The following is a 245,864-nucleotide window of genomic DNA, read 5'->3' as shown; positions in this document are numbered from 1 at the left end:
CCTCAATCCCTTCGCAGACTGATCCAAGTGGTCACCCACCCGCACACTGACAGCAGCCAGTGATGCTTGACTTTTTCGGTGATCTGCTGGGAACCGTGTCTTAACGGTCAGTCCACTGCGGGAGCAATTTTAAATAAGGAATGGGTCCTTTATTTAGCATCCCAAGTGTATAAGATGAACTGCTAGCGCAAGTACGAATTGCACTACTGAAAAACTCGCGAATCAGCAAACTTTCGCACCCTGTGAAAAAATCACAACCAATCCAATTCACGAACTTCCGATACCCTTCAAGGACTTATGTAAGAACCAACTGATTTTTTAAAAAAAATTTTAAGTAAAATTAAATTCTTATGTTAAAAAAAGAAAAAGTCTTTTGCTGCTATTAACAAAATTGTCATTTACTGCAAACGGATGTACAGCACACAAAAAAATAAACGGATCATTTGAAAGAATGCAACTTTAAATCACAAAATATAACATTTGATCAAAATCGGTCGAATAGTTCCTGGGAAACTGAATTTTGAAAAAGTGATACTTTTTAAAATTCGGTTCACCATCCCTCAGCTATTCGTGTTTATTTTTGTGACTTAAGATTTATAGCTATAAGAAGTATAAGTAAATTTAAATAGTAGAGGAAAGAGTGTTTCGCGTTGATATGCGGTAAACAATTATTAATTAGCTGCGTGAAAGGTCATTCGTTGCAGGCGCATGCCAATATGGGAAGAGGTTCCGTAGAGCGAAACAGAAATCTTTGTGGAAAGTCTGCTTTCACGAAGCGTGGAAAGTTTGGTGACAGGGACAATAATTTTTCTTCATTACAAAAGTTATTTTTAAGCTTACAATGTGTGGTAAAGTGCACCATGCAGTACAAAATACATAGATAACATAAAAAAATGCAATTTAGATGTACATTAAAATGAATCTGCACATTACGGTATTAAAATTAGTGATTTTATCTTCTTAGAAAAACATTTCTGAAAAAAATTATGTGAGGAAAGAAGAAGTATAAAATATGTTTCAATATTAATATTTTGAATTAATTTGCTTGACTCCCGTTGGGCCGAGTCTAGTGCCACCTTTAAACAGGGAGGATTATAAAAAAACTTTATATCTCCTTCGAGGGACAAATGAGGCGTAAAGATCTGAAACGCAGGCATTTGTGATTATATTAAAATATAAAAAACTCATCAAATTTCATTATCCTTTTTTTTACAAATAGTTCCCATCCTATTCACTTTGTTTTGGTATTATTCCCTCTAGCGTAAAAAACTTTGTAGGCGACAATATCTCATTTATTTCATGCTCCTTCCGCATTTCAGGGGTGATTGTGAGAGCAAGTCAAAATTCCGGAAAATTTCTTGAGTTAAAAAAGAAGTTTAAATTGAAAAAAATTTAAACAAGGTTTTTTCCCTCTTTTTCAATATATCTTAGTTTACTTAAAATATTTTTAAAATTTTACACATACCTATACCATTTATACATACCTATGATGACCTGGAGAAGTAATTAAAATTTACAAAAAAGTCTTTCCTTTTTGAGTTTATGATTATAACAACTATTTACTGATAAAAAATGAATATTAATCATGAATATAAGCTTATAAAGTATATCTCTGGCTCTCCCTTACAAAGAAATAAAATAAACAGTGTTTTTAAGTTCCACCTTTGAAAATTTTATTTCCGGAAACTTCTGTGATCAATAATTTTTTGAAACATCTGGACCTTCGATCTCCGGATCACTGTTAGAGAAAAGTCCGGAAATCCGGATTTTTTCCAGAGCACAATCAGCCCTGACATTTTTAACTTTATTCATTTTTAGAAAAATGTTATTCCTCTCTTCCGATCTCCCTTTGATAATAAAAAATATTTCCTAATTTATCATTTATCTAATTCGTATTTAGAATTTTTATTATGACGAAGCAACTATAATAGGTAATACAATAAGGCATCTATAAGGGACCGGGGTCAGAATCGATACTTATGCCTAGAGAGTGTCTCTTACAGGTGGTATACTGCATTTGCTAATCTGAAGTGAATAATCAGCCTGGTACTCACATAACTTTTATATACAGTGAAACCTCCATTATGGACATTTTTTTTAACTCTGTGAATTTTCAATAAACCAGTACGTACCTTCTCCCCAAAACGGACACTCCCGTAACTGGACTCTGGCAGTCATTTATGCCCTTAAGGCTTCTTTTTTTTTTCTATCTCTACAAACCAGACAATAGCTTGCCCAAATTTGAAAAAAACTTTCTGCTTTAAATTGTAAGGAAAAAAATATGCGACTTTCCATCATTTTTAAAGCATGCGATATTTTTTTACTTTATCCACTACTAAAAATAGTAAGCTATTTCCCAACTAAAAAAATAAATCATTCTCTTTTCACATTTCTTTATCTCGGAAAAAAAAAGGAAAGAGGATGATATTGCTCCTGGTCAGTGGCGTAAGCAAGGGAGGGGTTTAGGGGTTTAAACACCCCCCTTGAGCTCACACAAAATGGCAAAAATAAAAATTTTAGTAGAAATTATGCGAGCTATTATTTTTTAAGACTATATATTTTTATCTGCCTTATGCCTACTTTTTTTTCTCACGGTATTTCTCATAATACTGAAAAAACATTAACTATAATAGGGTTGTACTTTTGAAACCAAATTCACGTGATACTGTTACGGACTGGATCCTTTCTGTCCTTCTACCAGTATAGTTTTCGAGACTGGCTGTCATTCGCGAGGTCTTTACGCGATGATTCTGGAATCCTAGACGTTCAGTCGTCTTTGAGACAATTCGAGAATTTTGGAGATGCGGTGAAAAATTATATAAAAGGGGGAACGGAGTACAGTGGAGTTAGACTAAGAGTTATCTCTGCCGCTTGTCTTTCGGAGCCTGCCGCTAAATCTGTTTTGATTTATCTCAACAAAAAGTTCATTCAATCGCCGAACCGTCCCGCAGTGGACTGATCGTTAAGACGCGGTTCCCAGCAGATCACCGAAGTCAAGCATCACTGGGTACGGTCGGTGCGCGGGTGGGTGACCACTTGGATCAGCCTGCGTAGGGACCGAGGGTGTGAGGTATTGGTCCTCGTTAAACTGTTCTACCGTAAAGTGCTCGACATCGCGTGCAGGTCGTCGGGCTACGGAAGCGCCATCCCCTCTGCAGAGGATCAAAATTGTGATGGCATGTCTTCGGATCATCCTCAGGGTTGTTTCCCAGACCGTCGCCAATAGCCCATCGTGCAGCTCTAGTGCGACGTAAATTAACTACAACTACAACAATCGCCGAACCCGTCGTCGTCACTATTTCGACTAGTGAAGAAATCAGTAACAGTACCATTGGAGATACTGTGCTCGTTGAAGTTATTCATTCCAGCTCGAAACTTTGAGATCGGAGCATAGCGGATATTTCTGTACCAATCCATATATATATATATATTTGCTGTTCTTGGATCTTTAGGATGTCAAAACGCAAGAATTTAACAATTTTTAATTATTTTGCGAAAAAACCGCGACTTGAAATTAGTGAGGTGACAGCATCTAGTACCAATGTAAGTTTTCTGTTGTACAGAAATGTGATACTTCCGTTGAAGAAAACGTTTCAAACATAACAAAATCTGATGAATGTGAAAGTGGCCCTCTAAGTGTTACTTCCCACCCATATGACATTGGACTTTTTTTAGAAGATATTACATTATGTTCTTACACTTAAAAAATCAAATTAAAATTTAACTAAACAATGTTGTCTAAATAAAAAATCAAAATTGTCCAGCTGTCTAAATTAGGGAAATAATAGTGCTTTATTACAGACTCGAATTTCTTTTAGTAGTTTCAGAAAATTATGAACACCCCCCTTGAAAAAATTCTGCGTACGCCACTGCTCCTGGTAAAATATTTCAGACAGTAACATCTTTTCATCTGGATTATACTGGTTATGAGATACCACAAGCTATGTCTTAAATGCTCTTAATCTCGCTTCCCCACTGAAAATTTCTTTCTGGAGACAATATTTAACACTGATGATTCATTTTCTGAATCTGCACAGAATTTATCTTCAGAAGCAAGAGAACAGAAATCTAGTCCATTTTGGTGTTCCCATAAATGAAACATTTAGGCATTTGACCGATGAACAATCGTGGATATGACAACTCCATAGAGATCCTGCTGGTATGCATTGTTACAATACATTCATTTTTTTTTCTTATGCATAGTGGGAGGTTTACTACTCAAGTACTAGGTATTACCATGTTTCCTATCAAGTGATGAAGAGGGGTGTAAACGTAATAATCAAACCGTCTGAGAAAGTGATGTAGGACTAAAAGCGCCTATTCAGTATCATGACTAACTTTAATGTCTGTGCAAATAAGAAAGATATACTCATTTTTCTGTAGCTACATCTAGAATTATGTATACATATATCAAATGTTTTCACTTTTTTTTTGTATTGGAAATAGTATTTTTTAAAGTTTAAATATCATTGTAAATATTTATTGTAGATTATTTAGCTTTTTCTGCGGGGTTAATCTTCGTTATTAGTGTACCCTTCCTGTAAACTGACAATTTTATTACTCCCCAAAGTATCCGTTTAACAGAGGTTTCACTGCAGATAAATTTTCCAGCCTACCTTTGCAGTTCTCTTTATGCAACCGATGTACAGTGAGTGCCTCCTTTGGTTTCGATATCACGATTTCGAAACTGTCACATTTTCATTGGCTGGTTTATCTAAATCCTCTATTTCATTTCTTTCCAAAAGTGCGTTTTTCCCAACTTGTAAATTATTTTTTTTTCCGTAAGTAATAAGAATATCAAAATTTTTTAAAAAATATAATGCAATTTCTATGCCCTTGAAGAATGTAACTAAATATTCATAAATTTCTTTTCATCTTTATCAGATATTCTTAGATTATATTTTAATTACAATCTTATTTTTTTTTATTAAATATATAAATACAAGATACGCGATTATTTTTTTAGTTTCATGTAAGACACGTTTTCGAAAAGTAAGGTCACTATTTTTATTTTAAGTCATTCTTGAAAGTCTTTTAAGGCATCAACATCTTAGTCCTGGAAATTACTAGACAAATATTGTGGTAAATCGTAGCGATTTTATGACAGTTCATTCGTTTGTTTAAAGCAAATAAAACATTTATGGAAAAAAAAAGCACTTAATTTTGCAAAAAATTGAAACAAAAAAAAACCTTTGACACGTTTACAATAATCAATAGCACTGTCCAGGGATGATTGTGAGCCAAAGTCAAAATTCCGGAAAATTTCTAGAGCATAAGTTTAAATTGAAAAAAATTTAAACAAGGTTTTTTTTCCTTTTTCTCAATATTTCTTAGTTTACTTAAAATACTTTTAAGATTTTACACATACCTATGATAACCTGGAGAAGTAATTAAAATTTAAAATAATGTCTTTCTTTCTTGAGTTTATGATTATAACAACTATTTACTGATAAAAAATGAATATTAATCATGAATATAAGCTTATAAAGTATATCTCTGGCTCTCCCTTACAAACAAACAAAATAAACTGTGTTTTTTAAGTTCCACCTTTGAAAATTTGATTTCCGGAAACTTCTGTAATCAATGATTTTTTGAAAAGTCTGAACCTTCGATCTCTGGATCACAGTTAGCGAAAAATTCGGAAATCCGAATTTTTTCCGGAGCACAATCAGCCCTGACTATCAACACGTCAATTTTCCTTGCGGTAGAGTGGCATGCCTTATATTTTTAGCAGCAAGTTTAATAGTTAATAATTATAGAGCTAAAATTTTTTGTTTGTTCCATCATACTCTCTGAACATTGACAGATTATCAAGTTTCTAAGCCTTATAGTTTTTAGGCAGCTAAACACAAAACAGCAGTGGTGACATTTACAATGTTAATTTCAGAAATAGTAAGACATTTAAAAATGTTTTTCTTTAAAATACTTTACAATATATACTTCATTTATCACCATTTAATTCAGAAATTATGAATTAAATGTTAGCTTTCTTTACACGATAGAAACAAGCACACCAAACAAAATTATTTCCAGAAATGGTTTGTAAGGGAACTGAGCACAATCTGATTTTTAACATGGATATTACATTATTAAATTAAAGGGATTTCAGATTTAACAAATAACTGAAAGTAAGATCTTAAAAATAATTTAATAGGACATGTTTAAATTATTTTGGGAAGTGAGTAAAATTTTAGAATAAATTTACAATTAAATACAGTATAAAAAACGCTTTAATTAGAAACTCAAGATTAATATTTTTGTTAATTAATCAAAAAATTTTAAATAATTTGATACTATTTCAAAAGGGCTTTATTCTTAAGATTAATGCTAATGGCTGAAACAGTAGAGTTTGAAAGAATCACAGATATGAAAATATTCATAATGAAAACAAGCTCGATTTAGCAATTTAAAACGAAATGAAGATTTTTTCCTATTACAATAGTCTTCTCCCTAACGGATGTAGAACCCCCTAACGGATGACAAACATAGAGCGATTAACCAATTAATAGCGGTGCCCACTAAAATATCTATTTCACATAATAATAAAAAGGCATTGTGAGTTGAAATGTGCAATAGAACTCCTCTTAAAGCAAAGTAGGTTTTCTTTTCTTTCCAAATTAGAAATTTTAATAGAGTATTAAACTAAACTAAACTCAGTGGCGCGACAGCCCATAGAGGGCCAAGGCCTACTGTGCCAATCTCAGTTTTCTTGACCTTGGGCAGATGTTCTGGTCAGGTGGTTAGCCGAACATGGAACCCCCAGTGTTTAGTTCCCGAGCATGCTTGGTATTCATTTATCGACCCACTGGAGGGATGAAAGGCTGAGCCAACCTTGCTCGGCCCGAGGATTTAATAGAGTATTAAGTGAAATAATTTTAAATAAAACTTATTACGATAAAGTTACACATATTACAGTTTCTCCTCTCCATTTATTCTAATAAAAAAACACTGGCGCTTAACAGTTGTGTCAGATAACCAAACAAAATAAGCACTTTTAATTCTCTGAAACAATGTAACATTAGTAATCTTTGAAGATGCTAAAGAAATACTATAACTGTAATTCTCTAAAATAGTAATAATATTAAAATTTACTAACACAAAAATAATAATAATTTTATATTTCCTTATAATTTGAAAAGAATTATCCAATTTTCAATAAAAAAAAATATTAAGCCACTAAATTTATTAAAAAAATAGGTTTAATTAAAAAAATATTAAGCCATTATATATTTAAGAATTTGAAATGAGATAAAAATAAAGGAATAAAATCTTTCTAAATATAGGAAGAATTGACAACTACGATATTCCATAATAAATTTCAAATTAAGCATGGATATTTGTCACAGTCAATTTGAATCAGAAAGTAAGAAACAAAGATAAAAAGATCCACAAAATTTTATTCCCAGATCTTGGTAACAAATACAGGCTTTATTTTACAGTCCTTAGGAAAGGATAACAATTTTTCCCTCAAATGCTTTGCAAAATTTGTGTGTAGTTTAGAGTAGTTGCAAAGCTGCAGATGATATCAAAACTAAGTGATACAGGCACTGAATGTTTGCTGACCAAGTTCCTCATGCAGTTATCTTCACTTATTCGAAAAACAAAATATCAACTAAAAATATTTTGTAATACGGAAAGTAACAGAGGAAAAAAGAAACTAAGTAAATAGCCAAATTAAATATAAATTGCAAAACTTAATACAACTTTTATTTGTTTCAAACTTGATATACATTTTAAGCAATTTCCCCAAACACAAATTAAAAAAAAAAAAAAAAAAATGAGATAAACCTAAAATGTATAAAACAATTATATGTATATCAGCAGTTACTGAGGTAAGGTAACTGTAATAACAATGAAAGCCTTGTCAAACTTATTAAAATATAATAATTTTAGGATATCAAAATGTTACTTTATATGAAACAGTAGCAATAAGAAATAAAGTTGCATATGTTTAAAAAAAAAAAAAAAACATTTTTGATAAAAAGTACAATAACATTCAAAATCTAATGAGTTGTTTTTAAATATAATAAAGTTTAAGAGCGCTACATTTCACACAGGCATTCTCCTTTAAAAAATTCTTCAAAACTTTTCAACGAATAGCACCTCAACTATAACCAGGTTTCAATATTTGGAATGCAAATTCAAGAATTTAACAAAATGTACAATTAATTGAAACGTTCTGCTTTGTTCCTGTTATAAGTAACAATCAATTTCACTTAGAAATGCAGCTGATACAGCTCATAACGGCACTCCAACAAAATCTAATATGAATTCATTTTTTTTTATTGCATTACGTTACAAAATTATGTATGAATAAGTTGCATTTCATGTTTTAGTACAAAATATGGAAGCATAAAAGAATAGAGATGCAAAACTAAGTCGTCCCATTTTGCAGTTGGAGAATACTGTCTTCACTGTACATAAAATTTATTCAATGAGCCTAAGAACTTTCCCAATTGCAATCGTCCGACCTACAAAACAAATATAACAATAAAATAAATTTTCGTTTATAATTTACTTTTAGAAATGAATAACAAATATAAAAACTCAAATGTTACCTTCGTCTCTTAAAGTGAAACGACCCATTTGGGGGAAATCTTTAAATGATTCAAGGCAAATCACACCAGCACATTCTAACCTCATAATGGCAATTTGATCTTGTTTAACAAACCTAGGACGCGTTTTTCCTTTTTCTCCTGATTTTTTATCTACAAGGCAAATCAGTGCCTATAAAATATAAAAGAAATTACAATTACCTCTTAATTATAAATATATAAAGTAAGATTTATCAATAAACCTTCATGGCTGACATTGATTTTAAAAATATAAGCAATTAGAAATTAAAGTAATGTAAATCATTTAAATTATAAAATACAAGCATTCATTTAGATAAATGTTTGAGAACATTAACTGAGCACAAGAAAAGTGAGACAAAGAAAAATTATATTTATAGAATATTCAACAGTAAATCACCAGGGATGAGAGTAGTCAGAAAGTAAAAAAGAGGAAATCCAAGAATATATATATATATATATATATATATATATATATATATATAAATTTGAAGTAGCGCTACTATTGAAATGAAGTGTTAGATCTCCATTTTCAAAAAATTGTTTGTGATTAAGTTTTTTCAGTCCTTCTTTATAATCACAGTAAATAAAGTTATTCCTCATACTAACACAATTAAAATAAACTTTTCACTTAAGACAAGAAAATCTATAAAAATTTCCTAAAAGATGTAAATATTCATATTCAATAACAAGAAAGATACAAAAATATGAAAATGCAAGTGATATGAGATATAAAAATACAAATTGACACTTTTTATCAAAAAAATTTTCAATATAAAATGTAAAAAAAATTTTGACACAATGGTCTTTAATCTGAAGTTTAAGACTTCAGTTTTTATATTTCAATGAGAGAATAAAAAGTTTGACACTTGGTCTTTAATCTGAAGTTTAAGACTTCAGTGTTATTAGGGGAAATTGTTTTGTTGGATTAGGGGCTGTATTCCCCAAAAGGAGGAAAACATTCCCTATTCTCAACAATAATGTGCTGGAAGATCCTAGATTCAACAAGATGCATAAGTATTTATTTTTTTGGTTTTCACCACAGACAAAAACTACTATCTTCTCATATCTTACTAGATTTGGGTAAACGTTGAACTTTAAGAAAAAAATTTGAAAGGTCGGATCTTCCAGAAAAAAAAGGGGTTCACATGTTCCATTGAACTATGTGTATTATTGTCATATTTGGTATTTAATTTTATTTTCATGAAACAAAACAAAATTGACACTGTTAAATTTGATGGTTATTTTACCCTTTGAGGTTCAACTTTTATTGTCTCTATATACTATTTATTTTTAGCAAAAATATCTGAAAAATCTTCTAAAATTTCCTGAAGTTGAGAATTTTTTTCATCATCATGAATTTGCATAATTCCGTCAACATGATTTTGACAATGTTGCGCACCATTATCACATTTAGTCTCAAGAACATTTGAAAACTCAAGATTATTTTCAGTTTTGCTATTTAAATCTTTATTTTTAAGTCTATTTTTTATTTTATTCTTCTTTAAATTCTCTTTGTTTACATTTTTATTTTTGTTTACTTTTATGTCCAAACTTTTATTTTCCATAATCATTTCATTTTGTTTATTTTTAATTGATTTAACATTGTTTCTTTCATTTCTACTTTCCTTATTTTTATTCTTAGCTTTATTTTCTTTATTGATATTTTTGTTGCAATCATTAACCTGGATTTCAGGAGAAATGTGTAAAGACAAGTTGCTTTTATAATCCGAAAAAACTATCAGCTTCTTCTGATTTTGCATTACAACTCGTTCAACACAATCTATCACTAATTTAAACCCATTACATTCCTTTAAACCCAGTATGGCATAAGGTAGATCAGTATTTAAAATATAAAATTCCACTGACCTAGCTATATCTCCAATTTTTAAATTTAAAGTACAAGTGTGGTTAAGTTGCAAAATACCTTTTGTTTGTTTTACATTAACAAAGTCTTTTCTTTCTTTTAGGACATTAAGTTTTTCAAAAAGCTTAGCCGGAATTATATTTAAAGTACTTCCTGTATCAATGTTTAACAGGATAGTTTTATTTGTCAAAATTGGGTTTTTGTCACTTATATTGTTTTCATTTTTATTTTGTAAATATCCAGTTACTATTAATTGACAATTTTGTTGTTGGTCACTTTCTTGTTTAGGCTGAGTTTGATTCTCAACCGTAAAAATATTAGGTTTGTTTATACAATTTTGGCCCCAATGATAAGCATTGGTTATACCAAGCTTATCACAGTATTTACATGGCTTAGGAGGCAACTCCTGGGAAGCCTGGGCGAAATGACTTGTTTGTTGTTCATTTATATGAAACTTTTCATTTCGAATTGTAGGTCTAAATTGGGATTGTTGGTTATAACTTTGACTAGGCCGGGAAAAATTTTGATTTTGTTGAGGATTATAATTTGGATTACCCGAGTTGTTAAAGAATGGCCGCCTTGGTACCCAGCCTTGATATTGTGGTCCATACCCATTAAATTTGGATTCTGGTAATTTTTGTTTAGTTTCAGTTTGGGGTAAGACCGTAGGTACATCATGAATTATTTTCGAAACAATTGTGAGCCATTCAATCGGGGTTTTGGGTTCTTTTAAAACCAAAAATGTCTTAATTTGGGGAGGCAAATCTATAGATAGACCCTCAATAATATGTTCATTACTTAAACCTATCTTTCTACCTAACTCTACCTTTTCAGTAAAATATGAGTTAAGGTCTTTAGCTTGGCCAGAAAATTTTAAATTTTGAAAATCGTTTAAGCCAAAGAGAGGTGAAAAATAATGTTCTTGAAAAATTTCAACTATTTCCTGATATGAATTACAATTAAGGCAGTTATTAATATACAATTTCAAAGCTGAACCTTTAATGAATTTTTGAAAATTTCTAACTTTCCATTCGTCATTACATTTAGCATCTAGAGTTTGTTTTTCGAAGTGTTTGAGCCAGGATGTGAATTGAACACCAATGTCAGGCTCAAAGACTAGTATGTCTGGTTTATCCTCTACATTTTGATGCATATTAAATTTGTAATTTTTGCCACTCAGTAAGGGCATTAAAATAACCAAAATAAATTTCAATAATTAAATATAACATTTAGAAGGAAAAAAATTTAAATTTATGAATAACACATATTTTGCTTTTTTAAACACCATAATTAAATAAAAATTTAAATTTTACTTCTACAATCAATATATTATACACTGTGATATATAATGCAATATAAAAAAAAGATTCCTTAAATAATAATTAAAACTATAATCATACTGAATTATAAGTGGAAAAAAAAATATGTGATAGCACTAAATTTTAATATCATTATTTAATTTAAACAAATAATATTATAAACCATTGAATAATAGCATCAATAAATGGAACTATTATCAAAATATAAATATTAATAGATAAATATAATATTACCGGAATAAATTTTTGGAACAATAAACATAAAATTATATGTTCCTATTTCAATATATGAGCGTAAATGATTCAAAAGTATTCACGTTTAAAAACTTAAACTTTTGAGAGTAAATACCAATCACATCTGTAATTAATCACCAATAAATCACTTCTAATATTTGATGAATCACGCGCAAACGCGAGCGGAATCATAGCTACCACTTGAGATCACATTTTTGGTCATCTTCCGTTCAAGGAAACACAGAACACTCGAGAAAATCGCCAGAAAACGAAATCAATTCGATCATATGCTGAACCTTTATCAATCCTCAATGAGACCGACAAGCAGCAAACAAGTAGGGCAACACAGCAAGCACTTGCTGTAAATCCGCAAGAAGCTAATTGTTGATGGTAACACACGGTAGGCGAAAACGAAACCAAAACAGCGAAGGCATCAATTCTTTAACGGCGATTCCGGTACAACGGTGTAGAGGCAACGTCTGGACCCATTATGAAGGAAAGTCCCGAAATTCTCATTCTTTTAGTCAGGATATCTGTTTCACGAGCAACGCCGGCATCTCCTAAAACTTCATTCGATTATTTTCTTTCCTTTTATTTTAATATATTTTTTACTTATTTGAAAAAAGCATTTCTTTTTTTTTAATGGAGCCAGTGAAAAAAAAAGTGCCAAACCAACTGCAAAATTTATCCTGCTAGGCTTGAAAGGGTAGCAGTCATGGTGAGTGATGTTAGGCCACGCAGATAGCAGTTGGAAGGCAAAAAATATTTTATTAGCTTCACATAGTATATTTAAGACATTTTCTAGCAAAGGCGGAGCTCCAAATCGCACTCAAAAACTGTGTGCTTAAGTTTTTATCTTAGGGAAAGTAGCAAAGGAATTTCCCTCTATTTTGTTATATTTGAGGGGAAAAGGGAAGTGATAAGAATTACTATTGGTTTATGAAAGAAATCGCGCGTTCCCACACAAAGCAAGGGAAATATGTCCTGCTCTTAATTAAATGCATAGTTGAGCCAAAAATAGATTTAAGAACAGGATGTGGCTTTTAAAAGTGTGAGAAAGAATTTGGAATAGAATAATTAATTAGTAATAAAGTAGGAGTTGTTTTATAGCAAGGAAACTAACGTAAAAAGATTAATAGAAGCTTTTTATGTTACATATATATATATATATAAAACTTGTAATCCATGTGATTATAAATCCCGATATGAGGCTTTTAAATCACGTGCATATAAAACTCTACATTGAATTTAAAAAATGCGAAAATGCAAATCATGATGCGTAATTTTTAGATCAAGATGCATAATTTTAAAATCGCGCGATATTACAACCGCAAAAACGAATCACGGCATTGGATTTTAAGCTCGGGTAGCTACATAGGGTTTTAAAAGCTCGTAAATACAAATCGCGAAATTGGTTTTTTAAATCTCGTAAATAAGAATCGCAATGTTCAATATTTAAATGGCCTGAATAAGAATCGCAACGTTCAACTTTTAAATCAGGTAAATACGAAAATCGATGTTTGATAATAAAATCGCGATTTTAAAAATGCAAAAATACAAAACACGATATTAGATTTTTTAAATCTCGTAAATACGAGTCATAATGTACGATATTTAAAAAGCGAAAATAAGAATTACAATGCGCAACTTTTAAATCAGGTAAATACGAAAATCGATGATTGATATTAAAATCGCGTGAATAAAAATCGAGATATTTGCAGAGTCGGGACTCTAAAAGGATTGTTTGAATTGTTTTTTGTTTACACAATAAATAAAAATTTACAAGATTAATTGAATGAGCAAATAAATATTTTCACCACAAATCCACCTCTATTTTTGTTTGCTTTCTCTCCAGAATACAAGAAGCAGCGACGTCTAAATTACGAAAATACGAGCTATCCGGCCGACGGATAAAAAATACGGAAAATCTTATTCTCTATGTGTGAAATCAGAGAAAATAGCTAATATAAGTAAACATGCGGAAGGATTAGCAGCCAGGACGTAGTTTGAATTTTCTGTTTTTCTTTGAAAATCGTAAATAAATATAATAATTTGACTTCAACGACTGAATTTTTTTAAAAAAAAACGGGATATTTATAAATAAATTAAAAAAAAAAACGAAACTTTTAGAGAATCTGAGTTTTTGATAAAAAGGCTGAAATTCGAGAGAAAAAACCGAAAAAAATCTCATCCCTGTATAAAGGTCAACCAGTTTTATCCCAAGGAAATGATTTTTAGAGAAACTTCAGAGGGAGGAATGAGGACTTCAATAATTTCGCTCCGCGGAAAATTAAATTCCTCATAAAATATTTTAACTTGTGCAAAAAAAAATTTCGGCGGAAATTAGCGGGAAAAATGGAAAAATCTGAGAAAAAGCGGAAATCCGCGGAAGAATCTCATCCCTGAAATCACTTAAATACGCATAACTATCTTTTACCTTATCTGCTGGGAAAGCAAACATCTTTTACGGGGTCATTTCAGATTAGTAATGTCCAAAACAAACAGTCCTTTCAAGTTTGCAATTTAGAGAGCTATTTAATCTTACAAAGATCCACCTTAATTTTTTCTACTGGAAACTTATCTCTCAAATGACTTATGAGGCTCACATGGACATTAGAACACACCAAATTAGAATGTTAAACTATTTGAAGGCGAGAACTCTTGTGGCTTTCAAATCTCCAGTGTATAAGAGCTAATTGTATGTGGCTCAAAGGTGGATGAACTTTGCACCAAGGAAGGCCCCTTTATGGTGAAATTTTGAAACCCAGACAAAAGCTACAAACAAAAAGACGTGAAGTGTTCACACAGTTTACAAAGCCACTAAATTTTTTAGCATAATATTTATTTTATAGGTCTAAGAAACTTTTTAAAAAAATTTTATAATGAAATATAACTAAAAACAAGTAATAAAAATTGTGAAGCACTAGCTATTTCCCCCCTTATTTTCTGCATATAACATAAAGCAAAATGTCAGTTCTTTAACTTCACAGATTAACTTTAACTCTTGTATGGAGTTTTATCAAGTTTGTAATTGGATAATATTTAAGAATTATATTATAAGTAAAGACATGCATGATTTTTTAAAAAAAAACTGTAGTAGGGAAAAAGTGCTTGTAGTCGTGACAAAGATGAAACCAAACAAAAAATGATAAAAACTTACTTTCACTGATACTTCTTCAATTGCAGCATGAACATGTAAAACTGCACTATAACCTGGACAAATTATGGATTTATGCTCAAGAATAACAACCTAAAGAGTAAAAAAATACGTATTTAAATATTAATGCAAATATGAAGCATCTTATTCAGTTCTCCTTCAATATTATATCAAACCAATTTAAGAAACTATCAAAACATGGATTTAATGGTTTATTTTTATTTCCACCTTTCTTTAGATAAGCCTAAACCTAAAATCTGCTAAAATGAACATATTTTATAGTAAAGTTCAAAATTAAAAAAAAAAAAAACTGTTTTTTTGTTTTGTTATTTATTATTATATTAAATTGAAAACTATTTATGCCAGTAATAGGAATAAGAATTTAAATTATCAAAAATATTTTTATAAAAAAACTATTTTCAATACCATAGAAATTTTTAAATTTTTTTTTAAGATAAACTGAAAAATAACATACAAAATTCAATAAAGCATCTTACTACCATTTATGCTTTTGGTTAGAGTAAGTAGTAAGCATATTGTAAAATAAAATAAAAAGTTCTCCTTCAATAATTACATTACACCAATTAAAAAAAAATCATCTATTTCATTAACACCATTTTTTAGATAAGCATGAACTTAAAATCTGCTCAAATAAACAGTTCAGTTCAGTTGAATTGTAAGTGGTGTTCCTTAATTTATGGTAGTTTAAGTACAGTCATAAGAATTTTGATTGCTTGCTGCTTGCTAAAGCTGTGAGTTTTCCAAAAGACAGTTCTGGTTTACCAAAAGGATGACCTTCCACACCTGCTGACCACTCTTCCACCCTTACAATAGAACATTGCTTGAGAAAAAAAGATTTATGTTCATTTAGGTAGAAGAGTATACCAAGAATTAGAGAAAGGCATCTTTATCCCTCTCCCCCACTAATGAATTCCTGCTGGACAACTGAGAGGCCCCTATTAAACTTTTCTGCTCTGGAAGATAGTGGAAGTTTTTCCTTTACTCCCATATAAATCTATGTATTGACAGCAATGACAAACTAAATAAAAAGAATTGAAAATAACAAACGCTTAAGAAATCCATTGTATAGTTTGAAGAAAGAAAGGGCAAAAAGGGTATGGAGTCTATTACATCAAGGCACTAACTTACTTCAGGGGGCAACAGGGTGGATCTGTTTGGCTAAAAGGGCAACAGGGTGCTGCGCCTTGTTAACCCTGCCTAGAATGAGCTCTGGTTTAAGCTTGTGGTGATAAGGAGAAGAGATTTTTACTTGACAGGAAGAATAAGCTAAAACATTGACTAATGCATGGGTGCCACTCTAAAAAAATTTCAGGACTGAACTTACTTTATGACTAACACAGTTTAGCAATGCTCTACAGAATTTTCAAAAATTTGTTGTTCAATAACTGCAAAAAATACCTTTCCATGAGAATGACCCATATATTATATCAATAACTTGTTTGTTCTTTCTAAAATTATAGATTTTTTTTTTTGTCCTAGCTGCATAGTTTTTTATTTTAAAAAAAATTCTCAATGTGAACATTTCATTTTTTTAAAAACATTTCTAAACATCAGGGGAAAAAACTATCACAGATTTAGATTGAACATTAGAAAATGTTTAAGTTCTATCATTCTAATTTTTCATTAAAAAGTCCCAGACTAACGCTATATAAGAATTAGGCATATGATAGCGACATCTATGGAAATAAAGAAAATATTAAGAAATATGTACATTACTGTACATAATATGTAAATTACATTAGCTAGATATATTTTTCTAAATAAATAGAGTACAAAACAGTTTTCGAAAACAAACAAGGGCTTTTTACTGACTTTAGTTTTAATACATAATACTTTTTTTTTGTTGCTACTAAATGCACAGAAAGTCATATGAAACAATATCTGGAAACCCAACTAAATTTAAATAGAATAAAAAATAACTTTAACTCACTTGAGCATCAAAAACTTTTCCTATCCGACAAGGATTGGTAAAATCACACAAGACAAATCCCGAAGATACTTCCTGTAAAATACAATAACTCAAAATTAGGAATAATAATAATAATAATAAAAAAAAAAAAAAAAAAAAAAAAAAAAAGAGAACACTTCAACATTTCATAAAATATTGTTTTTAAAAACAAATAACAATATTGTTATAACATTACTATAAAAATGGCAAAATACAAGTCTTCTTATAATAGTATTTATAGTGGTCCAATATACAAAAAGTAACAAAATGAATTCCGCCTTTAGTTTTAACTGTTTAATTATAAGAGGATCATATTTACCAGATTATTAATAAAAAAATATACATCTAAGTAGGAGATAAGGAATTTTTCGAAAAATGGAATAGCTTTCCTACGTAACTATATTTCTAGCACACTTAAAAATGACATTTTTGGAGTTGAGCAAAAAAGATCAAAGAAAATTTTTTTAAAATTTAATTTAATTTAATAACATATTTATGGACTACAGTTAATTAAGTGTTTACATAAAACAAATAAATTTAGTAAAAATTCCTCAAATTTAACTTAAAATTTAATTTTGAAGTAGAAGTATCTAGTTAGGATTCACTGTTACTTTTATTGCAAAAATCTTTCTTTTTTCGTTACACAAAAACATTTTTCCCTTGTTAAAAAAATAATAAAAATTTCATGAATAGCTGAACACAGAAAATGATTCCTTTAGAAGAAATAGAACGTTATAATGAGAAATAAATTATAAATAATAAGTTAATATAGAACCAACCTCTTCTTCAACACCTTTTAGTTTGATTTTAACATTTTCACCAGACATCACAGATGCAACTTCATCTTCATCTGACCACAATTGTAGAACTTCTACAGCTTTCTAAAAATAATATAGATGCACTTTAAGATAAAAATTAAAAAAGCATTATCAAAATGCATTTAATTCACAGTAAACACAATAAAGGCTATACACAGCAAGGATTGGCAGATAAAGTTTCATGAACCTTAAAACTTCCAGATCTTCACTCTAATGAGCACGAAAAAAAAAAATTATATCTATTCTTTAGTGTAACAGAACTCTCTTACAGTAGGGATGCACAACCGGCGGCTCGCCGACGGTTGATGTGCGGCCCGGGGGAGCTTCTGAATGCAATAAAAATACTTCTTTCAATGTGGTTTCTGTTTAAACATAATAAATTTCCTTTAATTAAAATATTTAATTCAATTTCATATTACTCCATGAAATGCGTATATTTTTTGCACTTGCATTCTTTAAGTTTCTTTTTGGTTAAAATTTATATATATATATTTGATAAATTGTGAAAGATGGAAAAAGTGTTTCAAAATAAAGTATCAGTTTTTTTTAGTTTTAAATAAATTCATATAATTAAAAGTATTTAATTTTCTGCAAACATGTTATTAAGTTTACTGATAAAAATATGTAGTGCTTAGAACACTAATGTTTCTACAAAAATTATCATATTTGCCTATAACATGACTAAATATGCGTGCGGCCCTTCATAATCTACCTGCTGTGAAAGTGGCTTTCACTCAAAAAGGTTGCACACCCCTATCTTACAGGATTCCAGACCTACCAACCTGGAGAAATTAATATTCAGGAGTTTCCTCAGAAAGAATTCAGATTACAGGAGGGGTAAAATATGTATGATATGTGGCATATTTAACAATTCTAATGAAATATTTTAAATAAAAAATTATATGAATACAAAAGAGCAAGATATTTTACAAAAAAAAAAAAAAAAAATGTGAAATTAATAATTGAAATATAATATTTATAATAAACAGCAAGAAATTTTTTGCGTGTTTAATGTGTTTTTTCAAATTTTTTTAACACATTATTTTTTTTAAACACGCTGAGGATAGAATTATTTAACTTGACTCTCAAAAACTGATTACAGTGATTGACAATTTTAAGACTGGTTATTTTCTAGGTATGACATAGGAATATTCCAGGTTTTTGTAAAAAAATTGCAACTTTCTCTGATTTTTAGAGCTAAAATAAAATTCCCTGACAATTCCAGGTTTTCCGTGTTCTCCCTGACCTGTGGAAACCCTGTGTTATATATATTTTTTAAAGGCATTTTTAAACACTGTCACTTTACATAATAAACAAAAATTAACAACAAATGAATTAAAAAACAAGCATCCAAGAGTCATTAAAAAGGTAAATAATTACCCTATTAGGCATAAGAAGCAACTGCTGAGATCTTTTAGCATTTCCAGCTTCTACTTTACCCAAGACTACAGTACCCATGTCCTGAAAAAAAGAAAAGAAATGAGGCCCTACTAAAAATAATCAGAAAACTTCATATTTCTACACCTACCTTAATTTTTCTTTTTACTATTCAGTTAAGGTGCAATTTTAATTACAAGTCAAGCAAACAATTGCATGACAGAATCACAACACAACTCTATCTCCAATTTTCAAACAGACATATTTTTTTGCTTTTAAATAAACGAACTGTAGATTCGAAGATAAAATGAACATAAATAATGCAGCAAAAAAGTAAAGCATTCTACTCAACACCACATTGTGGGCCTAGAGTAGGTGATCACTGGGGCAAAGGCAATTTCACAACTAATGTCATGAGAGTGGGAATAAGGTCAGCACTGCACCACTACTTCTCAGATAGTTGAGTGTCACAGGCAAAAGCTATCCAAACTAGCTACTAGTATATAAGAAGTATAATAACACAAAAACTGATTTATTGTTTACAAAATTTAAATTAACAGATTTTTAAGGTATACATTAAATTCTAAACCGGCATATAATATTAATTGTATTACACATGAATTAATATTAAATTTAATTAAAAAAAACACTTAGGCAAAGGTAGCAAATTAAAAAACACTGAAGTTATATACTTTATTATAAAATGACAAAATTAAATATAATAAATGAATTATGAATGAGTAATAAAAACTAAATTAAGGTTTAAGATTAGGTTTTTAGAGGACAAAACTCAGTTTGATTTTTTTTCTCAACAATTTAAAAAAACAAAAGGCAATTTTTTATTTTATTTTATACTAAGCCTATAGGTATTTTTAAACTTATGTTATGACGTCATAATTTCTTCTTCTTTTAAAACTATTTCTAAATAAAGTTTTTTTAAAAATTTTTTAGTTGGGTTTGAGAAACAATAAAAAAAAAAATGTGTTTTGTAGCGATTTAGAAAACTGGAAAAATCAGTTACCCGGAATAGCGATGGTCCCAGATAACCGCTTCTCTACTGTATATATTTTACAGCCTTAAAAGTTTTAAGGAAAACAAAGCTCAAAGAAATAAAGGAGCGGTGACAGACAAAAGAAGGGCTGTTATCACATAAGTTACAAATAAAATAAACCAACAGAGCAGACAATTATAAGATTTGAAACAGGTATTTGTGAATCATACTAAATAAATAAATAAAATATACAGAGGATTAAGAAAATCCAAACCTTATATTTGTCCACAACTGGCATTCTAAAAGGTCCTTCAGTAGGTCTGTTTAGAGATGGCAATGAATCTATATAATCTAAGAATGATGGCCCACTAAAGAAAGAATTGTACCTTAATATCTAATAATAACAAAAACAAACATAAAAGCAATTGAATTTAGATTAATACATTGTATTAATGAAATTTCTTCATACTAATTTTAATTTTGGAGTGACTATAGAATTCACCAGCAATTAAAAGCTTAATTATAAAAGTTTTTTCAACTTTTAAAAAGCCTTTTTTTATAGGAAAAACAAAACTTAGAGACATTGAAGAATTATAAACTGACTAGGAGCCAATTCCCTAACAAAATTATTAAATAAAAATAATGTATTCATCTGTTTGCAATTTGCCATAAATTGCCTAAATACTTTTTATCTCAAACATTTTATTTCTTCATTTTTTTCTTGAAATGATATAATGCTGGACAATGTTTTTTTAACGGAGTAGGGACTTACTACCAGAATTACTGTTGCTACTAGCAATAACCAAATTCAGCAATTTTTCAAGGCTATGTTAAAGATTTACATGTATGAAAATGGAATCAATAGATTCAAGTTTTATTAAAAGGTACCTCAATAATACTTTTATCCATTGACCCATTGCACCCAAATTTAAAAATAGTAAGATCAAAGGATTATTTAGTGTATGTAACAAAAATACGAAAGAATACTTTCAACTAAAAATAAATTCCATAAGAATAAATTGTAATTCATTCATTTAAAAAAGTAAAATCTAATGGTAGATTGATAAAGCATTCGTTTATTTGAAAATAACTAAAAATAATCTTTATTAAAAAATATGTTGAAGACTTCTTTATTGCAAAATTCAAATATTTAGTTTTCGAAGATCACATGAAGGCAAAAATTAGACAATAAGTTCACTTTGCTGCATTTGTAAACCCACCCTGATTTCCTAAAATACTCTAAACTATCACAAAAATTAGTGAAGTTCTTTTTAGTTTTTTTATTAGTTAAAAATTACTTGTAATATAATAATGGTTTAAATAAATAATTACAACAAAAAATATGATTCTAAAAGTTGAGTTGGTACTGAAAAATTCTTACAAATTATTCACTTTCACAAATTAGTTACAAATTTTTGGAAATACCAAACTACTTTTATATGATTTAAGATAACATAACAAATATAGAACATTAGTTCCACAAAACACTAGCCACATTAAATAAAATTCACAATTCCAAAAATTAATAAATAAATAAAATAAAAACTTGCTTTAAAATAAGCATAAGCATTGAACATCAGTTAATACAAATTAGCGTTAACGCTAGATACTCACCGAAACCATGGGCATACTTTATCGTCAGGAATATATTTTAAAAAGGCTCCAGTTAAACCAGAGCAAGGCATAAAAATAACATCCACTTTAGGATTGAAGCCACATTTCTTTAGATAAGGTATTAGTTTATCTTTACATTCATTGTATCTAAGAGGGGGAAAAAAAGAAGTCAAATAAAACATTATTTAAGGGATTTTTTTGCTTTAAGAACACAACATTTCCTAATCAACAAAATCATATAAATTGTTAACTTTGAATAGTGATACAAATGCAAAATTATTGCTTCGTTTAAGAGAAAACATTTCAATTGAAAAGACTTTAGCAAATCAGTTTGTTCTAAGCTAGTAGATAGGGAAGTATTGTATAGAGAAATTTCTTTTCCTAACTTATGAAAGGATCTTCAGTTTTACAAAAGACCATTTATATGTTTTTTTCCTTCTTTTCCAAAAAATAAGTGTTAAAATAAAATTTATAGCCAAGAGGAAAAATAAAACCAGTTTTTATTCTCTTTTAAAGCACAAGTGATAAAATAAAGATACTCAAAAAAAAGAAGGAAAAAAAAAAAAGAAAAAAGAGTAGTTTCTTTTAAAACTTAAAAACTCACCGTTCTTCAGACCACTCTACTGTTGGATCATCCATCTTATTAACAAGAATAACTAGATGTTTAACGCCAGCAGTTTTAGCTAACATAGCATGCTCTCTTGTTTGTCCACCTCTTTCAAATCCAGTTTCAAATTCACCTTTCCTAGCCGAAATTACCTGTAAGTTACATAATTCAAAATTTAAACTTCCATTTTTAAATGATAACTACTAGAAATTTTTGAAAATTATAAGTTAGAAATGCAAATAGCTTAGAATCCTTTGCTCTGATCTTAAAATTTAAGCCTTCAAATGTTATTTTTTAATATGTTTTCTGTTTAAAACTTACAACAAGGAATAAAACATTTCCATTTCAATAATTAGAAAACTAAACAAATAATTGAACTATGTAAGGATTTCAATTCCTTAAAAAGATGAGAGCTCTAAAATAAAATATTAAGATAAATGAAAATTTGTTTCTTCTGCTCAAAACTACAATTTCTACTTTAATATAATGATTGTTAATTAGTTCCTATTATTAATACTTACATAGACATGCATATACATAGCTGCCAAACCTTCTATAAAGTTTCATATTTATATTAAAAGTGACTAAAAAAAAACAAAGGTATTTCTGTTTCATTATAAGATTAACAAACTGAACTTAAAATTATTTTAATCATCATTTTATTTAAATAAATTAAAAATATATTTGAATGCATGATAATCGCACAAGATGAGTCTCGCGAATATAAAAATATTTTTTTGAGTTCACATAATGATATTACTGAACAAACCCTTCTAAGAAAAAGCAAAAGTTGGCAGGTAAATAACTAGATTCTAACCAAAATAATCACGGAATTTTTTTTCCCACTCAAACTTTCTGTTTCTCGTGTTTTTCTCCAACAAATCTGAGTAAAAAATGTTATAATTGGGCGTGAATGAGAACTTAGAAAAAAAGAGGGTGTCGGTAAAGGTGAAAAATTACTTGTCAATGAGATTTTGTCTGATCAGATCTGAGAAAAAAAAATTTTGGAATAAATAATTGGAATGGTAATTCCAATTATAGCTTATAATATGTATCTTGCTCTATAATATGTATCTTGCATAATGGAAGATAATTATGGAATTCCACAAATAAGAGGTAGAATCACATGCTTGACTACCTGAGCACCATAATGCTAAAGATGCACCGCACAATGCAGAAGAAGCACCCTTTCTGTAGAACAATGAAAATATATTTTTTTATAGTGTAAAAAAAAATAAATTATTTTTTAAAGTAATATGTTCTAAACTAGCATTTATTTTGTGGAGGTAAGTTTCAAGATCAGCCTGTGAAGCCAAAGTAACATTATGTATCATTACGGATGTGAGCAAGTACCTGACCGTGCTTTAAAAAAAGGGGGGGAGGAGAAACAGATAACTCTATAACAAGTGGGATATTTTAAAAATATCTACACGTAGCTTGATTTGAATGCAAGATACATATTATAGAGCTAAGCCCCACATCCAGATGTTCGTTCGCCAGAAGGGTCTCCTTTCTGGACACTTTTTTAACTATCAATTTCATTATAATATGAAAAAAATTGGATATCACAAAAACGAAATCCGGTATTTTACTAGAGCGTAAAAAGAAATTGATATTTTTTATTAAGTCTCTCAAAGGATTATTAAAATGAAGAATCACACAATCAATTTAAAAGTGCAAGAAAATTTAACATTTAGTAAAAATTGTGTATTTAAGATTAAATTATCATGTTCATGACTAACGTGGGTCATAAAGAGGTTACTCAAAAGCCCTATTTGGAAAACGTGGATCATTATATAAAAAAATGAAATTGAAATTATTAAATAAAAAAATGAAATTGAAATTTAAAAACAATGTGAAAAACCCAAACTGCTGAAAATGGGATTGACAAAAAAAAAAAAAAAAAAAATCAAGCACATCAAAAATTCTTCAAATGCTTGATTCAGAATCTCTCATGTATGAAACTATGCATTAAGAAAGTATGAAAATCCATAGCAATATGACAAAAATGCAATCGTAATCCACATGGGATTGCGTGTGAATCGTCAATAATTGAGAGCGAAATTTGGAATTCGAAGTTTGCTGAACGAATAATATGGTAAAGCATTCAGATTTTAAAAACCAAATAAAAATCCATTAATTTCTTTTAACGGCAGGCACTAAACTTCCGTTCTTCACCTAGGAAGATGCCGGAAGTGTCATTAAACGTTACTCAGTGGTTACCTGTGAACCTAAGTCATGGAGGCGAGCAACATTACCCATGCTACACTCTCACAGCTACCAGGGGAGGGGCATATTCATACCACGGAGAGCAACACACAAGGAGAAACATCTATGCCCTGAGCAGGATTCGAACCCGCAAGGCTTCACAGCCAGGCATACTGACCGCTCGGTCACCGAATCCATTTTAATAACTGCTAAAAAAGCACAACAAAATACAGCAAATCGAGTAGATCAAGAAACGATCACCAACTGAAATGAAGAGTTGAAATTTGCGCTATGTTATAATGGCACATCAACAAATCGAGACCTTAAAAACCATGTGGAAATCTGCAACAATAGTGCAACCACGAGGATTTATACATTGGCAATTGAAATTGAAGTTAATTAATTTTTTATAGAATAAGAATGTTTTGATGCTTGTTCACTTTGAAGACCTTATACCCAGTTATGATTCCTACAAAAATATGCATAATTAATGGCGATATAATTAATGATGATCCACATTTATCGACTCTATTACCAGCAATAATTATCACCAATAAAATGTAAGAATTTTTTTTTTAAAAATAGGATGCCTTAAAAGATAATAAATTACAAAGTAACTTTAGCTGAAATTCGGGCATAACATTAATATGGGTATATTTTCATTAGTTTTAAATAATTAAAGGTTAAAGATGACTTTACCCTCCCAATATTTCTGCCTAACAAAATTTTTTGATTAGCTATAAATATCAGAACAATAAAAAATAAGGTGAGAAAAAAAAATATTTAATGAAAAATTGCTTTTAATTTTAATAAATATTACATTAAACTTATAACTGAGTATAATTGTAACAGTTATATACATTGCTACTCAAAAATGCTTTTTCACACCAGATTTTTAAATAGAGTTTTAAGCAAAATTATGTAAGCTTGCTGGTAGATAAAATGCATGCGTAATCCACAGAACATTTTCACTTAATTGGATGATTGTTGTAGAACATTGTCAAGCATTCTGCCATGCAACATAAGTTTTTAACCGTTTAAACCAGATTTTGAAATTTGCCACCTATCAACCCCAACCTTGTACTAAGGAATATAAAGTTAACATTGATAACTGCTGGTTTAGTATAATATTGATTTTAAAAGACAACCTTACCCTTGATGACAAAAAATAAATAAAGAAATTAAAAACTGCACAAAAGTCAGAAAAACAATCTTACTAAGACAGCCAAGTCCGCTTGACAAGCACCCCCAATCATGTTTGGTACAAAACTTCTGTGCCCTGGAGCATCTAGTAGAGTGAAATGTTTGTTTTCAGTTTCAAAGTAGGCTCTGCCAACTTCAACAGTTTTACCTTTATCTCTTTCTTCCTAGAATATACATGCATAAAAATTTTTGTTTATTACTCTGAAAATGAACAATTTAAATGAAACATTAATAAATAGAATTATTTAAATGCAAATTACTAGTTTTCCTAAAGAAATTATTTACCAGATATATTAAAAATCCCAGATGCTTCGGACATTATCAATTTGACAATTAAAATGCACTATTACACCAGTTTAAAAAATACAGATACATCTAAGAAAAAAGGTTTAAGAATTCGTTTTGGCATTAAAAATATTATTAAAAACCCTCCCAGTCATTATATAAGTGCTATTTAAGTTTATGCTTCATTTTTCCAGAGGTTAGCCTAAGTTTTTATATAGATATGATTGATCAAAATAGTCTCTGATCATATCAACATGTGGCGAAATTTTCTCCCTTTTTATGTATATACTCGACAGTATGTTACATTATTAAGAAAATCTGCTAATTTATTTTTTTAATTAGTTATCTTTTCCCACACTTGATTCAGGTGTTCTAGGTGTTTAAAACACCTGGAGTATATATAGATATTGAAGAATCACAAAGACGAAATTTGATAAACACTATCATCATATCTAACAGCAGATTTTATGTTTAAAACACGATATCTAATTATAATTACCTGATTCGTATCTAGTGCCCAAGAAAGATACCAAGATTCTCTATTTTTCTCTTTTGCTTCTCTCTCATATTTTTCTAGAGTGCGTTTATCAACCATACCAGTTAAGTACCTAAAATTAAAATCATTTACAAAAAAAATCTAATTTCTTCTTCCTTTTTATGAAAATCAAATTGAAATTTTTAAGGGTTAATACTCACAGGACTTGGCCTCCTATTGTTGATTTACCAGCATCTATACAAAAAAAATAAAAACAGATATTAAGCTTCATTTAATTTTAATTTCAGCATAATTAAATTCAACATAAGATTTTCTTAAGAACAATTTTTAAATTGTATTATTTTAAATAATGCAAAATATACACAAAATTTAATTAAAAAAAATTTATACTACTTGTAGCATACTATACACTCCCAAATAAAGAATAGAATAGGTTTTTAGAATTTCTCTCTCCCTCTCTCTTTTTTTTAAATTCAGTTGCCTAACTCCTAACATATTTTTTTAATAACAGTTCTAGATCATAAACAATCTAAAAGTTCATAAAAGTTCTGTTTATAGCAGTTATCAGAGGAAATTACTTTTCATCAAAAGCAAACTTTCAAGCTTTTCATCTGAAATCTGAACAGCAAATTTTTTCAGTTTTAGAGAAAATATTCTTGCGCTCTGCATCGTAAAGCGGAATGCATAGGATACCAAACATAACATCTGCGATATGTTTGAACTAATTTTTTTTTTTTTTTTTAAACAGTTCATTTTCTAATTGTCAAACTGACACCCACAATAAATGATTCTGAAAAGAAATACATTTATGTGCTGTTAGCAGATATTTCTTACAATTTTTTTTTAAAACTTCTTTAAAAAATGCAGATAAATTCAAGAATATACAGATAAAAGGGAGAAATTATGGGAGTCTTCGTTAAAAAAAAAGGAGATTTGTCATTTTAAGAATATTTAAAGAAATTATGTCAGAGAGTAGACAGTATATTACTATGCATATCTACCTGATTTGCTTAGCACAATTTTGTAATCTTTATCTTAATACATGTGTTTATTTCTTTAGGTGACAGATGTCAACACAGTCAAATATTGTTTCCTTAATTTTTTTAAAAAAGTCAATTTTGATGCAAATTAGTTCAACTAAACTGCTAATTATAATATTTTTATTAAACAAATAAAAATATTAATAAACAAGAAAAGAACTAATCAATAAATTATTAGTAGGATTTTTTTTTATACATAAAAAATTTTACACATCAGTATACAAAATGTTCTCATTCTTTATAAATAAGTTTTATAATTGAGAGCCATATTTCCTTTTGCCCACATGAAAGATATTGTAAAATATGCAAAAAGGAAATAAACATTAAGGGAACTTAACTTTTGACCGGCCATCTGATTAAACAATTGGGTTTATATTTTCAAGATTTTGATCCCCCCCCCATTCTGAAATCCTAATATACAAATCTGTCTATTCAGAAGAACGTTTTGCACCCGAATTTTAAAACTTATAGATAAGCACAAATTAATTAGTATAACATTATTATTATTATCAGTATTAATCAAGAGCGACTCTTAATTAGTGAAAATCCAATCATTAAAACATAAGTTACTCAAGATATTTTTCTTACAGTACAATACTAACACATTATAAAATAATGAATCATATTTATAAATATTTTTACATAGAAACAAAAAAGTTTAAATCAAAAAAATAAATAGACAAATCTTAATATAATGCAAGACTAAGTTTTTTTTTTTTTTTTTTTTTTGCTATTTGACTATCTATTGTAGTAATGAGTTTATAAAAACTAAAACCAAAAAAATTACTCACCTACATGACCAATGAATACAACATTAACATGCTCCTTTCTTACACCTTCTTCTTCTGCTTTTAAAACTTTCTTTTTACTTTTTGTTACTACTTCAACTTCTTCAGCTTCTATATTTTCATCATCTAGATCCTTATCTTCAATATCTACATTTTCCCAATCTAGATATTAAGCAAAATAATTAGAAATAATAGTTTATATTAAGGAGAGATTCACACTGCACCTAATTGCTCTACACGCACACATATTTGATTACATACAATGAGAATGCTTCATAAAGAAAAGTAAATTTTATACCTGCTGGAGAATCATCACTCCCCCCTCCATCAACATCCCCTCCTGGTTTAAGATCTATATCCATAGGTAAAGGTGGTGGTGGATCTATTTAAAACAAAAAGAAAACATAAATTACTTTAACATTATTTATAAACAATTAAATCTCAGGGTTGAGTTTTTATCAAGGTAAAACCAGTTTTTACCAGCAAAAACCATGGGAAAAACTGGGTAAATACTATTAACCCATGTTTTTTACAGATATAATGGTTTATTATATATAACTAATAGGAATATATTTCCATATTATAGCTAATATTAAGAATTATTAGATATAAATTTATGCACATATATGTATATCAGCAAGTAACAAGCCATTAGTCAAGTGATAAGACAATGGTCACTAACCCTAGCGTGGGTCAGCAAATCAAATTGCATCGGGCCGCCCAAGGAACATTAAATTTTCATTTTATTTACTTTGGTGCATTTCTATCCGTTTATGTGACTTCTATCGACAAGAAGCTATTCTCGAAGGAGACATCACTAATACCACAATCATCTAAAATACAAATAATCAACGTCCGCATCTCATTCAGTGCGCCACAGAAAAATTATCAAATGTTGACCAGTCCGAGATTGTAAAATGGTTGGGGAGGTAAGGTATTCCCTAAATTGTAATTGTTTTTACATAACCAGGTGAAGCAAATCTTCTCACCGTTAAAAATTGACCAACTAATAGGATTTTAAATATAAGCCAATAACGATTAATTAAATCATATTTATAAATGTCATCAATGTAAACTTTATTACAGCTACATTTATATACAGAAAATAACCGAAAAACTCAAATAAGCAGAATTTTGTGAAAAAAGAATCAAATACTAATTTATTTCTTTTTGAAAAAGAATAGTTGGAATATTAAAAATTCGACAGTAGTGATAAAATAAAGATTTATCTTACCAATCTTTTGTCATTTATCTTTATAAAATTAGATTAGGAAAAATTTACACATTTCACTTTGAATGTTCACTTTAACGATCAAAACTTTCCAAAGTCATCACAAAGTCTGAATTAAAAAATTTTTTTTTTATGTATAAAGATTTCAAAAATCAGAGACACAACAAAAAGGAATATCAATGATGTATACACTAGAAATTAAGATAAAAATGTTACTATGAAGTTATAAGACCAGACCACTGACAATATATTAATATACAAATGCTTCATTTTGTACAAAAGTTAGGTAAATTTATAAATCAATATATGATAAACATAATGGCAAAAACAGGCCTGCTCTTAAGTGGCTCAAATACAAAATCGGGGTGGGGGGGAATAATGATAACTATAATAACAATATAAAAAAAGACAACAAAATCAAGACAACTTTAGTGCAGAATATTCTTTGAAAAGAAAAATTAAGCAAGAAGAAAAACCAACTAAGAAGTTATAATTTACAAAACTAAACAACTATCAATAAAAAAGTTACAATTTATAGTCTGCCTTAGGAAGCACTTTTTTAAAAACTTTATCATAACCAATAAACTAAAATTTAATTCCAAAAATTTGATTAACTCTTAACTTCAGAATGACCTTTCGATAAAAAATATATGATAGTTTCAATCATATATTAATATTTAGAGAGCTGATAAACTTCATTTATTTTGTGGTCACAGAATTTAAAATAACTTTCATAAACTTGATGAGAATTAATCCTTTAAATAGTTTAACTCAATATAGTTTTGACATCTGCATATTTAAAAATAAAAGATAAACAAAAAAATACATTTGGTCTATTGTTTTAGATGATATTATACTAATTTAGCATAAACATAATTTTTAAGTACTAAATTGCTTAGCTCAAATACAATACAAGATTGGATGATGAAAAAAAAATTAGAGTTAGCAACACTCAAACACACCATCTGGGGAGAAGACAGGTTCCATGTCCTGACCTTTTCCCCTCCCCCTCCTCAGTTGTATAGGAATGCACTATGACATTTTCATTTTTCTAAGCATTTTTTGTATTTAATTGTCAAAATTATTTTTAAAAATTCCACAACGCCTTTTTTTGGAACTATGTTCAATGTAGCTTACAGAGGTTGCTAAAAACGTCAAAATGTGTTTTATTGGGAACATCAACAAAGTTGTGACCCTTTGAAAATTTTTAGAACATTAATATTCTTAAAATGATCACATATTATACTGCAATGTTTAATAAAAAAAAATATTTTCACTAGTTCAGTTTTTTTTGTTTCAGTACTGCTTTAATATACATTTTTATGAAGTTCACAGAAATAGCAGAAACAATAGAAATTTTTCTGAGGACATGAAAAAATTCTCCTTCCACAAAACATACAAGAATTTTTTTTTAATAGACTGGTAAATCTCAAACAAATCTATAATACAAAAAATTACATAGTTTTTCTCTTTTAATTCTAGCCAACCTATGAAGGGTTTAAAAAAATACTCAATAATTAGACGAATTTGATTTATTTCCTCAATCAATATACAAGGTAAGACAGGTGATTAAGTTACAAAAGTTTTACTTGATCTTGTTACATGGAATAAATTTAGATCTTGATAACGAATATCAATTTAGACAAAGGATTAACAAACAAGGGTGATCAGTCATGTAAATAATCCTTCGCAACCGTAGAGGGGTGCAGGAGGTTTCAGGCATACTCGCCAGAAAATATAACACTTTAAATTAAAATATTTCTTTATTTAAAAGCTATTTTTTAGTTCACTTTATAAATAATAGTAACGTCTAACAAAACTTTGAATATAGTCGGGGGTCTGTCCAGGTCTAATTTACTACCGCTTTGCGGTACCTTCACAAATTCAACTGTAGGAAAAACGGTAATTTCACAAAATACTTTTTCTTAAAATTTTATTTTTGTATCCAGTAAGAAACGATAATTTTATATTTTTCTGTTGATTTTCAATGTAATTTTTAATTTTCACAAATTATGTCTAAATTTTAACAAAACAGGTGCCTCTCAGAAAAACCTAGACAGATCCCTGATAGTTATTGTAAGATAGTGAGTTACTTTCGCTTCTTAATATATTTTTGTTTATTTATTTCAATATAAAAAGTGTAAAGTGTCAATTTATTACCTTAATTCTACCTTTTCATCACAATTGCCAATTTAATTTTTTAAATTAAAATAAAATGACAATAAATATTTGCACACCGGGTTTTTTTTCTTCGTATTAAAATTAAATATTTTATGGTTAAGTCTAAAACATGACACACTCATAAATCTTGAAGGGCTCTTCTAAGTCCATGTATGATAGTGAGGTTTGTTAATTCAACAGGGAGGCTTCAGTGTAGTACAATAAATGAAACTACATTGAGGTTTAATATAAGACACTACTGGTGGAAACTGATAATTTAAGTTTAGAAATCGGTGGTAATGCTTAAGAATATTAAATACTGACAAACCTTTCTTTTAGCACCTGGTGGATATATGAAATTTTTTGAACTAGTAAAAAATTTCATTTCACTAATGTTTTATGACTGAGCAATAGGCAATCTTATTTAATGTACATTTTATTTTGAAAAAATAAGGGATAAATTATCCAGTGAATAATATTTATAAACAGGCACTAAATATATTCCGAGCATTTGCCTTATAACTGAGATATTAATACCTCCGAAAGTGAATCTCCTTCAGACTGTACAATAGATATACAAATCCTTTTTCTATGTCTACACCATCACATCCAGTTTCATAGGCTCACTCACTAATAACTAGCATCAGAAAATGAGATTTAAATTTATTTCAGTCTTTGTTTATATATTATATGAGTTGCTAGCACCAGGATCATTTACTATTTTTATTAGGTCAATGTTTGAATATTTGTTAAATGTTTAAAGATATAAAAAAGTTTGGATTGAACTAAATATTTTAAATATGGAAGGAGAAAGATCTTTAAGTTGCATTAATAACAAAAAACACTTCTAGGTCAAAGAGACAACAGAGTAATTAGGAAAAAAATAGATTGATGTTAAGAAAAAAAAAGTAAGCAGTACTAGTAATATATGCTAATTTAAATGATAAAGTGAACCGTAAAACAATATTGTACAAAGGGTTTTCACAAGTGCACACTTTATGGTTCATGTACAAAATACTTTAAAATGAGGAGGAATGTGTGAAATCTTTGTCCAATATACATAACTAGGAAACATCTATTAATTGAATCAAGCAATTTTAACACTATAAAGTAGGTTCAGATTCATTTTCACTACATTGAAAAATTACCTACTCGTATGATATTATGACCAATATTATGAACAAGCATATTAAGTAATTTTTTTAAGCTGTAAAATAAAAACTAGTTTCAAAACAACAGAATTATGTGTACCAGGATTTGGCTGTGTTTCACTTATTGGACTTTTTTCATCACTTTCTGTAGGAGATTGTGCTTGAGCAGCAGCTAAAGTTGCAAATGATGGAACGAATGGCGGTGCGTCCACGTTTAGTCCCAAAAAAGGTTTTGATAAATCTCCTTCCTCTCCACCATTCTGAATAATATTATCCGAAATATTTTCCCAAGAATCTGGAGGTCCGTGATCTTCTGGAGTTTTGTCCATCTTTTATGTTCAATATTTTCAGTAAATATAATAACAAATCCACCAACACGGCTTCATTGAAATCACTCCAATAGAGGCAACGCAATATCCGCGTGGCCGTCACTGCTAGCACAACTTTACTCCTTTTCACTCCGCAATGCGTTCGCTTAATTTAACTTCAGAACTATTAAATTTTTGAAAAACAATTAATCTTACTTTTGTAAACATCATTTTAATTTTTAAAAATCACTGATACATTTTTTTACCGAATATTTAAGTTTTAAATATATTAAGTTATTTTGGGGTTAGATTATGATTACTACGGTGGCTACAACGCGGCTGGCTGCATAAATAATTCGCTTTATCTGTTTTCTGTTCGAATATGAGTAGATTGGAATGATATGTCCTTCATTCATTCTTGATTTCGTAAATAGTTAAGTTTTTAATAAATATTTGAATGGCGCTGTTTTCAGCTAAACAACTTCTAGATGAGTTGATGGGACGTGACAGAGATTTAGGTTTAGAAGAGAAAAAAAATGACTTTACTTGGGACGGTCCTGATGTAAGTGCTATTAGCCCTAGGGGGGACTAGTTTTTAAAAATTGAAATCAATTTAGCTAAACTTTACAATTAAATATATTTCATATCTGAACCATGTTCGTACAAACAGTGATTGATATGCATATATTTCTATAAGCACAGTTTGTAACTTCTAAACTAATAAGGCAAACTTATAGGGATGATAAATGATAGAACGCCGCAAAATTTTTTTTGCCTAAGAACTGATACAATACCAAATAAATATTGAGAATCTTAATTTGTACTATAATGGTTTTGTTTTAATTTTTGTTTGAACCCTATAAATTTCTTTAAGTAATTAAAATATGTATGTATTATTTTACACTTTATGTGAGTATTACAGTTTTTTTTGTTAGAATTTATATTTTCTCCCCCCCCCTAATATTTATGTATAATTAGTTGATAATATTATTGATAAAAGTGAAAATTTTTGTTTAGAATAAGTATTTACTTATTTTCGTTTTTGAATGAATTTATAATTATTAAAGGTATTTAATTTTCAACAAATATGCTACTCATCTTTTTGATAAAAAATTTAGTCCTTACGAACATTAATGTTTATTTAAAAATTATATTTGCTGCCAACATGACTAAATATGCATGTTGCCCTTCCTTACTCAAAAGTGGCCCTTCACTCAAAAATGTTGTGTACTCCTAATGTAGAGGATGTTTCGGTATTGTGATCTGTCACGCAAACTATAATTGCCAAAATGCTAAATGGATTTTAACCTTGAATTTTTTTTCTTTCCTAAATAATAGAAATACCTTTTGAGTTGGTCCTAAAGTTGTAGGGTGACCTGGGGTAATTCCTGATCAAAAAACGCAAACATCTATTTTGTGAAAAAACTATTCGAAATAGAATTTTAATATTTACTGGAAGTTTGATATGAGATGAGTCCAATGCCACCTTCTTTTGTTTGAAAATCTAATTAGAATTTAAAAGATTTTAAATATTTAGTGATCAGGAATTACCCCTGGTCTTGATCATTTCTGGGGTAATTCCTGATCACTTCTGGGGTAATTACTGATCACCAGTTTTTGTTGTAAAGGGGCTGCTTAAAAATAATTATATAATAGTAATTAACAAATAAGACATCAAGATCAAACAAATAAACCAAAAAGATATGTTTAAGCAGCTAATTAAATGATTTATTTAAAAGCAAGAAGAACGATTAACACTTTAAAATTTCAAAAATCTTTGCATTGTGCCACACATTTTAGGCAATCAGCCAACTCATTCTCATGTTCTTCTGAAATATAAGAGAGTTCCCACATGGGTTACTTTTGCTGGATATTTTAACTTCATTTAGGGAAAGTGTAAAGTTAAGTAAGGTATGTCAACAGCTCTGGCAGCAGCTCTCACACTGAAATTTTCATTTTCAATCATTAAAAGAAATTCACTAATTTTGTTTTCTAGAAGCTTAGTATCCTTTTTAGGCTTATAATTTCTCACCATATTTATACTAGGCTAATTTCTTAACTTAAAAATTATTCTAACGATGTACACACATAAAATTAAGATGGAAGCAAGGTAAGACAAACCAGAAATGGTGCAAATCAGAATACAGTCTTGTATACAGTTAAAAACAAATTTTGTGATGACAGTTGAAATATATTTTATAGTTGTTCCACTTAATAAATGTGAACTGTTATTTAAGAAAAGACAATTAGGTATTTATAAGCTATTTTATATACTATTTATAAGAAGAAATGACAATGATCAGGAATTACCCCAGTGATCAATAATTACCCCGTCTGTAGGGCAGTGTTTTCACTACAGCGCGAGAACGCGAGAATCTCGCATACTTTTTTCTTTTCTCGCATTAATAAATTATTACTGCGAGAAATTCGCGCATTCTATAAATCAATTTCAAAATTCGCGAATTTCTCGCATTTTGGAAGAAGCTTCGAATTACGCTATTTAGTACACATAATCCGTTTCACTTTTCTTCATGAATCTTTCATTATTTTCAACATTTGCTCCGTTATCTAGCTTTCCTATTCACCAGTATTGTTCAGAACCTTTTCGAACAACAGAACACAACCACGGAACCCCTTTCGGAACACATTTCTCTGCAACCACGTGTTTACCGTAGGTAAGGTTTTTTCATGTAAGACGTTCAAATTTTTTATGCACTAATGTAAGATGGACAAATACCTAGTAAAGGCAAAATCTTCTATGATGATGCACCAAAAATATTCAATGCTTTAAAAAATAGAAGACGTTAAAAATGTATTATAATAAAAGAATTGATTTTTTTTTCAAGTCTATTTGTGTTTTTTTAGTTTTTAGAAATCTCACTAAACTTTCTGAAATCTCACCCTGTTTTAGAGAAAGGGTGAGAAATTCTCACCCATTTTTTTTCTATGATGAAAACACTGGTAGGGGGCAACATTTGATATAGTTTCCTATAATCAATTATAATGTTTACAGTAGATGTGAAACAATTAAACAAAAGCTCACACTATTTTTATATCAAAGAAAAACAATTACAGTAGATGTGAAACAATTAAACAAAAGCTCACACTATTTTTATATCAAAGAAAAACAAAGTGACTCAAAATATTTATTATTAAGAGAAGGAGGGGGATCTTTGCAGAAGTGTGCACATTTTGAAACCCATCTTTGAAATGGAAAATACAGAAAGCAGTTTAAAAGATACTTATTTTGTTAGATTAAACAAAAAATTATTATTAAGTAAATGTAGTTATACTTTAGTAAAGTGTACAAGCATTCCTGTCCATGTCTTAAATTTGAAAAAAAATTCGTTTTTTTAAATAAAACTTAGGTGATCATTATTTACCCCAGTAACAGAGTGATCGTGAATTACCCCGGGTCACCCTAAAGAGAATTCTGCCACAAATCACAATATAGAAATCTTCCCTTAATTTAGAGATGAATGCTAAAACCTCAGATCTTGCTACAGGCTTTTTAATATATTTGTTTTTGAAGTAATCTGTAGTAAAGTTGGTAGATCATGGTAAAAGGTAAAGAATTTTTACATTTTAATTAAAAAATATTCTCTAATATTCCTAAATATACTGTTATATTTTAACTCATACAATAAGTTAGTTAATCAAATTTAATTTTTTCTTATAGATTTGTAAACATTTTCTCGTGAAATTCTGTCCTAATGATCTTTTTGTGAACACTAAAGCAGATTTAGGAGCTTGTCCTAAGATTCATGATGAAAGACTAAAAAAAGAGTATGTATTGCAGTTTATATATTTACGTTTACTTTATTAAACAAAATATAGTTTTCATAAAGCTTGTTTTAGAATGTAAGTAAACAGTTGAAGGTCAGAATGTAACCTAGCTAAAGGTCTTTTCAGTGCAAATGTTTGCATTAATAAGCGTTAGAAACTGATCTGAGCTCTTCATTGTGTAAGTTATCATTATCTTAGATGATCGTATTCTCTATCAGCAAATCTTGTTCGAAAAATTAATTGACAGATATGCCCTCTAAAGCGGATTTTTAAAAAAAATGATCCAGTTGTTCATTTCAAATATTAGTTTTTTCTTCACTCATTTAAACTTTTGATTTCATAAATTTATAAAATATTGTATATTCATTCTAAAATGTATCATGAGCCCCTTGGCAGAACCGTAGCGACATTGTCGCAGAACGTTACAGACTTCTAGCAGAAAGATTTTTTTTCTAAAAAGTAAAAAATTTTACCTTTTTTTTTTATTTTTTTATACAGAAATTTGCTTGTAATATTTGAATCATGCATAGATAATCACTTTTTGACGCTCTCAATTTACGCCGATAGTACCGTAAATCAATGTATGTTTCGATTGTATTTTCGGCAGTTATTGATATTGATTTTTATGTGGTTTTTTAAACATCTCAATATATTTCAAACAATATGGAAAATTCGAATTGTGCATTTGAATATTTATTTTTTAAGGCAATAATTCTATCGAAATTTTGGCTGTTGATTTCTCCACAGTTTTTTAATTCAATATTTTTTATACAATATAATTTATTACAACAACCTCATCTCGAAATGAAACACACATTTGAAGAGTTTGATTTGATTTCGTTGTCTATCTTTTTTTTAAAGCAATTACTACTACAGAATGTTAATTTTTAATTATTTTTTATTGTGATGATTATTTACAAAATGCGAAGAAGTAAATAATTTGTTTGTTTCCCCCTCTCCCCAACAAAATGTGAAAATATCACCCATAATATTTGAATAAAAAATTATTAAGTGTTAAATAAAGAAAAATCATTCAGTTTTTTTTTTTTTTTTTGTAAACACAGTGTATTTGTTATTAATATAGAAACATGCATGTTTTTTATTATTAAAAGTATCTTGCAGAAAGATGTTAGTGCTAGAGAGTTTAGTCGCAGATAGCTCAAAAAAATTCTGCCACAGGGATCATGAGACAGAACTGATAATGTTACTAATTTTTACCTCTTTTTCAAATGCTTTAAACGATTTTTATCCAGTTTATTGATCAAATTCTAATTTTTTATTGTTATTTTTTTTAAATAATTTTTTAATACAATAAAATTAGTTATACTGATAACTTATGTGTAATATAGAAAACTGGCTAGCAACTAACAAAGTCAAAACGGAAAACATCATTTATATAGGTGTATAGAAATAAAGAGAGGAGGCTTGGCAGCAAAATCTATTTTGCTGCCAAGCCTTCTCTTCTAGCATATATCTTCTGGCTGATACCTATGACAGCTCATCGACTAGTCTGTTGTTTGAGCAATCGAAATGGTCTATCGGTAAATCTGTTTAATGTTGCATATATCTGTGCTGTATCAGAATCACTTTTGATTTTTTTAGGTATGAAAAGAGCTCCCGTTTTCAAAGGATGGGCTATGAAGATGATTTTTTAAGATTTTGTCAAAGTATGTTGTCTGATGTTGAAAAACGTATAAGACGAGCAAGGACAAGGTTAGCACTTAATAGCAAAGAATCAAATGTGAGTAAATAGTTTACATAATTTCACTCTTAAATTTGAAGTGCAAACTAAAATTTAAAAAATAAATGGTTTACTGTATTTATATGTTAGTATGGAGACTACATAGCTTAATTATTAATTATGTGTACATATGTTAAGATAGATAAAATAGATCTTAATCTTATGCTAACAGATAATTAAAGATGCTTGTATAAATTTATTCCTTTAAATTATTACGGCTTTGCAATTTTGAAATAAGTAAATAAATCTATTTATATATATAATTTTTTTTCCTGCAATAATATGCCAATTAGTACCTTAAATTGAGTACGTTTTTAAGGTATGGACCATTGTGTTATTTGCCTTAGCTAATTGTTTTATTATTCTTTTCTGTTGTTGCTGCTTTATTTTAATCTTTAAAATTTTATTTTGTTTGAAAGCTAATAATTTTATTGTTCAGGCTTACATTGGAAGTTTGATGCTAATGCAAGTCACAAAGAATGTATACTAAAAGTATTGCAAAACTAATATATAGCTTGTTTTCTCTTGTTCAGTATTACTCTTATTAATTAAAAATATGGATGACTTCTTAATAATTTCCAGAAATGAATTCAAAATTTGTGAAATTTTCCTGCATTTAAATGTTTTTTTATTTTTATTTATAAGTGTTTATTTTAACAAACTGCATAAAATGACAGATAAAAATAAAACTATAATTTGATAATTTTTATTCAGTATTGTAAATAATATATTTTTATGTAAGTGAAAGCAAGAAAATTATGGATAGAAAGCATTCAATTTTTTTTAATAATCTTATTCATTACATTTAATCTGCTTCATTTTTCTTATTCTAATAAATGAAGGATTGATATTAGTTTATGCACCCAATTTTTTCAACAATGTATGTATTAGGCTACTAATTATATTACATTGCATTAGGCTACTCATTACAATATTACTTCATGGTGCTCTCAATGAAGTTAGGAAGGAAAGTTATTATCAAATTAGAAATAAAATTTGATTAAATAGATGTTAAATTGTTTATTTTTAGATAAACTATGTTAAGAATGTAATTTAAATCTACTTTATTGTTACTGTCACTTTTTAATGTTTATTGATTTATGTCTAATATGTTTATGCATACTAAAGCATATTAATATTTTTAAATTATAAATTTTCAGATAAATCAACCTCCACAAGTGAAAAATAGTGATGATGAAAAAGTTAATGTTTTAACTGAAAGGATCAATGCGCTATTGGTTCAGGTACAATTATTTTATTATGTATGATAATGATTGAATCTTCTATTATTTATTTTGAATTAAATCATCTGAATTTTATTTGAACTAGGTTGAAAATTTGGGATGTGAAGGAGAAGTTGAAGAAGCTCAAAGTATAATGAAACTTTGTGAACAGCTTAAAGTTGAACGTGAAGCTCTCAGGAAGGCTTCAGAAGCAAATCATTGGTTTCAGGTAGAATATCATACATGCATTGTAATAATATATTTGTAGAAAAAATCAATGGAAGCTTAAAACCAGTGATCTCGGTGACTTCTGTAAAACCTTAACAATTTGACTAATCAGCAGAATAAGAAATGAAACCAAATAAAAATAATGTTTCAAAATAAATTTTCCTCCCCCAGCTGTAGAAATTATATTACCAAAACAATTATTCTTTAGAAATTTCAAAATGTCAAGGAAGAAAAATAAATTCTAAAACAGAAATGTTTGACCTCAGTTAACTTTACTTTGTGTCATAGTACATTAGTAGATTCAGTAGTCAAGAAATTTTTTTGTAGTTAACTGTAACCACTTTATTGTAAGTGTAGTTACAACTACTGTGTACTACAACTACTTTTTAAAAAAACTGCAGACTACACACTACATTCAAAATGTCGCTACTTTTAGGGGAAAAAACTTTTTTCCTAAACTTCGATTTACACCCATGTTAAAAATGGTTTTGATTAAAAAATAAATATTAAAAATTCTTAAAGAAATATCATTAAAGATTTGAGAAAAAATAATTTATTTCATTTTATTTATTTACTTATTATTTATTTATTTAAAAGACCATATCATAATAATTTCAATAAAATTATAAATGCCAATTAACCAACTCTGTCTTATTCTTCTGATTTTTTTTTTTAAAAATTATCTCCTAAGATATTATTGATATAAAGTACTAGTTATTGTATAAAAATTCTTAAAAGTGTTAACTAGAAGAGTTTTTTTTAACATACTAATTACTAAATATATATATATAGTACAAAAAATTATGTTATTCATCATTATGAAATGTATTTGCTTTGAAGATCAGAAGTAACATGACTTACTATCTATATTTATAATTTACTTTCATAACTTCTTAGCTGATCAATAATTTTTTTAATATATTCACTATCAATATTTAGACAGCAGAAATTGCAGCAGCCCAAGAAAAACAAATGGAAGTTTGTGAAGTATGTGGAGCTTTTCTTATTGTGGGTGATGCACAGCAAAGAGTAGATGATCATTTGATGGGAAAACAGCACGTTGGCTATGCTAAATTAAAAGAAGCTGTTGATGAAATATTGGTTTGTTATTTTATTGATTTCAGTTCATTATCTGTATTAAAATGTATATAAGCTATTTTTATTCTAAGGCTGAACTTTATTATAACTGTTTGTATACGGGCTTGCTCATTATTGAAATTTTTTCAGCCTTGCTTATTCTTACCTTCAAAATACATTTTATGTCTGCATAGCAGTAAGCAGCACTGAACTGTTGCACATAATAGGAATATTTTGAAAAACCAGTTTAGGAGGTAACCCAAGTTCGAATCCCAGCAATGGCTGGTCAATATGAATTCCGCATTCGGCTTGCACTGACCACAGTGCTGACGTCAAATATCCTCAGGGGATCATAGGTTAGGGTCCTTTTGCCATCAAGCTAACCATGGAAAATTTTCCTTTCCATGTAATGTAAACACTGGTTAATTCCATCAACAACAAGAAATCCTACACTGAGGCTAATTTGTCCCAATTCTTGATTCAGGTGTTCCCTTGTCTTTAGAGCTGGGTTCAAAATTACAAAAGTTGTATATTTAAAATTTGATTTCTCAGAAACTGTTCAACCAATTTTGCTTAAATTTTGATTTTGCCATGTAAAATTACATACTTTAAAATGATGTAAATAATTGTATACCTTACAATTCAAAACTATTGTTTAACCATTATGACTATTATTTAACAAGAAATGATAAACATTTACTAAAATTTATTTTTGCATGGAATTATCTTTGAAAAAATCAGTTTTATAATTCTGTGCAAAAATTTTTCAAATTTCTTGAGATATGGAGAAAAACACAAAAAGTGAAATTAACATTAAAGAGTCCAAACTTTGGATCATTCTCCTAGCCAAACTATGGGGATCATATTTCCCAGATATAGGCTACCCCCTATATTTTGGGGATCAGAATGAAATCTGTTGAAAAAAAAGGTATGTTTATTGAGAGAAAGTGTTTCTGTGCCTGATTTTTGAAACTTAAAATATCGTCTGTAGTTAATTAATTAGCATATTTAAAGTCACCCCTTCAAACCATTATAAAAGAGTTATAGAAGATTAAATTTCGATTATTAGAGTTATTCAGGATGGTCCGCTTTATTTTTGTCGCACGGTACAGAAATGTTAAGGCATTTGATTTGATCCTCAATGCAACTGAGATTATGTCACAGTGAAACTCTTTACATAAAAAGCAATGTAAAGTAAAATAAAAATATATATATATTTTATAAATGGAATTTTTAATATTAATAATGAATGCTGGGATGTATAATCAATCACTTGGAGGTATTTTCACAGCATATCTTATTATATCATAGGAGAAATTCCAATCCAATGAAAATTAAAATTTGTCATTAATGTAAGAATAAAAGACTAATTGTCATTTATATAAGGGATAAGTTCATTTAACATTTTTCATAAAACATGAACATGAAAAACATGTATTTCACTCCAAGATTATAGGCTATATATCTCAATCACAAACACTTGCTCCATACATAAATTATTCTGCATGGTCTGCGATTGTTGATTTTAATAGTTACTGCTTTAGGGATGTGTTGATTGATTTGTGTAGACTTTTTTTAATTTTATTTATTAATTTATAACGATTGTGTTTATATGTTTAGGACAATCGAGAAAAAGTTCGTGTTGAAAGAGAAAAGTTGCGTGAAAAAGAAAGAGAAGAAAGACGAAAAGCTAGAGGGGAAGAAGATAAAAAACGAGAAGAGCGTAGAAAACGCATAGAAGAGGAACGTAGGGAGACTGAAAGACATAGAGATCGGTCTAGAAGAAGCAGAAGTAGAGATCGAACTCACAATAGAAGACATTCTCATCGTAGTCGAAGTAGGGATAGTCATTCTCACAGTAAAGGAAAAGACAAAGAAAGGTGTTTATGGTGTTTTCATTTTAATAAATTAGACATTCATTAGTTGAAACTATGAAATTCTCTCTATGTTAATAAAAAAAAACATCTTCCTGTAATGTTGTCATTATAACTGAATAGGTAACTTTTATACCTTCTCTTGGTGTTAAACACCATGATAAATTTTCCCTCAATACATAGTATTATTATTCAGTAACAAAAGAAAAAATGTTTTCTTTGTAGAAAAGTAATAAAACGAAATTGAAATTGATACATATTAGTTCGAGTGCCAAAAATAACATTGTAAATATTAAGTAATTTAAAATATGGTGCATATCACTTTAACCTTTTGTGGATCAGATAAACAGAGTTTTGCATGTTAAGCATATAACAAGCAGATGGTTAATTCTATGATTTATTTTCCGTAGAACTTTTTGGAGTTATCACATTTAAAATTTCTATGCTTTTTCTAAAATTTGATTTGAATTCAGGATGACATAAAATGATTCTTTAAAATTTCATGAAAATCTAGAAAGAATGAATTTTGAAATAATTTTTTTGTTGATTGAAATAGAATAACTCATATTAAACATAAAGCGTCTAAGATATTTTAAACTAAAATCTAACACACTGATCTAACTTTTAAACAAAGAGATTATAGCAATTCATCATTTCAAAAAAAAAAAAAATTTTTTTTTGATACACGGATTTTAATTACCCCTGAAAATGGTAGGTTTTGGGGAAACTAATTAAATTATGTATAAATTTTCTTTTTTTTAATTACATAGATCTCGAAGAAGGAGTGGGAGTTCTGAAAGAAAATGGCATAGATCACGTTCCCGTGATAGTGGACATCGTGATAGTCGAAGATCAAGATCTCGTTCTACTGACCACAAAAAGGATAGAAGAAGTAGAGATCACAGAAAAAGTTCTCGTATGTATGCTTATTAAGATATTTAAAATTAGCAAATGTGTGTGTAGTGTACACATTAGATGATTCTTTGTGTTTATTGAATAATTTCAATTTATATCTATTTCATAGCAATGTAATTTTTAAGTATTGTCCATTTTTTTCTTTATAAATTGTCAGTATTTTCAGAAAAATCTAGTGAAGATAATAAAATATATCAAGTAAATCTTGAGTAACTTAAAAAAAAAAAATTTGTTGTGTGCTTTGGATACCAATATAATAGGCGTATTAAAAGCTTAAAAATTTAAACCTCCACCAAATTAAAATTTTTAAAGATAAAACTGTTATTTGCAGATTTATTATACATTAAAACAGCAACATTTAAAATATTTATATTTTGCATGGTAAACTATTTTAATTTAAGAACTAAAATAAAGTGATTTGGCTTGCGCACAATAGTGCAAGCGGAGTCAGAAATGACGAGAAAAAAGTTATGACATTTCTTCAAGGACACCTAATTTATCTAGGTTATGGGGGGAAAGAAGATAAAATTAGTGCTTACTTGATTAAAAACTTCATTCGCATCAAAAATTTACAAGTTGGAAATCACAGTAGACATGTTTCAAACGCTCAAAAACAGGCTTCCATTTTCAAGACTTGTGAGATGTCACTATAATTGTTGGAAATATGATCAATAATCGTGTCAAATTAGCCAAATTTAGCTCTTTGCTTATTTCAGGTTAAGTCACGGGATGACGTCATCAAAGATCAATGTTGGAGGTTCATCGGGAGTTGTAACAAACTATTCTCGTGAGACAATGTTTTCCTCATGGGAGAAACCAGTTACTACCCAACTCTTCACCTACTTGTAAGATAATTTATGCAAGATGCTCAGTAGCTGGTGATTGGTTGATGATGTTGAATCTCTATGTTTAAAAGGCCGAGACTTAACCATGCTCTCTCTCCTTTTGTTTTTGATCTAACTAGTATGTTAGATACTCCAGAGGTATAGTCCATGCTACGGCACAAGAATCGATGATGTGTAGCTTATAGGGTTGCAACTTTTTTCTAATTATCTTTTCTTATATTGTCACTTGTCGGAATCATTGAATAAATTTCTATTTCTGGAGCTGCATGTGGAGTGTTTTCCCACTCGCTAAAATCTATTTGGCTGTCTATTTGTCTGAGGATGCTATCAGGGAAAAAGAAGGCTCGTAGCAGTGTCTGTCAGTCATTTCCAATTTGTATAGTTTTGAAGCGAATGAAGTTTTTAATCGAGTAATATTTTGCCACTTCAGTTTCTAAAGATTATTTAATTAAAATTAGTGCTTGTTAATTTTGCCATATTAGGCTAAATTAAACTAAACTACTTTTTTTTAAAAAATAACATTTTCTTTCCATTTCTTGTATTAACAACAGAGGAAGAGAATCAAATTTCATGAGCACTTTCTCTTGGTGCAGATCAATTGTAATTAAAGGCTTTGATTTCTCAAAATGTAACTTCCACCCTGTTTTATCTAAGTTAGTTTTGTCTATCAATAAGTTGAATATTATAAATGTGCATATAAATAAACAGGTAGAAATTTGTAAGTTTTGAAAATTCTATATTTCCTGGTATTTAATTTTTATTTTAAAATTTTACTTTTAAGATTTATTTTAAAAAGATAGACATACTTGAAATCAATAATATTTTCCATAAATTTTTTTTTCTGAAGATTACTTTTTAATGAATTTAATTAATTTTTGCATGCAAATATTTGTTTTTTAGTAATGAAGTAGTCTGACTTATATGTTAATAAAAAATGTTTTAATTTAAAATATCTGATCTGAAAAATAACTTCAAAAGCTAAAGCTTTGAAAATAATAGATATAACAGTTGTTACGGCAATCAAGATTTGTACTTTGACCACAACATCTGTTGCCACTTACATATATGTTTTGAATGAAATAAATTGTAACTGAAACTCTTATTGTGTAAAAATTTTCATGTCTTAGTGATTTGAGCTTTTTAGCAATTAAACATTTTTCATAGAAATACAGTTTTCTCCTAATATACTAAAGCTACCTAATGTTATTTACTAATTTTTAAATTTTTTTACATACATATTATTCAATTCTCATTAATAATGGTTTTATCCTTCCCTTAACAAAGTGTTATTTTAAATGATCAAATCAGCATCATGCATGTAAATATGTTCATCTGAGAAAGATTATATTCCTTATTAGCTTTGGAAAATATCACCAGATTTTGAACGATAAAGTCAACTCGTATAAAAATTTCAGTTTTGATTCTTGGTCAAATTAATTGCAAATTGCAATTTTATTTTTATTTTCCTGCTCATAAAATATTTTCTTTTCATGTAAATCTTTAAAAAAAAGGCATTAATAACTTTAATTGGAATCCACTTTATCTAAAAAAGGACCCAAAACTTTAGAAATTTCTCTATCAAATCATAAAATGAAGAAATTTTTTTAAAAATTTATTATAACTTTTGTCTCCCAGATGCACAAAGTCAATACAGAAAAGGTGGGAAAATGCAGTTTTTTATCGTTAAAACAGACTTCATAAAATGTTTTCCTGTAAAAATCAACCTTTCTCATCATTTTTATTGAAAAATGGACTCGAGTGACTTCATTAATGAATGATTTTAAAACTACAATTCTAGAAAAGATGTGAATTTTTTTCTTGCAAAAACAGCACATTAATTTGCACAGTCACAAAAATAAGGCCCTGGTAGAAAGAACTGGATCATATGCTTATTTTAGATTTGAAAATTATAGATTTTCACCAAATCCTGAGAAAGGGACTTAATTTTTACGAATTTACTAGTTAACACTACTCTAGTTTGTAACTAGATAGATTTTACTTCACTGTCCTTTTACAAAGAGTCTAACAATTCTGAATTATGAGTTTTGCCATGGGTAAGCAAAAGATTCATTTTTTAATATGAATAAGAAAAACTTCACATATTTCTTTCATTTAAAGTTAGAATATTTTTTCATTTATGTATCTGTTATGTATCAGTTATTTTTCCTAAATTATTTCAGTGATGCATAAATGAATAAGATTGGGGATTTTTTCCCCTACATCTTTCTGTCAGACTAGGAACTTCTGAAAAATTTTACATAAATAAGAAAAAGGCACAGGGGAAAAAAAAAACTGCATAAATATTACTTCATTGTTCAATATTACATCACTGTGATAGTTCTTATACCTGAAATTTGTTTTGTGCTAGTTTAAATTTATTAATTTCAGCAGTAGTTTTGTAAATATATTCATATTTTGTAATGCATTAAATAAAATTAGCATTTTTGCACTTTATTATTTTAGTTCTGATTAAATTAACATAACATTTTACAAGCGAAATAGAATGAACTTTTTAACCTTCAAGGATATGACATTTAGCTTGTTAACTCCTGTTGTACCAGCTTTCAGCAATAGGTTAAATTCTTGCAAATTATGTAGTAATAATTTTTTTTTCATTTAAAACCTAAAATAAAATATTTATAATAATATTTTTTTTATTAATTTAGATGAAAATGGTGAGCCACCAGAGAAAAGTTCTAGATCAGAAGAGGGTAGTAAAGGGCGCCATTCCTCAGGTGATTGACCTCTGATCTAATGTTGGTTTTGACAGGTAAGTGAACATAACCTATTCTATGATGCTCCTTAAGTGAAGCTGATTTCCGGCATCTTTCTATTATGCATAGGTGTTTGAGAAGACTGGATTCAAAGCAAGATTTTGAAATGCCGACTTCTAGTTCAAATAGCAGGTATTTGCGACTTTTAAACGCGAAGAAGGCAAAATTAAACTAAAAAAACAATTTAATACTTTAATTGGCTATTTCAATATTTTCATAAGTATTTAAAATTTAGCTTTTAGCACTTATTGCTAATATTTAATTTTTTTTTATTATTGCCAGTATTTAATAGTCAATAAAAGCTTAAACTAATATTATGATCAAAGTAGCTGTAAAATCAGTTCAATTTCATTACATCCTATCGTGTTTCAAACAGCTTAAATATGTAAAGTTAAAACAATATGAAAATACAGAAACTAAAACTGTTAGATATCTTTAATGTTAGTATTTCTTAAAAAAAGAGCTGCTGTAACTGTAACAATTTAACTTTCTTTATCAAAGCTTTTCAAAAGTAATTTATATTTTTATTTAATGCTCCTCATAAAGTATATCTTAATAAAAAAAAATTGTTTTGTTTTAACTTTTTTCTCTTAATTATGAAATGTTAGGAAGAACTGATTTTTTAAAAAAGTTGCATGTTTAGGCTGATATTTTGGTAGATAATTGTGATTAAAAAATTTGTTTGTCTCTTAAAGGTTTTGTCCTTAAAATGCTTTTAGTATGTAAATTAGAATAAGAAATTACTGAGTATATTAAGAGTATTATAAAATTGAAAATTGTGCAGTTAATTAAATCTTCCTTGACTGTTAAAAAAATGTTATATACCAGTAAATTGAATAGGCAGTCAGCAATTTTCTTTTAGTTGCTCATCATTAGCTTTTATAATTAGTAAAAGTGTCAATATTTTTTTCCTTTTTGCCTGATTAGTCATTAAGATTCAATTAGTCATATTACAAGTAACCCTCTGCTTACAATTCTCTTCGAAAATTGATTAAAAATTAATTAAAAAAAAAAAAAAAAAAAAAAACGCTAAATTTATCTTTAAAATTAATTTAACTTTTATATAATTTTTATTTAACCTAGGTACTTTTAATTTATTTTATAAATAAGTTAGATCAATTTCTTAGACTTTAAAATCTTAATCAGGAATGACTTTCCTTATTCAAAAGCTATGCAAGAAGAGAAAGTATTTCCTATTTGTTTACAAATTTAAATAAACTTTAAGAAAATTATGTATTTTCTAATTATATTATCAGTATGAATGAAGCTCTTTGATTATAAGTTTTTAGTTTAAACTTTTATAATGGTGTCCTGGGGAGAATAAATAAGCCTTGTCTAAAATCGTAGTAAATTCGGTGGCTTGAAATAACGTGAATTTACTTTCTCCAAACATTAAATGGAATAAAGTGTCAAATCCGTTTTTATTCCTCTACCTATCCTTGGACACCTTTTAAAATTATTCATTTATATTAAATAAAAAATAGGCTCATTACAAATCGTTTTTGCAAAATACCCCTAACACTTGTAGTTCGTCAGTTTAACAGGTATATATCTGTGTTATGCTGTGGACAGCCAACGGACCATCTCGTGGTTTACTCTCTCTTCTACCCGTTTCTATACCTGGAGCCTTTTATGACAGGTGACATCTTTTATTTTAAAACTAGTGACGTTTGGAGAAATATTTATTCTCAGCATCTTCTCAAAAATATCATTACATTGTACATTGTTCTTTATTTTTGTTTTGATCTTATTAATTGATTGTATATAATTTACATATTAACTGAAAATCTGAAGTTGATGCTACCAGCAACTGTCTTGGACCATGTTTTTCTTATTTGACATGTCATGTAAAATAAGGTATTTTCATCATTATTCTTTGTATATTTTATATCTAGTTTTGAGTTCGTATAATCCTGTCCGAAGGTTTTTTTTTTCAATTCTTGAAATTGTTTCAATATAACATGTAAAAATGTTTTTTATTTATTTATAGGGTATGTAGGTATTTTAAAATTCACTATAATAAAATATATTTTTGTATATAAAATCATCACCCTTTTGAACCAAATTGTGTAATTACAAGGCTTTGCAACATCCTTTCCTTATTTAACATTTATTTTTAATAATATATAAAAAATAATGAGGAAAATAATTTTACCACACTTAATTATTCATTAGATTGGAGAGTAATAATTTTTACCTAATGAGGTTTTGAAACTTATCAAATTTAACTAAAAAATTTAAGATATTAAAAATTTATAAAGGACAGTCAATGTAAAGTTTTTAAAGGTTATGAATTTTTTTTTAAAAATTAAGTTCGATTTTTAGTTGATATCATCTTTAAAAAAATTAACAATTAGACATATTTTCTATTCCTTACATGAAATTTGATTTGAGCATTGCAGTTGCATACAAGTAATGTTAATTAAGTATAGAGTATACGTACTATAGTAGTATCATGAATAAATTATAGAGTTGAAATAAAATTTAAAATTTTTTTTTTCTCATTGCAAAGTGACTTCTTTCTTTAAATATAAATAATAACAATAATAGGATTGTTAAATATAAATAATAGCTTTGATTATTAAAGGTATTAAAATTGAGGTATAAAAAGTTTGATGTTATTCTAGAAATGACAAATAATCGAATATTTTTATTTATTTTATTTTTGATTAGGAGCAAGATTTATGCAAGAAAACATTATACAATTTATGCCTTTTAATTCAGCAAGAAAAGTATCAGTGCGAAATTTTTGCCTAAACTATATTTTCTGTTTCAGATAATTAATAAGGATATAGCGAATATTCGGCTTCAAAGTATTTTTGCCAAAGCTTTTTTTTTTTAATTTGGAAAGATTTTTAAAGAATCATCTAAAACTATATTTTCTACTATAGAAATAGTTTTTACACATATTTGTTAAGTTCTAAAACTTGCTCACTGCTTGCAAATTTATGCTCTGCAATATCAAAGTTTTCTTAATTTTTTTTTTTTGTACTTCTGATTATATTTAGGCAAGTTAACTTAGGTGTTTTTTAAAAGATTTTTTTTTTAAGAATTTTTGTTTCTTTTTTGCTGTTTGGAGCATTTCTGACCAGAATTTATTCTTTTATTTTCACTTTTTCCTGTAATGTGCAACTTAGCAAGTAACATAGAAAACAGTGGTTTTCAACGTTAAATTATATTGTGAGAACTAAGAATAATTTTTTCTGTTACTCTTTTGCTTCTTTGAAAAAACTTTTTTAATCAGCATTTTTATTATGGCACAGCATTTTTTAAAGAGCATTTCTAATGAATGCTATTCTTTTATCATTTTCTTTTTCGAAAAATACAGCAAGGTGAAAAAGTTAAATTGAGATTTTTAGCATTTGATTTTTTGTAGATTAAGAATGTTAAGGATTGAGATCAATTTTAATTTTTTCTGTTTCGCTTTTGGTTATAATCTTTTACTTTTATGGGAGTTTTTATGATAGTGCGCATTTTATGAGTGTTTCTTTTAAAATATATTTCTAATAACGTTTATAGCTGTTAGTCAGTTTTTTATGTATAAAATATTTCTTATGAATAACTGTTATAAGTTTCTTCTCCTTACCCCTTAACAATAATATAGCAAAGTTTTGATTCATTTTCAATAATGACTAAACTTAGTTATATATATATATTTTAAAATTTCTTCACCTCAAAGCTTTTCTTTTTTTCTCCCTCTTTGAAACTGTGTGGAACTTATAAATTAAATCAATATTTTTCCATTTTCTTTTAATTTTTAATTAATTATTATAGTTCACAAAAAATCTTTAAAATCCTATTTAAGACTAAACTAATTTTTCTTCTAAACGTGTTGTTTTTTACTTTTTGAAACTTAAATATTTCCAAAAGCACTTTATATTCTCTGTTTAAAGCAAATATATTGCTAAAGAACTCTCTTTGTGAGGTATTTTAGAATGATTTTACTTTTAAACATTTCATAAAACATTTATTTCTAGAATAGCATCAACTGTTAATCAGTTTTCAAAATAACTAAAATACATTTTTAGATACAAAAGAAAAAATATCTTACAGAGGTAGTTTAATTTTATAAATAAACAAACTGTCCATTTTTAGTTACTTTACTTAATATTCTCTGAAATAGAAATATATGTCCGATACAAATACATCAATATACACGTGAACATCAAGTATCAAACTCCGTAATATACTTGAACACTATGATGGCACTTGAATAAAAATCATAAAAACGATGAATCTCTGCAAATCCCAACCACAAGTGAATATTTAAAAAATAATATAATTTAATATTGAAAATTGTCCATATTTATACATTTTGATTTAATAAAGTTAAAAGGGATGTAAAAGTAGGAATAAGATGTTTACCATTTTTTAATTAAGCCGATACTTTACTTAAGGTTTAAAACTCATTTTTCTTAGTTAGTGAAGTAACATATCTTAATGTAGGACTTTCTGCCAGATAATTGTTGTGCCACCTTGTCATCAAGTTACTGAAGCACCAATGAAGATATCCTGTTGGGACCTTAACTAGAGGTGGGCTCTAATGACACATTTGTGTAACTCCACCTGTTCCCATTAGATCAGGGTTGCTTCTGGTTTGCCATTATTGAACTTGAAATGCTTAAAAATGTTCTTCTTTTTTCCTTCTTTTATTCTCCCTTTTCAACACACATTTAAGGAGTATTTTTTTAAAAATTCATTTATAGTTTGTAGGGATAAAAAATTTAAAATATTTCTCAAGGTTGAAATATTGTCTATATCAAATGTCCATTTTCCATAAGATTACTACATATTGTTATTTGTGTTTTTCTTTTTGCTTATATCCATACTAATAAACTATCTTTAAAATGGGGTACATCAAAATAGAAAGAAAAACCAGGCCTACAATAGCTCATTTTTTTAAAAAAATGTTTTGCAGAGCTTAGAACAAAGACTATGATGAGCAACCTAAATTTATCAAGAAATAAAAATAAGTATGTTTTTAGCTAAAAAAAATTGTTATCTATTTGCTAGTAAAGGTTAAATAAGCATACATTGACATGAAATCTCATTCAATAATTCAGATATGCTAGAACTGATAACCCCCTAAAAACTATTTTTTATTTTTATTTTAGAAAATATTGTGTTCAGTTTTTAAAATGCCATAATTGTGTTTTTTCAGCATTTGTCTTAACCCTTTAAATAGGTACAATCTTGCTTTCTCACCTGAAAAAAAAAAGTTTTTTCATGTGAGTCCTTGAAAATGCTACACTAAGCAGAAAGTTTTTAATCATACATTACGTGTTGTGCTTATGTAGTATCATAACCCAGAAAGGAAGAAAGTCGTAATTTTTCTGATAAAACTTTAATGGGAAAAATTAATCTAATTACTTCAAACTAGTCAAGTAAGGATTCTTTGTATAGTAACAAAGTAATTATTTAAAAGCATTTAGAAATTAAAGATTATTAATGTTAAGTTTTTCCCCTTTTTCATAATATAGGATACTAAAATGAAAATGAATGTTTCTGTTTTGGCAAACCAGAAGTTCTAATAAAACCAGTCTTATTTAATTAGGGAGGGTAGAAAATTTATTATTATTTTTTGAAATTTGATTATTGTTTTTATTCTAATTTATTTTCTTATTTTACAGCCTCTAGAGATGATCTTCCCAAGCAGAAATGGACCATTCCTACAGGTGAAAAATTTGTCATCTACTGTTGTAAAAGTGTAAGCAGTAGTTGTAGTCAGTCCATAGCTGTAACTGTATATTATGTTTTCATGTAAAATCTATCATTACACTTTTGTTTTATTTTCTGAATAAATTTCTGGACTCTTATTTCAGGTAGGAGTGGGTTATTGTTTATTACATATTATACAGTAATTAATGATTCTATCTTGCTCTGCCAAACAATGGAACCTGAAAAACAAATTACTTTTAATCTCAACATATAAGAACATACTTACAAATTATTTTATTATATCGCATTGTGGGTAAACGGTAGACTTTAAGAATATGATATTCAACATGAAGTACAATTGTAAACTTATTGCAAACCCAATTTTCGATTTTTAAATTCGAAAAATGAAATTTCCTCATTGGCTTAGTGGAAACGATTGTTTCAAAGTAAACTATAAACCAATCAGTTTCGTCAAATATTTTTTAAATAGCTCTTATAGCTTCAATAAAAAAAAAATTTAGTTTATTGCACATTCGGTATTACTGAGTTCTTTTTTATTCTTTAATCCAGGTTATCTCAATGATCAACGTTATCATGATAGCACAAGCGAATTATGTCACTAGATTTATATTTTTAAGGTTATCTGAAACCATGACGTTAACTTTATTTAAAGTTATTCTTTAAAAACATGCTGTTATAAAACTAAATTTTAAAAAAAAAGTTTCAAACAGAAAAGCAAAACTAAGGGAAAATGGTGCCAATGATATTAATTTTGCTAACAGTAACAAATTGAAGTAAAAAAATAACCTTTGTACAAAAATTTAAAGTTAACGGAGAAATAATATTTATTTGTTTAAAATAGCATAAAAAGTCAACTAACTATAATTGATGCTTAATTTTGGTGATAGGTATTACTGACATCATTGCAATTGGTGCAGTTATAATAGGTACCAAATATACACTTATATAGGTACAAAATATTTTGTGAGTAAATTTGATGCCGATTACAGCTGCACCTAATAATAGAAATTTTTATGATAGATTTTTTATAGCCCCCTGAAGATGTAAGTACAGGAGAAAATTGCTTGATTGTGGAAAATTTTTAATATCACGAGTTGCCTTGAGCAACAACACTATGCCAGATGATACTGCCAGTCTATATTATAAGATAAACTACTAAAAATGTGTTTTGCTTAATATCATAAACAAATATAATAAAATAAAGAATTTGAGTGTGCGTCCGTATACTGGATTTGGTAAACCGAAAGCTCTAAAAAGACAAGATTCTAATTGAGTAAAAAAATTAAGAAGTCTTATTTTTTTAATCAAAGTAATATTTTAAATTCAAAAATGGAATTTTCTCATTGGCTTAGCGAGAACCAGTGTTTTAAAATAAGCTATGGACTATTTTCAACTAAAACGATTTTATATTTTTTAAATATTTTAAAGATAACATCAGTAATATTTGCTAGCTTATATCTTTCATAAAAAATTATTGTTCGTAGCTCGTTTTCATGTACTTAACTATATTTTATTTGTTTTACCAGGTTATCTGTTAGATCAATGTGATCGTTGTAGCATAAGCAAACTGCATCACCAATTTATTATTTTTAAGGTTATCTAAAACCTTGTGTTTATAGTTATGCTTTTAATATTTGTTTTTATGTAATTAAGTAATTTAAAATCAACAGTAATTGAAATAAATAAAAAAAATTAACTGAAAAACAAAATTAATGGAGAAATGCTTTTAGTTATAATAAAAATGCTTTATGCTAATTCTTTTAAGAATCTATATTATATAAAACGCTAATACGTACGTATGTATCAATAAAACCCATGATATTTCTTTTCTCGCGCTGGCAACAGTTTTCATTTTTAATTGATAGGCTTCGGCGCGCAAGAGCATCATATGGCTAATCTATATTATATAAAACGCTAATACGTTTTAATTGATAGGCTTCGGCGCGCAAGAGCACGTAGTGAGCATCATATGGCTTATCTATATTATATAAAACGCTAATACGTTTTAATTGATAGACTTCGGCGCGCAAGAGCACATAGTAAGCATGTCATATGTCTAATCGGGTGAATTCTCACCGAATTATCAAAAAAATTCTCACAAAATTATCTTCATCGAAGCCAATGCTTTACATCCGGCGTTCAGTACTATTTCATATTGTTTTACAACACATGGTTTTAGCCCTCTGATGGGAAAGACTTTAAAACAAAACTTACTTTTCTCAACAACTGAAATTTAGAATAGTGTGATTAAGAAAAATATGTGAACTGTTTGCAATTTCAAATTAATATTGAAATGCACAGGTTTAGAATTTTCTACAGTTAAAGTTTTCGGAACTTCAGTGTTCAGAAAAGTATACAAAAGCTAGACGTTAGGAACATATCCAATGCACGAGGCAATCCGAAATGAACTGCGAAAGTAGTTCCGGGGGTTGGCGAGCGCCAGCGAGCAGGGGGCGAAGCCTCCTAGTAAGTAAAAAAAACGCCAATATTATTGCTGACACCAATATTTAATTTTGGTTAAATACTAATTTAAGTAAAATAATAGGCTATGTACTAAAAGGCAAAATTAATGGATTAATGTTATTCAGTTCGTTTAAGAGGCGTATTAAATCTACAACCTATTATTGATACAAATGATGTGTAATTAATTATGGTTATAAGTACTGATTGAAATAAAAAATTAGTTATCCTTATGAACTAATAAGAAAAATAAATGGAGAAAATGTACTTATACTTTATGGGGTACCATAAAAAGTTGCCATTATATTATTAGCACAAAATATAACCTTATATAGGTTCAAACTATTTAAAAGTTAATTTGATGCTGATTACAGCTGCTTCAATACTGTACATTCTTATGATATATTTATTATCTAGAAGATGAGTACAGGAGAAAGTAGCTTGACTGTGGTAAATTTTACATATAATGAAATGCCTTGAGCAACAGCATAATGCCTCATGATATTGACAGGGTTCCCACGGTACTGGAAAAACCTTGAAAGTCCTTGAATTTGGTTGAAAAAAATCAGGGCCCTTAAAAGTCCTTGAATTCTGCCATAGGGTACTTGAAAAGTACTTGATTTTTTAGGAATTAAAATACTACTAATTTTTCTTACAGAAGAGTAGTAAAAAAATAAATAAATTCAAAGGAAAATTATAGAAATTCTGATAGATGTAACTTTTAATGCTTGAAGTGAAAAGGGGTTAAAGAAGATGTAAAACTTTTCTCTCCTAGATTTTTCGGACAGATTATTGTTCATCTCTCTAATGTTTTGAAAGCTGAAATTTCTAGCAAATTTTAGGTTTTGTAGTCATAGTTTTCAAATGATATATAGTTTTTAATTGATTTAGAAATATGTTCAATGTGTTAACTTCATTATTACGCCAGGTTAATATTGTTATCCTATTTGTTCTTTTAATTTATGTACGAATATGTCTTTTAATTTATGTATATTTAATTTCTGATAGATGTAACTTTTAATGCTTGAAGTGAAAAGGGGTTAAAGAAGATGTAAAACTTTTCTCTCCTAGATTTTTCGGACAGATTATTGTTCATCTCTCTAATGTTTTGAAAGCTGAAATTTCTAGCAAATTTTAGGTTTTGTAGTCATAGTTTTCAAATGATATATAGTTTTTAATTGATTTAGAAATATGTTCAATGTGTTAACTTCATTATTACGCCAGGTTAATATTGTTATCCTATTTGTTCTTTTAATTTATGTACGAAGGATAATTAATTTTTATCATCTATAATAAAATTTTTACATTTAGTTTTTACTGCTAATAAATAAAATTTAGTTCTACAGGTTTCATTGATTATGAATAAACATTGTGATTCACATTAAACTAATTCTTGATTTACGGATCGGAATTCATATAAAATGTTCTACAAATTGCGGTTTAATTGAAAGTGATTAATGGAACGCATATCTAATAACTTTAAAGTGATTTTCAAATTAGTCATCGGAATTCATATTAAGGTATTTTATAAATTACGCATGATTCTTATTAAGTAATTTATCAATCATACATCATGATTTCAATTAGTTATTTCTGAATCATATAACATGATACATGTTAAAGTAATTTTAGAATCATGCCTCACAATTCTCATTCTAGTAGTTTACAAATCACGCATTGCGATTCACAAACGAGAGATTTAAGAATTACCACCCACAATTCTCGTCAAAATGATTTAAGAATCACACATAGCTGTTCTATATTAAGCCCCTTTCGAATCACAAATTGCAGTTTGCATCATAATGATCTCTATTCACATGAAAACTATTAGCTAATCACACAACAGAATTCACATTAAGGTGATTTATGTATATCACATTGTGATTTATGTCTTGTAAGTTCGTGCATTTTGTATAATTTGCAATTCATATTATTCTGATTTTAGAAACACTGCATTTCAATTTACAAATCACACATTGTGATCTGTGATTTACGCAATCTTTGAGACTTACTTCACCTTTTTTATAATTTTGATTTACATATAGTATATCTAGATTCGTATAAATGCGGTTTAAAAATTACGCTTAATGATAATTATGCGTATTCACAAAATTTTAAAAACCACGCTTGACATTTTATGGATATATTTTAAAGGAAATAAAGCTCAGTAAGTCCTAGTTAGCTATCTGTGAAATATAGTTCTACAATAGATTTTATTATGTTCAAAATACAGTACTGATATTCTGAAGTAACAAAATGGAAAATTTGATATTAAAATTGAAACAAATATGTTAAATAGATATATTTTGATAATATATCTAATTATATACATTTCCTGTAACCTAAAATTTGATCTAACATATTAAAAAAAAGTATTAATAACCGTGCAATTACACAAACTTTATCAATTATTTACTATGCTTGTTTAATGTAATTAGCATTATACATTCATTCATTCTCATTAATTCTAATTCACTTCATGAAATTTTTCATTAAAAGTTTCACTGATGCTAGTTTTTAAATGTTGGCTAGTATCCTATGCCGATTGGAGTTTTTTTTTTTTTTTTTTTGTCGATTGGAATTTTTTTAAATGATTTGTAACAGCAATGCAACTATCAATCATTCATGGGGTCATCTTGTTTCACAAGTGATGGTTATACCCTCTTTTACTATCCTAGTGATCCATTTTCCTACTAGAGATGAATGGTTTAATTCTTGTCGGTGGCTTGAAGGCAAATGTCTAATATGGTACACTGATGGTTCAAAGATTGGTGCCAAATCAGGAGCAGGGATTTATTGCTCCAATGACGGTACCAAACTTCATTTTCCCTTGGGAAACTATGCCACTGTTTTTCAGGCTGAGGTCCCTGCCATTATCTTGTGCTGCACGATATGCTTAGACAAAGGATTTAAAAATATGACTATCCGCATCTGTTTTGACAGTCAGGCTGCTCTCTTATCACTGTCAGGGTGTAAATTCTCCTCTTTGTTAGTGAGGGAATGCTTCTTGGTCCTCTGTGACCTATCCACTAATAACAGGGTATCCCTGCATTGGATACCTGGACATATGGGTATTGGTGGAAATGAGCTAGCTGATGAAGCGACACGACCTGGCTCTAATGCAATTTTCTTGGGTCCTGAACCTGCACTGGGAATTTCTCCCACTTTATTTAGGCATCCATATTCAAAGTCTATGGCAAAATTGCCCATGAGCAATGGCGTGCTGCTGGTCAGAGACAAGCTAAGGAGCTAAAGCGTGGCTGTCCTAGTGTACGTCATAAAGAGCTTTTAAAGCTTAATAGAAACAGTTTAAGGAAGATCATTGGTCTTCTTACTAGACACTGCATCCTCAGGAGACACCTATACATAATGAGAATAGAATCCAATTCTCTCTGTCTGGGTTGTCATCTTGAAGAAGAGACATCACAACACAATAAAAAAAATTTTTTCTTGTCAACTAAGCATTGTGATTTAAAAATATACAATTTCTGCTTCTATGTAATTGTAAAATCTGGTTGACATGTACTTTAGCATATAATAATAATGCCGAATAGGTCCTTGAGAAATTTGATTTTAGGTCCTTGAAAGTCCTTGAATTTTTTTAAAAAAATTGAGTGGGAACCCTGATTGAATACAGTTAGTCTTTATTTTGATAACATGAATCACCGAAAATGCATTTTGCTTTATATAAAGTAACCGAGAAGGGTAACAGATAATGAATAAATAAGAAACATTGGAATCATTGTAACATTATTATTTGTTTGAATGTTTTGTGTACAATTTTATGTTGGTGATCAGTACTGATTAATTGACACTTTTTTTCATCCTGTATGAGGAACAGGTATTCAGCTTATACGGGTAAGAATTTACAATACATGATTGCCAAAAACTATTCTTGAAATTATAGGCCTAAAATTAAACAAGTAAAGCTAACTGATATTTAGATTACTGAGAAACACCTAATTTAAATTTGACGTTTAAGGGTTGATGCCTCAAATTTTTTTAAATAGAAATTGTCTTTATTCAGAAAACTAAACAGATATTTTAAGAGAAAAACTGCTTTACAAAAATATTTAGTTTTCATATTTACCTTTCCAAAATCACTTTTTATAACAGTGTCAGTTGATCCTTCATTTAAATATGTAAACAAAACACCTGCTGCCACTCTAGCTTTAATCTGAGCTTCGTCTACAGAGTGAGCCCATTCAACTGTTCCCCACTGTTTAGTCTATAATTCAAGTAATATATGTACTATTATTTAAGCTATGAAAAAGTTAATTGAAATGATGTAAAGAAACGTACCTGAAACAATGTTTCAAGCCTAGATAAGGCTACTGCTTTTTCAACATCTATGTTGTAGTTAATCACAGCCATTGTCAAGATAAGTGACTTTAAATTTTCTACTGTAAAAGTTATGCCTGTAAACACATAAAATGTAATGTTATTAAAAATCATATAATTTTTTTAAAAAGACAATTATTAAAAATCTAAATCCTAAATATAATATATTTTAACAATATTATTTTTCAATAAAACAACATGCCATTATTAATTTTTTTTGAATCAAGAAAATTTATTTTTGATTTAAAAAAAAATCAAATATATATAAATATATACATAAAATCGAGCGAATTTAAAACATTTGTGTCTAGCATGTATGTGCACGGAATGCATTAAACATAACAATGTTTGCTTATCTAATGTTTTTCTCTAAATTCTAAAAATGTACCAATGATTCTTACACAAGATATCATTCTGCTAGCAAAAACAAAAAACAAGATTATTTCATACTGTAAAGATTTTCACTATGATATGTATATCACATAAAATATTGAATATAGAGAAAAAAAATTATCTAAATACATAAAATTACAAATTTGATAGTAATCAGAACTGTAATAAATAGTAGACATAAACTTATGGAATTAACTATGCTTTATTTCTTTGGCATTTTAATTTTTACAAGATGAATGCTTGCTGAAATACGGGCAATTTCGCTAAGGTTAAATTAGTATAAATACATTTTAGGATGTATTATAATTACTAGCTTCTTGAAAATCTACACATTTAAAAGTTACATTTATTATAATTATAGTATTATAATACTGTATTCACTTAAAAAAGTTGAAAAACAGTTTAAATGATTGTCAAGCTTTGAAAGTACTGGTAAATTGAAATATTTATGACTAAGCATTGTTGAAGTAGCTTTGATGTCACTGTGAACCAAAAGTCATGTGATCACGAATAACTACAAAACAGTAAGGCAAAAGTTGGGATTATACTTACTTATAATCTTTTCAGAAAATTTGAAATTATTTAAAAGAACTGAGAAGATTCGGAAAACAATGTAATATAAAAACATTTAGATTAGTATTAGTTTTTATTTAAAAAAGTGAAACCTTTCAAAAAGCTTTACTGCTGTCCCATCTACCACATAAAAATATTAAGTTGAGAAAGAGCAAACACATCAAATAAAAAGCTATTTTTGTTTCATTTATCCCAATATATGGGGGAAAGGGAATTTTTCTCATAAAATATTTCAGAACAATATAGTAGTGTCTGACAAGAGTAAAGGAAAAAAAAAAAAAAAAGACACATGTAGACATTTTATTTACCTACTAAACACCATGGGTTATAAGATAACATGTGTTTCTTCATAACTGCCAAAGCCTGGTCTGAAACTGGAACTCCACTAACATCATTACAAATGTCTACTTTAACATTATATCTAAAATTTAAAAAAAAAAAAAGTAAGAGAAATCAACATCAATAGCATACATATTTTAAACTGCTGATTTTTTTTTTTAATTGAAAATATTAATTACCTATTTGTGAACCATGCTAAAACTGGGTCCCACTCATTTTTTTGTAAAACAGCAAAATCTAAAGGCTCACTAGATCTAAAACTAAATGAAAATTTAATTTTGTTGTTAGAAAAGTTTATTAGAAACCGATTATTACATAATTATTATGAGTAATAATTTTTTTAAAAATTTATAACAGTGCCTCCAAAAAATTATTATTCACATTCTTTAAGAGGAATATATTTTTGAAGTATAGCCTTATTGAATAAAAATATATAATTGTGTAAACTGAAATTCTAACAATTATGTTATTCATTTTCTTGGAACCTTAATCTCTCTAAACATATATAGTATAAAGGTGGTCAAAAAGTTATACTTTTAAATAATGTCTATGTATAAAATTTAATTTCAGTCGTAGTAGTAATACTTTATTTATGTCACTAAAGCTGCACAATGATTTATTTATTGGCTATCATCTTGAAAACATCCCTGAGGATGATCCAAAGACATGACAACAAAATTTTGATTCTCTGTAGAGAGAATAGCTCCACCATCTTAGTAGCCTGATGCACTGTGTGCGAAGTTAAGCACTTTAAGGTAAAACAATTAAAGGAGGACCAATTGTACACAGGGGTCTCATCGCAGGCTGATCAAAATGGTCACCTACCTGCTCACTGACTCTGCCAGAGATGCTGGACTTCGGTGATTTTACTCAGAGAAAATTTAATTTCAACCACAAAATGTTATACATAGAAAAATGACATTCACATTATAGCTTAAACTTTTTAAAAACAAAATTACTATTAATACCTTTATAGTTGAATTTAGTTCCCCAATAAACACAATTTTAATAGAGAAAAATTTACATTTTAAATGTTTAGTTAAATTAAAATTCATTTATCCTTGCATAATTGATTAAAAAAAATTTTTTTTACGGAAAATATTCATTATTTTTAAACATTGTTGATTTCTTTGCTATTTTTGATAATGTTTCTACAAGAATATCATGAAACACTGGAGCTTGATTTTCAGCTGGCAGGCATCTTAATATGTTGTGCATGATACAGTTGTTTTCTCTTAAAATAAAAAAAATCTGGATATTGCTTATAAGCTTTTTGTTATAGAGTAATGTTAATATTTGTTATCAATACTGATATGACATTTAAATTGTAATTACAAAATTAACTTATGACCAGCAACCAATCAAAAATGACTTTGGTATTATTACAAAATTATGTAATTCCAGTACAAAACATCAGTACAATTTCAGAAGCAGATTAAACTAAAGATGAGGTAACTGAAACCAGTCTTAATTAGGAAGTTAAATATTATGTCAATTACATGAATAGTATTTTAATTACAATAATTAGTATGAAAAATAAAATTTAATTTTTTCAGCAATAATGACATACTGTCTAAAAGAAATTTTTTATTATGAAAAGCATAACCTGTATTTCTAAAGAGTAGGGATAAAATCCTCATCATAATCTCACCATGTAGTATCTGAAGAAAGAAACTGTATTATATCTTCTGCAATATTTTCAGAAGATAGTTTGCATGGATTATCAATGGCAGTGTTACATAATGCTGTCTGAAAAGATGTATAAAATATTTCAAAAGTAATAATTGAATAGTAAACATTAAAATTTTTTTAAAGAAGTAATTTAATATAACTAAGAAACAGAGTTAAGTTGAATCAATTACAAGAGTTTTTTATTGCAAGTAATCAACGACGTGTAAACAGGATACCTTCTGATTCACCAAAGAAGACAGACGTCCCCTGTTTTTCTATATTAATGAGTTGTGATTAAAACCAGCAGCATCTGAATAGAATTGATGTGACAATTTCTACCTCATGTCCTCTTTGTGGGCATGGTTTTACAAGTAGACAGATAATTATTAGAATAAAATTAAAAGGTGTTAACACTGAAGATACTCCTTTAATTGATACAGTGAAACCTCCAGGAAAGACAACTTGTGTCTAGCGGCCATTTTTTTTACAACCACTTTTGGGAAGCACAGAATTTTTTCCACAGACTTTTTGTTTAAAAAAATCTTTAGGAGAGCCCATCAAAACCTTTCCAGCATCCAGGTAAACAAAAAATATTAACAAAACTAATATGCAGATTCAAAATATACGTGGGTGGCTCTTAATTTAGATAGCTCTTTTTGACAATATGTGAAAAAAATCAACAACCTCATGTTGCAGTCAAAGTGCACTAAAGACAATATTATCAATGATTTATTTTTACAGATGAAAGTTAAATTAGAAAAAAAAAAGTTATTTTAGAAAAAACAACACATCTCAGAGAAACAAGCATCTCATTTTATAAAGCTAATTAAATTTTTATGGTAAAAAATTAAATGTAAATTTAAAAAAAAAAAAAAAAACATAAATGTTTATTTATTGAAAATATTTCTGTCTTCCATAATTAGTACATTTGTTTTTACACATAATTATATCAGTAAAGGTCATTTTTATAGGCGTTAAACTTTATTCGTCAATCCGGTTTTCATAACCTTAGCACAAATGTCATTTCCGCACCAAGAAAATCACACAGACTAAAATTTAAATTGCTTGTGAAAAAACATACATCTTTTATAACATTCTGAAGTCGATGAAGATAACCACACTAAGAACGACCAACCTCCATTAACGACCATTTTACTGTGGAACAGAGAGTGGCAACGCCCGAGAGCTCTCACTGTTTTTCCTCTTAATGTTAGGCAGCCAGGCCAACTGGCTTTGGTTGGGAGTAGGATAATAATAAATAAAAAGTACTTTTTATCATGGTTTCAGGTACTTAAAAGAGGTGATTATAATACTAATTATGGTTATAGTGGTAATTTCTGTTTGTAGTTGAAATCATAGTGCAATATTAATATCTCGGTTGAAAATCATTTTAACATAATTATATTTTTTCTGTTGTATTGAAATAAATAAAATTACATTAAATATATATCACATTTACATGTATCACGATTAAATGTAATTAAGTCTGTCGTAATAATTATTCTTGTAATCCATTTTGCCAACTTTATATACTACAAATGTTTAACATCACATTTAATTCTAACTTCAAATATTATGTAATCACTTAAAGATGGTACTGAGTGATTTGCTTATTTCTGCTGAAAAGGGAAAGAATAAGATTTCATTTATTGTGAAATGTCTCACGTAAATTGAAAAAATAATAAAATTTGGAAAAATGAAATTACGTTGAAATTTATTTTTCCCAAGCATAGAGGACTAAAGTGCAATTAAATTATTTTTGCTAAAATGAAGGGTCTAAAGTAATGTTAACATTACATTTAAACAGTCACCAGGATGTGTAATTCCAGTCCTAGTCCACTCTGTTGAAAAAAATATTGTTAAACAACTAGATTTATTTGATTAACGTGATTGCACAGATTTAAATTTAAGATACAATATAAGGGTAAAGAAAAGATAAAGACTGACTTAAGCTACCAAGCAAAAACTAAGATATTTAATGGAGAAAAAAAAAAAGATTAACATTATAAAAAATTTATTAGTAAAAGTTAATTCAGGCTAAAATAATGGTCTACGTTATAAGAGTTACTAAGTTTATTAATTGTAAAAATCCAGATTACATAATTTTGACTATTTAGTGAAAAGGTTTATGCACATGGCAAGTACAGAATTATAAGAATAAATATAATTTAAACATGAGATAATTGTAAAGACACTTAATATCACATTTAAGGAACAAAAAATATTTATATTAAAAAAATATATCTATTCTCCAGGGGAAATTGTCCTACCACCCCACCTCACAGCGAATGCTCGCTCGTCCTCTACTACATTCTAGCAGCAAGCCCATAAGCCGAATGACATGAAAAACTTCTGTAATTTCAAATTTTGTGACTGTGCTAATGGTCTCCACTTTATTAGCCCTGGACAGCTGGGTCAAGGGGACCAGCTATTCCTGCAATGCTTAGAACAAAACCTTCCTGCTGACTGATCTCAGCTAGAAAGGTGAAGAGTTGTTAAAAATTAAAGTGCTCAAAATTAGGGTTTCGTTAAAGTGCCTAGCAATGAAAATTAATAAAATAAACTCATGAATATAACAATAATTAAATCACTGGTTATATTCCAACCTAATTATTATCAACAATTGACTGTATTACTTAATACATAACAATTTACACATTTATGTGCAATGAATTTAGCAAAAATTGAAGAAAAATTTTAGATTTAATTTCATGGTCAAAATGTTACAGATATCAACTGAAATGCATGTAAAAAGTACTCGTGACATTTTATAACAGGATTGTTTATTACATTCATTTATGTTGCAATAGATAAATACTTATAAGAAGAATAAGTTTTATAGAAACTATCTTACAATATGCATATTATGACGTTCTATAACATCTCGTTGAGTATCCCATTCTGTTGCCACAGCTACTGCTAATCCTTCATTTGGTAGTAAAAACTTGTTCCCTAATGGAGTCTTTAATCGTCGCTTATCAAGACTTATTTCAAACTTACCTTAAGGGTGAAATATTCAAGTAAATAAAAGAACAAATAAAAACCTAGTTAAGAACTTAGTGAACAGTTAGAATAGGGAAAAACTTACCATCAGTTTCAGAAACATATACATTTTTATAAAATCTTTTTAGTGGAGCTACAAGAAAGAAGAAAATGAATAAATAAATACTACTGATGCTTCTAAAACAATTTCAGAACTAATTTATCACATTACCACACTAGGAATTAATAAACATTATCCAGTTCAATTTATGTTTATTTGGAAAAATATTTAAAAACAGTAAAAGACAGATGAATAATATTATTCTTCAAAAATTTTGTTGTTTAGCAATTAGAGGTGAACTTATGAAGAATGTCTGAAGATTGAAAGTGAAGAATGTCTAGAAGAACTCTTGATTGTCTTCTATTCAATATGAACTTAATTTCTACTTGGTATATATTACTTAGAATCTTTATATTATTTAATATAATTAAACAGTAGACAATATACTTGATTAAGTCTGGCCTTTAATCTCTTTAAATTAGTATCCTGTCAAATTGGTGGAAGCTAAGAGAAAAATGATTTACAACAAGGGAATTTCCTCTAAATATTTCTTTTTAATATTCATAATATTTTTGAATTTTCTTTAAATATTTTTAAAAAAATTTTACCCCCAAAACACTTTTTTCTTTATGTAACGTTAAAATCACTCTTCCTGTACTATTTTGGAATTTATGTTAAATATTTAATTTTCAACAAACCCTTGATGATTGGTAATATTTTTGGCAGCACAATATTTTTCAAAGAACGAGAGAAATCAAGGCATTGCTTACTTTTTAGATAAAAAATATATTTGTGAAAAAGCTAATTTCAGAATTAAATAAATTGAAACTTATCAGAAACATGAATTGAAATTAATTCTAGATTAAGTTCTGCTTTATTCTCCCAATTCTCATTTAGTATTGAACTTTAGCTTTACATGTTTTGAAAGTTACTTCTTGTTAAAGTTGAAAGTTATTACATTAAAGTTGGAGTAAGTATCTATTAACAATTTAATAATGAAAATTAAATAAAGATGAATAAAAATATTTTTTTAAATTCCTCTTTCAACCCATTTCCACCAACAGTAAATGAGCAAAAAGCCTTTTAGAATAAGGAGACTACATTACATAATTTTGCACCAGAAAATATAGTTCTTTATTTTTTTTAAATAGTGTAGAATAATTTTTACAAAATGAAGTATTAAATATTTTTTCAAAATTATAGATTTCTAATAATTCTATTTTCAACAATTTATTAATCGTAAATTTAATAAAATCACATCAACTGCACCATAACCAATGATTAATCTCCACTTTTTTGGTTATCTCGTTCAAACTTGTTCATGATCTTTTATCCTACCTATTACAATAGCTTCTTTCATATTTATTTTGATTAATGCTAATTAGTAAAAAAGAATTTCTTTGACTATTTCAATTGGTTAAGTTAAAATATTTGAAGTATAAAATTGTTTAATAATTTCTATTCATATGATCTTTATCACTGTGAATTCAGTAAGTTTTAAACATAAAAAATTTCTAAAAAGAATTCACAAAATAAAATGGTTAGATAGAAAATATTAATTAGTTTAGGTAGCTAGGTATTTTGGTAAGGAAAAATAACAAAATTTTACATATTTTTACATTGCTACTCATTTATCATGTCGGGTAACTAAAAGAGAATATTAATGTTGAACAAGTTATTGACCCAATTAAGAATGGCCAATTTATATAAAAATACATACAGAGATCCACAGATTAGATGAAAGTTTAAAGTAGTATTAAAAAGAATTGCATACTGGATTTTCTTGTAATAATGCATGTTTTATAAAAAGAAATATATTTCATATGTATTTTCTTAGTAAATATCCTTTTATGTAAAATTTAGAACTAAATACTTTTAAATTGATGATAAATAGATCAAATAAATATTATAACTCATAATAATTATTTATGAAGTATAATCAAACAAATATATCAAAAGGAAAGTGGCATATTAAGTATCAGTAGCATTAAGGATAAAATAAATGAATGTAATATTTGAACAAAAAAAAACAACAGAAAGATAATCAACAGAACATATAAAATATATTAACCAGAATAATTCCTATAATAGGCTTTAGCAGCAGTATTACTGCAAAATAGATGCAAATTGCTAAAAAACGATTTTATAATCATTATGAATTGAGGTAAACACTTAATTTAAGTTAAAATAGAGCAAATAAATTTATATTTATTTATTTCATTAAAGCGAAAAAGTTTTAAAAAAACTTATAAACAACAACAATCTGGAAGAAAGTTAGAATTTTCTGTTTGATTTGTTGATATGATATACTCAGTTTTAAGTTGTATAAGGAATTCAATAGTAGATTACAGCTCGCAATGTTTTTTTCCGCAAAACCTCTTGGGGAATTTTATGATTCACTGTAAACTTAATTAACTGTTAACCAGGACAAGACGTTTAGTAGTCATCGCTTTCGGGAAGTACGCCTGTCTCTTTAATCTTAGTTTATACTCATGACAATAACATTGAGCAGAATTGTTAGTTGTCATAAATCAAGACCACCGAAATACTTATTAGCATTCCAATATTAGATGCAAAGTGATAATATTGATTGTTAATACGAATTATTTCGAAGATGGCGGATCCTGGATCTTATGATATGAATGATCCGGAATTAAAATATCTTGTTGTGGATCGAAATTTTATTAATGATCCGACTGCTCAAGCGGAATGGACTGCAAAAAAATTAGTTTGGATACCTCATGAAGTAAATGGCTTTGTTGCTGCTAGTATTAAGAAAGAAAGAGCCGATGATTTGGAGGTGGAAATCATCGAAACCAATAAAAGGTGTGTCGTTGCTAAAGATGATGTACAAAAAATGAACCCTCCTCGATTCTCTAAAGTGGAAGATATGGCAGAATTAACATGTTTAAATGAAGCCTCTGTTTTGCACAATCTTAAAGACCGATATTTTTCAGGGCTAATATATGTAAGTAAAATTTTGGACCACTAGAAAACATCTGAATATGTTTGTTTACTTCTGTTGATCTTTCGTGTCTTGACAGCCCAAAAAGGTTTTTCTATTGAAAACATAATTAGTTTAATATCGTGGAATTATTCTTCGAATGTTAATTCTTTTGATTTTTGCATATAACTTACGTTAAAACGTTAGGTGTGTATGCACGTAAGCAGGTATAGTTGTAAACATGTTTGTCTTTCTCCACAAAGCATCAATTAATGTTTAATCATGACAGGGGTATAGAAAATTTGAAAAGTTTAGTTTGCCGGTCTGCAGGACCGGTAACTAAAAGATATTGTTGTAAATATACATTTTCGCTGGTCCATTGTCTCTATTATTTATGTATATTGACACTATAGAAAATGTTATAACTGAATTTTAAAGAAAATTACAATGTAGGAAATGTGCAATGTTTAAAATTTTGATGTAATTTGCTATTTTGGGAAGGAGAGAAAAAAAAACCATGACCAAGACAGCATACCATTCTTTTACACCAGTTTCTGATCAGGGAAACCGTTAATTAATTATTTAATGGTAGTCCGAATACAATTTTAATGATACTGGACCAATGTTAATTTTAAGACCTAATTGCAACAGTTATGACTTTTTAAAATTTCATTCCTTTTTTTTTTGTTAGTACATTATGTACTTTTATTGTTGAATTTTAAAACGAAGAGAGGAGTCTGGTAAAAATCCCGGCATAATCTTTTATGAGATAGTTTATTTTTTATAATGACGATAATGGACCGGATCCTTTGGGAATTTGGATTTCATTACCTTAAAATTCTCTTGTAATCTTTAGTGCCATTATATCTATTATAAGAAATGCTTACTTTTTAAATACTTACCTTAAGCAAAAGTTTTTTTTTGTTTGTCTATTTAGTTGATAAATGCATATAATTTTATTAGTCGCAATAAAATAAATTTTAAAATTGCAAATAATAAAATTTATAAAAAATCTAAACATACTTTGGTGTCACTGGAGTACACCTTTAATCAGATGGACAAGTGGCATTTATGTCAACAGAGGTTATGTCATACTAATTATGATAAATATACAATTAAAACAATAGCAGTATTAAAATTGACTAAAATTAAAAAAAATTGAATTATTCCAAGTAGTTAAAAAAATATGGTGCTGCATCTAGCTCAGTAGGAAAATCTGTAATCATTAATAATCAAACTCTCCCAGAGTATTCAATTCATGCCACCCCTGTTTGTAGTACTATGTGGTTATTGGACCTTGCTTGTAAATGAGAAAATATCAATTCCATAGTGACTGGCATTACATTTCGATAGGTTTTCCTATTTTTGAAACTTTTTTTATTGATAAATTTATGATAACCTTTTCTTAATAATTTATTAAAATTATATAGAGTTTTTTTTCAATAGCATTATGCTTGTAAGAAAAATGGATGGAAGTTATAAATGTTTTATTTATTGTAGAAAAATAAAAAGCGACTGACATAACATAGAAAGAGCAGAATGAAACATAGAATCTTTATTTTAAAATTCTTCTTCTTCAATAAGCAATAATGGGATTTATTTTTTAAAACTCTGGATTTTTATGTTACTGGCGTTAGATACAAAGTTTATTAAAATTTTAATGAACTTACTACAAAATATTTAAAAACTAAAATTTTTGATTTTATAATCATTAAAAAACTAAGAAATGTAGGGTTGCTATTAAATGTTTATATATTTATTTATTTTTGTTTTATTATGCTGTCCATTGTATAATGAAATTGCCTAATAACCCTTTTAATTTGGGTAAACAATATGACTTGACTCTCTTCTTGGGGGGAAAACATTTCATAAATGTCACTAAAAGAACCTTTCTTCTTCTATTTGGCACTACAACCCAGAGCAGGTCACCCAAAGAGTCTTATCAGATGAGTTTCTATATTCATTAGAGGCAGTTGAGTTATAAAATCCCAAAGAGTAAAATGAATTTATATAGCATATAAAATTGCAAATTTGCAATTTACGTCTGAAGTTAAAATAATAAATCTCTTTTTGTTTTTAAATTCATTATTAATGTAATTCAAGTACATTTTACAGTTCTTCTAATAGTTATTTTAAAGTATTAAATAAATACCATATATTTATTGAAATATGATTTTAGGTGAAGTTTTTGTATTTTACTATTAAATTATTAATAAGCCTTAAAAAGTTTATATTAAGATAAATGCTGGTTGAAATGTCAAATTTTACATTTGCTTAGCGCAACATTTTTTTCCTTATTACTATCTTTGTACCAGTCATCATTTCTAACACTTTAAAAAGTAGAGTTTTTAAATCTGGACTTAGCTCAATATATGTGCTTGCAAAAATGTACAAAATTCAAAATACGTGTTTATGGAAATATACAAAACTCAAAATGTATGTTTGCAAACATACTGCTTTCAGTTTTCAATGTTTATTTAATAAGCTTTACTGTGCATGCTTTACTGAAGGAGCAGTTTCTTATTACCCCCCCCCCCCATTTATTTGACTCAACAACCACACAGCAACAAAGCAAAAATAAATTGAAATACCCATAATGGGTTAGTATAAGCTTTGCAAAATAAATTGTAATACCTTAAATACAAACAGAAACTATTCTCAAAAAAAATTAACTCTTCACACTAATCAACAAATTCCAAAAAAAAAACAAAAACAATTTTTTTTTCTTGATCTCCTTATATTTTTTTAAATTCATGCTTGTGTTAACCGATATTTTTAAGACTTCATATTGTGCTTACTTTTTCTGTTTTAAAAAAAAAAAAAAAAAAAAAACTGAACATAATCATTACATGTCATGGTCCCGACTTCAGAGTCAGTATGGCTAGCTTTATTATGGATGTGCAATTTCTGGATGTCAAATTATGGATGTGCAATTGCTTTTCAGACAATTTCTTTGTATAAAGTGAATTTTTAAACTTTTAATTCCTACAACATAAGTTCAATAATCACTATTATAAATTTATATTACTTGTAGCAACCTTGCAATAACAACTGTGACCTTTAAGAAAAGACTAATTTCATGTAAATGGACAATATCACATCACAAAGTTATTTGGATTCATTAAGTTTATTCTTAGAATAAAGAAAAAATGATCATAAAAAAATTTCAAAAACTAAATCAAATGTTATGTCCATTTTCATAAACACTTATTTCAAGCTAAGCTTATTTTTGTAAACACACATTTTTAATTTTGTCCATTTTCTTAAACTTTGTCCAGATTTAAGAAGTCACTGATGGTATGCTCTTTAAATTTTTTTTTTCAAAAGTAATAATCTCTTAGAGCATTTTATTTTATTTTATAACCGTCATTGAACATACGACCCAATTTTGGGCATACGAATACCAATGTTCAACTCCGTAGCCTTGTAATTTTGAACCAACCCAGAAGACAAGGAAACTTCTGGATCAGTAGCTCCAAAGGTATGATTTGTTATGAGGACATGGAGAACTTTGTGACTTGGCAGATTTAACGTGCATCAGTCACCATTTACTACACAGGGAGTTTTCGGCCGATAGGGATTGAACCCACAACCTCTTGAACATGGGCCAAGTGCCCTACCAACCAGACTATCCCGGCCCTCCATAGAGCATTGAAAATATCTTTCCAGGCCTTTAAAGCAGTGCTTCCTAGCCTTTTTATCATCATAGACTGGTCAACATTTGATAACTTTACTGAGGCCCGCTGAGTTGAGGAACATTGAATGTTTTTATTTAATAATTTAAATTGAATTGTATTGTATCAAATGAATATAATTACATGTACAATATTGGAGGGGGGGGAGTTTAGGTGATGTGTCGCGGTTAAACTTCCGTACATGGAAAGTCATTCAAACCTCAGAAAAATACTCCTCAGTAAGTAAAATGGAAATAATTTAATGTCCCTTTTGCAGCCCGAGGATTGGGGGTCAATGCTTTAAGGAACTGAAAAAACATTTTAAATAAAAATTTTCAAAAGTAGTTTTTTTTTCTGCCACCAAATGTGATATGTATCAGATTAACTTTAGTTTTTTTTAGAACCTTTCCAAATCCTTAAAAATGATTTCTAAAATATTAAATTTATAATTTCTTCTATAAAAGTAAAATAGTTTGAAAATCAACATATCTAAAGATAATTTTGTTTGCTTCTTTCTGATCTAAGATAGTGTAAATTGCTTGTTTAAAGAATTAATGACTTTTTTTTTTTAAAGAAATAAAAAATATTGTATTTTAAATCTGCATCATCTAAGAAAATATTATTTTATTTATTTATTTTAATGTAAAGATATAAAAACAGTGATAACCAGTCCCAAGAAATGGAAAATAACTTTCCCTGATTCAGAAAGTGTGCTTGATATATTATAAAATTAAAACAAAGGAAACATTATCCGATTTATGTTTTAAAGAATTTTTGAAGTAAATAACAGAAAAATTATTAGTAGACTAGGAATTGTTTGTATGATTTTCTTGGGATGCATCCTTTTGTACAAAAGAACTTTCTAGCAAAATCACAATACCTCTATGCATTTATTATCATCAAGATCTTCAGATTTGACATTAATTTAAATCCATTAGAATGGGCTGTAAGGGATTTTCATAAATGTGTATTCGCATTGCTGAGTAGCCAATGGAAGTGTTTCAGTTATAAACACAATCATAGAATAAGTTTAAATAAATTTTCAATATCTATATGGACCCTCACTCTCATACACATACCCATGGAGACTTAGCTATTAGAAGTTACACAAAATAAAAATCCATAAGAAAGTTGACCTACAAAAACGAAAAAGTTACATGCCATTCAGTGAAACGGAGATGATAGCATCACTTCTCTAACGTGTTCTTAAAAAGAGGAAGGATGCTTATTTATATATAATGCTTATTTATTTGTTTCATGAAACTTATTGCTTTGACCTAGTATCAAAAATTCATATAGGGTATCAACTGAAATGACTATTCTTTAGTTTTCTGATGGAATTTGAAATTTTCTTTTCCAACAATTAGGAAAAAAGTAACCATTAATATATTTCCAAGTTTTTCATTTTTCATAAAAATGTCACTCTTTCATATCTTTATAATTAAGTCAATTTTCAAGTTAAAAATTTTAACAATTATTAGAATGACTTACTTTGTTTTGTATGCCCATTACTTCAAATGTTATTAAAATTGAAGATGGATTGGTATATAAATGATAGATTTGAGATGAAATGACAGAATTTTTTTTAATTGCATTTTAATGCTTTCTGAATTTTTTGTGTTGTTTTCTCCTAATAATTATAACACAGTGTTCTCCCTTGGCGTTTTGTTAAGGGCAGCCCGTTCTGCCTGCCCTTTGATCCCAATAAATGTGCCCTCTTTGTCCTTTTTGTAAAAATAAGCTGAAATCCCTTAAAAACACAGACTTTTTATTCCTTTCCAATTTTAAAAAGAATTAATTCGCTGTTTAAATAATAATTTAACACTTGTAAAATTTTCTGTAATAGCTTTAATACCAGGTTGTATATCTGTTTATAGGTTTAATTCTGATTATTATTACAAATATTTGCTTTGTTAGGATTATTCTCAATTGGTTAAATTATTTGGAGTAATCTTTTTTTCAAAGGGATATTAACAAATTTAAGTGGTTTTAAATTTTAAAACTATTTTTTTTAACAAATACTTTTTTTTTAAATACATTTTTCTCACAATTTTCAGTTTAAATTATGGAGAAAAACTTTCAAGTTATTTTTTAAATAATCCTTTTTTGTTAGTTTACTTTTTTCGAAATATATATATATATATGTACAGAGATTGCCTTTTATCATGCTTTTAATTATTTTTATAAACTACAAATTTTTCTATTATTTTGATAATGAGAGAGAATTACTTTTTGAAATCTACACATAAAATAGTATAAGAGGGTAATTTAAAAAAAAAAAAAAAAATGTGGATAAACTTCAGTTATTACATAATATTACAATTTTAGATAAATTTTTATTTTAACATTAAATAAATATAGAGATGGGATTCTTTAAAGTTTTGACGCAGGTTTTTAACATGACAGTTTTATTCATAGTTAAAATCGTCAAAACTGTTAAATGTATGACTTTTTTAAAATTCAATTTCTCAGGAACTATTTTATTTAGCTGGTTTCGTTGAACTTAGTCATGTAAAATTACATTTTTTGAAATGGTGTTTAAAAAAATTGTATTAAAAGTGATCTTTTACTTGGAATTATCTTTGAATAAACGAATTTCATAACTTCGTGCAATTTTTTTTCACTTTGCTGAAAAAGTTCTCGAGATATCACGAAATACGCAAAAGGTAAAATTAGAATTAAGTATCCAGAACTTTGGGATCGCTGTCCTGACCAATCTAAGGGGACCATATTTCCTAGATTGTTCCCAGATTTCTGACCTTCTATATATTCTGGATCAGAAATTGGAACCGTCGATAAAATGGTATGTTTATAAAGAGAAAGTACTTTTTTGTGTCTGATTTCGTAACTTAAATTTTCGTCTGCACTAATTAATTAGCATATTTGAGGGCACCCCCTCGAACCATTAAGATTGAAACCTAGATCGTGAAGATCCGATCATTAGAACAAAAGATATTTAAGGTAATCCATTTATTTTTTCGAGTACTAAATATTCTTTTTTTTTTTTTTTTTTGAATTTCTTTAACAGCTCTTCACCTTTATATTTCACCCGAACTTTTTAACTCACTTTGCTTTGGCATGTATAGTTCAATTACGCATCAAAGGATAATGCTATTAAGTATTTCTTATTAAAATCAATATATATGTTGCGGGAAATAGTTTAAACGTGAGAATGTATTGAATATAGTGCCCCAAATGGTAACTTGGTTCTTTTTGTGTTTATTAGTGCAGTGTGAGTTGTACATGCGTAAAATTTTTTGATTACGTTTATGGTTTTTATGTTTAAGTCTGAGTTTACTGGAATTCATCACTTTTGTTATCTAACGCAACAAGAAGGACACAAAAACAAAAAAGCTTATGGAGAACAAAAACTGCATGAGGGTGTTAAAAATACTTTTAAAACGGGTATATTAAGACTCTTTCTGACAGTGGAGCACATAATACTTATTTATGCGTTTTATTACTGTAGTTAAAAACCAGATTTTAACTACTTAAATAAAAACATTTAAGCTGCATATACCAGCTTTCAAAATTTTTGTAAGATTGAATTTTGTACGAGCGTATTAAAAGATGTAAACAAAGTGCCAATAATTTAAAATATTTAAACATAATAGATACCTAAGTATTTGGAATAAAATATAACTTTTATTAAATAACATTAACCTGCAGGTTTTCACTAGAGTTGGGTACTGATTCGGCGACTCAGCTCACCAACTTGCAAATTATTCGAATCAGTTGATTCGTATCAGAGGCTCTTATCAGTTGATTTTGTTGGAATAGATTTAATTTAAATTATTAGGAACTGATTCGAATCACTTATTGATTCGAATCACTAATCCCTTTAGCTAATTGATTCGAACCACTTTGATGATTCGTTTTGCCCAACTATAGTTTTCACTAAGTCTTGTTTAACTTAAATACCAAGGACCCAGGATGCTGGTCTTGGAATGTCTGATCAAAAGTTATGAAACAGAATTTCATGTAGCAAAACAACGTAAGTTGACAATCAGTCTTTCGCACCAGACAGAATTTCCTGTGGACATTAATTAAAATACGGTGATTTGCACTCGTTACATTTGCTTTAATCCCTAATCGAGGATAATATAGGGTAATCACTAGAAATGTGACTGGCCGTGATGAAATATTGCATTCTTTTTATTTTGGAAGCTAAACAAATATACAAAGATTTGGGTTCAGGAAAAAAAATTATTAAGAGAAAAAAATTTAAGAATACTTAAGCTCTAACTAAGTAATCTGAAAAATTTACTTAATTTGGCTTTTCTCTTCGCAAGTTCAAGCTTTATATCCTCGCGAATTTTAACCTTTATCTGACTTATTAAACTTTTTATTTAAGTCCAGGATTAAAAAAAGTTCAGATTCTCTTATTATTTCTCATTCCTAACAGCGCTTCTTATTTATGTTTATGTATTTATATTTGCTCTTTTAAATTATTAACTAACCCAACTTTTTTTACTGACAGGTGAATCAATTTTATTTGATTACTCATTTATAGTAATTCTCTAACTGTTTTCTACGTGTATAATGCCTGTACGTTTTTATAAAGAATTAAATAAATTTAGTTTTCAGGCTGGAGCACTTTTATTTAACTAGTTTTCAACTTCCCGGATTATGAACTGTGAGCATGAATCATCTCACAGGCATTCCCAAAATATTTTAAGTATGTAATTATCTTTCATCAGAGATGAGAAAAAAGAATTTTTTGAATTGACACATAAGTTTAAAATAGTGACAGACTACTGCTAATCACACAGAATGTTGTTGTCCCTGTTCCAACTACTCTTGTTTTTTTTCTTCTGTTAGATCTATAAATGGATGCTTGGGGAATGCCCCTTTAATGCTGACACGTCATCAGCTTTTAGTTCAAGCATGGGCATATAATTGATATTAAAGATCATAATTTATGTTCCAAGTTGAAATATTTTTGCTCGAAAAGTTTGAAAGGATTTTGTTTTTATCATCATCCGTAAATGAATTTTGTAAACAAATTAAAATATTACTCTATTGAGAAAATATAATAGTTTATAAAAATAAAAAAAAAATCAAGTGACATTAAGGAGTCCTTGACTTATTACTTGGCTTCTTATTTGTAACTGAAACGCTTTATAAATAAAGTCAATTGTTTGAAGAAGGGAAAGGTATTGCAAGTGCTTACTGACATTATTGCATGTTCGAGTAAAAACTATCATAGAGGTCCTCCATGTGTTACATTTGTATTATAAGTAGGTATACCATTGGTTTACTTTAGAATATTAAACTATATTGTGTATCTTTGGAAAAACTAACAGTTAACATGTTAACAATGTAATAAACCGTAACAATATGTAATTAACATTACAAAGGAAGAACATGCTTTTTATTGCTTTCGTTATCCGTTCTAAGAACAAAAAGTAGTTAGGAGAGGATAGGCGTAATTTAACATTTTTTACCTTTCTCTCCTTGAAAATCTTCTCTGATCAAATGAAATCATTTTGATGGTATAATTGTATATGTCCTTTTCATAAGGTGAATTATACAAAGTATTAAGATTCCTATATTGTAAGTTGTTAAATAATAGAAGAAATAAAACTGGAAGTTGAGTAGTACAACCTACCCACTCGGATGGATGTAGTTGTAATATAGCTTGGGGTAAAAAGTAACAAAATTGTAATAAAAGAGAGAAAGCTTAGCATGGGATTAAAACATGTATACTTTTGAATATGAGTGGAAGAATTAAGTGTAGGTTGTTAAATGTACACGAACCATTTTAATCTCAATCAATGTCTTCGCTTTCTCACTTGAGACAAATTAATGTCGTTGCTTCAGGATCCTTTAAACAAGCTCCATTTCCCCATCGTTTTCAATCCCATCACTGCATCTTTTTTCTTTGAAATTTCTGTTTTTTTAGCTAAATTTTCTTATTTTAATGTAATTTTCTGTTCTTTTAGCTATAATTGCATTAAATATACTTAACCGCCAATCACTTTCTTATATTTCATGCTTGAGACAAATGAATTGCGTTTAGGATCCTCAAAGGATGCTTTATTTCCCTATTTTTTTGAATTCTAGCACTGCATCTAATTTTCTTTGAGTTTTCTGTTTTCTTTGTTGTTGTTTTTTTTTAACTGCCATTGCACACAAAACAAGTTAACTATTCTTTATTATTTATATTTTACAACTTTTATTTTTTTTAAAACTTTTTTTTTCTTTTAATTCTTCTGCAAACATTTTGCTTCTAGAGTAGAATAGAATAATATTGTACTTTCTTTTTATTACTTTACACATCACTGTTTTTAAATGTGGTCTTAAAGCAATAAAATTAATAATAAATTAACATTAGTTATAAATGGATGTTGCAGTTTTACGCACTTTTGCGATTCTTAAAATATCGCCCTTCAATGTGCATTCATAAGTCAATCATCTAAAACACGCTGCAAAATTAGTTACGAAGCCCTAAGAATCGTTGTGTTAGATTATTTACTTAAAAATTTATTAGTTACTAAAAATTAAATTAGTTAATTCATTTGAGGAGAAAAAAAAAATACTTTATTACCTCTAAAACGGTTTTTTTTTTCTTTTTCCATCCTTGGGTAAAATTCCTGGGTCTACGATACCTAAACTAACTTAACTAAATCGATATAAAATGTCCTTTTAACTAATTAACTATTTTATTTTACTTATGAAATTCCCCTCTTTTTTTCAACAACACATATTTTCCCCTAACGTTTTGAAAAACCGTTTACTATTCGTATTTTTCTTTTAGACCCAACTATTAATAATTAACGTTTCTATTCATTTAAAGAAACTAATTTTTTCGCAGTCATTGCACCAAATAAATGCTGAAAGCGGACTAACAAGGTTTGGATACGAAGCACATTCTCTCTTTAACACTAGGTTGCCTAAAGGAAGTTATTTTAAATGCTTTTTCATTTGCAAAGAATGTACAGTCCGCAAAAAAAAAAAACGAATCACCCTGAATAACTTTCGTTCTAATGATCGGATTTTCACGAACTAAGTGTCAATCTTAATGGTTCCTGGGGGTGACCTCAAATATGTTAATTAATTAGTGCTAACTATTAATTAAGTTACGAAATCAGACACAAAAACGTACTTTCTCTGAATAAACATATAATTTTTTTTACATATTTGGAATCTAGACCCTTGAATTAGTGGGGGTAGACAAAATTTTAAAAAAATTGGGTGGTAAATTGGGCCGCAATAAATGTTTATATATTTGGCGATAGTCCAGAAAACCGCCAAAAAAAGTCGCCTGCGCAAATAAATATTTTAAGATAACCCATTGACTAATTCAAAAGAGGAGTGTTTAATTTTACTAGGTTGCTACGCAACCAAACTCTGATAGTAAAAAAATTGAAATAATGTTCAGTGATTGCTCGGAGGGGCTTAATTTATTGTTAATAGAAAATATCTGGAAGTTTCCAGGCCATAAACAATTTTTTTAGGGGATTTCTGTCCAAAAAGCAAAAAAAATATTATTTTAATCTCCTTTGAAAAGTAAATTTGAATCGATTTATAAATTATTTATGATAGTTTTTAGAATTTAAATACATGAACTTTTTATCTGATATTGTTTAGATTACACTGTTTTTACTATATTTATTCGAGGATTTTATACTAAAATAAAATGAGCATAACTTATTATAGCTATATACAAAATTTTAGGGATAATCATTTTCACAGTTTTAATCAAGTCTTCTAGGAAAGAAAATTTGAAGAAAAAAAAAGTGCTTGAAAAATAAAATGTAGATTGTATAATAATTCTAATGCACATTCACAAGGCTTTCTATAATTTACGATATTTCTTTTTTCTATAACTCAAGGAATTGCTGAATGTTTAGTGGCATTTTAAAAAGATTGAAATATGTTATGTTTAAGAATAAGATATTGAAATAATATGTTGCAAATTGTAGGATTCATTTCTTAAAAAATCGCTTCATTCTACTAGATATTTAGGTTACATCGTTTCCTTTGGATAAAGATGATTAGCAAATAGCATCCTCATGTTTCGATACATTCTGAAACTTATACGTTCGCAAATTCACCATAAAATGTCGCACAGCATATTCTTCAATTACGATAAGCTACATTTACCACCAAATACTGCTACTATGGTTATTTTTGCTTTCTTATATATATCTGATGATCTCTTTTTAAACAGAGCTCGTAAGATCCTTAAGATACTGAAATGGGGGCACAAAAACTTAAGAGATAAAATATTTAATTTCATTAACTCAAAATATCTGGTGTCAAAATGTTAATTTTTAAGTTAAATATAACTTTTACAATATTGATGTTCTTACATTTTTAAAGACCATATGAATCCTGATAAAATATTAAAATGCATATGTTTACTTTAACTAGTGTAAAATCCTTATCAAAATAATGATCAAGACCCAAATGTAAAACAGTATAATTGACGATAAAAACTCAACTGGCTTCAAAACATATGAAGAGGGAAGTAAAAGTCGACATGTTTCGAGTTTTCAAATATAATCGCCCATTCTCAAGATTTGTCAGGCTTGGATAACTTGTGACTTTTATTATTGGACGCTCAAAACATGTCTATTTTTATTATCATCTATTATTTTTTTAAATCAATGAAGTTTTTATATTTTCGATTCAGTTTCTTGGGATTATCCATTTAGTTACACAACATATTAAATTATTTCACTCGATATTAAAATAAGTTTTACATATGTTATAGGCACAGGTTCTTAGATTGAAAAAATAATAATTCACTACTTTGTAAAAAAATTAATGCAGTAAAAAAAAAATTTTTTTTTTTTTGCTGCAAGCCTTAACATTTTAGTTTAAGGTCATAAAAAAATTCCGTTTACAATTGAAATTTCAAAAGTCGAATGTGAAAATGGAATGTCCCCTAGTACCAGGAATCGAAATTAAATAGTAACAAGGACAACTTTTTTAAACAAGTTAGCGTTTCCGTCCTACTCGAAGTTGTTTGAAAAGGTATTTTTTATATATCGATTCCAAAGTTTATTCTACATATATTTCAGGGTATACTTTCGGAGTATTTCGATCGAGTTTATTTTTACACCCTTATTTGCTTAAAATTATTAACTAATTTACTTAAAATAAATTATTCAAGCTGCATGATTTAATGCATTTATAGTATAATAATAAACGGAGCTTCCGACGCATATCCTTAACCTTAATACCGCTATCATTAAATAAATGGAATAAGCTTAGATAAAAAATAAAAGTTAATTTTTCCCTCGTGTAATTTTCAAGGAATAATATGTTTCGATCAAACAGATTTCATTCTGGAAATAGCGAAATTATTGAGTAGGTCCCTTGGAGCAATATCATTCTTATCCTCTTTTGACGAAATATAGGAAAAATTAGTTTTCACAGTTTCTGTAAAAAGTATGTTAGCCTACTTGCCACGTTTTTTTTTAAATTTTTTTTTATTAAAATAAGGTCGGAAATTGTGTATTGTGTGCACAGCTTCGGAATCCTTACAAATTTCAATTTTTAGTATTTCCTGATTAATAAAATAAGGCATTTTCCTGATAACAAATTATACTACAATAATATCTTGGAAATCATGCTAAAGTAAAAAATTAAACTAAATAGTTTAGTATATTATCAGAAAAAAAATCTACTTGGTATCATAAAGAGTAAAAGATATAATGAAATAATTAGTGAATCACACGTGGTCAGATAATTAAAAATTTAATTTCACAACTAAGATAGTAGGACGACATTTAAGATACCGAGATATTTTAAGACACTAAAAAAATTGGCTACGTATTCCACAGCTTTTTATGTTCGGTATCTTTATCCTCTTTGTAGTGACTTATAAAACATCAACACTATTTTAGATAATCTAAATTGAAGTCACAAGAAACAAAAAAAAAAAAGACAATCAGTAATTTATATTCTTTTTTCAAAAAAATAGTATGCTAAGTAAATAATCAGCTGTTTTGCATTAAATAATTTTAAACAGCTGAATGTTTTTAATTTCTTAACAAGGTTTTATTCTTAGCTAGCAGATAATAATTCTTTAAAAAAAACTTGACTATAATTTGAAAAGGAAACCTAAATTAAAGAAAATCTAAATTAAAGTTCTAAAAAAATTATTAGTATATTAATGAAGAAATAATAAACGTAAAATGGAAAAGAATAAGAATTTTAAAATGTTAAAATTTTATTAAACGGTTGGTAAAATAGTTCTGCGATACACTTCCGGAAATTTCTTTTAAGATTAGGATGATATAGGGTAAACCAACAAATGAAGGAGCATTTCATAGATATTTCTTAGAAATAAGATTTTAAACGTTTTAATTTAGATTGATTGGTAAGAGTAGCTTACTACCTAACAATAGGAAGTCCTTTAACAATGCATTTAGTTATCTGGTCTTTGAGTCTTCTCTGGAAAAAGTTTTGAATTTGTTAGTATCTGTTCAACGCCTTGTTTCTTTGACAAAATTATAAGGTCAGTGTTTGTTGTTATCCGTTTAAACTACAAATAATTGCATATAATAATGCTTTTTCTTTTCATTGTGAAAAAAAGAATTCAAAATATGGTCATTGAAGTTACGTTTTATTTATTTTAAGCATCATAACATAAGCAAGTACTGAGATTAGGGGGTGTTTATTAACTGGATTACAGAACGATGAAAACCCAATGTAAAAACAAGTGTTCCTTTACTGGGATTTTTTTCAAGTTAATGAAAATAAAAGAAAATTTTTAATTTTCTTGTACCTTTTGTCATATTATAAATCAAAATTATGTTAAAAATAAAAAAAAACAACTTCTAACCAGTGAAGGAACAGGCATTTTCCTTCACTGAGAATAGATTTCCCAGTGAATGAATAGTATGTGTGAAATATGATTTTACTTGGATAATTAGTAGTTCAGCGACATAGAGGACTCCTAAAATTCAGTTAAATGTTGTATGAATAGTTCCTATAACTATTTCATTTAAATATGCAAATTTAATTGCTAAATTTATTTAAAGAATTATAATAATAATTTATTTATTATTTATCTTCATAAATGTAGTGATTAGTTATTACATCATACCTTAGACTCCTTAATAAACTATGTTTATTAACTAAATATAACAACTAAATATAATAATAAAAGCTTGAATGGAATCTTTGCAGGATTTTGTGCCAATAATTAGCTAAATTATTATCCTATTGCCGTCTTTAATGTCCTAACGGGAACTGGTAGGAAAAATCCATTTAAAGACAATTATCTAGGTGAAAAATGGGTGAAGTTTTTTTAAGGTGACATCCACCGATAACTCAGTGCAATGCGAAGATAATTTCAAAAGGCAAAACTTCCCTTAGAGAATAATATTCGAAATACTGGTTTTAAGAACTTCAGAGAATCTTTAGGAGGGAAGTATAAAGTGATTGCATTTACAATGCGAATGAAACAAGAGTTGAATACTGCCCTTAAACGGGAAAAATCTGCGGCCTTAAAAATTATAAGGATTTATATTCTAAAGTACCTAGGAAAGAAAAAGTACCTCCATTGGTAGTTTTTCCTTACAGAAGAATTCGTAGAGATATTACAGAATCAGTCCCTGCTACATATTTCATTGGAAAAACTATTCATGAAATGAAACGATGACCGCAGCAACATTTTACAAATATATTGCAAATGTTTCTACCCATGGCTAATTAAAAATGCAATCAAATTCCTAATTTTGCTTCTTCTGGATAGGTATAAATCACATATCAATTTGAAACTGAGCAAGTTTTGTTCCTCAAAACAAATTTTCTGGTTTAGTTTTCTACGTAATTCTTGGAAATCTCGTTAGATCTTGAAAACAAAAGAATTGTAAAACAATATGTCTAGAAAATTTTACATCCATTTTTAAATAAGATTTGAGGCATCAACTGATGAAGTTAAAATGCTTTTATGAAATGCGATATTTTTTCATTCGATGTAGAAAACGTTGACTGTAACAAATGCATGCAAAACAGACACCAAGAGTTAATGAGCAAGACAACTTATCAACAAAACACATGCTTCGAGAGTAACGATGCGCTATTTCTTCAGAAGCTTGAGAAGGAAATCTCACAAGTTATGTTGCAAATTTTTAAAGGAACATTGACAGAAAAGTTTAATCTCCCAAATATCCAATAGCCTGCACTTTTCTCAATATTGAAGAATTTATTTCAAAAAGAACAATTGTATAATCAAATTTTGGCTCTGAAGCTGAGACAACTAACATTAATAATGAAAGTATCTTGAAAACCGATTTTGAGATAAGTCCTCTTGAGGCATTGTTAGTTGCAAAAACGATTGGTTTCATAAGTAACTACTAGATATAAGTCAATGAGAGATCGGTTTTACTCAAACTTTGAAACTCCTTTTTCTCATTTATTATCCAGTGAGGAATTCTGGAAATGGAACTGGAAAATCAAAAGAAATTTCGAAGATACATTTACATTGGCCAAAAATTTGGAAAAAAGAGGAAGGTTAAATCAAAAGAAAAAGAAATAAATTACTCATGACGAAGAGAAAAAAAATACTTAAAAAGATTTAAAAAAAAGCTTAAAAAGTATGAGGAAAAGATTAAACAAAAAATGATCGAATTATAATAATAATAAAAACATCATCAGATTACACAATGATAAACATTCATAATTTAGAACGGACTATTAAACTGTGAGAAAGAAATGAAAAACATTTTTTTTAAAATTATGTATTCAAACATATTTTACTTTCCATTCCATGACTGAAAAAAAAGTAAAATTTTCCACATTAACTATGGTTATATGTCGTAATTCCAAGAAAAATCTTGTTTTCAGACATTTGTGTGGCCTATGGATTCCTAACGAGCATCAAACATTATCAAAATTAAGTGTTCATTCTCTGGAAAGTTTAGTGTTTATTCACTGGTAAGAACTGTTCCTTCACTTGGTCATCTCACTACTTATTATTTAAACCACCAAAAGCTTAAAACAATATTATGTAAGTTATCTAACTTTTTTTACATAATTTGCATTTAATAAAAAATATGTCGACACTATCATTTAGCTAAAATTACAAATTTTGAAATTTTTATGAATTTTTTTTAAAGGCAAGCTAAGCTTAAGTGTTCCTTCATTGTTTAGTTTACCCTATAAGATGTTGAGAAATTTGCGATGTTGTGAGAGATGTTTAAAAATGTTGACTACGTATTTTTATTAATATTTATAAAATATATATTCAAGAAATTGATAAATATATTATTCCAAATCTATGCATACGTATGTGTATTATTGAAATTGTATCAGTTATTGAAAAACAAAATAAAAAAAATAAAAAATAATCACATTAAATAAGCACAATCTGGTGTATTCTATCAGAAGCACGCTTTTTTAAAACTAGACATTTGTTGAATAAAGTGTTTTTTAATCAAAATTCTTTACTAAATTGCAAATAAATTATTAAATGACTAAAAAAGAAACATCGTATTTTATAGTGTGAAAGAAATAAAAATAAAAAGATTAGCAAACGATTATTAGCGAAAAAAATATGAATGAAATTTTACGCTACGCGCGCGAAGTCAAGTTCCTCCCAAGTTTATCACATTTTAATAGTAATCGCCCCAATTAGTTATTTCTTTATTGTCGCCAAATTATTTTCTTAAAAATAATTAATTTTAATTTTTCTCAGCTTCTAATAAATAAAAACAGTTGAAACTTTAGATTTTTCAATTGAAAAATATGTAGATTAATATGGTATAAAAAAATTCATATCTTATAATTCAATATTTTTTCATCCTCACTTTAATTAAATAATAAAAAATAATAAATAATTATTAAAAATTATTTTTTGCATGAAATTTTCTTTGGGTAAATGAGTTTTATGAGTGGGTGCAATTTTTTTCGAATTGCTTCATTAGTTTTGAAAATATGACTGAAAACGCAAAAAGCGAAATTAACATTAAGGGGTACGAACTTTGAATCGCTCTCCTGACCAAACTATGGGGACCACATTTCCCAGATTGCGGCTGCCCCCTATATTTTGAAGATAAGAAATCCAAATGTGTAAAAAAAATTATATGTTTATTCAGAGAAAGTACGTTTTTGTGTCTGATTTCGTAACTTAATTAATAGTTAGCATTAATTAGTTAGCATATTTGAGGTCACCCCCAGGAACCATTAAGATTGACACTTAGTTCGTGAAAATCCGATCATTAGAACGAAAGTTATTCAGGGTGATTCGTTTTTTTTTTTTGCGGACTGTACCAATAATAATGCATTAATTACTATTTTCTTTCCAAGTGAAGTAAATTTTTTTATTGTTAATATTTACTAATGACTTGTTATATAACTGTAAATAATATAAAAAAATGGTAAAAATTAATTAAACAAATTTCTTTACACATTAGTTAGTCTTTCACAGTGCAGTCATTTTGACTGCTTTTGGGCAATATAGGTATATACTAAGTTTCAGTCTTTCTAGTATTAAATGTCACTATAGTTTGCATTTAAACCTGTGGCTTATGGTTGATTTTTTGTTATTTGTGAGACTTAATAACAAGTATCTGCTCGATTTATTAAGAAACCTTTATTGGGTTTAATTGCATCTTGTTTTTTTAAGTTCAGAACAACTTTTTTACTATTAGCAGGCTAATTTAATAACAAACGAGCAACTTCAATCATTGCGAACTTAGTATTTTAGAACGTAATTTTGATACATTAAAATATTCTTTTTAATTAAATACAAGTTTTCCTTACAGTTTTTATATATATATATATATATGTATATTTTGTACGTTTGCACTTTGCACAAACCGGCTTGTTTAATGTCAAATTTGACGCATGGATTACCTATGACTTTATGGGGCTGTAACCGTTCACACAGACAAAACATCTCGATTCAATTTCGTTTGGTATTTGGAAATTATAAAAATTGAGGAATTTTATATAATTATTTCCCAATTGGAAAAATTGGATAGGGGAAATTGGATTTTCTGCACAGATTTCATAAATTTTATGAAATGAAATTAAGTTAAAACGAAAAAGAAAGGCGAAATAGTTATGTGGGGGATCCTGTTTCGTAGTGCTGTTATTTTTCTTAGGGGATATAACACCTTCTGAAATTTCAGTTTTAAAAAAGAATGTAGTTGAATACTTAAAGAAAATGGTATGACGTGTGAAGGAATGTCAGAAAATTACCTCAATCACTATTACTTGGCATGTATGCTTAATTAACTTGTTGATAAATACTTGAAGCATCTTCCCTTCTACAACAAAAATAAATAACTAAAACGTCTTTTTTCCACCACTGTACGACTTCTTCGTTTTTGTCACATGTAATTATTACACACACATTTTTTCCATCTTTTTCTTCTCTGCACTTTCAAACCCTAAAAATATTAGGTAGCAATTTATATTTTTAAAACAGGATAACGATTATTTTTAAGGGGTAGAAGTTTTTTATGATTCGGTTTTCTAATTTTCGAACTCTGTATTGCTTCACATCTATAAGATTGAACATTTAATTTTACATATTTTATACCTATTTCGCGTACATTTATTTTCTAAAAATGAGTTTATTAATATTGATACCGTTTGTTGAAGTTATGCATGATTAGATATGCTTTTTTTTCTTTCTTCTCTCGAGTATGGATCTGAATTCTTTGTACGTATTAACGTTTAATTTAAAACAATCCCCCTGTATCGTTTCTTGCAAGAAAAAGCTCTTTGTGCTTCACTTTTCCCTTTCTTGATGAGGCTTAAAGTTACGCTTTTATTTTTTTTCACTAAACAGAGATGGTCTTTATGTGAGTTGGATTGAGAATGAATTGCGAGCCTAGAAATTAATCTTTACCAATCTAGCTCCCTGCCCTTTAACTTATTCATCATTATACTGCACATTACTACATTGTTTAAAATCATTGTTGAAAAGTTTTTCTCTTCCCGCCTTTGTTTATTTTAGATTGAAGCTAAATTCTTTATCCGGCTATGTTTAGGTATTTTTGTTGAGACTGAAATTTTCTAGCCTAGTTTCAAGCTGAATAAATTCATCATGAATAAGAATGGGTCAGTTCCCCTCTCCAAACCGTTCTGACGATGTCGTTCGAAAACAAACTGAAAAGTTTAATCGGTTTTTACCTTAGAAGAGTAGAGATATTCTTTCCTCCTAAACGATTTTGTGTTCGAAATTCAAATAGTTTGAAAACAAACTTTTCATTTTGATACCAGAGCTCAATTTAGGCAGAAAAAAGGGCAGGGTGCAAAAGTTAAAAAAAGGGCATTATTATTCTAAAAAGGCAGTAATTTCTTTCTATGGGCTTTACACGTTTTATTAACACTAAACATACCAACACTTTTCAATACAATACAACATACCAAAACGGGTCTTTTGACCCGTTATGGTATGATTAGTGTTAAAAAACATTGTAAATTAGTAAAAGAATTTTTTGTTTTTAACTTTACCAATAGTAGCAAAGCAATCATATTAATAACTAATTTTTATTAATAAATTAGCATTTATATTGAGTTAATGAGCTAATTAGCTTAGTAGTAATTCATTTAAAATGCATGTATATATTAATAAAATAATAAATGTATGTTTTTAAGTGTCTGTAGTTATGATTTAATAATTAAAATCATTAAGAATAATTATGATTTAATGATAGTGGAAGTAACTGTAAACTTTTAAAGACAAGAACAAGCTATTTTTCCTTTCCCATATAAATCTATGTATTGACAGCAATGACAAACTAAATAAAAAGAGTTAAAAATAACAAAAGTTAAAAATAACAAAAGTTAAAAATAACAAAAGTTAAAAATAACAAAAGTTAAAAATAACAAAAGTTAAAAATAACAAAAGTTTAAGAAATCCATTGTAGAGTTTGGAGAAAAAAATATAGGGTTGAGAAAAGAAAGAACAAAAAGGGTATGGAGTCTATTACATCAGGGCACTAATTTACTTCAGGGGCAACAGGGTGGATTCTTTTGACTAAAAGGGCAGCAGGGTGCTGCGCCCTGTTTACCCTGCCTAGAATAAGCTCTGATTGATACAAAATATTTTCCAACACTTTACCGTTAATATTTTTTGTCACTTTTTCATCAAAATAAAAATTTACGTAATCTATTTAATTAGAAATTAAGAATTTGATTGATGCATTTAAAGTAGAACGATCAAACTGTAGTCAGTAAGAATGTTCCCTAAGTTTATAATAAAAATTTTAGATTGTATTTTATTCTTCTTTAACAATTTAACTTTTTTTTATTATAGTTAAATTTTCTGAAAGAAATACTTAAAATATTGATTCACGTGAAAATGATAAATTGAATCAATCGAAAAATCAACCGTTAAACAATTAACAACCGTTAACAACTAACAACCGTCAATCGATAAACATAAGTTGAAGAAATTTTCAAAAAGCTCTGTGTTATGGAACAGACCCAATATCTACTAAGCAAAAATGGATTTAACTTATTTAATATTGTGTATGTATTAATATTGTGAATGTATTCTTTCTACCATAAAATAAAATCAGATAGATCATTTTACTTTAGAATTGTTCAAATTTGACACCTAACCTTTAACACCAGAAAATTAAATTAAAATACTGAAAATGTAAATAAATGAAGAAAAATGAATAGTTTTCTGTTCTTTTTTTTTTTTTTTTTTTTTTAAATTCTTTGAACTTTATAAAACTTGTTTTTAATCTATAAAAGTTTTAAATAAGATTTTAAATTTATTCGTTTGTGGGATGAAACTACACACATTTCTTTAGTAACCGTCTTTTATTATCAAGCAAAAATAAATAGTGCGTGGAGTCCCTCCGCGCGGAAGAAGTTAAATTTCGCAACCAGCGACGTTAATTGTAGAAGAATCAGCAGTCGTAGAAGGATCACTAGTTCTATTCAACGTCTCTTTTTCCTGCTCCACTCGCTTCCGTGCTCTGTAATCACGGTAATATTGCGTATTTTTCCCTCGTGGACCTCTTGAACCAATGGAAGTGCTTGTGGTTGCCTCATCGTCCCTGGAAAATGTATTTGTATTAATAATGTATGTCAATGCGTCATAATGTAATTTCAGAAGAGAAAACCTAACAATCAATTGAGACGTACCTTGACATAACCTTAAATCCGTCGCATTGTCCATGGGATTGTTTTCACTAATTTTTTGCAATTGTTATCCACTAAATTTGAAAATAAAAAATACTATCCTATTAAATTATATGAGTATTTGACTTTTATTATTTTTATGCTAGTGAGAACCAAAACAATATGGAAATGAATGAGGGAAAACTGGATCCTACCACGTGATTACCCGGCCAATAAAAATGTAGCGTTAAACGTTTAACGCAACCTTGTTGGAAGTCGCATAAGAAGTATAACTTCAATAAATTGGCTATTGATTATTTTAATCCTCTTGATTCTTTTTGTGACTAATCATTCTCCACATTTTGATGATTGGGCAGAGACTTGGACTTGGATTAGTAAATCTATTTTGAGATACTTAGAACATTACCAAGTATTGGAAGATGTTAACTGGTTATGACAGGACTATAATATGAGTAAAGCAAGCGAAATGATCGAACTAAATGACAAAACCCGAACATCAAAAATATAATAATAAATAAATAATATATTTAAATATGTGGGGTATTGCTTTCGATAAAGTGAGTTACGCTGAATCGAATAAAACGAATCCCAAGATATTATGAAGGACTGATATTATTAGGGTTTTATTTACAAAATGCACAATTTTGTACGCGTACGCATCTAACATTGCTATCTAAGTAAGTGAGGCTTTATTTCTTATGTATTTCCTTATCTTGAATCGAATCATACTGAACTAGGCGCAAATCAATAAGACGAAATAGTTCAAAAGTTACAACGGTTTTTATGTATAAAAAATGTTGGCATGTACTTATGGATAGTAAGATATGTTTTCTAATGTAATTTTTCACGATCATTTATATGAGACAAAGCTGGAGTCGATTGAATAAATAGCACAATTAGAACCTTGTACTTTATAACAAGTACAATTTAGAAATCTTATTTTTTATACCATAAAACTACTACAAGTTTAAAATATTATTTCGTCCATGATCTTATTCGATTAAACAAAAAAATTACGTAGGAAACAGGATCTTATTAGCAATTATTATACTTAAATAAGTAGAAGTGCGAAATAGTTCTTTTTATTCAGAAAACCTATTTTACTTTTTAACTATTCCTTCGTCCGTCTTGTGTTACGTCTCATTCGATTCGAGTAAAATATTGCATCGGTAATAAATAGCAATACAAAAGGTGTACTTAAGTACAAGTCAGCCGTAGTACTTTTATACAAATACATCGGAAACAATGCCTCTCTTGTTTTGACATCAATTTCATATGCGTAAATTCGTACAAGTACAAAATTTTACTTTTTGTTTATAAAACCCTCAGAAATTTTAAATTATATGTCTGATTGTTTCGATAGGTATCATTCGATGAAGTTCCCTGTACCTCCAAAACCCGATATGCGAGGTCGTGTAATTTTTTACCTCTTACTAGAGGAAAATACTTAATATGCTGCGGATTTTAACTATTTAGGTGTTAGGATTTTGTCAATTTTTAAGTTATCTTTACTCTGCCATGTAATGGTATAGTTATTTTTCAATTGTACGGCAGTACCATTCTATGCATTCGACGTCACCTAGAGTTAAATCTTTAAAAAGGCAGTTAGCTGGTCACATGGCTTGAAGAACTGAACTAACATCATTTTGGACTTATTTAAAAAATTAACATTAAATATTATTTTATAGTAAATTGTTTTTTCTTGTTTTTCTTTTTCTTGTTGAAGATAGTTTTTAGAGACTCGTTGAATTTATGAGATACCATCAAGATTTTGTTCCAGAGAAGCGATCGTGTGACAGAAAACATTAACTTTTGCTGATTTGCTGTTTAAAGAGCTGCCAAATAACGTGCCAAGAAACACTTTTCTTGAAACCGAGAAGTAATGTCGTTAAATTGAAAAGGAAATACCCTTGCTGTTGACATGGGATGATAAATTTTTGCATTTTGGGTTGTCATAATAATGTACTTGAAGGATAGGTACGGAGCAGAAATGTGTTTTTTTCCCTTCAAAATAAATAAATAAAATATTAATAAGAAAAAAACTAACTTTTGTTTTTTTATGAAATTCATGAAATTTTTTTCGAGAAAAAAATAATGATATTTTTTTAATGTTTACCTAGGTAAAAATTTTTTTTTAAAAATTTTATTCCATCCATAGATCGATCGGAGTTAAACAAAAATGTAAATTATCTAGAACCCAGGGCTAATTTTAAGAAGCCGCTTTCATGCTTAATTTTATTAAAATATTGGGCTCCACCAACATGTCTTAGACAACCAAGATTTATAGAACCCAAACCAAGAACTTCATTACTCTGTAGAAAAATGTAGGAAACATGCAAAATAATTTATAACTACCTACTGCACTCCATTGCGAAGATAAGTAAAAATTGATGATCAATATTATTTTTAAGTAATGCTTTCTGTTCGTTTTAAATTAACTTTTTTGGCGTTAACTTTTATGATATTACCAAATCGATTAATTTTTCCATCTATATCATAATCGATTATAAAAGGTTGCATTACCTACATTTGAATTTAATGAATTATTTAATGTGTCTTTATTTTTCAGACTTATTCTGGTTTGTTTTGTGTGGTTGTCAATCCCTATAAACGTCTTCCAATTTATACCGAAAAAGTTATCGAACTCTATAAAGGTAAAAAAAGGCATGAAGTTCCACCTCACATATTTGCCGTAACTGACGGTGCCTATCGAAGTATGCTTCAAGGTATGTAGCATCTTTTAGTATACATCTCTTCTTTAAGCTTCTTTTAAGTTTTTACTGTCAGTATGTGCATTTTAGAATAAGAATGCATAGCATGCATCTAAGGGGCTAAATACGACATCTTGATTGGCCAACATATAGCTCCCAGTCTTTCAACCAAAATTTAATTATGAAGAACTATATAACTAGAATAACGTCATTAATTTTTTAACTGTTTTACGAACTAATTTCTATGGTCTTAAAGTCTTGCGTCTTCCAAAGTAAAAGTCTTAACAAGTTTTTAGTCACAGTTAAAAAAAAATAAGAGTTACTAAATCTAAATATTAAAATATTTAAATCTTTTTTTTTCTCTTTTTTTTTTGTTGAAATTTTAACATTTATTGCATTTTAGAATAGAAATGCACAGCCTACGTCAATGGCCAATATCCCCGGACTTTCAACCAAAAATTGATAATCAACTACATAAATATACTAACGTTAGAAACTTAATAACTGTTTGACAAATTAATTTGTATGACCTTAAAATCTTTAGAAGTTTCTAGTCAAAGCTAAAAAAATTAGAGTTATTAAATCTAGATGTTAATATATTTAAATCCTTTGTCATTTGGTTATTTATCTATCTATTTATTTTTAAGAAAATTGTTTTAATTATAACATGTTCCAAACAAATGAAATGCAAGGATTTACTTAAAAATTTTGTATGTAAATAATTTACATATATTTTAAAAGAATAATTAAGATAGTTTTTCCTCTGAGAAAGTTGAAAATCTATTATAATTCAGAAAAGGCGTGCAAAACTTCTAACACATTTTGAATTCTATATTATCAATACATTTCGGTTAAATTTTTTACATTTATTATTTTTTTTTTTTTAATAATAAAGTTATTTCCAATTTATATAAAGCCAATCTGCCCTCATTGGGGAAATATGTGTATCCGCAATTTTTGAAATACTCTTAGTTTAAGTTTCAAATCATAATCAAAACGATGCATGTTTATGTCTTGACTAGCATTTGCGTGAAATAAACTTTCACGAACTTCCAAAGCTGTTTTCTAAAAAAGGTGTTTTTTTTTCTGATTCGATAACTTTAATTTTAAACCAATTTGATTCAAAATCAAATTACCTGTACTGTATTTTCGTTTTTATTATTCGATTACGCTTATAGCTTTTGATTAATTTGTTGGCTAACTTAGATTTTTAAAAAGATGTTTTATTATACTATTAGGTTTAATGTAATTCTATTTTTTTTATGTTAATTTACGCTTGTAATAGGTCACCAAACTTTTATTTTGTTATCGCAGAATGTAAGATAAAGAGTTAGATAAGGTTTTAAAAAAAATAATGTTTTCTTGTGGTTGTTCCCGCTCGCCGCAAATAGTTGACAGCTGATTCTTTCGCTTAACGTAATCTCGCTTTTCTTTTTTTAATACGCTTCTCCTGCTGAGTTATCATGTTAAAAATAGGATTTTTATACACCGCAATGGGATTTTCGTCTAATGTTATTTTGATATAAGAATTTGAGAAGAGAATCTCTAAATTCTAGGACTACCTCCCCCTCAATTCGATTTGTTTATTTTATATTTCAGTTTACTCTAAAGAATTTTTCGTCTTTCTCTCTCTCTCTTTTTTTTTTTTTTTTCCTTCTATCCGTGGAGAACATAGGCTTAAAGTTTTTGTTCCCAAAACCAATTTGTTACTTTCTAATTCTAAATAAATAAGCTGATCTTTAGTACTATTTAAGAAAACCATCTAAAACCTAAAGAAAAAATGAGAGTTCACTTTCTCTATTTTTTTTTTTTTTTACTTTGGTTAAATGAACATCCGATTTTTTTTCTTGAATCATTTAATTGGTATTGCATGGAGATAAAAATTACTACTATTCTTACTATAAAATTACTGAGAAATTATCTATTTGGTTACCTGTGTATAGTAAATGCATACGATCTTTGTACTTCTGAATTTTTTCAGAATGGGTTTCATCAAATAGCATTTATCTTTAAAAAAAAATTCAATCTTAACAACTGAATGCTTGCAGCAATCTTACTCACTTGTCTTTTTTAAGTTTTCTATTTTTATTTTATTTATTTATTATTATTTTTTAATCATTCGATTTAAACCTGAACGATCGTTTTCAACTATTAATAAATAATTAGATTTTTCTTGTTTTTTTTTTTTTTTTTTTTTTGTCACTTGTTTGATAATATACCTCATTATGGGGATTAAGATGCTAAATTAAATAAATTTCACTTTATTTGAAAACTGTACTAGTTTAAAAAATCTTTTATTAAGTAAATAAGTATTTTTAACTAAGGATTTTATTTACAATTCAAAGTTAATCAATAAAATAATTAGGGTGAGGAGTTTTTCTTTTCCTTTTGTTCTTTAAATTATTTTATTGAATTCTTTTCTTGACTTATGTTTTTCACTGTGTTTCTGTTATCCTATAGTGTTCTGCATTAGGTTTAAAATGGCATATGTTTTTCAAAACGCACCAACCTTTTTTCTTCTTCTTCGCTTATACTAATTTTCTTTCTTACAACTCCCCCTCCCACTTGGATCTTGCGGATTTATTCATTGAGTAAAGTTTATTGGTAGCAGCAACTGAAATAACATTGGGACAAGAATGCCTCGTTTATCTTTGGTTTCATCTTATTGTGCTATTTTTAAAACGTTAACTTAAACGTAAATAACGCAAATTAAGTACTTTTTACGCGTTACGAGTGAGTGGCATCTGTATTTACTGAAATATATACTACAGCTTGTGTAAAAAATAACCGAAATTCATTTTGAAACTTTTAATTTATTGTATTGTCTTTATCGTTGCCAAGTTTTTGCTCAAGTCTAATATTTTATAAATTTTTTTGAACACTTAACATCAATTATCGTCTATTTTGAACTTTTTTCTCCATCTTACAAAGTGCATTATTTTCTTAAAAGAAACCCACTTATAAATAGGTCTACTAAATATAAAAATTTGTCTGGAGACTTGTATTTTCATTAAACTTTTTTTTCAATTGCTATTTGTGTGGATGTAAACAAAGATAAAGGGTAATGAAACAAGGCGTAATCTTTCTAACTCCTGGTTCTTATTCTGCTAACGTTCGTCTCTTTCCGCTGTTGGATGTGGTTAATTTAAAAAATAATGCTAATAAATTACGGATTTAAACAAGGTGAAAAATCATTTAACTCGATAATGTATAAGTGTAGGCAGGTGTCTGTTTCGAAGCAATTCGTGTCGTTAGCGAGACCTTCACAAAAATTAATTACATTTTCATTAAAATGGATCCTTCTCAAAGTATTTTATCTTAAAAAAAGAACATTTAGCCAAATTCTACACAATACTTATCATTTCAAAAACGGAGCCAATTACGTATCGGCACTTGCCAATACGGAGTCAATTACGTGCTTGTAATAGGAAAAGAAAATATTAAATTAACTTATTTAGTAATTGATCATGCATAGTGTAAAGTGAACGAAGGCCGGATTTTTAAATGTACAGAAGGAAAAAAAAACTGATTACTCTGAATAACTTTTGATCTAATGATCGGATCTTTGCGTTTAAGGACTCAGTCTTAATGATTTGAGGGGGTGACCTCAAATATGCTAATTCACTAGTGCAGACGATATTTTAAGTTACGAAATCAGACACGAAAACGTACTTTCTCTGAACAAACATACCTTTTTTCGAAGGATTCGGATTTCTGGTCCCCAAAATAAAAGGGGTAGCCGCAATCTGCGAAATGCGGTCTTCATTGTTTGGTTGGGAGAGCGCTCCAAAGTTTGAACCTTCGGCTCCTTTGGCTTTAATCTTATTTCACCGATTTCAGTGAAATCTATGGAATTAATTATGGTAATTAAAAAGAAAACATCCTTGCATTCACCTTTATATCCCGTTTACTTCAAAATCGTTACTCGTTCATTCCGATAGACACTAATTTAAAATTTTTTTTTATTTATGTTATATTGGTCAAAAAAAAAAAAAAAAAAAAAAAAAAAAACATTCGGAGCATAAGGTATAAAAATGTTTACATCCGCTTAAACTACCTACTTTTAAATTATAATCTGTAAAATATGACTGAAATCACTTAAAAAGTTTCATGGATTCAATAAGTTTTAATTTTTATTAAAATTTTAAAAAAAGGCAGAGAAAATTTTTTTTTTCTCCCGATTTCCTTTAAGTTTTGGATTTTATTTAATTTGGACTACTTTTATTTGGAGGAGAATTTTTTTAAGTGTTATTTAAATTTATTTTTGAGAAAAGTTATCTTCGACCAAACGAGTTTTATAAATGGGTGCAATTAGTTTTTTGATTTTTTTTTTGTTAGTTCCAAAAATATTCCGAAATACGCTGAAAATAGTAAAAAACATTAACAGGTTTAAATTTTAAACCGGTCTCTGTACTTTTGAAACCATAGTTTGAGTGCGACACTTTAAAATTTAAAAATTTTTCGTGTTTGATTTTTTTTTAACTAAAATTAATATATGCGCTATTTAGATATATCAAACGATATTAGATCCGTCCTTTATCCTAATGCAGCGGAACAGCTTTAATACATTTTGATCTAATAATTGGATTTTCACGGACTTCGATCCGATCTTAATGGTTGAAAGGGCCGGCTAGCCTTAAATATGCTGTAATTCTTGTTTAATCGATATTTTAAAGCAGTAAAGCAAGGCAGACACAAAAACCTAATTTCTCTGAATAAACATTTTTTTTTAACTGATTTGATTTTTCGTCCTCCAAAAAATGGGGAATTGCCATAATTAGGAAAATTAAATAAAGCTTGGTAGTTTGAGCAGAAGTTAGTGGCCCATAATGTTAATTTAAATTTTTGCGTAGTCTGCGATATTTCTAATACTTCTTAAGAGAACCTAAAAATATTTTAATACAATTGTAAAACTCAGTTTTCCAAAGATAAAGCAACGTGATTATTAATATTTTATTATTTATAAATTTTTATAAAAGATAAATCAACATGATTATGAATATTTTATTATTAAAATTTTTTTATTCTTTAATTTAATGATCGTCAAAAAATATTTGAATTGTTAGATACACAAATATTTACATAATTTTAAAACTGTTCAATTTTAACTGGCAATGTCCAAAATTTGAAGAGGGAATCAATTGAATAGTTCTGAGATGGAAATTTAAAACTAAAACTTACAATATTAAAATTATGCAGTTTGAGATGAAGTAAAAAGTCATGCAGTGCTGTTGTAATTTTACCGTACCCGAAAAAACCCGGATGGAGTTTTTTTCCTGGAGATACTCACTTGAAAAAAACCAAGTGGGTTTTTTCATGATTGCATTTTATTGTTAACAAGTCAGCTCTAAGTATTGAGTTAATAATACATTGAGATACAAACAACATACGTTGAAACATTTATATTTCTATTACTTCCATATTCTATGCTCAAAAATTTTTAATTAACATTTTTAAAAACATGTATTATTAAGAAGTGGAAATAATGTACTAAGGTATTCTCACAAAAATTTGAGATACTAATTCACAGTCACAATACAATTTGAAATCACTCTCATAACAGGAGACAAAAAAAATTATTAGAATAACAATTTAATGAAATAGGGAAATAATTTATTTATAAAAATGTATTTTAAATAATACTTTTAGAATGTAGCATCTTTTAACTGGTGAAATACATATTCAAACATCTTGCTTTGAATTCCTTGTTGTTGAAATACTAGAGCTTATTATCGAAGCTCTCTTTCATTTTTTTTTACAGTACATGCATATCAAAGGACCTAATAACACAAAAAAGTAATGCAATGTATCATTGAATAGATACATTTTTCAAATTAAAAATTTACTTTGAAAATTGATGTCCTTTATTTGAATTAAAATAATTTATTTCTTTACTTAAACATCTAGCAGTTTTTTTTCCCAACTTTATTCGAAAATGGAATAGATAAATCCTAAAATGGTAATTGAACCCTATTACTCACATTAAAAGTATTATTGCTAATTTATCAATGTAAATGACATACATTGATAATAAAATGTTTTTATAATCATGATTATTAATGGCTTAATTATTAATAAAGTTAATATCATTTATTAATTCAGCAAGACTTAGTCTAAGACTTTAAAAAAATAAACAAAATGATGAAAAATTCAATTAAGTTTGAAAAAACCCAAATAAACACTGAAAAAACCCAATGGGTTAGGGTTTTTTACAACCCTGAAGTCGTGTGTTGAATGTATGTTTTATGATAGTCAATAGTGTATAGATTAATCTTATTATTAATTGGTATTTTAAAAAAAACACACCTTTTATAAATCAAAATTGTGTTTTACTCCACTTGAATGTCACACATTCTGAAAAATCATCCATACACCTATTGTTTAAATATTAATTTCCCACCCGTAAAGGCTATAATTCCTTTTGAATGAATTTTTAATAAGGATTAGAAAAATGTTCATTGCTAATAATCCTAAAACTATAAAATCCTGTCTAAATTAAAATCGTATTGGCCTGTTTTTTTCCCCCCATGAATATTAAATCTGAAAAGAAAATCCATACCTTTATCCAGTAAAAATCCATAGTTCTTAATTCAAACACTTTTAGGTATTATAACCTTTGTTTGTTCAAATTTAATTTTAATTCAAAAAATTTTTTAACAATTTTTAACAATGTAATAGGTTTTTCCTAAGTTTTTAATATCATTGTAATATTAGTTTAAATTTTTTGTTTACTTAATATATTTCTTTCAAATGAATTAAAATAAAATTCCACTTTTTATTTTCAGACCGTGAAGACCAATCTATCCTTTGCACGTAAGTTTTTACAAATTTTCTCTTTGTCCATTAATTCTTAACTTATTTAATTTTTTATTTATTTTAATTAATTATTTTATTTATTTATTTTTGCTGTCTGTTACAGATTTTAACTTTGTGATTAGGAATCTATACTTATTCTTGCATTTTTTATTTGAAATTTAGACTAGATCCATTATGTTTTAAAAAGCTATTATTATTATAAAAATACGTGCTATCAATTTATGGGGTAGAGGATTTGTAATTTTCATTTGATATCAACATAAATTTTTCTATGTTAGCATGTTTTCATTAACAAACATGAATATTTTTTACTAAATTAATAAATTCTCTGAAGAATTGAAAACAACACACTAAAAACACAATTTCATAAGCAAATTATTTTGTAACTGAGGAAATTTTTATGAAGTGTGTAGATATAACTTGTTTAGTGTCACATGAAGGAATGGTAATGTTATGTTAAAATTTTCTTAGAGCTTAATGCAAGAATCAAGATTTGTGTGTGTTAAATAAATCATATTGCTCAAAGTTAAATGCATGTTTTTTTTATTTTATTTTATTTATTTATTTTTTATTTAGGGGTGAATCAGGTGCTGGTAAAACTGAAAACACAAAAAAAGTAATCCAGTACTTAGCATATGTAGCATCATCAAAACCACGTTCATCTTCCCTTCATCATCCTGTAAGTATTTACAGAAAATTTTTAAATATTGCTTCTTTTTTTATGTTTCAAACACATTTACATTTCCTGCATGTCGTGCTATATTCTTTAAATGTACTCAATTTAAATTGCTATTGCTATATTTATAAGGGCTTTGTTGTGTTTTAATCTCTTCAGAAAAATGCTTTAGCTATTATAGACTAATAAAGTACGTTAAGCATGAAAGCTATTTTTCCCTAAGCAATTTTACAATTTAATATTCAAAAATTTAGCAAACATTTAGATAATATATTATTTTCACATTCATTGATATTTAGAATTAAAGTTCATAGATTTTATTTTAGTTTGCTGCATTTATTGTAAGTTTTATAAATATATTCATTTAAAAAGATAAATTAAAATATTTTATTTTCTTAACTAGTAAATTATTTTTAATATTAAATCTTAGTTATTCATGCTTAAATTAATCATGTTTAAATTTTCAAATTTTTTCATGTCCAGCTAGTATGATTGTCAAGTAAAAAATAATGTGGTTTTACAAATTATTGTATAATGTTAGTGATAAATATGATTCTAAAAGTAGAATAAATAATAGGTGATCTAACCTATCTATTTTTGACATTGGATATTGTTGCTACAATTTATCAATCTTTTTCAAGGTTTATTGAAAATTCTTTGATTAAAAGGATCTTAGCAGAGAATCTTAATTCACTAACTTTTACTAAATGAATAAATAAATTCAAAATTACACTAAGGCTATATTTCTTGTTATAAGTTTCATAATTTAGGGACATGACTTTTAAATTTTGTCATAAAATTATTAATCAAATTTATAAAAAAAAAAAGTAAAGCATTCCTGCCACAGTCTATTGTTTGCCAAGAGGGATCCTGGAGGCTAATTTTCAACAATTTTAGTGAACAACAATGGAGAAAATGCGATCACCTTTGAGCACCGACTGCCTTTACATAAAAGAAAATCTGGTACCAATCAATCTGTAACTGTGCAGACTTTATGCCGTCACCGGGGATTTAATCCCAGTTCTTCAATAATTAACAATAGTTTTCAATCATATTCCTATTATGCTAATAATTTTATTTAATTATTATATAACTAAGGGATTTGGGGTTATTTAAAAAAGAAAATGTTTATTTTATACAATTTAAAAGTTAAACTGCTTCGCATCAAGCATAACCATATATTTTTGAATATTTCAACTAAATATATTTCTAAATTTGCTTTATATTACTCATATTCTAAATACATTACTTAAATGTTTTTAATAGTAGATATAACTGGAATGGAATATACTTAAAAATAGTTAAGAGAATTTTATAAAGTAATTCTATAAGTAAATTTTAGTTTTTCACATTTTAGTTGAGAATTCATCTAAACTTAAAAATATGTGTTTTAATCAGGGTTGGGTTTTTGCCGTCAAAAACTGGTTTTTGACACGACAGTGGAAAAACCGCCAAAAACCTACTGCTTTCTTTAATTTATGGCATATAGCAGATAATATATTATTTTCACATAATTGCCTTTATAAATGAATGTTGTAAATGATTGCTATTGATTTTGCAACTATATACATGTATTCTTATGGAAGGATATACATTCATACAGAAATATTGTAATATACTTATTGAAAATAGCAATACTTACTTTTATCATTATAGCTTGATTTGTAAAGGATTCAAAATTTTGCACTTCTTAATTATTAGAAATAAACAAACAAACAAAAAAACTTGGAACTATTAATAAATTCAAGAACTAAAAAGAAGAATTTAAAATTTGGCATTTCTTAAATATTAGAAATAAGCTAAACAAAACTTGTAACTTCTAACAAACTCTAAGTGAAGAATTACTGCTATTTTGTCAAGTGAAAAGCTTTTATTCAGTTAAAAAAGCACATTAAGCAAAACTTAATTACAAACAAAATTACATGTTCAGTAGTCAGGGTCACTGTGCTGAAGCATACCATCGCAAGTGACTAATTTTGCGCATTTTTAATTGCCCAGTCGATTTCTTAGTTTAGTATGGATAAGTCCAAAATTTGAGAATATTCAAAAAAATGTTACCAAATACTTATCAATTATTTTACTAAATACTCAAAATTATTTTTCCAAAACTATGGGTTTTTGACTGTTTTTGACATTTTTGACAGAGGGTTTTTTGACATGACGGTAAAAACCATGGTAAAAACCGTCATGTGTCAAAAACTTGCCAACCCTGGTTTTAATGCATGTTTTAGTTAAGAAGTCATTTATTAAATTAAATATTTGTCTTTTCATTTTAAAAAAAGTAATTGCTGCACTTAGTTTTTAACTTTCTCCTCCTTAACTTTTCTCTCTCTCTCTCTCTCTCTCTCTCTCTCTTTTTTTACCAAAAAAATTTGAATTGCTATATAAATGTTTGAACAACAGTCATTTTTGCACACTTACATGTTATTTTAAATTTGTTTATTTTTATTTATTGCAATTATATAACATATTATATTTGATTATTTTTCTTAATAAAAATCTATTGTTGAAAATCGTTTTGTTAAAGCAAAGAATAACTTACTTGAGACCGTGTTGCTAATTTATTAATTTGTTATATAAAATTTGTATTTTTCTATTTACTCTAATTATTTGTATTTACTCTTAATGTTAATGTGCTTTCTAAGGATGATTTTTACATAATATCACTATTGTTAACACTTTTTTTTTTTTAGTTTTTTTATCTTATTTAAAGTAATGTGTTTTATTTTCCAATGTAGCAAATATAATTAAGAGGTGAGGAAATTTAAACATATATTTCAATACTTGTTTTTATCATTCTTTATCATTAAAATTTAAACTTGCTTTAGTATTCTGTTCTATATTTTCTATATTTTATTTTCAGAATAATTCTCTCACTCCTGCACAAATTATCGTGAGTAGTTTTCTATATCACACATTAATAAATAATGATCTTATATAGATTTTAGTTTTATGATAAATATTTCTGTTATTTATGACTATTTCCTTTGCATGCAGCTGCCATCTGGGGTATGTAATGGATTAAAATTAAAAAGAATTTTTTAAAATTATTTTTTAATGTATGGTAAATTTTTCGTGCTATTGTCTTTGCATAAATTAATGTATATAGATTCATAATTCTTTTCAGGGTGAGCTGGAACAACAATTATTGCAAGCAAATCCAATATTAGAAGCATTTGGAAATGCAAAGACTGTAAAAAACGATAATTCATCTCGTTTTGTAAGCAATATTTTTATCTATTTTTCTCTTGCTATTTTCATTATATCTCACTTCTCTTTCTTTTTTGTTCACATTATTATTATAGGAATGTTTTTTTATATTGCTTTTTTAAATTATATAAAAAAAAGAGAAAATAAAAGTCTTGTCTGAAGTTTAAACATTTCGATAATTTTCAAGTGTTTTGATTTAGATTAATAAGTTTTCCTTTTATTTTATTGTCCCCCCCCCCGTTTAATTAGGTATGAAATATATTGCGTTATTTAATCATTGGTTTTGTTTACATAAGTTAATTTAGGAATTGTAATTATTTTTAAAAAATAAATATGAGAATTTTGTATTTTTTAAACTTGTTTTTCTTGTCTAAACTTGTAAATTTTTTTATTCTTTTAAATGTTATATTTCTACCATTTTTTTTCTCTTTAAAGTTAGGAGTACCTTTCTTTTTTCTCTTACTTTATGCATTACACTTGTTGGTATTGCAGATAAAGTTCGATAAACAAATTTGTAAATTAAAATCCATATTAATAAAAATGTAAAAAAAAAAATATGCAAGAAAATTTTAGCATATATTTTGTAAAGAGGGGAGGAGTGGGGGAAGGAGGGGAGGGCCCAAAAACGGCTATGCTTAGGGCCTACGAAAGGTATAATCCGGCTCTGTGCCTAGGGCCTTCGAAAGGTATAATCCGGCTCTGTATATCAGCGATAAACTGAAGTCAAAATTTTAGAAGCAAGTTGATTTCTTATAGTCTTGATAAAGGCATATTTTTCCCTAGTTATATATTAAGATTTAAGCAACTTTTTCTCTAGCTTCAATTTATATAGGCGCTTTTTTTCTAAGTGCAATAAATATTTAAAAGTTATTAAGCTTTTTTGATTGATTTAAATATTTTTTTTTTTACAACTTATTGCTTCTTATTGACAGAAACTAATTTTTACAATTGTTTAAGCTTTTATAATTGCATGCAAATCTCAATTTCAATTGTTCCTTCAGTGGTAGATATTGCAAAATTGTTCTTATTACAACTTATTATTTAAGCATTATGTAGCTCTGTAATGAATGGAAAATTTTTGATTTTAATGTATTTGATATATTTTTTAAATATTTTAGGGAAAATTTATCAGAATCAATTTTGATGCTTCTGGATTCATAGCTGGTGCCAATATTGAAACATGTATCCTTTTTACATAAAATATATTAAAATATCAAGAGTGTCATAAATTTTAAACAATATTTTACTTGTCAGTGTAGAACATTTTTCTTAATTAATCAATAGATCTTTTAGAGAAATCTCGTGCAATTCGTCAGGCTAAGGATGAGCGTACTTTCCATATATTCTATCAAATGCTTGCTGGTACAACGGAAGAACAGAAAAGTATGTTTTAATAAATGTATAATTTCTTTAAATTAAAATTTAATTTAAGAGATTACATTATTTATTTTTCAATTTTTGTTTGATTTATTCTTTATTTTAAAAAGATATTGATAATGTATCTTTAATATTCTATATATTTTGTCAACTATTAGTTTTTAATGTGCTATAATTACTTTCCATTCTTAATTTATATTTCCTTTTGTACAGTGTTAAATTAAAAACATGTTTTATTTTAATTTGCAGAAGAATTTCTGTTAGAAGATCCTAAAAACTATAGGTTTCTGACTTGTGGAGGATTGGCTGTTCCAGGAGTTGATGATGGTCTTGAATTTCGAAATACTGTTAGTGCTATGTCTATAATGGGTTTATCTCCAGAAGATTTATTTTGTAGGTTTCAACTTTTATTTTTATTATCATACATTTTTTTCTTTTTTAAACTTTAACATTTTATAGTTTTTTAAAATTTCAAGTTTTATGTTTCAAACTAATGAATGTTAAATTTTATATTGCTTGAAAATGTTTTAACTAAAAAACTTTTTTTCTAATTCTGTATTTCTATCACTTAATCGTTTAACAAAAATTATGATGCAAATATTTTGAAATTTATATTTATTTATCAAATGTTATGTTAAGTCTGTATTCTTTGAATTCGCTTTAGACTGTAGTTATTTTAACCTAAATCATTACTGTAAACAAGAATGTCTCTACTACAGAGTTCATAGTTTTTATATTTGCAGTCACAATTGCAAACGCACTAATTTAGCTTTTAAAAACTGCTGGAAAAAATTATAAATTTTTTTATAGGTCCTTTTTTATCCTGTATATTTTTTCAAGCTTTCATTATCTTCTTAATCTTAGCCTTCCCCCCTTTTTTTTTCTTTTAAAGTTACCTCTTAGTTTTCTATGTGGAAGAAAACTTTTGTCTAATAAGCATTGAACTTCTAGTTAGTTATCTTTGAAGATAAGTTTTTTATTTTTCCAAAATCACATTATGAACTTAAATTAACATAATCTTATTTGATAACCAATTGTGATTAATTTGGTATTACCAAAATTTCATTGCTTTGGACTGGCTGTAGTTTGATTCATTTTCCTGTACCTTTTTAGAAATTTGCTTATTTTCAATCCTGAGTTTCGTTGAGACTGAATAAATGGTAATTTGACAGTGACAGGTCTGGGCTATATTATTATATCCCTGACCTGGGCTATTATACATTATTGTAGTGATTGTTTGTAATCTATTAATTGCCGAGTTCTCCCAATTGTCAACAGCTGTGTAATGATTCATATTGTTAGGCATTATTAGTGTAGCTTATGACACTGTTTTGAAGTTTTAGTGGAAATCACCCTAATTGCTAACAGTACATGACTGAAAATATTGTTTTACCTTTTAACAGAAGTGTATACTATATAATGCCTTAATGTTGTCAAACACTTGCCATTACTTTCCTGTATGTAAGTGTGAGATTTGGCTAAGACTGTGAAAAGTTTCTATGTTAATCACAATTTTTTTCCATGTTGTTGTAAAAAATCTATTTCTTATGATTGACATCAGCTAACATAGAAATGGCTTGTTTTGTTTTTTTAAATTTCATTAAACTGCATAGATGTTAGTGCTTATAGTCTAAATTGCCATTGTTAACATATTTTTTATTGATTTTTGTTTATATTTTTTTCCTAATTGTTAAAAATATTCCAGCTATTTTCAAAATACTCTCTTCTGTCCTTTTATTTGGAAACATGGAATTCCAGCAAGAAAGAAATTCTGACCAAGCATTTTTGATGGAAACAACTGTTGCTCAAAAAATAGGCACTCTGTTAGGCTTAAAAGTTACTGACATGACAAGAGCTTTTATAAGACCAAGGATTAAAGTAGGAAGAGATTTTGTGAGCAAAGCACAAACTAAGGAACAGGTAATAAGATACATTCTTTCTGAAATATGTTGTCCTGATTTTTTTCTTTGGTCTACTACTAGGTTTGCCTGAATCACTTAGTTCCTATAGTTGAGAACATAACTCGGATATAGTGGACATTCTGAAAAATACTGCTCTGCCACTCTAAGTCAATATTTTGGGGGAGGCAAATTTCCTTCCCAACAGGATAATTAATCGATTCACACATCAGACTTACGCAACCATGGTTTGAAAAAAAAATTCTTTCAGAAACTAGACCATCCCTTTCAAACTAAAACTATATCTTCCATATTGGCACAACTTTAGTATAGAAATTCAGTAGTCAGCCAAATTTACCATCTTCACTGCCTGATCATATTTCAGCTTTGTTGAATGCCTGGATGTAAATTTTTATGGCCACTTGTCAAAATGATAGTAACTGGTTTAAGAACTATCATCGATGCAAACAAGGGGACTAGCATGTTATTAAAATGTTGCTAAAGACTTTCCAAATCTGAAGTTCTAGGTGTTCGAATACCTTTGACCAGATATTACACTCACCTAGTAATGCTGATGCAATTTAAAAACTCTATATCTTTTTAATGCTAAGAGCAGTATAAATACTTATTTAATATAACCTCTTTAGCAGATAATTCATTTACACGTGTTGTTGGGCATAAAAGTAACAAATTATTTTATGTTGATTTAAAATTCAATAAATATTCTTTAATTACCAATTATATGAATTAAGTTATAGAATAATATAACTAAATATTGTAAACATAAATTAAATTTTCCTGCTCTATGAAAATCTTTTATTGATAGGTTGTTGTTGCTTTCTTTTTGTCTGAGAAAAATTTTTAAGAATATGATGGTATTTAAATTATTCAAGGAGTGGTACCTAGTTGTCAGAAGAATAAAGGTTTAATTAAATATTTTTAGAAGTTTGCATCCAGTTTGTAGTTAATAATCATTTTAAAATTTTAAGTTTTAATTGTTTTAGATATTTTGTCATATTTTGAGTTGAAGTATACATTTATTATCAGAATTTTGTAATTAAAATTATTCTTGATTTCTTTTAAATTTCTTAAAGTTTCTCATGGCATTTTTTTTAAAAGTAAAAATAAGAACTTTTATTACCTTTTTTGATTTTGCTGTTTTATAGGCTGAATTTTCTGTGGAAGCTATAGCTAAAGCATGCTATGAGAGATTATTTAGGTGGCTAGTTAATCGAATAAACCGTTCTCTTGATCGAACGAAACGACAAGGAGCCTCTTTTATTGGTATACTTGATATTGCTGGATTTGAAATATTTGAAGTGAGTTACTATTTTGTTATCTATGTCTATATATTTTTAATGATAAGTTTCGAAATTTTCAATTATAAGTTACTGTTGATTTAATATTCTTTATGTTTTAAGATATAAATTATATTGGACCAGTCTCAAATACAATTGCGTTGAATTATTAGCAAGTACAAAGCAAACTTTTATTAATGAAGTTTCATTTAAAGTATCAAAAATAAAGATCCAAAACTTTTGCCTAATTTTCAGTGATGTTTTTAATACTTTCTTTGAAAAATGGAAATCAATATTTTCGATGTATATATTTATATATATATTGATAAAAATTATTTTTTATAATAAGAATGATATACTTCATTCAGAGTTTATTAATTAATTTTATAATTGTCCAGAGTTTTAATGCACTATATTTTGTATGTTTTAAGCTATTTATTTATCTAATAGTAATTTACTCTTTCAATAATCTAATAAAATCCAAATGTAAACTGCTGTAATGCCTTTCAGTCAATTTTCTTTGCTTTCTTTCTTTAGTTAAACTCATTTGAACAGCTATGTATAAACTACACAAACGAAAAGCTGCAGCAACTGTTTAATCATACTATGTTTGTATTGGAACAAGAAGAATATCAAAGAGAAGGCATAGAGTGGAAATTTATAGATTTTGGTCTTGATTTACAACCAACTATTGATCTAATAGAAAAAGTATGTTGTTTTATCAAGTAATCTTTTATTAATGCTATGAGCTTTTAAAATCTTAATTATTCTATTACTATCTGTAACCTATATCTTATAATAACAAATGTTTAGTATTTATTTAATTTATGATCTTTATTTTCACTTCTGTTATTATTGATTTTAAAAGCAACTAGGAAAAAAAATGAGCAACACTATCATAGTGTATTGAAAAGATTCCGTTATTTTAGATAAATCATTTTTAGGTCATATGACTACCAACAGCTGTATCAAAAAAATTATATATTATCAAAGGATCTATACTGAAACAGACTGATATTCAAAAGGAATAAAATATAATAAAATTTCCTTTATTTTCAAAAGGAAACTTAGTATTTTTCCTAATCCAAAGTTATCTGCCAACAGATATTGGGAGTACAAATTAGTTCGGTCCATTTTCAAAAGATGGCTCTGGCTGTTATGAATGTTTCATAGTGACAGCTAGTTTCAGTGGTTTCAGAGATTAGACATCCTTCAATAATATTCAGTTTATATCGTTTTGAGTTTCATAAAAAAATCCTGTTTTTTGCTGTGTTGAATGTGTCAAACTTTGTCTTAACTAAGCAGCATTTGCGGGAGGTTTTATGTTTCTGCTTTAATTGGAAGAAAAGTGCAGTTGAAGTGCATCGAATTCTTGTAAAAGTTTATGGTGATAATGCTTCAACTGATAAATCATGTAGGGAATGGTTTCAATGTTTCAAGAATGGTGAAAGAAGAATGATAAATGGGGAAAGGTGAATGGTGTTGTATACTATGAGCTGCTACAACCTGGCGATTCTATTGCTGGCGATCGCCGTAGGCTGCAATTGATTCGTTTGAGTCGTGCATTATGAGAAAAACGGCCGGAATACGAGCAAAGACATGACAAAGTTATTCTTCTGCGTGATAACAGCCTGCCTAATGTAGGAAAAGTCGTAAAAAATTATTTGGAAACGTTCAAGTGGGATATTTTACCACACCCACCGTATTCATCGAACATTGCTCCTTCTGATAACTGGTTGTTCTGACGAATGCAGCACGATTTGGCAGGTCACCGGTTCACTTTATTCGCAGAAATCAAAAATTGACCCCTAACTTGAATTACCTCATAAGGCGAGACATAATTTCGAGATGGAATTCGAAAATTGCCTGAGAGATGGGAAAAAGAAGTAGCCAGCGATGGACAATACTTTGATTAATCTGTTCATTCATTTTGTTCAAAAATAAATGCATTTTCGACCACAAAAAAAAAAAAAAAAAAAAAAAAAAAAACTGACCGAACTAATTTGTACTCTCAATATTTTTCAACAGAATTCACAATAGCTACAAGATTTCAATATTTTATAATTAACCAATATAAGTTCCATGTTCTCATGACTGCCCCACCTCATATCAGTGTTTTTGTTGAAATTATACTCTCTCATGACTATAATGTTTCAGTAATGTCGTAAAATTTACTAAGTACTTTTTTTCTTTCTTTGTGAGTTTTATGGACCCATTAATGCAAATGAAACTTTTCACACAATTCTTACTGATTCAAAATTTTCACCACTCTTCAACTCTCTGGTTTCCGGGATCTTAATTTCCCTAGCTCCCTTTGTTGAAGCCGGTATGTATGTAGTAATAGTAGCGCCACCTACATTAATTAAAAAAAGTTACTTCCTTGTTGGATTTCATTGCGTCTTGAGATAGACCAATGCGATGTTCCTAATAAACGCATATTAATAATTAATCCACCATTTATTGCTTTTGTTGTTGTTTATCTAAAATCAGATCGACATTATCTTTATGAGCTTGTAATATACGAACCACGCAAACCTGCAAACGCAATCAAATACAAAATATCATCACCCTTAGATTGCCAAAATGCTCAAGAATTTGTTTGCTAACTATCTTCCCCTCTTTCTCTGCAAGCTATGATAGTCAACTTACCTTAACAATGGGAAATGCAAAGGAGTTGAAACTGGAGACTTTTCAGGGATGCACAAGAGTTGTATTAGAAAAAAAATTGTTGCTTTCTGATTTCTTTTACTTTGACTGACTTGTTTTGCTGTTGAGAAATAACAAGGGAAAATATTTAGTTTTAGTATAGCTTTTTATGCAATTATGGGATGAAGAACAGCAGTCAATTATTGCTTAATAAGGGATATTTAACTTTTTTTCTGTAAAATAATTTAGTTTTACTGAGTTTTATTTCTATAAGTGGAATGTTCCATTATCTGTCATTTTGGCTAATGTTTTTGTAAAAAAAAAATTTAGATAATGGAGTTTCTTTTTTAAGTTCAATCCTCAAATGTTTAAAAGTCTTATACGTAAAATGCCTTTCTTGTTATTTTTTTTTACAGCCAATGGGAGTTCTTGCCCTTTTAGATGAAGAATGTTGGTTTCCTAAAGCTACTGTCAAAACCTTTGTAGATAAGCTTGATACATCACATGCTGTTCACCCTAAGTATATCAAATCGGATTTTAGAGCAAATGCTGATTTCAGTATCATACATTATGCTGGCAAGGTATGTATTGTTTGCTTTAGATTTAGTTTTTGAACTGTGTGAACATCAATAACTGTTGCATTTCTCTCTTAGGTTGATTATTCTGCTGATAAATGGCTTCTTAAGAATATGGATCCACTGAATGAAAATATTGTGTCATTACTCCAGAATTCAACTGACCCATTTGTGGTGTATATTTGGAAAGATGGTAAGTAAAGGCTTTTCAGTTATATTTATTTTTTTGATAAATATGCATTGCTTATCTAGTTAGTTTAATAACTGGCCCTACATAATTTTTTGTTAACTAATTCTATGATTCTACTAAACAGTTTTTGAATTTTATTGAGGCAAACATAAATTGTCTCTTCAAAGGGATCAATGGAAATAGAGTTTCTTGGAAATGAAGTGTCAGAAATGGCTGTTTGGTTAACTTTTATTTGAAGATGAAAAATTTTTTTTTCCTAAAAGACATTCTTTTCCTCATCCTTTTTTATATAGATATTGTGGCTTGCCCGGAAAAGAAGTTATCTACTTATTTTATACTTTGAGTTTGTGATGTCCCTCCAAATGTTGAGGCAAGAGCAAGATGGACATTTTTTCTGTTTTTGTATTATTCATTGTAAAACTTTTATAAAATTTTTGTTTAATGAAATCTTTTTTTATTTATTATTGAGATTAAATGTGCTCTTTACGGTAACGAAGTATTTGAGTTTAAAAATATTACATTTTGTTATATTTCTAGAAATTTTCTTAAATAAATTGCATCAGTTGGATTAATATAAATTACAAAAGCTTTTTTTTTCTTTTTGACGAAATTTTTATTTTTAGCAGCTATAGCTTGATATAAAAATTTATAAAATTCTAACCTCATATTTCTCATAACTTTTCGATGACTCTTTTTGTAGCTGAAATTGTTGGAATGGCTGCAGCCACTATGGGTGATACTCAGTTTGGTGCTAGAACTCGAAAAGGCATGTTTAGAACAGTTAGTCAACTGTACAAAGAACAATTAGCTAAGTTAATGGCTACTCTGCGCAATACTAATCCAAATTTTGTGCGATGTATCATTCCTAACCATGAAAAAAGGGTAAGTGTTTCTCTTACTATCTTAAAGCATAATAAATATTTCTTCTGCACTATAAGATATCGATGTATTCAAGCTAAAGATTAGACATTTTATAGAAAGAAAATGCTATGATTTTGACAAAAAATATATCTTTCAATTTAGAAATTTTTTTTTCTGGGTTTAGTGTTAGGTTGAAAAGTTTTAAAGTTTTTGGAATTGATATTATGTTTTTACTTATTTTTCATAATGTTAAAGTTTTACTTGATGATTAAGAACTCATTAAATTTGTTGATTAATAAAAACTATTTTAATACTCCTAAGACTAGATTTGTTCAAAAAATAGAATGATTTATTTATCTATTTTTTTTAAAAACTTTTTATTCTAACTTCTTAATTCTTTAAACCAAAGGCTGTTTCAACAGTTAAAAATAAACACAGCCACTAAAGGTATAATACCTGGAAACCAGTAAATAAAGTGGTTAATAAATATTTCATTGTAAACAATTTTAGCATTTAGAGTGGTAGGTAATTTAAAATTGACAATAAAAGTTTATTGTATTTAATATTTTTGATTCAGGTTAACGATCATTTTCAATGTTAAATTTTTTTTTTTAAATTTCATTTTTTTAATGATTAAAAAATAGCATTCAGGTAAAATTCAAGTAAACGGTCACCAAAATTTAAATAAACTTAAGTATAAGAAAATTTTAATATAATTTTAAAAGCAAATTGTTTAATGTAAGAGCATGTATTTTTAAATATAATAAAATTCAGAATTCTGAACGAATAGCAATAAGTGTTTAAATTCCGAATTTTCTTTTAGCATACTCTATTATAAATTCAGTCATTAAACATTATTTTTAATATTAAAAACATAACCTTTTCCAAAAATACACATTACTAGTCTTTTTATTTGATTTTAACTTCTTTTTTTTTGTTGTGGTTTATATTTTTAAGTTTTTTATTGTCGAATGTTCTACTGTATACTTTTTTTTTTAATGAGTGAAAGATTTTATTGAGGCTTTTTGTTGTGCTACTCTGATATTAAGTTGTATATTGATAATATTTGAAATGTCTGTGATACTAATTTATATTAAAATTGATGCTGGTATTTAATTTTTGATTCTTTTATTATTTGGGCATAAAAATAAATTGTATTTTTTTTCTAAGAGTAAGTTTATTTCAAAAATAATTAGTAGTGATAATTGAAAATGTTTATTTTGTATATAATCTTACTCTTAAAATTTCAAAGTAAAGAATGTTATTTTTGGATGTAGATATATTAAGAAGGCAGTAAAATAATTATGTTTATACATAAATCTATTAAAGATTAAAATCAATTGTGTTTGCAAATAAAGCTTAACTTTTTATATTATTCTGTGGTATATTCTTCTAACTATTGGTTATTTTAAACATAATACAAATTTTCCAGAAATTTTTACCTAGTTCGTTGTTGCTGTTAGACTTTTGAAGCAAGTCACTGTTTCTAATATAGAAAACTTTGTACCACTGTATTTAAATTAACATTTAGCTTATCTATTCTAAAAACAATTTTTGTTTATTGTTGAATGAATTTTTAGGCTGGAAAAATCGATGCTTTGCTTGTGTTGGATCAATTAAGATGTAATGGTGTATTAGAAGGAATTCGAATATGTCGACAAGGTTTTCCTAATCGAATTGCATTCCAAGAGTTTAGACAGAGGTAATTTTTAGCTTTTTTTCACTTAAAAACGCTATATTTGTAAATGTTTTTTGCTTTGTTTCAATTTAATATCATGATTTAATTCCCTTTTGCTATTAAATTTGAAGCATTTTCTGTCAATGACTTTTTCTTTCTGCTAATTTTCTTTGAAAAAAATAAAACAGGAATCTGTTACACAAAATATTATATATTTTACCATTCTCTTTCAACTTCTAGTTAAACTGAGGAGGATGCTTGTAATTTTATATTCATGTAGTACTCATTTGTTTTTTTATTATTGTTGTTTAACTCAAAATCAATTTTCATTATCGAGCAGTGGACTATTAATATAGTTTTTAGATCTTATACAGGGACTGCGGTAAAAGTAATGAGAATCATTCTTTACAGTAGTTGCAATGTAATGCAGCACATGTTAAGTGAATGGGAGTAATAGTAATAAAAAAGAGATTTAACTCAGTCATCTATTATCTCTGGGAAGGTCAGTATCTCAGACTAGTTGAAAAATTTCCTGAGTAGCTTCATGAGTCCTGATACACAGAAAATTTACTATGCCATCTCACTTTGTGTTAAACAATAGTTGACACAATATGTTTTAAAATGCTCAAGAATATATGGAAGATAAGGAGTGCTCCAGGGTGCCCTCCATATCAAAAATTAAATACACCGTATAAATGCTGTTCAGGATTCTGATTGGACATATCTAAGATAAATTGCTGATGAGCATGGCCTTAGTAAAAGCGATCTGCCTCAAATCGTTTTTGGAATTTATTACATGATATCTGTTGGCATGTATTGTTAGTAAAGGATTTCGAAAAAAAATTCATGACACTTCCGTCCTTCGTAGACTTAGTTTGTCATTCACTTTTTTTTCTTCTTCTTTCTCAAAAACACCGAAAGAGATAGGAAAATGATATAAATCATTCCCAAGAGTTAGTTGTCCATTGAAGAATTAATTATTTTTATCCTTCCCAATTCACCGTCTTGGAAATGATATAAATCATTCCCAAGACTGTGACACAAGTCCTAAGGAACATTCTGGTAGGATACTTTATAAATTGCTTGAAACAATGGCAGAAATGTTCAAAGAGCATATGTTGAAGATTTGAGCATATTTGCAAAAATTTTCAATTAAGTATTTTTTATCCAACACGCCAGTCTTACTACTTCTGGGACAGACCTTGTAAATTTCATTAATTCCAGTTGTAATATTTTCAATTATTTTTATAAAGTCAGAAATTTTTTTCTAATCTTGCAGTTGCCACTAATGATACTTGGCTATTTGACAATAATTGTTATTATTGTTTTTGCTATTTAAAATTCTTTTGTTTTCATATTCATAACAAATTTTAGAGTTTTTTTTTAACACATTATCCAAATTATTCTGTAATTTTATGTCAAGTGTTTCTTTTCAATTTAAAAAGTAAATTAATTTCTTGTTCCTTGAATGTACTGCTATTTATTTAATGACTTTAACAAGGAATATAAATGATTTACAAAACCAGAGCAATGTAAAATTTATGTGTGAACTGTGCATTTCTGATCTGAAATAATATTTTTTATGAATATTTTAGATATCTAAATCATATTAAGTTATATTACGGTTAATACTCATTTTACACATTATTTTAATTAGTATACTTTTTTTTGGGAAATTTTTTAAGTCTAGTTAATATATTTTTTTTAGGTATGAACTACTTACCCCAAATGCAATACCTAAAGGTTTCATGGATGGAAAATTAGCTTGTGAGAAAATGGTATAGTATAATATTTAGTTTTTAAACTTTTTATTTTTTATTTTCCATTAATCCTTTAGAAATTTAATTAGCTGCATAGTGGCATACATAGACTTATGTGCGCCTTTCTACTTGATTTACTAGTATGCCCTATGTTAGGGGTGCACAACCTTTTTGAGTGAAGGGCCACATGTGCAGCAGATTGACTAATGAAGGGCCGCATGCCAAAAAACATATAAAGTATTTAGACAAACATATTCATAGCAATTTTAGATAGTAATTGTTATAAAAACATTGTTGTAACCACTAAATTCTTTTTCTAAGTTAACCTTGTAATATCTTAGCATAAAATTAAATACTTTTAAATGTTTAAAGTTAAAAACTTCTAAACTAAGAAAAAACTGAGCCTTCTAAGAAAAAACAGAATCAGTTAATCAGAAGAAAATTTAGATAAATTGAAATAATTAAAAAACTATGGGAAAATACATGCTTTTTAAAAGTCATATTACATAATACATAAGTCCATTTTAACATAAATTTTAACTTTAAAAAATTTGTTCATAGAAAAAAATTTTAAAAAAATGTTCTAGTTATTAAAATAAATACAAGTTAAATACTTTGATTTAAAGAAAGTTTATAGGGTTAAAAATGATAAAAATTGAAACAAAACCCCATCTGCGGAAAATAAGATTTAGCATTTAGAAGGGGAATATACTTAAACTTTAAAACATTTATTTTAAATTAATGATAGGAAATAGGGGCAGAGAGAGGGAAGAAAGAAAGAAAGCATTAATCTTGAATAAACTATTTTCCTTAATAATAAAAAACTATTAAGATACTTGTTTAAAAATTTTTATGGCGAATATTTTTTTAACATGACACTTTCTATTTACAATTAATACACATATGCATAAACAATTAGTAACATTTACATTACTTAACGAAACTTATTTTGATTATATTTTTTACTGTTAAAATTTAATGATATACAAATCATTTCCCAGCGTACAATCATGAATGATATGAAATGGTGGAAGTATAGCATAAGAAAATGGTTAAAAAAATTTCTTAATGGTTATCCTGTAATTTGCAAAATTTTTAAATATTGGGATAATTTTATTCATCATGCTTTTTCGAGCCATTAAATGAATTTGTTAAAAGAATGCTCTGTAATTTTGAACAGGCCAAATTTATTCTGGAAAACAGTCTTATGACAGAAGCTGTTGTTGTGGGTAGTATTAAATTAGGGCAAAAAACTTAAGCACTTTTGGAATTCGTCCTAGATGGTGTTCTTCATTTCCATATTTTTAAATCACGTGAATACAAATAGCGATGTGTTATTTTATAATTGCCTAAATACTAATTGTTATGTGTGCTTTTTAAATTGCGCAAATATAAAACGCAATGTGTGATTTTCAAATTGCGTGAATACGAATTGAGATGCACAATTTTAAATTGCGAAAAGACTACTCACAGCGCATGATTTTTAAAATGTGTGTATATGAATCGCGATATATGGTTTTTAAATCGCGTGAATATGAATCGCGATGGATGATTTTTAAATCTCGTTACTTTTAATGCGCTGCGCAATTTTAAGATCGCGTAAATACGAATTACGATGTGTGAATTTTAAATTATGCGAAGAATTAAAACGTATGATTTTTAAAACGTATAAATACGAATCTCGACATGTGATTTTTAAATCATGTAACAACAAAAAGAATAGGTTGAGTGTGTGATGCTAACTTGCACTTGTTCATGGGACTAAAGAAATATACACGTGTTTTGAATTATTTTTTAACAAAGGGGAACGCGTTTAATAGAAATGTACACAACTTGTTTTTATTCTTCATTTTTATTCTTTTTAGGAAGGTATCGATTTTGCTAAAATACATAATTACTTTTTAAGTTCCAAAAAAAAATTAAAACAGTATCGAATTTTAAGAGTTGTAATATTGTGCTAAAATATCAGGATATTCTAAATTACAAAGTAAAAAGACGTTCGAAAAACCTCTTATATTTATGTAAAAATCGACACAAATACAGCACATAAAAAGTAATTATTTTAATGCGCAATTCAAAACTCGCGTGCTGTCAAATTATATGAAAAATATCAATTTTTTTTAAATCACGGGTAAAAAGTGTAGTAATAACTACAAAGGAAATTATCAAAATACCTTTATATTTGCGGTGAAATTGGTGTAAATAAAACGCGTCAAAATTTTATGTATTTAAATGCGAAATTAAAGTATCAAAATAGCGTATAAAAAATATCGGACTTTCAAAATCTTGTAGAGATGTGTAACAATAATTGCCAAAATAACGATTGAAAAATAATTTGATTTGCAATAAAATTGGCACAAATAAACCACGTCAAAAAATGGTTATCTAAATGAAATGAGCGATTATTTAATCGCGATTCGTAATAATATCGTGCCAAAATATCAAAATTTTAAACACCATGCGGAAATGCGTAGCAACAACTGCCGAAAAAGATTAGATTTTTCATGAAGTTTGCACAAATAAAGCGTTTCATAACTTTTTAAAAATCGCGATTTCAGAAAATACGTGAAAATGGGCAGCAATAACTACCGGAAAGTCATTGAATTTACGATAAAATCGGAGCACTCGAAGAGAGTCAAAAGTAGTAACTAAAATTAGAAATTCGTATATCGTAATAATGATGTGTTCAAAATAATGGTATTTTCAAAACTATGCCTAAATCTGTAGAGGTAACCATCGAAAAAAAACGATCGAAAACTACATTGAGTGAAATTGGGTGCGTCAAAAACTTAAATGCGTAAATTTCAAATTTCCGAATTTTTTTTTATTTAAAAAAAAATTTATAATTTTTTTTTATTTTGTTCAGATTGCGGTAGCGGGCCGCACATTGAGGGTTGGCGGGCCGCATTTGGCCCGCGGGCCGCAGGTTGTGCACCCCTACCCTATGTTTTATCCTTAAAAAATTAAAATTATAATATGAAACATAAACACTATGGTAAAGAGACATAGGTATTTATAATCATTAATTTAAGATAATAAAAATCATAATTGAAATGAAAAGCAAAATTTCGAAAACATACTGAATTATAACATTGTTTATCACTGAAATGAAATTAATTTTAATAATGCAAGAAAATAACTCACTATTTTACAATAATTGTATTCAAAATTTAGTTAAGGGTTATTGTTATTTATAATGTGAATTTTAAAGATGGTGTATAAAAAATATTTTATTAGTGTTAACTTTTCTGGAGCATGTTTCCTCAAACCTCATGGGACCCCCACTGCAAGAATTGTGTTCTATTTACATCATTGAGGCTGCGCCATAAATCATTTTTTGATTTATATGGAGTTTAAAAATTAGGTGTTTTTCTTGAAAGAATGAGCTTTGTCCAAATTATTTTATCTGGGAGTAAATATTTAATTCTTAAGAATTCAAAATAAATTGTAACAACCTGTGAAAAAAATATGAATTATGTAATAAGTTTTGCACATTAAGGTATTTTTTATTATATTTTTAAGATATATGTTCTAGTTCAGTGTTTTCCAACTGGCGGTCCGGGGGCTGCATCCGGCCTGCGAAGCCTTATTTTGTGGCCTGCGAACTAAAATATATTAGTTGTCATTTTTTGCGGACAATTTTCGTAAAAAATCTATGTGGGCTTAAAATACTTTTCTCGAGAATAAAAACCTAATTTCTTCGTTTCTGTGAAATTTAACATACCAACTTAACAAAGCAAATATATTGAACCTGGTAATGTATCCAGAAATAAGGCTGCTTAGATGTAGGATGTTCTCCTTGAACAGTTGACCTCAAATGATGCTGTTGAAAGTATAACTTGGATGTACCACAAACTAATGAAACTAATAATCTTTATTAAAATACTTAGTTGCTAAGACTCAGTTTGATATCAGTTAGAATTTTTGATAGAATTAAACTGAGTTATTTGTTATTTCAGATATATGCATTAGATTTGGATCCTAACTTATATAGAATTGGACAAAGTAAAATCTTTTTCCGAGCTGGAGTTTTGGCTCATTTGGAGGAAGAAAGGGATTATAAAATATCTGATTTAGTAATACAGTTTCAAGCGTTTTGTCGAGGCAATTTGGCAAGAAGGTATAAACATACTTATTCATAAAAATTAATTTTAGTGCAATTTATTTTCAAAGTTAATGTGGTAATTTCATTTCAGGAACTTTCATAAACGTTTGCAACAACTTAATGCCATTCGAATCATTCAGAGAAATTGTGCTGCTTATTTAAAATTAAGAAATTGGTCATGGTGGCGTCTTTATACAAAGGTAATTTGAGTTAAAAATTTTATTATTTATTAACATCATACTGTTATAAATTTATCTATCATAATTTTCTTTGGGATCTTAAAACTAATTTTTCAGTTTAGTTGTTAAGTTTCATTATTTATAAAAACTAAATTTTTTAACTATTTTTGCTTAGTTATTTTTAATTTTGTTTTAATCATTTATTGGCTACTGTTTTGTATATGAGGGTGAATAGTTGTAATTATTGCTAGGTTTACTACAAATTATTTTTTATTATGTAAAAGAAAATTTCAATGTTACTTTATAAATATAATATGGCAAGTATTATGGTTGATTAGATAAATGTAGTGATCCACTGACAAAATGAAAAAGAAAAGTCCATACATTTTTAATATTTTATTTTTTTATAAAAACCAATTTGTTCTAAATTTAAGGTGAAACCATTACTGCAAGTTACAAAACAAGAAGAGAAACTCAGTGCTAAGGAGGATGAGTTGCGACAAGTAAAAGAAAAAATGGAGAAAGCTGAAACGGAAGTTGGTGAATTAGAAAAAAAGCTTCTACAAGTAATTTTTTTTATTACCTTTTAAACTGTGTAACCTGATATTTTAGTATTCTATGATTAATTATTATCAGAGCTAAATATAAGATATTATTTAGCAATGTACCATATAAATTTTTGTTTCAAATCTGTATGTCTTTAAGTCTATATCTGAAACAGTTCAGGTATTAATTGTTAATCAGAAAAAGAATTTCACCTAAAAGAGTGAAAAAATTATTGAAGCATTATATTGTAAGAATTGTAAATACACGCTCTACAACAACTGGCATGCATATGCACATTATATCTGTTGTGGCTTAAGTCTGTCTTGTTGGTTGAGGCGTTGCTGTTTGAGAGAGGGGTACCAGTTCAGGACACTGCCCATGTTATCTGACCTGGACCAAAATTGCACTGTGTACCTAACAAAGCAGTTAAAAGATGGAGCTCTCGAATTAAACAGGGTTAGGTGCTTGGCATGGTTTGATGTTGTGTACTTACACACCGTTTAATATTGAGATCATTTTAATGTTTTGCAGAACAATAGTAGTAAAATTATATGGACCTTTCTGAATGACTATTATTACATATTAAAGAAATACAATATTCAGAATTTACTTTTATTTCTGCTATATTGTTTTATTTTTGTTAATAATATTTATATTTAATATAATATCTTCTTTATTTATAATATATTTGATAAAAATTTACTTATTTTACTGCTTAATAACGCCTTAGTAATAATTTAATTTTATGAAAATAATATTTACATGTTTGTCATAAACTGCCCTCTAGATGTTTTATATCTTGGTTTATTTAAAAAGCAAATTTTTTCTACAGTTGTCTGAAGAAAAAACTACCCTAGCTGAACAATTACAAGCTGAAACTGAACTTTGTGCAGAGGCGGAGGAGTTAAGACTACGATTGCAAGCTAGAAAGCAAGAACTAGAAGATATATTACAAGACATGGAAGTTAGAATTGAAGAAGAGGAAGAAAAAAGCAAGAATTTGACTTCTGAGAAAAAGAAACTTCAGTTAACTATTCAGGATCTAGAAGAACAGTAAGAACTTTTATTTCTTCTTGATCTCTTTTTTACATTTCAAATTATATTAAAATCTTTTTTTGAAAATATATTATTATCCATTTCGTTTCATTAAACATAAGTCATTTTCATTAAGCATAAGTTTATTTACTGTTGTAGTTTTATTTTTTTAGATGATTTCCTCTTTGCCTCATTTAAAAATTTTGTATTTACCTCTTTGCTTCATTTTAACATTTAAATTCGTAATTTGTCAAGAAAGACAAACCACTAGAAAGACAAATCACTTGAGACAAACCACTAGAAAATAATTCTTTGTGGTCCATTGAACCACTGACTGATCCTGCTTATCAACTGTCACTTTTCTTATAAAATTATTTATTAATTATCTTATTTTTAGAAATAGTTTAAAATGCATTTTTTAGTAATTTAATTTATAATAGAGATTTTAATAATAGAGATTTAAGCTTCAGTGAAAAATATCTGTAAAAAATAAATAAAAATTGCTAACTTATTTGATATTTCATTTATTTCTTTGCCACTGGTTATTATTATTTCATATCTATTTATTATTTTAACTACAGTAATAAATAAATTGTACAAATATATTTTTATAATTGTAATTTACAATTTCTCTTCAAATTTACTGCAGTCCATAAAATAAAGCTATAATTTGCTATGTCAACCAAATCTTATTTAAAATAAAATGTTAACAATCTTGAAAATATTTGTTTGTCAAAGTTATATTTTTTATGCATGTCTATACAGATTTTTTTAATGCACTTTTTTTATAATCATTTTATAAAGTATTAATATTTTGCAGCTGATAAACATAGATAACAGATATTATTCAAATTTCATTTATCGGATGACCTTTTTAAAATTTATTTAAAAGAAAAATTGTAATTCAAAGATTATTTTTTAAAACTGGAATCATCTTTATAATTGTTCTTATTCAAAAATGAAATAATCTTTCACTCATTATAATTGATGAAGTGGTGATGCTATCAATTCAAAAAACTTTACTTAAAAATGTATTGTCAGATATGCATAGTTTTATAGTGTTTATTGTATTTTTATAAATTCATTGTGATCTATTTTAACTATCAGCAGTAAAGTAATTGCAATTAATCTTCCACGAATCGAGCTCTTGTAAGAGATTGTACTCTGTGTGTGTCTTGTAAAAAATTTCCCTGCTGTGCTTTTCCCTTGAATAACAGCAAGAGCTAGTTTTTTTTATATTTATTTTTATATGCAGTGGGGAACCAGTTTAAAATATAGAGAAAGACAGGTCAAACTCTCAGAGGGTAAATATGTAGCTTGTTAATGAAAATGGAATCTAATATAAGTGGTTTATTCTTAATATTTTTTTTTTACTGTATTCTTTTGTAAGGTTCTTCAGATTCTAGTTCTTTCTACATAAATGACTTTGTTTCTGAGACCTAAGTTACTAAGATTGTGGTTTTAAAATTTATTTAAAATTTTATCAAATCAATTTTTAAAGACTAACAAATCATAAGGTGGATCAGTTTATAGATTTGCTTTTTTTTCTATAATTTAAATTTTTTTTTCATTAGATTAGAAGAAGAGGAAGGAGCTCGCCAGAAACTTCAATTAGAAAAGGTTACTTTGGATTCTAAAATTAAAAAATTAGAAGAAGATTTTGCTGTACTTGATGATAGTAATCAAAAAGTAAGTTAAGTTATTTTGAATTCTGTTATTGGTACTTTTCAGCAGTGCTCTTAACCTCAATTGTTGAATTACTTTTGAAAAAATTTTTTTTTTTCAGATCCTAAAGGAAAAGAAAATTTTAGAGGAAAAGTTTTTAGAAGTTTCTCAGAATCTTAGTGAAGAAGAAGAAAAATCTAAACAATTATCTAAGTTAAAAGCAAGACATGAAGCTACTATTGCTGATATTGATGATAAACTAAGAAGAGAACAACAGGTAAAGCTTTTCTTTTTTAACTTTAAAGAAGAAAATGTTGTTCTTATTACTATCCGTGACTTGGGAAGGATTTGAAATAGTTTCCGTCTTTGTGAGGCCCAAACAATCCTGTATGTGTTTGGCTGAAGCATGTTGATCATGGATTCTTATGCAGATGGCAAAGATCCCCACACCATTTTTAAAAGAGAGGCTTTTAATGTGGCCACTAGCTAGCCACGAGAGGGCAGCCTGAGAGCTTTGGTCTCATACTAGGTTTAATGTCCAAGGTAGCTTTCAGGGCCCGATTAACCTCTGAAAATAGGGGAAGCATAATAGGATTTTGGGGCCCCCCTAACTTGAGCAAAAGAAATTTTGATATTTTTCGCCCATAAACAGTACATTTTAAAGAGACAAGAACCATGTGAAAACTATTAGAACCTTAGAAAGGAATACAGAGATCTTAAGCAATCATGTTGGACCCTTCTTTACGTGCTTTATAGTAACAAAAACATGAGGGAGTAGCTAGCTCATATGTTAACAAAATTTAAAGATTTCACTAAATTAAATTATAAAATTACTTGTTGTTATAAGAAAGGTTCTTTGCAAGATTAGTCTCTTTTTTACGCCAATTTGTTAACTAGCGGCAAAACAACACAAAATTCTAATTCAGCATAAATTATTGTTACTGCACCAGAAAAATCATACCAAATAATTTTCAAACATGAAACAAAAATACTTTTTGTACTAATAGATATTTAAAAGTCTTGTGTGTTTAGTTCAACAATAAAAAACAGAATAAAATTAAATTGAGCGTGCATGATAGAGAAAAAAGATTAAAATAAAAAAATAAGAAAGGATAAGAATTAAATGCATGAAAAATTAAAGTTAAATAAGAATTGACTTTTTGTGATTGCAATTCAAGTAACTCTATGTAACTTAAAAGAGGACTGCATAATCGTATTTGAATTTAATCATAATCGGGGGAAAAGAACAATATGCAACAAGAAATAATGCGATTGGCTTAGGAACATAAGCATGGGATCTGTGATTGTATGTTGCTTATTGCTTGAGTTGCTTATAGCCAACCCAACGAGAAAAACCGGTATATTTCGATGGCAATGCTTTTACAAACGTGACATTATTAAGCATCCCATTTTTTTTTCTTTCCAAGAGTTTCTGTTGGAGTGATTTTTTTTAAATTTCTTTTATTATTATTTTTTTGTTGCAAAAAATAAGAAATTGGGCCCTTAATTTCAGGCATTTGGGGGGCCCCCTAGAATTTTACTTTTCGGTAATCAGGCCCTGGTAGCTTTTTATCTCAATACCAGCGAGGGACTAGGGGCACCAGCCATTCAGTGAAAAAAAAATTTATTTTATTAAAGAATGTAAAATATTAAAACAATTATAAATTATTAAAGAGAAATAACATAAATCAGTGTTAAATTTTTACATCTTTAAAAGACAATTAGTGTTTTTACTCATTCAATTGTTAATGACTTTGTGAAGTTTTATTCATTGGTTTTAAAATTGATTTATTTTACTAATAAACCTCATTTTGATACTGCTTCTTTAAGTACTTAATTCAATATTTTCTTTTGGCATGTGGCATTACACATTTGAATAATAACTGAAGAATCGATAAAAAAAATTATCAAAGTTTATTGATGAGTAAGAACATCCAAAAATATTACTGTAGAATCAAGTAGTAAAACATGGATTGACTTCATCAACATCAGGACGAGACACGATTATGAACTCTCAATCTCGTGCCACATCAAAGTTAAGTTAAGGTAACCCTTGTAAACCGATAAGTACCTTTGTAATGCAACTAGACAATGTTATTGTGGCATATCGAAGGTTAGAATTTTAAGCAGAGATGTCTTCTCTAAATTATAACTTATATGGAAAACATAAAGATCCTCATTTAAAAACACTTGGTGCCATTTGGCTATTATACTTCAACCAATACACACCACTAGATTAACAAGTCAAACAGTTTAAGGTTTTTCTTTTCTGTAAGTTCCCAAACTTTTCGATTTTTGATGCAAATTAATTTTGTATTATTGAAATATATATTTTAGCTTTAGTTCAAGTTTGATGAATGTAGCAGGAGCTTTTTGATGGCTAGAGTAAAAAAATAAAAATTAAAAAATGGAGCTTTAAGACAAAAATTATAATTTTATTGATTTCAATTTGCATGATCATATTTTTTATGCTATTTAGTTTTAAATTGGTCGTAAGTTATTGGGTGCGTGTTTCCTTTTAAGTATTTAAAATTTTTGGTTGCTGGGATTTCAAATTTCTCAAATTTGAAATTTTCAAAAGTCATTTTAGCAAAAGTCATTAATAGCTCTTAAGTAATTTTTTCACATGAAAATTGGGATTTTTTGAATGTCTTTGTTTCAGTATTTGAGCAATTAATCTCTCTCATTTAATTTTGAGAGAAGCTTACATTCAAGTTCAGTTATTTGTTTTCTTCTTTATGAGTATTTTGTGATTAATGCTTAATGAGATGGTCTATTTTTTTAAAATTCTTTATTTTGTGTATTTAGATGAGACAGGAATTGGAAAGAGCTTCCCGTAAAGGCGAGTCTGAGCTTAGTGATATTAAAGAACAGCTTATAGAGAAGAAACAACTGGTTGAAGAAATCCAGCTCCAATTGTCTCGTAAAGAGGAGGAATTGGCTGACTCTCTAAATCGGTAATATTCGTATTTCAGAAATTAAAATTAAAAGAGCCCACCTTAGCAACTTTTGATCTAATGATTGGAATTTATGGTTTTCAAAGCAACAATAGTGCTGTAGGCAAGATAATTTTACTCTAATAGGGTTAATGTGGACAAGGCAGTTTAAAAATTTAAGTTACGATTGCTTCCTTTAGTTTTATTAAAGACTTAATAAGGTTTGCTAAAATGTATAAAGCATACATCATCATGCCGATATAGCGGCTTTGGTTTCTTTCGAAAAATCAGAATTCAAATTTAAACCTCTGATGCAGGAAGATGCCCACAATTTAACATGTGAAGATACTTGCCTACCCTAATGCTACTACCGTGCTGCCAAAAACAATTATGATTTTGTCTATCTACACACGTATTGATTTCCTTTTGCTAGGAAGATGATGCTTGTTTTGTGATGGTGAATGGCAAAGAGCCAATTGATTCAGAAGTCATGGTCAGATCCTTAGTCGTTTTTATTTTTGAAAGAATTAAAAGAAAAATTTGCCTTATTTTTTTTATTTTTGTAGGAAATTCGGCTATTAGTTAAAACGACTAAATTTATAAAAAAAATAAAATAACCGTGTTGCAATGTTTTGACGTTTTAAAAGTAGTTTATTTTTTAATAATTTAGCCATAGTACTATTAAAAGAATTTTTTTTTTCAATTTTTCTTCAAATTTTTTCAAGGCATGAAAGTTAACTAATTTGTTAAATATTTAGTAATATTTTTAAACCAATAAATCTTAAGCTAATTATATATATTTTTAAAAATAATAATAAATAAATAAATAAGTAAAACAAAACTTGCATTTGTTTTTACATATAGAATTTGACCATTAGTCAGACTCCATACATAAACACAAGTGTCAACAAGTAAAAACAAGTATCAACTTTGTTTTATTTTTTTTTAATTAAAATTTACTTAGGATTTATTGTATTAAAAATAATAATAAAATTCTAACAAAAGTTGTAACTTTAATATTTTAAATAAATATTTTAAAGGTTGTGTAACAATGTTTCAAAAGCACATTTTTTTTTGACAAATAATTTAACATTTGTTTTATTACAGTGCATAATTACTTTCATTTGTGTTTTACCTATATTTTTTTTTGTTTTAATTCATGAAAGTAAAATATTTTGTTAGAATTTTATTATTATTTTTAAAGCAATAAATTTTAAGTAATTTTTAATTTGTAAAAAAAACTAAAACAAAGTTGATACTTGTTTTTACTTTGAGGCACTTGTCTTATTTCAATCCATCTTTATTAATATGGTAAATTATAATAAATAAATGGAAAAAAAAGCAATGCTATTGATGTTTTTTTAGAATTTATAAGCATTTTTTTAGAATTAAAATTTTTTTGTTATACTTCTTTCCTTTATACTTGATTGATTTAAGATTTCTGATTGTGTACTTTAGATTCAAACGAAACAATTTTCAATATATCGTGACACATCGCTATGTCTATATGTAAATTTGTTACATCCCCCAGTCCTAGTAAGCAATGTTATCCTTATTTAAGAGTGTTATAAGTTTACTCAGTTATTGGTTACAATATTTGCATACTGTTGTGTAAGTATTTTGATACAAATAAAAAGCTTGAAATCTCTTTATTTAACTCTTATTTATTTAATAAAATGTTCAAAATATCTTTATTATATTCACATAAATTTTTTTACGCTAAACATTTTTTTCCCCTATTAATTTCAATGTCTTTCATTCTTATTGCTGCATTATAATATTTTGCCTGTTTAATTCTTTGATGCCTTCTTTAGTTGTGATGAGGAACTTGTTGCTAAAGTACAAACACAAAAGCTTTTACGAGATTTGGAAAATCAGTTAACTGAAGTTCAAGAAGATTTAGAGGCTGAAAAAGATGCTAGAACAAAAGCTGAGAAATTGAGAAGAGATTTAAATGAAGTAAGAACTAGAATTTATGTAATGAACTGATCCCTTTTGTTTTATTCAAAACTATATAAATTGCATTTTCCAGGAACTGGAAGCTCTGAAAACTGAACTTTTAGATTCTACTAACTCCACAGCATCACAAGAAGCTTTACGCAAGAAAATGGAGGAAGAATTAAAACATTTGAAACAAGGTTTAAAAGATGAAACTTCAAGGCACCAAAATCAAATTGGAGACCTAAGACAGAAGCACACTATTGCTGTTGAACAGCTGAATGAACAGTTAGACTCTTTGCAGAAAGTTAGTATCGATATCATAGCTTTTAATTTTTTTTTTATACTTTCAATCAGTAGTTCAAGTATTACCTCACTCTGTTTCGGAAACAATATTTTAATTTAAATTAGGCTATTTTGTGTGAAATTAAAATTGTTTTATTATCTCTTAAAGAGTCATATATTTGGTTTCTCTTCGGAAAAATGTCTAGTAAAGTATAAGTGAGATAAAAATATCTTAATTTATGGCAACTTTATGTCAATTCCATCATTAGATATCTAAGATACTTTGAAGATCCATTGTTTTAATCTATACCATTTAGTTTAAAAGAGTTCCTTTAAATTTAGGTGTTTAAATTTATGAAAATACGTATTGAAATATCACACACATATGTCTGAGTTTTAAATAATAGGTTAAAGACACCATTATCATGTACTTATGCTTTGTATTGTAATATGTTGTTTGTGTTTAATTATTCAGATTTGCAAGATATTTTGTTAAAATGATTACCGTTATTTAACTGACATTACTTTATATTATAACAATAAAAAAGTTTGTTTTATTTGAAAAAAAAGCAAAGAAATATTCTTAATTTATCACAAAATGCAATTGGGAGGAAAAAAATGGATCAAACTAAAAAGTATGCCTATTTTTCTACGTATACTAGTATTTAAAATTAGAGAATATTTAGATTTGATTTATTATCTCTAGAACTACTAGACTGATAGGAATGAAATTTGATTTGGCCATAAACTGAAATAATATTACAAAAAATGAAGAAAATTTATTACACAATTATTTTACTCAGTAATAATTTTGCGTTATGCTCATCAATATCAGAAGGTGTGAAAAAGTGTTTGCCAAATGGCTAATGGAAAAAATATAAGTTAATAAGAAATATTGCTTATTCTTATAGACGTAGTTCACACAATGATTTTATACTGGAAATAAGTCAGTTGAAGAGTTACTATGGGAGTTAGTTCTGATTGGTCAAAATTCTGATTGGTTTTCAGGCCTTGGATGATACTTGAAAGGAGATCAAAATTTCAATTTACCTTACTAAAAGGTTCTAAAATATGCTCTATATGCTTGAGATTCTAATGGTCAATCAACCTGCGAAATATCTTCATTTTCCAAAAAAAATCATTAACCACATGATCTCTATGTTGTACTGTGTTGTATAGTAAAATAAAATTGAGGCCAACTGCAACTCTAATAAAGTGCATATCTAAAACTTTATTCCTATATTGCAGAAAGTGACTCTTAAAAGACATGGAAAGGTCTGCAGTTATTCAATATTATACTTGCTTAGACCATCAAACCTCACATTCTCAAGTATTAAAGGGTATTCTTGGATCTCTTCAAATGAATGCATAATCATTTGATAATTATCGTCTTTTCTATACATTCCTAAAATTAATACTTATTTATTTTTTTATCTCTTTTGGGAAGTGAAAATAAGTAAATAGGTTACTGGTTGAAGATAACGATATGCTGTTTACTTGGTTTTGTAGTTTTCCTTTTTGGAGAAATTTCTACATATTAATAAAATTTGCCTAACATTAATTTATTCAAGTTTTCATGTTAAAAAAAATTAAATGTCTTTATAAGTATTAATTTAATCAAAGATTTTATTTATTTAGACTAAAGGTGTATTAGAAAAGTCGAAGGTCAATCTTGAGAGTGAAAACAACAATTTACAATCAGAACTTCAAGCTTTATCTTCTGCTCGACAAGAGTCTGAAAGAAGGAGAAAGCAGATGGAAAACCAGCTTCAAGAAATTTTAGTTAAACATGAAGATGCTGAGAGGAACAAACTTGAAATGTCAGAAAGAGCTGCAAAATTGCAGGTGCGTAGTTGAATTTTTGTCAATTAACTATTTAGTTGATAATATTAGAAAAATTATTTTTATACAATAAAGGATTAAATTTTTTCTTCTTTTGAAACATTTAAAAGGATTTTTTTTTCCATATAGACTGAATTAGATTCTGTAAGTGCTCAATTTGAAGATATGGAGACTAAAGCTACTCAAGCTCTTAAAAGTGTTGCTACATTAGAAGGTCAACTTTCTGAAAGTCAAGTAAGTTTTGTGTAATTGAATTAAATGCAGAATATTATTCAAATTCTGGGTAATTCTTTAAAAATATGTTTTTCAATTTAGTTTCATGAACTTTTTTAATTGGCAGTACCCTCTCTGATTATTGCTTTACTCAAGGTGCTACATAAGTTTCTAATAAAAATTCTTATTGAAAATGAAATTTTTAATGTTTATTATATGTTTCATGGTGCTTTTATTTATAATGTATAGCTGTGTTGCATGCTGCCTTTGCCCACAGTTGGAGAACCTTTGTTTTATAACATCTCTTGTTATCAAACGATTTTTTATTTACTTGTTTATACATTTATAAATAAGTATTATAAATTATATATTCTTTTGAATTATTCTGTAACAAGCCTTAAAAATTTCTTACTACCTTACCGAAAATTTACAACAAAAAAAATATTTTTTCTAAAACTAATATTGTTAAAATTTTTTTAATGCAATCTTAACAATTTAGAAGCATTCTTTTATTGTTTATAAAGAATGTTATGTTTCAAAAAAATTTTTTTTCTTCTATTTATAATTATTTTATTTCAGGAGCAATTACAGGATGAGACTCGACAGAAATTAGCTCTCAGTTCACGCCTAAGACAGCTTGAAAATGAACGTGAAAATCTACAAGAACAACTGGATGAAGAGGAAGAAGCTAAGAAAAACCTTGAAAAACAATTAAATATTTTGAATTCTCAAGTGAGTGTCATTTTTTATAAACATTTGTAAGTTTTTCATAAAAATTATTTAAAAAAATTTTTTTATAATATTTTTAAAAATATTTATAGGTTGCTGCTTATAAAAAGAAAGCTGAAGAAGAAGAAGATACCGTTGTTAATTTAGAAGAACAAAAGAAAGCAGCAATGAAAGAAATTGAAGTTTTGCAACATAAAATAGATGAACAACAAATGATAAACGAGAAACTTGATAAATCAAAAAAGAAACTTCAGTCTGAAGTATGTAATTCATTCATGATAACTTGAATCAATTTTCTTCTTCTTAATGATTAATATTTAACTGCTTTTGTTGATTTTTTTTAAAAATGACTGAATTAACCAAACTACGCACACTAAACACTAAATTCTATCACGTTAAGTTACTATCGAATAAGTTCATCATATCTTGTTAAAGTTTATCCATATAGTCTATGTTCTCACCTCTATAAAGTGAGAGAAGTGGCGCTAAGAAATCTGATCCTCATGAACCACTTTTACACTCAGAACAGGTGCTTTACAAAACAAAGCATGATTTGTGGTGAATTATGAAACAATCTTTAAAAAATTGTAGGAACTGGCATTTGAGAACTAAATAATACACCCATTTATATGTTCTTCACTTGTTTTACTATCTTGCTCATATTATTAATTATATTTAAAATACTGACATTTTTCTGAAAAACAATGTTTTTAAAATTTTACCTTAAAAATTTTCAATTAAAGTTACATAATAATAACCTCTATGTTCTTAGTTTACAATTATAATGATGCAATTTAAACCCTGCTTTCCAACTTCTTTTTATACTAAACCTCCAAATGTTGTGCCTCTCAATAAAATTGTACAGAAATTTCCCAGCCATGTATTATTTTCCCATTGAATAACATAGGAGAAACCAGTTTTTTGATGATGCAGGAAAGCTTGCGGCTAAATGTTCAGAAAAAGCTGGGGTTAAGCTATGTTTATGAAAAAGGGTATTACTAATTAAAATAGTGCATAATTTATTATATTGTATGAGATAATTTATAAGATATATTAATTAAATTAATGCATAATTTATTTTTCTCAAAATTCCTGTATGATGTAATTACTTCTTGATAAACAGTTACTGAATACGAAACTCAGTTTTACACTGTTTTTAGTGCAGTGACACATCAGCTGTTATAGGTGCTGTGTGTGTTACATGAAATATGTGGTATAGATTATGGATGCAGAGTAGTAGAAAAAATATTGTATCTAAATATAATAATAGAAATTAAGTATTTCAGTATTAAAAGGTTTAACTCTTTTGGCATTTAGAATTTGTTTAAATCTTCTGTCTATTTTGTTAAAATTTTGGAGTTTATTTCAAGGTTTATTGAAATTAGTTTTAAAAACAGTTATGAATTTTTTATGCTAGTTAGATAGTTATTTTAACTGCTAATTTTTTAGTGGTAAGGGGTCACATATGATCATTTGAAAGTTGGAGATTCAGTTCCTTTAGCATAGACATTACAAATTAAATGTTATGTGATAAACTACATGTTTTAAAATGAATTTTAGATGCAAAATTGATCCCCGTATTAGTTATATTTAAAAAAATGCTTTAGCTACATTTTCACAACGTCATGGGATACACTATACAGTGGTGCCAAAAAAAACTGCTTCATCTAAAAATATTTAATTTTTGTAAATTTAATGTATTGTTTTAAACACATAAAATTAACTTAATTGATGAAAATCAAGATGTTAGCTCATTCCCTGTCTCTATTATAGATTGTTTCTGAAGTGTTGCTTAATCGGATTACTATAAAAAGTGCAACAAAAGGGAAAAGCTGTTTTTCATTTTGTATCTCCAGCATTTAAAGGACACCTTTATTCTTATAATTGATTCATAAGAAAAAATCTGTAGCAACTGTTTTAGCTAACAAAGAAAATTAAACACATGCTGTAACTAAAACAATTGGGTGTTATCAATTAACCGTTTTGGAAATTTTTAAATTCAAGCATAAAGCAGGAGATGTTAGGGAAAGGTTCAGATCAGGCTGAAAGAGGGTTGCGCAATAGCTAGGACTACTACCTTCAACAATCTAAATATCTTATAACTTGTTTATCATAACAATACTTGTGGGATCTTTAAACAAAATATTCCTGAAGAAAAAAATATTTCATCACTTTTCTGATTGCGGCAGAGTAAATTTTTTTTTTTGGTCCGTCACTGCATGAATTGTAACAGTGTCAACCATCTCCCTTCTATTTATGTATGGTAGAAGAATTTAGAGCTTGTACATAAGTGTAGTTATTTTCTATTGACTCTTGTTAGAAAGAGCTAAGAAACTAGAATATTTATATGTCTGAAGTTGAATTGACTTGTAAAGTATGTTCATCATGATATTTTTTATTTTTCTCTTTAAAATTATATACAATAATATTTGCATTACTATTTATAAAATAAAAAAAAAATTTCAACATACTTTTCCTTTTAGAAGTAAATTAATGTTAAATAAAACTTAATATTTTAAATAGTTAGTTTAATAATTAAACTATAGTATTAAACTGTTGTAAAATTTCTTTTCAAGACTATGTGTATGAAAAATTTCTCTATCTGAATTATATATGAAAAAAAGAATTTTAATTTGTATTCATGACTATTGCATTACGTATCAAGTGTCCTTTTAATGACTTTTTTATTGTGTACAACATACCTCATTTATAGCATCATAAAATTTATGATCAATAAAAAGTCATAATAAAAGAAATAGCTAGTTCAACTTTTAGAAATTTAGTCTGTGTGTAAGAATGACTCGTGGAGTGAAATCAGTAAATTTAGCTTTCTAGCTTTTAATATTTGAGTTTACCAATTCAGTATTAAAAAAAATCAGGAATAGAAATATTCTCTTTAATTTTTAAGGAAATATTGTTGTTTAAAGTTTTATTATTTTTATTTAATTGTTGATTATTTAAATGTAATTGCTGAGAAATATGTATTCAAATTTATTTAGCTATTTTTAGTGAAATGTTTTTTAGATATGAAGCAGTGTTTTCAGCTTGAAATGAATGTTAATGTAAGATTTTAACAATATTTATCATAGGTAGAAGATTTGACCATTGAATTGGATAGCCACAAAACTAAAGTGTCTGATTTAGAGAAAAGGCAAAGAAAATTTGATCAACTTCTTGCTGAGGAAAAAGCTATATCTGAACAATTATCACAAGAAAAAGATAATGCTGAGCGAGAAGTTCGAGAGAAAGAGACAAGGATATTGACTCTTATACGAGAGTTAGAAGAAAGAGAAGAGCATAACGAAGAACTTGAACGTTCTAAAAAGCAATTGCAGGCTGAGCTTGATGAATTAGTTAACAATCAAGGCACAGCTGATAAAAATGTAAGTTATAGCTAAGTTAATCTTATTAATTAAATAATAGTATTATCTCTAAGTTAATTATCACTGGAACATTTTTTATAATAAAGTGATATTTTTTCAATTTAAAAAGTTACTTTGTTAATGCAATTTGTCTTGGCATGAGTAGATATTTTCAAAGGTGATAACTACCACTATCTACCCACCAAACTAAGTAGTTTAGTGTTCATCAGTATTCTCTTAGGATCTCAAATGAGAATGAATACCAAACTATCACTATTAGCACATTAGTGTAGCTCTACAATGTTAGCAATATGGGACAAAATTAGAAAATTTTGTTACTGGCCATTTTTAATGATGTAATTTTTTTTAATGTGACACTTTTTCAGAAATTAAAAAAAAATTAACAATTAAATAAAACTGTTAATATTATTAATTCTCAAAATATATTAAACACTGCAGGGTTAATTTCTGAAGTGAAAAAAAATTTCCCTGGTCTCACCAAGTATTTTCATGAAGTAAATTTTAAGTATTATTTACAATCAATAAAATATAGAAATTTAGTTTTTGGATCAATGCAATATAAAATGTATGTTTATTAAAAAACTTATCTATTAATTCCACTACAAATCTGGTATAATTATGATCATGATAGTTAAGTTATATTGTTTAGATCAATTATAGATATTATCAGCTATAAATTTAAAAAAAAAAAATTATGAAATTGATTTGAGTTATACTTTTGATGACAATTTTCAGTTCCCCAAAGTTTTAAACCTGGGTAAAATAGAGATTTGTTGTCTTGTCATTTAAAAGAATCTTAAAATTTAAAATGGAAACTTATGTTAAACAGTAAATAAATCATTCAAAATAAAAATTTTAAAAGTTACTAAAGGGAAAAAAAAAGAAACTAGTCTGAAAACCATAATGTATAATATTATTTTAAAATCTTTTTTCGAATTGGATAGAAAACTCAACAAAATATTCTAAATAAAGCTTTAATCATCCGAAAAATTAAACAAGCCTGAAATAAAGTAATTTTTTAAAATATTATGAATTATTAATAATTTCATATTTATTGAAAAAATAGCATAATTTCAGTTTAAACCAATTTTGTATTGTTTCATGATACACTTTTACTGTTTGATCTTATATTCAAATAAATGGAAAATTCATTTTTCCATTTGTTTGAAACAAACAAATGGAAAAACTCAAATAAATGGAAAAATGTAATTTCTTATAAATATTTTGATATGAAAAGAATTAGATATCCAAAAGCTTGTGCAGAAAATGCAAATGCAAAATGTTCATTCTAATAAAAAGAAAATATAAAAATATGTATTTAAAAAAGTAATTAGTTTCACGGTTTTCAAAACTTTTTCTTGGTAGAATTACTTATTAAGCAATTGTTAAGTAGCAATTCAAATACTTTCATTTTATTTATTTGTATTTTTTAAAGAAATTCTGAATGAACAAACTTGGCTCTCTTATGCTCTTGTTCCCATAAAATTAGCTTGAAAAGATTTATTTATTTTGATTTTTTTTCAGGTACATGAACTGGAAAAAGCAAAACGAATATTAGAAAATCAATTGGAAGAACAAAAGCATCAAATTGAAGAACTAGAAGATGAGTTGCAATTAACTGAGGATTCAAAATTGAGGTTAGAAGTAAATATGCAAGCTTTAAAAGCACAACTTGAGCGAGATTTGCAAGCAAGAGATGAACAAAATGAAGAAAAGAGAAAGTCTTTAATTAAACAGGTATAAACATTTTTTTCTATCTTACTTAAATTTTATCAAGAACCTATTTTTTGTATATGTATAACAGATATTTTTATACAATGATATAAAATGATCTCATTTATTTTATATTTTTAAAGTTTTGTATTTTTTAATGAATGGGAAAATCTCATTGAACAAATTTCTTATGTATTCATATAGTCTGTATTAAAATGTTAAGAACTTTTTCAAAATTATTTTTATTCTTAAAATGACATCCTGAGCTATATAGAAACATCTGTTTAAAAAAATTTTCTTATCCAGGGCTAATTGTGCTCTAGAAAAAATCCAGATTTCCGGACTTTTTACTAACAGTGATCCGGAAGTTTCCGGAGATCGAAGGTCCAGACTTTTCAAAAAATCATTGATCACGGAAGTTTCCGGAAATCAAATTTTCAAAGGTGGAACTTAAAAACACAATTTATTTGTTTGTAAGGGAGAGACAGAGATATACTTTATAAGCTTATATTCATGATTAATATTCATTTTTTATCAGTAAATAGTTGTTATAATCATAAACTCAAGAAAGAAAGACATATTTGTAAATTTTAATTTTTTCTCCAAGTCATCATAGGTATGTGTAAATGGTATAGGTATTCGTAAAATTTTAAAAATATTTTAAGTAAACTAAGAAATGTTGAGAAAAAGAAAAAAAAACTTGTTTAAATTTTTTTCTGATTTTTAAATTTAATTTTTTTTTAAACTCAAGAAATTTTCCAGAATTTTGACTTGGGCTCACAATCACCCCTGCTTATCTAATTGATGCATGGCGTTAAATATATTGTAGCATTCCCTTCTTAGCATATATTATTTATTTAATTATTTCATAAATCTCATTATTTAGACTATCTTCCCTGCAGTTATTAAGTTTGATCTTGCAATTAAAATTATTGTAAAATAAACTAAATTGTATTTTCAGAGAAGGATTGAAGCGCACTAGAAGTATTACCACCAAAAGTATAAAAATTATAGATTAACATAGGAATGTTAGTTTGCGTCATATATTTTTAATATTAAAAATAGTCTTTAAGACAAATGAAAATACTTAACAAAATGACAGAAGAAAAATTTTGTCTCAAAAAGAAGAACATTAATAATATAGAATAAAATTACGTTTTATTATTTATCAAAAAACAAAAATTATCTTGAAAGCTAATTTTTAATTGTGGTAATAACATTTAGGCTCGAGATCTAGAAGCTGAGTTAGATGATGAAAGAAAACAACGATCTGCTGCAATTGCTACAAGAAAAAAGATTGAAGGAGACTATAAAGACCTAGAACAACAACATGAAATAGCCAATAAAGTTAAAGAAGATGCTTTACGTCAACTTAAAAAATTGCAAGTAAGTAATGATTTTGCTAGCATCCTTATTGTATCCAGTGGTACTTCAAAGATTCTTTTCTTAATACATAAAAGTACATAATACATACATAAAAGTTTTTAGTTGCTTTGCTCTTGTGTAGTTTATATCTATCATATTTTTTAAAAGAACAACATCTGAGTGTTATTAAATTTTGGAAAGTTATTGGTTTGATTATAATAACTCGAATACTTCAGAATTTTTACGTATGGTAGAACCTCTATTTTTCTATCCTCTTTCATCAAAAGGTTCCAAGGTGTTTTTATTCTCACTTACTATTATCAATTTCAATAATATGCTGTTTCAATTCAGCTATATATGAGGACTTTAAAATGAAAATTCTCTTAACTATTTTTGTATTGCATGACTCTACAGGATTGATAATTTCATGTAAGTCACTAATAAACATTTTGTTTGTTGGTGAAGTTAATTGCTTTTTGTTAATTACAACTTTCAGATTTTTTTCATCTTTTCATTAATTCTAGTGTAGTTTTAGTTTATTTAGCAATATCTTATCTTCCAAATCTGCTAATAGAAAGCCTGTTATGTTATCCGTGCAAGATACCATAATGCAAATAGTATAAAAAGAAAACATTACAAAGCTTACAAGTAAAAACTTCGATTTTTTAAACCTGTTTTATAAAAATGCTTTTATTATATGGTCATATTAAAATTAAATAAAAATTTTATACAGAACTATTATTTATAAACCCTCAATTTTTATAGTTTATTGATGAAAATAGATTAAATAACAATGTTTCCTCTATAATTTGAATATTTCAATTTAAAGTTGGGCCAGTTCTAATTAGTTAAAACAAAAACCATCTTTTCTTTTCATGCTTAGTGGCACATACGACCCCCAGTCTTGTTCTCCACTCTCCCACTGCAGCTGCTGCCACTCTTGCTTCTTGCCAACTGGTCCAACCAGCCTCATTTTTATCTCTCTGCGTCATCCTGCACCACGTTAGTTTTGACGACCTTTTCGTTGATTTCCCTCTGGTGATCAATTGAGGGTGACGCTAGCAATTACATCTCTATTCATTCTTAATATATGGTTTATTTTTGTTTTCTGTTATAGAAATTTATTGGTAATTTTGTGAAGCCAAAAAAATATTTATAATAATTCTCAAACATTTATTTTGGATAAAAATGGTCCTACTATATTATGAATCTGCTTTTTCTTATTGTTAATTTTTTTTGCTAGAGTCAAATGAAAGATTACCAGCGTGAAGTAGATGAGTCTCGTTCTTCCAGAGATGATTTGGCTACTCAATTAAAAGAAATGGAGAAAAAACAAAAAACTTTAGAAACAGAAGTAATTCAACTTCAAGAAGATTTAGCCAGCTCTGAAAGAACAAGGAAAAGTGCAGAATCTGAAAGAGATGAATTACATGAAGAAATTAATAGCAGTGCTTCTAAAGGGTAAAAGAATAAACTATTGTTATCAATTCCAACTAATGAGGTGTTTAAAAAAAAATTTCTGCAAAAATTCATAGGACCTCTTTTTTTCTGTGAATGAAAGAAAGCCTTATATAGTGCATTTAAAGACTTATATAGTGCAAGGATGTTAGTATTCAACTTAGAATTGTTTCTCTGAGGAATTTGCGTACTTTATCCTATTTTAATGTGCTAGATTAACTAAATGCTAGATTTATCTAAATGTGTTATTTACACTGAATTATTTGACCCTATTTAAATCAGAATTGCTTGCAAATATAAAGGCTCTAATGTTTTAAGATTTTTATTGAGTAAAAGAACTTATATATATATATATATATATATATATATATATATATATATATATATATATATATATATATATATATATAATTTTTTTTTAATCACAAATAATGTACAAAATACAGACAATTTGTGAAGAAAAATTTGAAATTAATTTTCGTCTATATAACTGTATTATTTTTAGTTTTATTATATACCCAACTTACTGCAACTCAAATGGAAAAATTACTTGGTCAATTTATGAATTATGATGACAAGCAAGCTTTTGCTGTTTCACTTGTTGGTGCAAACCAATAGCATTCATTAAAATTCATTTTATAAAATCTCAGCCCTACTGCTCAGATAATAATAATAAATAAAATTTTAAAATATTCATCTCGCTACTGACTCTACTAATTTAAAGTTTTAATACATAGTGTGCTTACTAATGTAAATACGATATTTTAGATACATAACATACTCATATTTTGAAAAAGAATCTATAGTGAAAATTTCAAATTGTTTACGTTTAAAAATATAAATTTAATCAATTTACACAACATAAAAGAATGTAATGTATAATTTAAAAGAATTTGTGTGCTTTCTTGAAGATACGAAAATTATTGCAACATGAAAATAATTTTGTGATTTGACTATTTAGTATTCTCGAATTAAACAGTTTTGTTTTTCATCTATTCAGCAATGCACCCTCTTTTAGAAAATGAATAAAAAGTGTTCCGTCTTTGGACGTTACTAATGTTTTTGAGCACTGGATTTTTTCCTGTTCAGACTGACAATTAGGTTTGCAATGATTTCTGTCTTGTTTACCAATAAAGAAATTTCAAGTCATGGCGCTTTTGCACTTGATTATGTCACAAGACATGCTTTATTTATAACGCTGCATGAGTTAAACTGGACAATAACTCAGTTTGTTACCCTCTATAGTCATGGCTCTAACTATCATTAACCATAAATTTGATTTAAACAAATAAAGAAGAGGTTTTTAGAAAATATTAAGAGATTGTGCATGACACAAATGTTTTAGTTCCATTGAAAAAAATTTGGTTTTCTTCGTTCTCTATTTTAATTTTTGCTTAAACAATTTTTTATGAACATTTAAATCATTGAAATAGTCTTCTGAAACTATTATAAAGTGTTCTGATATGTTTTATTGATATAATATTTCTTATTGTATAAAATAAAAAGTAAAAAAAGTTGATAAAATAAAAAGTGATGAATGTTAATAGTAATATTTCTCTCCTTTTGATTTAGAATCAGGGTGCGTAGTGTTTTAAAAAAGTGTTTAAAGGTGCTTATTTTTGTTTTTTTAAAAGCCCTTAAAAGTGCTTTTTTCATTGGGTGTTTTTAAAAAGTGCTTAATTTTCCCTTTTTCAAAAAGAAATTTTTCCTTTACTATGTTGATTTTCACTTTGAATTATGCAAAAAGACACAGTTCACATTGTCCAATTCAACGTTTTCATAATTAAGTCAACCCCAATCTATTTCAGTGTATAGTCAGTCGTAGCTTATGAAAACGCCATTCGTTTTACATTATTCAAAATTGTATGAGTGTCAAAAACAATGCCAAAAGTTTTTTATTTTGGCATGACGGTTAAAACAAGATAAAACCGCCTATTGTCAATAATTTGTCTACGCACCTTGTTTAAAATCTATTTCATTAATATGATGATACGTTATTATGAATTATTTCAAACTTAATATTCTAGTTGGTTAATTTTTATGGCTAATAAGTTTTATGCAATCACTTATTAATTTAATTTCTCTTTCAGAATTGTATGTAGTTATATATTTTTTGTATAAATGACAGGCATTAAGTTTTTTTTTTCAAAAAAAAATCTAATTTATAATTTTAAATTTAACTATAAGGTGTGGCTATTAATTTTCAGGACTAAACCTGAACTTATTTTGTGAGTTACATACCTGCTTAAAATATTTCAAAGTTACTTCTGCATGTTGCAACACACTTCTCTACTCCATATAAAAGTATCAGAAGCTATTTTTACAAATTTAAAGTCTTATATGACATTTTAAAGGAACAGGGTTAAGGACACCCTTAAAACTTCTGCTGAAAAGTTCAAAGAATATGGTGAATGATTCATCTTCTCAACCTGCAAAATCAAAGGGTTTGTAGGTTAACAAGGTTTGAGAATCGAAGCTTAACCCCATCCCGCCCAGTCAGAGGGCATCTGGTGAATACTGTAGACTCTAAGTGCACGCGCGTGACCTCTCAGTAAAAAGAAAAGGATTAAAAAAGGTAGGCTTGGTGGCAACACAAGGTTTGAGGATGCCAAACACGTTAAGAGAGCAATGTATAATGAGTCGATTGTCAAAAACTTTCCAACCCTCTAATTATGATATTTTTTTTAAAGTGCTTAAAAATATTTTTTGAGTGCTTGAAAAGTGTTGAAAATGTGCTTTTTTTGTTGAATAATTTGGTTATGTACTCTGAGAATTTCATGATACTTCGTTTCATGTTACCCATCACAAATATTATTGTATCCATATTTTTTATTAAGTTTGTTTAACTTTTTTTTTCTCCCTTTAAATGTTTTTTTTCATAACCCAAGCAAATTTATACTTCAAGTAGTTTTATTTTCTAGCATTATTCTAATTATGGGATATTTTGCATAATTTATTTTATGATTCTTTAGCTCTCTATTGATTGATGAAAAAAGAAGATTAGAAGCTAGAATTCAGCAGTTAGAGGAAGAAATGGAAGAAGAACAAGGAAATTCTGAGGCGTTATTAGAGAAAACAAGAAAGGCTCAAACTCAGGTACAACAGATGAAGTACAAAAAGTTTGATGTTTTAAGAAAAAGAATGTTGAAATTTAATACTTTAGAAAGTATTTTAACTAAAGAAATATAAACCAACGTTTATCAACTTTCTCATTGAAATGATTTTCCCACAGTTATTTTTGCTATTTTCTTTTATAACGATTTCTTTAAAATGACTTTAAAAAATTCTCCTCTTTTCTTAACTCTGTTTTGTAATTTTAAATTACGACACTATATTTTGAATTAGTGAATCGTGAAAAAATAAAAATTCATTTATAACGTTCAGTTTTATTGACTTGATAAAATGTGTATTGCAATTGGGTATGTGCACTTCAAAAAGATCAAAAATACCCACACATGTGACCTATAATTTCAGTGCCAGCTGATTAATTTATAAGCAAAATGGCTTGTTAAATTTGAGCTGAAGTTTTTTCACATAAGTTTGAATGTTAATTAACTTGAATTTATAATATACCGCACCATATCATGCATCGAATTTGTTAAAAAATTATTTTTCTTATCTACTTTTTATGTCTTTTATTATAACCGTGATATATTTTTGCTTTGTGTGCTTGGCAACTTCAATACATAATTAGTTAGTTTATATTCTACATGGCTTTTTGCCTGTTTGTGTTTATTAAGAAATATATTGTGAAAGAATATAGAGTGAGTCACTTAAGAAAATTCATACTTGACAAGTTTGGCTTACTCAAAATAGAATTGAAAGAACAGTTGCTAATGTGAACAAATGCCCAGTTTCAACAACCAATCAGGATCGAGATACCCACACGTCACTTGCAGGTATCCCATTGTATTGAAATTCTTACCAGAAGAGATGTTTAAAAGAAGATAGTTGGTTTGTATCAACAGGCAAACTCGTTTACTAACACATGTGCTTCCCTACCCCTCTTTTTTTTGTTTCCATGAACTAAGGAACTAAAAAAGTTAAAAATTTACACTGTTTAATATTTCACTTTAACTGGACACAGAATTTTAAATATTGCATGTTTAAATCAAAGAGCCCACAAAGAGATATAGCTGCTGTATGATGTTAGATATAAAAACTTAAATTATTCCAGAATGTTGAGGAATGATTTTAAAATTTTAAAAAAATTTGTGTTATTTATTTTTACATGATTTGTTTTGTACATGAACTTCACAATTATAATTTCAGATAGAACAACTAGCTGCTGAACTTGCATCCGAAAAAACTACCTCACAAATGTTGGAAAATAACAGAATACATTTAGAACGACAAGTAAATATACACTTTGATTGTTTGTTTCATATGTCAGTTTTTATAGCTTTTAGATATTATTATGTTACAGCTATAGTAGATTAGTACTTAAGTTTAATGTTTCATTTATTTGAAGAAAGTGTTATTGTGATGAAATTCAGAGATCAGTGGACATGTTTATTAGAACATTACAGAGAGAGTTACACAGTTGGAACGTACACTGGGACAGGAGAAATAGAAAAGAACATCAGAGAAACAAAGCTACTTGTATTTTAGCCTTCTTGGCGTCAAACTTAACGTCCAATCAGAACGTTCTGATAACATGCAGACGTAGAAGAAAGCTGCGTCAAATAAGTGCAATTACAGTTTTTCCTCAACAGAAATAAATTTCATGTTTTTTACCAAAGATAACTTTTATTTTTACAATGTCATATTCTAATTATGAGTTGATTTGTATCGAGCAGTATAATTTTAATCATAACACGGAAGTGACAAAAGAAAAGATTTTATTTCTTAAGATGCATTTAATTAATAAAATAATATAACTTTAGAATGACTAAGAATTTTATGTATATGATATTAAAATGTTGACAGTTTAAAAATTGAAATTTTTATTCAACTGGATTTTTAATAATAAAAGTCCATATTTTAATCAAAAGGGGAGATATTGTATGCAGAAATGGAATAATAGAATTTGTTTAGATGTAAACAAGACGTCAATAACACAGTTAGTATTTTTAAATTGTGTTTATGTTTATTTATTATTTAACTTATGTTTTTTTTTAAATGTTAGAGTTAAAAAAATATTTTTTAAATAATTTATTATCATTTAAATTTCTTTTAGATTATTTAAGTAAGATAAAAAACGTTTTTTAAAAATTAAGTATACAGTTGTACTAATCTGTAACCAGAGTAAGAGACCAAGACAATCTGCTTGTCTAATTAGAGTTAAATTTTTTTAATTTAAAAAACGTTTTTTAAAAATTAAGTATACAGTTGTACTAATCTGTAACCAGAGTAAGTAAGAGACCAAGACAATCTGCTTGTCTAATTAGAGTTAAATTTTTTTTTAGTTGCTCATTCGTAAACATTAAGAGAAAATGGAAAATTTCAACTCATTGTGATATATTAATTATTTTTCCTGTTATGTTACTTAATGTTCCTCTGTATTGTTTCCTTTCAAAATATTCTTGATTAACTTGATTCTTAAAAATTAACCAACAGTTAGTAAGTGTAAAAAGATGGGGTTTAAGCTAATCCAGGTTTGAATAAAATTTGTTAACTAGAAAAACTTAACAATTCACTTTATAAATAATATGATACATGCGTTTAAACATAACAATATGACAATCCTAAAATAAGACTCTAGTGTTTAATCCAAAATAAAAAAATTATTATACTGAATTAAACTAAAAAGAAAAAAACTTACATTAACTTTTTAACATTTTGCCATTAAAACAAAAACAAATTTTCTAGTAATTAGAATCTATAAGTTTAGAAGGTTTTTTAATAAATAGTATTGATTTATGTTTAGTTATAAGAAAACAGTAAAGTTTAACAGCTGAACACATTATACATTCAAATTCAATGAATTGTTAATCTTGCCATTTTTTCCCGCAAACTCTTAAAGTTTTGCTTAAGAATATATATTATCAACTTTTATAGTCAAATGCGATAAAAGGCCTTGAGACCACATAAATTCTGTATTAAAAGGGTTTAAATATACACTGGATCCAATTTGATTCCAACACTGATACAGGACAATCAACAGGGTACAATATCTGTTTTACAGGCAGAATTCATATTTTTTCCTTTTTCTTCAAAGAGGATTTCTGTTTCTAAGTGGGCCAACTTCTTTAAGATCACCAAAGACTCAGACCATCAAAGAGAATGAATATCTTTACTCTTGAAAACTTTTTTTAAATTTTTAATTCCAGTGATATTTGAAAAATAGTCCAGAGATGTAATAGATAGAAAAAAAATATCTTAAATATTGTTAAAATAATGCCGTTTTGACGTAAGTAAATAAACAAAATATAGCAAGTAAAATAATTATAAAAAAATTATTTTACATAATTTTAATTATAAGAATATAGTGGTGCTATCTAGTTAACAATTAGGCTGTAGAAGCTTAAGCAATTACAAAATAAATTGAAATTACTAAAACCAGTTCATTTGGATACAAAGAAATAATAAATTACATCAGATACAAGAACAAATATTCTATCTCTGAAGCAATATCGCAATTTATTTTTTTAAATCAGATTGATTGATTCAAAAAGTGTGAATTAGTGCTACCCCCCCCCTCCCACTGAGGTAAAAAGTTAATAATTCTGGCATAAACAAAACCAATGAAATTAATTTTTCAAGATTACATAAAAAATACATATCCCAAATAAATGCAATAAATTTCGATTTATTACATCTCTGGGCTGTATGAACAGATTTTTTATATACAATTTTTTTTTAATATTTGTAAGTTTTATAAATTAGTGTATTATCTATGTAATATGAAGACAGTTATAATTTTTTTTTTAGAATAAGGAGTTAAAACTAAAACTACAGGAAGTTGAAAGTTCTGTCAGGGCTAAATCTAAAACTGCTATAACATCTTTGGAATCTAAGCTTGCACAATTAGAAGAACAGTTCGAAGAAGAAACAAGGTATACTAAATAAAGAATTCTTGTCCAATATGTATTAGTTGTTAAACATCTAATATAAATATAATGCACCAGGCATTTTTGAAAAGTAAAGATACAATGCTGCATACTCACTTGAAAAAATTGTAATTGATTAAATGAACATTACCAATTACTTACTGGTACACTCCTCATTTTTTAACATAGTTGCCACCCGCTCATTGTCGGAACGGCATTTCAATTTCGGTTAAGATTTCATCATTTTCAGGAAAGTGTCTGTGCAAGTTGTTTTTTCAGGTAAAGGAAAAAATGAAAGTTGCTTGAAAGGGCTGTTTGACGAATAATCTAAAATTTTACATTTGAAATTTTTTAGTAGTAATATGGTCTAAAGCGCTGTGGGAAAACGAATATTTTTATGCAAAAAACTCTTCTTGTCAACTAACCATTACATTTGTTTTAAATTGTATACCTTTTTCATAATCTGTTGCAAACGCAACGATTTGCAGGAAGAAAATGTATTACAGAATGCATTTTACATCTGGCAGGATTCAGAATTAATGCAGACACTATAACGACAGTTTCTCAAACATGGCTTCACAAAATTAAAGACTAATCACAAAGGAAAAGTGGAATTTTCAAGGTTATAGTCTATGTTGTCAACAAACTCCCAGAAAGTTTTCCTTAGTCGCTATCGGTGAATTATCTTTACTTTCCAAAAACGCATTGTATAGAAATTTTTTTAAAAAAGAACAAAAATATAATATCAGTAGCTAAGCAATCAATAATTAAAAATATTTACATTGTAAGTTAAATTTTTTGCACGTATGCTAGTGTTTGGCCATTATAGGAGGTTGTAAATGTTTTGATACTACAGTTTTTTCAAACTGTAACAATTTTAAGGCAGTATAAAATTCTTTGGAAAACATTTCAAATTCAAAACATACCTAAAAAATCTTAATTTGATCTAAGTATTTTTAAAATAACGTGTTGACCAATTGTTTCGAAACATGCATGTGTTGACAGTATTATTTTCAAAATATTAACCATTATTATTTATAGACAACATTATTTTTAAATTACGTTTGAAAATAATATGCAAAATTGTATAAACACATTTTCTTCTTTCTTTTGAGATGTTATTGGCATGTGTCTCTTATTGCATTTTGTTCAACTTTAGTTGAATTTTTCATTTGAAATTTTTATTGTTTTAAATTGTTTCAATAATTCTTATTTATTTATTTGGTGAATGTAGATTTCTTTTCCTTAAAAAACTTTATCCCATTCATATGTAGTTTTGTACATAAAATATTATTTTCACTTATCATTCTAATTCTTTAAAGGGAAAAACAAATACTTGCCAAGTCTAGTCGTAAACTTGAGAAACGAATAAAGGAGCTGTTGCTGCAATTAGATGATGAGCGTAGACATGCTGATCAATATAAAGAACAGGTAATATTTAATCTAAAGGTCTAGACTGGTTGTAAATAACACTTTTTGAAGGAGAAAAATCTATATTTTAATTCAGTGCTCAAACTATTATTCATAAAAGAAGTTGCATCCAATACTTCTACATTTTTTATTATTTAATCATTGTTTCCTTTGTTTATAATTTCATTTAAATGGTATATAGTAATTTTTATCATCTTATTAGTATAATAATGAGTATATTTTTTAAAGAAAATAATTTCATAAATAATGCGATTTTTAAAAGGTTTTCTGCCATTGATTTTTGATGAAATAATTCTTTCTGGTATAGTAAAAATTGTTGAAATTATGAAATTTTTTTAATCACATGTTTAAGTTATTTATATAAATTTACAGTTTAATGTGTTATAAATTTAAAGTTCAAATGTAATAGTATATTAATAGACTATTACATTTTTATATTTATTTTTTTTATTTGAAACATTAAAAACAAATAATACATGAGTTAAAAAACATACATCTAATCAAAATTTCAATTATCGTAAAATGAGTCAATTATTAAAATGATCTCTCATCATATAATCAAATAAGTCAGCAAATTAAAGAATTTACTTTAAACTTAGCACTGTTTATTTTTATTTAACTAAATGTGAGAAAGTTATTTTTAATTTTTTTATACATAGCTGGAGAAAACGAACAACAGAATGAAAAACTTGAAAAGACAATTGGATGAATCAGAAGAAGAATGCTCTAAAGAAAAAGCTACAAAAAGAAAAGTACAAAGAGAACTTGAAGATTTGCACGAAGTTTGTGAAAATCTTCAGAGAGAAGTAACAAATTTGAAGAACAAAATGAGGTAAACAATTTCAATTCCTTCAAAAATCGATCAGATTTTCAGATCGTCAAAATCACAGCAATTTTAACATATTAAGGGCAATCAAGTACTAACTCTAATGACTCTTATTAAGAAATAAACTTTTATTTAATAAGAAACAATGGCAGTTGACAAGCTTTACCTTTTTCTCAAATTAAAACTTTTTAAATGATTTTTTCATTAATTAGTACACATAAATAGTAGGTCTATCTGGTGCTTTAGAAAATAACTCTAGAATTTAATTTTCTTTTCATATTGTGTTCTCTGAATATTGCTTTTTTCCTCCGGATTTGGATTCCTGATTTTCAAAATACAAGTATAGCTGCAAGCTGGAAAATATGATCCATGTAGTTAAGAAGTAGTAAAATGTAACCCCTTAATGATAATTTTGCTTTTTGTGTATTTCGCCATATCTCAAGGAATATGTCAATGAAACAAAACCATTTTGCTCACAAATCAAAAAATAAAAAGTATTTACTTGTCCAAAGATAATTCTATTCAAATAAATAATTTTTAATGATTATTTATTTATTTTTTATTTGATAATAATAAAATTCTTTTTAACTGTAAGATGAAATCAGCCTAATAGTTCTAGGGAAATCAAATTTTAAATATGTGCCATTTTCAAAATTTCACTACTCAAAAAGTATTCAACCGATTACATTCAAATTTTGTAATGCAAAATTACATTTTTAAAATGTTGCACAAATTTGCATACCTTACAATAATTTATATTGTTTTTAATGTGTTCTAAATTTGTAATTCTATTTCTTAACTTAACCAGTATTAAAATTTTGCACAGTAGTGTAATCTATCATTACAAGCAATTCCAGTTTCAATGAATAAGACACTATGAAATTTGATATGAATGTGCTTAAGCATAAAGCATTGATATCCAACAAGATTGTCTGGTACTGGTTGATAAATTGATTATCAAGTATGGTATTGAAATTTGTTAATTGGGCCGTGGTAATATACTGGTAATGAAAATCAGGCCTGATTCATCCGTAGTCTACAACAACAAAAAGTTTAAAAGCATTTAAGCCCATCAAAATGTATTGATGTTTATGGTGAAAATAAGTAGCTTTTTACTTGTCAGGTATACGGATCCAAGCTTTCAAAACAATGTAAATAAAAGCCTATTAGAAGTTATTTTCTTTACAAACACAACAGAAGGTTTCAAAGAATCTGCAAATGTGTATGAAATGTCTAGATCCTGATAACAATTATATTAAGTATTCATGTTCATATGCATATAATTTGATGGTATTTTTTTGTGTTGACAAAAATTGAAGAGAAAAAAAATTGAAACAATATATATATTTTTTATTATTGCTTCTAGTTATTTATTACTGAAATGATGTTCAGTGCAAATCAAAAAGTACATTAAATTTAATTTTTTCAATTAATTTAAACTTTTACACAGGCGAGGTGGAAGTGGATCAGCTGGTTCAAGTTCATCTTCTATTTCATCACGTATTGGTTCTATGAATTCAAAACGTGGGTCGGTGACTCTCGGCATGGGAGATGATGGAAGCCCAACTATGTCATTGGCTGATGACTCACCAAACGAAGACAGCAGTCAAGCTTAAGTATTAACTTTAAACAAAAATTATCGATCTCTCTTTTACTAACACGTATCTTGGGCCTTTGTTGGCTTACAAGTAACTGAAATGGAAACATTCCGAAATTCAACTATGGTTTTTCATCTACAAACTACTTGGATTTATTTTTTTCAATTGTGATTGTTGTGATCATATGATGTTATCCATTCCTGCATTTGTTTTCTTCACATCTAAGTTATTGAAATACAAAATATCGCAAAGGAGAGTTTTTAAATTTCCTTTGTAAAACGTTTCTAATAATCTTAATGATGCCTGGTGTATTTGAAAGAACAGCTTATGAACTTCCAACATAACCTTGCCATAATTCTCTCATACATCACTGGAAGAAACCGACCTAACATATTTTTCAAAAACTGCATTGACTTATGTATTCGATGAAAATATATATTTATCACGTTGCAAGACCATCAAAAGTTTTGCATGGATCATTATTTTGAACTTAATGTGTCTTATTTTTTTAAAAACAAGATATAAAAAGATCAAGTGAGGAGAACATCAGAAGGAAAGTTTTTTTTACACCACAATTTCATCTGCCAGTAAAGAATCGCCAACATCCCTATTTTTTAATTTTGGAGAGATGTGTGCAATATATGCTGTTGTGGTAGCAAACTTCTATTTTAGATATAATTGTGATGCTAAATAATTTGCTTTCGAGACTATTGAAATTGCCTTATTTTAAAATAAATGAATGCTTAATGAGATTGTGCCAATTTACAGGCATAGTGATTGAGCAAGAAGGAGTTCTTATTTTTGTATTGATCAATCAATGAAATATCTTTGTGTAAATTGATTATTGATTAAAGGGTTGAATTATTTAAGACTACTTATTCCAATGTTATTTAATTTGTCTAATTTTCTTTTTATAAATGTTGTTAATTTATTTTAAGATGCTTTAAAATTTTTTTTTTGATTTGGTTGAATTGATTTATGATTAGGGAGAAACAGAAACTTTTTTATGCTCATAATAAATGCAAGTTTTTTATTTAAAAGTTACATCTAAAACAATTATTTTAATTCAAAGTATCTTCACTTAATAAACAAAAATATCTGAAATTTAAAAAAAAAAATCTGAAAAATTTTAGAATTAAAAATTATGTATTTCATAAAAAAGTAAACCTACAGCAGATTTTTTTTGAAATTGTAAAGTTATTTTTCTACAGTTATATTGAGAAACAAAATAAAATATGTATTTTTAATTATGTACATTGCATTCCCTTTAAATAAAATAACTAATTAAGCAATATACTAAATGTTATGAACATTAACAATTAGTGTTTATAATGCATTAGATTGAACAAGTAATAATGTTAAGTATTAAGAAATTTTGAGAAAATTGAAAAATATTATAAAAAATTAAGGGGTCAGTAATTTCTTTTCTAACAGCAGCACTTGAACACATAAGGAGCAACAACAACATTGAAACAAAACAAAAAATTAGTGAAGAGAACAAACAAACATCATGATAACAATAAAAGAAATATAAAAAAACAGAAGTATAAACATTAACAAAAAGTTAGTCATTTTGCAGTGCTTGTAACTGCTTACTAGTCCTCCTACTTATCATCAATGTTTCCTGAAACAGCATGGCAAACCTCCAGTGCTTGCCATTTATTACGGTATCCTTACTTAAAACATAGAGAGACAAACTTTAAGTCTATGGAGGTGTTTGACAAGACAGTTGTGTCCAGTTTCCACTCTAAACGCACGCCTCTCCTGTGATCTGAGATCTTATTCTGGGTCTCCCTTCAAGCCTTTTCACCAATTTATTTAAATTAGTTTCACAGGTTTTATTTACACTATATTTAATTACTTTGTTTATAGGAGAATAGAAAATTCCTCTGTGAGCACTGTAAAATACCGTCTTTTTTAGTTGGAAGATCAGCCATCGCATTTCCCTAGATATCACAGTGAGAGGGTATCCATTGTAATACAATATTATTTCTTAAGGACAAAACCAGAGTTTTAAAAATACAGAGTTGTCAATGCTTGGATTGCTGAGATGCAATCAGAAAGTATATCGACACTCTCAAAATCACTTCACACTTGGCAATAATTGTTGAGCAGTCGTCGTTCTTATTTCTTCCACTTCACATTTAAAGGAAGTTCAATTTGGTCCCAAGTTGGATGAAAGTTATAAAATGAAAACAGTTCTAAAAATATCCCAGCACTTGCATTTTCATTCTGATCATAACGCGAGCCACCAGTATAAACATTTAGGCTTTTGATAACTGGTATTTATTATTTCCATAGAAACTGCTTTTCAAAACTGTATCAGGAATTTCTTCTGTATCACTTAGGTAAGATCAGTTCTACCCTTTTCCTAGGGGATTAAAGGATCATCCGGGATATTGAATTGTTTATTAATTTACACTACTTTATGAAAAACTCAGTTTTTTGTCTCATGTTATATATTCACCAGTAATTTTTTGATGGAAATTGCATGTTTGAGGGGTTATTGATTATCTCCTTATCGACAATTACAAAAAATTAACAGTTAATACTTTTTTATCTCTACAACCTACTTACCACACAATAGTTCATTAATCAAGTCATGTTTAATTTCGCAGGGGGTTTTGTCCCCCAAAACTACACCATTGGGTAGGCTGCCTCATTAGATACCCCGCACATACCAAAAGGTAATGTTTTAAATCACAAACTCTGCGACATATCTCAACGAAATTACGGTATTTCAATAGGCATATTTCTCGTAAACAACAGCATAGCATTGATTGGGGAAGTTTTAAACAGTTCCTACAATTAAAACTTAGGTTTAAGCAATCTTCAAAGCTATCACTTGTGTTTTACTATATGTTATAAGTGCTTTAGAGCAAAAAATCATAACTGGCTTTACACACATATTGTAGGCCATATTCAAGGTATCTCTACCACAAGGCCACTTTGCTCTTTTTCAAAATCAATGATTTCTCTCGAACATTTGTTAACTTTTTTATTTATATGATTTTTACCTAGTCAACTTGGCTAAGTATGGGGCAAAAAGACAACCTCATCTTGATCAAACTAGAATCTTTTAACAGTAGCAGGGCAAAAAGTTAATATATTCAATTTAGAAGTACTTTCTCCTTCTGATGCAATCTGTCAATATTCATACCTACAGATATAACAGCGGAGATGTATTGCGAACTGAATGGGAGTAGAAACTAGAAAATGGTAACTTTCTGTTTTAACAACAAAACAGGTTGATCCAGAAAACCTATTGACATTGGTTATTAGCAACTACAGCACTTGAAAAAAAAATTTTAAATACAAAAAGAGTAAAGTGTAATAAATATTCCATAAACATTAGAGCATTGGAGACAAAATCTTATTTTCTGATTATTAAAAAATATGACCAAAACTTAAATCCGTAATATCTTTATATAACATAAAATCATAGAAGTCTGACTCCGTTTTCTATTGTAGTCGGGGCATTTTTATTGGCCGGAAAATCACGTGGTAGGATCCAGTTTTCCATCATTCATTTCCATATTGTTTTGGTTGTCATCAGCAAAAAATTAACAATAGTCGTAAAGGTATTGTTTTTCTTTAAATATTTTTGTATCCCTAATTTAAACTTATTTTCCAGTACTGCTACTATTAGCGAGAGTATTAAATTATGGTTGTGAACTCATCAAATTTGTTTGAACAAGACAATGCTATAAGAATATAAATGTTATTTTAAAAAATGATTACTTCGAAAAATCACTTCCGTTCACCAAAAGATCTAATATTTGGGTAAAGTAATATTCGAGAATAATATTTAGACGTGGGAAGTAGAGGCACAAGAGTAAGTAAACAGAATTCCTTTTAGTACATATATGTTAAGTTAATAATTTTAACTTAAATAGAAAAATTGTTTTCTGCCAAGAAAAGACAATTATTGTGAAGCAATATTGCAAAGCAATAATCGGGGTTGGTGAGCCGCAGCGAACAGGGGGCTTAGCCTACTAGTCTAATAATAAAATGCAAATTTCTGTTCACATTCTTGTTGCTATTGAACTACAAATTAATCAAAGAATATGGATAAAAGCTGCCAAATCTTGAATGAAGAGCTTCCTAGTAATATAGTTGACTTAGTTACTAACTAACCCTCTTAATGTTTTTGCGCATGTAATGCCTGAAACTTATTTTGGTTAGATCCTCTTGCATTGGCCAACAGATCTTGTTTCCTGAAATCCAGATATGCCAACCATGGGTGTGATTAGGATTTTAGCTGCCTGGGCGAAACATTAAGGCCTAATTATATCATGGGTAATAAAATTCATGATTTACTTTAGTATATATTAAACATTAGACTTATTATTTATTTCAATCGGTTTTTTTAAAAATTGTTTTAACGATCAAAAATATGAAGAAATGTGTAAATAATACTTAATATTATTTAACAATAATAGTGCCACTGAAATTCTTAATAGCACTAATAATAAAAAGATTATTATTATTTAATTATTGCAAACTAATTACTGAATAAATAAAGTCAGTTATTTTTTATATCAAACTAAAAACATTAATGAATTCCAAAAATAGAGAACCAACTTGTTGAATAAAAAGTAAAAGAATTTAGATTGAAAAAAAAAAAATTTTTTTTTTCAAAAATAAATTATTCTTGACAGAGCAAGTCTTTACTATTTACAAGTAGATATTTTAAATATATGTTTAATAAGTTTTGTAAATGATGAATTTTTATCGTATAGATTATATTACCAAGGAATAATAAAAATATATCCAAGATTTAGAAAATGTTAAGAAAATATTATCAATCAATCTTGACATTTTGGTCCCCCACTCCAAAGCATGGCCCTGATACAAACCTACTTAAAATCATTCAAAATTGTTCTTCTGTAGAAGGATTTGGGTCTCCCTCTTGTTCTTTAATAGCCAAGGTAAGTGCAACAAATAGCATATTGTTAGTGAGCATTCATAAAACGCATCCACGCTAGCTCCACTTCATTTTAGAATTTCATATTTAATTTTGATGATAATAGATCTTTTTTATAAAAATCTTCATTAGTGGAATAGTTTAAAATATAAACTTGATGGAGAGATAAAAAATATTTCACTAACTTGTGAAATTATTTCTTGTGTAATTCCTTAATATATAAGTTAGTTTCATTGTTGTTCATTTTAATAGTAATTACAAATTTGTTTTAAATTTTTATAAGTAGAAAGAGTAAAAAAAGAATAAACAAAAGATTTTGTTTCTAACTATTCTATAAACAAAAAGAATACAAAATAAAATTAAGAAACAAAAATGCAGAAATATTTTGAAGAAAATTATTATAATTTTAAAAAAAATGCATAATTAAAACTTTTGATTTCTAAAAATTTTTTTTTTTCTAAATCAAATATTTGCAACACATTTTACAGAATTAAATTGCTTAAAGGCTTATAAAAAACACACCACTCCAGAAGTATTTATTTAATAATTTTTAGACTCTAAACCTTGTGTCAAAATATTAATATACATCTAAAATTGTTAAAGTTTCCAAGTGTTATTTCATTATGTATCTAAACAATAGCGGAAATTTTTTACTCTGCCAGGCCAGTAATTATGTCATCTCTCTCTCTCTATATATATATATATAAATGATTAAATAAAGCTTGTAATATTACAAAGTAGATTATTACAAGTAGGTATTTTTTAAGCAACATTAGTTATATAATAATGAAACAAAAATTATAAGTTAAAATAAATCAAACTATTTTTTATCAAAAACTGTATTAAAATTTACAAATAACAACAAATTTTCTGCAATGACATTACTTAAGAGGATAAAATATATACAATAACAACTTCATGAACAAGATTTTTGATTTTTAGACTGAAAAGCTTCCCAAAAACTTTGCTCTATGTTTTCAAATGGTTTACAGTTTATCATAAGATCTTCAAAACTTAATATTGTAAAACAACTAGATGAGTGATCAAAATTTTCGTCGCTGGATTCAGATCCCTAGAAAAAAAAAAAAAAAAAGATTTTTAGAGAAAATGACTAAGATTTTTAAATAAATTATATTATTACAGACATATTTCGCTTACTGTATTATTAGGTTCTAAAGCTACAGCTACACAGTGATTGTTGTCTAGAAATGTTTCTTCAAATCTCCACTTTGGCTGTATAATCCCTTCCAAATATAATTTTGTGTCAATAGTAATAATGTTTTGCTGAAGCACAGGAGTTTGACAATGAAAACTTATTTTCTGAAGATCACAAGATATTCCAGTACCAACCGCTTTCACATAACTTTCTTTTAAACACTAAACAAGTGAATAAAACATATTTTATTTTAAAAATAAAAACCGATTTAAAATTTTTTTTAAAACTTATAAAAAATAATTCATTAGAAATAAAAAAATTACTTTTATAATGTTGCACCACAACCTTTTTTTGAAGGAGATCCAAAAAAAAAAAAGTTTATATATATTTTTTTATTATGATAGCACACTAAATTGGGTTTAATTCTTTATCTTAATAATTGTTGAAATGACTCCTCCATAATTGAAATTAATCCTCCAATCCTTATTCCTCCATAAAAAGAAAAAATAAACTCACCCATAGTCTATAGAATCTTCCTAACTGTTCAATTTCAAACCCAGGTTGACTGATAAAGTCCCATTCATATGAAGAAAATTGTTTTTTCATAGTAGTAAAAAATTCTTCAACTGTTCTCCTTCCTGTAAGTAATAAGATAAAATGAGATGTAATGACTGAATTTGAATATAAGTTTTTAGAACTTTACTATTGGAAATGAAAATAAAGAAATGGTCACTAAGGTTAGATACAAATCTAAAAATATCATAGCTTTCTAACAAGTAATATTTTATAAAATGTTAAAAATATTCATAAACAAATTTAAATATACTAAGAATCCAACTCGATTATAACAAGCTATAAGCGAGTGAATCCAGATTTAACGAATAAATCGAAAATACTTGGTTTGTACAATGTAAAGCAAACCCTGATTTTAGTGAGCAATATTTTTGTGATTTATAAAATATCTACATGTTTCCACCTCTCATAGCTCTTTCTATCTTTGAAAAATTAGTTTGACATTCTGAAGATAAGTGAAAGTTAATATGAGTTGTAAATCCAGCAAACATGAAATTTTTTTGAAAGCAGGAGTGCAAATGACAATGTCTTACAGACCATAAATCTAATCTGAAGAACAATAACACGACAAAAAGTCAACTCGACGCTAATTAACTAACTTCTTTTGAACTGTACAAAAATAAATAAAGCAACTATTTTATTTATAATTTAGTAAGAATGCATAAATTTGTATGATTTTTTTCATGAACCCTTTTTTTTTATGGGCCGTCGATTATTACAAGCAAATATTGTGGTCCCCTTGTGCTCATTATAAGTTAGTTTGACTGTTTTTTTAAAAATAAAAAATTATACTCTATTAACTATTAGCATATGTACATCTGAATGGTTGTAGATCCTCTCTGGCATCATCTCTTTCTGTTTAGGCCATCACAATAAAGTTTCAGCAGTTTTCGTATGCTGAGATAAAATTCCCATCTTTCTGTTATTAATGGATACTCATATTAAATTAAATCTTTTGTTTTCATAGAATTAATTTATATTATATTTATTCCTCGATCGACCAGTAGCTTAGTAATAGGATTTGGTCAGTTTAGAGTTAATATTTTTTTAAAAATTGTATTATCTTTGGTTTCCTTTCTAAATTTTGACAACTGTAATGGAATAAATTTCTTGAAGTATGAAATCAGATAAATTAATTCTTTTTAATGCTATTAATTACTGATATCTCACATTTTGTTTCTATTCTTGTTTCAAGGCATTTTAAGCTTAATTTTTTCTAAATGTCTCAATATATAGTACTTGTCTCTGAAACGTGTAATGTGGTTCAGAATTTTTATACAGAAAAATTATCAGCTGGAGTAAACAAAAACAAAATATTTCCATAGTGTAGATCAGGAATGTATAACCATGGGATCCAAAGCTTTTTAACCTGGCCCCTGAACCGTCTAAAATATTAATGAAATATAAAAGAAAACAAGTAACTGAATTTTTTTTTTTCAGTCATGCTCTGTAACAGAATGTTACTGAGCTAGTTTACAATTATGTGACCATTTTTTCATGTAAGTTCTATTTATGCAATGAGTTCAGAGTTTGCAGTGAAATGTTACTAATAAATTTGCGCAAATAAACTAAAGAAATTTTCACAAATAGATAAAAAAAAATAAAAAATTCAAATTTGTAGCAGACCTACAGAGCGTCGAATAGACTCAATTTTTGAGGAGGACAAAACAAAATTACACAGTCACAAAAGTTCTTTAACAGGGCTTCCACAGGCTAAACATAACAGGGAAAAACCTGTAATTGTCAGGGATTTTTAATTTGACTCTAAAAAGCAAAAAATAGTCAAGGAAAGTTTAATATTTTTTAAAAAACATGGAAAATTCCTTCAGCATACCTGAAAAATAACCAGTCTTAGAATTGTCAGTAACAGTTAGTGAGATTCCATTTAAGCAATTCTAACATCAATTAGAAATATTTGTATTAAAAATTTTATATTTTAGTGAAACTTCCCAATATCCATTCTCATTCAATGATATTTTTTTACTCGCAAAATGTATACTTGATAAATTTGACGGTCTAGTTTGGATGTTCTAATGGACATTAGAATAAGATTGCATCTATGGAATAACAAATGGGACTTTACATGTCGATTACATTAATGAAAGGGTCACAGATATTGGGATTTTACAAAAATGTTCAAAGATGATTAGCTAGATGATTAGCTAGAATGTTCAAAGATATATCATAATTAAATTTATCACAGCTAACCAATAACAGTTGATTTTGTTGATAAACAGCTAGCCAAATTAATAACCATGTGACATTAAATGTTAAGTTGCATTTTTTAATGCAAGAAAGTTTTAATTCTGGACTGGGACAAACTTACCTTTATGGAGGACTTTTGAAAAGAATCTAAGCTCTGCAATTTAAGTGCATGGGAAGAAAATAAAGAATTCCATGGTTCACTCTACAAAAATTCTCTAATTTGAAAGTTATCAACAAGTAAAAATACTGACAGGTCAATGCCGACAATATGGTCATACTGAGAGTCTATTGAACTACTACAACCTTTGGAATAGACTAACACTCATCCTATAAAGATATTTTGCTACTGAAGTTTTTGCAAACACTATCAGATCAAAAACATGATAAATTTTGTTTTTACCTCTATGTTCAATTTTCATAACGTCAACTCCAATATTCATGCTCTGCTTAGAAGCAGCTAAAACACAGAAATCCCCATTATGTGAGATATTAAAACTGAAATTAATATTTGTATCTCCTAGAAAAGGCTTGCCAGAACTTGTCCTAAGAAAATGTAGTTTATCATATGGTAAAGCACAGCTTTCAGATGCAGCTTTTCTCATAAGTAATCGGCCAATCTAGAAATAGGAAATTAGACAAATTCTTTAAAAAGAAATTTACAAATCTAATTCAAATTTTTAATGACATTAATATAAGACATACAATAAAGTCTTTTTTTTTTAATATACACCCTTGCATACTAAAAATAGGAAAAATATATCATCACAAATTTAGAAGGAAACATTAAATCCTTTTGTGAGCTGTTGAAAATGGCTTCTTCAACTTCTTAAAGGCATTCTTAACTAACAGCAACTCCTCACCAAGTCAAAATTTAACGAAAAATAACGCCGACGTACAGTAGAACATATATTTAAAACAAACCTGATTTAAATGTTCATAGTGGCCCTACTAGCACCAAACTTATGCGCCAGGGTTGGGTTTTTGACGTCAAAAGGTGGTTTTTGACATGACAAGGGTATAATACTGGTTTAAACCGTCAAAAACCCGTCAAAAATGTCAAAAACTGAAGTTTGCCAAGAAAATATATAAACTTCAAAACTACCAACAGTTGCCATGCATTATATTAAAATTTAATTATACTATAGGTAATCAGCAGGTTTTAAAATATTTTTTAATTAAAATTAAGGTAAAATAACAGATTTAAAATCTCAGAAATTTATATTCAAATGCATGTGCAGAAAAATTTTGCACAACAGTTGTTTAAATATTTATATTTAAAAAAAATAAATTTTTCTTTTTGATACTTAAGAAAATTAAAAGTTTATTACTATGCATTTTTGACATATAAGGAACATATAACTAATATTTATAAGGAACTTACAAGTTATGTTGTATAAATACAAACTTGATACAAGTGTATAAAAAAATTTTTTTAATGTTATAACGAGTATCTTTATTATCCAATATGTTAATTTGAATTTAAAAGTAGTTATATTTATGAATAATGATAAATATAATTCATATTTTTTTATTATATTTATTTATAATTATTACACTTATCATTTTAAAACAATTTTTATCTCTAAATTTTTTTTTCTCCACTTGTATTAAGAATACAAATAATGCATATCTTGAAAGCAAGAAGTAATTATTCAACAGCTGAATATTTAGATATTCAACAAAACTATATCGTATTCAGCAAAATGAAATTCACAAGTATTTGGATAAACTAAATTTTCAGCATAGTAAATGAATAGGCTGAATATACTGTAAATCGACACTAACTACTCTGTGTATTTAACAGTATTATTCTTTAAAAATGTCTAATTTTTAGTATAATCTATACTATACACTAAATTTGGTTAAAAATAAATTTCTTAATAATATCACTGCAGATTTTCAATAACACATGAAAATGAATACATAATATTACAAAAGATGTGAGTTTTCAAAAGTACAAGATTTTGGTTACTATTCAAAATATAAGTGTTTCTTCAAAATTTTAAATTTATTTTTTCTAGAACATATTTAGAAACACTATCCTTTAAAAAATATATAAATTTTATGTATTAATTAAATTTCACATATGAATATAGGTTTTTGACAGTGAGGTTTTTGACGTGACGGTTTAAACCATGGTTTAAACTGTCAAAAACTGTCACATGTCAAAAACCTGCCAACCCTGTTATGCGCCAAGGGCGAAATTTGAATAGACATAATCTTTTAGTTGTATAAACAGGCCTACCAAACATAGTTTATTTAGCACAACTCCTTCCTGGTGTTGGGATATTTTTTCCATCAGTATATATATATATATATATATTAGAAGGTGATAACCGATAGCCCTCATCGAACATACATTAAACATACTATGCCACTGGTTACATGTATATATGTTATGTATTATGTCTTTCTCATTATCAAAAAGAGAATAATTAAAGGCATGCTAAAAGATAATCTCAGCGGAGAAATTTCTTTTTCAAAAAAAAATTATTAACTGATAAACAACTTAAAAACTTCTCTCTATAATTGAAACTGAAAATAATGAGAAAATAAACAATTAATGGTGCATTTATTTATTTTTTAAAACATGGCATTATTTAAAAAAATAATTTTAAAATTCAAAATCACTAAAATAAATTATTAATCTACCATGCCTCATAAAAGAGGTACTTATAAAAATTTAAAAAGTTGAGAATAATCTTAATGAAATAAATGTATGTAATAGTAATCAGAAATAAACCTATAAACACACATAATTTTACCAGAGACTAATTATCATTTAAACAGTGAAATAATTCTTTTTAAAAACGGAATATGAATAAAAAGATGTTTTTAAGAGTATGTGGCTTTTTTTTTTTAAATAAAGGGCAAAGAGGACGCAATCATAGGGATCACGAGGCAGGCAAGGGAAACTGCCCTTCTAAAAATGATATATATATATATCTAAACATGCAAAGGAAATAGAGATACAAATAGTTTTCCTTACCAAATAGTTTTCAGTAATCAGGATTGAAAATCAAATACAGTACTAACTTACACATTACAAAACTCTTTTGGAAAAATATCTTTGAAAGAAGCAGGAAAAATTAAAGTTTAATAAAATAGGTGCAGTAGGATGAATATAACTTATGCAAAAATTTAATGTATTAAAAAATTAAACTTAAATTTCACTATGCATAGTTTCATTAAATTTGCACTTTCATTAGTTAATTTAAATGTCTAATGAATAACACAGTATTTTTGTTGAACCTGTGATTAAAAAATTTCCACCTTTCAACTGAATTGCTACTCTGAAAGATTAATCATTTTCAACTTATTTAAAAGGAAAATTACACATATCGAAAAAATTATTCATTTGGATAAATTACTAATTGATAAATACAGTTATTTATGGAAATAAAATAAATATTTCCGGAATTAATTTTCCGTTTTTCATTTTACATTATTTTAAGGACCTTTTATAAAAGGTAAAAGCTCCAAGACTTAAGAGGAACATGAAATCTATGTAGCATAGTACAGAATCTCATACTTGACTTACTTTATGTATCTATATTCTGTTGTTTTTCAAATCTTATTATAGAATTTTATAGCAACACATATCTCAATAAAATCTCTACAACTCCAGTTTTTCTAATATAAGACTAAAATTTGTCATACAATACTAAAATATAGCATGTAAGTTCCTAGGACCGATAAATACGAGCTTTAACACAATGTAGCGTTAAAAAAAATTCATTCATATTTTCTGACATGGGTCATTTTAATTACTGAAATAAATTTTTGTAACATTTATCAACAGACATAATTACAAGGTATTCAAAGATTATCGTAATGTATAATATTGCTGCAAATAACTAAACATATATTCTTAATAATTAATTAAATGAAAAAACTGACAGAAGTAGAAACACTGAACTTGATACTAAATATTAAAAACAAACACTACATCAGATACACTAAAAGCTAAAGGTAGTAATAAGAAAATAGTAGTAGTTAGCGATTAAAATCTTGTCATTAATGTTTAAGATAGTTATTGTGAATATACTTTAAAACCGGCCAATGTTTATGTTGGCAGATACATAAAGAAAATGCTATTTTACTATTTGCCTACCAAGGAAGCTTTGCAATCTTCGACGAAACAAAACTGATAACATCTTTCCCTTTCTTCTTTTTGAATACATTGGACAGCAAGTTTCCAATGTTCCTTTAGAGGTTTCCAATTTCCAAAATTAAATGCCCATCTTACATTAGAATACGTACTCTGTAATGACATTTTGGTAGTTAAACGATTTTTATTATTCTAAACTGTTTATTGACGAGTCTGCCGGTTTTGGTTTTAAAGATTATTCAACATTACGGGACAAAATAAAAATCATACAATGATATAAACGTTCCAAACATTATATAGATGATTAGATAAAGGGAAAATTAATATATTATGCTGAAAATAAAAAAAAAATATAGTTTGTTAGAGAAAAAATCCAGAAATCAAATTGAAAAAGTCCAGTATTGATACTGGTAATAATTCCAGAACATTTTGCTTTTCAAATATTCAGCTTATAGCTTTCTTAAGGAAAAGTCACCATTAAAGTTCAATAAGACTTGAAAATTTTATTTTTTCTGAAAAGAAATTTGGAAATGTATATGAATAATCATTTTAAATCACGTTTACTTATAATTTAAAGAAACTACTGATGCAATTTTTTGAAATATGTCTTTGTAAAATTTTACATTTGGCAACAGTATTTTAAATTTATTTTGTCTGCTTTGTTGACTGGAGCGGTGTGTGTAATTGTGATTTTGCCATTTTGATATTTTTAAAGTTATAAAAATGTCGGATAAATTGGATATGTCTCTTGACGATATTATTAAACAAAGCAAAGGACAATTCAGATTAAGAGGTCGAGGTGGTGTAAGAGGCAGAGGTGGACTTAGGGGCCGAACGCGTGGACCTTCCGTCATGAATCCAATAAGAACTCGAGGCAACAGAGCTAGACCAAGACAATTACCTTACTCTAGAGTATGTAAATGTCATTATAAACTTATTATAATTTCTTGTTGTTATTTCAATGAGATTAAGTTATTTTTTACTTGTTCTTTTGTTATTAGTCTTAGCTGCTATACTTATATATTTTATTTTTACTAAATCTTAATTCTATAATTTGCATTAGTGGTTTGTAACTAATAATTGTTCTAAATGTATTTGCAGTATATTGTTAAAAGCAGGGTTCATACTCCTCCTGAAATTAGCTTTTTTTTTCTAAGGGCCCTTATAACTCCTGAAATTGGCATTTTAACTCCTGAAAATTGCATTTTATCTCCTGAAAATTTTTTAACAAAAATAAAAAACGGTTCTTAAACGGAGAAAATAATTAATCATTCCTTCCGTCTTCCCATCCCTTTCGTCCCTGGCTAGCAGATGAACTGTATAAAGATTGGCTGCTAAGTGTTGTTCCTGTGCCGGTTTATAATTTGAATCGAGCAATTCATTTGAATAGCCTCACTACAAAAGCTGAAATTTTATGGACTTTAAAGGTTTTAAGCTCACATTATTCCTACAAATCTTGTGAAAATGCGAATTTTCTTTTTAAAGCTATGTTTTCTGATAGCGAGATAGCAAGCAATTTCACTTGTGGTGGAATAAAAAACTGCCTACCTCTCAGTTTTTGGTATTGCGCTATATTTTTTGTCTCTACTTAAGTCAAGAGTGAAAGAGGAAACCAATTATGTACTGCTTTTTGATGAAAGTCTAAATGATGTTAATCAATTCAAAAACTGGATTGTCATGTAAGATTTTAGGATGGTAACCAAATAAATATGCGCTACTATTCTTCAGACTTTCTAGGCCATGTTACATCTGAACTTTTATTTGAAAAAATAAGTGAGAAATGCTTGTGCATAAATACTAAAAGTTTACTATTATCTATAGATGGCCCGAATGTCAACCTAAAAGTGCTAGGCATAATGATGGAAAAAATGAAGAATGAACACAATGTGAGTCTCTTGAATGTAAGTTCATGTGGACTGCACATAGTGCATAATACCTTTAGGGGTGGTTGCTCTGTTGCTTTTCCAAAAGTAGAGCATTCTGCATCATCTGTTTGCCAATTTTTTAAAGACTCTCTTGCCCGAAGAGAAGATTTTGAATCTGTAAATCCTGAATTTGTATAATTCCCTTTAAAATTTTGCAAACACAGGTGGGTAGAGAATGAAAAAGTTTTAGTTCGACTTTTAGAAATTTTGCCTGATGTTAAAACTTATTTGAAGGAGATAGAAAACAAAAAGTTTTCTAGGCCAAACAATAAATCATATATAATCTTACAGGACATGATTCAAGATGAACTGTTTATTGCCAAATATAATTTCATTTTACATGTTGTGAAAGATGTTGAACCTTTCTTAAAATTGTATCAAACTGATAAACCCATGTTACCATTTTTAAATGGTGATCTCAACTTGCTATTAAAAGATGTGCTGAACAGATTTATAAAAGAAGAGAAGCTTCCAGCATCGTAATCGATTTATACTTAATACAATGTGTTAAGTATAAATCACAAAGATAAAGAAATTTGTAAAGAGGCAACCAAAATTGATGTTGGCTTTGTTGCCAGAGAAGAGCTGATAAAGAAGAAAATTTTGAAGAATGAAAAGAAAACAATTTTCCCTCTCACTTCCTGAATTTATTGTATTGTACTCCTGAAAAACTCCTTAGTTACTCCTGAAATTTACTTTCTTAGAAAGAGTATGAACCCTGTAAAAGAATTTCAAATTAACCTTAGCATAATTGAAAACATAGCAAGAATTCCGTTTAATTCAGCCTCCAGTAGCTTGCTTTGGATTTCCTACTTTCGTAGCATAACATATTTAATATTTAGTTTGAAATATAAATGATTACGTAATTATTTTTAATAATAGGGTAAAATTTACCTTACAATTATTTTAAGGTTGCAGACTATCTTGAGTGTAATTTTCAGTGGTAGCAATTAACCGCCTGTGCAGAGGGGATCAATAAATTTCGAATATATAAATTTTGGCATGTAGAAATTATTATAGGTTTTAAGTAAATGATTATGACTGATGTAAATCACTTAATCTGCTTCATGTATGTTTATATACATCCAAATATTTATTCAATATGGACCAAAAAATGTACGTAGCAGAAAATTCAACGTTGCAGAAATTTTTTTCTCTTACTCATTTTAAAAAACTCTTAGTTTTTCAAACTTAACCTGCAGGCCCATAAGCAGAATATTTTCAAATGTTCTGCAACAGGACTTATTAATTTATACTAATGTTCTGCAAGCATTTTACAGCGAAAAAAAGACAAACTTTACGTTAAAATATACACTATATTATTTTTTAAACAAAGGCAAACAAAAAAATTTAATAAAGACAATGATGAATTATTAACACTAGAAAGACTGAAACTTAGTATGTACTTGTATGATGATGAATTAATAACACTAGAAAGACTGAAACTTAGTATGTACCTATATTGCTCAAAGGCAGTCAAAATTACTGCATTGTGATAGAATAACTAATGTGTAAAGAATTTGTTTAATGAATTTTTTATATTATTGACAGTTATATAACAAGTTATTAGTAAATATTAACGATAAAAAAATTTACTTCACTTGGAAGGAAAATATTAATTTATACATTATTATTTGTACATTTTTTGCAAATGAAAAAGCAGTTAAAAAACAGTCAAAATGACTTCCTTTAGGAAACCTAGTGTTAGTAAAATGCCTATGATACGAAGGTCCGAACATTAAAATAAGGGCTGCCTTAAAAATCTTTCGAAGGGCTGAAATTTGTGCCACTTACTCAAGATGCAAATTGTTCTGCAGAACTTCATTTGTTCTGCGACGTACGTCACAGTTTTAGGCACTTTCTGCTTCCGGGCCTGCAGGACAATAAAGTCGATTATTCTACCCTAGTCACATCAACTCATCTTGATGTCCTGGAACCTTGTTTTATTTATATGAATGCAGATTTTGCTACATTCTTTCTCTGCTACTGTGTTTTGTTTTTATTTCATATCACTTTTGTTTCTTCTCATTCACGTCTGGCAAGTCTTGAAAATTAGTGCATACAGTAATTGAAAAACTGAGATGTTTATTTTTAAAATTTTCTTTTGGGGATTGATTACAGTAGATTTTTAATTTTATATTTTAAAATTTTTTATTTGTATGATAAGGTGGGATTTTTATATCAACATAATATGATAAGGTTGGACATTTAATCAACATAAAAAGACTATATTTCTTTTAATGTTTTTTTGAATACTTTTTTCTTTAAAATATATGTAGCATTTAACTTTTGTTTTAAGCGTTACACTAATAGGATCTTTTTACAATGTTAGTTTTTTTTTTTCCGCATCTGTTAGTTTATTTCTTTTGATCAGTATTATAGTTTTTTCCCTACATCTTTATTTCATATGTGAAACACTTGTTTTTTATTGACGTTTTAATATCAAGCCTTTCTTAATTTACTTATATGGAAAATCATGATTTTCGGCATAAAATTTACAAGTAAATTTATAACCATATACATTGAAACCTCAGTTAAGTGGACACTCTTGGGACTGAAAAAAATTTCCGTTTATGGTAATGGTACCCTAATAACAAAGTTTAGCTCGGTAATTTATATTTGGAATATTTTCATTGATATAAGAATAATTAAATAATTTACAAGGATATTTATTTAAACTTTAAACAATATTTTTTCCCTTACAAAAAGAATTTATGATAAAGTATTATTTTACAGGTAAATGAATGTAATTTTCCTATTACCACAGATATTCAAGTTAGTCATATGCTACCGAATAAGTGCTTTTAGACTTCAGTCATTTTCATTTAATAGGTTTACACCACCTAACACTTACCAATCACTTGATAGGAAACATGGTTAATACCTCTTCGAAAGTAAACCTCAAGCGATTCACGGGTGAATTTATCACGGATTAAATTTATGCTGAACTCAGCACGAATGAAGCGTATCAAATGCGCAATGGACAATTACAGCATATCATAAATTTTTTTATTTTCATACCTAACTTATTGGAAATTCTCCCCTGAAACCGAAAATCTGATTGTTTTTTTCGGCAAATGTTAATTTATTTAGTTATTAAACATTTAAATTGCCCCAAAAGGCCTCCGTAAGTGATTCAATCAAAAACGACCCCTGATTGGTTATGACGTCAAATGTGCCGAAGGGAAACGTACCGTCTCCATCCGCTAAGGCTATTTCAATGCTCTTTTAGTTTTTATATCACGTATACCGTATGAACATCCTTTGTAAATTATCAGTAAAAATTTTGTGAATTAAATTTACGGTTCTGAGAGTGTGTGCAAAATGAAAGAGAGGTTTTAAAACTTCAAACGTTGTTATTTATCCTTAAAATATCTGAAGAAATGATTATGTAGCTCTTTACAGCGAATGAACATTTCTTTTCGGCTGAAATCAGTAGTGTTAAAGTTCATAGAAAATACTATTTCATTCCACTTACTTTTAAATTAAATTAATGCTTCATTACAACCTAATTACTTAATTAAAATAAGTCGCAGATTGGATAGAAATTTTATACATTTTGATATAGGATGGATGATTTTATAATTCGTAATTGCATTAAAACAAATCAGTATTTTCATAAATCTAGTCCATTGAAAAATATCAGTCCATCATCGTTACAATCTATGTGCTAATGATCAAAAATTCAAATAATGTTTTTAATGTTACTTCTTTAATTTATTTATTTATTACTAGAGTTGAAGGATTTTCTTTTTAGGTAAATACTTACTAATGCAGTTTATGTCATCTTTTTTTGTTTGTTTCACTATGTATTAAATATTTAAATACACATTAACGCTTATATTTATTATTCCTAACTTAAATAGGAATTCCGTTACAGTTCGAAATTATTTTTATTTTTAAATTTATAAATTTTAATTCCTTTTTCTGCAATATAGTATTAATAAAGTATGGTTATTGTTAATTTCTCTCCTTATTTTTGCAAGCTATTTGTCAGTGCTTGCAATGAAGAATTCTAAAATAGTAAAATTAATACATTATTCATTTTTAATTTTAAAAAAATTATAAAGTAGTTTTAAAAAAATCTCAGGTTATGCATACGGTATAGCCGAAAATGTATCAACACTTTCAAGAATCTAGTCCATTGAAATATATCTGACCATCATCATCACCATAATCTAGTTATACTTAAAATTTCACTTAATTTCTCTTTTATCCATATCTAATTAACTTATTTATCCACAAAATTTCAGCGAATATCATTAAGCTGGAAGTTTTTGTTTCACTAAAGCTAGAGAACAAAAATAAAAAAATAACTTTTACAAAATGGAAAGAAATTTTAATACACATTCTTTATTAAATAATTAAAAAATAAACAGTAATGTTGTTTTTTTTATTCTTTGAGTAAATAGGAGCTTTGCTATGGCGAAAAATTATTTTTATATGCATTTATAAAATTTTATTCCTATTTCTGCAATAAAGAACTAAATAAATGCATATGCTTGATTTCAAATACTCTTATAACATAGATTAAGGCAATTAAAGTAAAGTTAATAAAATCTGCAGAAATATATATATATATATATATATATATATGAATTTAAAGTTTTGCTGGGATCACAAGTTTTTTAAGAGGCTACTGCTATAAATACAATTACATGCTTTGAATTCACGCTAGAATAAATAGATAAAAATTAGCAATAACTTAAGCTGTCCTACATTTTAAAATCTAAAACTATTTATTTTACATAAGAAATTGATCCAACATTTCTTTCACTTAAGATGAAAATAAATCTTCCAAATGAACTTGAAGTATACATTAAAATTAAGATTATAGTTTAAAAATGAAAAAACCAAGTTATTTTGTATTTATAACGCATCATTTATAAGCAATACCATGCACTTTTTTTATTGAACTAAAAAATCTTAAATATTCTGAGCTACAAAATTTCGTCAAGTATTAACAATGTTTCAGTGGGTACCACTGAAATTTAACATTATAAAAATACGTTATATCAAATACACATTTTTATTAAGCGATATTAAAGCGCAATTTTTTATACAGATAGCTTTAGACCATCTAAAATGGTTGGATTTAATTAGAAAATTTAAACGAAAGCAAGAACATATTGGTTTTCACAGCACGGCTACTGTAAGTGAACGGCAGATGGACACTTGTGACATCAGTTCGTGAATAATCACGTGACTCCCCGTTTCAGGCGAAAACTAAAGTAAGCGTTTTTTGATTGAAAATAACTAAATAAATAGCCTTCTTAGAAAAGTAATAAAATGTTTTCTGGGAGTTCTGAGGGATTCTAAATGCATTAAAATTTTAAAAAAATTTGACTGTAATTGTCCATTTTGAAATACGCAAGTCGTAATAAAAATATTAGAATTTTTTATTGTAACTGCAAAAAAAATAAGGATTAAAAATCACTTAGGTTTACATTTGCAATGAAATCAAGACAAATAAATCGCACCAAAAAGTGATTAATTGGGGAATCTAAAACACACAGAAAAAGAAAATTATAAATACATAATTTAGTTTTCCTTTATTAATTTAATGGTTATCTGTTAATTTTTCAGCCCACTGAAATGCCAGATAGATGGCAGCACGATTTGTTTGATGGTGGTGTATCTGGTCAAAGGGCTGGTGGTATCACAACAGGGGCGACAAAGCTGTTAGTTTCCAACTTGGATTATGGAGTATCCGACAGTGATATAAAGGTAATTTTATAATATTTAAAACTATTTTTATGTTTATTAAGTTTTTAAAAAAAAAATTAGTTTTATAAAGGTTCAGTCTTTAAATAAAAGTAAAATAAAAATAATAGCTCAGTGGTTCACAAATTCATATCAAAAAATGCAAGCATCTATTTTGTGAAAAAACTACTCAAGGTCGAATTTTAATATTAACTGGAAGTTTGAGGGTTTATGAGATGATTCCTATGCAACCTTCTTTTGTTTGAAAATCTAATTAGAATTTAAAAGATTTTAAATTTTTAGTGATCAGGAATTACCTCTTCTCTTGATCATTTCTGAGGTAATTCCTGATCACCAGTTTTTATAGTAAAGGGGCTGTTTAAAAATAATTATACAAATGTAATTAACAAATAAGACATCAAGATCATACAAATAAACCAAAAAGATATGTTCTGGCAGCTAATAAAACAATTTATTTAAAAGCAAGAATAAAGATTAACACTTTAAATTTTCCAAAAGCCTTTGCATTGTGCCATACATTTTAGTCAAGCAGCCAACTCATTCTCATGTTCTTCAGGAATATTAAAAAAAGAGTTCCCACATGGGTAACTTTTGTTGGACTTTTTAACCCCATAAGCAGAATATTTTCAAATGTTCTGCAACAGGACTTATTAATTTATACAAATGTTCTGCAAACATTTCACAGCAAAAAAAGTCAACTTTATGTTAAAATACTATATTTTCATTTGTTAAAATACAGGATCATACACAGAAACACTACATTATTTTTTAAACCAAGGCAAACATTCTTGACTTGTTACTTTTTCAATCACTTTTAAGTAAAGTTTTGTTAATGACGAGGATGAATTGTTAATAAAATGCCTATGATATTAAGGTCCGAACATTAAAATAAGGGCTGTCTTAAAAATCTTTCAAAGGAAAACGTTGTCACTTATTCAATATACAAATTGTTCTGCAGGACTATGTTTGTTCTGCGACGTACGTCACAGTTTTAGGCACTTTCTGCTTCAGGGTTTTTAACTTCATTAAGTGAAAGTGTAAAATTAAATTAGGTATGTCAACAGCTTTGACAGCAGCTCTCAAACTGAAATTTTCAATCATTAAAAGAAATTCACTGATTTTGCTTTCTAAAAGTTAAGTATCTTTTTAAGGCTTATAATTTCACACCATATTTATATCAGGGTTGGCAGGTTTTTGACATGTGACAGTTTTTGACAGTTTAAACCATGGTTTAAACCGTCACGTCAAAAACCTCACTGTCGAAAATGTCAAAAACCTATATTCATATGTGAAATTTAATTAATACATAAAATTTATATATTTTTTAAAGGATAGTGTTTCTAAATATGTTCTAGAAAAAATAAATGTAAAATTTTGAAGAAACACTTATATTTTGAATAGTAACCAAAATCTTGTACTTTTGAAAACTCACATCTTTTGTAATATTATGTATTCATTTTCATGTGTTATTAAAACTCACATCTTTTGTAATATTCTGTATTCATTTTCATGTGTTATTGAAAATCTGCAGTGATATTATTAAGAAATTTATTTATAACCAAATTTAGTGTATAGTATAGATTATACTAAAAATTAGACATTTTTAAAGATAAACATTAGCAGTTTTGTACATTAGACATCTTCTTTTAAAGAAAAGTCTTTTTAATATTCTTTTAAATCTTCTTAATAATCTTTTTAACATAAGACAATACAAATTTAAGTGCTTTCTGTTAAATACACAGAGTAGTTAGTGTCGATTTACAGTATATTCAGCCTATTCATTTACTATGCTGAAAATTTAGTTTATCCAAATACTTGTGAATTTCATTTTGCTGAATACGATGTAGTTTTGTTGAATATCTAAATATTCAGCTGTTGAATAATTACTTCTTGCTTTTAAGATATGCATTATTTGTATTCTTAATACAAGTGGAGAAAAAAAAATTAAGAGATAAAAATTTTTTTAAAATGATAAGTGTAATAATTATAAATAAATATAATAAACAATATGAATTATATTTATCATTATTCATAAATTTAACTACTTTTAAATTCAAATTAACATACTGGATAATAAAGATATTCGGTATAACATTAAAAAAAAATTTAAACACTTGTATCTTATATCAAGTTTGTATTTATACAACATAACTTGTAAGTTCCTTATAAATATTAGTTATATGTTCCTTATATGTCAAAAATGCATAGTAATAAACTTTTAATTTTCTTAAGTATCAAAAAGAAAAATTTATTTTTTTTAAATATAAATATTTAAACAACTGTTGTGCAAAATTTTTCTGCACATGCATTTGAATATAAATCTCTGAGATTTTAAATCTGTTATTTTACCTTAATTTTAATAAAAAAAATATTTTAAAACCTGCTGATTACCTATAGTATAATTAAATTTCAATATAATGCATGGCAACTGTTGGTAGTTTTGAAGTTAATATATTTTCTTGGCAAACTTCAGTTTTTGACATTTTCGACAGGTTTTTGACGGTTTAAACCAGTATTATACCCCTGTCATGTCAAAAACCACTTTTTGACGTCAAAAACCCAACCCTGATTTATATTAAGTTAATTTATATTAAGTTAATTTATAAAATTAAAAATTATTCTAACAATGTACACACATAAATTTAATATAGAAGCAAGGTAAGACAAACCAGAACACATTTGTCTTGTATAGAGTTAATAAACAAATTTTGTGATTACAGTTAAAATATATTTTATAGTTGTTCCACTTAATAAATACGAACTGTTATTTAAGAGAGGACAATTAGCTGTTTAATAGCTCTTTTTTTATACCATTTATAAGAAGAAATGACAATGATCAGGAATTACCCCAGTGATAAAAAATTACCCCATCTGTAGGGGGCAACATTTGATATAGTTTCCTATAATCAATAATAATATTTACAGTACAACCTGCGGCCTCATGGGCCAAATGCGGCCCACTGACTGTTGATGTGTGGCCCGCTGGAATTTCTAAGCGCAATAAAAGAAATTCTATTAATTTGGTTTTTGTTTAAACATTATAAATTTTCTTAAAATATGTAATTAAAATTTATATTACTCTAAAATGTGTATTTTTTGCATTTCATACTGTAAGCTTCTTTTTGGTTAGAACTTATATCCCCCCTAATATTTATCTATATTTGATAAATTAATTGTGAAAAATTGAAAAAGTTTTTTTAAAAGAAAGTATCAGTTTTTTTAGTTTTAAATTAATTAAAAGCTTTTAATTTTTTGCAAATATGTTATTGTTATTAAGTTTACTGATGAAAATCTTAAGTGCTTGTAACACTAATATTTATATTAAAATTATCATATTTGCCGCTAACATGACTAAATATGCGTGTGGCCCTTCGTGAATCTATCTGCTGTGCAAGTGGCCCTTCACTCAAAAAGGTTGTGTACCCCTAGTTTACAGCATATGTGAAACAATTAAACAAAAGCTTACACTATTTTTATATCAAAGAAAAAGAAAGTAACTCAAAATATTTATTATTAAGAGAATTTATTATTTGCAGAAATGTGTACATTTTGAAACCCATCTTTGAAATGGGAAATACAGAAAGCAGTTTAAAAGATACTTATTTGGTTAGATTAAAAAAAAAAACTATTATTAAGTAAATGTAGTTATACTTTAGTAAAGTGTACAAGCATTCTTGTCCATGTCTCAAATTTAAAAAAAAAAAAAACATAGGTGATCATTATTTACCCCAGAAACAGAGTGATTTTGAATTACCCCGGGTCACCCTAATACTTTTAAATTCAAACTCAACTGACTTAATTCAATAATAGTGAATTACGTTTCTCTAATAACTATTCTCAAAGTTTAAAGTTCTTTAAAAACCATAATTCATCTTTTTTTTTTTTTTTTTTTTTTTAATTTGTTTTTTTTCCTAATAAATGCACTTAAAACTTTCAGAACTAGGCTAGATGCCACTCCAGGTCTGTAAATTCAGCTGTTTGACACAGATCCCATTATTTTGAAGAGTTTTATTGATAAAATTATAATATAAAGAAATTTGTGCCTAATAAATTTTATTTATATATTTGGGGTTCTGCTAAAAGATGCTTTATTATTTAGGGTTCTGTAGCTGTGAGAAATTAAACCGCTAGCTTAATAAACTGTAATTCTGTTTTTGGTTTTGAATACCGTAATTTATTCTTTTATATCTGTCTCTATTATAATTTTATGTTAATATTATAGGAACTTTTTGCTGAATTTGGTCCTCTAAGAAAAGCTGCAGTTCATTATGACAGATCAGGAAGATCTTTAGGCACAGCTGACGTTATTTTCGAAAAGCGACTGGATGCTGTTAAAGCAATGAAACAATATAATGGTGTTCCTCTGGATGGTAAGATTTTTAATATCTTTGATCTTTGTTTTTACTTACAATGTCGTCACCCAGAAATTTTACAATTATTAAATTTTATAGGTAGACCTATGAGTATTCAAATCGCCAGTTCTACTGTTCCTAGCTCAAATCCTTCACCCAGAGGACGGCTGGGTGGTTCTTCTAATCAGAGAGGTTTTAACAGGTATTACTAACAATAAACAATGCATTGAAATTCTGTTTTTCTATTTGTATTCTGCTTATACACCTCTTATATTATTCCTGAGTTTACTATTATAATTATTTTTTCAAACCCATAATAATGTGCTGTTTTCAGTTTTCATTGATTATTCTATTACTCTGCAAACAGATATGTTATATAGTAAATTTTTTTTTTTTTAAAAAAATGAAGAAATCCCTCAAATATTTTTTTTTAAAACCATATAGAACTGTTTAACTTTAAATGTGATAGAGCAAGTGCGTTTAACAAGCACATATGCAAAAGTATACCTCCAAATACTTCGATAACTAAATTTTATGATTTGGAATGCTAACTTCACAAAATAAGTGAATGTTATCTATAAGCCCTGAAAGCAGAAAGTGCTCTAAACTGCATCATCTACTTCAGAGCAATTTATGTATTATTAAGTATGGTTAATAATTTTTTTATCATGTAGGTATTTTTTGCAAAACTTAATATTTGACCAATTGATGTTTGCTTTTTAGAAAATATAGTTTTTAAAATTAAATTATTCATCATTTAAAACGAATGGTAATTTTAAATTGTGAGAGTTGTGTGTTGATAATATGTATGGAATATTTGTTATTATGAAAGAACTGATTGCAGAGCATGGTATTGTTCTCCTTTTAGGCAGTCAACAAGTACGCATACTCATTATAGCCAGCCACCTACTAGTAGAGTAACATCTAGACGGAAAAAAATGCTTTTTTTTTTTTTTTTTTTTTTTTAAATACAAGGTGATTAGGAAAGGTATTGAAAATAGTCCTTGTTCTAAAGGGTTTCTGTTTTTCATAATTATTTTAATCTAAATTAACTTGATATTTTATTAGATTTAAATTTAAGATTAAAAAAGTAAACTAAATGAGAATTAATGTGACTTCTGATAAATTATTTGTATATTACCAGTGAGTTAATTGTTTTTCCAACTAAGTGAGTTTTGAACTTTTCTATGTTCTGAGGATTTTTTCTAAACTTTTTGGTCTATGTTTTTTCTAACCTTGAAGTTTTTTCTTAAAATTCTATTTTATTTATTGTGCACAGACATTACAGCCTTTCCTTAAGTACAGAAACTTCTTAATTCTTCCTTTAATCAATATATATATATATATATAAAAACACTTTAGACATGTATCTTAAGTAAAAGTAGTTGTTCAAAAAGAAGAACAAATGTGTCTGTTTTATTACATAGTCTTTTTAATGTTTCAATATTAAAAATGTTTTATTATAACAATTTCATCTGCCATTATGAACTGTAAAAGATTTTACTGCATATACATAGCTGCTAACTGCTCCCATTAAATCATATTTGTTCCGATTCTTTAGCTTCGAAAATTCCGGAAATATGATTTCAGGTTAAAATGTTCTTATTTTTCAGCGTCCTAACGCCTTATCACTCTTTATATTGATTTTCTTTCAATCCAGGGCAGGTCTAAGAACTAAGAGCAGGGCATGTGATTTTTCCAAGAGAATATCAGAATTTCGCGACATTTGCATGTTTCTTCCGCCGATTTGATTCATTTTGTAGACTGATGTTCTTCATGTTGAATATCAGGAACTGTGCCGGAATCACTAATATCGATTTTTGTATTATTTGATTTAAAAGTTCCTTGATGTGATTCATAATCATGCTATTTAAAGATCCTTCATTGTGATTCCTATTCACTCAATTTAAAAATCCAACATCGCGATTTGCATTTACTCAATTTTAAAACCAAATATCACAATTCGGATTCACTGGGTTGTAATATCAAACGTCAATTTCCGTATTTATACATATAAAAACTATGCATTGCGATTCGTATTTACTGAATATTAAACTTCAATGTCGCAATTTGTATTTTTGCGTTTTAAAATCCAACATCGCGATTCCTTTAAGGAGTAAGTTTTTTCTTGGATTAGTTACTATAAACAGGGTATCTGCGCACCTGGAATGTCATGAATTTTGGTATTGAACACAATTTGTCATGAAATATCAAGATTTTAACTATTTTTAAAAAAAAAAACTTGGAAAGTCATGGATTTAGGTCGCCAAAAAAATTTTATTTTCAAAATGGAATTACCCCCTCCGATTTTTTGGTGTTCCGAATATCTGAATTTGTAACAACATCCTCATTCACAGTCACATTTTATTACAATATAAAATGTTTTTATCATGTTCTTTAATTATGGTGTTCTTTCAAAAAATGAAGAAAAAAGACCTTTCTAGAGCAATTTATCTTTTAAACTTCTGTGATTTCAGAATTATTATAATTATTTATTTATTTTTTTATTTTATCAATTTAAAATTCTAGCTGAAGCAAGCCAGTCGTTGGCAAATTTTTTTTAATTCGGAAATGAGAATATAAAAATCAGGAGTATTTCTTTTCTTTCGGATGAACAAAAAAAGCATCTTTAGAATATAATTTTGCAGAAAAAATAACTAATTATTTGCTTTGGTATTTTTGCAGCTATTTAATTGCTTCGACTTTCTTTACACTATTAACATCTATAAACGTGAAGATACAGAGTGTAACAGTTTTATTTATACCTATCATTTTAATTAATGTCATTATGATGCTTTTTTAAATTTATTGTTGTTCGAGAAAATAGTGACTTCATTAAGTCATGAAAAATTCTTAGAATTAGTCATGAATTTAAAAATCTAAAATGTAGCAGATACTCTGTATAAAGATGTGATATTCTTCATTAGTGAGTGATTTAATTAGGACCATTACCTCAAAAATTATGTTAAATATGAAATGTGTGGTTTATAAATATATCAATATTTTAATTTTTGATAGTCCGTTTTTCACTTTTCATAATTATCCGTGATTAGCTTATCGTGCTGTGTTATTATTTTTGCTTTTAACTTATTGGCTGCTATGCATATACTATTTTCAATTTATTCAATACCTAGTTACAACATAGCTGTTATTAACTGATAGGAACCAAACTGAACTGAAGTGCACTTATTCTTATGAAATAGCATGTGGTAATGTTGTTAGAAATGCTTTAGCTTGTTTTCAATAAATGTCATTTTCAGAAATCGTCAGGGTGGAAACAATCGTGGTAGACCAGGACGAGGCGGTGGAGGAGCGCAGCGTAAAGTACCCACAGCTGAAGAGTTAGATGCTGAATTAGATGCCTATGTAAATAAGGTAATTTATTTTCTGCTTTTGCTCGAAATATACCACTATTTCTTTACGATTGTTACATAAAGAATATTCTCTAAGATTGTTTTTGTATTAGACATTTAGTAATGTAGTTTATTTTTTGAGAAACTTTTTGTGTTATTATAATCTTCCATAACATTAAGTTAAATTTTCTGAAAATAGATAAAATGTACCATTTTCTTTTAGAAAAATGCAACAAGGAAATCTTAAAATAAAAGATAAATTATTTTTTATTAATACATTGTTGCTTTTCATAATTATTATGAATTATCAAGGAATGATGGCAGACCAAAATGCTAGGGAATGATAAATTATGGTAATTTTCTTTTAAAAATGAAACTTCAGCTTTTTGCAGTGGTATCCCTGATATTATTGACCTTAATATTCAACCTGACTCACGTTTTTCTTCTTTTTTTTTCAGATGGAGTAACTTTTGAATTGTACAAGAAGTTACTGATAATAGAAATGTTGATTTATTGTAAACAGCCTTCACAAAGTTATGCATCCAGTTAAGCCACATTTTCTTGATTGAGATACATTTATTTCCAGAAGTTTAAGGATGGTTGATTTGTAACCAGTGATTTCATTTTTGAATTATTGTCAGCTATGAAGAAGAAAATTTGGCCTTTTAACTGTCTTTTTAATTCTCATCTTTCATTCATGCATCATTATAAGTGTCAATGATCATACAGCTGTTTTCATTAAAGAATTTCATCTGTTTTTATGCCTTTTTTTTCTCTCCTGTGTGTGTTTTCAACTTCATTCTTATTATTTTGTATAGTATTATACTTTTTGTGAATCTTTTTTTGCTCACAAAATCTAATATTTGACACAACATATAAAAAAAAAAAAAAGTTGCATGGTAGATAAGATAAAATATGGTATGGATTTCAAATGAAATTTACCTGATGTTCCTGGAAAAGTCTGGGAATTTTTTCTGAAATTGAGTGGAAACCACTTTATTGATAATTGAAGAAGTATCAACAATGCAATACATTTAATTTTTCAAACTTATGTTAGTAAATCTCCTAAATATGTATTTTATTAATTTTCATAAAAAAAATTAAAAAAAACTGTAGATAGATTTATTTGCTGTATAATACGTATCATTCACTCTTGATATATTTTGCATTTGCTCTGTTGCCAACTTTTTCCGTTGTTGAAAATTTTTATATTTAAATAAAAGTTACATGGTTATCCTTATAATTCTTATTTTTCTGATGAAATTGTTTTTTTTATCTTTAGCTTTTTGCTCTGAAATTTTGTGTGTCAAGAATAATGCAAGTGCAGGTTTTAAAATAATCAATTTGGAGAATCACAAAATTTATACATTTTCAATCAAAGAGCATTCAATTTCAATATAATATTAGAAAAAATCATCAAAATTTGAAAGCTCTAAGACCCTCCACTAATTATATGCATGATTCAATAGCCTTCACTGCAGGATTTTTTTCTTCTAACTGTCAGGTAATTCAATCATTTTATGAAGGTGAACTAAACTACTTTATATCAAATTTTTGTGCTAATGAATTCAAAAAGCACATGCTTATTTATTACTTTCAGCAAATACAGTAAAAAATCTTGTGTCGAATTTTGCTATTTGATAATTTTTGGTTCGTCTCTTTTATCTGATTTTAAGAAGGATAGATTCCAATCAGTAATACTAGAATCATATAGAATTTTGGAATAGTGAGTTAAGAGATCTCCAAAATTAATCTCTTACAAAAATGCTATGGGGGCATATTTTCTGTTCTAAAATTGGTTCGTTTTGAAACAGTTTAAACCTCTATTAAAATTATTTGATTAAAGAAGTCTTGAACTTACTAATCTAGATTTTAGTATGAGGAAACATTAACTAATTGATATTAGTTTTTACGCCAATAGTTATTATAAATATTTTCAATATATTTTGATCCGAAACTATTATGATTTGTATAGCAATCCATTAATAAATTTGTAAAAAAAAAAAGGCTGTTAAAATTTTCTATTCTAAACAAAGTAATTCTGGAATTTAAAATATTTTAATTTTTTTGTAATAAGTATGATCAAAACAAATTTTAAGTTGGGCAGCAAATTATAAAGTTTGTCAGTCGTTTGAGAGGTGATTGTATTCCTGTACTCCAGAATTTCGTTAATTTCACTGAAATCTGCATATCTACAGACCAAAATTTCGTCTTGCTTTTATTAGTTTAATTTTATAAAAATAAGTTCTAATTACAGTTTTACAATTTTCGCATATTTGCTTTATTGATCTGTTCACTTTTTGTAGCACGAAGTTTATCCTTTTGAATATTGAATCTTATTAGTTACTATGATGGTGTGATATTCTTCATTAGTAGTTATCATTACTAGTATAAATATCAGTTTGAAAAAATTACATTAAATATGTAGTTTATAAAACTGTTTGTGTATTATTTAGTTGATAATATTGAGTTAGCATGTAAAATTTTCGGGGTTTTCACTTTGTGTAACAAGTTTAGTACTGCAAAAAAAAAAATGTCAGGAATTTTTCTTTAGCCTACTACAAAGTTTATTTATTGTTGAAATCTTAGTTTTTAAAGTTTCTTACTAAACTTTTATCACAGAAAATAATTATTCTAATATTTACATATGAAATCTATTAGGTAATTATGCATTGTTTTTTATAAGTAAATAGCTTCATTTTTAGGAAATTTTTTAAAATGTTTATACAGCTAAGCTCTTTGGTAATATACTCTCATTGCTGTGATCCTTTCATTACTGATGCATGAAGTCCCATATGCCATTCCTTAAGTTCAGTGTTATCTTCATTAAAATGTCCGAACTGAATGGTTCATTTCAATATAGCGGTTGATTTTATTTATTTTTAATACTACGAAAATCCCTAGAATTTCAGGTGTTATATATTTTTGGGCTTTCAAAACAAACATTTTTCTATTGACAATGTATCAATGAATAGCAAAGTTTAGAAGTGAGAGTCCATCCCATATTTTTTACCTATCAATATAAATATGAAACACCTCGAATTCTATATCAATGAAGAAAGAGTGACAGATGGTTTGTTTTAAAATTGAAACCTGTGGTATTCGCATTCTTCTAGATTTTATTCTAGCTGTAACTTAGTGTAGTTCTCTAGATGAATATTATTTTGCACATATGCTAAGAACGTAATTTAGAAGCTTTGAAGGAAGTGCATAGAAAAATATTTTTGTCATTGCTATGTTTTTGTGGTATGTCTTCTAATAGTTATGTGAACTCGCAATATACTTCCTAACGTTAAAACATCCATTTTCATTTGAATTACTAAGGTGATTATTTTAAGCAGTGGCAAAATCATTTTCTTAAAATCTCCCAATAATTATACAAGTTGGCAATTACGTATTTGCAATGTAATGACTGCATAAAAAAAATTTCCATTAATCACAAATTTAATTCAAATCCTTTTACTGCAGTTTGGCAAATATTTTAAAATGGAAAAAATTAAGTTACCCATCCATTAATAAAAATGTATTTTTCTTCTGAAAGAAAGGGTTATTAAAACATTTCAAACTTAAATTTATTCCTCACCAGTAATGTAATTTTGCAAATTGGAACTTGTTAGACAGATATTATTATAACTATGATTATTGAAACTTGCTATTTCTAAGAGTTAAGCAGTGCCAAGAGTGTTTCCTATTGTAGACCCTGCATTGATAATAAATATAATTACGTTGAAAACGAGTGCTTAACACATTGAATTCCATGGGGATGACCGGCACGGAGTTTGTTCGTAGCGCCACGGGGGTCACAGTTGACCGGCGAAGCCAAGATTATTAAAAACACATAATTCGAGTACATTTTTAATTTTTTTTTTATATTATCGTTACTAAAATGGTTTGAAGAAATTAATGCCATACATACTGAGAAAATCGTTTTGGCCAGACGGGCAAGCCATGTAAAATTAGTGTGCAAGTATTTCTTAAAAAGGTTTAGACTTAAAATATAAAATTTGGAGACTAAGGATATAAATATTGGATTAGTAATTGAGTTCTTGCTCTTTCAAGGTTACTTTTTAGTTAAAAAATTAACTAATTAAACAATTTTTTTTCTTTGTTAACTCCTTCCAAACATTCAAGATTTTTAATACCTTTCGGGGCAAAAATCCCCTGAAATATCAATTCCTCCAAGGAAGCTCTTGATTCTTCATTAATATTGAATGAATCTTCATATGAGCAATTTTTTCAGTTATGAGACCATCTCTATACACAGCACAAACAGCTGTTATTGCCTTACAATCTTAATTAAAAGAAAAAAGGTGACAAAAATGATCATTTTTCTTAATTTGACATTCCATGTTATAGTGATCTGAAATTTGATATAAATAAATTCTTAAAGAAAAAACAGATTCCGGTAGAACACAACATCCTGCCAAAAAAAAATTTATGACGCATGGAAAGTTAAAATTATAAAAATGACAGGAACTTAGTTGCTGATCTAATATGTTGGAAACTTCACAAATCATGCTATTTATAATGTAAATAATTTCTCAAGAGATAAATGAAACTTTATTTCAATGCAAGTATACAGAAATTAGTGGTATGTCTCTTGCAACACATACATGAAGAAATACTGAGTGATAAAATGCAATTCTTATTCTAAGTGTGCAAGATAGTTTTCAAGTTCAGTCTTATTTCTGAAATTTATAAATATTGTCCAGTATTTTTAAAAAGTAAGCATAATAGTATAATAAAAATATATGAAGAGTAATTTAGTGATCACTGTCGTCCAAGTATTCATGAGAGCTGAATCTTGTAGGAGCGAAAGAGTTGCGGCCTATTCCATATGGTGATTCAGAAAAAGTCTTCTTAGGATGAATCCTGCTTGTGGGCTGAAACATTAAAAAAAACAGCTCTCAGAAAGTAAATTGTTATTAAAGCACCAGAGCACAAACGTCGAGTGGGAATTTCTTCTGTACTGATAGATCCTTTATAGCTATTTTTCCACATTTTTTAACCCATATCTGCCTGTTGTTGCTTTTGACACTGTTAGGAAACAAAATTGCCATAAAAAATTCATTAGCAAAAAGTAATAATTGGCTTTTCTGAAACAATGCCATTGTTGTGTCACCACACTTAGAGTGAAAAAATAGAATTTCTTAAGAAAATGTTATTTAGATCCTTTTACAGTTATTATTATGATTTAAATATGATTCTGAATTAGATTTAAAAAATCATGATTTTTCTCATGTATCCACAAAAAAATTTATTGCTTTCAAGCGCTATATTTTGTTTTAGAAAAATTTTTGTATGCACTGTAAATTATATTAAAATTTATGGATATGACTGCAGTACTTGAAGTTAAGAAAAAAATTTAAAATTTATATCATTTATCATTACAATTGTCCAGACTGAAGCTGAAATGTTGATGCGAAGAATATATATTATGTGCCTATTTTGATAAACTAATTCATAAAAATTTTGAACTTTAAATTGTCTACTTAATTTATACATTAAGATTTCATTTCCAACTTGAAAAAAAAATTAACAATCATTACTTATCAAATGTAACTGACAAGACTAGAAATAATAATAAATAAAAAAATTCTTGACTGAAAATATCCTCTTTTTTAGTAAATCCGCCTTGTTGTCAAAGTAAAGGCAACAACAAGAAATTAAATGCTAACATAAGTAATTATTCAAATAAAACAATCAAAACTTATGAATCTATAACAGTAACCAATTACCAGTATCTTCATAATGAAATTACCAATAACGAAATCTCTATTACAATGTGATAATAAATAAAATCATGCAATTTTCAAGACTTAAGATACAAATATTATTTTTGCATTAGTTTGGATGGCTTGTGAACAGGATATATGATGGTTAGTTAAAATAGCATAAAATACTTTGATCGATTCTATCATAAGAGTACAGGGTGAACCATGAAGTCTGCAACTTAATTGCTAGCCATACATTTCACAAAATGTGCCACTAAATTTTTATAAAAAAAAAAATTAAATAGTAGATAACAAATCGGAAGAGAAAAAAATTTTTGACTTTATTTTCCAACAAGCCTCATGTACAAGGATCAGATTTTCTAAATATTAAAATTGATTCTGAATGAATTTCACAATAATTTAAGATCTGCAGTGAAAAAATGCGACTTGAATTAATTTAACTGTTTATTATCAATTGTAAATGCATTGTTAAAATAATATTTCTTTAATCTGAGGATCACCCTGTAAATATTTTAAATATAACGAAAAAAAAACGAGGTATTTTTTGAAAACAAAAGCAGGTACAATAAAGCTTGGCTCAATATTATTGCAGTAATGTAAATGCTAATTTGGATTAAATTTTAATATGCCAGTTTAAAAGGGATCAGCCACTCATTTCATATAAAATAACACTCTCACCTATGACAGAAGACAAAGACCAACAATCAGAACATTTTAGTCATCAGATGCTTTAATTTTTCGAGAAACAGGTTTGCCAATTGGCTGTATATAACAAAAAGTCATTTTTTGTGTGAAAAAAAATGAAAATATTTATACAAATAAATCACCTTATCTTAAACAATCAAAACTAGATCTCAAAATCTAATTATAAAGTAAAAGAGAATAAAAGTTCAAAATATTATTTAGCAACAAACTGTGAAATTTATAATTTTTTAAGTTATTTTAAATAAAACTATAATAATAAATAACATGTTTTAGTAAAATTATCAAGGTACTAGGTTATAATTCTTTCATTTTTTCACCCCCTAACAATTTATTTTACTAGAAAGCAGTCTAACGAATCTTGTAACTTAGATTAGACTATAGAATAAATTTTATGTTATTTAAGAAGAGAAACTATTAACTAATATACAATTTGCTTTATAGTGAAACTTGAAAAACTTAAATCAGCTTAAGAAATCAAAAGTACATCAAGCAATCAAAAATTTAACTCATTAAAAATTCAACACATTGTGTTTTTGTTTTATAAATATTGTTGAAAGCAAACAATAATTTTGTTATAATATGAATGTCGAGTATTTTATAAGATTTGCAAATACTCGTAAAAGTTGTATATAGTTTTAAAACTCATTGCTGATAAAAATTACTGAACTTAGAAATTAAGTTTTAATCTTTTTATGTTTCTTATGACACCTTTTTTCAAGAGATTTTTATAACTTTTAGATTTAGACCAGTAAATATTTTATCTATATAGATTATCATAGTGCAAACTCAAAAAGTCAGGCAAGCTTCCTTTCAAAAATTGTTAATCTTTTTTTATCACTCATTTGAATGATGGATTTGTGTCATTTTGATATTGTCAGGAGCGTCTTAACTAGCAAATGTTCAACATATTGATTTAAATCATAGATTTGTGAGAAACATAAACTATTTTGAGTTTTTGAGGAAAATGGACCTATAGAACTTGGGGTAATATAAAAATATTCTAATTTAAAGTTGATATTTTTTAGCTGAAATTAAAAATCTTAAATTAAATTTAAAACTGAGTTAAATGCGATCAAATTATGAAAATTTGAAGATACTTTTTTTTGGAAAACTTAAAATTAATCAATAGCATTTGTGTTGCATAAAATATTTAAGCAAAATAAAATAAACTTACACCAGGACTAACTCCCCTCCCTGTAGATACAGAACTCCTGTTTTTAGCTCTCAATTTAGCAAGTGCATTTTCTGACATATCTGCTCTTTCTTCTGCATCTTCTAACTCTTGTTGCACCTTTCGATATTTTGCCAGGTTCAAGGCAGCTATCTCTTCCTGTAAAAAATAAACAAACATTCATTTATCTTAAAAAAATAATAATAAAAAGAATGCACTACTTAACAGATTTTAAAAAAGCACATGATGCACTAAGAGATTAAATAATAAACTAGATGATAAAAAAAATTTAAGGTATAAATTCCTGAACATATAAGACACATAACTTAAAATAACCTAGTTTCAGATCATAAGATTTACTATTTCTTAATTTTTACTATTTCTTAATTCTTTACTTAAATACTTAATAACTTTTACACATTCTTCACACTCAATTACTGGAACCAAACATTATATTATGTAACAAAGTATATAATGAATCTGAGCCCAAATTTTTTCTAAGCAATGAGCTCGGCTCTGGTCTCTGTGGAATCCATGTCTTCTAAAATTTTGACATATTCCAAATATTTAATTAAATTTAGTACTACTCAAAATATTTTGCTTCCAAAAGCAAAACTAAAGTGAGAAAAAAAAGCTAATTTTTCTAAAAAATTATAAACAGCATGAATAAACATCTTATGAATAAAAAGTTTTTACTTACAGCTTCTTCAATCTGCCTCTTATATGTCTTTATTTTTTGCTGGAGTTTATCCACAAGATCTTGCATCCTCTCGTGATTTTTGCGATCTTCTTCCATTTGGAATTGTATTTCTTTAAGCCTGCGCTCTGATTTACGGTAGTTTTTAGATGCTTCAGAGTGTTTTCGTTGTTCATTTTCTAGTTCATTCTCCAGCTCCCTTACCTACAGATATAAAAAAAAACATATTGGTTTTTCTAGGTGGAAAAAAAATTCATGCCATAGTAAAGGAAAAAATAGTAAAATCAATATTAAAAAAAATTCATTTTTCTAGAGTATTTATTTTTATTTCAAAAGTGATAATACTTAAATAAAGATCGCAACATAGTAAAATATTAAGAATAACTTTAACAGATATTAAATCAAAATCTTTTGTTAAAAATAGATTCCATTTATTTATTATTTAACTGTGCAAGCTAGAATTAGTCTCGCTTTATTTTAAAAAGAAAATTACGTGGATTTCGAGTTGCTATGAAGATATGATGGAACAACTTGTGTAAATAAAGTGTTAGTAGAGTAGAGAACGACAGAGCTTTGAACTTTTTAATCGAGTCTCACAACATTTGTAGTAAACAAGGACTTGGTATTAAGAATTCCTAATTTTATATAAATAATAAATAAAGGGAATCTACTTTTATCTTCATTATCAATTTAAAATAATCTTATAACTTATTTTTATGTTTTTTTACTGTATCTAAACACTGAGTTGTAGTTGTATAATTATTAAAAAAAAAGATTGTCTAAGAGGAAGAAATGTTATTATAAAATAATGCATATAATAGATGAATAAATTATTCTTAATTGAAATAGTCCTACTTTTTGTTCAAGTTTTTGAATGATTTTCTTCCCTCCTTTCAATGCAGCAGCTTCAGCTTCATCCAGCCTAACTTGCAAGTCTTTCATTTGTTGTTCCATTGTTTTACGTAACTTCTCTTGTTGCAAAGCATGTTCTTGTTCGGATCTCAGCTCGTCAGCTAATCGGGCAGCATCTACCATTGCTTTCTTGGCTTTCTCTTCAGAGTTTTTAGCTTCATTAAGCATTTCATCCAAATCAGCCTACAAATTAGAACATTATATTATTCGGAGAATAAGCTCGAACAAATAAAAGAGATGATTTTAAAAACAAAATTTAAAATAAACAACATGGTATTTTTTTAGGAAAAAAAATCATAGCATTATTAGAAATATATAATTTGCTGTTTAGTAAATAGCAAATATTCTGTTTTTTTTTCTTCTTTGTTCTTCGATTTAAGAAAAGCACAGTTAGTTTTGAACAAAATTTTAAATAGTATTTTTTTGTTGTTCACTGATAATATAGGATTAACTATATACCGATATTATAGGATGAATACACATTATTACTCTCCTATTTCACTTAAATTCACAGAAACATTAAAATTTATTTTTATTATCCCTTTATAAATCAAAGTTTCAGAAAATAATTGTAAATTTATAGATAACTTAAAAGTTTTTTTTTTTTTTTTTTTTAAGATTTATATTTGATATTTTGTACAAAACTAAATTGAATAAAAGTTTTTAATTAAACGCTTCTCAAATTAATACTAACATTCATAACAATTTTCAGTAATATAGCCTTTAATGATGGGATTTAGCAAATACGTGAGTACCTTCTAAACTCAGCCTCCCGGTTCATAAAATTAGTTTTTTACGCATATCAGGTACCTACTCTTAAATTAATTGAAACCTTATCAATATCTGTAATTAGCATGGGACGTAACCAACTTAAGGGTATAAAAACACAATTTACATGTAATGCTTGCATTTCTCCTTCAAGTTTCCTTTTAGCCATAGAAAGAGAGGCATTGTTAGCTGTAAGTTCATTCAACTGATCTCTACATTCACCTAATTCAGATTCTGCTGCTCTTCTTGCTCTGTCAGACTGTAAAAAAGTAAATTTTGTTCAATAAATTTTGTTCAATTTTATTGAAATGCTCATCTTGGTTATGAAAAATCCAAAAATCTCACCTGCTCCATTAACTGTCGACTCTCCTCCAATTCCCCATGAAGAGCATTGCAATGCCTTTCAGACATGGCATATTGTTCTCTAAGTTCATCTCTTGCTCTTGTTTCTTCCTCTAAAGCAGCTTGAGTTTCTTTTAGTTGCAACTGATACTTTTTAAGATTCTTTTGTGCCTCAGCATTAGCTTTATTGGCATGATCTAAAGCGATTTCAAGTTCATTAATATCACTCTCTAACTTTTTCTTTAGACGTAATGCTTCTGCTTTACCACGAGCTTCAGCTTCTAAACTAGCTTGCATTGAGTCAATAGCCCTCTGGTGATTTTTTCTAAAAGGCAAATTCAAACTATAAGCATACATTTAAAAGAAAAAAATATTCTGCAGGAAAACGGTTTTGTTAAGCAAGTCTTTAATCAGAGAAGCTTCAAGACATTAGATTAATCAATTATTTGAACAAAAATTATTGATTCATCTAATGTCTTGAGGCAGCTTTTCAAAAATTCAAACGAAAAATTTTGGTTAAAATTTAGATAAATGATCATGCTTTCCCTTAAGATAGTGTTTCCCAAAGTGTGGTACACATACCCCCAGGGGTACGGGAACAGTTCAGCAGGGTACGCGTTTTTATGCGAAATATCTTGCAAAAAACGAAAATTTAACAAATTTTATTTAAAAACAAAGCTAGTCATGAAAATTTACGATTACGTATTTTTCTATTGGCTATTTTTTGCACAGTTAGCAGTTAATAATTAGTGGTGTCAACAGCCAGTTGTGATTTTTAACTTTTGTGCAATTGTTTTACAGTAAAAAAAACATAAATTTTTTTATTCCTTCCTTCCTCAATGGCACGACAGCCCCAGGTGGGCCCTGGCCTTCTCAATCAACTTCCTCCAGGCCTGCCTCCGCCTGGCAGTTGTCTTCCAGTTTGAGACTTTTAAGACTGAAAAGTCTCTTTCCACGCAGTCGGCCCATCTCAGCTTTGGTCGACCTCTGGGCCTTGATCCGATGGGCTGAGCCAAAAAGATTATGTTTGTCGAACGCTCTCTGTTCATTCGAATGATGTGACCAGCCCATTTAATTCTTTGGATTTTTACATACTTGACAACATCAGGCGCTCTAAAAGCCCGATAGAGTTCTGCGTTTGAACGTCTGTACCAAGTACCATCAACTTGTTTGCCCCCAAAAATGGATCTTAGGATTCGACGTTTGAAGATTCCCAAGGAATTCTCATCTTTCTGTGTTGTTGTCCAAGTTTCTGAGGCATATGTTAGGATAGGTCTGATTAAGCATTTATAAATTAAGAGTTTAGTATATCTTTTTAGTAGGTTTGATTTTAAATATTTTTTTAATCCATAAAAACATTTACTTGCACTATTGATTCTTCTTTGTATTTCGGGTGCGATATTGCCATTAGCGTTGACTTCAGAACCAAGATAAAAAAAACTGTTTACTTTTTCAAACTTGTATTCACCAATTTGCAAGTGAGTTGTAGAATCAGTTATTTTGGTGCATTGCATATACTTGGTTTTCTCCTGGTTAATAGTGAGATTTTTTTATTAGTAGTACACAATGTTACGAAAAATTTAGAAAAGGTACACAAAAGTCATAAGTTTGGGAAACACTGCCTTAAGATATACTTCCCTTAAAAAAATACTACTTAAATATAAATAACGAAAAAATTAAAAATCTCAAGGATTTTTTCAAATTGACTATTAATTGCATTTAAAGCAAATTCCAGTCAGGTAATTTTGAATTTTGCTCCCCCCAAAAAAATAGTTATCAAAAAAAAATCTAACATTCACTACGGCCCCGACTGCAAAAAAAGTAATGGTCTCAAGAATTTTACAAAGTATATAACAGAAATTAAATGAAAAAAATGGTATTTATATGTTAAAAAGTTATACCTAGTGTTTTCAAATTCCTCTTCTTTTTCTTGCAATCGTCTATCGATTTCTTGTCTTATTTGAGATAACTCTAACTGAGCACGAAGAACTTTGTTTTCTTCTTGTTCTAGTGCTGCTTCAGCTTCTTCTAGTGCAGCTTGCAGTTCTTCTTTTTCCATTTCGAGCCTCTTACGAAGCTTTTCTAATTCATGTACACTCCTACCACCTTCTCCAAGCTGATCCATTAAGTCCTTGATTTCATCTGTAAGCAATGCACACATAAATATATTTGCTTTTGAAAATATCATTTAGTTTCAGGTGAATTAAAACAGACAAGACTAATTGACTCAATAAAGGAAAATCTGAATAGCAGGAGTGAAAAAAATAACTATTTGATCAATTAAAAAAAATATTAGTAAATTAATGTTCAATTTAATTTAAGAGAAATCAATCATGAACTATATTTTATTTAACTAAACTTATTTTAAAATAAAATAGATAGGACTTAAAAATAAACAGAGTTTTGAGCAGGTTTTTTTCTTCTAATTACAAAATTATACAAGGAAGATTTTCATCTTTTAATTTGAATATGCATAAATGTATAGTAACGTTTTATCCAAAATATTTTCCTTTCTTTAAACAGGACAGTAATATAAGAAAAACTTGAACAGCTGGAGTGGAAAAAATAACTAACTATTTAGATAAATATTTATTTTTTAAAAAAAGAAATAGTAAATTAATGTACAACTTAAATTAACAAAAAGATTTTCATCTTTTAATTTAAATATGCATAAATGAATAATAACATTTTATAAAATATATTCCTTTCTTTAAACAGGGCAGTAATATAAGAAAAACTTTAACAGCTGGAGTGAAAAAATAACTGACAATTTTGATTTTTTTTAAAAATAATAAAGTAATGTACAATTTAATTTAACAGAAATCAATTATCATCGATTTTTAAACTTACTTGAAAACTTATTTTAAAATGAAATAATTACTAGGTATTTAATTTTAACTTCCCCACATAGAGAAATATTTTCTATCTAAAACAGATAAATATTTTTACTATATAGATAAATATTTTTAAAAAAATAAATGTACAAATTAATTTAACAGAAAACAATTATCTACATTTTTCTTCATGTAAACTTATTTAACAATGAAATAATTACTAAGTATCTTATTTTTATTTTCAACATAATAAAAATATAAGTAAAAAGTAGTTATGAAACTAAATAGAAAGATTTATTACCTTGTAAGTTCTTATTTTCTCTCCTTACAGATTCATATTGCTCTTGACTTTCTTCATACTGAGTTCGCAGTTTAAATACTTCAGTGGAATAGTTTCTACATTCTCTTTGTGAGGCATCTAACTCTGCTGCCAAATCATCAACTCTCTGCTTCCATTCAGCCACCACTTTATCAAATGATTTTTGTTTCTTCTCTAATGCATTGGCGAGGGAATTGGCCTAAAAATCAAATATAGTTGTTACATCAAAATAAAATGACTTAAGTTCTTTAAAGCAATACCATTATAATTGGAAACTGATTTAGTTTTACCTTCTCGACTTCAATAGACATGTCTTCAAGTTCGCCTTGAAGTCTTGTTTTGGTCTTTTCTAAGCTGCTACATTTGGCATTTAGTTGTTCAATAGATTCATCTGCTTCTTGAAGTTTAGCTTGAAGTTTTCGTCTACAGAAGAAATTATTAATTATTTATCAGGAAAAAGACTACAAAAATAAAAAATAGTTATAGTAACGAAATTTGATTTCTCACTTTGCATCTTCCAGTTCTTCTAATCGGGCTAATCCTTCACTTTCATATTTAGTTCTCCACAATTGTACTTCGGCATTGACTTTGCTCAATTGTCGTTGGAGGTCAGCCTTAGCTTCTTGTTCTTCTTCTAATTGTTCCCGAATAGTGTCCATATCATGTTCTAAATTGCGGAATCTGCTCATAATAGCTGCTCTCTCCTAAAAATTGTTAATTGAAAATTAATTCAATTTGCATTATATGTTTATATTATTATTATATATAATATTACTAGAAGTTTAAACTCTAAATATTATTGCAAAAAAAAGGAAGGTTTGCATTCTTAAGAGTAATCATTTGTGATCTTCATTACATATTGTAACTTAAACTAATAAATAGTAATCCTTTTTTATGTTTAAAACAATAAAATTTATAAAAACTTATTTTTTTTTAAAAAATTTTAAAATCTATAACTATGATTTTTTTTTTTTTGCACTTTAATGCAAACATTTCATTAATTAGATTGTTATTTTATAAAAATTTGCCAATGTTTTAAATTTAAATATTTGACTCTTTACTAATTAGTTATTACAATTAAAACTTCAGAAAAACATTTACTAGGCTCAAATATTACTTAAACATCTATTCACTATCATAAAACTATCATCTATAACAGGGGTTTCTAACTTACATGAGGTCGAGGGCTGCAATTAAAAACACCAGTCAAATGGCGGGCCACAACTTTATCAAAATTTTATATAGAACTCTTTAATGTTTGAAAAAACATTAAATATTACGGTCAGATTTTTAACAAGTTGTACAAAACAAAAGTATTAAATTACAAATAATAATAAATATTTTCTTGGATGCAAAACCTAAGAAATGAATTCTTTTGCACCGTTGGTATGTTAATTTTTAGAGAAACAAAGAAATTAGGTTTTTTATTGAAAAAAAAAGTATTTTAAATCCATACAGATTTTTTACGAAAATTGTCCGCAAAAAAATGACAACTAATATATTTTAGTTCGCGGGCCACAAAAAAAAGCTTAGCGGGCCGGATGTGGCCCGCGGGCCGCCAGTTGGTAACCACTGATCTATAATAAATTTCTTTTACTAAATTCATTATTTCATGATATTTCAATTTTAAAAACTTATTTTAAAAAGTAAATAAATAAATAAAACTTACTCGACTCTCTTCATCTGCTGTGCGTTTAGCTTCATCTAACTGAGTAGCGAGAGAATTCTTTAATTTTGTTAGCTGGGAGACTTGATTCTCTGCCTCTTCTAGCTGCCTTAAAAGATCTCCATTTTCAACAGAAAGTTTCTTTTTTGTTGCATCAAAGTCAGCAAGAGAACGATTGACTTCATCTAATTTCCCTTGCAAATCCATGAGTTGCATTTCCATTTGTTTAGAATTTTTCTCAGCGTTTGCCTGTAAATGCAAAATAGTTTTTTAAACTAAAAGGAGTTTGCACTTAACCTAGAATCATATAGAAATAAAAAGAAGTTCAAAATTTAAGCTTCTTAGGAATAATGAATTATTAATATACATACACACACACACACACACATATATATATATATATATATATATTGTATTTCATTATTAAGCGAATTTTGATTGATAAACTATATGCTCAGGTATGTTATATATTACAGTCGTATGCTCTAAATTTTTCAAAACTCTGTTGTTTTTTCTTTGATGATTATGTAACATTGTGGTTTACTAATTAGATAGCACATCGTTATCTGAAGCAGTCTTACGCTTGTTGAAAAATTGGTATTTCTTGACAAAAATAAAATGAAGATTTTATACATATTCATAAAAAGAACAGACCAAATGATAATTTTTCTTCCCTTTTTCATTTTTCAGGTCAGCTTTTACTTTTAAAATATTTTAACTCATTTGCATTGCTTTAACATCAGTTTCATTTTAAGCTAATGAATGAAAAGTTTTTTTTACTTAAACATTCACTGCAAACTTTGTGATTTCAATCTCCTTTTTTATTTAGATATTCTAATTAATTTTACTGTCATAATTAAGCCTAATTTTTAGTACAGTAGGGAACCGATTATCCGGAACGATCGGGACCATCACTATTCCGGATAACTGATTTTTCCGGTTTTCTGAATTGCTACAAAAAGCCGTTTTTTTTTTATAGTTAAACCCAACTAAAAAAATAATTTTTTTTGGAAATAATCTTAAAAAGAAGAAAAAACGATGGAGTAATACACTAATGATTATTTCCAAAATGATGGAAAGGTAAACATCTTTCAAAAAAAAAAAAGAAAAATCCTAAAAACTTATGAGGAAAAAAAAAATTTTTTTTTTAAATGGCGGGAAAATTTATCGAATTTCGTTCCGGTTTTTTGGTTTTCCGGATAACGGGTTCTGTACTGTATTTTAATTGCATAATGTTGAACTAGAAGTGCAATTGAGAACCCTTTATCAGTGAATATACTCATAGCGATGTTAAACTATAGTTTTGAACTATTTCATGGTATATTTCTTTTTTTATTTAATATGATTTCAGAAGTAGTTGTGTATGTGTTATTTAATAAGTTTTACTGATATTATGCTTTCATATTGATACCTGTAGTTTATTCTTAAGTGTTAATGATTCCATTCATTAGCAACTTTGAAGAAGTATTTTAGAAAATCATGCAGAGTATTGACGCTTTAATGCATTAAGAATGAATCTATTCAGGCATTTATACATTCATTCAATTTAGCACAATAGAGCCTATTTCTGATACACGCTTGATAATTCAAAACTTAGGAGAAAAAAAATTTGGAAATGCAAAATACCTTTTCTTTATTCACGTGATCAACACTTGATCGTAAGTCATCTAATTCACCTTTCATTTGTGACTTTTCTTTTTCTAATCTGTTAGAAAATAACATAAAATGAGAAGAATATTAAAACCAAAACATAAAAGAAAGTATTACAATACAGAGAAAAAAACTTTTTTCATAGCAATTAAATTTAGGACAAAAAATTAATGCTTAGACACATTTTGAATCAATTTAATAATGCAAATTAATATTTAAAAAAAAAAACAATCTGTTAATTGACTATATATTTTATATGAATAGTTGTTTGATTTTGCCGCATACAGTAATAAAATGTTTTCCCAAATTTAAAAATGTTATTATTATTCGTTTTTAGAGCAAAAAGCGATACATAAAGAACATAAAATACATTTAAAAAAAATAATAATTTTGTGTAAAGTTCATTATTTTAGCATAAAAAAGTTTTAAATATCATCTTTTACAATTCCTAAAAACATTATATTAGAATCTTTATCAAAAAATAGATTTATTATTTAAAAATAAAAACTATGAAACTAGTTACCTTGCTTTGTGTTTATTAGTTTGATCTAGTTGTTCACTGATTTCAGCAATAACATCATTGTGCTTTTTACGTAAATTGGAAAGAACTTGTTCGTGTTGCAGGTTTGATTCCTCCAGATCTCGTCTTAGTTTTGTCATTTCTGCCTCTCGTCGTTTGTTTAATTCCACCTTGAAAATAGAGATATAATACAATTGAGCTCACGAACTTATGAAAGTAAATAAGATTTTTTAAATCAATGACTGTCTTGTTACCTGGGCAGAAGTTGCACCACCAGCTTCTTCTAGTCTCTCACCGAGTTCTTCAATTTCTCTGGCAAGATCAGCTCTTTGTTTTTCAGCCTTTAAATTAAAAAAACATATACCGTATTAAATAAATAAAAAATTCAATATTTTCGATTGGTCATCTCTAAATGTTGCAAAACAATTATTGCATTATATGCATCTTAAAACTAATTCATGTTTCTTAATTTACATTAACAATCACTTAGGGAAAATTAAATATAAACACTTCTTAGTTTTTAATAGTTTAAAATTTTAGACCTAACTTTTAAAATTAACTATCATCACAGTTCGAAAACACTTGTAATTCATGAGGTCTTTCATATAAAATATCTAATAACTATATATTATTTTAAATAACTTTAATTTTAGCTTTAATTACATCCTATATTTACTAGGGGTGTTAACATATTCTACTGTTTTTTAACTTTAAAAAAATTCAGTGTATAATTTATTTAAATTTATTAAAAGAAATTAAAATGCTTTTAAAAGTGGTAATCTTCAAAAAACAAGTTTATTTTATGCGTTTGTTTATTAATTATATTTTTCTTTATCTTCATAATTTTATTTTAAAAAAATTAGATTTGCAAGTTTTGTGGTGAAATTTTTTCTTAACTCATTTATAAAGCAGTAAAATTATTAAAGAAATATTGAAGGTAATCTTACAAACTTATTCCAAAATTCCTTCAAATATAAATTTTACATGACAATTGATTATAACAATAAATAATCTAATTATTACTTACTTTAGCTCTAGCTTGCCTTTCTGCCTCAAGTTCTTCTTCTAATTCTTCTATTCTGGCCTATGTATAAAATAATTGCACATTATATTAATGTTTTTATTCAAAAAAGTAGGCAACAGAATTCTTTTAAACTTAAAATGGGTAAATTTAAAATGTTTAAATTTATCTCAATTTAATTGAGATTAATATAAAACTTAATAGAAAAATATCAGTATATCATTTATATAATAAAGAAAATTAATTTTAAACCATACACAAATTTACAAAAGAAAATTGATAAACTTATTATGAAGATTCAATGATTCAATATGCATAATATAAAGAAATTTAATTTTAAGCCATACAAATTTACAAAGGAAAATTGATAAAAATATAATGCCAAAGCAAAACTTGGATAAAATGTGCAAATAGTAAATAACATTACATACTCTTAGTTAATTGATCAAATAGCGTTGTCAATAAGTAAAAATAAGGGGGGGAAAAGAAAAATAGATTACTGAGATACTTTAAAAAAGAAAGATATAGAATTATTACAATAATTTCGAGTAATATGCAAAATACTTTTATTTTCTGCCATTTAAATGTAGAAAAGTTATGTATATATAGAGAGAGGAATGGTAATTGACCATTATGCTTGAAGAAACCATCAACTTCCTTATTCAATAGCGCCTGAGAGTCATGAAAGGAAAATTCCCGGCTTATATTTTTCATTTACGTTTTATTACTTAAAAACTATCTACATTCATTTTTTGTCCTGCAATAGTGCATGTAGGCAGCTCCCAGCAATTGATGTCGCTTACATTAACTGTTATACTTTTTTTACTAAATTGTTAGTTATTAAATAATTAGTTATTGTCTTTTTACTGCATTTGCCCCACAAATCCATACATAGATATATATATATTTGTTAAAAACAAATGTATATATCACCTGAAGTTCTTTAATTTGTTTCTGTAATTTGGCGACTAAGCTCTGTTCATCTTCAAGTTTAGCAGCTAAACTAGCCATTTCTTTTTCTTTCCTGAAAATAGTTTTTTTTTTACATTTAAGCCATTGATAAATATTAACATGACATACAACAGGATCCAAAATTTTTTAATAATATTTAAATAAAAACCTTTGACTGGATTGTTCAACCTCCTTCTTAGCCTTTTCAAGATCAATAAGAGCCTCTTGAGTCAACTTTAAGTCGCCTTCTGTCTTTCGTTTCATTTTTTCCATTTCACCACGGCTCTTCTTTTCTCGTTCAAGGCTATCTTCAAGCTAATAGATAAACATGTAAACTGATTAAAAATATGTCAAAAACATAACTTATTTTAAATATTTAATTTGAAAGAAAAATATGCAAAATTGGCTTAAATACATATATTTTTTTGTAATATGTATATCATATCAAATTATCTCTAAATATTTATTTATTGATGTAAATAGAGAGAAAATTTGAGATAGTAGTTACTGTGTAGCATGATAATTTAATATAATTCTATAAGATATAAATCTGCTTTTTCATTAAAGAAATGTAAAAGCTGAAATGAGCATTTAAAGCTGTATTTGCTAATCACTAAATCTACTTGACTAATTACTAAATTGATAATTATTAAATTGAACTAGATAAAGGATAAATAATCGTTCATTTATAAAATAGCGAATGGAAAAAATTACAGATTTATTGTTTGTTTTTTTAATTTCCTCTATAAAGATAGTAATAAAAGAGGAAAGGGTTAAGGATTATGTTTGAGAGTTTGCGTTATTTTTAAAAACTATTTATATAGGTATGCAATGAATAACAAATGCATTTGTACAAAACCTTAAAGGTGTAACTTACAAATTAACAAAATACCATTAATTAGTAATCATTTTACCTCATCTAAAGTTTGTTCCAGCTTAATCTTGACTTTATTCAGATGATTGACTTTATCTTCTGTACACTGCAAATCCTCAGATGTTTTCTAACAATTAATAAGATATAAATTAAATCCATTATAAGGAATGTTACAAAAAATATACATTTAAAAAGATTTTATCTAAATATACCTGATTAACTTCTTGTAAGTGTTTCTTTTCCTTGGTTAATTTGTTGATTAAATCATCTTGGTGACTGATTTCTTCATTCAAATTTCTAATTTGGTGATCGCGAGAAGATTTGTCTTGTTCAGCCTTAATGAGAAAAATTGATCAGTTAGAAACTGTTAAAATAAAGAGCAAGAGAACCATAATAGAAACATAAATATTCATTCATAGCTGAACAAAAATGTAAAAATAATAATACCTTTTGCATAGCTAGTTCTAAGTCTTCAACTTCCTTTTTAAACGTCTGGAGATCTGTTTCAAGTTTTTTCTTTATTTGAGCCATCTGCACATGAGCATCTTCTTCGTGAGTTAACCGTTCTTGTACATCCTTAAGTACAGAAACAACAATTTTATTATTTTTAAGAAAATGGAAACACAAATTCACTGTCAGTTCTTGATATACAGGAAGATCAAAAAAATAACTTTTATTATTATAAATAGCTAGCTTATTACTTTTATTATCATTAAGATTTAGTATTAGAGGTTATACATGTTTTGAAGAAAAAATATGAATTCCAAATGTAACCAAAATTGAAATGATTATTGGTATTGATCGTGACAATAATCTATGCGTTAATGAACTTAAAAATAAATGAATAATTTGTTTTATTCATTACAAATATTCCTGGTTAAATAATAGTAAGAAAACAAGACACCATGATTATTACTTTTGATCAAAGCAATGACCTTTTGTAAATAATATATATTCCTGAATAAAAAGTTTTGGTAGGAAAATCTTAGGATTAAAATGGATTGATTTAGAAATTTTACACATAATTATAGTTACCATCTGTTACTTGTAGTAGCATTCTAATGTACTCTAATTAATGTACTTTAGCTAGCATTCTAAAGAATATGTTGCATTCTATGGAATATCATTTTTAGTCTAGTATGAATTGTAAAAAAAAATTACATAACTTTTCGTAGGCAAAGTATGAAAAAAACGTCCTGATGAGGTTATTATGTAAATGATGCGCATTTCTCAAAAATAAAAATGTCATTCTGAAAAAATAATGAGAGTGAAATTTAGAAAAATTTATTCAAAATGTGGAAAGAAAAATTTAAGTTGTACAAAACATAATTTATGCCTTTTTTATTAAGGGGGGAAAAATTCGTTAAAAAATTCACATTTAAATCACAATTATGTTCAGTTTAGAAACAAATATTGCACAAAATATCCATTTCAACACCTTTACTAGCATGGCCACGGAAGATTTTATACTTTGCCTGTTTCTCATTTGGCATTCTACAGAATGCTTAGGAAATGTGCGAAATATCAATCAATTCATACATTGCCGGCTAGTTTTAGGCATTATATACAATGCCTAGGCACTCTATAGAATGCCGGATTTCAAACTTTGCCAGTAACATATATAATACCTGGGTATTCATGTCATTTGGCATTCTATGCCTGGCAATATGTGAATGTGGTAAAAAATTTCATCATCTTTAATATAAGTGTCTTTAGCTTTCATTGTAAGTTTTTGACATTTTATAAAACACCTAGATATTCCATAGAATGCAAAAATTTAATATTTTGCTGATTAAATAGGCATAAAGTGAAATAATCCCTACCGTCAGCTGACAAGCCAAGTCTGCTTTTTGGGCCAAAGCTCTGTTGAGTCTTTCCTCTAAATCACCTGCGCTAGATCTTTCAGCTTCCAATTGGAGGAACAAGTCATTTTTCTCCTGCAATAATTTTACATTGTTTGTCTCCAGCTCTTTACGAACCTTTTCTTCTTTAACTAAAGCATCATGCTCTGATTTTAATTTCTCTTCAAGTGCTCTCAACTCATCTTCCACTCTAGCAATGCTAAGAAGAGGCTTAACCTACAAAGGAAAAACAGAATTGATGAATAACCGCGTATAAATAAAATATGAAAAATCAATGTAATATTTTCAGTGCTATTATTTAAAGCTATTAGAAAACCTACTTTGGAGTATAGTTTCCACCACAACCAATTTCTAAGCTGCAAGAATTTTCGTAAGTTTCGTTGAATAACAAGAAGAGCAATCCTGAAATAAATATAATATTGTTATATATTGGAAAGGAGATGTTCATTGGCAAAAAAAAATTAAATAATTAAAAAGTTTTACAAATTAGTAAAATTGCTAAATAATAGAAAGTTTAAAGATAAAAACTTCATAATTATGTAGGGAAAAAAATAATTTCACTTAATACTAAATTATATAAACAATACTTTATTTATTTTGGGGAAAAAAAACATTAAAAATTTATAATTTTAATCCCATGTACAAAACATTTCATCCAAGTGTATTGACTAAAATTTATATTAAAATAATAATTCGTCTATCGGTGGAACTTAAAATTATTTTAAAAACCAATAAAAGAAAAGTGTAATGAGACAGAAATGTATTGTTTCCAGCATTCTATTTTAAGAATTTAAATATATTTTGAATTCGATTAATTTCCAAAATTAGAGACAAAATTTAACAACAAATAGCATTGCAGAGATAACAGTAAAAACGATTAAACAATGTTTTCTGCTTCATTTCAAGCCATCCTTACTGAGATACTTTCACGGAAATATTTGTTATTTGTCCTCCAACTATTGTGGTTATTTTGAAAACATTGTTTTATAGTTTTTTTTCTTCTTTTTTTTAGTTACCATTATACCTATTGGTAAAATGTGTAACTAATTTTGAAACTTTATGAGAATAAATTGCAAAGTTCACTAGACAGAATACAGCAATTGGGTACATTTCCATATTCTTCCTTTCTTTTTAATTGGTTTTCTGAATGTCAATCCCTTTAGGGATATCAAGTAATATATACTAAGTAGTGAGATACTATAAACTTTGCATTACTATTTTTGACCCAAACAATCATATTTAAGACACTTTAGTTCATAAATTTTACCCATTAAATACTACTGAGTCTAAAACTTTTTTTACAGGTATATTAATAATCTATACATCTTCTGAGGATAAAGCCAAAAAAATAAAGACAACTTAATCTGCAAATAAGCGTTTACAATAAAAATTACCTTTGTTCTTGAAGCTTTTTAAACTCTTTCTTGCATTCATACCATCTAATCCAAGCCTGTAGCCATGTAATGATTTTCCCTAGTCGTTCATCTCTCATTTCTTCAAGTCTACCTAAGACACCGGCTCTAAAGAATACCTAGATTTTGTGGAAATGAGTTTATTTCAGAATAAAAACAAATAAAAGCTGATTTCATATGGTGTCATTAAATTTTTTGTTAGAAATGTAACCACAGTAGAAATAGTGAGCACAATAGAAATGCTCTAATCTTAAATATGCATTATAATTAAAAAATTCTGATCTTAACAAATATCAAAGCAACTGAATTCAACAATTAAATAAATCATGAAACTTTATGAATATACATAAATATTTCTTTGTAAAACTAATTTTTATAAAATTATGCTATGTTAAACAGAATATTTTTTAAAAATTCAAAATGTTAAATAAATATTTAAATAAATTAGATAACTTTATAGATTTACTTAAATAAATCTACCAATTGAAATAAACTACTTAGTAAATTTTAATTTAAATAATATATTCAAATAAACTATTAGAAATAAATTCATATATATATATATATATATATATATATATATATATATATATATATATATATATATATATAATCATAAAATGTGGATTTTAGAGATATTTAAATCACAAGACTACTTAATAAATAAATCACAAATTCAGAATTAATGAATCATAGGTGGTTTCTCATTAAATATTAAACGTAAGTTGATTCAACTGAACAAAAGCAATTTCTGGAAAATGAAAAAAAAAACAAATTTTTTTTAAAAGAATAATTTAGCTTAAAACAAATAATTGTTTAAACTTTGAAAACAGTATTAAATTATTAGAGGAAATACTTAATTTAAATATCAATTAGAGTGATTTGTAGTGATTACAAAGCTATGGTTAGTTTGAATACCGTTAATATTTCAATAAAATGTTTTCTTTCGTTTCTTCTTTTTTTAATATTTAACAATGAAGAAAATTTTATTATTTACTTATACACAAGTAAGCCACATAACTTACTAATAATATTATGCCATATTATTTTAAACAAAAAGAAAGCTATGAAATTTTAAGTAGCAATTGCAACTGTGATTAATGATGTGCTGTGTTCAATTGCAAAGTGGACAGACTATGGTTGAATTGTACATCGAAAACAACCCATCATTAAGAAATAAATATACTTAAAGCCATACTTGCAATTTAATTTTTATAAAAAACTAAGCTGTTCGTCTGGTTTTCAGAAATCATGCCATGCAAACATTTGTATCTTATCTGTGATAAAAATGTACAAATCATTTAATTTTTTAAAAGATAAATAATTCATTGCAGTTACAGTGCTGTTTAAAGCTATAAAGGTAAATTTTTATGTAAATAAAGAATTTAAGAAAGAAAGTAAAGTAATACCAAGTTGGAGGAATAGGTTATGAGCCAAAGCTGATCATTATCTGTGTAAATACACATACCTTAGTCAGTCCAAAACGATACTCAGTCGAATCCAATTTTATTGCTTCACAAAGTTTTTCCGTTGCAGCCTTGGCATCAATAAAACCTTTAGGTAAGGAATTCGGGGCCAAAATGGTGTATCTAAAGATATTTTACGATAAATAGAAGAATTGCCTACTTTAAGCAGATATTACACTGCAGATATTCCAGGGAGAATATTTAATGTCCAATCAGAACTAAATACTTACAAAATAAACATTCTTCTTAAACAAAGCTATATAATTTAAGGTGATGAGTAAACTATTGGGGAAAAAATGTTGGCTAAATTAAATTTAATTGGTTAATGAAAATATGTTTAAAATTTACTGATGAATTTCATTTTAATACAAATAAATGTTTATTTAAAAAACATCGAGGTAAAACGCTGCATACCAGGTTTTTTTCTTCTCTTGTGAATGTATTATTTCAATTATATAATTTATGAAGATTTAGCACCCACAAATATGCGCAAATATTGTGCACAGAAAATTAATGCATGGCGAAGTGTAATGTTATAAAATTTAACTTTAATCAAAATTTTTAAAAATTCCTTAAGTTTTCCTTTATTTTTCCGAAATACTTATATTTCTTACAATAATGGAAATAAATATAAATTCATTGAATAATTTTTAAGCTTCTTCTACAAAAACTTTTTAAGATAGTTAAAAATTGCTTTTAAAATTCCCAAAAAGTTAATTTTGTAATTAATTGACCATGAGCTTAAATTAGTAATTATCATAAAGTAAGATTGTGCCGTCTTAAGTACACTTCATGATAAAATACACTACAAACTACATGATAGGCTAAACATACATGCCTTTGTATGACCATATCTATATTCAATAGTATCCAGAACAACGAAATCTAAAATCGTTTCAGTAGCTTTCTTAGCATCCACAAAACCTGTTGAGTCTTTGGGAATGTCATTGGGACAAAGAATAGCATATCTAGGGATGGGATGGTGACATGCAGAGAAATAGAGAAGAAAAATAGAATAACCAAATTAATAAGGAAGAGAAAAGCAGAAAAGTTAAAGAGGAAATTCAAAGAAAAAATTTTTTTTTAAATAATTTATTTCTTGGGAAAGATTTTTTTTTTTTTGTCTTTTTTATAATGCTAGTAACAGGAGTCAAATGAAATTTAATGTCAACAACAAGTTACAAAGTTTCAGATAAAACAAATTAATTAGAAGAAAGGTATAAGACACAATAATCCGAGAAAAAAATAATTAAAGGCAATTTATGTTTAGATAATGTCTTTTAATTTTTTTGAATAATCTATACCAAATTAACTTTATATTGATTACTTGTCGATAAGACAAAATAAAATGACTCTCACAGTAAAAGTAAGAAAGTTTTTATAAATTATTGTATTTATAAACTATTGCAGTTATCCTTATAACTTTTTCAGTTAAATATAAGTACTTAAAACTGCAAAATTAAAATTACGATTATTATTTTAACAAGCAAGAAATACTAAATTTAGTTACAAAACTGTGAGGCTTAAATATCATCACTTCACTTTTATTAAATATTTTTCATAATTCTACACAGCTGAAGTATTAAAAAATCATTGTTTATGCTTTAAACACGCAAATAGCTACATTTTAATTTGAATATTAATAACAGATAAAAAGATAATAAGTTCATTTTCAGGGTGGTGAGCAGATATTTGCACAAAACTGTAAATTAAAATTTTAATAGACTTTAAAGAGTATCAAAAAGGGCATAAGAGGAAGAATAAAAAATAAGGAAATATTTTTAAGGAAAATTGCAGGAAAAGAAAATAGAAAATGTAAAAGATGGGAATAGGGTTGGTGACACATTGGTGATACTGAAGGAAAGAGGACTCACAGGGACAGGCACAGGGTAAAGTTATATTGAGGACATGTTAGGTAAAGGTTACACATATGAGCAATTATAAAGCTAAATGCAATTTAAAAATACTTTAGATCATGCAAATTGTAATAAGGCATAATATTTTATTAGCAAATAAATATGTTTTTTAATTATGTATTCCAAATAATTTAATTAAACTACAAAATAATTAACACAATTTTTTTATCAGAAAGCATTAAATGTTTATAAGTATTTGTTTAATTTCATTATTTTATGTTAATGATTAACACAGCTTGATTTTAAATTAACAACTAATTAAAATAAGTAAAAAAAAATATGTTTTTATAATATTTAGCATAAAAATAGTTTAAGTTAGAAAGATAACTTATTCGAAATTAATCAGAAAATATGTAAAATAAAACAGGTTAATAAGTATAAAAATAGAAAGCATTAATTGCAGAATCTGCTTAGTTGCCAATGTCCTCATTGCAGATTCCTATACGTGCCTTGGTATGCCCCAATCTATAGTCATTTGCTTCTAGTTGAATAGCTGTAAGAATGCATTCTGTGACTTTTTTAGCATCAACAAAACCTTGTGGGAATGAATTTGGAGCCAATATAGTATATCTGTAGATGTTTGAAAGAAAATCAAAATTTATCAGAAAAGTAACCTAACAAAATCTTTGTTAAATAAAAAAAATTATTATAATGAAAAAAAGTTGAATTAAAAATATAATTCATAATATTCATAAATGAAAATCTTTCTCTCTTTCTTAGAAAATTTTCAAAGTACTTCAAATACTTCAAAAAATATTTATATTTTTAATTTGGCAACAATAATTAATATATGCATCTCAAATAATTAAAAATAAATTTTTATCATTTGATCCCAGCAGGAATGAATCTTTTAACAACTCTTAAAGAGCATATATGCAAAAAAAATTTATTTGTTCAGTAATTTAATGTCAAAAATGTTATTAATTAAAATAAACGCATCCTAATCTCAAAGCAAAATATTTTGTTACAATTATTATTCTTTGAAGTATTGATATATCTATATTTATATTTAAAAAACAGATCCACTTAAGGTGAAAAGTTTCAAAACAATTTGAGAAGATCATTCAAAAACTCAAAATATGAAGTGTATTTAATGAAAACAAAACTTCAAAAGTAAGTTATGGGCAAAAAAAACTAATTGACAAAAATTGTTTCAGTATAATTGTATTAATGGTGCACCAAATAAAAATTTATAAATAAATTTGCATACATATAAAAATAATCTGCATATTCAATTCTTGGAAATTTAATTTTTTTTTTTTTAATTTGAATAACATGAAAAAACAGATGTGATAAAAGATTATAAACATTGAAAACTGAATATTCTTAACCAAAATTTATTTAATTGAAACAACTAGTTTTGTTTAAAAAATTAAAATTAATGTGATTTGAAATTATTACTTATTCAATGATTACTTAAATAATCAAAATACCTGCATTCACATTATTGTTTTGAAGCATTTCAAATAAACAGTACATTTCAAAACATGGTTAATGCATAGCAATTAACCCATATTTAATTTGTTAAACTCCACTTTAAAATAATTTTTTTAATAAAAAAAAATAGAGGGTGATACATAAATTAGACACTTTTATGACAGTTCAATAAAAATTGAGTTTGATTAAATACACACACATATATATATAAATAAATGATTTTTATTCAGATAAAAAATGAGTGAATATCATGTTAATAGTAATATTAGGTTTTTAATCATACAACGAAAATTATTACTCATAATTAATTTTTGCTTCTTTTGTAAAATTGACTGACAAACTATACAAAAAAAAGAACATAAAGAAAACCTTTAATACCTGTGCTTGAAGTCTGGATAAACCATTCTGTTTGGAAATCCTTTACGGCAAATACGAATACCTTCTAATACACCATTGCAAGTCAATTGATGCATTACTAAATGTGAATCGATAACACCTGCAAAAATATTGACAATTATTACCATTCTATAAAAAACAAATTGGCCGCAAATAAAAAAAAAAATATTCATTTTGTATGTAAATTTAGTTAGACATAAAATCTAAATCTGCCTATAACTGTAAAAATTTAATTCTTCTAAAAATGGAACTGAAAAATAATTCTTATAAAAGAAAAGATTACTTGTTATTAATTTTGTAGTTACTGAAAAAAGAAAATTAAAAGAAAGCCACTTGTAAGATATCTGCCAACCTTCTTACCCTATAATATGAATAATTATACTTCAGAGAAACTCTTCTTTTTGTTATTATCAATCTGAGATCTGAAATGCTAAATTCAATCAAACTTACTAAGAAAAAAGTTTGATAAAAAATCTTATTTAAAAACTAAGAAATAGATCGTTTTAAAATAGAATGAAGGATAAAAATTTAGAATGAAATCTAAGCAAAGAGTAATTTTGTTTAAATCAAATATAACATAAATTGTTTTAATAGTTATAACACATATATGAGATAAATATTCCAAATGAACATGGAGTAAAGAATATATTCTAGAACTGAAACTCAGATCATAAGACATTTTCATGCTAAATATTATATAAACTAATTCCATAATTATTACACAAATGTAAAATAAATATTCTGTACATATAATAATGAAATATCATTTGTTCTATCAAAGGTCTGAAATTATGTTTGAGTAAAGATTGGGATGGTGTTAATTTTAAAATTTTAATACCTCAGAATTTAACTCTTACCTGGGGCTTTGTTTTCATTGGGAATAATACATCGAACAAAATGTGGGGCAGTACTATGTAATGTTGTCATCAACTTGTTCAACTGTTCCTATTAATTAAGTAAAAGCATAGCACAGCACAAGTTAAGACAGTATTTAACAACCAATGCAGTTCATTTAGAGCAATTATTTTAAAATGCATAGCAATAATATGTTTAATAATAAAAAGTTTTAAAATAAATTAGCATTTAAAGGAAATAATAATTCCAGAAAAAAGCAAAAGTTATTAATTATTAATTATTTAATCATAAATTTAAAAAAAAAACAGAACATAAAGCACACAAAATAAAAAGAAAAGAAATATAATCACATCAAAATTTCTGAACACAAAATAAAAAAATGTTACAGCTGCAATACAAGAAAAGAAAAGAAAAAAACAACTGGTAAAGTTAAAATAACATGCAAGATTTCTTCATTCATTTAAACATGCTATAAGCTAGTTTTGAAACCTAAATACATAGGCACGCACTTGCAAGCACAATTAACAAAAATATTTAAAGGACAAGTAATGTGTTAGTTTGAAGAATTGAACAACACATAATCATTTTCTCTACTGTGACTTACCATTCAAGAATTGACTAAAGGCGTTTGGGATAGTGACATGTTTACATAGTACTAATTAAATTTAAAAAATGTTGGAAGCATTATTTGCCCTAAGGGTAACTAGGGAAATTTTTAATATAGGAATTAAACCTAATATAGGTATGAAAATAAAAATAAGTAATTTCAAACAAAATCAAATAGTTAAGTTAATAATTAATAACTAGTTTAGTATAGTTCTTTGATTGTAAATAAGATTTTTCATGGATTAAAGTATGTTTCAAAATTACAATTGCAAGTTCAACTTAAGAATAGTCATCAAATTAGCGCCAAATTTTTTTTTTGTATAAACTGGAAATATCACCCTATTTGTTTAAATAGAAAAAAAAAGAAAACTTTACAGAAATATTTAACTACCTGGAGATTTTGTTTCATTAGGAATGATACAACGGACGAAATGAGGTTGAGTAGATCTTAATGTGGCCATCAATTTGTTCAATTGTTCCTATGAATAAAATATATCACAATATATGACATCTACAACACAACATGCACTAATTTTTAAGTAAACATAATACTATTTATAAAGGCTAGAAAATTTATAACAAGGAATCTAAAGACAAGACAATGTACAGAGTCTTCTAAAACTAAAACACACCAGGTTTTTTCTTTTTTTAAAAAATTTTTTTTCCCTAAAAAGTGAATTTTTGCAAAGAGATACTAACAAGACAACGAACCAAACAAAACTAGAAATAAAATTATCGAAAAATATTATCTCTTTTTTCCTTATTAGCATTCAGATTTCAAAATAAAGTTTCTAGTTTTTAGTTGTCACTAAACAATTTATACGAGAACACAAAAACTTTCCAAATAAAAACAGAGGACTACAATACAAACATAGAAAGGGTTAATTTTATGCTGCATATGAATAAAGCTAAAACAAGGTGAAGGAAACACAAATTATGTCACATATGTGATCGCTCTGGTACTATAATGAAGTACCTTCATCAGAGTCAAACATATCCATTTATTTGTGACTTTATTTGCATTTATTTCATGTAAATTTAGCTTTTTTCGCTGAGTAAAAGTTTTTCTAAGACAAAAATTTTGTAAAAAAACTTTTTTGTGCAATTAATATGACACAAGCAAAACCAAAGGGGAAAAAAACATTGTGTGATTGCTTAAAAGCACAAGAGGAAAAAAGCTATCTGTTTTTTCTCTCTTAGAGTAAAATTTTTTTACAAATATTAAAACTTTAATTAAAATTTTACACAATGAAAATTAATGAAATAAATACTTTAGAAATATCAGATCAAACAATAAAAAAGAACACAACAACTGTACTATTGTTATAATAAAATATAAGTTGTTAACTTCTACAAAATTTTCAAAACTAAAAAAAAAGTTTTCAAAATTCTGTTTTAAATAAAATTGAAAAAAAATTTTTTATAATAGAAATGGAAAAACAATGTATATTTTTTGAAAGAAATATATTTCAACCAAAAAAAATTTCGATCTAAACATTAATATTTTACAACATGCTTTTAAAAATTTTATGTCACTTATTTTGGACACAAAAGTGAATTTATTTACCAGTTTTAGTTCTAATTAAAATGTGGTTTATATTCATAACTACTAAAGGTGAAATCAAAATTATAAGAGAATATCGTAAATATTTCCATAATTATTTTTATTCTGCATCACTCCAAGTGTTGGAACTCCTGGGCAAAATTGTTCTGAAATTCCCCTGCTACACGCTTCTTTTTTTTATTGAATAATATTTAAAATACCAGTATTTTTATTTAAAAAAATCTGCTGCTCGGACTAATAGCAACACTAATTTAAGACACTAACAACATTAGACAGACAACAGACTTAACACTAACAACATTAAATACAGTAAATTCATTAGTTCAAAACATTAAAGTAATGATTTTATTAAGCTATTTTATGTATTTTAAAAATTTTAAGCAATTTGAAACCCTTTAAAAAAATTATAAACAAAAACAGATTCTGATTTAAAATTACTGTAAAATATTTTAAACCAAATATGCATACTTCATGCCCAGAAGCCAAAATCTAAATATCTTACTTTGTACAAATTGGACACAGTCTGGAAACCGGAGCCCTTCTTACGACCACCACCTAAATGATAAAATTTAAAGGTAAGTTTAAACTGTACAAAGCAATGAAAAGTGAACAGAACATTTGATTTGATTGACTGAACCTTTTTTAGGATCATCAGCTCCCAAGCCAGAGTGATCTTCAAAAATATCATTGAGCAATTTGTTAGATGCATGTTTAAATTGCTCAACTACGGTATCATTAAGAGGATCCTTATTCTTCTCCAACCATCCACAAAGATTGTATGGTACCTTTAAAATCAATGTTTTGTGTTTACTTTTATGGTATTAGAATCATTAACACAAAGTAATATTACACTGGAATCTATTTAATTTGAACATAGATAATTATAAATGTTAGATAAGTTGAAGCTAACATCAAACAGAGTTTTTCATTAATCACATTTCATAATTAGTTTGAATTTTTTCTTAATTTTTGGTGCAGAAATACAGTAAGTATCTATTTTTGAACTGAAACCTCCTAAAATGTAGGAATCTCAAAGCAATTTTTTTTTAAAAAATTAAGTCCATAAAAAAAATTGTAATCAGTAAAGTTGTTAAAAAAGACTAATGTTGGTAAAGGTATTAAGCTATAGAAAGTTTATTTTCCACAGATTTGAAATTCTTATCTTTATGCATTGATGATACCTCTTTAGTGAAGCATTTAAAAACAGTTTCAAATAAGATGTATATTTTCTCCTACCTTAATGACCAGGAAAAGGCTGCTTCTTATTTTTATACTCATACAAAGATTGCGAATATTCTTTTTTATTTACACTTTTTCCTTTAGGAATTTGCACACTAAACAATAACAAATTCAGTAAGCACAAGATAAATTCTAAAATCTGCACTTCGAAAATAACAAAACATAATATTAGAAAGTACAGAGGATATTGTGTATCTTTATATGAACTTATCTTAGAAGAATAACATTCTTATTTATTTGAATTTTGAATCGAATACTATTATAGATTCTTTTAAGTTAAAATTAAAAAGAATCGACAACACTACTTGCAACAATACAACATTTCTAAATAAGAAATTAAATAAAATACAATATCAAGTTACTTTTATAAAGCATAACTCTCTCTCTCTCTCTGTAACTCGCAAGAAATATATTAACAATGTGATTAAGTAAATCATCCAAATAAATTTTATAAAAATAAATTTGAACAATAAAATTAAATATTATTAATCATAATATTATTATATATTTATTCTACAAAGTTGAAGAAAAATTATTAGAATGATATTATTCCATTTATACTATTTTGTAAAGTTATAAAATAGTAATATTCTATAACTTTTTTAAATTTTATTAAAACCAACTTAAATGAAATAGAAGTTACCATAACAACTTAACAAAAATTTAAAAAAATTTTACTACGAATTATTGGAGCCTAAATACTGAGTTAAAATGCATTACAAAGTCTTTTAAATGTAATTTTAAATGTAAATTATTTAAAATTTGTATATAAATGAGTAGTATACTAAATAGAATTAATTTAAAATTACATTTCTAAAAAAAAAAATACAAAAGAATTTAGCATGAAAATAAATAAAATCACAAAAACATACTGTTCCAGCATAGTGAACAATAGCAAAGTGAGCTTCTTGTTGTCCAGGCTTAGGAGGTTTCGGTTTAACAAAATTTGGAGATTTACCAAGATGATTAGTTTTCAGTTTCTCTTCAAAAGTCTTGTCACTTGCCTTAGGAAACATGGATTCTTCCTCTAAGATTGATAGAACACCCATAGGCTATAAATAATATAGAGATTTGTGTTAAATGTAATGTAGTTGGAATATCTCCTAAAAATTTTGCATATGAATATTTATTTACATTTTACCAGGTAGTCCTAAAAATTATTTTAAGGATCCTGCAAAATTTCAAAAGAAGTAAAAACATTTAAAAATAAATCAAATATTCAGATATATAATGGCAAAATATAAATTTATTTTAGTTAGTAATTGTTTTCTAAAACATGTTATCAAAAAATTACTGATAAGTTTAAAATTATAAATTGCTTCATTTCCAGATTTAGAAGTAGATTAAAGATAACGACTATATCCTAGCCATACTCCTTAATTTTAATTTTCAATACATTTTAAAAAGATAATATATTTGTAATTTAAGCATCTTTCAAAATAAGTATTAATAAAAATTCATATTTATATACTTATGGAAATTCATATTAATTTGTAAAAATTCCTAAAAAAGTATTTACAAAAAATCAAAATAATTTTTTAAAATGAACTTTTACAAATACAAAGCCTTCAGGGTCTGATTATCAGCTGAGGCACAATATGCCAATAATAATTTTTAAAAGGTTTAGAAGAAATTGGGGTCCGTTAACGGATCCTTCACAAAATATCTTTTCATAAAAAGGGACCCTTCACAAAATATTTTAACTTAAAAACGGATCCTTCACAAAATAATTTATCTTTTAACCAGACCCTTCACAAATTTGTTTATCTTCATTATTGTTTTGTTAATCAAATAAACACTTCCCGGGGGGGGGGGGAGAAAGACAGATGTAAACGAACTAAGTTGTCTTCGGCAGACGCTTCTTCCTTTATTCGTCCGAAATGAATATTCTGCGTTCAGCAGTATAGGCTAAATACCAAACATTTGTATGTTGCATCTCTAATTTAGTAACAGCAATTGCTGTTTATTTTCAAACATTTGATTTTTTTAATTATAATTTTACAGTGTTGACCATAATCTTGTATCTATTTACAATTTAAAAACTCCTTGAAAAAGCTTTTTGGAATAACAGGGCCATATTTGCAGAAATTCACAAAAGTAGGACCCTGGTCGAAAGACTGTGATTTAACGTTTATTTTATATTCACAAATTATGAGTAATTTTTTCACAATTCTACATAAAACAGGACCTTTCACAAAATGTCTGGACAGACCCCTGATATGGTATTAATGTCTCTAATTTAATCATAGTCAGACCCTGGTGGCTTCTTACATTAATTCCGAGTGGCAATTTATTAAACTGATACTAAGGAGAAACATGCTATTCTAGAATAGCTGTAAAGAAACTTATATGTTTCATATTTTGGTTAATAAGAAAATAAATGTCACAGAGGACAGGGTATTATTTAAGGCTTGACAACAGAAGTAACTAGAGACAGAAAAATGATAGAGTTAAAATAGACATTTCAAAAGATTTTTCACACAAAGTATCACCAAATCTCATAGTTTGTTTAACTAATTATTAAAAAAAGAAAGATATATTACATGCAGATTTCATAAGCAAGGTTGTGATTTTTCAGAGAAAGGGGTAATTAAAAGCAAAGCAAGCAGCATGCTCATTACCTTCTCTATGAGCTCAATACAAGCTTGCAAATCAAGACCAAAGTCAATAAAAGTCCATTCAATGCCTTCTTTCTTGTATTCTTCTTGCTCTAACACAAACATATGATGATTGAAGAACTGTTGCAATTTTTCATTTGTAAAGTTGATACAAAGCTGCTCAAAACTGTTAAACTGCAAGTGTATACTGCATTAAGCAAGAAAATAATAACAAAAGCAAAAAGCAGTAATTAAAAAAATGTACCTTAAAATACAAAATAATTTTGTTGCTGGCCACATAAATGACCCCAAAAAATGACTGGCTTTAAAAAAACACAAAACATTGACAGCAGCGTTATAAAAAATTGTCTCTTTAAAATTTCATAATTAAGTGCAGCAACAAGGATGCTTTTCCTATAGATAAAGCGTAAATAATTAGTATTAAAATACTGTTAACGTGAATAGGCATCAGCATAACGAAGTCAATATTCACTTGAGGCTCTTTTACACAATCCCTACCTTTTCAATTAGATCAATACAAGCTTGTAGATCCAAGCCAAAATCTATAAAAGTCCATTCAATGCCTTCACGCTTATATTCTTCTTGTTCCAAAACAAACATGTGATGATTGAAAAATTGTTGCAACTTTTCATTTGTAAAGTTGATGCACAATTGCTCAAAGCTATTGAACTAAGTAAACATAAAATGATTAAAATATCATAAAAATTATTTCAGATCCGGTCCAAATGGATTCATTATATAATTGTGTAAATTTTATCATATAATAAAACTTCAGCTTAATAAAATAAAATATATTTAATGTCAAAAGACATTACTTAACGATAATATTTAATGATTTATAGATTATATTTATTTTCAACATAAATTATTCAAAATTTAATATGCTTCTTAATCAAAATATATTTAAGATGTTTGAATGCAGGAGCTACGTTATGCAAAGTTCAATTTAAAAAGAAAAACATTTAAACTATGTTAGAAATTCAATAAAAATGTGATAATTTTTACTGATGATTTTGATGTGATGATTTTTATTTCAAAATTTACATTGTCATTTTTTTAGAAGTTACTGAAAAATAAGAAAAACAGTAATTTTCTTCAATTTTTTTTATTTCAAATAATTCAGAAAAAGTAAAATATAAAAGCAAATTAAATATAGCATTTAAATTAAAGTTTATAGCAAACCTTAAAGGTATAACTTTTAAAAATGGTACTATTAGCAGCCTTAATTATCATTTTAATGAGATCATATTCAGAATAAAACTCTGCCTCATGAACTAGTACTTATAATATAGTTTAAAGGATCTATTTTTTGAATTATTATTTAAGTTGATAACAGAAACAAACCTGTTCTTTTCAAGTAGATAAATTCAAAAGGACCAAATTATTCAAAAATTTCTTTCTTTACATTAGCAAATTTAACTTAAGGGAAAAAATTCTATATTTACCAGGAATACACTATTTTAAAAAAGAAAAATTAATAATCTTGTGAACTTGTATTATGTAATTATTACAATATTATTTTCAAATGTATGAAATATGTTATGTTGATATTGTTACCTAATTTCAACAAAAAAAATTAATGAAAATTTTGAGGTTCAAAATTTTTTTTCTTCTTTATAATTTATAGAAAGTTGATTCAACTATTCTCAGTGAATAATTTTCAGTAAAAAGGATTTTGTTTCGAAAATATCATTTTTCTTTTATTTTTTAATGCATTTTTGCAATTTGAAATACATTAACTGCAAATTAAAACATAAAGAAAAAAATACAAGCTTATTAGTTTGAATTTTTTTTAAAAAATGGATACTCACATCAAAGATTTCAAAACCAGCAATATCCAATACACCAATAAAATATTGTCTCTTTTGCTTGGTATCTAATGTTTCATTTACTCGTTTTACTAGCCATTTGAATAGCCTATCATACATGGCCTTAGATAAAGCACCCACTGAATAAACAACCTGTTATGTAATATAAGTGAAAATATGTTACTAATTTGTTAAAACATTATATACGCTTTCATGACTTCAGTTTTATTAGTAATTATTTTAAGATAAGTTATTAAAGTTATAAATAAAACAACAAACAACTAAAGAGCATTTTTATAATAGATAAATGTAAGCTAAAGATTATTAGATTTAAAATACTTCTAGATTAAATTTTATATACATACTCATTTAAACTTGTAACAATTGATTATTTTACTTTAAGTTAGTTTTAAAATCATAAATAGTTTTAAAATCGTAAATTAACATTCTACAAAAATAAATAAATCATGTAAGAATAAAATTTTACTAAAATTTTAACAAATAATGAGATAAAGTTCTACTTTATTTAATACTACATTTTAAAAATGTCCTTTGTTCTTTGACTAATTAGGTTAAAATTTTTATAATTGTCAACAACCGTTAACAATGCAAACTGTTTAGAGATTTATTATGTACCTATTGCCAAATTATTATATTAGCCTTGTTACAAAAACCCTTATATATCATGTTTCTTAATTCATTCAAAAGTAATGAAAATAATCCTAATTGATTTTACAATCAGGCAACATAAATCTAAGCTCTCTACTGTGTTTAGCTATAAAATCTTACTGTTCTTAGATAGTTTTTAATATCTGACTTACTTCTAGACAAAACATTTGTAAAACAACAATGATAGATCTTCCAACTATTTGGTTACATTGTAATTAAAAACAATTGATGTACCTACAGTGCACAAGAAAGTAAACGAAACAACATTAATAACTTTTGATCTAGTTATCGCATTTTCACGTACTAGAACTCAATTTTAAAGGTTCCAGGGGGTGATCTCAAATATGCTAATTAGTTAGGCAATATTTTGAATAATAAAATCAGACACAAAAGCATACTTTCTCTGAATAAACAGGTCTTTTTCTATGATTCCCGATCCCTAAAATATAGGGAGCTACCACAATCTGCGAAATATGGTCTCAACAGTTTGGTAGGGAGAGCTATTGAAAGTGTGAACGACTTAATGCTAATTTTTGGGTATTTCACCATATCTCAAGAATTTTCTAAGCAAATTGAAAAAGTTTTGAACACAATTATAAAACTTGTTTATCCAAAAATAATTTCATGTAAAAATAATTTTTAACAATTATTTATTATTATTTAATCTATATATAGTATAAAAAATTTTTATTTGTATGGTAAACAAATTTTTTCATAAGTTTAATGTAATTTTATATGGTCAAATAAAAAATCTGAAAAAAATCGATCAAATAGATTCCAAGAAATCAAATTTTTAAAAAAGGTCAGATATTTAAAATTTAATTTCTCATGCACTATTTGACCAATTTTGTAAAAATTTTGTTGTTGTTACTTATGTTGTCACTAATGGCACTTGCCAATACCAGAAAGGCAGCTGAAAATCAAGCAAATTTAAGGCACAGGGTGCATTTCATGTTTTTTTAGTGGCGATACAAATTTTTGCATTTTGACATATAAAATTACATTATTTAAAATTATGTAAAAATTTATATGCCTCACAATTCAAATTTTTTTGGCAATTATTAAATAAAATAATAAATAATTATTAAAAACGAATTTTGCATGGAATTATCTTTAGATAAAAAAAAACCTTTGAGTGCTAACCTGTTCCTTGTTTCTTCCTTGAGTAACCAATTCATTTCCAACTCTGATTTTTGGCTTAAGCAAGTTTTTATACATATCAGCAGCATTGAGGCCTAATAAATGTGCAACTTTTTCTCCAGCTTCAGTTCCATCAGCTTCAGCTTGCTCTTCACGAGGTCTTTGTTTAAAGTGCAACTCTCCCAAATGCATGACTGATGCAGTAATTTTGTAAATATTGAGTTTCTCTTCATCAGTGAAGCCCAACACATCAAAACCATTCTAAGCAAAATAATGAATAAGTTAGTATGAAATTCAAAAAAGAAATCTAAACAATCATTAAAAAAAATAAAGTTTATTTTATAAAGTTCAAGAAAATAAAGTAATAGATAATCTTTAAAGTTTATAATCTTTATCTTTATTTAACTATTTCATTTATTTAAAGAGAACTTATAACAAGTAAATTATTAATACATTTAGTAAATTTTAAAAAAAATCCAATCAATTGTAAAATAAAATTGTAATTAAATGATATTTCACAAAAGAGTAATTTAACAGGTAATCATAATACTGTCAAACTGAGCTTATTGGCTCAACAAACAAATTGGAGAAGTTGATACAAATCAAATTATATGCATAACTCCTCATTTTGTTCAAGGTGACGAACTAGGAAATTAGATGCTGGTATTAATTTTTACTTAACGGACCCAGTCTTTAGCATAGCTTTTGAATTTTAATGCACAAAGATGTTAAAATATTAGAAATAAATTAAATTAATATAAAGTTTAAAATTAACAAATGTTTAAAAAAAAATTAAGCAGAAATCTTACCAGAATACATTTTGTTAAGATAAAAGAAATTTTGTCAAGATAAATAAAAAAAATTAGATCATAAAATTATTTCACTCAATATAAAGTATGATTTCAAATTAAATAACTTTAACCAATTACGGCTTTAGTGACTTGATCATAGAACATAAGAAAACTTTGAAGTTATATTTTCTAAAAGAAATTTGATAAAATAAGCTTTTAAATTTAAAATATCTTAGATACTGTTGTTTTAAAACACTTTGTAATCCAAAAAATATGGTTATAGCATTTTATTTAACAATTAACTAAAGAGAAATATAAAAATAATTAAAGCATAAAAATATTTCTATTACAAAATCGATTATTTATCGATTTGGGAAAAAAAAAGAATTTAAAAATTACCTTTTGTAGAATTATTATCAAAGAATCATTAAAACATAAAATTTTTTACTTCAAAATACTATTTTTCATTGAATTAATTATTTTAAAACACTTTCTGGATAATTTATTAATAGGTAAATTTCTCATAGAAAATACGAAGAATTTAAATTTTTCAAAGAAAATATGAATTTAAAGTTAAAAAATGTTTGCCAGCTTATTTCTATATTTTTCCAAATGATTTTAACCCGAAACATGATTTTGACGCACTGTACTATTGGTGAGAGCATAGATAATCATTTGGAAAAATAAAAATATATTGTAAAGCTTAATTCTACAATGTATTTTTCAGTTATCAAAATAACATTTAAAAGTGGATTTTATTGTAACATTTTTAGATAAACTGAAAGGAAAAGTTATGCTTTTATAAAAAGTTATACGTCAAATGCAGCACTTACATTACGTTTGAATTCATCTCCGCAAAACTTTATATATAAATTCAATGTCCTTCCCAGAGGTTAATCAAATTGATATTAAATGATAAATATATGTAATTTAAAAGGCTTAAAGTCTGAAGAATAATTTAGAATAATGAATAAAGTTTTGTTAAATTGAAATAGAGAGATACGAAGATTTTAAACGATTTATGTTCTTCACCCGATATGTTTACTTCTGCAATTGATTGATTGATTGTTTTTTTTCTTGACGCTATAGGCTGCCTATTTCTGAACGTACTAATATGTGCTTAGAAAAGCCTATAAAATTAAATATTTTTAAGATTCTTTGCTACTTGCATAATTTTGCAAATTGCGCAGATACTATCTGATTAGTTAATAAATATTTGGTCCATTTGGTATTTTTTTCCTTTAGATTGGATTAGATTACATTGTTCTTTAATCAAACTCCTTTACTAATTGGGGTCCCGCAGTGGACTGATCGTTAAGACACGGTTCCCAGCAGATCACCGAAGTTAAGCATCACTGACAGCGGTCAGTGTGCGGGAGGGTGATTCACTTGGATCAGTCTGCGTAGGGACTGAGGGTGTGCGGTATTGGTCCTCTTTAAACTGTTCTACCGTAAAGTGCTCGACTTTGCGCGCAGGTCGTCGGGCTACCGAAGCGAGGGTGCCATCCCCTCTGCAGAGGATCAAAATTGTGATGGCATGTCTTCGGATCTCCCTCAGGGATGTTTCTCGGACCGTCGCCAATAGCCCATTGTGCAGCTCTACTGCGACGTAAATTAACTACAACTACAGCAATTGAGAAAAACTGGACGGAAACAACAAAATTAGCAACTAATAACACATTGCTTGGCCAACTCAACTTGGTTAGAGGGAAAATGATCGAGTGACGCAATAAGCAGTTTCCTTACTGACCAGAAAGCTTATTTCTTTTAGTTAGTTTACTCTGAGTAAGGGATAGAGCCCTAACATAAACATATCAATAAATTCGGTGATAAACTACCTTTTTCAAGTACATATACTTTAGCTAACACTAAAGGCCTTTCTAAACTAAATTTCAGGTCAAGGTCATTTTGACGAGTAATTTTGTTTCATTGTAATGAATGTCGTTATCACATTGCGAAAATTCAAATTAGTTTATGACAGCATAATAAAAACAACTTTTACTTTGTTTCTAACTAGAAGCTGTGCTCCCATGGCTCGAGAATCTGTGAGTGTTTCTATATACGTTTCAGAACGATTTTTCTGTCGGATAAAATTGAAACGCACTTTTAATAATTATACTATCCATTAGATGCTTTCAGAAGCGCCTTTTAGTTTCATCCGTCAAATGAACTGATTTTGATACGTTAATGGCATCTTTGCTGTCATTGACCTCGAAAATAAATTTTCATCATTTGAAAACGAGCATTTCACACTTGAACAGTGATTAAAAACCTGTAATATATACGTTTCAATAATTTATTTCTAAAATGAATTCTAAAAATATTTATCACAATGTGATTTAAAACTTAGAATGTGAAAAAAAACTTAGGTTTAAAAGGTGTTTGAATTTTTTTTTTTTTTTAAATGTTTCTGACGTATAGAAAATATTCCATTATAGAAAATATTCCATTATAATCAGGCAGTACTTATTTCCTGAAAATATTATTTCATGAAAGTGTTTTTAAGTGTTACAATATCATAATTATTAAATTTTATAATTAGGTTAATTATTTAATTAGTCAATATTTAATTAGTAAATATTTAATTCTGAGCTCTCTGAAATTTTCGTTTGGTGATAAGAATTTCCTTGTGGTTAATAATTTTCATACTGACCTGTGGACAACATCACAATATTTTTTTTTTTAATGTAAATGATACTTACGTCAGTTACTAACATATCTTCACCATCATCTACTCCTTCGATATCGGTTTTACCTTGAGACACAAAATGATAATCTCGGACATTGTTGGAAAGAAGAACTTTTTCTAAAAGGGATTAAGGGGAAAGTGACTAATCAACTAGGAATGGAACCACATGGAAAGGAAAGCATGCATGAAAAGTGCACTCTAGTGATTATTTAAGAAGTTAGTGGTTTATTAAACTAAACACAGAAGTGATACGGAATAGTTTTAGAAACAATAAAATCTTTTAATTTATAGCATCAAATATTAGACTCTTTTAGCAGTCAAGAGCTTCAAATAAAGCACTTCGTTTTTAAAATAAAGTTACACTTTGTTCATGAAATCCAAAACTTTTGTTTTACGAAAATAATTTCTATTTAGAGTTAATAAAATTTATGAACAGCAAATTTCATAAATGCATTAAGAAAAACACAGAGGATTTACTTCTTTTTTCTTTCTTTTTTAATTTTCTGATTGTTTTCTAGCTTTTAGAGCTTTACAGCTGAGCAGCATTATATGCAGCAGTGGTGAACTGAACCTAAATTAATTAGATAGTATGAAAAACTCAGTAACGTTTATTATTTTCATATAACTCGGTAACGTTGATTTAAAAAAAATTACGAAAGTAGGAAAACTGTTTCAAAAAGTAATTAAATGCTCCATTTAAAAATGACTGTTGTGAGTTTAAAAGGAATTATTTAACTTTTATATGATTAGTCCACCACTAAAAAGGAAACAGACCCTTGTTAAGCTAAAGAGCGATTTAGTTGATCTGGCGATAACTGCAGCAGTAAAAATATTTTTTGCTATTTTGCAGAAAAATGAGAAAAGATTAGAAGAGATTTAGAGAGAGAGAAAGTTAATACTTAAAGGACAGACAGTCTGATAAACATGCATCAGTAACAACAATCTAAGTAATTCTTCGTGATTGATCAATTCTAATGCATTGAGGATTTTTGAAAGTGGAACAAAGGAGGGAGGATACTTTCTTTGGGAATGGGAATCTTTTTTTTACACAAATTAAAAGTGTAATTTAAACATAAAAGGGTAGATTCTTGGACTAAGGGTAGGGAATCAAGGATCAGATGATTTGGGAGATTTCTATTCTACCGATTACTTTTACATGTTGATTTACTCACATCAGTTAAGCCCATTTCTTCAGCGTCGTCAACCCCTGGTATATCAATTTTACCTTGTGATACGAAATGGTAATCGTGAATGTCATCACTCAGCAGCAGATTTTCTATTTCATCAAAATTAAGCAAGAATTAATAAAGGAAAGAAAGAAAGCACAAGCATTGAGAGCTACAAGAAAAAAGCTCGATTAATGCGCTTAGGCTGAAACTATTTTTTTTTAACAATAGACCGAAAAAAAATGAATTTACAGTAATAAACGAAGACAATTGACTTCTGATTCAAAATTTGCGTTGATATACATTGCGCAAAATAAAAAATAGTCACCTTGAATAACTTTTAATTTAACGATCAGTTCTTAACATTTTAGGACTGAATCTTAATGGCTCGTAAGGATGGCTTCAAATATGCTAATTAATTAGTGCAAACGATATTTTAAGTTACGAAATCAGACACAGAAATACTTTCTCTGAATAAACATACCTTTTCTTCAATGGATTCGGATTTCTGACCCCCAAATTATAGGGGTAGCCGCAATCTGGGAACTATGGTCCCTAAAGTTTGGTCTGGAGAGTGGTCCAAAGTTTGGACCCTTTAATATTCTGTTCAATTTATGTGTATTTCGCCATATCTCGAGAACCTTATAAACGAATTGAACCATTTTTGCACGCAATTATTTAATTCGTTTAACCAAAGATAATTTCATGCAAAAAATAACTTTTAGTAAATATTTATTATTTTTTATTCTTTTATTTAATTATATTCGAAAACTTTTTGTCAAAAAATGCTTAAATGTTTTACATTATTTTGAAGAATATAATTTTACATGGCAAAATACAAAATTTGAGTGGAATTGGTTAAATAGTTTCTCAGAAATCGAATTTTGAGAGAAGAAAAAAAAAAGAGCTTCTTTAAAATTCAATTTCTTCGGAACTATTCGACCGATTCTACTCAAATTTTGTATTTTGCCATCTAAAATTATATTCTTTGAAATTATGTAAAAAAAAAAATTTATGACCTACCATCAAAAATTTTTCGACTGTAATTAAATAAAATGATAAAAAATAATAAATACTAACTAAAATAATCAATACTAAATATTAACTACTTTTCATAATTGTGTGCTAAAATTTTTAATCTCCTTTGAAATCTCTCGAGTTATGGCGAAATACGCACAAATTAAAATTAACATTAAAGTGTCCGAACTTTGGACCACTCTTCTGACCAAACTTTGAGAGCCATATTTCCCAGATTGCGGATACTCCCTATATTTTGGGGATCAGAAATCCGAATCTGTCGATGAAAGTGTATGTTTATTTAGGGAAAGTACGTTCTTGTGTCTGATTTCGTAACTTAAAATATCGTCTGCACATTAATTAACATATTTGAGGTCACCCCCTCGAACCATTAAAATTGAGTCATCGATCATGAAGATCCGATAATTAGATCAAAAGTCATTCAGGCTGATCGTTCTTTATTTTGCGCATTGTACATGATCATAGTACTCAGTAGTTATACATCATTATACACAAAATAATATAGTTTGTTTATAGAAAGAACTCACCTTGCCACACCTGCTGTGTAAACAAGAAATAGAGCATTTCAAATAGGATGACTTCTCTCGTCCCTGATTATCTTTTTCTCGATGACCTGAGTCAAAACCTGTCTTAAATATTGATCTAACTCCCCTACTCGAAAAACTAAAACCTTGTACCCGTAGTCACCGCCATTGCTTCAGACGAATGGCGAAGGGAGTTCTTTCCATAGGCAGACTATAAATTCATTTAACATTTTGAACATAAGTCACTTTAACAAGAATAGAAAGGAATGCCGATTCTGATTTAGGAAATTGCTTAAACACATAGTGGTGGATATAATATGCTTACGCAGGTCGTTCCTTCATCACCACCATTAATGAACTCTAAAAATCCTTAAAAAAAATAAAGCTGAAAAGTATTTACATTTGGTGTGGTAAAATAATTTTTCTACGAGGAATGAAACATAAACCAATCATTATCAAAATATCACGAATCACTGTTTGGAAAAGCTGGATAAAATAATATCAAAACTGGTTTGATTGCCCAGTGAAACTTGAAGGTATTTCGAAAAATTGCCATTCACCTTTTCTCAGATTCCTCCTTTAATAAAAATTTTTTTACTGACTTTCATGCCTACTTCCCTGTTCCTTTGATAAGGATTTTCTTTTTAATTTTTCCTCCCTCGCCGAAATATTAATTTCCTTACTAAGTATTTCTTACTTCATTTTTGATAAGAATTTTTGAAGTATGTATTGATGATGGTGATTACGAAGCAACCTATATGCATTTAATATCAGTGTATAATTAAATTGTAAGATACTGTTTTTCCCGAAATAGCCATAGCATAACTCTTTTATGTTTCTTATTATTTGTCCTTCTGAGTATACTAACTAATGTTCCTATTAATGTTTATAAAAGGTATTTATGTCCATTTATATCCTTTACTGTTTATAAACATTTATTTCTTTTTGGTTTAAGTTTAGTAATTCCGATATATCATTTTATACAAACTTATATCTTAAATTTTCTTTTCTTTTCTTTTTTTTTTTTTTTTTTTTTTTTGAACAGTTTTTATTTTTTTTTAACTCAAAGCCCTGGTTTTCATTACTTATAATATGAAATAAATAATAACAAATATATACGACTTAAGGAGACATAAATAATTAATGCCTGGTTATGTTTAAGGATTACAGGTTGATTGAGGGAAAATATATTTTTAATAAGTTATTTTATGAAATTAATTTGAATATTAAAACATATCTCATTATCTCTAGAGCTATAAACTAAAGCAGATACATTTATTTTCACACTTAAAGTATTTGCACAATTCTTAATCACATTATGCAAACTAAAGAAATGCGTATACAAAACCTAATGACAAATTACGTATTATCTATACACACGTTTTAGAATAAAAGCATATCTCCAATCAAATTGTATAAAAATATCATGAACGCAAATTATAATGCAGAATTCATAGCAAAATACGAAACAGATATTTTAAAAAAAAAATCTCTTCATCGAAATTTTTGAAGAAAAAAAAATTTTATTAAACAAAAAAAAAGTAATAATGACCTCCAAATTCTGCTTTGCTATATTTTACTGATATTTAAAAATACTGTTTTGAAATTATGTCATTTCCAAAATAAATAACAATAAAGTAAATAACCTTAACTGCTTGTCAAAGCAAAAAAATAATGGTTTTGATTAAATGCGTAAATTACTTCTCACATAGTCCCTACATTATTAAAGATAATCAATTTTGCAGTCATTACTTTAAAATTGATTTAAAAATGTATTTTTTTTCATAACGTTTCAAATAAAATGCTTACCTTTTAACTTTTTGATTTTTCCTGACATGATTTGGTAAAATATATGATAAGAACGTTCCAATGGTTGTTGAGATATCACACGAGCTTTTTCAAGTAAATCTAGAGTATTGAATGAAATAAAAAATTAAAGTATTAAGATTTAATCTAGGAACATTCATGTATACGTATATTAAATGAATTTTAATTGGAATATGCAAAGTAAAATCTTAAAACTAGCAACATAGCCTTACATGTTTCGATATCTGCACCAGCAAGTTTCCCCATTGGTCCAAAATGAATTCGAATAAATTTACCCTGGAATAAAAGGAAATATTACTTTAAAACATGCATGAGGTTAAATTTTTTATTACACTTAGACCATTATTTTTTTTTTTTGAAAAATATGTTTAAACTTTGTTTTATAAATTGTAATTGCTCCTTTTTTACAAAAATTTTTAAATATAAGAAACACTTGTTAAAAAATTTTTTTACTGAAAATTATTTAAAAAAAAATACTTTTGCTAAAAGTGTTTTACATAAAAGCATTTGAAATATACTCACAAATCTGGAAGAGTTGTCATTTCTCACAGTCTTAGCGTTACCAAAAGCTTCCAGAACTGGATTAGTTTGAATGACTTGATCTTCTAAGTTGCCCTATTTTATTAAAAAGAGATACCCATGATGTAATGTTTTTATAAAAATATGTACAAAACTTGCTTTTTTTTATTTAGGGATCTTTAATCCATGATCCCTTTACTAAACATAATAGTTCTAAGCATTTTAGTTACTTTAAAGTACTTGTTAGAATTTTCCAACAATATATGAAAAGTTAATAGAAATCTTAAACATTCTTATTTTTAAAATTAAATAAATAAAGCTAATTATAATTTGTTATCAAATGTGTGCAAGATATTCTAATTCTTAAAATGAATGATTGATAAAATAGGCTAGTAAATTCTAGTGTCTAATTTACCTTTTTAGACGCGTCTTTCTTGTCTTTGGCAGATTTCGAAGAAGCAGCTCCCACGTTTGCAAAATAAGCAATAACTTTCTTGGTATTTTCCGTTTTACCAGCACCAGATTCTCCTCTGTAGAATAAAAGAACCTAATTTAGCTAATGTACTTATTAAAAATGAGAGAGATTTGACAGTCTCACACAGTATCCCTTACGTTGATGTACGTTTGTTCTGTTCACCTGTTACAACAAAACAATCTAGGCTCTCAATATAAGTTTGCGCAGATCATACATACAGTTTATCTATGGAAAAAACTCCCCTCGCCTCTAAATCTAAAGCCGCCTGCTGTTATGGAAAAAAAGCAAAAAATGGCGCATTTCAACTCTTCTTTGATTTCCTTTATCTCGTCGACCCAAGTTAAAAACAGCGCCCCTACTTGAAATAGTTAAACCTTGTAACCTTGGCCACCACCACTGCTCCAGACGAATGGCGAGAGGAGTTCTTTCCGTAGACAAACTATACGTTTTCTTTATATTACTTATGAACATACCGAAGATAATAACAAGGATGGTGCCAGGGGAAAGTTCAAGCATCCTAATACCCTACTGTCGGGAGATTGAGGAGATTTTACACACACTCATGTAGAAAAAATATTATTTCAACAAAAATTAAAGAAATGAGCATATAAAGTTCAATTTTTCCCCCAGTCTTGAAGGTTCAGACTTAGAATTTTCTTCCACTCATTTCTTCAAATCAGATATAAATATTTACCCATTTTAACTTAATAAGTATCGTTTTAAGTCATATATACGTGCCTACAGCAGATTGCAGTAGATTTTTTTTCTAACTAAGAGTAAACTTTAAGTGGATTTACTCCAATGAAAAATTATAATAACCAAAACATGTAGTTCATTTATTCTCCATTATGGGAGAAATTTTTTAAACCATAAACTATTTAGCATATTTTATTTAAAATTATGATTATTAGTCCTTTATTTTCACCTATATATAATGATTTGAAAAAATAATAATTCAAACAAAAAGAACGCAAACATAAGATCACTTACGTAATTAACATAGACTGGTTTTCTCGATCTGGAAGAAAAAAAGAAACAATATTGTAATAAACTTGTAAAAAATTTTAAAAAGAAAACATATTATTAAATTACTGTAAGCAATTATTATACTCATTACTTACTTTGTAACATGTCGTTGTAAGAACCATCTGAGACGGCAAATATGTGTGGTGGCATTTCTCCTCGTCGCTTGCCTTTATACATTTGAACTACACGGTTTGTGTAAATAGGAAATCGCTTGTAAGGATTGATTGCAACGCAGAACAAGCCGGAATACGTCTGTTAATAAAAATGAAGACCAAAAAATAATGTTTACAAAAATATATGATAAATTTGATTGAGTCAATTAAAACTTAAATAGAATTTATTCGATAAATATTAGAGATTCCTCTGCTGTTAGAAAACTAATTCTTAGAAAATATTGATCTTAAAGTCCTTCAATAATGTATTCAAAAAGAAGTATCATGAAAGTATAAGTTCAAATAGTATCTCGTTAAAATTATAAGTTCAAATAGTATATTGTCAAACAATTTTACAAAATAAAGTTTCTATGTAAGGAGTTTAAGGAATTATCTTGGAAATCTTTAAAATATATTTACATTTACTAGAAACAATTTAAGAAAATTATCTGAAAATGAAAATAGATTAATACTTAAAAGCTAAATTTTAATTGCTTACAAAAAGGAGGAAAATTTTTAATTTATTAATTTAAGACGATCAGTTCTTAGTATTAAATTACAATGAAACTCTACATTCATATTCTCTTCGAAATATAATAAAGTTAGCTCTCAAATTTCGCCTTCAGCGATCAGTTAACTCTCAGGTAAAAACTTAAAATATTTTAAAAACCAAAAAAGTGGCTAGATGTGCTATTTTTAAATTGAAACTAATACTTTACGGTAAGAAAATGAATACAATTTATTTACTAAAACGAATTCGTTAATGACAACTTTTAAAATCGTTTTCTAATTTTCAATTTTAAAATTTTATTATTATATAGAATACGACACATTCACATACCATTAATTTACATATTTAGCTTTTGAACTTTAGATAAATTGAATATCATGAAAAGTGTTTGTCAGTTTATAAACAAATTAGATGAAATGAATTTTTAAAAAAAAAGTAAAAAAAAGGACAAACTCTTTTTATTAAGCAGTATCGATAAAAAGTTATGACCATTTTTGTTAAAAATTGTTTAAAAAATATTCTGGATCTTTAATGATTCCAACGTACAGTCTGAATTAAAAGCCATTGGGCTGCTGATATACACCACTAGCCATGAAAACGATATTTTAATTAATAAGTTTTTGCACACAACAAAACCTGCAATATAAATATAAGGAATATTTAATAAAAATTTAAAACAATATTTACAATTTAATTAACTTTAATAAAATGTGTAAAACTTTGAATAAAAATGTTTGTTTTATAATTTAACAAAAAAATTATAAGACTGATATAAATTAATAAATCTGAAAAAATAAAAATATTTTCGAGGAAAACATGTCATTTATTTAAACTATTGCGAATGAAACACTTCTAGTAAAAAGATCTAACTCCATAACAATAATACACTTATAATTATAAAGAAAGAAAAAGCTCAATTGAGATTATATAGAAATAAAACTTTTGAGAAAATGTGCAGTTTTGGTTGTTTGTAGTAATTTAATCAAAATTCCTTGATGTAAATCCACGATATCGATATGTATGCCAACTCTTCTCCGCAGATAAAAACAAGATGAGTATGTTTCAAAAAAGCAAAACAAAAATATATTTCTCTGGGAAGCACTAAAAAAAGGTAAAATATACGGGAAAGTATATAACATCAAAAATATAGCAAAAATTCAATTTTATGGGAAGCACTATAGGGAACAAATAATCAAATATCAAAAACTAAAAAAGAATCTTTTTAAAAAAGATTTAAATATGAAATGAAATTCAAAATCATTTGAAGTAAAAATATATACTTGATTATTCAATATATTGTTATTCAAGTTAGGCAAAAATACTAAAATAATTTTTTAAAAATTGTTAATGGTTAGCAGTCATGCTTTCTAAAGCGATACTTACGTAGATGAGTTTGGCATAGTATCTTTCTTTTAAGTTGTAAAGGACACTAGGGTCATTAAGATAAGTAAGATTGGACATATCTTCGGTTTTTTCATATTTAGGAGGGTTTACTTGCTGAAGGTGTTCTTTTTTCACTTGTTTCTGATAAGTAGGATAAGAAAATAGACAATTAAAATCAAAAGGAAGAAAAAATTTGAAAGAAAACATTGTGGTGTAATGTAAAATTTTTTATTACCAACAGCTCCACGTTCGCAGAATAATTTCAGTGGGGTAAAAATCATTCGTTTTTATAAGCATTTGTGAGCATTTCATAAGCATTTGTGAAGCAAAAAATATGCTATTTTGCTGCAAGCTTCTCACTTAATAGTTATTGTCCACAATGTTTTCCTTCTTTTTTACTTACATAAATAAGATTAATGTAGTATCTATCCCTGAGGTTGTGCAAAACACTTGCTTCGTTCAAGTACGTTAAAGATGACACATCATCGCATTTTTCAAACTTTGGGGGATTCACTTGTTGAAGTTGTTCTTTTTTCAATGTTCGCTACAGATAGCGATAAGTTGAAAAATTGACACATCAATTCATAAGAAAACAAATAAGAAGCAAAAAACAATAAGGAAACAGTTCAAAGTACTTTTATAATATTATTTACTCAAACAGTGCAATATAAAAATTCATCAACCATTCGCAAAAATTAATGGGTTTTTAATAACAGTTAGCTGTTGGCACTTGAAATTTAAGTTAAGGAATCGGTGCTTTGAATACACTGCTAGAAATTTTCGTACACACTGAAATATAATATCATTCAAATATGCTGTAACCTTAATATGATACCAAATTGGAACATATTATCATGCCTTTTGAATTTAATTGCACAATACTATGGCTCAACTTAACTGAAATGTGGTTAAGCTTAACGCTAAGATCGAAGCACCATTGCACGATATTATGGTTGAACATTTAACCAGTTTTTCTCATAATGTAGAATTACAGTAAAATAAGTAATGCTAGCTTATGCAAACATTTTTTTATTACGTTCTTTTTCGTTTAAAATTATAAATACAACAAAATTATTACATATAATCATATCCATGAGAAGATACGCTTAATGATTATTTTAAAATATTGCTTAGATTAAGTATATTGAGTATATTAGTATATTGAGCACTTACAGTGCTCAATATACTAAGAAATTTGTCTTTATAATAAAATGCTGATGTATTTTTATTTAGGCTTGGTAGAGTAATTATATCACAAATAATACTGAACTTTGTAGCTTTCAATTTATTTAGTTAACTTGAATCTAAGAAAAATTTAACTTAACATAAAGATATATTGATCTTTTATTTTGTTTAAAAGTAACTTCTTTCAAGATATTTTAAAAAAGTTTAACTCTTATGATATTTTTTTTATTTCATAATACTGGTATATCTATATGTATAAGGTGCAAAATGTTTTATATTTTTTAAATTTTAACTTCGAAATATATTTTATAAAAGAAAATAACAGTAAAATTATTTAGTTTAAAAAACTTTTGATAATGCCCTGCGTAAATGAAGTAAAATTCACTTAATTTTATTCAATTATAGTCAAATTCAATAAAATTGACTTAGCGTTCGAATAATATCTCGAAAAAACTCTTTAAAACTTTTCAAGTAATGTATATTGAACTAAATTGTCTAGTCGGCAAAAAGGAAGAGTGGTTACAGTTGACAAGATAGCGGAAAACAAGACTGAGAGCCTTATGCGTCACCGAGATGATGAGGAAGAATTAAATTCTTAAACTAAATACGGTACGAACAAAAACTCATTTTGTAAAATGTCTCAGAAATGACCAAATGAAGTAAAGCAGTGTATTAAAACTATATGTGCTACTCATTAATTAAAAGATGCATGCTATCAATTGAAAGTTCGTATATGGGATATTTTTAAACGACGCTCGTTATTAAAAGATCGGCATTTTGTTGGTGAACACCATAAATATTATTTTTATACATATAAAATAAACTTAAAACCTTTCTTCCTCGAAAAGAAGAGCATTTTTTTCTAAAAAAAGAATAAACCAAGAATATCGTAAATTGTCTGTTTTATGTTTTTTTTTTTTAAAAAAAAGTGATATTGAAGACTTCTGAGACTTTTAAATAAAAGCTAAATATTTATTTTCAATGTGATTTTAAAAAGAGTAACATAAAAAAAGCTTTTTACTTTTGGCAATGCAATGATTGATCATATTTTCAAATCTTTCAAGACAATGATTTTAAAGAAACACACAACAATTCCATGTATTTCTAAAAAAATTCATGGAAAAGTTTGTTTATTTTATTTTTCTAATCAAAAGTATTTTCTGTGTTCTACATGACCACTGTGACGTTAAATAACAGTTTAGAAATTAACACAGCTTAAAAAAAAACATGTTCCCGGGCTCTCAATCGGTAGTGTGTGTGTGTGTCCTATTAATGTGTTTAATTATACCTTAAATCAATGTTTACATTCTTGGTGATCAAAGACTTACTTACCTCGTCTCCTTTAACATCGACAGTGCACATATCACCTTTCGTTGAAACAATGTTTCCAAGAACGAAGCCTTCTTTGTCATCCGGCACCCATACCATCTTCTTGCCATCGTATGGCTTAGTTTGGTCTTTTCTCTTTTGTTCCAAAGAGACGAACAAGAATTCGGCTGGGTCAGGATCATCACTTGGTTCTTCGAATTTTCTCGGCATGATTAAGCTGGTTCGGGACGACGGTGATCAGCAGAACGTTTTCAGGTTTTTATCTGTAAAATACAACAGCAAAATGATGTTCACTTACAGTACAATAACTTTCAGTTTGATTGAATTTCTTTCAGCTAAAGGATCTTATGAAAAGTTAAAAAATTACAAATAATTAATCAAGCTGTGAAACATAAATTGTTAGAGGAAAATATTATATTTGTGTGAAACTACTGTAACTTGAGTTTTCAAGAACTCGATGGCTGTTGGTTGAAATCACTCGAATCAACAATATTTAAATCAACAATATAAATTTTTTCCATCTAAATACGCATCCATTCATACGTATCCATACATCAAATTAGCCTTGTTATCTTTTCTCCTTTGATTTTGTTTATTATGTCTTCTTTCCTAGTTTGTTTCAATGGCAGGTTTAGATTATAACATTGCTTGAATCAATTATCCTGAGGGGAAAATATCTTTGATTTTAGTGCAGCTATGCTTTCACAATAGTCTTTTACTTCTGGCAATTTAGCCGTTTTTGTGTCACTAGCCATTAAACTTCAAAGTCAATCAATTATCCTTTCACAATCATGAAGACTTAAAATTGAATTTTAATTAATTATTTTAATTATTTTTCATTTATTTGTTGTTGTTTTTTAATTTTATTTATTCAATTTTGTGTAACTACCGTTACCATGAAAATTTAGTAGACCAGCTAATTAATTTCTATCTGAAGGAAAGGAAGCAAAGTGAAGAATTCCTTCCTAAATCTGATACCCTAAGTAGTCAATTTATTATGACCACCAAACAGCAAATGAACTATTACTTCAGAGTGTAGTGGCTAGAGGACCTTAATTTCGTGTAAATGGTAGTCTGAATACAACATTATACCTTAAAATGATTGTTGATCATCTACATCCTGTAATTCTAATGTTTCACCCCGAAGGCAAGAGGTACTTACTTACAACATGATGGAACATGATGGAGACTTTACTTTTGCCCCATTAATTTTTCCGATCTAAATCCTATTAAGCATATTTGTGGAATAAAGTTGAAAGAGGCATCTTGTCATCTAGAACCATAGATGTATTAAAACAAAAAAGTAGCCGGACTATGGTAAACCCATAATAAAGTGGACACTCAATGCATAATTTCCATCATACAAGACGAAATTAGTTAAGGTCTATACACCACTATTTAATTGCGGACTACTATTCCATAGTTCTGTTTAGCTTACGAAGTTTCCTGATAAATTCAATATGATATATGATTTTATAAATGCAAATATGGTTTTTTCATATTTTTTACATTTTCAGAGAATTCATCTAAGACAAATCACAGAAGCAAAAAAAGATGAATAAATTTTTTAAAAAAAAGAGTTTTTAGTAAGTACAGAGATAGACACGTTATTTAATATAACTATTATAATATTGTAGATGCAGGAGAAAAAAATATTTAGTGTTACATTATTCAATGTTATATTAAGAGGTCATTCAAATATTTTTTGACAATTTTGGACTACTCTTTCCTCCTTGTCAACAAAAATAAGTGATACTACTCCCAACCTCGCCCATGGTTAAGTCGCAACACCCTTTGTTTTTTGTTTCAATTTTGACTTTAAAAGTAGTAATATAATTTTAAGAATAATTTTAAATAAGTGATGCAATTTTGTTTAAAATGAAATTTATCTTCCAATTCATTTTGTAAGATTTTGAGTAGAATATTCTATAGGAATCATACAGTTTTCATTCCGTGGTTAAAACTCTTGATCTCTGAAACCTAAAGAAATTCTTTTTCTAACATTTTCTGTTCCAAAGTTAGAAATTTACATATTTTCACACACGTAAATTTTCCCAAGTTTTTTTTGTCACAATTTTTATTCATTATTATTATTATTTATTTATTTTTTCACATTAAAATTTTTTTTTAAATAAGATGATTTAATGTCTTACGTAAACATTGCTCATACCCCTCTTGCCACCGTGTCAGCAATATAAAAGAATCACTAATCCTCACTCCGTAAGGTGCTTACGTAATATTTAAACAGTCCTAATCCAATATATATCTTTCTCTTGCTTGATACTCAAATCAAACTGTTTTACAGTTTTTGTTACCAACAACTATTTTGTGATGAATCCCACAGCTTCCACTCTGTATTTAATCGAGTGCATTCTGTTATTGAAAAAATTAATAAAAGAAATGAGACTTCTGAGTTCTTGTAATAATATTTGAGCTCTCAATTACATATTTTATGTAAATTGTCAAACCCCGGAACAATCTTCTTAGTTGATTTCGGATTGCTTCGCTCACTCATTAAACATTTATATATTTTAGTCCAGCTTTGTATGTATATTGGTACTCTTTTTAAAATGAAGTCTTATAAACACTCAGTAACCTTTGATTTATGAACATTTCATTTCAACTTATATACATTATAGTTCGACTTACTCTCATTTCAAAGCAATTTCGAAATAATATTTGTAACAAATAATGCATAGAGTTTTTGTAGTTATGCAATTATAGATAGCAGTGTTTAGTGATACAAACGATTCAAGCTCTTCGCGATAAATACAGTATCTCGGCCTTTGCACTAAACTAATCTAATTAATCGACATTGATTTAGTTACATTATTTATTATGTGCTGAGTTAAAATTGAAAAATGAGAATAGAAAAGAAGGAGAGGCTAACTAAGCATCATAAAGTAAATAATAGTCATAAGAAAATAATTAAAAACATAGTTAGCAATTTTTAAAAATGAGCGATAAAATAATTGAAAGTCTTCTCGTCATCTAATTTTCTGTGCATGAATTATTTCGCTCTTAGTTGAGGGGGAAACCTGGGAAAGGAAATTTTGATCACTTTTCGATTAGATAGAGGACTTAAATTTCAACAAGAGTTAATCATTCATTATCAATTAAAATTTAATTGGTATTTTAATGTAAGGTAAGACCTATTTAAATAAGAAATTTATCATTATAAATTTCCTTAGAATTTAGAGAGAATAAATAATAATAAAGAAAATTAAAATAAATAACAACATTTAGTTTTCATTTCGGTTTGAGATAGAGACTATATAAAGAAGCATATAATTTTTTCTCCCCACATAGTTAGACTTACGTGCCATTCGCCTAAATAATTTCACATTGAATCGAAGCCTCCTTAGATAAACGCTTTTCGTTAAAGTCTAATAAAATTTTCTAAGTTTTTTCAAATTTCAACGAAACTTACAATTTAGTCTTTGTTGTGTGTTCTAATGCAAAAGCATTAGAATGTAATGTTTTCTAATGCAAAAGCATTAGAAAACACTGCTATCATATCTTCGATTTCTAAAATATAAGAAATTAAATTTTTCAATACTTACAACCGATTACGGTAAGATAATTTAAAAAAGATTAGCGACAAAAATCCACAGAAAATGATTAGATAAGTAATGTCTCTTTGGAGTCTTTTTTAAATTTACAAATTTAAACTTTTGTCGTTGAATAAAATAAGACACATTCTTATAAATTACTTTCACATTGAATAATAAATTGTTCATATTTTTAATAAACGTCTGAAAACCTTATTTTGAAAGAAATACGACTTATTTCATGCAAAAATTAGATTTTTAAAGTGAGAAAATTATTTTGTAAATAATAACTTTTTGGAATCTTTTTTCTAATTTACAGTTTTAAATTTCTGCTTTTGAATAAAAGACGCTTCTCGAATAATAAATTATTCTAAAGTAATAGGTTGTAAGTGATTTTAAGCGTGAAAGCTCATTTTAACACATTTTTTACACAAAAAATCTGTAAAATATATAAGAAGACGCACTGCTTGTTTATTCTTATTGCTAACAACTCTTAAGAATATATGTAGTAAGTATTGATAATATTGTGAAAACAGATAATAGATTTAATGGTAAATAATAATACGTTTAATAAAAATAATTATTATAAGCATTTATTTCTGACCGTGCTAAACATTTCAATATAAAAAGCTAAACATTTCAATTATAAATTGTTCGAAAAAAATTTACAAATTTATTCTGCTACTACCGAATTATTTTTTTTATTTCACAAAACAGTTATGCAAAGTTACATTTAATTATGCTTACAAGAAATATTGTTGGTTAAAAATATTCGATTCAAATTTATTTTTCGAAAAAAATATCATTAGCCCTATTAGTCGACTTTTAAAGTCATATTAAGTCTATTTTTATTTACATAATTTTAAATAAATTGGATTATTGTAATAAATAGAGTATTCCTACCCCTGAAAAAAACAATAACGTCCCCTATAATATGACTTTTTAAAAAAATTATTTCTGACAGCGTGTTTTTTTATATTTAGAAACAATTCTTACCCCTCATGTTCTCCCCTGTTTGCCCTCATGTTCTCTATGGTGTTCGTTTTGAAAATAGCGATATTGTATGCTAGAGATGGGGGCTCAGGGGATAGAGAGTTCGCATCCCAATGAGGTGTCCCGAGTTTGAATCCCAGCTATTGTTGGTCCATACGAATTCCGCACCCGGCTCGCACCGACCGCAGTGCTGACGAAAAATATCCTCAGTGGTAGACGGATTATGGGTTAGAGTCCCCTTGCCGTCAAACTAACCGTGCTAGGTTTTTGTGGTTTTTCACTCCATGTTATGCAAATCCGGGTTAGTTGCATCAAAAAGTTCTCCACGAAGGCTAATTTCTCCCGATACTTAATCCAGGAATTGCCTTGTCTTCTGAATTGGGTTACAAGTCTACGGAGTTAAACATTGGTAGCCATAAACTCTAAATTAGGTCAGCTGTTCAACGACGGTTATAAAATAAAATAAGGTATACTATGCTGCTTTTAAAAAGGGAGATTTTTTTTTTGTTTTGCTTTAAAGTCTTTATAAAAGTAATCTAATAGTTTAAATATCTCTGAGCAATCTTTTTACGATTCCGAGTTCCACGGAAATTCGTCAAGCACTTTTGTTTATAGGAAATAGCATTATTATATGCTATTATCAAACGGAAATTCTAAATATTTGTAAGGTGATCTGAAAACGCACTTACATGGAAAGTGTGACTTATCACTATTTTACCCGAAAGTTCTTCATTTTTTTTTTTAAAAAAGTACCGTTAGATTACAACTAAAATATTCTAAAATTTCCAAATTTATAGATATCTCTGAATTTAATTCTAAACTTACAGATATCTCTAAATTTAATTCTAAATTTATAGATATTCTAAAATTTCTAAATTTAAATGAAAGATACGTAGAATAATATTATTTTATAATAATATTATTTTATTAAGAGTATACATCATAAGTAAAGAATATACATCACTAGTAAAGAATATACATATCTAAACACCGAAAATATGTAAGCCGAAACACTCTTTTTTGATAAATAATTCATCAAAGTAACGTTACTTCGGAGTTGTTAAGCTCAAAAGTCAGAAAAAAAAGTTATATGATTTTCTTATTCAAAAGGTAAGGCTTGAAGTTTCTTTGCGAAACTCATAAAGTGAAACTATAAGTTTTACATTATCTACGTTTTCAAATGAATGCAAATAAAGAAATTTTTCTCGATTCCTTCTTTATCTATTTATTTGAAAATTCTACACTATTTAGAAGTATTGAGTATAAAGTATTGGTCACATTTTCTTTATATTGATATTTCACATCTAGAAAAATAAGAAATCCACTAATACTTAGCGTTAATTTGTGGCATCATACACATAACCAACTTAAAAGTTTGTCTGTTTATTTAACAGTGAACGAAAATGTGAAAATCATCCTAATAATATCTAGTTTTATTTCATTTAGTATTGAATGAATATTCAACTAGATCTCTTGCACTCTTATACCTCAATGTTTAAGGATATCGGCATGCTCCTTTTTCTTCTTATAAAAAAAAAATATTAAACGATAGTAAAATAATAAATGCCTCGAGAAAATACCATCTCAAAAAAAGAAAGAAAAAAACGTGTACACATTTCATTCTTTGATATTTCCCTAATTTTGATTTAACTTAGATTGCCATTTAAAAAATACATTTTGATTCCTCAAATTAAATTGCATTTTCAATGCATTTTTTGAACTGAATCAAAACATCTTCCTGACATCCTATACTTTAGGCTTCTATAACATTTGAAAATATTTGCTTCAACAAAGTTGGCTGCAATAATCCTACTTCACATTTACTTATTGGTTATAAACCACACTATTATCTTCTCTTATATCTTAAGGACATTGGATTTTATACCTCAATTTAATTTTAACTTTCATAATTTACCTTTTTTTATATTTTATCTCTTATTTAAACCAAGTACTCGTTTTAAATAACTAACTCAAACAAAGTATTAACTAAATATAACGTGTATAACACAAACAAATACTTAATATAACGTGTACTAACAAACAAAGTACTAAATATAACATGTTTTGCATATTTGAATGTGTATTGTATGATAATATGCTTGTAAAAATGGCAATGCTTAAATTTATGGGAGAATTTCGGAATAAAAAAAATTTAAGCAAGACTGTTTATGGCATCGAATGAGCTGTACGTATCATAAACAGTTTTATTTGTAATAATTAATACTTTTTATAAATATGTATGCACTGCATTATAAGCGAAAAACTATATTTACTCTCTTAATTGAGACAAATAATTTCAAAACACACTCGAAATCGACGTCGAGCTCACATCGTAAACATACATCACCACTTCTTACAATCACTAAGCAAATCTTGCTATGAAAATTATCTCTACTTGTATTGCATACATATTTTTTAAGATATTTGGATTATACAGCTGCTTATAATTTATATAATAGTAATTTCTAGCGAATTTTTTAGTTATAAAATTCCAAAGCAACGTTTGTTTTTTATGTAAATGCTGAGCCTCAGAAATAATAGCGTATCTGCTCTTCTGTCTTAGCATGTATTACTCTTTATTAATCTGTGTTGTTTTTCTGTATATTTGCACGATTTGGTACTAAAATAAATTAACACACTATATGCGTAATTGCATAAGTAATATAAAGTGTATATAAATAATATGCGTAATTGCATAAATAATATAAATACTATAATAATATAAAAGTAATTGCATAAATTTTTTACCGTTTTGTTCTTTTATAAATTCGTAACAGAGTATTACAGGATATTTTTAACAATTTTTCAATATTCTATACAAGGAACAATAGCGAGCAGAAATCTAAAAAATATAGGGAGAATAGCAGGAGTTTTTCTCAATATTTCCGCCTTTAGTTTTTATTAATCTACATTTTAATTAGTTACATTAATATGTAAGGTTTCAAGGTATCATGGATTTGAAAATATTAAAATTCTTGATATTTGAGAATAAATTTACTTTATCTACTATTAAACCTTTTTTAAATTTTAAAAAAAGATTAATAACGAGTTTTTTTAATTAACAACTTTTATCTATTTTTCATAATATGCGTGAAAGACTCTAAAATTTCTATTTATTCCATGCTATTTTTAAGAACAAAAATTAAAAATAACTTTAAAATATTTAATCAAAGCAACGAAAAAAACTTTTTAAGTCATTTTACTTCGAAAAGTCAGCATAATTTTTAAATTCAGAAGTTCTAATTAAATTTATAATAGATTGATTTCATGGATTCAAAGAATTGTAAATTGTTACTAATAATAAACCTTTTACTTTCCATTATTTAAAATACAGTATGGATCACAATTAATAATTAAAACATACATACCGACATGAGAAATCAAGAAATATTAAAATATATTTTTAATTTTACGCGCGAAACTGAATGTGACAATGGTATTGAAGAATTAATGCAGGATAAACGAATTACAGAGCGCAAAGCGCGAGATCCTAAACCGTAGGTCTCTTTTCTTTTTACTGAAACGAAAACAATCAGTTCTTGTTTCTTCGTTTATGTTACATAGTCAACAATCGTCTTTATTTCCGTCTTTACTTCTTTCTTTTGTTTTTGGAGAATGTTTTTTAATGTAATTCATAGTGTCTTATTGTTTGATTTTCTTCAGGAAAAAAATTATAATTTTATACTATTTGTGATGAATTATTATTATATATTAAAATATTCTTACAATACAGTTATAATCATTTAAAAAAAATGCGTATCCTCCTGTCATAATAATGAAGTATGCAAATATTCTTTCTCTTTTTCTAGATCTATATTTTTTAGTTAAACATTAGCTGTACTACGTAAAAGTATATAAAATGTATGTTCATGAAACTAATTTATAAATGATTCCGATTAAACCCACTAAACATGCAAAAAGCGTTAAAAAAGTTTGTGTGAAAGTTTTTGCGAGTTTATATCATACAAAACTAAATTTAAATAATATAATTTAATTAGCATCATTAAAATTTAAACAATAAGCACTTTTCAAACCTAAAAAATCTAATTTTTTTAATTCATTTTTTTTACTAGAAAATTTATGCATATTTATAATCGAAAATTTTCACCATGCCTTACAAATAATGAAAGTTATTTTATGCTCTAACTAATAATAAGTATAAAAGGTTAATGCTAAATAAAGTGTGATTATCATTTCGCTACGTTTTTGCTTAAATCATATTCATTTTTTTTTAAATCTACATGGAAGTACTGAGAAAAATTTACTCATAATTCAAATAAAACAACTGATTATAAAAAGAACAAAAAAGCCAAACCACAGGTTGCAAACTTCGATGGAACTTTTTGAACAATTCACTGAAATCCACTCAGACTACGAACAATAGCAGGTGAATATATAGGTAATATCCTATGGGTTTTATCACCTCACTGATCACAATGAAAAAAAGAAAAGGCACACAAGAAGAGAGAAAGTACAAAACACGAGAGGAAACTTACGTCCGAAATCCGTTCTGTAAAGTGAAAATAAGTAGAAGCACTTTTTAAACGGGTGCAACCAGATATGTTCTCCATATGAGAAAAGCGTGGTGCAAAATTAGCTCATCTCCCATTGGTCCAGACACGCACGTTTGGGGGTGGGGGAATGAAGATCTTTCGCACGCGCGGCACACGGTCAATAAGATTCCCTAGAAGTTGAAGAAGACGAGAATATCTTTCTACCCCCCTTCCTGGGACGAGGGGTGGAGAAAAGGACCATGCCATTTTTGGGCTACCATGAGTCTTCTCATGTATAGCATCTTCCTCTTGATCATTAGGTGTGTTTTCTCAGGGATTTTTAACAAATTGAAGAAAACTAAGGTTTACAGTGATTTTTTTTAGAAAATCTCAAAATATATTTCGAAATTTCCCCTGCCCCGAAAAGATATTGTCACAAAGCTTAGCGTTACGATACAAAACTATTCGCGAGGAGTGAATTTCATGCTCTAAATCTCATTCGTGTTTGCCAGAGTTTTTTTTTATTCTCTATCTATTACTACATATTCAAGACCATCAGACACAATAACGATTTAATAATTTTTTTTATAGTTATAAACGCGAATTATCAAAACATTGGCTCAACATCGGAAATGCATGTTTATATTTGCTATATATGATCCTGGTACATATTACCACCCAATATGTAAAATTTCAGAAGAGTCATGTATTTTTTACGTTTACGCGCCCCGTCGGGCATATGAATATTCAGTCGGAAATGCAATTAAATTTATATTTATGGCCTCTCAAATTGTGACGAAAATCTCCAAGATAGGGCAATTAAACTGTTCTAAAAAGATGGGGAAATTAAACTGTTCTATATGGCTCGTAATAAAGATCCGTTATGTTTGATGTGACGTAAGTGTTTTTTTTTTTTTAATTATGTAAATAAGAATTTATCGAACAAAGGTAGTTAATTTCTTTTAAACACCAAGTTACAGAAATTTTTAGTTAAAAAAAAGTTTACTCCAATCGCTGAGCTTAGTTATACAATTAACATAAAGTTTGAAATTGCAATGTAAAAACAATCGTGGGAGTGACATCCTTTTTTTATAACAGCGTCTTAAAGGGGGCTTTCCGATAATTCAGATAACATTTCTGTCTTCATAATGAAGGCTTTACTCGATCATTGTTTATTTGAGCTAAATACATCCTAGTTGAAACAGGGTGCGGCAAAACAACCTGGACGAACAATTTCTAATATAACTTTATTAATAAATAAATTTTTAAAAAATATAACAAATAATAATAAGATAAGACTTTACTAATAAATAAATCCAATTGGTTTCAAAGTAGCCTCCTTTTGTAGTAATGCAGGGGCGCAAACGCTTATGGAAATTTTTAGCAATGAGTCGCAAGTCTTCTACCTTCAATAGTTCCGATCTTGAATATACGATTCCCAGTAAAATACCGAATCCAAGCATCACTGACTGGGGCCAGTGAGCGGTTGGTTGAGAACGTTAAACAGCCTGTGTATGGTCTGAGAGTGCGCGTTATCAATTCTCGTTAGACTGTACTACGGTAAAGTGTTCGACATCGCGTACAGGCCTTAGAGCTGCCAAAGAGGGGGTTCCTTTCCCTTTAACAGAGAATCAAAATTGTGATGGCAGGTCTTCGGATCATCATCAGCTAGTTCCACAGAAGTAGCCAATAGCCCGTTGTGAATCTCTAATGCGACATAAATAAAATACTATTACTACTACCTCTACATTTAATCCCGCAATTGACTGATCGTAAAGACTCGGTTTCCAGTAGAACACCGAAGTCAAGCATCACTGACTGCGGTCAGTAAGCGGGTAGGTGACCACTTTGATCAGCCTTCGTAGGGACCGAGAATGTGCACAGTATCGGTCCTAGTTAAACAGTTCTATCGTGAAATGCTCGACTTCGATCTCGTGTCTTCGGATCATACTCAGGTATGTTTCCCCAGACAGTCACCAATAACCCATTGTGCAGCTCTGGTGCGACGTAAATAAAGAGCCTACGAAACTCTACATTTAATCCACCTCATTTTCACCGAGGCGATTACTTTAAAGAGTCCAAACTCAATGTTCAGAGCAAACGAACGATTTCACACTGTCGTTTTCCTTGCTTAAAATATTCTAAAATAGCATATATTTTGCTTGACATTGTTGAAAAACCAGAAAACAATATGTTCACTAAGAGGTATATTATAAAATATTTTAAAATTAAAATGTTTGACAAAAGGAAAACGAGCACACAAATTAAAAAGAGATCAGTTAACTTTATGCAATATTTTTATTTTGAAAGATTATTTTCACGGCTTTCAGAAATTATTCTGTTTATTCTAATGCAAAATTTTTGTAAGGGTTTCATTGTTGAAAGAATTAAAAACTTCGTTTATACATTTCTGAATTAGAACAGTTTGAATCAGAAAATAGTAACTTTTTCATCTAAATGAAGATTCAATTACTTGATTTAACAGGGGGGGGGGAAAGAAAACGAGAGCGAGAGAAAGAAAAGAAAGAAATTTATTTAAAAGATCAGCTTTTTAGCTTAAGAAACTAACAATTAAAACATTAGAGACAAATTTAGGTTTGTGTCAAAATGTGTAGTTGTTTTTGTTCTACATATTTTTGCGCTCAATTTAAACCAAGTTTAATTAATTCTAATTAGTGACTTAATCACTACTGCGCATTTAGACGGTCAAGGTTATAATTTTTGCAGATGAGAACTTTGAATTAGTTTTGCAGATGATTGTGCTTCCTTTTATTTTTCTCTTTTCGCAAAATCACGCCAACCGTCTACTGCACCTACATTAAAAAACTTTTTCGTATGCCATCGTCCTTTATATATATTTAAGAAAAAATTCTCAGAGAGTAGAGGGCCCCAATTTGCCAATCAAAAAATTTATATGTGATCTGTAAAATTATTCGATTCTCTTTTAGAAAGAATTTGGCATGTGACTATTTCCGCTTATAATATGATGCGAGAATTTTGTGTGGAATTTTTGAGAACTAAATTGGCAACATTTAGACTAAGACTTTTAAAAAAATAAACTTCAACCATTTTGAACTATAATTTTTTACTTTGGAGCAATAAAAAGCAAGCATTCCAATAGAAATATTTAAAATATAAGGGCGTATGAGCTTTTATGATTGTCCGACTGAATCTCACAAACTTTTGATGAAACTCTTATTGGAAATCGAACATTTAGAATCGCTTTTTTTTTTCTCCCTTAGAAAAAGTTGTTCGAGTATTTTCTCCTCACAGCACTTCCTTTCGGATGTTTGGCAGAAAAGCAATCATTTGAGAGCAAATTTTGTGTAAGCTAATCTTTTGTGGGGCGAATAGAAAATGAAAACTCATTTTAAATGCTATATTAAATATTTGCATTCTTTTAGTAGGTTTGTACAAGGAATTTAAGTAAATGACATTTGATGGTGTTTGGCATAGATTTTTCTGCTGTCCTCGAATTTTTTTAACTGCACAATTAGAATTATGATTAAATACGAATATGTATTGCAATCTATTAAAAAAATTTTTTTAATAATTTGATGCTTTTTTTCTTTCTGTCATGCAATTCATATTTAATATTTAAGTTACAAATAATAACTCACATAATTAACAGAAATTAACGAAATTCATCGTACATATAAATATGATATTATAATTTGTATGTAATAAATTTGACTGTGGCTTAATTTAAAAAAAAAATCCTCTTAACTGCTGCGTTTATTTTTTTAA

General features: G+C 27.5%; 7 protein-coding genes across 51 annotated transcripts; 3 read left to right on the top strand and 4 right to left on the bottom strand.

Annotated features, from left to right (window-relative positions):
- Positions 1 to 7,377: 7,377 nt before the first annotated feature.
- Positions 7,378 to 33,509, bottom strand: eRF3 (eukaryotic translation release factor 3). The gene is made up of 15 exons (XM_016075005.4): positions 33,189 to 33,509; positions 28,845 to 28,928; positions 28,550 to 28,708; positions 26,919 to 26,952; positions 26,722 to 26,830; positions 25,952 to 26,101; positions 22,524 to 22,678; positions 21,920 to 22,066; positions 20,580 to 20,673; positions 19,318 to 19,398; positions 17,899 to 18,000; positions 17,102 to 17,173; positions 15,154 to 15,243; positions 8,559 to 8,727; positions 7,378 to 8,471 (listed from the first exon to the last, which is right to left on the bottom strand). Exons 1-15 carry the CDS (start codon positions 33,415 to 33,417, stop codon positions 8,428 to 8,430), a joined length of 1,719 nt encoding a protein of 572 aa, XP_015930491.1. The 5' UTR covers positions 33,418 to 33,509; the 3' UTR covers positions 7,378 to 8,427.
- A 151-nt stretch (positions 33,510 to 33,660) lies between these two features.
- LOC107456997 (luc7-like protein 3) lies at positions 33,661 to 53,675 on the top strand. 14 transcript variants are annotated; one of them, XR_006225378.3, is made up of 14 exons: positions 33,661 to 33,958; positions 37,076 to 37,182; positions 38,785 to 38,923; positions 40,084 to 40,167; positions 40,253 to 40,375; positions 41,314 to 41,475; positions 43,072 to 43,331; positions 44,096 to 44,241; positions 47,752 to 47,855; positions 47,929 to 47,991; positions 49,396 to 49,498; positions 49,654 to 49,716; positions 52,306 to 52,392; positions 53,490 to 53,675. XR_006225378.3 is itself a non-coding variant. In XM_016075045.4 (10 exons), the coding sequence occupies exons 1-9, from the start codon at positions 33,854 to 33,856 to the stop codon at positions 47,826 to 47,828; spliced, it is 1,203 nt and encodes a 400-aa protein (XP_015930531.1). In that variant the 5' UTR covers positions 33,661 to 33,853; the 3' UTR covers positions 47,829 to 47,855; positions 53,490 to 53,675. The 14 variants fall into 14 exon arrangements, 2 of the variants coding, with proteins under 2 accessions (XP_015930531.1, XP_015930503.1); XR_006225380.3 differs by lacking the exon at positions 47,929 to 47,991; XR_006225379.3 differs by lacking the exon at positions 49,396 to 49,498.
- l(2)k14505 (ATP synthase mitochondrial F1 complex assembly factor 2 homolog l(2)k14505) lies at positions 53,673 to 68,686 on the bottom strand. Its single transcript, XM_016075070.3, has 9 exons — positions 68,430 to 68,686; positions 66,404 to 66,451; positions 66,170 to 66,315; positions 63,296 to 63,393; positions 61,824 to 61,904; positions 61,614 to 61,726; positions 60,301 to 60,416; positions 60,089 to 60,226; positions 53,673 to 53,756 (listed from the first exon to the last, which is right to left on the bottom strand). Exons 1-9 carry the CDS (start codon positions 68,509 to 68,511, stop codon positions 53,730 to 53,732), a joined length of 849 nt encoding a protein of 282 aa, XP_015930556.1. The 5' UTR covers positions 68,512 to 68,686; the 3' UTR covers positions 53,673 to 53,729.
- Positions 68,687 to 68,771: 85 nt separating this feature from the next.
- On the top strand, positions 68,772 to 151,860 carry LOC107457041 (uncharacterized). 2 transcript variants are annotated; one of them, XM_016075081.4, is made up of 40 exons: positions 68,772 to 69,326; positions 93,621 to 93,777; positions 100,548 to 100,575; positions 101,155 to 101,257; positions 104,118 to 104,147; positions 104,382 to 104,474; positions 105,583 to 105,646; positions 105,749 to 105,847; positions 106,091 to 106,234; positions 107,547 to 107,761; positions 108,906 to 109,058; positions 109,575 to 109,745; positions 112,100 to 112,264; positions 112,337 to 112,451; positions 113,149 to 113,330; positions 114,890 to 115,011; positions 116,696 to 116,765; positions 120,707 to 120,867; positions 120,944 to 121,052; positions 121,466 to 121,597; positions 122,410 to 122,630; positions 124,187 to 124,301; positions 124,399 to 124,554; positions 127,086 to 127,234; positions 129,028 to 129,172; positions 129,246 to 129,458; positions 131,075 to 131,281; positions 131,408 to 131,512; positions 132,071 to 132,223; positions 132,313 to 132,480; positions 135,310 to 135,603; positions 137,128 to 137,340; positions 138,541 to 138,702; positions 139,925 to 140,142; positions 143,112 to 143,235; positions 144,412 to 144,495; positions 147,013 to 147,137; positions 148,454 to 148,562; positions 149,222 to 149,394; positions 150,839 to 151,860. In XM_016075081.4, the coding sequence occupies exons 1-40, from the start codon at positions 68,973 to 68,975 to the stop codon at positions 151,002 to 151,004; spliced, it is 5,967 nt and encodes a 1,988-aa protein (XP_015930567.1). In that variant the 5' UTR covers positions 68,772 to 68,972; the 3' UTR covers positions 151,005 to 151,860. The 2 variants fall into 2 exon arrangements, with proteins under 2 accessions (XP_015930567.1, XP_015930575.1); XM_016075089.4 differs by lacking the exon at positions 104,118 to 104,147 and having other exon boundaries at positions 68,777 to 69,326.
- Positions 151,861 to 156,711: 4,851 nt separating this feature from the next.
- LOC107456691 (L-aminoadipate-semialdehyde dehydrogenase-phosphopantetheinyl transferase) lies at positions 156,712 to 164,386 on the bottom strand. The gene is made up of 5 exons (XM_043044368.2): positions 163,962 to 164,386; positions 160,248 to 160,464; positions 157,586 to 157,707; positions 157,072 to 157,290; positions 156,712 to 156,985 (listed from the first exon to the last, which is right to left on the bottom strand). Exons 1-5 carry the CDS (start codon positions 164,121 to 164,123, stop codon positions 156,830 to 156,832), a joined length of 876 nt encoding a protein of 291 aa, XP_042900302.1. The 5' UTR covers positions 164,124 to 164,386; the 3' UTR covers positions 156,712 to 156,829.
- Positions 164,387 to 164,586: 200 nt separating this feature from the next.
- Positions 164,587 to 180,069, top strand: LOC107457056 (THO complex subunit 4-A). Its single transcript, XM_087150187.1, has 6 exons — positions 164,587 to 164,870; positions 171,470 to 171,610; positions 175,830 to 175,977; positions 176,059 to 176,161; positions 179,220 to 179,334; positions 179,771 to 180,069. The coding sequence occupies exons 1-6, from the start codon at positions 164,682 to 164,684 to the stop codon at positions 179,777 to 179,779; spliced, it is 705 nt and encodes a 234-aa protein (XP_087006313.1). The 5' UTR covers positions 164,587 to 164,681; the 3' UTR covers positions 179,780 to 180,069.
- Positions 180,070 to 183,849: 3,780 nt separating this feature from the next.
- Positions 183,850 to 242,309, bottom strand: LOC107457063 (myosin heavy chain, muscle). 31 transcript variants are annotated; one of them, XM_087150177.1, is made up of 43 exons: positions 242,121 to 242,309; positions 233,084 to 233,343; positions 230,567 to 230,707; positions 228,616 to 228,772; positions 228,485 to 228,512; positions 227,435 to 227,549; positions 227,023 to 227,115; positions 226,713 to 226,776; positions 226,483 to 226,581; positions 221,959 to 222,062; positions 218,469 to 218,726; positions 216,660 to 216,809; positions 214,852 to 215,022; positions 213,103 to 213,282; positions 211,629 to 211,776; positions 211,494 to 211,546; positions 209,819 to 209,906; positions 207,949 to 208,066; positions 206,583 to 206,703; positions 202,734 to 202,870; positions 201,660 to 201,741; positions 201,301 to 201,555; positions 199,925 to 200,053; positions 199,690 to 199,812; positions 199,518 to 199,604; positions 198,773 to 198,918; positions 198,586 to 198,676; positions 197,659 to 197,715; positions 196,886 to 196,972; positions 196,635 to 196,801; positions 196,088 to 196,166; positions 194,465 to 194,710; positions 193,303 to 193,499; positions 193,086 to 193,218; positions 192,778 to 192,994; positions 191,544 to 191,784; positions 189,646 to 189,967; positions 189,428 to 189,559; positions 188,476 to 188,715; positions 187,624 to 187,824; positions 186,927 to 187,082; positions 185,726 to 185,809; positions 183,850 to 184,195 (listed from the first exon to the last, which is right to left on the bottom strand). In XM_087150177.1, exons 2-42 carry the CDS (start codon positions 233,288 to 233,290, stop codon positions 185,762 to 185,764), a joined length of 5,868 nt encoding a protein of 1,955 aa, XP_087006303.1. In that variant the 5' UTR covers positions 233,291 to 233,343; positions 242,121 to 242,309; the 3' UTR covers positions 183,850 to 184,195; positions 185,726 to 185,761. The 31 variants fall into 31 exon arrangements, with proteins under 31 accessions (XP_087006303.1, XP_087006304.1, XP_087006306.1 ...); XM_087150178.1 differs by lacking the exon at positions 221,959 to 222,062 and adding an exon at positions 223,118 to 223,221 and having other exon boundaries at positions 242,121 to 242,300; XM_087150180.1 differs by lacking the exons at positions 214,852 to 215,022; positions 221,959 to 222,062; positions 230,567 to 230,707 and adding exons at positions 215,347 to 215,517; positions 223,118 to 223,221; positions 230,970 to 231,110 and having other exon boundaries at positions 242,121 to 242,293.
- Between the last annotated feature and the right edge of the window lie 3,555 nt (positions 242,310 to 245,864).

Source organism: Parasteatoda tepidariorum, chromosome 8 (genome assembly GCF_982258835.1).
Source record: "Parasteatoda tepidariorum strain Cologne lab strain chromosome 8, Ptep-v5.0, whole genome shotgun sequence".
Classification (NCBI taxonomy): domain Eukaryota; kingdom Metazoa; phylum Arthropoda; class Arachnida; order Araneae; family Theridiidae; genus Parasteatoda; species Parasteatoda tepidariorum.
Note: the sequence above shows the minus strand (reverse complement) of the source record. Positions and strands in the feature narration are given on the sequence as shown.

What these genes read in the sequence shown, in the direction of transcription:
- LOC107456691 (XM_043044368.2), bottom strand. Translation starts at nt 164,123, where the DNA reads ATGTCATTACAGAGTACGTATTCTAATGTAAGATGGGCATTTAATTTT. An exon ending in TATGAAAATTGAACATAGAG is followed by an intron (nt 157,708 to 160,247) that starts GTAAAAACAAAA and finishes TATTACTTACAG; the next exon opens with GAAGGAGAACAGTTGAAGAA. An exon ending in CTTTAGAACCTAATAATACA is followed by an intron (nt 156,986 to 157,071) that starts GTAAGCGAAATA and finishes TTTTTTTTCTAG; the next exon opens with GGATCTGAATCCAGCGACGA.
- LOC107456997 (XM_016075045.4), top strand. Translation starts at nt 33,854, where the DNA reads ATGGCGCTGTTTTCAGCTAAACAACTTCTAGATGAGTTGATGGGACGT. An exon ending in TCAATGCGCTATTGGTTCAG is followed by an intron (nt 40,168 to 40,252) that starts GTACAATTATTT and finishes TATTTGAACTAG; the next exon opens with GTTGAAAATTTGGGATGTGA. An exon ending in AAAGGAAAAGACAAAGAAAG is followed by an intron (nt 43,332 to 44,095) that starts GTGTTTATGGTG and finishes TTAATTACATAG; the next exon opens with ATCTCGAAGAAGGAGTGGGA.
- LOC107457041 (XM_016075081.4), top strand. Translation starts at nt 68,973, where the DNA reads ATGGCGGATCCTGGATCTTATGATATGAATGATCCGGAATTAAAATAT. An exon ending in ACGATAATTCATCTCGTTTT is followed by an intron (nt 104,475 to 105,582) that starts GTAAGCAATATT and finishes TAAATATTTTAG; the next exon opens with GGAAAATTTATCAGAATCAA. An exon ending in TGGTGCCAATATTGAAACAT is followed by an intron (nt 105,647 to 105,748) that starts GTATCCTTTTTA and finishes ATTAATCAATAG; the next exon opens with ATCTTTTAGAGAAATCTCGT.
- LOC107457056 (XM_087150187.1), top strand. Translation starts at nt 164,682, where the DNA reads ATGTCGGATAAATTGGATATGTCTCTTGACGATATTATTAAACAAAGC. An exon ending in GACAATTACCTTACTCTAGA is followed by an intron (nt 164,871 to 171,469) that starts GTATGTAAATGT and finishes TTAATTTTTCAG; the next exon opens with CCCACTGAAATGCCAGATAG. An exon ending in TATCCGACAGTGATATAAAG is followed by an intron (nt 171,611 to 175,829) that starts GTAATTTTATAA and finishes TTAATATTATAG; the next exon opens with GAACTTTTTGCTGAATTTGG.
- eRF3 (XM_016075005.4), bottom strand. Translation starts at nt 33,417, where the DNA reads ATGGACAAAACTCCAGAAGATCACGGACCTCCAGATTCTTGGGAAAAT. An exon ending in TGCTTCTTATGCCTAATAGG is followed by an intron (nt 18,001 to 19,317) that starts GTAATTATTTAC and finishes TATTATTTTTAG; the next exon opens with AAAGCTGTAGAAGTTCTACA. An exon ending in TTGAAGAAGTATCAGTGAAA is followed by an intron (nt 8,728 to 15,153) that starts GTAAGTTTTTAT and finishes TATATTTTATAG; the next exon opens with GCACTGATTTGCCTTGTAGA.
- LOC107457063 (XM_087150154.1), bottom strand. Translation starts at nt 233,290, where the DNA reads ATGCCGAGAAAATTCGAAGAACCAAGTGATGATCCTGACCCAGCCGAA. An exon ending in AAGGAAGAAACAAGGAACAG is followed by an intron (nt 216,810 to 218,468) that starts GTTAGCACTCAA and finishes ATTACATAACAG; the next exon opens with GTTGTTTATTCAGTGGGTGC. An exon ending in GAGAAATGCAAGCATTACAT is followed by an intron (nt 188,716 to 189,427) that starts GTAAATTGTGTT and finishes TCTAATTTGTAG; the next exon opens with GCTGATTTGGATGAAATGCT.